This window comes from Equus przewalskii, chromosome 13 (assembly GCF_037783145.1).
Source record: "Equus przewalskii isolate Varuska chromosome 13, EquPr2, whole genome shotgun sequence".
Lineage (NCBI taxonomy): Eukaryota > Metazoa > Chordata > Mammalia > Perissodactyla > Equidae > Equus > Equus przewalskii.
The window spans coordinates 83,883,261-84,121,280 of record NC_091843.1 but is presented as its reverse complement, the minus strand read 5'-3'; the positions used below and the strand labels follow the sequence as shown (position 1 = coordinate 84,121,280).

The following is a 238,020-nucleotide window of genomic DNA, read 5'->3' as shown; positions in this document are numbered from 1 at the left end:
CATCTACTTTTTTGGTGTTTTTTTATTGTGGTAAATTACACTGAACATCTACTTTTATAATTAGAAAAATTAAGCTGTTTCTATTTTAGAATAATTGAGACCTATATCAGCTGAGGAATCTTTGCTAGGAGTCGCATTGAGACCAGTTCACGTGAGACATAATGAAGTAAACATACACATACCCCTGATGACATGATTCAGTTGCTGTACTTTAAAAAAAAATGGTATGAAATAGTGTTTTGAGTCCCTGCTACATGGCCATATGCCCTCTCTCACCCCCTTCTTGTGTTATCCTGGGTTAGTCATCTCTGTGGGTGTCAGCTCCCGACTCTGTAAAATGGAACAATCCTTACTTTCTTATGAGGTTTACAGCACTCAGCAGGGTGCCTGACATATGGTAGATACTCCAAAAAGTGGAGCTATTGCAGAGCTGGCCTGGTGGCATGGTGGTTAGGTCTGCACACTCTGCTTTGGCAGCCCTAGGTTTGTAGGTTCAGATCCCGGGCACAGATTTAGCACCACTGGTCAAGCCATGCTGTGGCAGCATCCCACAGAAAAATAGAGGAAGATGGGTGCAGATGTTAGCTTAGGGCCAATCTTCTTCACAAAACAAACAAACAAAAAATGGAGCTATTTCATTCTGACTGGGAAAGACCAAATGTCTTGTTCATTTACTTATCTGGCCTAATATAGAATTTCGTCAACATTTTGGTTCTGGATACTATGTCTTCCCACAATTAATGTTTCCTAGTGGTCAGAACCTTCAGGTTTCCTGGACAACATCTTTTTTTTTCAAGAGGTTCTTGACAACTGTGTTGTAAAGAAAAGAAGTTAAGATGTAACTCTGAAGACATCAAGCTGTTTATTCAACAAAGATTTACACTGACATATCTAGGTTGTGCGTTGGTCCAGTCTGCATGGAGGCAATATCAAGTTCCCAAATGATGGCTTGTCCGTCACAGGGCTGCCCAGTGCCTGGGTTTTCCCACTCCTGACAGAGGCTGGAAGGTCTGAGCATCATGAGACCCAGAACTGGAGGAGGCCTGGGCGGGGTGCTCAGGCCACTCTTCTAGAAAGTGAACAAGGTGAGGGGAGACTATTGACTTCCTTGGAAAGAGGCGATGAATAACCACAGAGTAAAAGGTCAACCCACACACATTAATTGTATGTGAGGTACTGGTGCTGGCTGCTTCGGGAACTACAAAAGGAAAATAAAGAGAATTTCTTTATTTCTTCAGGGAACTTATCAAGATGGGCATCAAGGATCAGGTACATGAATTAAATGGAGGCCAGAGTTAAGAATCAACACTGAAGATCCCAGTAGGCAGCCTGCGAATACAGTTGATTGACAGAGACGCTGTAGGGTGACTCAGGGAAGGAGAGAGAGCTGTGGGCTGGAGGGATCAGCAAAGGCCTTAAGGAGGGATGGAACTGGATGGAGGGTAGAATTCATGCATCCAGAGGAGAGGGATGGCGTGAGAGCAGGCGTGTCAGAGAGTGTTTGGGTAAAGACAGCAGAAGCTCTGTGAGAAGAAGCACTGAGGTATGAGGCCACAGAGATGTGGCTTTGTTTGTCTAAGTCATGGGACCTCAGTTTCCTCATCTTCCTCTGAGGATGGAGCATATGCTCCTCATACTCCTCGTATTCCTTACAGTTCTGACCTTTTACCATCCTGAGCACTGGCCTGAAGATAACAACTTGCTCGACGACAAAAAGGGCATCTATTGGCTCGTGTACCCGAGAAGGACGAGAGTGGATCTGGGGAGGCCTTGTTACAGTTACTCTGCGACTGTCCCTCCCCTTTGAAAGACAGGTATGAGGCAGCAGCTAAGACAGTGGGCTTCTCCCACTCTGCCAGGGTTCACTCTGAACTCTTCCTGTTTCTAGCTGTGCCTCAGTGTTATCCTCCAACAAACAAGGATGGCAATAACAGCTCCTCCCTCCCAGGGTTCCTGTGTGGAAGTGCTTAGCATGGTGCCTGGTGCATAGTGGGGACTTACTTAATAACTGTTAGCCATTAGTCTCACCTCTGCTTGGCCGCCTCCCTAGGCTCCAACTACGTGAGGCTTCTGCTATACAGAGGAGTGGCTGCTGGTCCCACACCCCAACTTTGTGATCCAGCCTTACAGTTAGGAGGTGGGGACACTATGATCGGCTGCCCAAGAGTCAGTCACGTGCTGGGACCCTGAGAGGAGCCTGGGGTGGGTCAAAATAGAGTACTAGGTAAACAAAGAGTGATTTACCACAAGTACATCTGACCTCACAACCAAGTCCGAGGAGAAGCATAGCACATACCGCACATGTTTGGGTGAGGAAACCAAGAGACCAGAACCTTCAGGGGTTCATGGGAAAGTGCGCGAGCCAGGAATCCACCCAGGCCCGTCACTCCACATCTCTTTTCTCTCCATTTCACTGTTATAACCAAATCTCAAAATACTTTGTAACCATAAAATGAAGACTGCCTTCTATTTCCCCCGGAGATGTTTTTACTGTGAATAGAGGTTGCTTCGTAGTGAACACAACAAACATTCTTTGAGCACCTACTGCATGCAAAGTGCCAAGCACTGTCAGGGAGATCAGAGCAGAAAGCTGAGTGAAGCACGGCGCCTGTGTATGCGAGCTTCTTGAATACGGCAGAGGAGACAGCACGCCCAAATGTGCTGGGATACAGTGCAGCTTGGGAAAAGAATAGATCAGGAGATCCAAAGACTTTTTTTTTAAATGGAGGTTGGAGAGTAGAAGACGACTTGGGTTGTCAATTCTTTATTTTACTAAGGATGTTTTTTAAAAACCTACTGTCAATAATCACTATCATTTTATATAAAAAGGATATTTTAATTCCTAAAATAGGAAGGGTAAAATTTTCAGAATAAAGGACAGGCTTTTACATTTTAATAAACGCAGTTGTGTTACAATTTTGCCACATTGTCCTTGTTTTTCTTATTTCACGGAAGACCAGTGAAACTTTTTATAAACCAGTGTTTTGAGAACCATGGTCTAAATGACTTCCTAAATGCCCTCCCTGCAAGACGACCTATGGGCACATTTTGGTATTTTTGAAATAGAAGCCTGCTGCACATACAAGGAAGTGCTGTCATTTCACTCCATCACCCGTGCGGGGCCCCAGCGATTACTCTAATGGGAACATTCCAGTGGTCCAGACTCAGGTTGCAATGGCCCTTCAGGATGAGCTTAGAATGGTGCCACTGATGGAACCGCATGTGGCCCAGGAGGGGTTTAGCTACTTCCTGTGGGGCCAGGCCAAAGTTAACCAGAGAAGTGCCTTTGATAAAGGACTTTGAAAAATAATATTTCTGTCTTTTTCTTGACCATGGTGACAATTTAGAATGGAAAATACTCAAAGGATAATGTTACTATGTCTTATAGTAAAATTAGTGATAGTTCCAAGGGGATCTCAATGATTGGAAATCCAGAATTTTCCAGCATCTCAACACCTGTTCAACTGTGCCAATCCTAACCAGCAAGACTCTTTCTCCGTGGGGGCCGGCTGGTGGTGCAGTGGTTAAGTGCCCACGTTCCTCTTCGGCTTCTCAGGGTTCGCCCGTTCAGATCCCGGGTGCAGACATGGCGCCGCTTGGCACGCCATGCTGTGGCAGGCGTCTCACATATAAAGTAGAGGAAGATGGGCACGGATGTTAGCTTAGGGTCAGTCTTCCTCAGCAAAAAGGGGAGGATTGGCAGCAGTTAGCTCAGGGCTAATCTTCCTAAAAAAAAAAAAAAGGACTCTCTTTCTAGGGACACAACTCCACCCTGAGTGAGCCTCACAAGCATTATTTTCCCACGTCTTAATTTCAAAGCAATTTTAATATTAACTTTTATTCTTAAAAAAAGTTCCTCACCAGTAAGACAGTTGAATACATTTTAAAAGTTCTCAAGATCTTTCAAGTTTATTCCTGCAGTAATTTGACAAGCTACAGTAAAGACACAGGAAATAAAACGAAGAGGCTATGAGCTGAAATTCAGCTCTTTAACTCCAAAAATGTCATCTTCAAAGTCAGGGTGAGGGTTGTCATCAGAATTGGGGCAGTTTCTCAGTTTTCCTCAGCTGCTATTAAAAAATAAGTTTTCAAGTATCCTCAGGATATTTTGTCCTCCATAAAGGCAATCTATAATCCAGCTTCCTTGTCCTCTTCTGCAATTACACGGCTTGCCAATTTGTATTTGAGATCAAAATAACACAAACATGGATGTACTCTGGGAGTGAAAACCTGCTCCACTTACCAAGTGGAGCTAATTTTGTCATAAATAATGATCGCAGTGGTAGACATCAGCAACTACAACCCCATAAGACTCATATAAAACAAACTCATTGACAGTTAACTTCACAGAACTCATGCAAACAAAGGCAAATAAAAGCAAATGAAGATGCGCATGCAACGCAGTGTAAACGCTCTCAGGCTTCAGTCTTCTGAGGTTATTTCTCTCGCCAGCCCAGGGCACTGGGATTTCTGAGGTTTCCTTTCTAATCTCTCTGGTTCACATTGCCTCCTTAATAGAAACATCAGAGGATTTATGGACTGGGTCAAGACCAAGTGATGGCTGCCACACAGAGACCACAATTTTATGAAATAAATGTGCATTTCAGACCTAATTTTTACATTTGATTCCAGCATTAAAGGAGAGCAGAACTGTAAGTTGGATAAAATATGACTATTGAATCCTGCAAAAGAAAATGAAACACACTCCCATGCCAACCGCCAGGCAATGCTTCTGGCTCCAAAGTACAGCCTGGGGCCATGCCAGATGGTCCTTCCCAGGAAATTGAGCTTGTCCCCAGCATAGGAAATCTGAATGACTTGATCCCACAGGAAATGCTTTATTGTCCATTACCATAAAATTTATGAGAAATGAGAGAATGAGGGTGGCAATGGCTGAAGATTGATCAAGGAAAGAGGCTGTTAAATAATTGAGACTTTTGCTGATTTCCTGGCTTTCTGGCTAAGACCAGGGATTGTGGTAGAATTATTATGTGGGTAGAATAATGAATAATGATAGCTAACTAATGAATATCTACCATGTCCCCAGCCCTGTGCTAAAAATTTACCTACATTGATCCTTACAATAGCCCTGTGAAGTCAGTGTCCTTATTATCATTGTCATCCCTACTTACAGACATGGAAACCAGTGGACACACTTCCACAGGACTCGGAGGTGCTAGCTCATGGAGGAGCCTTATTTTGACGACTGGCACATCCAGGATTTGAACTCTGATCTGTCTGACTTTAGAGCCTGAGGTCAGCGCTATGCGTAACAGAGTCCTGCCCCCTGCCCCCATTGTTTATATGAAACAATACTGCCTCACACCTCCCATCTCTCCATTGTCAGGACGCTCCATCGTGCTTTGCCTCGCTCAGATAACATTCGTTGAGAAGCTTCTCTCTCTTGCTTTTTGCTCCCCAGAGCCTCACTGAGCTGTCTCATCCAGGTTTGTCCTCTTCAGTTTAGATTACACATGCTCTGGTCTCTACTAACAGCAGGATTACGTCCATGGATCATCTTTAAAAATGGCTTCAGTGGGGCCGGCCTGGTGATGCAGCAGTTAAGTTCGCACGTTCCTCTTTGGCGGCCCGGGGTTCGCCGGTTAGGATCCCGGGTGCGGACATGGCATTGCTTGGCACACCATGCTGTGGCAGGCATCCCACATATAAAGTAGAGGAAGAGGGGCACAGATGTTAGCTCAGGGCCAGTCTTCCTCAGCTAAAAGAGGAAGATTGGCAGCAGTTAGCTCAGGGCTAATCATCTTCTTCTTCTTCAAAAAAGGCTTCAGTGGTGACATTTCTCCTCTGCTGAAAGAGCCTTTTAATTTTCATGCTGCTGTTGATGGGCCATAGCTAAGCATGGAAAAAATCAAAACCTAAAGTAAGCCAAACCCTAGGAATTCTAATATTATTTGGACAATTGAATTCCTGCATAAATTCTGAAAGGTGATATGTAGGGTCAGATTTATGATATTGCTCAAGGCAGGGCCTGGAGCCCACAGGAGAGATGTGAACATGGATTCATTGAAGACACCTCTGCTCCCCTCGAACCTTCCCCTAGCAAAGCTCCTCCTAAGTCAGGCACCTTATCTTCTTTATGTTCTGAGACCTGTGGCTCCTGGTGAACTTTTAAAAGTGCTCTAGAGTTAAAAACAAGAACGGAAAGATAGGGGCCGGCCTGGTGGCGTAGTGATTAAGTTCCCACACTCTGCTTCAGTGGCCCAGGTTCGCGGATTCCGATCCCAGGTGTGGACTTACACACCGCTTATCAGACTATGCTGTGGCAGGCATCCCACATATAAAGTAGAGGAAGATGGGCACGGATGTTAGCTCAGGGCCAGTCTTCCTCAGCAAAAAGAGGAGGATTGGCAGTAGATGTTAGCTCAGGGCTAATCTTCCTCAAAAAAAAAAAAAAAAAAGAAAGAAAAACAAGAGTGAAAAGATGTTATTAATTATGGCTAACATGCTTGGTGCACTCAGTATGCAAGGCTAAGCATGCGTAAGTTATCATGAACTACACTTTCAAGGAAGTCCCATGATCCTGAGCGGTTGAATAACTCCCTCAAGTCACAGCCAGCCAGGGGCAGAGGTGGGAGTTGAACTTTGGACCTTGTCTCCCTGGGCCAGGCCCTGTGCACCACCTTGCAAGGAGAGTAGATCAGTCAGCTAGGTGCGCCCTTGACAAACTCCACCATCTGCCTAGTGAGATAAAATATAAACACAAGAAAGTTCTTGGCCACAAAAAAAGCTACATTTCAAGAGATGTTGCTTGGAATACAAAATTGGTTGTCCAGTACATCTTGCTAACCCTAACTGCATTGGGAGTTCAGGAGGCTGAGGGGGTCTGAGGTTCGGGGGAGAGCCTCAGGGCAGAGGTAGGGTTTAGTTGGCCTACAAAATAGACTGAATTTCCCTGCGTTCCCAGGTGGTGGGGCTTCCCAGGTGAGAGCAGGCCAACTCCAGGGGTTAGGGCAGGCGAGTGCAGCCCTGGCTGGACATGGGTTGAAGCTAGACTGGAAAGACTCTTATAACACAGGTTAAAGAGCCTAGATATTATTCTCCAGTCTACAAGGAAGCCCTGAAGGTTTTGAGCAGGAGATAGACACAAACAAAATGATTCATTTGCTTAATCACTTAGCAGACAGGATGGCAACAGGACAATTGGTGATATTTATCATTTATGTAGAGCCCAGTATATATTTGTAAGTAAACTGTTATTGAAATGTAACATACATGCAGAAAGGTGCACACATCATAAACATATGACTCTTTGAATTTTTATAAAGTGAAAAAAACTTGTAACCAGCACCCACGTCACAATTTAGGGAATTGCCAACACCCCAGAAGGCTCTCTCATCCCTCCCAGATCCCAATATTCTGATTTCTATCACTATATGTTAGTTTTGCCTGGTCTTTTTTTTTTTTTTTGAGGAAGATTAGCCCTAAGCTAACATCCACTGCCAATCCTCCTCTTTTTGCTGAGGAAGATTGGCCCTGAACTGACATCTGTGCCCATCTTCCTCTACTTTATATGTGGGACGCCTGCCACAGCATGGCTTGATGAGTGGTGCATAGGTCTGCACCCTGGATCCGAACCGGCAACCCCTGGGCCACCGAAGCGGAGCATGCAAACTTAACCATGACACCACGGGGCCAGGCCCTTGTCTGGTCTTTAATTTTATATAAATGGAATCAAATCACATACTCCATACTCTTTAGTGTTGGGCTTTTTTTCTCAACATGATGTTTGTGAGATTCATCCATGCTGTTTCCAGTAGCCATACTTCCTTCATTTCATTGCTGTATATTATTCCACCTGCCATGCCACCACTCTATGTGGCATGTCTCACTTCTAGGCATGGGAGGTCCCCAGCTATTGTTCCTGGCTCCATGCCCCAGACTTCAAAGCCTGATTCTCTAACCAGGTTTCTTTGAGCCCCTTTGTTGAATTCCTATTCTGCTTAAAGAACCTAGGGTGGGTTTTGTTAATCCTGAAGAGAAGGAGCCATTAGAACAAGACTAGACAAGCCTCATTTGACCAGTATGGGAACATGAGATGTAATATCCCTTTCAGAAATGTGGACAAATCCCACAGAGTGCTTAAAAGTATGGATTCCATAGCCTGGTTACCTGGGTTCAAATTCTCTCTCTGAGTCATGAGCTGTGAGCCCTTGGGTAAGTTACTCAACCTCTCTGTGCCTTAGTTTTTTCATTGTAAGACAGTGATAATAAAAGGCAGGTAAAAAGGTTGCTGTGAGTAGAAATGAGTTAATTTATGAAAATGACATGGCCCAACACTGGCACATAGTGAGTGTGATGTGCGTTTGCTGCTGTTACTATTATCTGTGACAACACCAGGCCCCTGGGCTTTTTCAGATGAGAATTTAGTCAGCAAGAAAATGCCAGTCAGGACGAAGTGACTCACTTGAACAGTGTTCTTTGCATAGTGAGAATCTCAGTGTTTTCAGTTCAAGGAAGTAGAGGGAGGACCCAGCAGTGGTCAGAGAGCCTGGGCAGAGCTGTCCTTGACTGAGGCTTGGGTGCCCACCTCCGGGGTGCTAAAGGCTCGCTCTGCCCTTCACCACTCCTTTCTTTACCTCTGCCCTCCTCAAACGCTCGTGTCTGTTTTCTCTACATGAAATGAAGAGTGTGTATGTGTGTGTGTGTGTGTGCGCACGCATGTCCACCAGGCTCTGGGTCTTATGTTACAGTCTGGGGTCCCTGCTTTTCCAGTGCAGTCTCATTAATTTTTGATAATTTATAAAGATACGGAGCGGAGGCCTGCACTGTGGGAAGTGGAGGTTTGCTCAGTAGATTTTTCCTCTGAGGCAGAGATGCCCTCATTTTGTAGGGTAGGTGGGGCTTCCAGTGAGAAAGGCCAGAGGTACTATGGGAGGCCCCTTCCTGAGAGCCAGGGCTCTCCACCACAAGGATTGGGACCAGCGGGCAAATCCTACCAAGTGGCAAATCTGAGCAGGGGTCCAGGCCTGCGATGGGGCGGGAGTGTGCACTCCCCTCTCCCAGTCCCTCCCTCGGGTGCAGTCCAATTGCTCTGAGCAGGTGAGTGATGAGCAAACCCCCGTGTGCCCAGGACTGTCCCTCCTTCAAACATTCCACTCTGTTTAACCCACTAGTAAACTCCAATTTCTCAGCCCAAGGGCCCTGATTTCTGCATTGGAAAATGTAGCCCGCACAGTGTGAGTTCTCAGTCTGAGAGGGCAGAAAGGAGGGAAGTCAGTTCCCCTGAGCCTGATCTGGGGGGTGCATGGCATTCCGTGCAGTGGAAGGGGTGGAGCGGGAGCCTGGAGAAAGCCCGGGGGTGGCCCCACGGCCAGCGCACCAGCAGGTCTTACCCTTAAGGCCAGATGCTCCTCCACCTCTACCGAACCTCTCTTCCCTGGGACCAGCTGTACGGGCCCCGGGGGGAGAGGTGAGTGCCGCTGAGGCCCTGTCCTGGGGGATTTACACTCTGAGGGAAGCAGTGGACAAGCACACAGAGAACCACAATATGAAGAAGAAAACAGGGGGAGAAGTAGCCATAAAGGGCTGGGCTGCCATTGGACCTTCTCTTATTTATGCATAAGAATCATGTGGTTTCTCCGATGCTGCCCGTCACTCTTTCCTGATTTCGTACTTAACTCTACAGACGCCAATCTTCTCCTAGTGTGTCACTCAAGCTCTTTAAACTGCACAGGACAGAAAACCCCACTGAAAATGCAGACTTCAGTGCTCGTTTGATGCAGAGGTTGGACAATGGCATCAATCCGCCCACTCCCCCAGCCTTTTAAATCAGGTCTTTCCGTTCTGTCTTCCACAGCACTGCCCCGCCCTAAGGCCGGCTCTCCTCATGGTTACAAGGTGACTGCTGATGGTCCAGAGCCTCCTTGGGTCTCATCCACATTCAAAAGTGCAGACAAAGGCCTAGTTTTTGCCCTAGAATTTCAAGCAGAGTCCTGCGATTCACTCTGATAGGACTGGCTTAGATCACATGCCCTCTCTGGAACCGGTCACTCCAACTGGGAGAGATGGAATGTGCTGGTTGGCTTGAGCAGATGAGAGCCCGCTCCTAGAAATACTCCTCCTTGTAGGGTATTGTTAGGAAAGAGAAACAAGAGAGGGGCTGGGGCAGCAAACCCTAATGTTGGTGATGGCTAGGTTCAGTTCAGGAAGGCCTCTATGATGCCCAGGACTTGGACCTCTGCCAAGGCTCAGAAATGAATAAGACATGGTCCCTGGCCTCGAGGAGCTTACAGGCCAGTGTAGAGAGACAGACATGTAAACAGAGAATTCCCAAACAGTGTGTATGTGCTAAACGAGAGAGAACGCAACTGGGGCACAGGGAGAGAAGACTAAATCCAGCTGGGAGTTGAGCGATGCCACATGGAGGAACAAGAACCAAGGCAGCTCCTGCAGGACATGCATGCATTTGCCAGGTGAAGACGGAAGAATACTCTTACAGAAACAGCCAAGCGAGAAACTAGCAGCCTGAAGCCTTCACTTACTCTCCAAGCACCGTTAAACAGAGTTAAAGCTGAGATCTCCCAGGAGTCTGGAGTTCCTGGAGATTAATATTTGAGATGCATGGAGATTAAAGTTTGAATTTTGAAGTTACTGGAGATTAATATTTGAGATTAATATTTGAAGTGGTAGGAGATGACGCAAATCTGGAATCAAGAGCAGATCACAGAAGGCCCCCTGTGCCAGGTGAAGAAAGCTGGGCTTTGGGGCTGGCCCCATGGCCGAGTGGTTAAGTTTGTGTGCTCAGCTTCGGTGGCCCAGAGTTTCGCTGGTTCGGATCCTGGGCATGGACATGGCACCACTCATGAGGCCATGCTCATGAGGTGGCGTCCCACGTAGCACAACCAGAAGGAGCTGAAACTGGAAGATACAATCATGTACTGGGGGGTTTGGGGGACAAAAATAAGAAAAAAATTAATTGATTAAAAAAAAGATTGGCAACAGATGCTAGATCAGGTGCTAATCTTTAAAAAAAAAAGAAAGAAAGCTGGGCTTCATCCAGTGAGAGATGGAATTTGAATCCGGGAATTTGTCATGCGTTGATGCTAAAGAATTTCACCTCATCAGTGGCAGCAAGTCTCCCCTTTTCTCAGTCTTGTATCTCGCCAGCCTGAGTAATACTCACAAATTACAAACTATGATTTGGCATCAATTTCTTTTTGTTAATCATCCAGCTCAGTCACCTTGTTGTTCTGGTGGCCGTAGGTAAAGCTCGTTTTGGCATTTTGTCTTGCCTTGCATTATAAACACTTGTGTATTTGCTTGCCCTCTTGTGTAAAATGGGGAACTCTTGGAGGCTCTTGTTTGTTTTCACCATAACTATAGGAATTCAATAAATGTTTGTTGAATTGACCTCTTAAGGGTCTGGGTCACACAAGCCATCAAGCTGGAAACAGAATAAACTTATTTCTAGTTTGGGAAAACAGGGGTTGGAGTTCAGAGAGTTGACTGCAAGGTTGTACGTTGTGAAGTCTAGGGCTGGGGTAGTCCAGAGCTGAGAACGGGCCACTGGGGAGGCAAAGAGATTCCTTGTCTGAGTCGTGAAGCAGGGAAATAGATATTTGTCTGGTGTCTGTCAGTCTTGGGCTCACTTGCTCTTGTATCCACTCCGTGTCGTCCCCTGCCCTGTGTCTGTCTCCCAGGCTCGGGCTGGGTTCAGCCAAGGACAGCCATCGGTGAGCGTGGAAGGCAGGAGGGAGCGTGGAGGCAGTTCGCTCCCTCTCTCCCATCTCTGCCTTGACTGGTGTCCACAGCTGTGGCTGAGTCTCCTCCGTGGCTTCAGCTCTTGCCAGACAAGCCCACATGATTCCTGCTCCTGCCCGGTGACTCCAGGTGCCCAGGAGTTTGCCTTCTCCCTTTGTCTCTCCAGCCCAGAAGTTGTAGTGGATTCCTGCAGTTTCTAATCTCCTTTGGTCTTCCATCCCTGAATTAAGTTCTTTCTCTTTTTTTTTGAAGATTGACCCTGAGCTCACATCTGTTGCCAATCTTCCTCAATTTTTTTTCTCCCCAAAGCCCCAGTACATAGTCGTACATTCTAGTTGTAGGTCCTTGTAGTTCCTCCATATGGGATGCTGCCACAGCGTGGCTTGATGAGCAGAGTGTAGGTCCACGCCCAGGATCCAAACTGGAGGACCCTGGGCCACCAAAGTGGAGCATACCAACTTAACCACTCGGCCACAGGGCTGGCACCACGTTCTCTCTATTTAAGGTATTTAAATTTTCCTTGCTGGATCCTGAATGATATAAGATCTCCCCATGTCCTTGCCGCAATTCTTTTAACTATTTATTTTTCCCAGAATTTGATATCACACTCTACCTCCCTTTCCCCTTCCTCCCTCCAATCTTTCCTCCTTTCCATCCAGGGCTTTTGTGCTATTTCTCTTGTTAGGAAGGAATCTGAGCTGATAAAATGATTCACACAAAGATGTGTACCCCTACTGGGAGTATACACATTTTTAACAAATGCACAGGGACGCAGTTTTGATAAACTCCAAGTGATGATTCACAGATGGTGGAATTTCTCTTTCTTAGTGTCCTTCAGCGGCCTACCCTATTTGTGCCTGCTGCCACCTCTGGATTTTATGTCAATCAATGAGCATTGTTCTGCCCTCACAGCACTCTCTGGTCCAGATGCCTATCCTTGGCCCCAAGTGGGGCTTGATGAAGGAATGTGGATGGACTACCAAGTCCGTCTCTGGCCTTGGAAAATCAACTCAGATTACGGGCGCTTTGCTACTGGTTGGTGAGTAACATATTTTTCAAATATAAAAGTACACATACATTGTTATTCTTTGTATATATTTTTTTACAATTTGTACCAAATCCTGCACAAATAATAATAATCCACATTTTTAAATTGTCTTCCCATATTACTTGATTTTTTTTTTTTAAAGATTGGCACCTGGGCTAACAACTGTTGCCAATCTTTGTTTTTTTTCCCCTGCTTTCCGCAAACCCCACCCTGTACACAGTTGTATATCTTAGTTGCCGGTCCTTCTAGTTGTGCCAAGTGGGACCCCGTCTCAACTTGGTCTGATGAGCAGTGCCACGTCCGCGCCCAGGATCCGAACCCTGGGCCTGCGCAGCGGAGCGCACGAACTTAACCACTCGGTCACGGAGCCCGCCCCTTCCCATATTACTTGAGACCTAAAACTAGCAGTTACAGAATCTCATTTTACTTGACTCAGGCAAACATGTGCCACTCTCGGTGTGTTTTTTACTGACGCATTTACTACCTCAGAACAGGACAATTTCATCATTTAAAATAAACTATGGAAATTTGACTGCATCAAGATTTGATAATAAGCTACAGCATGGTAAGCCTTAGGTCATCTGGTAACATGCCACATCCACCCTCACTACTCAGATGGACTTGAACCTTGAATGGGCTTGAAAACAGCACTTGGGTACAAAGAAGTCATGCATTGACAGCCACAGTTAGGGAGATCAACCCTCCATTTGTAGGTGGCTGCGGGGTTTTCCAGGATGGAGGACTTTCAGTACTAAAACCAGGAAAGTTCTGAGCAACCTGGGACAAGGTGGTCACCCTAAGAAGACCAGATTGTAGGGGAAAGATAAGGCTCTGAATCTCATAGCCAGCGCGCTGCCGTGGACCAGGCTGCCTTCTAGGAGGAAAGCAGCTCTCTGATTGGCTGTGGAAGTAGACACGAAGAAGGAAAGCACCTCTCTGATTGGCTGTCCATGGCCGCAGGAGGTTAGCCTTTTAGCCCCCTGAACAGGAGTACAGGTGAAATAATCCAGTGGAAGAGACAGAGTGAGGACAAATAGGAAAAGAGAGAATGATGAGAGGAGCAGTGGTCACCAGGCAGCCTGCAGTGGACCCTGGCAGAGGAGAGAAAATGAAGAGGAAGAAGACAGGTGGTTCCATTGTGCGGGCCTGGGTGACGTGATGGTTTTGTACAGCTTAGGGGTATGAGCCTCAAAAGCCCAGGGCAGAGGTTCTTAACCCGAGCTGGCTATTAGAATTACTTGGACATTTTTGAAAATGCAGATGCCTAGGCTATACCCCAGACTAATTTGAATTAGAATTTCTGGCGGTGGGCACAGTCATTGGTCTTTTTTGAAAGCTCCCAGGTGATCCTAATACGCAGCTAAGGTTGAAAACCACTCTCTTTGCACATCTGCGTGTATGTGCTGTTTTGTGTATTGAGGGAAAGCATTTTGATCTCAGTCAACTTAAAAGATATCCATGTGCACTCCCAATGGGACCTGGGCTAGTTCACCTAGCAGTGGGTGTGTGCATGTGTGCGTGTGTGTGCGTGTGTGTGTGTGTGACAGTATGTCCAGGCACCAACAGTCAGGGATGGTAAATAAGGAAACAAGTCCATTAGTATCTAGACTAATTACCATGTTTCCATGCCCCTGTCCTGTTGACTGTAGAAATTGCACCATCTCAACGTGTTTCCTTGTTACACAAGGAGGCCACTGGGGTGCTTCTTTATGAGGGTTCAGGGAGAGGTCTGCCTCTGGTCTCCTGCTCCAGCCTCTCACTGAGTCGCCAGCCCAGGGGCCTTTGTCATTACCCCTGGAGGCTGGAATCACCTCCATGCAACTCTGGGCCACGGTCCTCGCTCCGTCCAGTGGGGATGGAGGCGGGCAGGGGAAGCACTCGTTATCTTTACTAACCCATCCCAAGCATGCAATAAGTCCTTTCTTTAATTTTCTCAGAATAACAGAGAACTGAGGTGTCGAAGAAAACAGAGAATGCAGATGTTAACACAGAGACTGACTCAGGCATTCCCTGCTGGAGAATGAGTTTCTCTCCCCCTTCAATCCGTGCCATTTCTCCCCGGTCCTCATTTCTGGTCATAGAATCAACCCTCTGTCAGGATGATGTCACGGAAGGAAGATTCACTCTCATTAGGGGAGAACACCTGCCCTCCTCCTGGGGCTCACTTTGGGGTTCTAATGGGACTGAACAGTCCACCAGGAGCCATCTGTGGTCCTCAGTGTTAAATAACACACCTCAGGGGAGGAGAACATTGTTGTCCAGGCGATGGGGCATGCCTGCCAAGCTCGGGGCAGCTCCTTTTCAGTCTCTCCCATGTGAGGGTTAAAGCTCCTGCCTGTGGTCTCCATTGTAGATATCCCAGCAACAGTAACTCTTCATCATGTGAATAACTGGCAAATAACTTCTAAAGACAAAGACAGAATGTCTGCTTCTTGACTTAAACAACTACTTTAGGACAAAATATATGAAACAGTGATTTTCAAACATAGGACCACAGGCAGTCAAGGCCTCTGATCCTCGAGTGAAGGAAGCCAATGAGACAAGTCCTAGCAGTGCCCCAGCTACAACCTGAGGGGAGCTGCCAGGCTGTAGCGCTGAGAGGGAGAACCCAAAGAAGGCCTGGGGGCCTCACTGAGTTGAAAAGACAAGATTTAGGGTTCAGGGAAGCCAGTGGCTAGAGAACACAAGACAGATGACTGGAGGGGAGACAGCTGCAAAGAGACAACTCTGGATCTGCAGAAGGCTCCCTCCACTCTTTAGCTGAGTCCTGACTAGCTCATGCATGTGAGAAAATGACAAAGGCCAGAAAAAGAAGCTCTAGAAAGAAGCAGGAGGAAAAGTCCCCAGAGCTTACAGCACCTCCTAGTAGTCAGAACGGAAAGGTCTCCTAACACGTGGGGTATGGAGTAGAGTCCTCAGATGGGTGGGCCATATAACCGACACTAAAGGCTGTTCTGGACCTACCTAACAAAGCTTAAAAGCAAATCTCATGCAGATCAAATCATTTTCAAGTTACCTAAGTTCCAGAACAATGTCGAAAATATTTAAAGGAATATATTACAACAAATAAACACAGCAAGAACAATAATAAAACTCAAAAGGTAAAATTCACAATGTCTGACATCTAACAAAAAATGGCAAAGAAGCAGGAAAATGTGGCTCAGAGGAAGAAGAAAATGCAATCAATAAGAAGAGACCCAGAAGTGACACAAATGACAAAACTTGCAGACAAGGGCATTAAAAGAGGCATTATAAATATACCCCATATGCTCGATAAAGTAGAAGAAAGCTTGAGCATAATGGGGAGGAAAATGGAAGAGAGAAAGACCCAAATGAAACTTTTAGAGATGAAATGTGCAATGTTTGAGATGAAAAATACACTGAATGGGATTAACAGTAGATAAAACATCATGATGAACTAGAGTTTATCCCAGGAATGTTTATTTAACATTGAAAAATAAACAATTACTTTGCCATACTGAATAATTAAAAAAGAAAAACCATATGAACATCAGAAAAAGCATCTGTCAAAATTCAATATCCAATGATGATTACAAACAAACCTGTCTGCCAACCAGGAATAGCTAGGAATTTCTTCAACCTGACTAACAGCATCTATGGAAAACCTACAACTAACATCACACTTACTGGTGAAAAGACTGATTTTTTTCCTCCTAAGATCAAGAATAAGCAAGGATATGCACTCTTACCACTTTTATTTAACATTTTTTCTAGAGGTCCTGGCCATAGCAAAGGCAAGAAATAGAAATAAAAGATATACTGACATGAAAGGAAGAAATAAAACTAGCTTCATTAATAGATGACATGATTGTCTATGTAGAAAATCTTAAATAATCAATGAAAAGGTTACATGAATTTATAAGTGAACATAGCAAGTTTGTAGAGCATATCAGGATATCAAAATCTTATTTAAATTATCAAATTTTTATTTGAGAATTATCCAAATTTTATTTCTATGCACTGTCAATGAACAACCAGAAAATAAATGGAAACATACCGTTTACTATTGTTATGGACTGAATGTTTATGCCCCCCCAAAATTCATATGTTAAAATCTAATCCCCAGTGTGGTGGTATTTGGAGGTGTGGCCTATGGGGATAATTAGATCATGAGGCTTGAGCCCTCATGAATGGAATTGGTCTCTTATAAGGTAATGAAGGGACCAGAGCTCTCTCTGTCTCTCTCTGCCATGTGAAAATACAATGAGAAGTTGGACGTCTGCAACCAGGAAGAGGACTCTCACTGGAACCCAGCCATGCTGGCACCATGATCTTGGAATTCTAGCCTCCAGAACTGTGAGAAAAAAATTTCTGTTGTCGATAAGCCACCTAGTTTACAGTGTTTTGTTATAGCAGCCTCAGGTAAGACACTCTAGCATCAAAAACTATGAAATACTTAAGACATAAATTAGACAAGAGTTGTGCAAGAACCATACACTGAAAACTACAAAACTCTGCTAGGAGAAATTAAAGAAGACCTAAACAAATGGAGAGATATACCATGTTCATGGATTGGAGGACTCAATATTGTCAAGTTGTCAGTTCTCTTCAAATTGACATATAGATTCAACCCAGTCCCAATCTAAACCCCAGCAAGATTTTTTTGTAGAAACTTACAAGCTGAATCTAAAATTTATATGGAATTGCAAAAGACTTAAAATAGCTGAAACAATTTTGAAAAAGAAGACCCAACCTGAAAATCTTAAACCACTTGATTTTAAGACTTTTTAGAAAGTTAAAATAATCAAGACAGTGTGTTGGTGTAAAGATATACATCAATATAGATTTGTATATATATAAAGATGCACATCAAAGGAACAGAATAGAGTCCAGAAATATACCCACATATGTATAGCCGATTGATTTTTGCAAGAGCGCCAAGGCAATTGCACAAGGAAAGAATAATCTTTTCAACAAATAGAGCTGGAACAGTAGGACAGCCGTCTGTGAAAATAGGAACCTCAACTCAGACCTCACATCATTGGATCATAGGGCTAACTGTAAGAGCTAACACCAGAAAACTTCTACAAGAAAACACAGGAGAACACCTTAGTGTCCTTGGGTTAATCCAAAGAGCAATCCAGATGTCCATCAACAGGTAAAGAGATAAACAAATATAGTGTACCCATATAACAGAATACTACTCAGCAATGAAAAGGAACAACCTATTGATAACACTCATCAAAATGGATGAATCTCAGAATCATTATGTTGAGTGAAAGATGCCAGACAAAAAGAGTACATATTGTATGAATCCATTTATATAAAATTCTAGGAAATGCGAACTAACATACAGTGACAAAGTAGAGCAATGGTTGCATGGGGATGGAGAGGAAGGAGAGGTGAGAAGGGAAGAATTTCACAGGGGAATGAGGAGACTGTTGGGGGTGATAGAAAGGTTTGTTATTCTGATTGTGGCTATGGTTTTACAGCTATAGAAGTATGTCAAAACTTATCAAATAATATTCTTTAAATATGTGCAGCTTACTGTGAGTCAACTATACCAGAGTAAGCCTGTTTTTAAAAAGTACAAAGAACAGTTGGTAGTATAGTGTACTTTAAATCCATAGAGAAATGTATCAGTTGGGGCAATTAACACTAGTTGTAACAAGAAACGCAACAGCTCAGTGGCTTAATACAACACAATTTTATGTTTTGCTATGTCATGGTTTCATGAGGGTTGGGCTGCTCCTGGCAGCTCCCAGCCAAGCAGCGAGTCAGGGGCCTCAGCTCCTTCCATCTTGTGGCCCTGCTGAGTTTAACATGACTTCCACATCCTTCCTACCAAGGACAAGAACAGAGAGCGGACATGATCATAACTGTATCTACAAGGAGGTGCCCATCATGTCTGCCCACATCCCTTAGTCCAAAGCCAGTTCCACGGCAGGGAGGTTGGGAAATAGTTCTCCCCATGCAGGAAAGAAGAGCAGTGCTTTCACTTATATGTCTGGCCAGTCTCTGCCAGAAGATAAAGAAATGTCTCTTCCCAGAGTAGCTGTGCACACAATAACGTGTATTACAAAAGAACACTGACTTCTGAGCCAAAATACCTGCCTTTGGATCCCTTCACAGCTTTCCCTCCGAATGACGAGAGGGGCTTTGCTTTGTATTTCTGAACTAAAGTGCCCACTCAAGGGCTTCTTCTCATGCACAAACGGGAATCCAAGTCTTCAACTCCAAGGAGACAGAAAATCGGTTGCAGTTTTCAAATCTCTCCCACAGCCTACCCCACTCGTTTTCCACTCCTACCCCCCAGATTTCAAAACTTTCAGAGTCCAGTCTAAGCAAAGGCAGGCAGCTTGTGCCCTACATCATCTGCATCTGCACCCACAGCACGAGGAGAGACTGAAGCCAGCATGATGACACACAGCCACCAAGAAAATCTGCTCAGGGTCTTTGGTGCTAGATAGCACAATAAAGGGATTCCTTGCCTATGCAGCCAGAAAGCCACATTGTGTGACCATTTGGATGGGCAGTGACCGTGACAAGATGTGGATTCAAGGGCTTATAGTACTGGTTGTGTGACCTTGACAAGGTTTTAACCAGGGGTCTTTCCCCTTAGGAGATTCTTCTGCAGCAGTGGGTCTTCCCCAAACCTGGCAGAACTTCTCACCCAGGTGCATGTGGTCCAGGGGCACCTGATGACCTGACCCGTGTCAGAATGTCCCTGGCACTTCCCTGTAGGGGCTAACAGCTGGCTCCGCTCAGAGTGAGATGATCAAAGTCTTGAGCTTCCAAGTCCAGAACATGTAAGTTCATTGATACAGTTTTCTCTAATATTTTTGTTTTCATCCTGGATTTTGAGTGTAATACATATAATGTGTGTGTGAACCACTGAAACCACGGCTGTCACAGTCACCAACAATCCTCGTATTGTCAAGCTCAACGGGCACTTCTCAGTCTGCATCTAACTTGACATCAGAACAGCATTTGCTACAGCTGATCACTCCCTTTTCCTCGAAACACTGTCTTCACTTAGCTTCTGGGACACCACACCCTCCAGGCCCTCCCTGCTCGCCAGCTGCACCCTCACTATCTGCCGTCCTCCTCTTCCTAACTCCTGGACGGCATTTTGCCGCAGAGCCCTCTCCTGGAATGTCTCTCATGCAGGAGTTAGGGGTTTTGAAAAGCTCTAGATTAGGTGCTACACGTGTGGAATCAGCTCTCTGCCCCCACCTCCTCAACCTTAATAGTTGGACAACTCAGATAAAATTTTCTTTCCCTCCCATTCTCCCTCCTTCCCTCCCTCCCTTTTTTTTTTTTTTTATCAGATTATCTGGATAATGTCTCCCTCTACAAGTGGTCATTAGAGTTTCCAGATATGACAGTTCATCGCTCATTTTTTTTGCTCAACTTGCCTACAAAAAAGCAAGGGGACACTTTCAACGTTATCAGTGAGAAAGGCTTTGCTGCCCCCGAAAATCAACTTAAACTCACCCTTCAGGAAAGAGTCCATGAAATGCAAGCGGGAAAAACAATGAATTCACAGAAGAGCTTGTTCCCACCCACCTGGAACATAGTCCTTTTTGCCAACCTGTTTGATCAGCTGGGGAAAAAGCATCCTCATTTACATAATAACCTCCTGGGTCTTTGTGTTTCCAGATGGCACTATTCCAGGCTGTAGTTTCCATGTGAATGAAGGAGGCTAGAGGCCCCCACATGCCCATCAGACACTCACAGGAGATAGTGTCGAGATAGTCGAGGGATTTCTGGTTGGTTCCACCTCTTACAATCTTGCAGAATGATCTAATATTTGCAAATGTGTGTGCCCTCTTTAACAATTCAAATATTAAATTAATTTAGAAAATATTTATGCATCACTCGTGTGCCTCCTGCATCTGAGTTCTCCTGGCTGTTGCAGAAATTGGGGAGGCAGCCATGCTTGGGGGAAGCAGGCAATCAGGAAGAAGCAGCCTGTTCCCGGTCGACTGAGAGCCCCAGGGGCAGAGGCACTGTGTTTTCTCTGTGTCCTCCGCGTCACCTAAATGTAGTGTTGAGGACGTACACAGGTGATCAAGAAATAGCTCTGGCAGTGAATTTCCATAATTAAAACCCACAATGGTCACCAGCCAAACTTCAGAGGAAACCAAGCTCCTCTCTCTCACTGTCAGGGGGCCTAGGACGGCTGCACCACCTTCCACGGTAGGAAGCGATGACAAACAAGGGGCTGAGAAGAATACTTCCTGTGGTTGAAATCAAAAGGACGTTTGAGTAGTCAGGAAGGATAAGTCAGCACTGAAATTAGCCTCAGCTCCAGAGACATTTGCTTATTGGGGAAAAGAACGTTTCACATCCGAAAAAACACAAGTGGTTAGAAGATTTGAATACTCATCGCAAAACTGTTTTGGTACTGAATTCGCATCCTTAATGGTTTCCGCTCAAAAATGGAGCTCATCAATTATGCAGGTGTCAACTCGCTTGCGGTTTTCAGAGCTGGGATTGGACCACAGAGAAGGAAATAAAAGGCCTCCTGAGGCTACTGCCATCTCCTCTGCATCTAGAAGCTGGCTCAAAAGCTTGTCCGCATTTACTTATTGTCTCTATCCTTGTATCTGCTCTAAAGAACAATGCCAGCTCCCATCTGGGTTAACCCAAATCAGCACAGCACTGTCCCTTAGATATTAAAAAATATGTAAAGAGAAATGGCCGCTGTTCTCACACTGCAATTTCAAATGGCAATTTCCCTATCATATAGCTCTTAATAGGGAAAGTGGTTTTTTTTTTTTTTTTAGGTAAAAAGGAAAAATGCTCAGCTGCTCAGCGAAGCAGTGTTAAAATATTCTGCAAAAACACCACTTACGGAACAGGCAGAAGCCCAGGGCTACCACTTTATGAACACACAACTAGTGGGACAAGACAGGTGTATTGTCGCCGATTCATGGCCCAGAAAAGGATTTTATTATTATTTTTTATTTTTAACAGTAAACAGTTTATGGCAAACCACTTTTATAAGTGACTAAGGGGAATAAAAAAAAAAACCCGTAGACAGCATTATCAGAACCGGGCACTCCCTGGGGATTTCACGAGCTTTCTCCTACTGCTGTTGGGCACATCAGTTCTCTTCCGCTTACATTTTATAGCAGGGGTCTTGGTTGTCTGGCCGTACCTGCGATTTGTTAATCAAATGACTCCCAGTTCCCGCACGGGTATCTGCTGAACCTCTGACAGCATGGCCCCTGGGATAGATTCTGCCGGGGGCAGCCTGTCTCTCTTATTTGGGTATTTTTTCCGGTTGAAAACTCCATGCTTAAAATTAGTTTCTTTTATCTTAATCCTGAAAAATCTCGGTCGTTGAGAGGGAACCAGCAGCATCTGATCCCTTCCTGGGAACGGGGGAACGGCTCTCACTAACCCTCGCCTCCAGCTTTAAATGCAACTGTGCAAGTACGCGCGGAAAAGTCAAGATTGCCGGTTATGCAAAGCCATCCTGGGACTCCACCCACTGCCATGGAAACGCATTCAGGGATGGTGTGAGTGCGTGGATGTGGCAGGTGAGTGTGTTGTATGTGTGAGTGGGTTCGTGAAAGTGTAAGAATTTGCATGAATGTGTATTCGTATGTTTGCAAATGCTTGTGTATGAGTCTGTATTTATATATTTGAGTGAATGTGTTTGTGCATTTGTGCTCATGCGTGTATGTGTGTTCTTGTGTGTATGTTTGTGTATGACTATTTGCCTGTGTGAATGTGTTTGACCGTGAATGTGTGAGTATAAATGTGTTGCGTATGGGTGTGTATTTGTGTGTAGTTTGTATGAGTGTTGTTGTGTGCATGTGTCTATGTTGTGTGCTTGTGTGAATTTGGCTGAGTGTATGGTTTGTGTGTAAACGTGTGTTTGGGTGAGCTTATCAGTGTGCGTGCGTAGTTGCCTGTGGAAGTGTGTATTTGTATATGGGTTTGTATTTTTGTGTGTAGGAGTGCACATTGTGGATGTATTTGTATAAATGTGAGCGCAGAATTTTGTGTATAAGCATTGCGTTGTGTGAGTGTATTTGCGTGAATGTATCTGCGTGTATGAGTGTGCGTTTGTGACTGTGTGTATGCATCCTCTTGTCTGTATGAGTGTGAGCGTTGCGCGAGTGTGTATTTGTGCGAATGTGAGCCTGTGTGTGCACTGCCTGTGTGCGGCCGCGCGGTGGGAGAGGCTGGGTGCCGTCGCCGCGCGCCCACCTCCGCGCTCCGGGGCGCAGAGCGGCGGCCGGGCCGGCGGGCGAGGGCGGGCGGCGCGCCGGGGGAGCGGGCTGCGCCGCCGTCACGGCCGCCTCGCCGACTCTGCCCTTTAAGTCGGTCTGAAGCCGATTACAGCTGATCTCCCACGTGACGGTTTACCTTCTGTCTCCCGGAGCGAGTTGCCCGAGGACAGTCCTCATCCGGCAGACGCGCGTCGCGCGCCCCGGCCCGCCGCGGGGGCTCCGGCTCCCGCAACTTTGCGCGAAGCGGCGGCCGGCCCCGCGCCCTCCCCGGCCTCCCTCCACGCGGGCGCCGGGGGCTCCTGGGCTCGGCTCGGCCCGGAGGGCGACGGGCGGGCCGAGCCCGTGCCCTGGCCGCAGCCCGGCGCCCCTCGGACCCCGCAGCGCCGCGCCGCGCCCCGGAGGCCGGCGGGCTGCCCTGGGCGCTGCGTCAGGCCAGGGGGCGCCCTTGGGCCGGCGGCCGCGGCGGGCGCGCCCTCGGGGAGCCGGCCGGGGATGGCGGCGAGGCAGCGCTGAGCCCCCCGCGCCCTCACCATGCAGAAGAGCGTGCGCTACAACGAGGGGCACGCCCTGTACCTGGCCTTCCTGGCCCGCAAGGAGGGCACCAAGCGCGGCTTCCTGAGCAAGAAGGCAGCGGAGGCGAGCCGCTGGCACGAGAAGTGGTTCGCGCTCTACCAGAATGTGCTCTTCTACTTCGAGGGCGAGCAGAGCGGCCGCCCGGCGGGCATGTACCTCCTGGAGGGCTGCAGCTGCGAGCGCGCGCCCGCGCCGCCCAGGGCCGGGGCCGGGCCGGGCAGCGCCCGGGAAGCGCTGGACAAGCAGGTACCACGCGCCCGCCCTCACTCCCCCGTCCCCCTGCCTCCGGCCGCTGCGCTTCTTAGCTGTTCTAACCCCACAGGTCCAGGGCTCGACCTAACGTAGGGACCGTGCTCCGAGATCCGAGATCCCCCTGCGGCCTCAGTGGCAGGACATCTCCACGCGCCTCTGCATCTCCATCCCCTTTCCCCCATCTCCTTGTGATCAGTTGGAATAGAGGCTCGGCTTTATTTCTTTCACAACCGTGAAAGCGATCAGGTCGGGTCGGACCGGGTCGGCTTCATTGCTAACCATCCATTGCTTCTCTAGACCTTGTTTGGAAGGATTTAGTGTGGTGACGTGTGCTGACACCTGTTGGATTTAGATTGTCAAGACGGAACTAACTTATTTGGAAAAGTTTGGTTTCTCCCTTACCCGGCGGGTGCGTGTATGTTTCTTTGCCTGCTTGCTGTGCATGGAATGAGCGGGGCTCCCGGGACGGACAGGCACTTTCTGTTGGCCGTTTTTAATCTGTTTTTGTGCTTTATGTCAGTTTACCTTGCTAACATTTGACCTGCTGGGTCTAATTAGCAAGGTAAATGTGTATCCATTTCCCTCAGAATTAATATTTGGTGGCCACATTCCTGCTGTGTTTAAACATGTGGGCATTTTTAAAGAACGCTTCTGTGTACTTTTAAATGACTGCTTTGAAAATGAATGTGACCTTTTTACTCCCAGTCATAATTTTATTAGTTTTGCTATGTGCGTACTCAGGGAGGAAAAAACCCTCTAGATTTAGTAACTCCCGCCCCTCATTCCGGCAAACGCGAAATCTGTATTTTTTTCAATCACCATTTGGTTATTAAAGTTAAAGCAGACTAATTTTATGCTCCCAAATGTTCTCACTTCGCTTCTAGATCTCTGCCTTGAAAAAAAGAGGCCGATTGTCTTTGCTGTTGCATAAAAATATTTCACAGCTGAGTTTTCCGTGCAAGTCAGACCAAACAGCTTCTGTTGCAAACCAACGAGGGCGGCTGGGGGAGGCGCTAGCGATGGAACGATGAATAAGACGCCTAAATAACCCCTTGGGGCTTATAAAACAGCGTGTAAAATTAAGAGGAGTTAAAACTAGATCAGCTAGAAGTTTGATTTCTTTTTCACTTTGGTTTCACTATAAATCATTAACAGACAACTGATAAATCTTGGTATAACGCTTGTAGATCTGAAATTTAAAACACGTGCCCTTTGGTTTTTGAGGGTGTGTTGAGGGTTATTTGAAAAACTGATTTCCAATTTTGTAGATATAGATACTGGGAGTATAAGGTTAAGTTTTGCCATGCTGTTTAGAATTTAAATTGAGAGCAGGAGAGGGGTTTTGAGGAAACAGATTTTTTTCAGGATCTATTTTTTTTCCATTTTCTATTGGTGAGATTTTTTTTAAGTTATGTGTTCCAAAGCCCCACAGAAGTCAAAACTAATCGATTTTTAAGTGTTATTATTTCTACAATAAAATAGGGTATGTGCAATTTCTCTGAATATGTGTCATTGACAATTCCAAATTATTTTTTCTCTTTGTATTTATACTAGTATCAGGAGAGAACCACTTTTTTTTTGAGCTGGGAGCGGGGAGTTGTCATCTGTTGCAACGTATATGGCTGTCTGACCAGTTAACATTATATGACAACCAACATTTTTCTACTTGGAAAATATCCAGACTCTTATCTTCAGGACAGTTTTCTTTAGACCACACTTTTATAGAGAAATGTAACCTCCAAATAGTTTGACTTACGTGCCACTTTCTAATGGAAGTCCTAAACAGGTCATCTTATGAAAAAAATTTTTCTCTGTTTGTCATCATACAAGTTAGGAGTATTTCTCAGTCATTTTATACATCTCTATGAGGTTACAAATTAGAACCTTCGGTGGTGGTAGATAAAACTGAGATGTTGAGAACAAGCATTTTTAAATGGATTAGGAGGTGGATGGGGAAACCTGTCAAATTTTGTCTTTTGTTAGACACACTTCTGTGACTTGGGTTAGCTCAGCTGACTGATGCTTTTCTCCAGCACTGCCTGTCTGGTGTGTTTGAAGAATTAAGAAGAAACCTCGAAGACAAGATCAAAAAGAAACGTTGTACCTTAAATCTACAGTTTATGCAGTGGGTCCCCTTCCCGAAAATTTGTGTTACTGATGTGCTCAGATCCTCTCTATCACCGGAAGTGGTGGACCCGTGAAACTGGCTGGGCTGGGGGCGGATGTGAGGCACTGAGCAGGGACCGTCTCACGGTCTGCTTCTCCACAGATGCTTCTGGGACTTTCCTCATAAGTATCTCCAGCGACCTCGTAAACATAGCTGGAGGTCAAGGCTTGAAGCAGGACTTAGGGAGGCAGAATAGGTTTCCTCTACCATTTCTGTGTGACTTCTGTAGGCTAATCTCTTAATGTTTCCATTTTTTTTTCTCTTAATGAAATTTGTTTCTTAATATGGAAAGATTAAGAGTCTGGCTAAGATGATTTCCACGTTCCAATAATGACATCTCCTATTTCTAAGGTTATAACAGACAGTGCGAGCTTTTTGCTGTGTAGAGGATATGAAAGACAATTTCACAAGATTTAGAAGTTAGTAGTCTCTGTAATAAATACTGCATCCGAAAAGCTAAGGACAAGCGGTGATTGAAGTGGACCTCCTGATAAATCAGTTATGTCAGCAGGTGCCAAACCTATAGCAATATCATTGTCTGGAGGGCGGCGTACCGTAATGTCATTGACAGTTACTATAGTTGATGTAATCCTTATCGTAAGATGCCTATAATCATTCTTGCCAGTTTAAGTTCTACCTCTCCTTCAAATAATCTTAAAATTCCAATAAATTGTGTTTTTAGGTAAGTTATAAGAAGAAAAGAGGCATTGGTTTGCTTCGTCTAAATAATACTTCTAGGGGCTGCCCTGTGGCCAAGTGGTTAAGTTTGCACGCTGTGCTACTGAGGCCCGGGCTTCGCTGGTTTGGATCCTGGGCGCCAGATCTAGCACTGCTCATCAAGCCTTGCTGTGGAGACATCCCACAGAGAAGAACCAGAATGACCTGCAACTAGGGTATACAACTATGTACTGGGGCTTTGGGGAGAGAAAAAGAGAGGAAGATTGGCAACAGATGTTAGCTCAGGCCCAATCTTCCTTAAAAAAGAAAAGAAATAAAAAGAAGACTAATTCTAGTTGGTTGACAAAAGAAAAAACGTTTTTCTTTGGTTTTACTTCTTTGTCTTAAACTGTTTCCAGTTAAGAAGAAGAAAGAAAGGTGTTTTCCACTTTCCAAATATGCCTAGGTTGAAGGAATATTTGCGTTGATCCATTTTTTCGACAGTGTCCTGAGATTTCACGTTGGTAAATCCTTGGGAGATGGCAAGGCTGTCTTTTCAGCCTTCCATAGTGGCTGCTTCTTAGAGATCATAATTGGTGATACAATTGAAATAAGTTCAGTTAAAAATTTTTTTAAATGGTGTTCCTCTTCTCCAAATGTGAGTTGCTGATTCTTCTTTCTAAAAAAGCTCCATTTATGGAAAATGAAAAACTTACCTTTCATTCCAGGTGACAGTGTTTACGGGCGAAGGGGATTTGCATTTGGTGGCTACCTTCTGTATGCCCGGTCAGTGTTAGCCTCCTTTATCTCGTCTAATTTGAATCTACTTTGGCTCTTGGAGATCGGTGCTACTTTTTCATTTTCACCTGTGCCAACAGTGAGGCTCAGAGTTCTAGGGAGATGCTCAAAGTCCAGCTCCAGGTATGACGACCGAATAACCGTGAAGAGTGCCTTACTAAGGAGGCCATTTAAGGCCCCTGAGCTTCAGGAAATTTGAAATCTGGGTGGGATGGGGGTTGGGGTTGTAGTGTGTGAATCACTGTTTTGTTTATTCTTATTTCTCTTAGAAAACGGTTTACAGGGCAGTTGCAATTCTTGATAAATACGACTGCAGACCATTACATTTTCAAAGAAAAACGAAATTTATTTTTAAACATTCATTTCCTTCAATAGGGATCTTTAAAAATACTTGTAGTTAGGGTGCAAGGACACACCTCAGCTAGTCTGGTCAGTTTAAGTGGCCGTATCTGTCCTGCCGACTAGCAGGAGAGACGTTTAGGAACAAAGCCATCTTCATCCCTGTTTTCCTGGTAGTGTCAAGTGTTGTGTTCAGCCTGATTTCAGTTGTTTTTTGGGGAAAATATCTCCTTAGTTCTGGAGGTTTGAAGTAGTAGATGATTGTCATATTTGTGCTGAATTAAACATGTTGATTTAATTTTACAGAGGTGAAAGGTTATGGGATTTCCCCTGTCACCTCATTGCTAGTCAGTCATGCTCGCCTCCCTAACTTGACTGCAAGCAGAGGAGTTGGTTCTGGATTGTGGATTTCATTCTAGTTCATCTTTAATTGATGTCCCACAACCAGATCAATATTTTTGTTCAACTTTTGCTCGTTAACACAAATAAAGGGTAAATGGACTAAAAATATGTGCTAAATCTTATAAAAAGTTTAAAAATATAATTTAAGGAAGAGAAATGATTTATTCCTTGAACTTTGTAATTGTTCTTCCATTTAAAGTTAATGGAGAAAAATAATTTATGGATTAGAAAAATTTAGTTTAATTTTGGCTACACTAAACCTTACTATTTATATTACTGTACTTATTGTTAAGAATTCAACATAGAAGAATACATCTTTGATGTGACAGATGTAAAAATGCATTTTATTGTGACAAGTATTTTTTCCATGGGTTTTAAAAAATGATACCTAAACGCACTATTAAATGATGGAAAATATTTGTAGTGTGATAGCATAATTTTTTTCCTTTAATTAAAAATTAGAGATATTTTCCTTTCACAGGGTGATGGTAAGTCCTAAAGCATGTGTGATAACCAAATGTTTCTGCTTTCAGCGAGCAAATGCTAATAGTCTGTTAAAACAATTGTTGATATGCTGTTTGTTTAAGGCAGATTATATATTTAAGTTGATTTTGTCCATATTTTTTATTAAACATCCATGCTACAGTCAATATAATTTTAATTTTGTGGAATAGAGGAATATAGTCTTTAAGATTATTTTGTAATGAAATAAGCCAGATTGGCAAAACAATATGGATTTACTCAGGTCTTAAATCCTAATTTTCCCAATTTTAAAGTAACTTTATGTTTTTGTGCCTATTTGTTTGTCCAACAAGAAAGGGATATGTGTGTGTGTGTGTTGAGTTTATCTTCTGTCATTAAATATTTGTTGTGCAGTTATATATGTTTGAATTTACAGGTTTTATTTGTATCATTATCATTTCATGAGTTGGAAATCCAATCTGTCTACAATCTGGGGAGTTTTATTTTTCAGGACTAAGGATGTGAAATGCTTCTGTTAAGTTAATCACAGTATAAATTACTCTCTGAAATTAGTTTACCTTAGTTTAAGACTGTATATAATAAAATCTTAGTTAATATTTAAATGAAACTAAAGATGGTATTTGTTAGGTATCAATATAACACTGTGGGAAATGTTTGGTTATCTTATACATTTGGCCATTATTCTAAAAATTAACCATTATTCCAGAATTACTCATTATATTTCCATTGGTGTAATTTTCTAATTTTAGCTGATTGAGAAGTTATAAAACATTATTTTGGCTCCACCCCAGGGTATATTTTAGCATTTTTACCCAAGGATTCAAATATGATTGTGTGTATATTTAGGGGAAAAAACAGTAGCAAGTTTTTCTTTTTTTTATTTGCTGAAAACATTGGTATCAGTAGGTGGAACAGAGATGCAGAAGGTACATGTCCTCAGTTTTCCTTTTTGTTGGTACTTGAAAAACTTAGGATTCAATGAAAAATAAGGATTCAAATAATTTTTCCTACAATTCCTCACAGTGAATGCAAAATGCCCCAAATATACTTTTAAGGAGAAGGCAGAAAAAAAGTAACAAGTTTAAATAATATTTCTTTTCTTTTTGAGCTGTAAAGGAAGAAATGAGACAGAAAGTTGGTGAGTCCTATAGAAGTTAACTTACAGCATCAGAGTAGAGTAAGTTATCGAAGTTAGAATTCTCATAAGATCTGAGAAGATACAAATAAAGCGATGTTAAAAAAAGCTATGCCTAAAAATAAAATTTATCGATCTTTTGATGCTTTATTTATTTATTTTTTTCTTTTGTGAGGAAGATTGGCCCTGAGCAAACATCTGTGCCCATCTTCCTCTACTTTATGTGGGATGCCGCCACAGCTGGCGTGGCGAGTGGTGCTGGGTTGAGGCCAGGATTCAAACCTGCAAGCCCAGGCTGAAATGAAGCATGCCAACTCAACCACTATGCCACTGGGCCGGCCCTGGTGCTTTATTTTTTAAAATGTAGGCCTCAATTTCTTTTATTAGCTCTTCCCATCCTTACCAGCATGACATGGCAGAGACCTCTGATGACGGAAAGAGCAAGGATCTGAGGGACTCTGGTAACTGGTACTTTGCGTTCTTTTCAGGTTCCTGAAGTGTTTTAGTCGTTGTCTGATTTAATTTGGACAATGCGTGATTCATTTCCTGAACTGAAGTTATGGGTCCATGCCATTCGTGTGACTAATGTAAACTGTAGGGTTGGTGCTATCAAATAGAGGGACAACGGGAAGGCGAGGAGGTTTCCTGGGGCTAGTGATGTGGGAATGGGGAGGTGATAACCTGGCCTAGGGCTCATTGTATAGCATTGTAACTCGTCACAGAAGTCATGATACATAGGAATCAGAGGCCGCTCGTGTCCAATATGAATTCTCTTTCCTTTAACTTTAAGAATATCACTTTCCAGGTCAGGTTGTAGTACTGTGTGTGGTTCAGTTCAGGGGTTAAACTATGGGGGTTTCAGTCTTGACTCAGCTCCTTACCAGATACTCATCTTGAGCAATTTCTCTTTCTAAGCCTGGACCCCTGCCCCAAGACGGGGATCAGGAGCCCACCTACTTCGCTGGGCTGTTGTGAGATGCACGGGCAATGGTCCCTGCCGAGCTCTTCACACAGGGCCTGGCTCACGAACTGTCGGTGCATTTATCAGCTCGTATTTTTTATTTTTTTAAAGATTTTATTTTTCCTTTTTCTCCTCAAAGCCCCGCAGTGCACAGTTGTATATTTTTAGTTGTGGGTCCTTCCAGCTGTGGCATGTGGGACGCCGCCTCAGCCTGGCCTGACTGACGAACAGTGCCATGTCTGCGCCCAGGATTCGAACCAGCGAAACCCTGGGTCGCTGAAGTGGAGTGAGCGAACCCAACCACTCGGCCCTGGGGCTGACCCCATCAGCTCGTATTTTTATTACCTCCTCTCTAGTATAATTCTTCTTTGACCTTCTTTTTGTTTTCATTACTAGGGTCACTTAGGAAGTTTTTTCCTTCCTTCCTCTTAAAAAAACACTTTTAATTTAACATGCACAAAATAGAATAGTTCAGGCAACACCAATACCCATCACCAGCTTCAGCGGTCTTCAACCTTCTGCTCTCCTGTTCTCTCTGTTGCCCTGTATGCGTGCTTGCTTTTTTTTGTTTCTAGACTATTTTAAAGAAAGTCCCAGACATCGTATTATTTCACTTGTAAATAGGGAAGTTTTTCCTTTTTGGCATCCCTTGTTTGGCACTGAAGGTTGCACTACGTGTAGCTCTGAAGAGAATGATCTTGGAAAGAATTTGTAATGTGTTTGTGTTTCGGTGTGTGTTATAATGCTCATCATCCTTTTGTTTCTTTGATATCATTATAAAGGAACGTATATATACATTATAAGTAATTGTAAAGGTGGCAGAATTAGCTTTTAAGTAAGTTCCAGCACGTTAAATCCTAAAGAAAAGAAATCTGTGCTCGGTTGTTTAACCATGATCATGGTGTGAAGGTATTTTCATGATCTGATCTCACTCTAGGGGAAATTATATTATTGATGATTCTCTCACTGAAGAATCTTCTTTTCTTTATTGAAGTCCATTTACCAAATTCTTCCAGCTGTGCAGCTGGAAGAGTCTTATTTAGAGTCAAAAATGAGTGCTTCCTCTCTGATGCCATTAATGCTTCTTGTCACTCCGTATTTTGCATAGTTTTGCAACAGTTGGGACGTCATCCATAAACCAATGTTTCATCCATCTTGCAAAATCAATTTTGAAACCCAGCAGCTAGTCGAAGTTATTTTAAGGCATTTGCTAAGATTTCATTAATCAAGTGTGTAGTGTGCTTTTTCTAGTGTTGCTAAACTTTTCTTGGGGTAATCGGTTTCTGTTGTATGATTATTTGCTTTAAGCCCTTTTGATTGCAAGGGAGAGATATGAACTCAAGTTGTCTTGAATAATGGTCGCTTCTGTGTGTGGCACGGGGACAGTGGGAATATTGTTAGGCAATATAAGGATGAGTCTCGCGCTGCCTTTATTGTGACCTACTTATTCTGTTTCCCCTAACTTCAGGCTGCCATGCCCCTCGTGGTCCTGACTCAACATATTGTGGCCCTGTTCTCTTTGTTTTTTTCTGCTTCAGTTCTCACTGCAACATCTCTTATTCACTCAGTATATTCAGGCTTGTATCTTGGGAGAGAGAATCTTGGTTCACATTCTGGAGCTAGACAAAACTCCCATCTCTGACCAGTCCATGGGCTGGTTGTCACACAGCAGGGGCCATGGGTGAGGGAGTTTCATGGAAAGTTTGGTGGGTGTGGTAGGTGTTATTATTGACGTATCTTGTGTATTCATCAAGCTAGTTAATATTTTCACCATACTGGGGTCTGAGGTCTTCCCTCCCAAGCTGCTGGGTTGTTGCCCTTCCTCTAGAAACGCGTACATTTATATGCACCAAAGACTTGTACAAGAATGTTCATGGCAATATTATCCACGAAACCTGGATGTCCCATCCCAGCAGCTCTAACTTCACGATTTTTCTAATCACCCCCTAGTCACACCTATACTTTTCATCTGGAAGGGTCAGGTGCACAAGGGACAAGGACACTTTTATAGAACTTAACCAGAGTTAAACTTGAATCCCTGATGCCCTCTTAGCTATGCTGCTACTTGGAGAGTGTGTCAACGAGGCTGGCCTGGAGGTGCTGTTAGGGAGGGAAAAATGCCTCCTGCCAGCAGAGGTGAAGACAGAACCCTCAGTTGTCAAAATAGATCTGTATCATTCCCTATCCTCCTCCCCCCTTTTGTCCTGATCATTATTCGGGAAGTGGCCATGAAGGGATGGCCCATTTCTGGGAACACCTGCATTCAGTGATCAAATGGCCTCCTAAAGTGTATGGACCAGGAGGGAATGAGGGAGAGAGAGCTAGACAGTCAGTCCGTTGTCGAATACTCAGATCAGTTTCACGGGCCACAATGGTGTGGCTGGAAACAGCTGATCAGTAACGTGAAAAAGTATCAACAGTGGTGAGGCAGCACTGATAGCCGAGAGGGGTTCAAAGGTCTGATGTAGCCAATCTGCCGGGAGTGGGAGGGGGTAATACGCCTGGTGACGTGGCCCCTCCCGTTGTGAGACCAATGGGTCAGCTTTAGGCAGGAGTCACAAGTCTGCCCTGCAGTGGTAGCCTCTGCATTAGAGACAGAGTCGGGCTCCAACAGCAGCTTGATTTCAGTCGGTCCCAGCAGAGAAGCACCCCTTCCTGTGGGCACCTATGTGAGTGTTCCCGACAGTTCAGTCGGCAGACGTGGTTTGTTCCCGGGTTCCTGTTTCCAAAGAAGGGTCTCTTTCGTCTTCAGCGGCATCTGCTTCTGCTTCTGCATGGCTGACACTGTGGCTGAGTAGCCACAGCTCCTTGGTGGATACCACTAGGTTTCACCTTAGCCAAACCATCAGTGAACCAGGCCCAGCCATTTAGGGAATCTGTGAATCGAGGGCCCCGTTGAGTCAGTGTGGCTTTGCTTTAGTTAGTAGGGCAGATAAAGTTGCTTGTAACTTGTTACTTTTTTTTTAAGGTAAAACTGAGATGCTCCAGGGGCCAGACCAGCTACGTTCTTGAATATACCTTTTCCATTTGACAAGCAAGGTTTTGGCCCTTCCTGCCTTGTTAGCTCATAAGTCTGAGTTGATTCATCCTTAAATGGGAATTTCAGGCTGGAGAGTTACAAGGCCTCTATGGGTCAGTTTCAGCAAGGACTCAGCAGTACGCTAATAGTTGTCTGCACGCCTTGTAATTTGTTTGAATGCTGGACATTGTGTATGAAAAATCAAAGCGATAACTTGAGGCTCTGCATGATTTTATTTTCCCTCAGAGATTTACTTTGCTTTCTTGCAGGCATTGGTGTGGAGTTATGTTATTTTAATCCATTCTGGGATTGAGCAGGTGAAAGCTAGTTTTTGGGCTTTGTGAAGAACTTGCCTATTTCCAGCTTGCCCTAATTTCTAAAGTATAGCCTTTCCAGGGTCTTATCTGGAAATCTGGGTGTTTGCACAACTCCCTCCTCCTTGGCCTCCCCCCAACCCCCTCAGACTGCCAAAAACTCAACGCTGGTTTCCAGCCTCTTAGCTGCTGCTTTCTGCTTGGCCTGTTAGCCTCTTGGCTCTGTACCACCTAGAAACTGGCAAATTCCTTGAGAGAAACAGCTTCAAAGACTATCAAACTCACTAGTTTACGTCCTTTCTCTAAGATGTCTTTACTTCTTAGGTCCTGGCTGTCTTGTTAGCTCACTGAGACTTTCAAATGGATTATTTTGTGTGTGTGTCCAGCTTTTCAAATTGTTCTTAGTGTATGCAAGGTGGGAGGGAGGTCCGTAACAAGCTACTTGGCCATCACTACTCAGCAGTGAGTTTTTTTTTTTTTTTTTTTGAGGAAGATTTGGCCCTGAGCTAACATCTGCTGCCAATCCTCCTCTTTTTGCTGAGGAAGATTGGCCCTGAGCTAACATATGTGCCCACCTTCCTCTACTTTATATGTGGGACGCCTTCGACAGCATGGTTTGATAAGCGATGCGTGGGTCTGTGCCCAGGATCCCAACTGGTGAACCCTGGGCCGCTAAAGCGGAGTGCAAGAACCACTATGCCACGGGGCCGGCCCCAGCAGTGAGTTTTAATAGTGAGTCTAAAAATGAGTGAAACTCCTTTCAAAACAGTGGAGGTGTTATTTTTTTCTGGAAATTTATCTGTGAATTACTACTAATTCAGTAATGATAAACTACTAAGAAATCAAATCACAGCTAATCCTTATTTTATCAATTTAATTCTGAACATCTTTGAATGTGGTGTTTTTGAACAAAATAAGACAAAAATATTTTGTAGTCATAAGATTTTTTTACAGATGTTTATCTTTATCCTACTACTGAGTGGTGAGGTATATATTTTGAGAGTACCGAGGTGTAAGTCCCATTTTATTCCTTACACAGTGGATTTAATTTAAACTTTCTTAGATAGTTTTCTCATAACTGATGTCTGCCTGTCTGTCTGTCTGTCTATGTATCTGTCTATCTATCAATCAAAGCTACCATCAATCTATCATCTATCTATCTTAGTTGATGAGCATTTAATTTAAAGCAATCATCTTTCTCCAAGCGTAAGTCAGCCCTTTCTTCTTAGAAAGTAAAGCAAAATAAAATAAGACTGTTTCATTTAGGATACTAACTTGTTAGTTTTTTATGAACATTGTTTTGTATTATACAATTGTAAGAGCTACTGTTTATTGAGTGCTAATTTTGGGTTCAAGAGCCAGGCACATCACATGTATTAGCTCTTTTAATCTTTACAATCATCCTGGGATGACAGAGTCCTCTTTATTCTGCAGATAGGGATCCCGTGGCTTAGCATGGTTTAGTAATTCACCCAAGGCAAACCTTAATAGGCGGCAAACTTGGTTAATAGAGCCTAATTTAGTAACTTAATGTTTGTTGAGCTTGGCCCTCAGCTGGGAGCTAGAAATGTATAATCTGGAAGGGAAATGTTTTGTCTTCAGTCTCGTTCTTCTCTGTCTTGGTACGTTCACAGTTTGAGTGGAAAACTTCTCAGTTCATTTGGCCACATTCATAAAGCCCATAAGTCTGGTTATTGTTTCCTCCCCAGATTCATGAAAGTAAGTCAACAAAGCAAAGCTATGGGCCCATATTTATGTAAGGGAAGCACTAGAACCAGTTTACATACCCTCTGTAATCTCTGTGTGCTTGGCGCTGTGCTGGGGGCCCGAGAGCTGGGACGTGGTGGGGAGAGGAGTGTTGGGGCACAGATCAGTCTGCCTCCAGAGCATCCTTGTCTTTCTCTTGTGCTGCTGACTTCCAGCACGGGCTTTCTTCTTGGTGTCTGCCTAGCACCACGAGGGGTCCAGCACTGAAGATGCAGAAGACACAGCCCTCCCTGCGGTTCCAGACCTTTTCTGTGCTATGGCTCTTTACTCTGAGAAGATTTCTTATATTTTGATGTGAGTCCACATCCTCAGTGCCTTGATTTATGCTACCACATTTTGGCCACTAGGTCTAACTAGGTTATAGTCTTCCCTGACCCAGAGCAGCAAATACATTGTCTGAAACATTGGGCAACCGAGAATGATACTTGCAACCTGAACCATCAACATAAATGTAATTGACTGAGAAGGGGCATTTATATGTGCAGACAATCTTTCTGTTCTCGGCCAAAGTATCTTCTTGTATGTGTTTTGTTGGCAAGTTTCACTTGTTATCTCTGGAATTGTGCCGTCAAATGGTTGAACAGTAGCATCCTGTGATTGTAGTGCCTTAGCTGTCATTTTCACCTGTGAATGTTATTATAAAAGTTCATTTGCAGCATGCCAGTTTGAGCTGAGACCATCTTCCCTCCTGCTCACCTGTGAATGTCGTGGTCTGATAACACTGAAGGTGCAGTGGCGTTCCATCTGGTTGAATGGTACAGAGTGCCCAGTGTATTGAGGCAGGGTTCCTGAGTTCAAGTTCTAGGTCCAGGGGCTGGCCCCACGGCCGAGTGGTTAAGTTTGTACACTCCGCTTCGGCGGCCCAGAATTTCGCTGATTTGGATCCTGGGCACAGACCTAGCACCGCTCATCAAGCCACGCTGAGGTGGCGTCCCACATAGCAGAACTAGAAGGACCTACAACTAGAATATACAACTAGGTACTGAGGAGCTTTGGGGAGAAGAAGAAAAAGAAAAGATTGGCAGCAGATGTTAGCTCAGGGCCAATCTTAAAAAAAGTTCTAGGTCCACCTTTAACAAGCTGTGGCTTATCAAGCTTAGCCATTTCCTCATCTGGAAAATGGGCATGATAATTCCTACCTTGTAAAGAAAGTGGGGATGTTGGTAATCTATGTGAAAAGTGTTTTGTAAACTAAAATGCTAGAAGAATATTATTTTAAATTCTTCACAATTATGTATTTTCCTTTGAGTTAGGGTGATTTAAACAGCAGATCATTTGAAAGTTTGCTTACTACACATGTGTATTTTGTCCACTTATGATGCATTTTGAGAACCGGAGAGCTTCCCTGACTAGTTTGTAGGCATCTCTATGAGTCCAAGGTTTTTAAGTTTGTGGGGGAGGAAGAAATTTTCCTCTGCCCTTTTTAGGTTCTTTTGGCTGGTCTAATAATTAAATTGACTTGAGACAGAATAGCAGGAGAAAATTAAACAAAGTTTTGTAACATGTAGCCATGGGAGAAACCCACGAAAACTGAGTAACTTACCAGAATGGCTGAAGCCACCACCTTAAATACCATCTTCAGCTAAAGACAAAGGAGGATGTTGGGGCTAGTGGTTTGGGACTTCAACAAGGAGGAAGGCAATTCATGTGGAGATAGAAAAGCAAGTGTTTGGTGAACAAATGTTTGCCATGCCTTGCAAAGACAATGGGACATGGAGAGGACTTTGATTAAATGGGCCTTGCTAGTTTCCTCTCTGTCTACTGCACCTAGTTTATTTTATTCTATAGTCATCTTGTGGTATTAGCAGCTTCCCAGAGCAGCCCTTCTATCTTAAATTCTTTTAGGCAGTTGGGGGGAGGTCAAAGTTTCTTTCTGAGTATTTTGTTCTTAAAAATAATAAAGCTAAAGAGACACATTTTGGGGTGGCAAATTCTGATCCCTCACAAATTCTGTGGAGAATATTTAGTGGCTGACAAATTCCTTAAGAAATAGCTGGATGGTTGCTTTTACTAAGTACAAGAGAATATTACATAAAAGGATAGATCAATGAAGAGGTTTTTCTTTGTCATTTAAATCCTTTCTGTTGTATAGATTCTTCTGACTGTAATAAATATTAAATATATTAAAGTGAGATTAGTAAGTAATTTTTTCAGAAGAAAAATGCAGCTAAATTGATGTTTGTGCTTTAAAAGTTAGTATTTTTACAGAGTGTTTAAGATGTATATTGAAAAGTAAATAAATCCACAGCTTACTCATTTTTCTCTCTTTTGGTATAAACTGCCATATTAAGAGAATTTTTTTTTTTTTTGAGGAAGATTAGCCCTGAGCAACATCTGCTGCTAATCCTCCTCTTTCTTTTTTGCTGAGGAAGATGAGCTAGCATCTGTGCCCATGTTCCTCTACTTTATATGTGGGATGCCTGTCACAGCGTGGCTTGACAAATGGTGCGTAGGTCTGCACCTGGAATCCAAACTGGCAAATCCTGGGCCGCTGAAGCAGAACATGTGAATTTACCTGCTGTGCCACCGGGCTGGCCCCAACAGAACATTTTTTAAAGCAGTTTTTTATTTATAAAAGTAATGTTTCTGGGGATCTAATGTACAACATGGTGACATATAGTTATAATATAGTTAACAATACTGTATTGTACACTTGAAATTTGCTAGGAGAGTAGACCTTAAATGTTCTCACCACACACACACACACACACAGTAGAAGTGATGGATTTGTTAACTAACCTTATCATGTTAATCATTTCACAATATATAGTATGTCACATCATCACATTGTACAGTTTAAACTTACACAATGTTATTTTTCAGTTATATCTCAATAAAGCTGGAGGGAAAAAAAGGAGATCAGTGAATGGGTATAGATAGTGTATATTTTCCAATTGCACGAATTATTTATAGATTGGTTGTATGGCACCATTGTACCCCAAGTGGATACCAGTCAAATACCTGCATCCTATTCCTGTTCTTTGAAAAAATAACTACAGCACTCTGTAATTTCTTGAGCATTTGGTTAGCGACAAAAAATAGAGCTTGTTTGTTTATAAATAAGTGAGCGTAAAGGACTGAAGTTTGAGATCTTGAATTTGTCTTGTTATCTCAGACACAAGCTCATGAATCCAAATGGACCTCTCCCTTAACTAGTGTCTAACCTATTTTTATGCAGTTACAATGGAAATTAAAATAATAATAATTATTAATATTAAAAATTAAATAATATATATGTATAGTTCTATTTAGCTTTCAAAATGCATTCACATATTTTATCCATCTGATTTCTTAATAACTGTATTCTTGTGTTTTCTTTAAATTTATAACTTTTTTAGACACATTATTAAATTTTAAATTTATTCTCAAAAAAGGATAATGTTTATTGTGTGAAATTTGAAAATCACAGTGAACTATAAAATAAGAAAATTAAAATCTCCTGAAATGCTATCCCTCAGAGAAAAGTATGTATTAAATTGTTGGAGGATTTCCTTCAAGGTTTTTTTCTGTGTATGCATATGATAGATAAATAGACATTTTTAAAGGGGGCACACTTAGGATCATATTGTGTGTAGAGTTTTGGATCTTGATTTTTTTATTGAACATTATATTCTGAGCATTTTGTCAGTAAATATTCTTTGAAAATGTTATTTTTAATGGCTGTACAGCATTCTTTCTACCACACAGATGAGCAATAACCATTCTCCTCCTGTTGGATATTTGGGTTGTTTTAATATTATAAAGTTTTGCTTTGCTGTTGTAAGTGACACTGCAGTGCCATCAGGCTGATGTTTGTGATTGAATTGTGAGGGCACATTGAGGCACATGCAAATAAGTAAACAAACAAGCGGGAAGTGAGAGGCACCCTTTTAGCCATTTTATTGTGGGAAAGGGGTATTTTCCCCAACTTCTCCACCTTAATTAAAAACTGTTCTCTCTAATCAACAACTCATTTCAAGGTAGTTTTGTAACTGGTTGAAAACACAACATAAAACATAGATTTCTGAAATGAAAGTACAATCTCATCTGTGAATAAAATACAGAAATAAATATGGCCAAATATGGTAATCTAATTTCTGGAAATAAAACCAGACTATGAATGCTTTTTGGTGGAATTTACTCTCCCTAGGGGTGATATTTGTCATGCTTAGAGTGCCTGCGACCATGATCAATGAGCTCCATTTGAATCGCCAAAGTAGAAATGCCTAAATTTACCATATTCCAGTGATTTTAAGTATACTTGGATTACAGTGTTTTACATTTTCAGAAATTAGGATGTGTTTTCAATATGTGCACATATGATTGATATGTTAATTCTTTTCCTGTAAACTTTTGCTGACTTATGTTGCATTTTACGTACCATCACAGAAACAGAAAAGTAGTAGCTTCCAGACTAAGATATGTGCCATTTATTTGTGTTTTCAAAGCTCTTTGCTGTGTATGTATTTGTAAGAGCATAGAGATATATCAATGTCTATATTGCGTCATATACTATGGGCCTTTGACCTTTGGTAATAACTAAGTATAAGGATAAGGACTATCAAGACCATGTGAGAAAGAAGAAAATTCAGTGCTTGGCTTTTGAAGTGCTTGTTCTGAAAAACCTGCTTGGAAAGATGGCAGATGTTAGTACCAGCCGATCTTTACCTTGGTTGGTTTTGATCTCTTCCTGCAGCCCCCTTGGGCCACAAGATCTTTGGTCACTAAAATTCAAGATGCTGCTTCTTCATACAACTGCAACATGATCTACTTTTTGGCAGTAGGTTTTCATTTTTCATAATCTTCCGTTGTGGTTAGAGAATGGCGAATTTAGCTGTTTCGTAATTTTAGCCCATCCTTAAATTTGATTGTGTTGCCTTTTGTGATTTAAAAAGACCAAAACAAAACAATTAAACTCTCCTGAGTTATGATGCTCATTCTTTCCTACCTTTAATGTTGCTAACAGCTGCCCTGCCTCCTTGGGTTTATTGTTATCCTTTCCACTGGGAACATTGTGTCCCTGGGCCCCACCAGCCCTCCCTGTCATGGCTCTCCCTGTGGCTTTTGATAAAGAGAGTAATTTCGGCCACAGATAGGACTCCCAAAAGAATACTACTGAACTTCTTATGTCGTCTTCTATTTTAAAACTTAAGCCCCGCTGTGCATTTCAATAAATAGGCTTTCTAGCTTTGATGTTTAGACAAAACATTTTATTTGAAGATTATTTTAGGGTCCTGGAAGGCAGGTTTATTTGGAGACTCTCTGTCACTTTGAGTAAGGGAGGAAAGTCTGTCAGCTTTTCTCTTGGCAGCCTTGTTGGCTAGCAAAGTGAGATGCTTCCAGAGAGTCCACTTGCCACACCCTCTGTGAGCCCAGTTCCCAAATTCCTCAGGATTGCTGCTAATGGCATCACAGTAAAACCCAGGCAAGCATTTTCTAGATACCTTGTAATCTCTTTTGCACATTTGTCTAAAAGTCACTTAAAGGTTTTGGAGCTGTGTCTTTATGTATCAGTGGTGTTACTGTAGTCCCAATACACCAATACTGGTTATTTACACTGTCTCTCTTAGGAAGTGAAAACCTTCTATTTTAGATTTTACTAAGGCTTATTGTTGTTGTTGTTAATAATACTATTTGGCTTCTCACTGCTTAATTGATATCATAGAATGGGTTCCAAGTTTTCCAGGATGGTCTTGATTTACAATATTTTATCTCTACAGTCCCATAAAAGCATTTGAGTTTTCAGGTCAAAGAGTCGTGATTTGCCTTGGAAATTATAGTACCTGTACTTCTTGATATTTTGAAAAAATTAACAAAATGCTGGTTAGACTCTTCAATGGTGTTCTCAGCAGTCCGTGTGGTACAGCTGAGCTAGAAAGAGACTTTCTTGCAATAAGAGTTGTTGTTTGTTGTTGCTGAGGCTTAAGTGCACGTGTGTGTGTGTGTGTGTGTGTATGTTGTGGTACTTTAGTAACTAACCTCCTATTTGGGAAGTATCCCAGACAGTTCCTTTCTCATACTAAAAAGTGACTTTTTACAGCAAATGATCTAGTTTCAATGGAAAATTACAATGTATTAAATTTGTCTTTGGAGAACAACTATGTCAAGGATCAAGTGTGTTATAAAGAGAAGTAGAAGTCTGACCGTGAATTAATTCACTAGCCAGGGAGTGCTACAGTGATGTGACCCATCCCTAATGTAATGAGTCATGGCAGGAATTAGTGTGGCTTTTCTGCCTGTGAAGGTCTTAATGTGTAGCCTCACGTCTGGTGTCTTTTAGCAGGCCTGACTGTGCTCATGGCCCAGATCCCGCTTCGTAGAGCCTGGCCGCTTCATCCCTTCATTTACTCACTAAGCTGGTTTTGAGCATTTGCCGCAAAGCACTGTATTGTGAAAGAAATGTAAGGGCTGGTCTCTACTGTCCTGAAAGTGTGGACCTAGGGAGGGGATGAGGTGGTGTGTTGAAGGAGTTCTCTGATGATGCGTGAGGCTCAGTAGAGGCTGTACATGGTCAGGGCACGAGGAAGACCTTCCTGGCTTTGTGGTCAGGAGGGGTTGCAGGAGCATTTAGAGTCCTTGGCCCTTGACAGAGGAACCAAGTTTAATGGGTAGGAAGAAGGAAGAGCTAAGCTCATTTTGGCTGATGCTGGGGACGGTTAGGTTCAAGTTGGAAGTAACATTTATGCAAGACCGGAAAGCCAGACAAGGCAGACCACATCCATTGGCTCTCGAGTCATGGAGGGCTGTGGCGGGACACCAGTGCAGAGAGGAGAGAGGGAGGGCTGAGTTGAAAAGATAATCTGGCATGATGTCGGGGAAATTGCAACAAGGAAAGACAGAGCCTATGAAGGAACCTTGGGATTTATGTCTATTATTAATAGGGTTTACCATGAGGAATTTTTCCTGATGTCAGACAGGGCTTTACAAAATTAGCTTAGACCAGCATCTCTCAAAGTGAGCCACATGTTGTGGGGAATATCCACTTGTCTGCCTTGATGTGTGTTATTTGTTAAAATGAGTTTGCACCAGAAAAGTGTGGGGAAAGGCAGAGTTACCCAAACTGAAGCAGATATCTCAGCGCCTTTACTGTGCAAATGGCTTTGTTAGTCCTCCCTGACTTGGTAGTCTATTTTAGAACCGGGGGGGCTGGCACGGTGAGCTGCAGAGACCAAGCTGCAGCACCTGCCTTGGCCCCTGTTCCCCCTCTGGCCCGCTCTGGTCACGACCAACATGTTGGGTCTCGGCCATGGCAAATGCAGGACCCTGAGTGGTGGAGCCTCTGTCTAAGGATCCCAGTCACTGAGTCTCCTCTTTTCTGGCACCTGCCCCAGTTGTGATGACCTTGTGGGGAGGCGGGAGCTCTCTGGGATCTGGGTTACAGCTGACCCTTGGGCCAGTCGCTCTTTGTCCTGAGAATGTCTCCAGCTGAGGGCACTTGGGTAGGTCCACACCTGGGATCCGAACCAGCGAACCCGCGGCCACTGAAGCTGAACATGCGAACTTAACTGCTGTGCCACAGGGCCAGCCCCAACTCTTACCTTTAAATAAAGATATATAACTTTGTGTTTTTCAAATACAGATATATTTATTATTTTGTGTTTTATTTTAAATCAGCTATTCCTTTATTCTTCTCATTATGTACATTTTAAATAATCTATCAGCTATATATTTCCTGTGATGTAAAAATCATGATCTTATCATGTCTGCTCTGATTCAGCAACTCCACTAGGATTCTGTTCTAAGGAAACAATTGGATGAGTGTGCAAAGATGTGTGTATAAGGATGCTCATTATAGCATTGGCATTGGAAATGAAAAATTGGGAACAACCTCGATGCCCAACTATAATGATTGATTATTTAAATTATGGAATGTCTACATAATTATATTGCCAATACAAATGATGGCAAAGAGTTATTAAAGTTATAAAAATTATTTTAATTTCTTTCATGCCTATTTACATGGTCTAATTTTCTGTAATAGACTTGTCTATCCTATATAATTAATTAAAATAGTCATTTCACCACTTAATAACTGATGTATGAAATAGCTCCTTGGAAACAAGAAAAGTTCAAAATTCCAAGTGAACGTATTTATGTGACATGGGAATTCATAAAGATAGATTTTATTGTCACATAATGAGGGATATTAGATAGAAAGCATTTTCTCCCAGATTAGTCACATATTACAAACAAATTGTTCTGATAGGAAGGTAAGTAGTCATTGGTAGGGAGTAAAGAAATTTGTACTGTCTAAAACCTAAAGTTCTTATTTGAAAATCTTCTGAGATCTGCCCTGGGTTCTCTACCATAATTGTGATGGTCAGTGATTTTCCCACTAAAATAACTTCCTGAAATTTTAAAATGCTTCATGGCTAGTTATTTTTAAGTGACCAGCACAGGAAGGATGTGGAGGGGGTGGAGTACCATGGGTACTCCTGCCAATTAATGGAAAAATTGTTTGAAAGTGGACTAAGGCCACCAAAAGTAGTCTGAAGAGAATGCTGGGTACAAAGCAAAGGTTTTTCTTGGGGCAGGTAAACACAGAGTGTGTGCTTGACCCCAGTAGGTCTTTGGCTATTTTTTGGTGTTTTGTTTATTTCCGTGGTGAAATTCAATGCTGAGAATCAGTTTAACAGTTGAAACTTGAAAAGGTCAGAAAACGACTTCCATCGTGGGAGTTCAGAGGTGAGCCCAGCTTGAAGCAGAGCTCTACAGATGGGATTTACCTCTAGCATTCACAGGAGTAAACACAGTTTCACAGAATCCATTACATATTATATATCTGATATTATATATTTTAGACAATTTATGTGTAGCTTCAGCTAAGTTAATGAGAAATGTCACTGGCAGTTGTGTATATTGTTTAAAAAATTGGTGATAGGTCCCTTAGATTACTAGGACATTATGGAGTCAAATGTGACCTCTGTCCCAGTCAGGCAGTATAATTCTCCTCTGTGCACCAACCAGCTCATACACACCTCTTACAGTAGTGGGACCATTGCGGTTACAATCTGTGTATGCACCTGTCTTCTCCTAAACTCGGAGCTCATCGACCACTAGAACTGTGTCTCTAACTCCTAGTACAGGACATGTAGTTAGTGCCTAGCAGATGTTCATTGAGAGACGGAAAGGAGAGCAGCATTCTGGATGATAGGATTATTAATTAGTCCCTGTATTCAAAAGGCAGTAGTCTGAAGTGCACCATACCAGATGCTTCTGGGACACGAGAAAATCCAACAATCTCTAATTTGGGAGCTTAAGCTACATTTTGCATGGAGAAATCTAAACAAATCCATCCTTTCCTCTCACTCATCACTACTTGAGTTCAGACCCTCATCTTATTTCAGTTGAATTTCTAGGTGACCTCTGTGCCCCCTTTCCAATCCATCCTCTACATTGCCATCATATCTGTTTCTTGAAATTAGTATGATCATATCATTCTCCTGCTTAATGTCTGTTACTGGCTCATTGTACCTGCTCAATAATCCCACCCTCTGTGTGGGACACTGGAGCTCTCTGTGGTCTGGCCTATTTACTCCCACTCTGCCCATATCTGGGCCCCAGTCACACCACACAGAAGAAGTCATCATTCTTTAACAGGCCATGTGTTTTGCCGTGTTCTCTGCTTCAGATGCTCTCCAGCGTCCTGCTTCTGCCAGATGCACTCCTCTTCTATAGGGGACCGACTCTCTGACCCTTCCAGTGCTCCCTGTCCAGTGATTATCAGCTCTCTGATTTACAGTGATCTTGTTTTTGTCTTTTGCTTCTTGACCTCTACTTCAGCTTCCCATTGTTCAGCTACAATGCTCAAGAAATGGAAGCTCCCATTTACTGAGTGCCAGCTGTGTGCCAGGCATTGTATAGACTTGGTTCCTGCTGGATCAAAAAGTCCTTGGGGGCAGGAACCACAGCTTACCCTGGGCTCAACATCTGGTTGGGCAGAGGCTCTCTAAATAAAACTTATTAGTTGAGTGTAGACCTTTCCATCATCTTTTAAAACAAATAGACAAGTAGCCTGTCATTTGAATTCAACACTAATTTTACTTTAGCTTCATGCAAAGAAAATTTTTGGAAATAAATTAAGTGGTGGGTGATTGTGTAGTGACATTCGTTTACTCTGCCAATTTGTTTTTGAGCAAATCATTGCACACTAGTGGGAGGCAGACCAGGGAGGGAACACAGGGAGATGGTTTCCACTTAACACTCAGAGAGTTGCCCTGGAACACTGAGATGAAAGGAGAATAAAGCTAGAATACTGATAGTGCTAAGTGTGAAATGTAGATTCTTGGTTAAAAGGAAACCACTGTGAAATAGCTCATCACAGTTTCATAGGCTTTGAAATACTTCGTGACATACATTCTGTTCTCCAACTGCCTCCTCCATCTCTCCTGTTACTTTTTGCCTCTATTTTTGATGATAGTGTGAAATTCCCTTCTCCCATTACTCTGCCGATCCAGGCAGTATTTCCTTAGAAAGCTGCGTTAGGGATCACTTCCATGATACTTCCTGTCATCTCTTCCTTTATTTCATCTAGGCCACATCGTGTCCACTTAGAAGTAGCTTTGAAATAAATGTACTTTTATGTATATATTTTTATCTTTTTTATTAGTCTGCAAAGTCTTTGAAACAATATCTTATTTTTCTTTTAAATTACATGGAGTTCTTAGTAGCATTCTGTAGGTTGTTATTAATTGTTGGTCTTGCTGAATGGAGTCAGTATTAAGTGTTTAAAATCTTAGTTGTTGTGGGTGTAGTCCAGCCCTGATGGATACTGTTTGCATTTACTTGATAGCAGTTGAGAGACACGCATACTGCTGGCTTCAGATACTGACTTTGCTAGATATTAGCAGTCTAACCTTTCTGTGCTTCAGTTTTTCATTTCTTAATGAAGCTAAAAGTCACATCTACCTCACAGGGTTGAAGTAGGAATCACAGTGTTGAGAGAAGGTGTATATAAAATGCTTAACAATGTCTGGTACATGATAAATGCTTGATAAATATTAGCTGTTATGTATAGTTTGTACATACAAACAGAAAAATAAAACATAACAAAATACGTGTAGTTTGTGCCTACATAATTTACTCTAATGATTATAAAATTGACTCATTGCAGGCATTTAAACAAATTAAGGTGACATTAATTGTGAACTGGAAAGTTGAACATTATTACTTATTGGTTATTTTTTAGAAGAAAGACCTCCCTTATTGTGTGTTGATACTCAAAATCAGATTAAGTCCACTGTATAAAGTCTAGCCTAAAGACACTAGATGTTAAAAGAATTGAGTAAAAACATACTTATGGAAATGTTTTTCATGATTTTGCTCATTTTGGTGCAACCGTTTTTAGTTTAGACATTCTACTGTAGCGAGGGTGTCTTATAGCTCCTCTGTGTGAAATTCTGTGTTGCAGCAAACTTTATCATTGAACATCTAATAATGTTGTTGCAGTTTGGAGCTATTACTGTAGCGAGGTAAAAAAATGTTTTCATAAAGCACCCCATTGTGTTAGCAAATGAGAGCTGGGGATGGAGATGGAGTGCGAGCAGAGCACTTGTCCTACCTGCTCCCGGGCTGAAATAAACAGCCCCATTTTTGAAGCATGGGCGTTATTGTATTCTTGCATTTTGAAATGGATTCCGTTACTGGCAGCATAATACAGTGCAGTTATACTGTTGTTAATCATGCCATCAGTCAATTTATAAAACTCAATATAATCATTTTGTGGTAAAATACAATTACAATAAGCGTTATAATGAGATGAGAAGGATAAATGAACCCCTTGGGAACTCTCCCTTCACTTCTAGAACACTCTTCTTTGTCCAGACTGTTTGTTGGATTCTGGGATTCCTATGCTGATGTATTCTCTCTTCCTCTTCTCTCCCACCCTGCCTTAGAGGCTGCCAAGGTGGGGCGGGCAGATGGCTCTGTATGTATACGTTACAAGCATCTTGATGCTGGGGGATGACTGGGAGCTGTGTCCCCTGGAGAAAGTAGGACCATTTTCTTAGCACAGGTGCCTTCTATTTGCTAAGCCCAGAGCTCCATCACCCAAAGGAAAGGCCTTTTGCTAATTTGATTGCCAGAGGGCTTTTCTTTTTCTGCTCAGCCCCATTTTCTAAATTACACAGAGGCACATTATATTGTCTAGTAGTGGCTTGATTTCCAAGTTCTGCAGGAAGTGGGTGAGCTCCCTCACACCAACAGTTTCATGGCTGGCCCACAGCCTGTTCTTGGAGCCCTGGGAATCCTGACCACTCCTGTAGTCTTGTTGTTCCTGGAAGGAGTGGGGAGGGGGCTCCAGCCAGAAGCAGTCAGCACCCCTATTGCTGGGGCAAAGAATTTCTGAGTTTGGGGCTTCCTGTCTGTTGGGGGCATTTTCCCTTCTCTAGCTGGCTTGCATGAGGAGCTCCTGGTGGCAGTGGCCCTGTTTTATTGAGCAGGGCTGTGGGTCCAGGTGAAAGCCTGGTGGGGGCTGGGGTCGGGGCTGTCAGGGTGCTGCTCTGTTCCCCAGCCCTGTGCCAGTCAGTCTGCAGCCAGTCACTGAGCTGTGCCTGTCCCCCCAAGCCCCAGCCTGCACCCTGAGCTCCCAGGCACTCTGGGCCCCTGTTTGTTGCTGGCCCTCCCTGCTTCCCATGTCCCATTCCCGTGGGTTCACTCGCTGGCTGGCTGGCTGGTAGGCCCCTCCTTTTGGTGGTTTCTAACCTCTTCTGTGGGAGTTCCTTGGTACGACTCTGAGAAAGAGCGGAGTTCAAGTTGTCATTGTACATTGGAAGTGCTGACTTTTTAGTACGTGCAGGTTCACAGCGGGGAGCTGCATAAGCTCAGGTTAGTGGCAGCACTCTTGTGGGTCACAGAAGTTTGTAAATCAGCCTGGAGCAGGAACATTCACCTCCGGGAATGTCAGCACCTCATTTCACTTTGCTGTAGATTTCTGAGACCTGTCGCTTCTATCAGTACATCCTGATTTTATGTGTTAACTGATAGAAGATCTGAACTTCAGGGACCTTAGAGCAAGGCCTCTTAAACCTTACAAAGGTCTGCAAATCACCCTTTTAACATGCAGACCGTGATTCAGTATCTTGGGTGAAGCCTGAGGTCGTGCGTTTCTAGCAGGCTCAGAAAGACCTCACCAGGCTTCTCACACTCAATAGGACCTTTTGCACCTTTTTCCAGTTTTACCTCAAGGTCTCACTTTACATACCCCTTTATATTTTGTTTTGTTGTATTTTATTAACAGGGTTAATAAAATATTAATTTTATTTCTGATGTGCCTCTTTGCTCCGATATCACTGAGATGTACATTGTTATACATTTGGAGAATCTTCTCAACTACTGAATGTGTTCCCAAGATAACATAGACAAAAGAAAAACAGTTGCTTTTATTTTTAAAATGTTTTCCTTTTTAAATTGTGTAAACGTTCAAATTTTACAGAAGTATTTGAACACTCACAGTTTACACAGATACTTTACCAGGAAAGGTGTTTTTTAACCCGCTTAAGGACGTTGATGGGAATTCTGGAGGGAGAAAGGCCCTTAGAGACGTAAATCCTGCCATGGGTGACTCTAACAGGCTGGCCGGGCCTGTTGACAAGGGAAGGACTCTTTGGATGGGGTATCCTTGAAGGAAATTCCCATTAGGATGGTCATAATGCCGAGTCTTCGTAGGAGTGAGTGCCTGCCACATCGCTCCCTGACCTCTCCTGGCTGCATCATGCTCGCTCCCTGGACCAGAGAGCCCCACTGCCTTTAACATAGAGAATGGCACTCTTTGCACACCCACAGACACACACACACACCACACACAGGGAAACAGAGAGAGAGACTGACAGAGACTCAGAGAGAGACGGAGAGATTGATTGAGATTGAGAGACCAAGACCCTCAGTAAAGCCCGTAAGTACTGTCCATGGCAGGACCCTGCCTCTTGGATCTGAATGTCCCATTTGGTGTTGAGGCTGCAGGAGGAATGGTCCAGAAGGTCGGGAACCCCAGTGGCCTTCACATGCCCATCAGAGACATGTTGCAGGAAATTGACTTTCTTGAGGGTTTCTGCAAGTTCACCCAGTGTGGTCTAGTATCTGTCTCACTTTCTTTTCTGGGTAATAAAGTGAAAATTATTTGTCTCATTTGCAGAAGACAATGGGAGGGAGGTACAGCCAGGGTCTTAGTTGTGAAAGACTGAAGAAACTCTTCAACAAATAGGAAGGAATTGGTTCTAGCATAAGATTCAGGGTAAGTTATAAAGTTTATCATCCTAATTCAGGCTTCTTTATGGTTCTAATGCAGTTTAAAAATATAGATTATGCTTCATAAGGAAACACGTGTCATTATTTTCAGCCTTTTTTGAAAGTTTGTTTTGAATTATCTTCATCCATGCCTCATTTCAAAAAGGATTTGATACAGCCTGTCGTAGTCTATTTTGCCTTCTATATAAAAAATACTGTAGACTGGGTGGCTTATAACAGAAATTTATTTCTCACAGTTCTGGAGGCCGAGAAGTCCAAGATCAAGGCACTGGCGGATTTGGTGTCTGGTGAGACCTACTTCCTGGTTCATAGATGTCCATCTTCTGGCTGTAACCTCACATATCAGAAGGGGTGAGGGAGCAACCTGGGATCTTTTTTATGAGGCACTAATCCCATTCATGAGGCTTCACCTTCAGGACCTCGTCACCTGCAAAGGCCCCACCACCAAATACTATCACACAGAGGTCTAGGTTTCGACGTTTGGATTTTGAGGGGATATAAACATTCAGTGTATAGCACAGCCCATAAAGATAGACCAACGAAGATTAAAATATGTGAGGAGATGGGGTGGAAAGAAAAGAAGCTGGGGTAGGTCAGCACACAAAACATTTCCTAGAAGACGTAGTTCACCTGTTAGAAGTGAGCTACAAATTTGGCTGAGAGCTTCCAGGCTCCCTGAGTCAGTGATAGGATCCATGAATGGCCCACGGATTAAGGTGAAACAGTTTTCTCTTAGACTTGAAAGAAACACCTCATAACGGGAATACCATATGTGTAGTGAACCACACACTCAGCATCAACCCTCAAATAAATGGCAGAGTGTTTTGTGGGGCTACGTTTCAAAAGATCCTTCTATATAGGCTGATGGCATGTGTATGCGTAATTTAGTGAAGGCCTTTTTACAAAGACCCAAAATGATGAAGTCTAAGTATATAGCTCTCTGACTGCCTCCAGGGATAAAATTACAATGTCTGAAGAAATGGATGGACCTCATATCCATTATGGAGTCTTCCATGAGTATTGTTTTGCTCAACTGAGCTATATTTTGAAATATGTTAGCTTGTTTAAGAAAGGAAGAAAATTTGTGACTAAAGCTTTCTTTAGCAGGAAGCCATCAACTTTAATTTTAGGGAAAGTATATACAAAATAGATTAAATCCAGTGGTTGCTCAGTTTCCTAATGTGAATAGTGAGGGGGTTTAAATGTATCATTGAGGTCCCTTTTGTCTCCAAAGTCTTCTGCAAGGTTTTGGCCTTACAGTAAGTAAGCGCTGATATTCTCAAACTGGGTCATTGAGGCACTTTTAATAAAGAGACTGTTTACCTTGGTGGGGGCAGGGTTTTGGAACCAACAGGGCATAGTACAGTTCCCAGGGCTAGCCAGAGCAGGCACCCATTACCACATCTAGGCCTGAAGGCAGGAGGGGAGGAAGTGGTTACAGAAATTGGGGAGATTAGCTTTAGGGAACTGTCTATTTGACAGAAGCTGCAGAGGGATGCAGCCAGTCCTGGCAGGGAGTGGAGCTGGAGGAAGGGCTCCCTCAACTTCACTCTCACCCCCCACCTCCTGATGGTGGCCACCACGGGCCAAACCCAGTAGAGGCCCTGAGGGTTTCTGTGCGCCTCAGCCTCCAGAGGCACAGAGCAGGTGAGGGTGGAGAGGGGAGGAGCAAGTGGAAGACAAGCAGGACTTTCCCCACTTCATGTTCCTAAACAAATGCCTTGATTTTTTTTTTTCTCAAGGTAAAGAGATTCTGTCTTCACATGAGCTTCACGAGGGCCCTTTTCTCTGGTTTACTGCTCCAGCTGCAGGGAGTCACAGGGGGCCTGGGTCTGGGACAGTTCAGTGAATAAAGGGCAGCTGGGCAGCCAAGTACACCTTAAAAAGGGGCAGGAAGTGAGTAGCAACAATCAAATTGCAGTGCCGGGGAAATAAAACAGAAATGAGGGGCTGATGGCTTTGCATCCTAGTCCTAAAGCAATCTAGAAGAGAATAGCTTTCGGACTGCAGGAGAAAAATAAAACGTGCATAAAATTTCATTTGCTGCATTCATCTTTATAGTATTGGGGAAAACTCGTGTTCCAATCCATAAATGTCACAGATGAATGACAGGATGTACTGCAGCCTTGCCTTTGTGACAGCCTCTGTTGTGCAGAGCCCCCCTCTTAGCTTGTATTCACTCACACGATAGCTTGAAGCAAAATCGGCTGGGCCACAGAAATGTTGTGTGTTGAAATCAAGTATGGGAATACAGTCTCCTGAGGGAATTATGGTGGATTTCCCCCCAGCTTCTCAAACAATCAGTGCATTTTTCAAAAAGTTCGGTTGGAGTATAGTTTATATAGAATAAAATTCACCCATTTTAAGTATACGTTTCCATGAGTTTGGGCACATATATACAATAGTGCAGTCACCACCACAATCAAAACATAGCATATTTTTATCACCCCGAGAAGTTTACTTGGGCTCCTTTGTGGTAGATCCCTTCCCAAACTCCTGGCCCTGGGCTGTCTCTAATCTGAATTTTGTCAGCATAGCTTTGCCTGTTGCAGAATTTCATATGGGTAGAATCATATGTAGAGTACAGTATTTAAATTTTAGAATCAGCGTTGCAATTTTTACAAAAGTCTTCTGAGGTTTTATTGTATATTCGTATATACATTCGTGCAATACACAATTTGCTTATTGTATATATGTGTGTATGTTTATACAAGTTAACAATATTTATCCAAGTATATACTCCTGGTAAAAATGATCTGAGTAGTGCAAAAGGATTTAAAATGAAAAGATAAGTCTACCGCTCAATCTTTCCCATTTCTAATCCCACCTCTCGGAGCCAACAGCAACTAACTGGCTCTGCCATTAGTTCTTTGGGAGGTTTTACTATACCAACCTCTGTTTCTTTTTTTTAGATTGGCACCTGAGCTAACGTTTGTTGCCAGTCTTCTTCTCTTTTTTCTTCTTCTGCTACCCAAAGCCCTCCAGTCCATAGTTGTATATTCTAGTTGTAGGTCCTTCTGGTTCTGCTATGTGGGATGCTGCTTCAGCATGGCTTGATGAGTGGTGCTAGGTCCGCGTCCAGTATTCAAAAGGGTTTCCTGGGTCACTGACGCAGAGTGTGTGAACTTAACCACTTGGCCATGGGGCTGGCCCCAACTGCTGTTTCTTTTTTCTTCTGAGGAGTATTAGCCCTGAGCTAACATCTGCTGCCAATCCTCCTCTTTTTGCTGAGGAAGACTGGCCCAGAGCTAACATCTGTGCCCATCTTCCTCTACTTTGTGTGTGGGACACCTGCCACAGCATGGCTTGACAAGTGGTGTGTAGATTTGCACCCGGGATCTGAACCAGCGAAACCCAGGCTGCCAAAGTGGAACGTGCAAGCTTAACCGCTGTGCCACCGGGCCAGCCCCCCAATCGCTGTTTCTTGATGGTCTCTATGGACTTGGTGCAGGAGAGGGGATGGTTTTGCTCATTATGTTACCTCCTTACTCTTCCACCTCCTCACCCCTCCTCCCGATAGTTCAATCACTATTTTTATTGCCTCTGTTGCTTACTTTTGAACCTTGAAATGCTTATTCTTGATTTTATACCTTAAATTAAACTAGCACTTTGAAGAAGAAAATAATTGCAGTTCTTGGATGCAGTAGATTATCCTTTATGTAAAATAACTACACAAACCATACATTTCAGGGATGGGGATCAGGCATGATCAGTTACTTTGTCAGTGTGTGTGTGTGTTTGTGTGTTAACTGATATGACTCACTTTCATTTCAGTTGTATATATATTACAAATCAGCTAAATTAGACCTCTGATGTTAAAAACGTAATTTTTGTTAATATAATGAAGGAAATTACAGGAGACTTGAAAAAATCTGTAAGCGTTTGTTTTGCTTCTTTGCTTTGCACGGGTTCAGTAAAGCGGAACAAGAAGGAAATTTCCTCTTTCCAGTGAGAACATGAACTTTAAACCTTGAGGCACATCGCAAAAATTAGCTAGCAATGAAGATTTTACAACTAAAGACTCCTTATAGTATTGACAGTTAATCGAGTTAAAACATTCTTAGCCAAGTTAAAAAAAACTTTCAGAGTCATGTTTATGAACACAAGCATACTTCCTCTGGACTTACGTAAACAATCATCTTTGAGATGTTAGAAGTGGCTTCTGATTGCGGTTTTCCTCTAGGATGAGGAGCTGCAGGTGCAGACAGGATGGTTTGATAGTTTACCTTCTCGAAGGCTTCTTGGGAGCCTGTCTGATCTGACTTCACCACCTGGTGTCCAGTTTGCAGATCCGACTTCTCCGTGGACTCTGCAAACTAGAAGGTTTCACCAAGCAGAGGGTTCTTTCTGTGCTGAAGGACAGTGTTGACTCTCAAAGGCTTGATGGCTTCACTTAAGATGGTTTTGAAAAGACTTCTTAATACAGGAGCAGACCCTTCACACAGCAACCACAGTCTTGAGAAATTTGTTTAGATAAATCTCATCACAACAAAAAAGTATGATCTTAATGAGGCCCAAACAACCATTTTTCTTTCTTGGTGTATTTATCCAGTCAAGATGGATAAAGTGGGAATTCACTGAAACAGCAATAGCTTCATAGTTCATACCAGGAAACTCATTTGTTTTATCACAAAATGCAGCAATTTCTGTACCTCATACAAAACTGAGATCCAAAGCCTAGAAGAAAATCAGCAAGTATTTCCTTTAAATTTGTCAAGGCTTTGATCACACAGCTGCATCTTTAAAATAGGAAGATGACAGTAGGAACATAGCATCAGAACTGGTGCTGAAGGAGAGTTTTGAATGACCAGAACAAGAAGACATTATGTTTGCTGAGCTGTTTCTTCCAGAAGCTGAAAGGCCCGGGGAAAGGTGCTCACATGTTGGGCAAATAAGGGCTGAGTTAACCTCCCCACAGTGGTTACCAAATTCCTATTTGATAACTTTTAATACTATTTGTAAATTTCTATTCCTTGTTTCATTGACTTTCAACAGTACCTCTTGATTCTCTACTTTCTACCCTTCCTCCCCCACCACCTTTACTGTGAAATTTGTGTGATTGAAACTGTACATTCTGAAATTTAAATAGTCACCTGTGCTTTATATATGGGTTGATTTTTGAAAGACAAAAGCTGAAAGTAGGTTTTATTGCGGCATACAGGGGTATACTGTGATTAGATTTCTTTCTCTGTGCAGACAGCTCTGATGGTGTAGGACGGGTGTTGACTGCAGCAGTTTCATAGGGTGCGTTGTCTTGGTTGTATTCTATGCAGCTCTGCATGCTAATTACTCAACAAAGAAGGCTTTGTTCAATTGGATTTCTTCAACAAGGTACACAGTGTACATACTACAACCAGTAGTGTTGTTAGCCAGCTGAATTCAAACACAGCTGCAGCCCTGACACTGTATCATCTGAGCAGACGACAAGAAGACCACAGACGAAGCCAGGACAGCATGCATAGCTGGACATCAGCTGCCACACTTAGCCTCCATAACTCTGGAGCTAGGGGCCTCAAAAATGAGAACTGGTGAGCTGTGAGGGTGGTGAATTGTTGCACGGCTGAGTTATACACCAGTGAGTGCTAGCACAGTTATGTTATACTTTTTCTCATTTACCATTTAAATAGATTGGGCATGTACCAGACTCGGGAATTCATGCCCCTTAGCTAAGAAGCGTTGTTCTAAAGTGGTTGACATGATATTTGTGATCCAACAGGCTTTTTTCCTTTCTCTGTTGTTGTTAGTATGTCTCCTGGGAAATACAATTGTCATCCAGACAATAGCCTTCCAGCAGAAGTCTTTTCTGTTAGATTTACAGGTGAAGCTAGTCTTTATTACGTGGGTCTTCTCTAGGATAATTTTAACGAAGGATGAGATACTCTGACGGGTTCGGGTGGTGAGTTACCTGCCTTTGTTGGGCTGCTTTGCTGTCTAAGTTTGGATTCACTGCAGGAGCCCACAGCCCTCAGGTGCACCATTTGGTATCCCTGCCAAATGTGTCCCTGCAGTCTTGGTGTGTTTTATTCTTTTTACACACAAATGTCTCAGTTTTCGCTGGCATTTTAGGACCCTCTGACTTAGTCTGTAACAAAATACCAGAGACTGGGTGGCTTATAAACAGCAGAAATTATTTCTCACTCTTCTGGAGGCTAGGAGGTCCAAGATCGGGCCCTGGAAGATTAGGTGTCTGGTGAGAGCCTGTTTCCTGGTTCATAGATGGCCGTCTTCTCACTGTCTTCACATGGTGGGAGGAGCAAGGGATCTCTCTGAGATCGCTTGTAAAAGAGCGCTAATCCTTTTCACGGGGGGCTCAACCCTATGATCTAATCACCTCCCCAAAGCCCCACCTCCTAATACCTTCTCATTGGGGGTTAGGATTTAACAATAGGAATTTTGGGGGAACACAAGCATTTAGTCTGTAGCACCCTCAGACCTCGTTACTTTTCTTTTGGAACAATGAAGATGCTCCTTGGTACCCTGAGAGTCAAGGATTCCCTCCTTTTTGAGCACAGATGCTACTCCTGGGCAATTAAAGGGTCTGATGTAGATGTCTGATGCCTACATGACTTTCTCATAGACATACACAAGTACTGTTCTCCTCTTTTGAGGACTTCCTGATGACACCTGGTTTTACCCTGACTCGTATTTATTACTTGTTTGCTTGCCTCTGTTTTGCTGTAGGGTTGTAACGTCCTTGAGGGCTAAGAGGAAGAGTTTCTCATCTTGATAGATAGCGTCCAGCATGGTTTTGGCCATATGGTAGACACCCAGAAATCTGTGTTTCATGGAAGGGAAACCGAGGCTTCCGCTCATCTGCTGGTTTGAACAAGAGCTTTGTCTTCTGTGTCCTCTTGAGCGGTGACAGAATTGGTGGCCTCTAGGGAGTGGAAGGAAGCTGTCCATACAGTTCACTTGGAAATGGGTTCACCTGATCAGTTTATCTACTGAGGAGACATCTGTCTGTAGAATTAGATAATTTGGTTACTACTGTAGTTTTTAGCAAATGACTTTGCATCAGTAGTCCAGTTGGCAAACTACTGCATAGATTCAGTGGGAAGTCTCTTTTTGAAAGGATCATCAGCCAGCTTTTCTTTCTCCTAGTTTTGCTTCACTGGAGAAAGTAAAGGTGGCATATCTTAGCACTGAGCATCCATTCCCATTTATAGAGGGAGTAGTTATCTAATTCGTCAACTTCATTTTCAGGGCTTGCTTTTTTCCCTGCAATACCTCTAATTATTTACTTGCTTTTCTTTCCTACATTTGTGTTCTGGATACTGGATTTAGTGTTATGTTTTGATCAAAGCATTTATTAAAATAGCTAGATGGTGATTGAAATGCCGTTCGTTTGCTACCTGTTTTAAATGATTGATGATGAAGAAAAGCTATAACTGAGGGATAGTTAAGGAGCATCTGGCTTGTGGTGACCTATCCATTCTTAGTATTTTCTGTGGCTCAGAAGATGCAATTTTGCCATTATAAATGAGAGATTATATGATATTAAAATGAAGGGCCTGTGATTACTACTGGATAAATTTGCATCTTTGGAAGAAGTAAAAAAGAAAAAAATCTTACTATACCTTTAGTTAGTAAAAATATAGATTTTAAAATGTATTAGTAATTGTGGAATATCAAGATCATGTGAATAAGAGTATACATTGGTGGATCTGGAAATTTTGTAACTAAACCATCATTTTCCGGGATGTTGCAAGATGTTAACTCACTTAACAGAGTGAAATGGAATATTTGATAATGGAATATTTATCATTTCCCAGCAATAAGTTATCGGCATTCTGTTACTTTTATGATGACAGATTTGGTAAGCAGAAAACCAGAACTGACTTTGGTCATTGGGTTGCTTATGGAAAAAATGCTTTTTGGATGTTTTCAAACCAGGTGGAAACTGTCAATGAGAGTCCCTTGAACTCCTTTGGCCAGTGGACATGAATTTGGTCAAAGTAATTGACTACTTGCCAGAGGAGAGTAGCTATCTCAATCTTTTTTTTTTATGTATCACAGAGAGTCAGCTTTTTTTTTTTTTTAAATAAAGTAAGTTGGTTTGGATTTTATGTTTCATTTATAAAAACAAATATTTTCAGTTTTATTGAGGTATAATTGACAAATAAAATTGTATAAAAACAATTTATTTTGATTCAGCCATCCGAATAGAAATCTCTGTAACACAGGGTCATTGCTGAGGCTGAACTATAGACCGAAAGAGCAGAATGTCTCCTTTTTCTGAATTATTTTAGGAAAAAGAAGCCTGTATTTCCTCCCCAGACTGTGGCAAGCTGAGCCTTCTGAGAGGTTTGCTGTTGTCTTAGGTCTTTGACGAGAGTCCTGGAGACAGCAACGAGGGAGCTTTGCCTGGAGAGGCGACCCTCTGACTTTGCATCAGTGGTGCTAACAAGGGTGCCAGTCCGTGTCTCACGTCCCCACCCTCCTGTTTATAAAGCCCTCCTGAGAGCAGGGTCTGTGCCCCAGAGCTGCTGGTGAAGTGAGGACTGGGAGCTGACTTGGGTCCTTGCCTGCGTGTCCGTGTTGGCAGGCAGCCCTGGTCAGAGCCTAGGAGCATCTGAGATTCCCTGGAATGGTCTGAGGCCTCTGGCTAGAACAAAGCTCTCACCTGCTGCTGAACTCGGAGCACAATGAACAGTTTCCTGTCATTTAACGGGAGGAAAAATAATGCTCAGTCACTGCATTTGGGGTGCACCAGGGTTTGATTTGAGCTGCGATAGGGTGTGGCACGTTTCACTGCCTGCCCTTTTGTTCCAGGCTGTGATCTGCCTACTGATCACAGAGTGGTATTTATTTACCGGTGAATTTGTGGGTTCTCTGTGGGTGAGAAGTGGGGCTCGCCAGGAGGCTGTTTTGGGTGTGGTGTGAGGCTGTGAAGCTGCACGTCCAATAGCAACATTCTACAACTGGCTTGAGGGTGAGGACCACCAGGCGCCTAATTACTTGGTCAAACCATTTGAAGCAGATTGATTTCTTACACCTTAATAATGTACTGTTCTTTCAAGTAGCTGGCTCTCGTGGCTAATCCTGCTTGTTCCACAAGATGGTATACACACCTATTTAAACTGGTCATTTCATCAGCTGAAATGATGCTGGAGCATATACCATCTTAACAAATGGAGGCAGGAGACCCAGAGCCTGGGTAGCATAACCAGTTGCGGTGCAGCCAACAAATTGCCTGATTGAAACCATCATCTATGTAGATGATGGTTTTCTCTTCACCGTGACATCATCAGTGTTGTTCTTTACTTGGAACAGAAGTGCAGCGCATGCTGATAGTTTTTAGTATTTGTTTTCAGCTGCACTCATCACCACAGTGAATTTTAGAACATTTTCATTACCTCAAAAAAGAAATCTCTCATCCCTTAGCTAGCATCACCTAAGCCCCCAACCTGCCCCAGCCCTAGGCAACCACGAATCTACTTTCTGTCTCTATGGATTTGCCTATTCTGGACATTTTATATAAATGGAATCATGTAATATGTAGTCCTTTGTGACTGGCTTCTTTCACTTAGCATAATGTTTTCAAGGCTCACTCATGCATGTGTGTACATGTTTCAGTACTTCATTCCTTTTTAATGACTGAATAACATTCCTTCTTATGGATATACTATATTGTTTATTCATTCATCAATTGATAGATATTTGAGTTGTTTCTACTTTTTGACTATTATAAATAATACTGCTGTGAACATTCATATACAAGTCTCTGTGTGAACATTATGTTTTCATTTCTCTTGGGTACATGCCCAGGAGTGGAGAGACATTATATTTTGCAGTACTTTTTTCCTTCTATGTGGAAAATGGAAGGGGCACTTTTCTTGGTGATGTAGGCTCAGCGTTGGAGAAAGCGTTGATCAGGAGGCGGGAATTGTGGTTCAGAGTTCCAGGTCTGCCCCTGCCTGGCCATGTGTTAGGAAATTCACTGTTTCCTCAGCTGTAGAGTGAGGTAGTTTTTCTCAGACGATCTTTAACGTCCCTTCCAAGTTAAAAATTTTTCCTCAGTGGTAATAAAAAGCTTTCGAGATATGAAGGAAAATATTTCCAATGAGGTCTAAATAACAAACCACACCCCACTGGAGTCCCTAGATGCTGTTTTTTGTTTCTTAGTTTGAAAATGACTTGTACTTTAATATCTACTTAGTTAGTTAAATGTTTGTATGTTTTTCAATAAAAATAAGTAAATGCCCCTTTAAAAAATTGGATAAATCTGGAACCAAAATTACTCAAATTTGTATTACCCAAAGACATCTACTTTAACATTTTGGTGTCTTTCGTGTCAGCTTTTTGCACTTTAGCTTGTTGTTCATTGAATTGTAATCATACTCAGGTGACAGTTTTCTGTTGGGACCCTGTTTTGATTACCCTTCAGACTTGCCTTGATTTCGCTTTGATGCTTCTGACTGTGATTGAAGGACCTTTGAAAGTGGAAAGTGTTTTGATGGAAATGGCTTTGTGAAAGCCACAACAGTTTTGAAACTGTAAAGGTATTTCCAAATGTGTGCTCCAGCTGGAGAAGTCAGTAGAAGGATTTGAACACCGTAGACAGAAACAAGGCTGTAAATGGGTTAAAATCAGTAGTTTCATACCACGGAGCTGCTCATCCATTTCCTCTTCTTGTGTTTTGACTGATTTAGATGCCATCAAAATCATGTGCTTATTCTGTTCACAATGTAATCTGTTCAGAAAGTTTCTAATTGTGGTTTCAAATAGACCAAGTCTTCCCAGAAAACACGCTCCCAGGATTCTTTTCTGTGTTGGAAGGAAGGTTGAACTTGTTTCCTTTTGCCTGCTTGCTGGTTTTCAAGCTCAGCAATTTGAGAATTTGTGTTGACTCTTTCGGGCTTCCGAGAGCTCCAGTGTCGGTTTCCTGGTGTCGGTTTCCTGGACGCCATCCCTTCCTATTGTGGTGCGAATTAGCTGGGCATACACTCCCTCACATTTTTTTCAAGTTTTTTGTTTTAACTCGTGCCGTCAAAACCCAACTTTCCCACAGTGGTCCTTTTGGTTATGGTGAATATTGTTTTGTATTTACTCAGTCAACATTATGCAGGACCCACTACGTGTCAGGCACTGGGATTAAAGAGATCAAAGTTACAGTTCTTGCTTTGATGAAATTCAGTGCTGTATGCAGAATCCTTAAAAATCTGACTGGAAAATGTGAAAAAAAGTGTTTGTTTTGTTTTTTAACCTTTCAAAACCCTGGTTTGAAAGAATGCAGATATTTCCTGCAGAAGGTTGTGTGTAGCTGCCAGGTTCATCCTTATAAAACACAGCTTTCATTATCTCATGGTTCCAGCTCAAGAAAATATAATAAAGCACTATTGCCTGTAGAATAAATTTTATTTTCTAATAATTTCTGCAACTCTTTGAAATCTGATAAATGAATTGAGGCAAGCTGACAGCCCTTCTGTTGGGAGTTGGGTCCCTTTTCTCCTCTAGGGTTCTCACCAATGGACCATGTGTAGAGGAATATTCAATCAAATGAGAAACAAAGGCCAATTTGTTAATCTGGGCACACTTCACCCCTCGACTGTGTGTGGGACAATGTGGCCTGAGCTTGACGTTGAAAAAGCAGCCTCCTGTTTCCCTAAGTCTGAGGCTTCGAACCTGTGTACCCAGGCCCTGCAAATGAAGAGCAAGGCAAACCCATCTGTTAGTGAGAATAGCTCCATGTACATAAGCCCTTTACTTTGAGAACTCATGTAATCCTCACAGTAACTCTGTGAGGTAGATCTGACAGTTACCCACATTTTTAGATGAGAAAACTGAAGCACAGAGAAATTAAGCAACCTACCCACGGATATGTAAGTTCGTAAGGGACATTGATGGGACCTGAACCCAAGGAGGCTGGCATTAGGAGCAACAGTGTCAACCATTAGGATCAGCTGCCTCTCCATGATGACTGCTAGCCTTGCTCACCTAATTGCAGGTGCAGCTGAGAGAGAAGGGCGTCCGCATGTTGTTCTTCAAAGCAGCGGCCCCATCCACAAGGGAAACCGACCCATTGGATGTGAAATGCCCAGCAGCAGATCAGATGGGGCTCCTCGTTTGGGGTGGAATAGGCATTGGAGATGTGAGTGAGAAGAGCAACAGAAATGTCCACATCCCTTGGCAATGGCAGTAATGGAGAGGGTCTAAAAGCCCCGAAATCCCCCACTACCGTCCAGAGGAGACCTCTGCCTCGTCCTTGCCAGTCTGTTCACTCTTACTCTTTCTGTATTCTGGACTGTCCTTCTTCTCTGGACGCTCTAGTCCTCTGGGACTTAGCCTTGGGGAGAGACTCACCTGTATTTTGATCTGTTTGTGCAATGAACTCCTATAGCATTTATTGTCGTCATCTACAGGAAACATTTTCTAATAGGCAAAAATCAGGATTCATCGTCTGATATACAGGACCAACTCTCTCAATACATAATAACCTGAAAAAATGAACAATGATGGTTGTGATTTTCATAGAGCTTATTTTAGCGCTTTGACACATCTTGCACTGTTATTTAATCTTACATTGTTATTTAATTGTTTAACGAGTACCTGATTTAGCTCTTTAGCTAAGTTGTAATGTCCTTAAGACCAGAGTGTGATATATATACATATATATATTATATGTATCAGCATGACACTTTTTCAAATAAAGTGGTTGACAAATATTTAATGCATTTTTTTCCTCTCCTTTCTCTTTTTCCCTCCCTCCTTCCTTTCATTTTTGTAGCACCTCCTGTCTCTTAGGCTGTTGATGTAAAGATTAGAAATGAGGATAGAAATGGTTAGGGCAGCAGATGGGAGAATTGTAAAATTCAAGGGCAGAATATAACTGTGTAGACTTGAAAATTTTTGGAAGTTTATTTTCTGGACATACTTATTGTCTATCCAGATTCGAGCCCATCTATTTCTTCCTTCTGATGTGGTCCATCCTTTTGTGGTGGGTTGTCTCAGCAGAGTGGACCTCCGTGTCAGAGTCCTGGGTTTTGGACTCATATGACCTGGTCAGCTTTGCCACATACAAAGCTTTCATGACAGAGAATAGGGAATGGACTGTGGGTGGACGAGTGTGAGTCCGTTACTGCTGCAGGGCCTACAGCTTAGGGCATATGCCCTGGGGCATTGCAGATGATCATCACGCCTCTATAAGCCTATTTCCTTATCTGTAAAATGGGAATAATCAAGGGGTCGTTGTGAGAATTAATGAGCAAATGCAGGAGGCATCTTAGTACTGGCGTACGTTAGGCACTGAATAGATGTTAGTTATTATTATCACGCACAGACGTGTAGGCATAAACATCATCATGTGCTATGCAGGTGAAAGAAGCTCCCCTGAGAGTGAAAGTCCTAGAAAGTATAAGCTATTCAACTGCTTATAATTTCCAGTTATGGTTTCACATATGGAGCCGCTTGGTTGCTGAAATTGTGGTGTGAATGTCATTCAGTAGCTAATTATCGTGCTTGTCAGATTCAGCCTCACATCAACTTTGGCAAAGATGTGGAGCAAAGATCCCTAAAGAAAATCTAAAAACAATTAAAAACACCCAAACTATTCATATCTTTTGCCCACTCGTGAGAATCTCAACCAATGGACTAACTCAAAATTCAGATATCAAGTTTTATGTACCAAGGTGTTATGAGGAATAATTGAAAACCTTCTCAATGTTTCAGAAACAGGCAACTACATTTAAGTAAACTGTAGTTATAGCCTCTCTATGCAACATTATACAGGCTTTATGAATGTTTGCCACATTTTAAGTAACATGGAACAATGCTTAGGTTATCATGTGACTTGAAAAACACTGGGATAACATTGCATATGCAGCATAAGCTCAATTATGTTAAAATGGTTTTAGAAAATAGACTGGGTTGAAATACATCAAAATTGAACAATGGTTGTCTTTGGGTGATGTTGGGATTATGGATAAAATTTCCCCTCTAATTTTGCTTTTCTATATTTTTTATATTTATATGATATATGTGTGTTATTTTCATGGTCAGGAAAGAAATAAACTTTTTCATAAGGTGTAAATAATGTACATGGTCGGTAGACAAAAGCCATGATATTTGGCTTGTATTTTCACAATGAAAAAAAAGTCAAATGCATAAGGCACAGACTGAGTTGTTTTGTTTTCCTCAGAGAGAAATAAGAGTGTAGCATAAACTAAATTAAAGACACACTGCTTTGGAGAATTTGAGGGAGGTTTAGCTTTTTGAGGATTTTTGGAGAGGCAGCAAAAATATAAGGCTCTGCTGATGTACAGGTACGTGTGTCAGTTTTATTTTCCAGCACTGAAGTTTGGTATTCTTAGCCATTCTGATCGTTGGAAATTTGAGACTGTCATTTTCTTCTAAGTGTCTGACAGCTATAAGCTTTCAGCTATCAGCAAATGAGGTGAAAATGTATTTTTAATTTTAAAAGTCTTTTTAGGGAAAGAGGCCCAGCAAAACCATCATTTATGATTCACATCCAGGCAACATTTTAAGCTCCCTTCCTAATCCTGCTCCTATGGTATTTAATAGCCAAGCATGTCCACCAGATGTGCTTCAGGTCCGCTTATTTACATAAAGGATTCCAGCAAGTCATTATATATTTTTCTACTTATAAATAAGTGCATACCAAATAGCTCTCTTTTTCGTATTGCTATGCTTCAGCATATTTGTTTTAGAGCAGGAAGATGTCTAATAGGCCCTGAGTGTTCTTTGCATCTTTATCATGCGTAGGACTACGTATTTATATTTATATATCTTTAAAATGGATATACTCTTTGTGGCTAATTTGAAAAATGCATAAAATGTATGCATAAGAAGATAACAATTACTCAGGGGTAACTACCGTTAACATTTTGGTATGTTTCTTCCACTTATTTTAATTATCCTTTGTCATAAATGTTACCAATTCTGTGTTTATTCTCCAGCTTGCTTTCCTTGCCTGCCCTCTTCATGTTGGTGCATATAGAACTCATTCTCTTAAACTACTTATTCATGGTGTGCTATAGTGTAGTTAGCTGTTTTTTTGTTGGTAGACATTTAGGTTGTTGCCTTTTTTCTTTCTATTAAAACAATATTGCAATGCGCATCTTTGCATGTGCTCTCTGAGCACGCGAGTGTTTTTCTAGGAAGTAGAATTACTCCATGATGGGCTTTGCTTGTACATTTTCTTTATTTGGTATGTATTTTCCATATATTTGTTTATTTACAAGCATACACACTGTATATAAGTAGATGTTCCATATATTTATTTTTGTTTTAGATTAATGGGTTAGTTGCATTTCCCCTATTGCTCTAAATTTTGCTTTTTCGCCTTACTGACATAATACTGACCTCTTTCCATGTCATGTATACGAAAGTGGTACAGTGTTACAGGTGGTCTGAAATTTTACAGCAGGTCCACAGATATGGACTGGAGATATGACTGGGAATTTGCCTTCTAGCAACCTAACTTTTAAAAAACTTTGTATGTCCTTTACCCAGATTCACTAGCTGTGAACCTTTTGCCCCATTTACCTTGTCTCTCTCTCTCTCTCTCCCTGTTTCTATGTGTATGAACTCATAATTTTTCTTTACCTTGTTCACTTGGCTATGGTGGTGTCTGCCAGAGTTCTCCACTATAATGTTATTATTTTTTCCTGTGTAATTGTTAATAACTTATGGGAGAGATTCATCCATGTTGATTTAAGTATAAGTAATTATTTTTTTCTTGCTAAATAGTTTTCCATTGTATTAATATGCCATATGTTGTTTATCTATTCACCTGTTGATGGACACCTGCATGGAGGTGCATCAACCAGATCACCCTTAAAAGAAGTGGTTGCTGCCCAGCTGTGGTGAGTGCTGTCAGCAGACAGCCTCTAGCTCTCAGCTCCTTTGGAGTCTACCACAGCTGCAGAGAGGTGCCTTGTCCAACGTTGTGTCCTTCCTGAGGCAGCCACATTCAGTGGCTGAAGGTTATATAAAGGTCCCACCATTTCAGCCTGAGCTGGGACAACTCTGACACAAAATTTTTCCTCTTTACTTCCATGGCATTCACTCCTGTTACACCAGCACCCCTTTCTCAGCCAATGCCTATGGCTGTTTGGGGGATCCTGTGCTACTAGATGAAGGAGAAGGAGAAAGCCCAAGCATGAGTTGTGGATGAGTCAGTTCACAGTCTTGAAAGACTGACAAGGGGAGGTTCTCCCAGTGGGTGGACCATCAGGTGATGTATCTGGTCATCCATTTTGTGTGAAAAGAGAAGTGGTCTGAGGTTCAAAAATATATAGACCTATGGGCAGTGGTGGATGGCCTGAGTGGCATCAAGGGCCTGGAAGGAAAAGGATTAGAGGTTTGGGGACAACAAAGTGTGAGTAGAAGCGTGTGGTTAGACGTTTGGGTCCACAATGTGATCATCTCTGAAGCATCCACCAGAGAATTTTAAGGACTCTGGATTCTGTTATTTTCCTCTGAAGAATGTTCATTTCTTGTTCTAGCAGGCAGTTTACTTGGCACTAAACAACCAAATCAACAAACTGACCTGGCACTTTATGTCAGCTAATGCCTGTCATTGGTCACCCCAGTGCTGACACAATGAGCTTATGAATAAAATGACCACTGTGTTAGAGATGGAGGTTACACCTTGGCCCAATAGTATAGATTTCTTACTAAGACTGATCCAGCTGCTGTCGCTGCTAAATGTCCAAACTGACAGCACAGCTTAACAATGAGCTTTCATAGGGTACCATTCTTTAAGGCGATCCACTGCTTCTTTGTGGCAGGTTTACTACATTTATTCTTACGTTTGAAACAGCTGTCTCTAATCTGCAGTTATGTTCATCCATTTGATTTTTTCATTTCAGATGTTATGCTCTTTAGCTCTAAAATTCCATTTGGTCCTCTTTTGTAGTTCCATTTCTCTGCTGGAATTCCCCATCTGTGTTATGACTGTGTTGTTATGACTGTCTTTTCCTTTGCCTTTGTGCACATTTCTAATAGCTGCTTTGAGGTCCTGTCCGCTAATTCCAACATCTGTGTCATATTTTCTCGTGATCATCACATTTTCCTGTTTTTTTTTTTTTTTACACAACTAGTAATTTTTTGATGTATACTGGACATATTGGATGATACATTTTAAACTCTAGATTCTGTTGTTTTCCTTTGAAGAGTGTTCATTTTTATTCTAGCGGGCAGTTTACTTGGCTGACTCAATTCCAAACTCTGTCTTCCTGTGCCGGGTAGTAGCTGAAATCTTTGATCAGTGTTTTCCGTCTTCCAGCTGTTGCTTTGCACTGGGCTCTTTGGAGTTTTTCCTGTGCATGCGCAATTCAGGGGCCAGCCTGAACATATTCTTAGGGAGCATTATTATTAATTTAATTACTCAGAGTGTTCCATTTTAAATATCCCATAATTTAACTTGTCCCTTATTGTTGGACATTTTTATTATTATTAATGATGCTATGAACATTCTTGGACATAAATCTTTGAATGTATTTCTAATTATTTCAATGATATATAGATTCCTATATAAAAATAGTGGAATATTTTAAAGTCTGTGATGCAAATTGCCAACCATCTCCATAAAGATTGTAACCATTTCTATTTCAATCAGTACATTACACTTGCCAACTCTGGGTTTTATTATTTTTAAAAATTGCAATTTGAAAAAATGGTCTTAATGTACTAATATGCATTTGTTTTTCATATTTTCATGTGTGTTTGTGTCATTTATTTTGTTTTTGTTTGTGAGCACATGAATATTATGTTCCTTTCCCCACATTTCTATTAGGATGTTTGACTTTTTCTTATTGATTTAGAAAACTTCTTTATATATTAAATACATTAATTAATCCTTTTGTATTATCCAGTTTTTGATTCATGAGCTATGCCGTTTTGAATATATATGATAATTTTATCATTATTATTTGATGATTATTATTAGGGCTTCCATATTTGAGGTTTGCTCAATGAATTTAAGTGCTAATAATTATTGCTGAGTAGTTAGCACTTACAAAGTAAAAAATGAAACAACGTTTCAAAGGATTCTTTCTGTCACTTTTATAATGTTATGAACCCAATACGTCTGATTAAAAACCATCAATGCAACAGTGCTTCCTTGTTAATTTGATAAGTGTAACCAATGATTACCAATATAAATCAGGTACATTGTCATAAAAGATTTTCGCTCTTAAAAGGCACTAATTATTTCTTTACTTAGATATGTAGTTTATTTTATTCCCATTTTGGTAAATTGTCATGCAGTAAAAATTGAGATGGTCAGAACAGTAGCCTAGCCATTGTTATATGCATCGTCTGTTGCACAGTTGAATGGTAAAATTTTAGATTATGTTACATGTACTAAAGGATTTTGGTGGTGTGAGATATTAGAGGCCATCTGGTTCTGTTTTCCAATGTCAAGAATCCCTTTCTAAACACCGCTGAGAGATGGTCAACTGGCTGTGGCGTCCCATTCCGTTTTTAGAAAGGTCTTCCAAATCTCTAACTATAACCCATTTTTCCTATTTGTGCCTTCTGGAGCCACACAGAATAAATCTATCTCATTATCCATATTTCTCCTGCCCAGATTTTTGGTATAACCATGGCACCTCTTTGATAGAGCATCTCAAGAATTTACTTGCAGAAGCAGAGGAGCTCTAACACTTGCTCACATTGCTGTGTTGAAGTAATCTTTTCTCTGCTAAGTGGTACTAACTACCCCAGGTATTAACAGCATACATTTTAATAATACATACTTTTTGCACAAATGAGAATATGGTTGGGAAACGGAAAATAAATAAAACCAATGGCTGAAATGAGAAAGTAATGAAGATGACATGAAACAGAGAGGTTTTGGAGGTTTCATTCTTTAGAACCAGTGAATTTAGAAGTCCCAGATTAGTTCAGGAGAGGCCAGGATAGAATGGACATTGGAATGGTGATGAAGTGTAGTCACCTCACTGTGACAGTGGTGACTGAATTCACATGTACTCAGTCAGTGGCTCTAGGCTGACCGGAGTTAGATGTCTCGCTCTAAAGATAATAGATGAACGGGAGGACTGGGAATGGGGTGAAGCCAATCACATAGGTCAGATGTTATTTTCAGCAACATCTGTCCCTGTCTGGAGTGGTAATACAAGAGAAAGACAGGCAGTAGTATGAGAATTAATGAAATATGGAGAGGAGTCGTTGCCTTTTCCTGTGAGTCAAGGATGATGACATAAGCCACCATGCGTCATGCTTCCCATTTTATAAATTTCAATATGCCTTCTGATTTATGGGAGCTCAGATCCCTTGGTCAATGGAAGTTTCTCTGTTCCAATTTTTATATTATAGCCTTTCAAAGATTTGAAGAGCAACCAGATAGATCAAGTTCTTTTAGCCATTCTTAAAATGACAGGTTTTCTGACCCCTTGTCCTTATCACTCTCCAATGAGCACAGTTTAATTTGACTCGGTTCTTTGTGAAATTTGGAAGCCAGATACAATGTGTTGTTTCTATGGTGGTAGGAAAACTACTGTAGGAGCAGTTAAACTCATATTCTTTGAGTTGGATTCTAAGTTAAATTTCTATCCATTAAATTTTGTTTAATAGAAGAATATATTCTGAGGCATTTCTTAAACACTGATATTGTAGCACAGTGTGGATTTTATACATGCTAATACTTTATTCATAGTTTCACATTTACAGTCTATGTGTTGGCTTCTGTTGGGACAAATCATTCAGAAAACTCTTACATGTCATTGAAACTTCAAAATACAACTCCTTTCTAAGCCTTTGGGAGAATTACAAGTCTTTTCATCAAGAATATCAAACAATCACAAAAATATCCACAAGAACAAAACAACCAACGAACAACCAACCATCACAACAAAAACAGTAAGACCTCTTCTTAATCACCAAGTACCCAGTATGCTGGCTCACAATTTTAATCCCTCCTTTTCTTCTTTTCCCATGCACTTTTATCTGAGGAAAGCAGGAGAGGAAAGCAGGAAGAACACTTGAATTACCCAGTTTTGCAGAGCTGGAATGAGTCCTGTGTCCTAGGCAGACTCAAGGTGACTGATTCTCAGGTGATATCTGGCAATTCCACCACCAGACTGATAACAAGATGCGCTTCATACTTACAAGGCACTTTGGTGTGTATTATTGCATTTGATCTTCACCTTGGAGTTAGTAGGAGAGGTGGCCTTGTCTTTACTTGGCCTAAAAACAAGCAGAGCACAAGAGGAATTTGCCGGAGTTCACAATGTGTCACCAAGGCAGGACGTGAATCCTCATGTCCTGCTTTCTTGCCTGGGGCTCCTTCTGCTGAACCCCACTGCTTGCTCAGATGCTGGTATGAATCTGTGAAGTCAGCTTGTACTGAAGCTAATATGCCCGTGGCAAAGCCTCTGAATCTCAGAGTTGAAAAGGAACTGAACCAATAGGGAAGGGGAAAAGCCTTCAGCATCTTACATCTTTGCTTCTAAGAAGACCTGGATAAGTAGCTGGGTGATTTGACATGTTTTAACAGTAAAGAATGAGCTTCTACAAATAACCGTGATATGAAAAGATGGCGTCTATAAAGTAGTTGGAAAATCAGTCTCCTTTAATTTACACAAAATCTTCTCTGGAGCTAAAAGTGCCCGTGAGATAGACCTGTGGTAGAGAAATGATCCACTCTATAAAAACAGTCAACAAGGCTGACTTTTCTTCTTCAGTTAATGCCCCACCAGCGGGCGCAATGGTGACCAGATGCAGTGGGCAGAGAAGTCACTTGCAAGTAACATTTCAGTGTCAGAGAAGAAGGGGAAGGAATGCCCACCGGACTGGATTTTCAGTCTGTCTTCTCCTGTTAGCTATATATTTGTTTCTAACTTGCAGAAGCATAAAGACCAGAGTTTTAAGTGAGCTTGTCTTCTCCTATTGGGTTATATTTATTCTCTCTGCAAAAACACACAGCTTAAATAGCGGCAAAATCATTATAATAAAAACCAGAAAACTGAAAAATTAAAATTCATATAAAGCTGCAAAGATACCACTGAGACCCTGAATATTTAAATTTCCTAAATCTGTTCATTATGTTGTGTTTCTGGCATCGTATGGTCATTGTAGGTGAGAGGTGAGAATCTTTGGTGAGTCTGCTGACCTATGGTATTTGTCCTTACTGCTCTTCTAGGAGTTTGTGAGATCATCGTAATGTTCTGGTTTTCCCATCTTATGAAAAAAATACATGTTTGGTAGCTTAAGGGGTCTTTTTTATCCTTTCTCTGGATGCCTACCTGGATATGAATATATAGTCATAAAATTAATGTGTAGCTGTTTGAAGGAAATTTATTAGGTTAATTACACCTCATGTTTCTTTATTGATAATTGTTTATTCACCAAACATTATTAAGGGCTTTATGTGATCCTGGCACAGTGCAAGGATCACGGGTACAAAAAGACAAGGCTGGCAGGGAAGGGACACATGCATGGACAATTCTAAAGCGATGTGACTAGAGTGTGCATGGGGTTACTGAAACCCAGAAAGAGAGACTCCTTTTTACCAGAAGGTGCCTTAGAGGAATTGACATTTCAGTGACATGAGTCATGAGAGTTCAGTAAGAATTTGTAGGTGGAGAAGGGGCTTGGGATGAGGAAGAATGTCAAGTTGAAGAGAGACACTGAGAGAGAAGAGAATCAACCCTTGTTAAGCGCCACTGGATGCCAGGCACTGTGTGTCCACAGTTCATTCATATAAGGTCTATATCATTGTCCGCGTTCTGCCCAGGAGGAAACTCAGTCTCAGAAAGGTTATGTGACTTGCCCAAGGTCTCATAACTTGATTTACTACTTGGACGAGTCAGGATTTACACCCGGGTCTGACGACTCCACAGAGTAGCTGTGAGTAGCTTGAGGCTGAGGAAAGAGCTTGTCTTCTTGGGGGAGTGGTAGGTTGATGTGGCTGGAGCATGTCGTGCATTGGAGGAAAACAGGCAGAAACAAGATTAAAAATGGAGAATGGAGCCAGTTTGTGAAGGGTGTTTTCAGCCTGCATAAGATTTGCTCTCAGAGGTTGAGAATAGCAACAAGTGTTTGTAAGCAGATATGAAAGCTCAGATTCATCTTTTAGAAAGAGGACTCTGGCCACATTTTTGGGTTGGAGGGAGTTGGCTAAGACTGGAGGCAATGACTCAGATTTACCCTCACTACACTTAGATGTGCAAAGAAAATATTTTTCTAAATTTGACCTTTCTCCTTAACACCCCCTCCCCACTAATAAGTGGAGAAAAAAGAAGCTGCATTTAGTGGAGAGTTGTAAACTCAGTCTGCTCCAATAATGTGAAAGTCCTCTTTCGGTAATTTGTTCTTCCCTCTGCGCTTCACTGAGATGATGTCTTAGTGAGTGGGGGCTCACACATTCTTGAGATAGTGTTTTGTGTGTGTGTGTGCACATATCAGAGGTTAGGGGGTCCTTGCCAGTACCCACTGGGTTCTGGTGTTGTCCTTGCTCTGCCTTGGGCATCTGTGGGCATCTGTTGGCATCTCTTGCTGAAGTGTGTGGCTGCTGTAATTTGTGGTCCATTTTCTCTCAGGTCAGTCACAGCCTATCTATTTCGCTTATGTGGTTCCACCTTGGCTCTCGCGGAGCTGCATAGGCTGCCCTGAGGTCTGAGAGTGCCCTTCCCCCCACAGTCGTCCACAGTACACTTGGGAGGGAGCATCCGCACCACTGAGAAGCCAGGGAGGCTCTGGATAGCCAAACTGAAACCTAGGCCCTTTCTTTCCTAACTGCTGTGACACTCATTTTACTGATTTACGTGATATGGTCACCATCCATGGAGTCACCACCCCATGTTGTCATGAGGGTAGAGGGTGGGGCAAGAGAACATTCTGTGAGATGACATCCTCTAGATCCCCAAAGAGAAAGTGGTACAGAAGCTCCTTGGCTTTTGGCTTTGTCATCAACCCTTTTAACAACTCACCCTTCTCTGAGATTTTAGCCCCAAGTTGGGAGAAGCTGTTCCATATGTGTCTCTGCTGCCTTCTGCTTTCTCTTTCTACTTTTGCCACTTTTCCTCTCTACACTTCTCCCTGTGTTCCCAATTCACTGAGACTTCTCTAGGTCATCCTGTCCTCCTACTGAAGGGGCCGTTAACCTCCCACTTTGGGCTGTAATAACGATACAAGGAGGGAGAGAGACCAGATATAAGATAAAAGGACTTCCATTGGAAGGTATTTCAAAGCTGTTGCCTCTGTCACCCCGTGATAAAGCTCTTACGGTCATCTAGGTGAGAGATTATAAAAGCCAGAAGAGAGTCCTAGGAGGGAGCACTGGTGAAACCAAATGTGGACCTGACGAGAGGGAGCAGTTGAGGGTGACTTTGGGTTCCTAGTTTGGACAACTCTTCGTTAAAGATGCACTTGGCAGAGAAAAGACAGGAGGAGAGGGAAGAGTTGTGAGGGCAAGGGGTAGGAGGAGGAGCATTAGGGGGTGGGAGAGCGGGAGGGAATGTAAGGAGCGGGTTCCATTTTGGACATGATTGAAATGCTGTCTAATGGGACAGATGTGGGGCTGGCGCCTGGGAGAGAATCTGCCTGGAGAAATAGTTTGGGAACAGCTAAGAGTATCCAGGGAGAGAAGGAAGAGAAACTCACTGTCATTGTAGATGTTGAATTTAAAGAGATAAACAAGATCATCAGCGTTTCAGTTAATTTTTGCACTTCATGATAACCCAGTACTTTGGGACTATTCCTTCTGGTTCCCACAGTGGAGCCGGTGAGAGGTCACAGAGTAATCTAGGGTCTCTGCTGCTACTTTTGATCCCCAAGGGGACCCCTCAAGCCCCAGGTCTGAGACAGAGATCCATTGTGCACTGAGTCCATATCAGAATGAGGCCAGAAGATACAAAGAAAGCTTTGATGAGTGGCTAAAAACAAATAATCTGCAGGTACATGCAGAGGCAGTGTTTAATTTTTTGTGGTTCAGCTGAATTTATTAAGCAAACTCCTGGAAACGTAACATGTACTTCTCAAAACTCTTTCTATCATTGTTATGCCTGAGACATGGTCTAACCTTTGAATGTGCTCTGCTAATATAATTGCCTTTCTGTCTTTTAAAGGTGGCTTTTAATTGGGTTCCCTAGCAGCAGCTGCTGTTGAGGTGCCGGTTGCAGACTTGCAATAGATTGAGCCGGTTCGTTAAATGTTTCCTCTCCCTGGACCAGGCGTCTGGGCTTGGGTGGCAGCCAGCAGTTACTGAAATGCCATCACTTAGAGGATTGCCCTTTAAGCCACTGATTTGCTATTTTATTGAGTTTCGACTCTTTTCCTCTCAAATTTAAATGGAGCTTTATTGAATACAGGGCTAAACTCAATTCTTCCCATTCTTGTGACCTTTTCATCAGGTTATTTCCCCCATGTTCATAGCATTTAGTCCTCCGGCTGGACAGGAGGTTTAAGAACTCACGACAGCTTGTCATTTATGGGGCTCAGGCCTGTCCGCGGGGAAGCGCGGTGGATTATCTCACAGGCATGACTCGGAGCCCTCCATTGGCTGAAGATTTATGCGCGGGTAACCTGAGAAGTCTCTTGGCCATTTGTTTTCCTTTTTTGGTAAAATTGTGCTGAAAAGTCTAATCTCCAGGATTATTGTCCTGAAGGTTTTTAGTTTTAAGTTTGAGTGTGTAACTGTCATGCTGATGCCTAGAAGCTTGGGGTGGGGTGGGAAGGCGGGACAACGGAAGGACCTCTGCGTTAGTCTTCGGTTCCCCTCGCGGAGCGGCTCGTGGGGCTGGATCTTTTCCTGCCCCAGGATGAAGTCTTGGGCAGGCGCGATGTGTTTTCTGACCATCCTCATATAATAGTATGTTCTCCCATCACCTTTCCTTCCCAGACGGTCTCAGTTCGGTAATTAATATGTCCAGCCTCAGGCAGACTGTTTAAGGTGAAAGCTTCTCCCGTCCTTGACTCAGATTTTAGATTCAGTTTGTCAAATTCCACCAAAAAAAAAAAAAAAACCCTCTTGGTATTTCTGTTGGAATACCCTGAAATTATACATTAATTTGCTTTTTAGAGGTGATAAACATTTTCTTAGGTTTATTCTTAAATTATTTATATTTCTTTGCTACTGCAAATGCTGTTTTCAAAATCAAGTTTTCTGTTTGTTGATACTGTACCAAAGTACAATAAATTTTTGTGTATTGATTTTATATCCAACAATTTTGTTGCATGTTCTTATTCTAATAAGTTTTCAACAAATTTTTTTTGATAATTCTTTTTTTTTAAAGATTGGCACCTGAGCTGACAACTGTTGTCAAGGTTACGTCTTTTTTTCCTTCTTTTTCTCCCCAAAGCCCTCCAGTACATAGTTATGTATTCTAGTTGTGAGTGCCTCTGGTTGTGCTGTGTGAGACGCCACCTCAGTGTGGCCTGATGAGCGGTGCCATGTCCACGCCCAGGATCCGAACTGGTGAAACCCTGGGCCGCCAATGCAGAGTGTGCGAACTTAACCACTTGGCCAAAGGGTCGGCCCCACAAATTTTTAATATAGACAATTATGTAGTCTCTGAAAAATTACTTTTTCCTTCTCCATTTCTTGTGCCTTTTTTACTTTATTTTTCTATGTTGCCCTTCAGACAGAATTGGTAAACAGAAGTGATGATAATTGCCATCTTTTTCTTATTTTTTATTTTAGGGGAGTTGCTTGTTCACCATTAGGTAAAATGTTTGTAGTAAATTTTTCATAGATATCCTTTCTCAGGTTCGTAAATTTCACTTTCTAGTTTGCAAGGAATTTTAATCATATGTTTGTGTAGAATTTTATCAAATACCTTTTTTGTATCTGATGAGATGTTGTGGGATGACTCTTATTGAGGGGTGTTAACATGTACCCTCTGGTATCTTCTGGGTGCAAAGTCATTGCCAACTGGACTGGGAGTGGTATTACATTTTGAAATATGAATATGATTTGTATAATGCTGATGCATTTTGTAAACATATACCCTTTGTAGAGAAATATTGTGTTATCATGCTTAAAAAAGTAAAACTAAGCTTTGTTTGTTTGTTTTTCTCTCCAGTATTACTTTACTGTTCTTTTTGGCCACGAAGGTCAGAAACCACTGGAGCTGCGCTGTGAGGAGGAGCAGGACGGTAAAGAGTGGATGGAGGCCATTCACCAAGCCAGGTATGGGCTCAACTCCTGTGTGACATGGATTGTCTGGGTCTTGCATTGGGAGTATCCCTGTTGGCGGTAATTTTGGAAAAACTTGCAGTTCCAAGATGGGTTAGCCCTGGATACCTCCTCCTTGGTCTTGTGTGAGATGACTCTGAGCTTTCTATGGCTCTATTCCAGCTAAAGACGAAAGGTAATGGATGTAACAGTAATAATGACAATAGCTCACTTTTGTAGATTTGTTCCTATGTGCCAGGCACTGTTCTAAGTACTTCTTGATCAAGGAATTTATTAAATATATTGATTCACTGATCCTGTCAACAATCTGTGAGAGGGGTATCATAATTACTCCCTCTTTTACAGATAAGGAAACTGAGGCCTGGAAAGGTAGTTTGCTTGCTGAGGTCGCACAGCTAGTGAGGGGCAGTGCTGGGATGTGGCCCGAGCCGAGCTGCATCCGTAAACCCTGCCCTGTGCAGCCTGGTTATCGAGAAAGGTGATGCCAGCCTCTGTCAAGGCCATTAGAAGACTATGACTTTGCTTCCTCCTGAGAAATACCAGGAAGGTGGGAAGGAACACTCTAGGCCTCCGAAGGGAGCAAGAAATCCAAAAGAGACACAGGCAGACCTTGGTCTTTTATTTTCCTTATTCAATTCCAAAGTCCTGTCCATTTTTGCTTCAAATGGTCCCTACGCTTACTGCTTTTTGCCTGTCCTGTCTCTAATGCAGGCTCTGTCACTCCACAACTCCCTGCTCATGTGCTGGTGTTTCCGGGGCAAAACTTGAGCTGGGGCTTATTTTCTTCTCTTCACCTGACATGCCCTCTCTTCTAAATGTCCATTCATGTCTCGACCCACCTCCACTGAAACTTTCCCCCACAAGTCAGCCCTTGCTGGGCCCCTTCTGCAAATTGCTGCAGCCCTTGCATCACCACATGTGGCATACTTAATGATTTAGTACCACTTAGGTTATTTTTTTAACGTATTTCACGTGTGTGATTTCTGTCTCCAGAGCTGCACCTTGAGAGTGAGGAGGAGGGCAAGGGCACGTTGTTTCTGAATGAAGCACAGTGCTAATTATATAGTAGGTGATCAAGAAGCATTTTCAGATTGATTATAAGGAGAAGGAGGCGTTTGTTCTGAGTGAGTTTAGACTGTTCTTTGAAGCCTTGAGACTGTTCCTCTGAAAGGCTCCTGTCTCCCCTCCCCTCTTCTGTCTCCTGTGTTCGAAGGACCACCTCCTCTGTGGCGGGCAGCATGCTAAGTGCTTTACATACTTACCTTTTTTTATTCCTCACTACTACCCAGGAGGGTATTATTAACCCCATTTTGCAGATGAGAGAACCAGAGATTCATGATGCTTGAGCAGATTGGCCGAGATACAACACAAAGATCTAAACTCGTTCAGCTGCAGAGCCAGGTTTCACACCCAGGTCACTCTGACTCTGGAACCTTGCACCAATGTTCGGTATTACGCTTCTCTGCGTTATCGTCTCTTTTTCTGTTCAGTCTTTCCTTCTTCTGTGTCTTTTTCTCTTCCTCCATTCAAAGATGAAAATGGATTTTTGTGAGGTCAGGGCTAAGAGTAGAAGATGTTATTTGCAAAAGATTTCGGTTCCTTTTCTTTCCTCCCCTCCAAAATGTCTGAGAGATGCACAGGGTTGGCAACCAAATGCTGCTTTCCAGGTGTCCTGGGAATGGCTTGCTGTTGTCATGATCCAGGCACACTCTTCAGCCGTCTTTGCTGCCCGTGCTCTCTGGGGCTTTTGCTCCAGATTTAGGATTAATGTAGAAGGACTTGCTGGAGACAGAAGGCCAGGTCTTCAAAGGTGAAAGTTCAAAGATGAAAGCAGTATCAAGTTGGCAAAGCAGAGCGTTTGGGTCATTTCCAGACACAATCTTTGTGACTGCTTCTGTTCCTTTCTGCCTGGGAGTTAAAATGAAGTAAATAATTTAAGCATGCGTATTTGTCCATCTTTTTCATTCCAGAAGAGCCAGGTACCATTAGTAGCCTAAACGCCTTTGTAGTTGCCAAGCAAGTTTCATGGTGAATCAGATACAGAGTATGAATTACTTTAAAAATGGTTAAATTTCAAGTAAGAGATTTCTGTCTGTACCATGAAAACCTTGTTGTATATGTGGAAATGGGTCAGTAACATTTAGGTGTTGATTGACGTATGATCAAAACCAGGGCACCTGTGATCTTGTCAGGAGACACAGACTTTAGAAACCACTTCAGCGGTTTACGTGATTGAATGGTAAAATTCACTTCTCTTTTGGACTTGAAGATATGGTTAATAATTCATCTTTTTTCTTGATGTTCTGACTTTTTGGTCCATTAAATTTGTTTTTGCTTTGACTTGAGGCCCCGGACTGGTTCTTTGATGACGTCCTTTTAATCTGACTGCTTTATTCCTGAGTTCTTATAGTTGACTTTTTGCATTGAGATGCTTCTTAAAGTGTTGCTTTCTAAAGCAGGAAGATAATAACTTTTTTACCTGAGTTTCCTTAAGTCGAGTTTTTGGTGTAAACTTGGACCTGTGAAATTCATCCTGACTTTGTTCATACATGAGCAGAGCCAGAAAATTAATGAAGCTGATTTGGAGAAGGAATTTGTCAACCATTTTCGCTTGACGTTGTGCTAATTAAACAACTGGTTGGTTGACTTAACGTTTCACCTTCAGAGAACAGGACTTTGATTTGGTACTGCTGCCTTTTTAATAGAAGTTATGGTTTTATTGATCACTTGTTTTTCAATTTTAAATGAATTATGTATTATTTTTTATTTTATTGAGGTCATAATGGTTTATAGCATTGTGAAATTTAAGGTGTACATTATTATTTCTCAGTTCCCGTGTATACTGAATCGTGCTTACCACCAATAGTCTGATTTTTATCCATCACCATATGTATGTGCCCCTTTACCCATTTTGCCCACCCCTTGACTCCTTTCCCCTCTGGGAACCACTAATCTCTTCTCTTTGTCCATGTGTTTATCTTCCACATATGAGTGAAGTCATGCAATCTTTGTCTTTCTCTGTCTGGCTTATTTTGCTTAACATAATACCCTCAAGGTTCATGCCTATTGTTGCAAATGGAACGATTTTGTCTTTTTTATGGCTAGGTAGTATTCCATTGTATATATACCACATCTTCTTTATCCATTCATCAGTTGATGGGCACTTGGGTTGCTTCCATGTCTTGACTATTGTGAGTAATGCTGCAATGAACATAGAGGTGCATAGGTCTCTTTGAATTGTTGATTTCAAGTTCTTTGGATAAATACCCAAGTAGTGGGACAGCTGGATCATATAGTATTTCTATTTTTAATCTTTTGAGAAATCTCCATACTGTTTTCCGTAGTGGCTGCACCAGTTTGCATTCCACCGGCAGTGTATGAGGGTTCCCTTTTGTCCACATCTTCTCCAACATTAGTTACTTTTTGTCTTGTTAATTATAGCCATTCTGATCAGTGTAAGGTGATATCTCATTGTAATTTTGATTTGCATTTCCCTAATAATTAGTGTTGTTGAACACCTTTTCATGTGTCTGTTGGCCATCTGTATATCTTCTTTGGAAAAATGTGTGTTCATATCCTTTGCCAATTTTTTGGTCGGATTGTTTGTGTTTTTAGTTATTGAGTCATATAAGTTCTTTACATATTTTGGATATTAACGCCTTGTCAGATAGACGATTTGCAAATATTTTCTCCCATTGGGTGGGCTTTTTGTTTTTTTCTTGGTTTCCTTTGCCTTACAGAAGCTTTCTAGTCTGATGTAGTCCCATTTGTTAATTTTTTCTTTTGTTTCCCATGCCTGAGTAGACATGGTATTTGAAAAGATGCTGCTAAGACCAGTGTCAAAGAGTGTACTGCCTATATTTTTTTCTAGAAGTTTTATGGTTTCAGGTCTTACATTCAAGTCTTTAATCCACTTTGAGTTAATTTTAGTGTATGGTGTAAGATAATGGTCTACTTTCATTCTTTTCTATGTGGCTGCCCAGTTTTTCCAGCATTGTTTATTGAAGAGACTTTCCTTTCTCCATTTTGTGTTCTAGGGTCCTTTGTTGAAGATTACTGTCTGTAGACGTGTGGTTTTATTTCTGGGCTTTCAATTCTGTTCTGTTGATGTGTGTGTCTGTTTTTGCACCAGTCCTGTGCTGTTTTGATTACCGTGGCTTTGTAGTATGTTTTGAAGTCAGAGATTGTGATGCCTCAGCTTTGTTCTTTTTTCTCGGATTGCTTTGGCTATTTGAGGTCTTTCGTTGTTCCATATAAATTTTAGGATTCTTTGTTCTATTTCCATGAAGAATGTCCTTGAGCTTCTGACTGGGTTTGCATTGAATCTGTAGATTGTTTTAGGTAGTATTGACATTTTAACTATGTTTATTCTTCCAATTCATGAGCATGAAATACCTTCCATTTATTTATACCTTCTTCAATTTCTTTCAGTAATGTCTTATAGTTTTCAGTGTATAGGTCTTTCACCCCTTTGGTTAAATTTATTTCTAGATATTTTATTCTTTTTGTTGTAATTGTAAATGGGATTGTATTCTTGACTTCTCTTTCTGCTTGTTCATTGTTAGTGTAGAGAAAAGCAACTGAGTTTTATGAGTTGATTTTGTACCCTGCAACTTTCCTGTGTTGTTGATTATTTCTAATAGTTTCCTGTTGGATTCCTTAGGGTTTTCTATATATAGCATCACATTATCTGCAAACAGCAAGAGTTTCATTTCTTTCATTCCAATTTGGGTTCCTGCTTTTTTTTGTCTTGCCTAATTGCTCTAGCCAAAACCTCCAGTACTATGTTGAATAGGAGTGGTGAAAGTGGGCACCCTTGTCTTGTTCCTGTACTCAGAGGGATGGATTTTAGTTTTTCACCATTAAGTATGATGTTGCATGTGGGTTTGTCATATATAGCCTTTATTATGTTGAGGTATGTTCCCTCTATACCCATTTTATTGAGAGTTTTTATCATAAATGGATGTTGGATCTTGTCAAATGCTTTCTCTGCATCTATTGAGATCATCCTGTAATTTTTATTCCTCATTCTGTTAATGTAGTGTATCACATTGATTGATTTGCAGATGTTGAACCATCCCTGAATCCCTGGTATAAATCCTACTTGATCATGGTGTATGATCCTTTTAATGTATTGCTGTATTTTGTTTGCCAGTATTTTGCTGAGGATTTTTGCATCTATGTTCATCAGCGATTTTGGCCTGTGATTTTCCTTCTTTGGCTTTGGTATCAGGGTAATGTTGGCCTCATAGAATGCATCAGGAAGCGTTCCATCTTCTTCAATTTTTTGGAATAGTTTGAGAAGGATAGATATTAAATCTTCTTTGAATGTTTGGTAGAATTCTCCAGAGAAGCCATCTGGTGCTGGACTTTTGTTTTTTGGGAGGTTTTTGATTACTGTTTCAATTTCTTTACTTGTGATTGGTCTATTCAGATTCTGTGTTTCTTCTTGATTCAGTTTAGGGAAGTTGTATGAGTCTAAGAATTTATCCATTTCTTCTGGGATATACAATTTGTGGGCATATAGTTTTTCATTGTATTCTCTTATAATCCTTTGTATTTCTGTAGTATTTGTTGTAATTTCTCCTCTTTCATTTCTAGTTTTATTTATTGGAGCCTTCTCTTTTTTTTTCTTGGTGAGTCTGGCTAAAGAGTTGTCAATTTTGTTTATCTTCTCAAAGAACTGGCTCTTAGTTTCACTGATTCTTTCTACAGTTTTTTTAGTCTCTATTTCATTTACTTCTGCTCTAATTTTTATCATTTCCCTCCTTCTGCTGACTTTGGGCTTTGTTCTTCTTTTTCTAGTTCTGTTAGGTGTAGTTTAAGATTACTTATTTGATTAAGATTACTTCTTTTCTTGTTTTTTGAGGTGGGCCTGTATTGCTGTGAATTTCCCTCTTAGACCCCCTTTGCTGTATCCCATAAGAGTTGATATATTGTCATTTTCATTTGTCTCTAGATACTTCTTAATGTCTCCTTTGGTTTTTTCATTGATTCAGTGGTTGTTCAGTAGCATGTTGTTTAGCGTCCACGCATTTGTGACTTTTCCAGCTTTTTCCTTGTAGTTGATTTCTACTTTCATAGCATTGTGGTCAGAAAAGATGCTTGATATGATTTCAGTCTTCTTAAATCTGTTGAGGCTTGCCTTGTTTCCCAGCATATGGTCTATCTTTGAGAATGTTCCATGTACACTTGAGAAGAATGTGTATTCTGCTGTTTTTGGATGGAGTGCTCTCTCTATATCTATTAAATCCATCTGATCCAGTGTATCATTTAAATCCACTAGTTCCTTGTTGACTTTCTGTCTGGATGTTCTATCCATTGATGTAAGTAGGGTGTTGAGATCTCCTACTATTATTGTGTTGTTGTTAATTTCTCCCTTTAGGTCTGTTAATAGTTGTTTTGTATACTTGATTCTCCTGTGTTAGGTGCATATATATTCATAAGTGTTATGTCCTCTTGGTGAAAAATCCCTTTTATCATTATATACTGCCCCTCTTTGTCTCTCATTGTCTTTTTTATCTTAAAGTCTGCTTTGCCTGATGTAAGTATAGCAAACATTTGTTTGCCATTTTCTTGGAGTATTGTCTTCCTTCACTCTGAGCCTATTTTTGTCTTTACAGCTGAGGTGTGTTTCCTGGAGGCAGCATATTGTTGGGTCTGTCTTTTAACCTGTCCGGTCACTCTGTGTCTTTTGATTAGAGAATTCAATCCATCTACATTTGGAGTGATTGTTGATATATGAAGGCTTAATACTGCCATTTTATCTCTTATTTTCCAGTTGTTTCCATTGTTTCTCTTCCTTTGTATTTCTGACTGCCATTTCATTTTGGAGGTTTTCTCAGCTTTCTCTTTTTTTTATGAATTGTGGCTCTGCTTTGATTTTTTTCTTTAGTGGTTACCTTGAGGTTTGTATAAAAAATGTCATAGGTGAGATAGTACATTTTCTGATATCCTCTTATCTCCATTAGCCTAAACAAGTTCTAATCCTTTCCTCTTCCTTTTCTAAGTTATTGTTGTTACAAATTATTCTGTTTTATCTTGGGTGTTTGTGACTAAGTTTAAGTGTTTATAGTTACTTTTGATGCTTTCCTTTCCTTTATCTTTTAAGTTATAGTTAAGTATTTGCTTCCTTGTTCTGAAAGAGAGCTGCAGTTTTCTGCTTTTGACTGTCTATCTATCTCCTTGCTCAAAACTTTGTAGACCTTTGCCTTTTTGTGTCAGGTATGAGGGCATCCTTGATAATTTCTTGTAGGGTAAGTCTAGTGGCAATGAATTCTCTCAGTTTTGTTTGCTGGGAAACCTTTTATTTGTCCAGTGTGTCTGAAGGATAATTTTGCTGGATAGAATATTCTTGGCTGAAAGTTTTTGTCTTTCAATATTTTGAATATATCATTCAATTCTCTCTTAGTCAGTAAGGTTTCTGCTGAGAAATCTGCTGAAAGCCTGATAGGGGTTCCTTTGTGGGTTATTTTCTTCTGCCTTGCTGCCCTCAATATTTTTTCTTTTCCATTGACTTTTGCCAGTTTTACTATTATATGCCTTGGAGAAGATCTTTTAGCACTAATGTAATTAGGAGTTCTATTGTCTTTGTGTATTTGTAAGTCTGGTTCCTTCCCCATGTTTGGGAAATTCTCATCTATTTCTTTGGACAAGCTCTCTGCTCCTTTCTCCCTCCCTTCTCTCTCTGGAATACCTATAATCCTATGTTACTTTTCCTAATTGAGTCAGATATTTCTTGAATAATTCTTTCATTTTAGAAAAAATCTTAGTTCTCTTTCCTCCTCCACTTCAAGCAATTCTATATTTCTATCCTCTAAATGACTAATTCTTTCCTCCATATCATCAGCTCTGTTTTATAGGATTCTAGGTTATTTTTTATTTCATTAATTGTGTTCTTCATATCCAGAATTTCTGCTTGTTTTTTATTGAATAGTTTCAATCTCTTTGGTGAAGTATTCCTTCTTCTCATTAATTTTATTCCTGAGCTCATTGGACTGTCTTTCTGAGTTTTCTTGTAACTTGTTGAGTTTCTTTATGGCAGCTATTTTGAATTCTCTGTCCTTTAGATTGCAAATTTTTGTTTCAGGGTTGGTTTCTGGAGAATTGTCATTCTCCTTCTGCTCTGAATTGCTGCTGTAGTTTTTGGGGTTTGATGAAATAATCTTTTGCTGGGGCATTTGTGGTAGTTTCAGGTCACAGAGTCCACCTGCTACTGCTAGGGAGAAACAGGAGCTGGGTTTCTGATCCTACCCTGTCTGCTGGAAGTTGTGGGGTATTATGGGCACTTGTGCCAGCTGGGAGAGCATTCACCTGGGTATGTAGAGCTGCTGCTGCTTCTTCTTAAGGTCTTGCTGGCTGCTGTGCTTGGTGGGTTGGGCTTCCTCATAGGGTCTGAGCCTGGACCACTCCTTGGGACCACAGCAGCACTGTGGGCTCTCCTACAGGATGAGAAAGCGATCATGCAGAGGCTCAGGGTTGCCACCACCTGCTCCCACAGTAGCACGGAGACAAGCTTCCACCTTTGGGGCTGCACCGGTACTATGAGCGTTTGTGCCCAGTGGGAAATTGTTCGACTGGACTGATCCCTCTTTTTAAAAGTCTGAGCTTTTGATTAACTGATGATTATTTTAGTCTGAGACTAGTTCTTTTCTGAGCCACAAATCCTCCTGCAGACATTACAGAGAAACAGGCTGCTCAGAACCCCTCTCTTGGTCACTGCTGTTTTCCTGGGATGGCTTCTCAGTACCGGCCTGCGGTGTGCTGTTTTTGTATACCATGAAAATCACATTCTTGCTACTGTCTTTTCTACCTCAGAGCTGAATCTACTGCTCTAGTTTGTTTTCAGAGAATCTTTGGGTCATTTTCTGGGAGTTGCATGTTTTCTCCCTTAGATCTGGCCCAGGAAAAAATCTTTTTGGAAATTAAATTCCCATTTTGAAGCTTTGACCTGGCCAAGGAAGCTTGTTTTACGGTTTTGCTTGCATTTGGCCCATATTATACTAATAGAACACTGGCACATTTAAAATATCACTCCACCACATATTATTGGCACCAGTTCATGGGAAGCTGCTAGCAAGACTCAGTCTTGTTTTGTCTGAATGAGTTGAAGCCAGAGTATTTAATAGCAACGATGTGTGGAACTTTGGATATTTCCAATAACCTGATATTTATTCTTCGTTCACTTTGCCATATCTGTCCACCATGGTTAATTTACTTGTAGCCATTAAGAAAATAAAAAACACTAACCCAGTTGATTGTGGGTACTTGGGGCCCATTGGTTGAAAAGACAATGTTCACAGTGTTTTTTCCACACGTTTCATCTACTGAGACACTGACCAGGTGAAGCCTTGGCAGTTAGTCATGGCCTGCAGTTGGATCCAGATGTACCTCTTCCAAGGTTTTTCCCATTCTGGCCAAGCATAAGACATGAAGGACCTGGTCTGTGACAGTTGGGAACAGAGGTAGAATGTATTCCAGAGATGTACAGGGTAGACTTCAAAGGACTTTGTGACCACCTGGATGTGAACAATATTAGACAAGGATGGCATCTAACACATCTCTCGGGTTCCTAGCTTGGATGGTGTCATTCATTGGGAGGAGAAATGATGAATGAAAGCAGGTCTGTGGGGCAAAGATGCTGAGCACTGGCCAGAAAGGGAATTGGAGAGTATGATGGCCTATAAGAGGCCATGGGGAGCTCTGTGATACTGATGGATCTCCCTGCCCCTTGGTATATAAGGTATGAGAGAATGAGTGGTGGGGCTACTAGAGAAGTAAGGTGTGCCCTGAGGGGAGAGCTGGCTTGGGCTTCTGCCAAGGTTGAGGTTGAAGGAGGGCTTGTGAAAAGTTAGAGGCATTGAGAATATTGTGTCTGGTACAGTGCATCATGGGATGTGCATAGCTTTTTTTTTTGGCCCTCGGAAGGTATGATTTATGCTTTCAGGTGTTTGAGATTGTCCCACTATCTTTTGCCTACTTTCCAATTTTACCAGCTGACACTGTGCTCAAACCCCCACCTCAGTTCTCTCTCTTCCCCTCGGTGTGTGCCTGTGGCAAGTGGATCTTGGGCTTACCTCTAAGGAGAGGGCATTCACAAGGGAAGAAGGAATTTGGCATATGCTTCCCTTCCGCAAAGCTCATGTCAGATTGAGTTGGGCAAGGGCTTGACATAGCCCTTTCCTTCATCCTGTCAGTCTAGAACTTGATAAGCAGAAAGACGCAATCCTCCGGTTAAGTCTTTCAATTAAGCCTGGTCTTGTCCACTAAAAAAAGCTCTAATCCAGCCTCTTTGGTGTGTTTTTATCTGTAGTCCTTTTGGTTACGTGTGCCTGAGGTCACCTGTTGTTCATTCTCTCTCTGTCTCTCTCAGTTTGTTCCCCCTTCTCTCTAACACACACGCCCACACACATCCCCGCCCCCGCCCCCTGTGGTAACTGTGCCAACACCAAACACCTAATGCTTGTAACCTCATTCTTTGTAAATGGATAGAAGCTTAATTTAGAGCTAAGCATTTAGTATAAAATCTGTCCAGCACTAAAGGCTACTGTGTATCACATCATCCCCATAAAATTAGCACTTTATAGAATGTGCTTGGAGAAATTCCTCACAAATCAGAAAACAGTGAATATATAGAAAAGTTGAAATGCTTCATGTATCACAGCAAAACTTGAGGACTAGAAAATCAGAAAAGGCGCTGATGTGGCAGCCTGTAGTGCTCCTAAAGCCTCATTTTGTATTATTCTTGTGGCAGTAAGACCATCAGGACTAGAAAGCTGAAGATGTGGATTTCTTCATTTGAGGTATTGTATTTTTCCACTAAGAACTTCTATCGGGCCTTTGCCTCCAGATTTGCCACAGTGAAAGAGAATTCAATGTTTTCTTTCCTGAGTGCCTGCAAAGTGCAGCACGAGAGAAAAGGGGTAGTATGTTTGTGAACTATGAAAGCTTTCACTTGAGTGGATGGTAGAACTTGTTTTCTATAGGGAAAAGTTGGGCTTGAATTTTCTTAGTTTCAGCCCTTTGTTAGTCCTTTTACCTGTTGGTTATCTCTCCTATTCCCCACAGTGGTTTCTTTTATTTTTTTTTTTTTGAGGAAGATTAGCCCTGAACTAACATCTGCCGCCAATCCTCCTCTTTTTGCTGAGGAAGACTGGCCCTGAGCTAACATCCATGCCCATCTCCCTCTACTTTACATGTGGGACGCCTACCACAGTCTGGTTTGCCAAGCAGTGCCACATCAGCATCCGGGATCCGAACCAGTGAACCCCAGGCCACCGAAGCAGAAAGTGCAACTGCTGCACCACCAGGCTGGCCCCTTCCCCACAGTGTTTTTGCTTCAGAAGCTTGTCACCCCACTTGAGTGTCCAGCTGGCACTGCAGTACGACCTCGTGTCTGCATTCACAGAGTGTGCACTCCATCCTCCTGGGCACACGGCTCACCTTTAGGAGGGAGCCACCCTCACCGACTCTTCGCTGACCCAGGAGAACCATCTCTGGTTCAAGGCAAATGTCTACTGTGAGCTTCCTCCCTCTGATTTTCTTGCTCCATCAGTTATTCCATTTCTCTCTTATAGTTCCAGTCTATTTACCGTCCCCTTGGCTTTTTTCTTGTATTCTTTGATTCTCCTTCAATCTCTCCCACCTTCAAACAAAAAATTAAAAACTCTCCCTTAGCCCCAAATCCTCCTCCTGCTGCTGACCTCTCTTGCACGCACAGCGAGGCTTCTTAGAGAAATGGTTTGGTTGTTCTCCCTCTGCACACAGCTCCTGCTCTTTTCCGCTCTTTGGGATGGATTTCTGACCCTGCTCCATTGGAACTCTTGTCACCTGGGTCAACAATGACTTTCCAAACCTTTTCTTTCCTTATGTAACTTCAACTTTCTGTTTATATTTCATACTTATTTATTTGTTTATTTTATCATTTTTTATTGAGTTTATGATAGGTTACAATCTCGTGAAATTTCAGTTGTACATTAATGTTTATCATTCGTGTTGTAGGTGCACCATTTCACCCTTTGTGCCCACCCCCCACCCCACCTTTCCCCTGGTAGCCACTAATCTGTTCTCTTTGTCTACATTTTTAAATTCCTCATATGAGTGGAGTCATACAGAGATTGTCCTTCTCTATCTGGCCTATTTCACTTAACATAATTCCCTCAAGGTCCATCCATGTTGTTGTGAATGGGACGATTTTATTCTTTTTTATGGCTGAGTAATATTCCATTCATACTTATTTATTTTTGAATTACACAAGTAATACATAAATGCAAGCTCTCTAAAAAAAGAAACTAAACAATGCAAAAGTATAGAGAGTAAAAACTTAGGGTTTTTATTCATATCCCCCCTCCCCCTGCCCTTCCCCAAGCCCATGTATTTCCTCAAAGGTATTTACTGGGAACAATCCCATGTTTAGTTTTTCTATATATTTGCATATATGTAGACACATAGATAGATAGATTATATAATTACATACTCTTTATTTACTAGTCACGTTATTCTCAACCTTCCTTTCACATGAAGTTGGAGGTTTCTTTTTTTAACATTAGTATATGGAGATCTAAGTCTTCTCTCAAAATTCTCTTTCCTTTTGCTTCTGTGACATCACTCGCTCCTGATTCTCTCACTCTTTCCATCACTTCTTCTCATCCTCTCTCACTGCCCACTGTGTTCTGTCCCTTTCTTTAATGTCCTTGCTCTGCAGGGCTACTCCCTTGCACCTCTTCTCTCCTCTCTTGGCATCCACTCCCAAGGCTTCCACCACGTGGACGGAGCCACCCTTTCTCCATGCTTCCTCTATGCTGGGTATTGTGCTGTGTGCACCATGTACTCTTCTCATTTAATAGTCACAGCTGCTTGTGACGTCGGTGGTGCTATCCCCATTGAGTCTGAGGTCTTAGAGAGCTGGAATTCCCTTCTGAAGGCCACTGGTCTAATAAATGGCAGAGGTGGAATTCAAATCCAGGTCAGATTAACTCCAAAGGCTGTGTGCCTAACCACGAGGATACACTCCCTCTAGTGTGTGTTGAAGCATTTTCTATACTGCACTATCTATGTGTCATCTCCCCCATGGCGGTCAGAGTTACCTGATACTCAGTAAGTCCAAAACCAAGCTCATTTTTCTCAATATCCCCTTCTTCCTACCTAGGGAATAGTCTCCTATACACTCAGTCACTCAAGGCAGTAGAATGTCATCCTGCACCTTCTGTCCTTGTTGCTCACATCCAACCAGCTACCACTTGTGGATTTGACCCTGGGGACATCTGGTCTCCTTTCCTCTCCATGTCCACAGCCGTTCCCTGGGCTATTGCTCAGCCACCTCACCTGTCTCTCTTCCACGTTTGCCTCCTTCTAATCCATCCTCCATATGGTTACCAGAGTGCCCTTTCTGAAGAAAATATCTGATCTGCTGGAAGAACTCCAGGGCTCCCTATAGTTATTTTGGTTATTATATTCAATTTACTTCTTTTTATGGAAAATTTTAACCAGATGCAAGGGTAGAAAGAACAGTATAATGCTTCCATATTGCTTTAAGAAAAAAACATTCATTCATTCAACTGATATTTATTACTTCCCTACTACGTTCTGGAATGCAGTGAGCCAGTCCAAGCGAGGACCCTCCTGAGCTGACCTTTGTGAGCCTCTCATGCCGTCCCCTCCCCCTGTGTCCTGGGCTCCAGCGGTAGCACCACATAGAGGAATTGTAATGTGCTGGGATGTCCCCTCCCGTCTGACCACACCAACTCATCTTTCAGGACTCAGCTCTCAGTCGTCTGCGTCACCTTCCCTGATCTTCTTCCTCCCTCTGTAGGAAGGACCGATCATTTGCTTCTTTGAGCGCCCACTGTAACCTCTTATTTCTCTCAAAGCACCTATGAGATTGTTGCATTGATTTGTTTGTCTGCTTGTCTCTGCCAGCCTGAATTCCTTCAACACAAATGTGTACTGCTCATCCCTTAGCCCCTGCTCCTGGCAGAGTGCCAAATTGCTTTGCAGAAATGTGTACCAATTTAATCTCCCTCCACTAGGGCATGAGAAAGCTGGAATCACTTTTTAAAATTCTTTATTATATTGATGGGTGTAAAATTGTATCTTTGTGTAAGGAGCATTTCCTTGATTATTGGGGAGATTGACTGTTTTTTGCTATTGTTCATATTTGTCTATAATTCCTATATGAATTGTCATCTCATCTCTATTCCCTATTTTTTCCATTGGTATTCTTTTTATCTCTTTGTTTATGAGTGCCTTGTATGATAAAGATACTATCTATTTGTCTTTCATATTTGTTGTGAATTCCCCTGTGCCATTTTTTTGGTCTTGTACTACATCTATGACTTTTTTTCACATAAAGAGCTTTTGAATCATAATGCAATGCAGATAGTGCTTTTGGGGAGAGATTGCTCAATTACTTTTTAAATACATTATTATTTTTTAAATTAAGATATAATTCACCTACCATAAAATCCATCATTTTAAAGTGTACAATTTAGTGCTTTTTGGTATATTCACAAGGTTGTGTAACCATCACCACTATCTAATTCCAGAACATTTCAACACCCAAAAAAGAATCTTGATATCTATTAGCAGTCACTCTCTATTCGCCACTTTCCCTAGCCCTACCCAACCACTAATCTACTTTCTTTCTCTATGGATTTGCCCATTCTGGACATTTCATATGAATGGAATCATACAGGCCTTTTGTGCCTTGCTTCTTTCATTTAGCATAATGTTATCGAAGTTCATCCATGTTGTAACGTAATCAGTCTTCCATTCCTTTTTATGGCTGAGTACTATTCCATTGTATGGATATACCACATTTTGTTTACCCATTCTTCAGTTGATGAACGTTTGAGTATTTGCACTTTTTGCTATTATAAACATGCTGCTATGAATATTTGTGTACAAGTTTTTATGTGGATACATGTTTTCAATTCTCTTGGGTATATACCTAGGAGTAGAATTATTGGGTCACATGGTAACTCTATGTTTAACTTTCTGAGGAACTACAAAACTGTTTTCCAGAGTGGCTGCACCATTTTACATTCTCACCAGCAGTCCAATAGGGTTTTAATTTCTCCACATCCTCACCAACACCTATTTCCGTTGTTATTTTGTTTAGAGTCCTTGTAGTAGAAATTATATATGAGAATTTATAAACCCCTTTAATCCATTTGGGTTTAATGAATATAGTTAGATATATACTCTTGCTAAAGAACTTTTGGTGATCATAAAGAGAATTCTACCGATACCTATTTATGCACATTTGTAAAGAAATAACTTTTATCAATATAAATTGTGATATAAAACATTTTCTTCAGTTTTGTAACATAGTACTATAAAATGTATTTACTTTCAGAAGCATTCCTTAAAATTTCTTTGTCCCAAATTAATAATTTTACCCTTATTGACTTTCTGTCATGTTTACTTATAACAATATTTTGCTTGTTTTTTATATTTAATTGTATTTTAGAAAGGATTATTGAAAACTTTCCACATGCCTCAAAGTTAGTCAGATGTTTAAGTAATGAACTGCTAAAGGTGAACTGGAAAGAAAGAGCAGTGTTTACAAGAGAGGGTTTTAGTCTTTAAATTTGATTCCTCTCTTTGTCTCTGTTAACAGGGATGCTTGAGTTTTCCATTCATTGTGAAGGGGACAGCTTAGGAGAGAAGCGCCTGCGAGTAGAGAGAGAAGAGATTAGTGGGGGTGACGTAGTGTTAGAACCTCACTCTCGTGTGATACCTAAACCATGTAGATTAGTCAGTGGAGTGGAGCTATTGGTGTAAGAGAATTTCAGAGTCAGAAAAAGTGAGAGGCGATAAGTGGCTAAAGTGGCGGGGAGCAACGCCAGGGAGAGACGGTCTTGCCTAGACAAGGGCGGCTGCTGCCAGTTGCTTAGACAGGCACTGCACTGCTGCCATCCAGGACTGGATCTGTGCAATTCCCAGAGACATTGCGATGCTTCTGATTTGATGAATGCTGGTTCTGAAGGTTTCTCAGTAAGGTCAAGCATAACCCTGGAGCTAGTGGGAGTTTTTCTTCAGTTACCTATTACAGGACTTTTCAGTTTATTTTACTATAGTTCTTGTTATATATATCTCATTAGCATATATATCTAGTTATATATGTTTTGTAGCAAAAGTGTCTTCAGTCAAAGTAACTAGGATGAGGTTCTGGCCAATCTAACAACTTCTTGCTAAGCTAATATAGTTTTCTATAAAAATAGAAATAGTTAAGCCCTGTGATTTTATCCTGTGCCTCTTCCCTGGAGTCTTTAGGATTCTGTTGGAATGTCTTTTCTCCTGTATGGAGTAGTGGTGGTTTGGTTTTGATTATAAACATTGCACATGAATATTTTACTCCCAAATATATGCCTCAAACTTGCCATCTGTTGGTGCTCAGCAGATGAGTTTGGCTTTCATCACGTTGATTTTATATGGCTTCATTTTATTATTTCCCTTGGCAGCGAGAACCCATTTTTTCCCCTGGTGGAAGTCAAACGAAATAACAAAAAAAATGAAAACCAAATCAGAAATAATGAATAGATTAGGCAAAAATTCTTAAACTTGAGTATTATCTAGCAACTGGAAAATGTAATCAGATAGCATACGTTGGAAATATGGTAGATAGAAATACCAATGCTCTGAAAATTATCACATTGAAGGGGCGCCATCCATGGATTGCCAGTTGATTTGATGCAGTCCTGGAGTAGACATTCATTTAGTAATGGGATACAAAAAGAAAGCTTGGTGATTGAAAGTTGAGAGGATATCCCAGCAAGAGCAATAAACTAGGGAGACCCAATGAAATACATTGAATGATTTGAAATTATGAGAAATGAAAATTATTATGTGAAGAAGAAGAAACCATGCAAAATAAATCATATTAGGTGGGTTTTTGCATTTGACAATGACTCTTTACTTGAATGACTATTTCTCATCAGGCTCCATGCCAGGTGCTGGACTAATCTTTAACATTTTTGCCCGGATTATTGCAGGGCGCCAACTGGTCTCTCTTCTCCCCTTGCACTCCACCCCCCACCTCTGCCTTTTCCCATCACAGCAGCCAGGGTGTTCCTGTTAAAAAGTCAGATCCTGCCACACCTCTGATCAGAGCTCAACATCCCATCTGGGGTGAAAATCTGAGACTTCCTGTTGGTCTACAGAGCCCTAAATGCTTTAGAATCCTGTACTCTTTTCTACCTGTCACTTACTCTCCTCCAGTAAACTGGCCGCTGTGCCATTCCTCAGGCAGGCCAGGCCTACTCCCACCTCGGGGCTTTTGCACGTGCTATTCCTTCTACTTGGGATGTTCTTCCACTGGCTGGCTGCTTGGCTCGCTCCTCCCGCCATTACTCAAGCGCCATCTTCTCAGGGAGATCTCTCTCACACCCTGGTAAAATTCTAACCCCATCTCCCCCACTCCTTATCCTGCTTCTCCCTTTTTCCTCTAAGGTACTAATCACCAGATGACATCCTATTATTTAAAAAATTTATTTTACTGTTTTGTGCACCCCACTACCATGTAAATTCCATGAGGGCAGAGATTGTTTTTTTCTATTTTGTTTGCTCCTGTATCCAGTGCTTCGAACAGTTCCTGGGTACATAAAAACACTCAACAAATATTGAATGAAAGAACAAATTTGGAGTCACAGGAGCATATAAAGACGGAACTAAACGTCGTATATTCCCACCTCACAGAGTAAATAACTGCCATTAAGCTTTTGTGTATTTTCTTTTTTCCATGTGAACACATATGCATGTGCATGTACAAATCATGTTTAATCTCCTGGGGTCTTTTTGTTCATTTATTAGTAGGTCTTGGGTATGTTCTATTATGTTAACTATTCTTTAAAAATAGGATTTTAAATGGCTGTATCGTTCCATTGTGTAGACGTAGTATTACTTGTTTAACCCCTTCCATGTTATATATACACGAATACTTAGTTTGTCTTATGTCTCAATTTTCTTGTATTTATTTTAATGAATGAACATCTTGTCTCTTTGTATATCTTTGTGCAAGTCTCTGATTATCTTCCTTGGGTTAGATTATTAGAAGTGAAGTTACTATGACAAAGGATATGACCTTTTTAATCTGTCTTGATACTTATTGTGATGCTGTCTTCTAGAATGGCTTACTCCAGGAGAGTGTCCATTTTACTATATCTTTGCCAGCACTGAGTATTATTATTTTCCGAAACTCTTGACCAGATTGGATAAACAATTTTTACTTCTTCGATTAAGTAGGGTCCTTTTACTGTATTAGTCATTCATATATATTCATATATATTCATACATATATTAGTCATTCATTCACATATATATGAATATATTCATATATATTCATATATTCTATGAAGCCCTTTTGTCTATTTCTTGGCTTACTAATTTTAGGCGGTATTATTGCCTCCCTGCTACAAAGATGACGAATTTAACATCGTTACAATACCTCTTACCTCCCCTCCCTTTGTCCACTCTGGTTTTGTTACTTACATATTCTTGCCTCTTAAATTGGCTGACTTTGTCTCAAGATAATATAATTAAACCTCTATTAATTTATCCACTTTAGGCAGTATGTGTTGACTCTCTGCTATGAAAAATAAGTAAATTAAGACATTTAATGTTTTTATTGTTCTTTTCTCTCCTCTAACCCTAAGGTTTTATTACTTTCATGATTATTTATTCTCTATTTATAAACTTTTAAACATTTACCTTCTGTTCTCTAAATTTAATTAAACTTTTGTTGATTCTGAAAATTGAAAAACAATAAGGGACACTGACTTCATTGTTATACAAATGTTAGGTCCCAAAATATCAAGGTTGGTGTTTGCTTCCACAGAGAATGAAATATAATCATATGCAATTGAATATTTGCTCCTTAATGGAGAATCTTGCATGTGTCAAGTTCTAGTGTCTTTCTAGCTTCCTTTACCTCATTTGGCTTGTATTCTTACATTCCATGTCATCTTTTGTCTTTCTTTTCTGTTTTGTTTGGTTGGAAAACCTCCCTGTAATTTTTCTTCTGTAGTAAGTGTGGTGGTTGGTAAACTCTTTCTGTCTTGACCTGATACTTGGTTGGTCGATTGGTTGTCTGGATGGAGGAATTTAGGTTAATAATATTTTTCCTTCAATTCTGTTATGATGTGGCATCCCAGGTTACTGACAGAAAGTGCACTCAGCTTGATTCTCACTTTCTTTAGATAACCAGTGGTTTCTCTTTGAAAGCTTTTTAAATTTTCCTCTATCTGTAGAGCTCTGATATTTACTAGGATGTGTCAGGGTATGAAGTTTTTTCATTTATCCTGTCTGGCTGTTGGGTTATCCTTTCTATTTGAACTGTGCCATGTTCAGTTCACAGAAGGCTTCTTCCATTTCTTGATTATTTCTTCCCCATCACAGCCTCTGTTTTTTCCCTTCTGAAGCTCCCGTGAGATAGATACTAGACTCCTGGATCTATACCCTATGTCACTCAATTTTTCTTTCGTATTTCCAGTTTCTTTGTATTTTTATTCAGTGTTCTTTTTTATCTCTCCAACCATCCAGCTTAGGTTTCAGTCTGGTTTATTGGTTAGCACATTCACTGGCCTGTAAAATTTTAATCGTCATTTTTTGTTTCCAAGAACTCTTCTTGTTACCTAATTATTTCTTTTCCATGGCAGCCCCTTTTTGCCTTATGGCTCTAATATTCTTTCATATCTCTGTGAAGATAATAAGTCTCTGTTGCCTGAATTAGCCTTGTTTCCTCTAATGATTTTTTCTGTTTTTTTTGTTTGGGGCTGTATTTGTTATCTATTGCTGCTCAACAATTTACTCTATGATGCTTAAAACAATACATAATTTATTGTCCCTGCACAGTGTCTGTGGTCCGGAATCCAGGCAGGTTTAGCTGGTGCCTCTGCCCAAAGGTCTCTCACATGGCAACAACCAAGGTGTTGGCCAGGGCAGCAGTCTCATCTGAAGGCTCAAAAGGGGAGGGATCTGCTTCCAAGTTCAGTCACATGACTGTTGGTGAGATTCACTTCCTTATCAATTGTTGGATTGAAGTCTCAGTTCCTGATCGGCTGTTGGCCAGGGGTCTCTCAGTTTCTATGTATGTGGACCTCTCCATACATCAGCTCACAATATGGCCCTGGCTTCCCTGAGAGCAAACCAGCAAGACAGCAAGAGAAAGCAAGCAAGATGGATGCCAGAGTCTCCGTGTAAACTGATCTTGGAAGTGCCGTCCCATCACTATTGCCATATTCTGTTTCTTAGAAGTGAATGACTCAGGTCCAGCTCACGCTCATGAGGAGGGGGTTACGTAAGGACATGAAACCAGAGGCAGGAATCACTGGGGGCCATCTTAGATGCTGCCTTTCTTTTTGGGGTTGATTTTCTCAAGTGTCTAGCAATCTTTGTTTCTAAATGAAGGACCGTGTGGATTATTACAGGTAGTTTACCTGGGTTTACTCTGTGACTGAATCCAGGGTCTCTGTCACATGTGTAGACTTCCTTTTCAGGTTTGTGGGCAGACAGCAGGAAGCCTGGCTGGGACTCCCTGCTATAGAATTCCATATCCTTTAGTGTGCATGAGTGGAACCTGTCATTTGCCATCAGTCACTAGTGTATAGCAAATGTGATGGGATTGTCACTCCCTTGATTAGAGTACATTATATGGCAAAGGAAAGAGGACTTTGCAGATGTAATTATGGTCCTAAATCAGTTGATTTTGAGTTAATTAAAAGGGAAGTTTTCCTGGGTGGGGCTGACTTAATAAGGTGAAAGCCTTCAAAGAGGGACTGGGCCCTCCCTGGGGTCAAAGATGCTCTCCTGCTGGCCTTGAAGAAGCAAACGGCATGAGTTCTACAGGTGCAAGAAAATGAATCTTCCCAACAACCTGAATGAACCTGGAAGAGAGTTCTTACCGTTCCAGCCTCCAGATGAGAATGCCCTTGGCTGGCACCTTCATTGCAGCCTTGTGAGCTGAGGATCCAGTTAAACTGAGCCTGGACTCCTGACCCCTGGAAACTATGACATAATAGATATGTGGTGTTTAAACCACTGACTTTGTGGTAATTTGTCACACAGTAGAAGATTAACGCAGAGTATTTCACTCCTAGTCCCTCTCAGGCCTTTCCTTTTTTGGTTCGTCCTCGTGTCTCCAGTGGATGTCTGGAGTAAAGCCAACCTCCGTTCTCTGAGTCCACCTTCCTCTTTAGGAGCTTTCCTTAGGTAGGTGGCCCCATTCTACAGAGAGCATGTCTTGGGCTATAACCTGAGGGCATGTCACAGCTGCCACTTAGGCTGTTTATTTCTTTATTTTGGGAGGTGGGAAGAGGGAGCCTACCTTCCAGATGCTCTGAAGGTACTTGTTTAGTGAAAGGCCCTAACGATTGTCCCCTTGCCTGCTCGCATTCTTTGCATTTGTTGATTCTGGGCCTGGAGCTTCTCTGGCCACTTTTGGTGGGAGCCATGCTTCGGTGGTGTCTGCGTGTGTGGTTTCTTCTACTTTAATTTTCCCACCACTCTGAGTCTACATAGTTTTTCTCTTCATAGAATTTCATAAAGCTTCTGGTCTGTTGATGGCATATTTTTCTGTTTTATAATGCTATTATGGTTTCATTCTTTAAACAGAAAACAATTTTCCTAGCAATTCAGTGGGGCCTTGTAAGTGATGGGAGTCAGATGTCGATGATGAGTCTGCATGAACTCAGCCGCACATCCTGGACTGGACTTTTTCTTTTTATAAGAGAAAATAAAATACTGTTTTCCTATCTGATGCTGATCTAATATATTTATAATAAATTTGGCATGTTTCTAAAATTGCTGAGAAAGGGCAGAATTTTTATGATAATTACTTTTCTCATGCTCTATGATCACGTCCTCCCTTTAAAGTTCCCAAAAGTATATTTCTATGAAGATTCTGCCCTTTTTTTCTTCTTTTCTCTTCCTCCCACAGGCTTACACAGCCTTTCTTGCTATTCGCTTAGGGTAATTTCTTAGAACAAGTGACTTCAAAATATTGCTGACACTGTTTTTTTCTAACGCTAATGGCACACATGATGTAAGTGCTGAGAATGTTGAGATAATTGAACTGAAATTGTGATTTTAGAATTGTCTTAAGACTCTTTTAGTTCCAAGTAACACAAACCTATTTCAAACTATTCAAGCCTATTTAAAACTTCAAAGTTTAGGTTAAAAACAGAATTTATTAGATGGAACAACAATATCTCATTGAACCCAAGGGTAAAATTTATATTCAAATGTCATGAGTGTCTGGAACCAGAAGCTAGAAAGCCGACGGTAGCCCAGGTAGTCATTATTTTACTGTTGCAGGCTTTCTGTCTCTCCTGTCTCTTATTTTGCTGAAAAGATGCTTATTGTCTTCTCTCTCAGCAGACTCACTTTGTTTTGGCATGGATGTGGCCAAATATGGCTTCCCAACAATGGCAACCTGAGTTTCCAATTTCATATCATCTCAGTGCAAGCAAATAGGTCAGAAGCACAATCCCAAATTCTAAGGAGAAGGAATCTAATTGGTTTAGCTTGGGCCGGTTAGATCTTTTTAGACCAGTTTAATGTGGTCATGAGGGCAGGTTTTATGGTATAGATATGGTTGCCATGGCCCGAGTTCCTGAAGAAGAGGTAAGTGGGAGGAAGATTGGGCAGATATCTCAAAACGCATCTGCTGCAACATTCTTGTTTATGTCCAGTGTGCTATTTCTCATTGAGAGACAGTTTAGCTAAGGGTTAAGAAGATGGGCTAGGGGGCAGACAGACGTTGATTTGAATCCCAACCCTGCTGCCCGCCAGCTGTGTGACCTCTGTGAGGATCAAAATCTTTCTCTTACATTTGGGATGGATAAAGCCTCTCTCCTGGGGTTGCTGGGAGGACAAGATGAGAATATATATGGTACATCCTACACACTCAATAAATAGTAACTTTTATTAATTATTGCTGTTATCATATCATTTGGGAAAGATTATGTGAAAGAAGGAACATACATTTTAACATCCTGATAGCGCAAGAAGATCTGAGCCAAATTCCAGATGCCGCAGAACTGCATAATCAATAAAAATCTAAGAGAGAGTTTTGTCTTTACCACACTTGGCCAAAGAAGTGGACACAGGTTAGCTTGCTGGAGTTAGGGCCTAAAGAATCTACAGTGAAAATTTTGCTTGTATTGGTTTTGTAAAGAGAGTTGTCAGTAGTCTCACAATCCTGCAGAGAACCAGGCAGCGCTGGTGGTCACTGGTACGTCATCAGAGTTCTTTCCAGTCAGTGCCTGTTCTCATGGTCACTGCATTCATTCTGCTTGGTGGCAGGTCTGTTTTGGTTGGCTGGTGCCTTACCCAATGAAATATTTTGAATATCATCCCTGGAAATGCAGTATGTGCTACCAATTCATACTTTAGTTTCTTTGTTAAAGGAGATGCACTGTTTTCTTTATAAAGCAATAGATTTCCTTTGCCCTTTTCTCACTTATATGATAAAATTGTGGGTGGCAGCCGTCATTAAACGAAGTCTTAGTAAAGGATATGTAAAGGGATAATGATTCAAATTCTGTAAAGTTAAAGGATGCCAAATGTCAGCCAAAAGTTAATGTTTGTATGAAATAGAGTTAGCCAAATGAGCTATGTTCCTGGCTTCTTTTTTAAATGTAGCATATGCTGTTCTATATGGAACTGTAGTAGAACAATATATCAATGACTAACTGTGTAATTTTCTCTTAAGTTATGCAGACATATTGATTGAGAGGGAAGTGTTAATGCAGAAGTACATTCATCTAGTTCAGATCGTAGAGACAGAAAAAGTTGCAGCTAACCAACTCCGGCACCAACTTGAAGATCAAGATACAGAAATCGAAAGGCTTAAATCAGAGGTATTTCCCAGTTGATAGATTCCTTCTCATTGTTTCACATTTACTGTCATCTCATGATTACCCAAGCCTATCAGGGCAAAATTTTAATCTCAAACTTAGTTCCTCTGCCATCAACATGTACATGGCTGGGCTACTGATCTCCATTAGAAATGAATCTAATGTCTATGTTAGGATTAGGTAAATGTGCTACAACAAAATGCTAGGATAATATGCTATTTTTTAAATATTTGTGCCCCTGATGTCCTTCATTTGATCAAATTTTCAGGAGATGACTATAATATTTAACTGTTTTCAGATTGACTCTTGTAATAATGATAATTGTGAGTTTGTCATAGATGCAATTAAATTTCAAAATGACAGCTAAGGAAGAACTAAACATGAATTCAGAAAAACTTTACTTTTTCTAGACCTAAGGAGTCCAACCTTTTCCACTCTAGAATTTTGAAAAACATGTTTGGGTTGAAGTATAAGATATTTGCTAGGATGCATTTTTTCATGAAGTTGGGATTCCTGCCTTCCTCCACTTCTCCCCCACCCATTGAATGTGAGCTTCTCAGGCCTGCCTCTCCAGACAAGTGAGATTGATGCCAAGGGAGAGGAGAAGGTGGCCATGGAGTGCGCGGCCGTGGTGGTGGGCCTGAGTTCTCTCCGTCTCCAAAGTGCCTGTGTTTATACACAGAAACCTGAGTGAACCGTTCCTTGCTGTCCTGTCATTCCTCATAGGAGGTAGTCAAGAACTGAGGAATTGAAGAGGAACGTAGAAAGCAAGATTTTCCCCCTCTCTCTCACTAGAGATGCCTTAGCATCTTAGCTTCAAAGAGAAGAATAGCACAGAATGAAACCTGCTACTAATTGTATCCTTGTTGACAGAGCAATTCAGTCTCCTCAGCCTTGGTAACTTCCTTGTCACTTTGAGTGTTACTGGACAACAGTTTCCTCTTCATTTCCTCACACCTTCCTCTAAGACATATTCTGTGAATCCTGTGAGGGGTTTTACCTCCTGCAGCCTCTGTGCATCACCTCCAGAGGACAGAGCCTGGGTACAAGCCCAAATGGGGTCTGATTGCTTCTGTGGTGATGATAAGTTGCAGACCGTGTTCACCATATCATTAGAGTTGTTAACTTCCCAATTCAAGCCTGAAATTTGATATAGTGAAAACAACAACAGAAAACTTAACAAACCTGCATTTTAAAAGACTGTATCAGGCACTGTAATTTAAAACAAAATTATTGTGTTCTTTCTTTGCCACAGTAAGCTAGAGCAGATGCTTGTCTGCTAAGTGAAAGAGGTTGGCATTTACTCCATGAGAAAAACTCAGCACCAAGCGACATTCCCCAGTGTTTCTTTATGTGTGCTTCTCTGTCTTCACTATGTTCTATTTTAGGCTGAATATAGATTGCAGCTAAAAACTGTCAGTAGCAGGTATGTCTTGTGTGGCCGCTTGACAGGAGCCATAATTTATTTCCCATTCCTTTTATGTCCCTGTTCCCTGCCAGAGAATGGCAGAGCAGTGGATTTCGTGTTGGGGACAAAATGTAGAGACAGGTCATAGGGGGCGATTATGATCTCTTAACTTCTCGAGTGTCTGCTTCTTGGTAAATCTGTGTAGGTTCTTACTTTGGTGAGAGCCTGCCGTTGAGCGGCAGTCTAGAGAATTTTTTTACTAAGTGTGGTTGAGAGTCTGCCTGGTCTTGAGTTGCCCTTCACAGGTCACAGAACTGAGCTGGAGACATAAAGAGGTTCCAGGCTGTTTCAATCCTTGTTACCTTTTCCCTTTTCTTGGCTGGCTTGGACCAGCCCCAGGGCTCTGAGGTTCCCTTTGCAGTTACCATTTTCCCGAGGAGACCTGCGAGTCAGCTGTACTGTGCATACTTGGAAGGCCACAGGTGGATTATGGGAAGCAAGAGCTTTGAGCTGAGTGTCACTGTATTTGGAGACCACAGGACGTTACAGGGAGCTGACTTTGGGCAATATGGTTGGCATGTCACTGAGCTCCTGAGAAGGCCTTGGCCTGGTCATCACTGGCTGTCAGGGCTGAATTTTCGGCTAACATTTCTCCTAACCCAGATTGCAGTTCACACTTTCCACGGTCACTTCTTATAAGCACTTTGTTAGTAACATAACAAAGTAGGCTTGGGGTGAAGTTCATGCTTCCCCTACCTCAGCACCCAGGGAAGAGGGGGTACATGAAAGGTGAATGTTCCTGAGCATCTCATAAGCTACCTTATAAGCATAACTTCGTATGGGTTGTGGCCATAATCCAGTATTTCCCAAATCATGAAATGGACCAATTTTGTGTTATAGATTATCGCTCTTAATAAAACCAAGGAACGGATGAGACCTTACCAAAGCAATCAAGAAGATGAGGATCCAGACATCAAGAAGATTAAAAAGGTAGGACACCGGGGGTTTCTGGCTCTGAGGGAGCGTGGGGACCAGTTGCGTGTTCTGTAGTGATGTCTTTGCTAACCTGTCCCTGAGCTGAGAAGAAGCTTGGTGTTTCTGTTCTAATGGCCCCAGACTCACCCTTCAGAGTGACCAGACGTGGCTACTTCTCTGGAAAAGTTTCAGCCTGAGATTTCTTTCCAGTTCTGGGGATCTCCTTTTGGACTGTGTGGGAAGGATGCCAGAACCGGTCATTAATACAATAGTGTTCTCCGGTTGGGTTAGCTAAGTGCTGTTGAACCTCCTAATTTTGTTCTGCTTGCATATTTTGGGGGAGTATCTTTTTAATTACATTTCAAAAATGTTTCTTTTAGCTTTTATCTTGAGTGCTTATTTGGAAAAGATTTTTTTTGAACATGTGAGAAGATTGAGTAAATCAATCCATCTGCTCAGATTTTTGGTTTATTATTGTTTTTTCTGTCTTGTTTAACATCTACATAATCAGCAGATCCTTCCATCTTATTGTCATTTATAATTATACAATTTTTGCAATTAACCAGACACTGGCATCACTCCAGTCTACCGTGTTTGAGTTGTGTCCTCTAGGTTTTAATTCCGTAATCTCGTCCTGTGTAAAGCACTCAGTTTTATTAACATTATGTGTAAAGCTTCACAGTTAAAGAACATTTCTTGGCTATACATCTTCAAGTCTTTCTTTTTAATTTTTTCTTATTCCTGTTCTTCTATGCTAAATAATTATTCCTCTTTAGTTGTAACAAAACTTTAACTAAATATTCCTCAGAATTTGAATAGAAATTATTCTTAGGACTAAGTTGCAATGTTCTCAGTTTTCAAGAAAAAAAAAGGAAAATAACACCATTCCCTTCTTAAGAATTTAAAATTTTTTAAATGGAATTTCATTTATGTTAATGTGTTACAAGATTAATGCTATTGCCTTTTTTTTAATAGTATGCAGTTGCATAAAAACAAAGATATTAGTAAAATACAGTTGTCAGTCCTGTTGTAGAAACTGGTCTATTAGTAAATAAGTGAACCAGCTATTTCTTAGCAGGTAATCCTTGCCCAAGTAAGTGGAAAGGTTTTATTTAACATAAAATTCAATTAAGTTGATTTTTGAAAATATGTCTGTTAAATGGAAGACTAATGATAAACGAAATACTTTTTTACATTTTATACCTTCTTCTTCTTTTCTTTTGCTGAGGAAGATTCACCCTAAGCTAACATCTTTTGCCAATCTTCCTCTTGTTGTATGTGAGCTGCCGTCACAGCATGGCCACTGACAGACAAGTGGTGTAGGTCTGCCCCTGGGAACCAACCTGGGCCACCAAAGCAGAGCATGCCAAATGTAACCACTAGGCCACCAGGGCAGGCCCATCTACCTTCTTATTTTTTAGTAGAAGTAAATTTTTTTTAATCTATTTTTGAACTTATTAAATAGGTTTTGAAATTAACTCTATTGTCCTTTCTATCACCAAATCAAACTAATGTCTGTGTGGAAAGGGGTGTTTACAAACAAATTAGTTTCTCTATTCTGAGCTTAGCAAACATCCACATAATTTTTTAACTTTTAAGAGGTCAAAAATTGAAATTGGTTATAATTCATAGGAATTTCTCATTAGATTTCTCCAAATAATGTGCATATAATAGCTCCACATAATTCTACTAAAATGAGGTTAATTTTTATTGTTTGATGTATGGCAGCTATATGAATGCCTGTATGAAAATTGGTAGTATGCTGACAGCATCAGTAGATAGTGAGAGAATTTTAAACAGTGCAAAAGAAGAGTAGTTGTTTAAATGCATGATAATTTTGACCATATGGGTGAAATAGTATAGAAAAAAATAAAAAGTGTAAGAGTGTGTTAAATAGACAACGATACTAAAAAAGGATTTGACAGTGATTTAATGCTTTTAGTTGTATATGAATTTGCAACCTGCTTCATTGCTGAATCTGCCACTTAGATATAAGAAATACTAATAAATTATCATATAATTTTGTGTGTGTGTGAGGAATATTGGCCCTGAGCTAACATCTGTTGCCAATCTTCCTTTTTTTTTTTGCTTGAGGAAGATTGTCACTGAGCCAACATCTGTGCCAATCTTCCTCTTTCTTATGTGGGATGCCACCACAGCATGGCTTGACTAGTGTGCTAGGTCTACACCCAGGATCCCAAACTTTGAACCCCAGGCCACCAAAGTGGAGTGGTGTGCGAACCTATTCACTATGCCGCTGGGCCAGCCCCTAATTTTTCTTATATTTAGAAAGGACTTCAGATTTTTTTTTTTGTCAATTATTTTATAGATGAGGAAATGCAGGACCAGAATTCAAGGTCACCCATCAAGTTAGTGGCAGAGCCTTTGGGTTAAGGATTATGACATATACCTGTCTGATGAGCACCTAGCTTGTACCTGGGCCTTTAAAAGATATTCGGTAAATATCTGTTGGCTAAAACACCTAGGCCAGTGCACTTTGTCAGGTTTGCCTGTTATTTTTCAAATCATACCTAGGGAATTCAGATCAATTTGAGAGGCTATCTTTTTTCTACAAAATTGATTTTTAACATATTTCATGTTTCTTTTCACTAAATAATCACCGTGGCAAACTGTTGATGTGTGTTTTGCCTATGTGGCTAGGAAAGAGAATCCTTACAGTTGGCAAAAGACAGATGAAAGAGCACCAGGTCTGGTTGCAGTTTCTTTCCTAGCTGTGTGGCTTACTGTGAAATTTAGTTTACTCATCTGTAAAAGGAAAAGGTTAGATGAGCAAATTTCTAGTACTTATTTTTTTTATTTTTAATTTTTTTTAAAGATTTTATTTTTTCCTTTTTCTCCCCAAAGCCCCCCGGTACATAGTTGTATCTTCTTCATTGTGGGTCCTTCTAGTTGTGGCATGTGGGGCGCTGCCTCAGCGTGGCCCGATGAGCAGTGCCATGTCCGCGCCCAGGATTCGAACCAACGAAACACTGGGCCACCTGCAGCGGAACGCGTGAACTTAACCACTCGGCCACGGGGCCAGCCCCTCTAGTACTTATTTTTTAAGCTTAAAAAAACCCTCATCAACAACAAAAAATCAAATCACTTGATTAAAAATGGGCAAAGGACTTGAATAGATATTTCTCCATATAATGGGGAAATGGCCATTTGTATATCATCTTTGAAGAAATCATATACACATGAAAAGATGCTCAACATCACTAAGCATCAGAGAAATACAGATCAAAACCACACTGCAATATCATCTCACACCCATTAGGATGGCTGCTGTCGGAGAATAATGTGTTGGTGAGGATGTAGAGAAATTGGAAGTGTTGTGCGTCATTGGTGGGACTGTAAAATAGCGCAGCTGCTATGGAAAACAGTATGGAGGTCCTTCAAAAAATTAGAAATAGAACTACCATATGACCCAACAGTCCTACGTCTGGGGACATATCCAAAAGAATTGAAAGCTGGATCTTGATGAGATATTTGCACTCCCATGTTCATTACAGCATTATTCACAATAGCCAGAGGTGGAAGCAACCCAAATGTGCATTGACAGATGAATGAATAAACAAAATGTGGTATATATACTCAGTGGAATATTATTCAGCCTTAAAAAGGAGGAAAATCCTGGCACATGCTACAACATGGATGAACCTTGAGGACATTATGCTAAGTGAAATCAGATAGTCACAAAAAAGACAAATACTGTATGATTCTCCCGATATGAGGTATCTAAAGTAGTCCAATTCACAGAACAGAAAGTAGAATGGTGTTTACCAGGGGCCGAGCGAAGAGGGAGAGGGAGCGTTGTTGTTTGATGGGTATAAAGTTTCAGTTTTCTAGATGAAAAGGTCTGGAGATCTGTTATACAGCAGTGTGAATATACTCAACACTACTGAACAAGGTAGTAAATTTTATGGTATGTCTTTTTTTTAACCACAGTTAAATTTTTTTTTATAGTGTTAAAGAATAAACCTTCAATTTCTTTCTTTTTTCAAATGTTAATAAGTAAATATGTAATGTTATTATATTCTGGTATCCATATAGGCAGGCCTAAAGAGCTTAAGCTTATGGAAGAAATTAGTGAACTTGAGAAAAAATATTATATTTGAAATCATCTTTTGTCTGCTATCTGGAAGAAGCTTGCCATTATTTATCCTAGTGGTGGGACCATTAGTGCACCAAGGAAAGAGTAGTGTATTATATGGCACAGGATGGACGCCCTTATTGATAGGCTCAAGAAAGCCAGTCTCACAGCTCCCTGAGATTCTTTTTCAGTTTTTGATGTTGTGTTTGTTGTTGATAGGTTCAGAGCTTCATGCGAGGATGGTTGTGTAGAAGGAAGTGGAAGACCATTGTGCAGGATTACATTTGTTCTCCTCATGCTGAAAGTATGAGGAAGAGAAACCAGATTGTATTCACCATGGTTGAGGCCGAGTCAGAGTACGTCCACCAGCTGTACATCCTGGTAAATGGCTTCCTCCGGCCCCTGCGGATGGCGGCCAGCTCCAAGAAGCCCCCCATCAGCCACGACGACGTCAGCAGTATTTTTCTCAACAGGTCTGTTTCGGCATAAATCAAAGAGCCATGTGAAAAATCCATTTGAATTTCTTAAGAGAATTTTTACTTTATTCTTAAAAGAATCGGTATCATAAATTCATCTTTATGAGTTTATGATATTGAAAGCTATCATTTGTATTTCATTAGTCCAAATTTGCATATCTTTATCTTGAGTCTTAGAATCTAGTTTTCTGGTTTTCTTCTCTATTTGACATATATTTTCTTGTCATTGTGTGTGTTGGGGAAGGTAATCTCCCTCAAAAACTGAGGAAAATGTACTGATTAAGGGGTCTTTCCATGTAATTTATACAGAAGTACATTAGGTAGAGCAAAACCTAACAGAGGGCCTGAGAATCTCTAGTAAACTTATTTGCTCGATGGATATTTATGGTGTCCTTAATGCTGAGGATTCATCAGTGAACAAAGCAGAAAATCCCTGCCTTCATGGAACTTAAATTTTGATGTGAGAAGACAGATAATAAACAGTGAGTGAGTCAAGCAGGTAGTATGTTATATGGTGATGAGTGCTGTGGAAAAAATAAAGGAAGGTGAGAAGAGGGGGAAAGGGAGTGCTTGGGTGTTTCACTTAAGAGGTTAGTTATTTATAGTCTTTGAGTAGATAATACATTTACATCATTGAAAAGTCAAAATAACATGAAAACATCAAATGACAGAAGTCTCACTCTTTGCTGTCTCTGCCCACCCCATTTTCCCACTTTGTATATGTAACCATTTTCAATAGTTTCTTATATATCCTTCCAGTGTTTCTTGATGTAGATCCAATCAAATATGAATTCTGAGCCTTATTTCTCCCCTTGTTACATAAAAGGCAATGTACTTTAACGTATACTTGCTTTTTCCACTTAATATATCCTGGACATCTTTCCTTATTAATATCTAAAGAGCATTCTGTTTTTTAATGAATTGCTCCATGGTGGGAGGGAGATTTCCCGACATAAGTTGGCAAGGACACCACTCCAGTGTGTGAGACATCCTAAGGGACATGTGGGGTACTCTTGATCCTCAGTCTATACAGCTAGCATTTTGGTGATATTTCCATGGAGTGGAGGGAATTCACTGCTTACAGGGTCCTTTGGAAGGGCTGGAGGAATGAAGTCAGGGAGCATCTCCTTGACCATTGAGTTCAAGGGCACAGCACCATGGATGTGATCCAGAGGTTAGAAAACTACTGCCACCACCATTGCCACGTCTGCCTCTCAGATCCATGAAGCTGGTACCAAGAAACTAGAATGCCAAGGCTGGGGACTGAAACTGCCCCTAGAACACTCGCGTCTCCACCACTGACTTTCAGCAGCGGGAAGATGGTCTCTGTTTCCGCCTCCTGTGTCTTACCAAGCACATCTTGTGGTGGAACTGAGTTTACATCTGGAGCCCTATCTGCAAGGGAGTCTGGGAAATGCAGTTTTAGCTCTCCAGCCTCTCTACCTAGAAGGAGGGTGAAATGGAGATTGAAAGAGTAATGTATGATATCTATCAAAGTAGATTTGGTTAAAATCCTTGAACAATTTTAACTGCTTAGTTAAAATCCTATAAAAGAAAAACAAATTACCGTCTCCAACCAGTGTCTCTTTTGTTTCATGGACCATTTGGAAATAGTAGGGACTTCTCCTTGATGTTTCTTGTAATGAAATTTGAGTTATGACAAACCAAAGTATTTCACTGACATAAATAATTCTGTATTTGGTTGTGTCAATGTGTAAGTTCAGAAAAGCCTTCAAAGGCTCATTTTAGTAGGTTAATTCTAGTGAGAGAAAGCAAAAGATATTTTGGCATTAGTAACTGCACTTCTTGACCCTTTTAGGAGTTTGGATCCCTAAATTATGCGTAGTTCTCATTTTGGTATCTCTGTGTGGGCTCCATCCTTTTCAGAAGATTCTTTTACATTTCTGTCTTGGGTGTCTTAGGAGCAGTTACAGTAGTTCTGTCAAATCTTTGCTATGAATTTTTTCCCTCTCTCTCCTTCTGTCAAAACTCATTTTAGTGAAAGAGAGACCTCTCCCTGAGTTATCATCTTGAATCAAATTTGAAGAGAAAAGAAATCATAACTATTTTATTGTTATCACTTGAAGTGCTATATTCTAACCATAGAAAGCTATTTTTATTATAAATTAGTAAAGACGGTTATATGACAATGATTTGGTCCTTACTGTCTTCCAATATTTGAAGCTTAGCTCAGAATTTTCTTTGAGTTTTTGAGGTGGTCTGAAAGATACATTGCTTTATGGGGGCTAATATAATTCATGTCGTTATTGGGTGTATACTTTGGAGGCCCTAGGAGACATGTATATCATGTATTTATTAAGACTTTAAGGACTCAGTGTACTTCTTTAACAAAATAGACACTTTATAGTGGCTAAATTATATGATTCTTCCATTTTTTATAGTGAAACAATCATGTTTCTTCATGAAATATTTCATCAAGGACTGAAAGCAAGGATAGCAAACTGGCCTACTTTAATTTTAGGTAAGTGCCTGCTTCAGAGATATAGGATTTTCTCTTAATATGGCTACAATTAGAGTAAAATAACATCACAGCTTTGCCTGACCAAAGCTGTCTGAATTTCCCTTCCTTTTGACCTGTGAACTCCCTTAGCCACTGAAAATCTGTCTCTTTGCCCTTTGGGCCCTGCCTCAGGACTTGCCTTTCCCGTGGCCTGTCCTGGTTCATTTGGGGCTGGAGTCAGGCTCCGCCCCAGGGTGCATTCTATGAGATCAGTCATTTAGGTGTCCGGACTGAGGCCCCGTGCATGCATGACACCTGGTCCTGGGAGCCACCCTCTGCCATTCCTGTTGAGTGAACAGTCTTTCCCCAGGCCTTAGGTACTTTACCGAGTACCAAGAGAAACTGTCATGTTTACTTCCTCTTTCCAGCTGATCTGTTTGATATTTTGCTCCCCATGCTGAACATTTATCAAGAATTTGTGCGCAATCACCAGTACAGCCTCCAAGTGCTTGCCAATTGTAAGCAAAATAGAGATTTTGACAAACTCTTAAAACAGTATGAAGCCAACCCTGCCTGTGAGGGGAGGATGCTGGAAACGTTCTTGACCTATCCAATGTTTCAGGTGAGTCATCTGGGCTGCATTTTCTAAGTCATTGATTCCAACTTGGTGTTACTGATACCCAGTGTGGCCAGAGTGAGATGTGCAAGTATCCCCTGTGAGGAATTATGGCACATATGTATCGTCTTGTCACCTTGAGCTTGACCCTGAGATAAATAAACTTAGGTCACATGTTCTCTGTCTAGTAGGCATGCGTCATTAGGTGATTTCATCATTGTGCGAACATCATAGAGTGTACTTACACAAACCTAGATGGTGTAGCCTAATACACACCTAGGCTGTATGGTACTAATCTTATGGGACCCTTGTCATATATGTGGTCCATTGTTGACTGAAACGTATTTATGCAGTGCATCACTGTATATCTAAGAAAACTAGGTATTTTTTAGACAGTTAAATTAAGAACGATTTTTTTTGAAAAGCAGCACAATTTTCTCTTTACAGAGAGATTCCACACAGACTTCTTCCATGGAGTCTCCTCCTCCAGCATGTTTAAAAATATTATTAGGTTTACAGAAATAGGATGTTGTGCAAATGTTCCAGTGTGTGCTGGTTGCATAAAAGGTTCCTGGGGAGAGGAGTGACTGCTGGGAAGGGCTTTGTTTCCCTTCCCGCCCTCCTGCCCTGCTGTGATTGCTGCTCAGTCTCCCTTGGCTGGAGCTCTGGAGCAAAAGGAGGACCTTCCGGTCACAGTGGCTGTGGGGACTTAGGAGCCAGAGGCACTGGCTGCACCTGGGGACTCTTGGCCCCTGGTCAGGTTGCTGCAGTGAGGCTGGGGCTTGTTCTGATAATCACTTTGGGATTAGAGCAACCCAGTGGGTCAAGTACCCTTGTGTTCTTTCTCTCATCTCTTTTTGTTTTACATGGGTCTTTACTGATTTTATGAAACAGAGCACATATGACGAACACGTCGTAACCCTGAAATCATGCTGCAGAGATGCATCAGAATTCTATCACTGTGGAAACGTATTTTATACATGTGACATACATAGTGCACTCCGTGCACCACAGAGTGGCGAACACATCTTTAATGAAATAATACTCTACTTGTTCACATATACAGCTAGCATTCTAATAAACATCTTCTACACCTGGGCATTTACAGAGTGCATTCCATCAGCCCCTTGGAGCGAACAAATTCTTTCACAGAAAGAAAGCAATCTGATTACAGCAAAATGCTATAACTCAGAATAGTTTTTAAAAATTTTTATTTATTTATTTTTTATTGAGGTAATGTTGGTTTATAACATTATATAAATTTCAGGTAGACATCGTTATATTTCAACTTCTGTGTGAACTGGATCACATCCACCACCACTTAGGTTCTTTCTACATTTGGGGCTTTACCGTTAAGAGCTCTTGAGTGAGAACTACAGAGGCCAAAATGTGAATTGAGTGTCCTGCTCCTTTGAAAAGTGTTGATTCTGTTCTTGTGGGAAGGCATTGAATGTTCTCGTGGTGGAGTTTACGGAGCTTCTGGCCAGGCCCCCAGATTGTCCTGTGGGGAGCCTATTCTCCTAGTCATGAGTGTTAGGGTTTCTGTGGAGAGTTTCTGAACAGGCGTCTCTGAGCCCGGCTGATCATTTTCTAGCCTCAGAGAGAAATGTTGCTGTGGTTTGTAACTGTTTGTCTTAAAGTTTGTCAATCCTGCTTGAAATCGTGGGAGTCACCATAGAAGTTTAGTAAGATTTTTAAAAACCAAAAGGATATATTTGAAACAACTTAAGTATAGTGAAACTTTATAATGTTATTGTGTTTTTTTCATGGAACTAAATTGTTTGAACTCTTTGCCTCTCTGAGGAAATATTTCACAAGAAAAACTTGAAAGAAAAAAAAATAATTTGCTTTTATTTTTTAACCGTATGCAGAATTGTAATTTTTTATTTACAGTGAAACAAATTTGAATCTTTGGCAGTTACCTCTATGTTTTGATTAAATACCCTAAATTGTTTCTGTTCAGCAGCCCCAACTCAGGTGAAAATTTAAAGGTAGAATTGTGAAAGACTCATGGAGCGATCAGAGAGGTAGCTTGCTCCCTTTCTAACAGCCCATTAATGTCTTCTTCATGTCTGTTCACTTCTCCTTGCTCTGATTCTCTCAGTGTTTTAAAGTGGCAGAACACACTTGCACTTTAGCTGAGGTGTCCAAACTGTAGAGTATAGGGCTTTGCAAAGGCCTTCGGACTTCCTACAAATGCTGAGATGCTCTCTCCCTCCCCTCCGCTCCCTCCCCTGAGTTTAAGTCCGATAACAATGACATGGCATTTTGATTAACCCCAAGGAGTTAGAATAGAATAACGTCAGAAAAGACTGTTGGACCTGGAATCTTTAGGAGACCTGGATGTCTTGCTCACCCCTCAGTCATACCATTGGGGGAGATAACTGAACCAGTCTAAATCTCTGTTTCTTACTCTCGAAACTGAGGCAGCTGAGCTCTAGTTATCCCCCAGAGCTCTAGCTCTCTCTGCTCCCAGGGGACAGACAGGTTCTGAAAGTTTGGGGTGGTTAACTGCATGGTGGTGCAAGCAGCCTGGTGTTAGCCTAGGACCATCCCTGCCCCCAAGACTGTGCTGGCCCCAAGCCCTAGAATTTAGCTGAAGGGTCAGATGTTGAGATTCTTTGGCTTCTTCCAGACCAGGGTAGCCAAAGGCCTCAGCTTACGAGAGACATTGCTCTGGGAAAAGCCTCAAACTTAAACAATTTAGCTATAATTGGTTCAACTATAAGAAATGTGCAAATTGAAAGAGCACTGAGTTGTGCTCTTTCTTCTTTGCTTTCCCATAACGATTTTGAACAAACCAAGGGGGAAAATCATCAGTTTGCTGCCCAAGGGCCACATTGTCCTTGGTGTCTCTCCTCTGCCTTGTTCACTTGGTGTCTCTCCCTCCTGCCTTTTCCCTAGGGGTGACCCTATGGAACAATTCGGGGAAATCATCCATTAGAGAAGCTTGAAGGTTTTTTCTTACTAGATTCATTCTATCCTTCTTTTTCCCTTTTGGTCCTTTCACAAATGAGGTGAAATAGTCCTGAAGGTGTTTTCTCCCTCAGGTGGTCCAGCTCTATCTTCTTCCCTGCATACATGGCGTGAGCAGTGGTACTTCGGTACTTCTGCCTTGTTCCGGTGTAGGCTGGACACCACAGGATGAGACTGGGGCACTGTACTTTTCTGCTGTAGGACAACAATGGAAGAGGTGACCCAAGTTCATCCCATCAAGGGGCCTCTGCACAGACTTTTTCTTGAGCCAAGATATGGGGACAGAGGTTGGTGTGAGGCAGAGGGAGGAGGAGAGGTGATTGGCAACTTTTAGCCTGTGTCTGTGCAGAGGAGAAAAGCATTATATTCTACCTCTTTCTGGGCCCTTTGTTGAGTAAGTCGATTACTGCTCTTAATGGACTGTTTTGGGCTATGGAAACATGGAGGATTTGTAGAATTTGAATGATGTAGTAAATTTGTCCCCCGTTGAACTATCAGACAAGTAAGTCCAAGTGTTGCCAAGAAATTTGTTATGGAAAATACTGTAGTCATTAACATAATTTTTATTTAGCAAAGACAGTGGCTTGGCTAGTATTGTTTAAATCGGCTTCAGCTGCTCTTAAGTCCATAGGCAAGCCAATGATGAAATCTGCTTCTGACAAGAACAGCGCTGTTAGATGTTCTCCAGAAAGTAGCCACTTGCTGCCCTAGCGACTTATTTACTGCTCGCTAATTAATGACTATCAAGTGACAAGTATTGTTCCATAATTGAAAGCAGAATTATGAGTCATCTAGACAGTACTTACTATGATTCTTGTTTTTTTGAGGAAGAGATTTATAATCAGCTCCTAAATATACAGATGAGCTCTTTGGAGAATGATCCACTTCTCTGCAGAACGTCCTTTGCCTGCTTTTTGGCAGTTTCAGGCTTGTTTGTTCCTCCACCAGAAAGTAGGAAGGGCCAGTTACTGAATTTCAAATCCATCCACTTGAATTGAGCCAAGGAGCTCGCTAAAGTAGATTTCCTTAATGGGGGAGGATCATGAAGCTATTGACTAAACTTAGTTTTGTGGAGTTTCAGTGCATTATACATAGCCAAGCTCTCCCACTCCTGCCCACTTTGTTATGAAAAATTGAGTGCATTTGCTGTTAATCGCCTTGATTGTCTCGTAGAACTGCTAACTTAAGAGGCAAGCTATTACGGATCGGGGGCATTGTGCAAAAGGGATATTTGAAAATGTACTTATCTCAGGAGACTTCTGCGAAGTGGAACAGCCCTCCAGGCTGTTTTAGTGAGAAGTTCATGGGATGGAGAGGCAGAAAGCCTCCTCCACTTGTCCTTCAGAGGGAGGAGTCTCCCGTGCCCCACCCTCCTGTAACTAGGGAGTCTGCACTTCTGAAACCTTGACTTGATGACGTTCCCTTGGACGTGATCCCAGGGGGTGAGCTGCAGATTGATGTCTGTGCTGAGGGCACTGCCCTCTGTACCTATGCATAAATGTGGGCACTCAGTAAATGTTAGTACATAGCCCAGTGAAGGCCACCACCTGCACAAGAGCAAAAACAGATCCATGGATAGAGCTGCCAACACCTCAGGACAGAATGGAAGGAGCTACCCACAGGGCCCTGGGAAGCTATTTTACCTTCTTCATTCTCAGAGGTTCTTTCAAGTGCTGAGACCCTAGTCCCGGCAGAAGAGACCCCATGGGCTCGTGTGCTGGTCAGAGGAGGGCTCATGGCTGGCTCTGCCATTTGCTATGAGGCCACCTTGCGCAATTTACCAAACCTCTTCCCACTTTGTTTTCTTGTCTGTAAAATGGAGAAATAATCTTTATGTTACTGGAGGATTGAATGCACATGCAAACCTCGAGCTCTGATCTGACCCAAAGCGGGCAGCGTTATGGTAGCTGTTGTTCGTGAATGTTATTATTAAAATTAGGGGCCGCCTGGGGGTGCAGCGGTTAAGTTCACATGCTTCCGTGGCCCAGGGTTCGATGGTTCAGATCCCAGGTGTGAACATGGCACCTCTTGGCAAGCCATGCTGTGGTAGGCGTCCCACATATAAAGTAGAGGAAGATGGGCACGGATGTTAGCTCAGGGCCAGTCCTCCTCGGCAAAAAGAGGAGGATTGGCAGCAGTTAGCTCAGGGCTAATCTTCCTCAAAAAAATTAAATAAATAAGTAAAATTAAATTAAATTAAACCCACTGTTCCTGCTTTCTAAAATAGTTTAGTTTATAAAGCAGTGAAAAATAAGTGTGTTGAGTCACTATAACTTGAGTTAAATGTCTACTGTGGTCTATTAAAACCTTCATATGGTTGGTGAAGTTTCCGCTTTTCATGGAATTCAGACAGTCTGTTCATAGAGAAAAGTGTAAGTAAATAATCTAATTAAACAATGCTTTTTACTGCTAGAAGGATGAGTTGAGGTAAAGTAGAATCGGAATGTAATAAGAGTGAATGTATCTTCTCCCGAGTTTTAATTCTTAAAGAGAACATTGCAGCAGCAGAACTGTCAATTTTTAAAATTTTTTTGTAAACAAGCAAATATATCTAAAATACAGACTCAAGTGATTTGATGAGATCTATATCTGTTTCCCTATGAACCAATTTTCAAAATTATGATTAAGAAAGGTATGATTATATTAAAAAATCTAAAAAAGCAATTGTTTCTTTGTAACAGAATACTCGATGACTCTTTTTGTGTGTTCTTGGTGAAATTTGTGTGAGTGTGTAAAATTTGAAGCATCATTCATTTAAAATGTATTTAAAAATGTGTATATTTGTAAAACAATAAAAGCTGTAAGATTAGAGATGGGCTTCTGGAAGTGACAACGGCACAGGAGAGAATGTCCCTGTTACTCATCCTGACCAATTGCTCACGCTGGCCTCTGTTTGCATTCAGATCCCCAGGTATATCATCACACTTCATGAACTCCTCGCTCATACGCCCCATGAGCATGTGGAGAGGAAAAGTCTGGAATTTGCTAAATCAAAATTAGAAGAACTGTCCAGGTATGTGGGGAACTGATAATAAAGGGGAAAGCAGCTGCTTAGTCTCTGTGGAAACGTAATGTGTGTGTCCAGGGAACAGAAGCAAGACACAGCCCAGCTTCCCAGATTCACCTGCATGAGTGCTAGCTCTTGAGATGGTGCTGAATCAGCATGCTCATTAATTTTAACCAAGAGAAAAACATATCTTTGAAAATGTTTTTATAGCATGTAAATTTATGTCATTGAGATTAGGTGTATTTTGGATTAAGTTTGAAAATATTCACATTTATTTCAGCATAATAGAAAAATGATTTTTAGTTGCATTTTTGTATTCGTTTTTGGCAAGAAGCTAGAGAATGCATATTTTGGATTTGTCGGTGACTTTTCAGTGTTTCAGACAGTTATTTACATGTGTGTTCCTATAGCTTATATGGGATAAATGGTATAAAGTTCTTTCATTTACTCCACCACTAAGAAATGACATCCTAACTTCAACGAAGGAAGCTGTTCATGAAATAATACGTTGCTTTCCTGTTGCGTTTACGAGCAGCGTTCCCAGGATACTCACTGATCACTGACCCGCTTACCATTTGGGATCGTGATGAGCGTTGGCCTTGCTTTGGCTCATGACTTGTTGAAGCCTGGAGGTCCAGTCGGCTTCTCCCACAGCCCCAGTTAGATGGATACGAGTTCAGAACTGAGCTTCCCAGATGGAGCTCTTCTTTGCTTACCTGAGAGGGCCATGGAAAATATCTCTTCCTGTGATCCTGTCTGTGTTGTGTCTGACAGGGTAATGCACGATGAAGTAAGTGACACTGAAAACATAAGGAAGAACCTTGCCATAGAAAGAATGATCGTTGAGGGCTGTGATATTTTGCTGGACACCAGCCAAACTTTCATCCGCCAAGGTAAGCCCTTGCTCAGCGGAGCCATCATCTAAGTGATCTCTGTGACTGTCGCATTCTCACTGGCAGACCCAGGACAGGGTTTTGGAGCAGGCTTGATTTAGCTGTGTGATTGATGCTGTCGATGCAGGACATCCCCATGGCCTTGTCTGAGGCTGTGGTTGAGGCCCACCTTTGTGCTGTTTCTTTTCAGGGGCCATGAAAAACAGCAACACAATAATAGTAAAGCACGAATGGGACAGTAAATTCCATTCTGACTGGACTCTCCTCCTCAGTGGACCGGACGTTCTCTACAGCTCCAAGGAGGACAGATCGGTCTGGCCGATTGGAGTGGCAGTGCCAGGTGGTGACGACATCCAGGCAAAGGCCCAAGAGAAACTTGCATTGCTCAAAGCCCTTTCACATAGCAGTGGGGACAATGTCCGAAGTGAAAACAGCTGTCTTTTGTTCCCATTTTTCATCAGCACTTCTGGATCGGCCCCCCATGATATGATTTGATTCAACTGGTAACTCCAGTTGCCAGATGAAATGGTTCGCAGTCGACCCCCACCACACTTCAGTGTGTGCCACACTTTGGTAATGGTGATGGTATCTTGTTGTTGGGGTGCGCTTTGTGGGCATCACCCAGTAAATTAAGCTTTTGAAGAGTTGAAGATACTTGTGCTGGAAACGCTGGAGAAACGACAGCCTATCTAACGGTGCCAATTCCTCCTTGGCTCTCCTTCCAAAGTGCATGAATAAACCTCATCCCAAGCTCTTTTGAAGTGCTTGGTGCTCTGAGTGGGGGGAGCAGGCCCCCTGGAATTGATCTGAGACAATGTATTGCCCACATTTATAAGTTTGAACTTGGTGAGGAGTGGCACTTAAATTTGGAACTAGGATTAACCTTTAATGCAGTTTCTGTTTATAACGTGCCAGTTCCTTTGAAGATGTTCTCGTTTCTGTTGCCTACCAAAATGTGCTGCTTAAAATATTTTCTTACCTCATCACACAAGACATTATTTGTGCTGTGCACATTAATTTTTGCACAGAGTACTTCAGAAATTTAACACATGCTGTTCTATTTTCTAGTATTTATTTACAAGGAGAGAAATCAGACATATGTTAAAATTTGGAAGTGTATTTTAGGAAATGATAACTTTTCTCCTTTTTGGCTTTCGATGTTAATTTTTCTTTAAGTAATAGTGGAATATAGTGTTGACAATGCCAGGCCTTCCTAATTCCCCCTCTATTCCTCCACACAGAATATGTCACCATATTGGCTTCCTGCCTTCCCGGCACTTGCCTGCCTCTGTGCCTTTTTGTGTGCTGTCCCCAGCCTGGGGGCCAGGAATGCACTTGTCTATCTCTTTCGTGCCTGTGAAAGGTCTGCTTGTCCTACCAGGTTCAGGTCAGACACCTCAAAGGAGTCTTTTAAAATCTCCTCCTCATCTTCCCCCAACCCTCCCTCCAGTTAGAGTGAATTTTCCTTCCTCCTCGTTTCCAAGGCCCGTTGCTCCTGGTGCCTGTATTTCAGCCTCTGTGTATTATCGGTACACGTGTGCATGCCTGCCTCTCCCAGTAATGGTAACTCTGAAGGGCAGTGTTTATGAATTCTCTCTTGCCTAGTGTGCTGCTTTCCATGACAGATGCCTGGAAACTGGGCAGTGGATTAAATTGAATTACTTGTTGAATTGCAGTTTTGATTGTAAGGTGTCTTATTTTGTATTTTTCTTGTATTTGGAGTTCACTGAAAAATACTAATTGTCTTGAGCTTTATAATATATGAGAATGGCAACAAAAGTTTCTTTAACTAGTATTCAGTTGCTAAAAGGACTTTTGATTAAAAACTATTATTATGCATAAACGTTTAATATATTTCTACAAACGTAGACTGTTTTGATCTACGTTTGAAAAGACGTCGATAATGAAAAATGCTTTAAGGTTGAATTTAATGAATAAGTCACATTTCATTACACCTAGAGGAGAACAATCATGAGCCACCTCTCCCTTTCTTCATGTCCAGAAGTTCTTTATTGCTTGTTCTGTACTGCTTCTGTCAGCTATTAATACATCTGATGTCATTACGGTATTGATGTTGATATAATGATGTGCCTTTCAGCAGTATATTTCTCTATTGTTTGCTTTAGTTAGTCTGTTTAGTAATTATTCAATAAAGGTGGTTTTAAAAAATCAAGGCTTGATCTGAAAGTAGACAGTAATCCAATTACAGACGATTTGGGAAGTTTGCCTGGTTTTGCTCTGGTCGCTCCTATGATCACTTTTATTAAATAGTCTTAAGGGGCTTTAAAACCCACGGAGGTGTTTTTTCTTTTTCTAATTCTTTTAAACTTTTGGGGATTCTCTTTTCTATGAAATGGACTACAGTTTATCTCTAGTTGTGTGCTAGTATCTGTGTTATTTACTTCAGGGGTGATATGAGGTGTGTTTCGGCATATGTGTGCACATGCATGTACACAAAAATGTGCGTGGTTTCAATCTGAAATGAATTTTTATTCTGAGGACTAGAAAAAATAAGTCTTCCAGGTCATCTGAAAGGCTCTTCAGGATAGAGGCATCAGCCAGTCTTGAATATCCACCCATGGGATTTTAGTGATTGAAATAACAGAAGTTTTATTGTAAATTGATTCCAGTTATCAAACAGTTGATGGGAAGGACGCAAAAGCCTGTATCATGGTGGTGGTCTGCTGCTGTCATTTATTTTTCAAAATCTGTCCAAAGTTTATTGAGCAAATGTTTAAGTGTCTGACGCAATAATAGGAAGACAGCACAGCCCTGTCACTGAAGGTCAAATCCTGTCTCCGCTGCTTCCTTGCTGTGTGATGCTGGGCAATTTACTTAACCTCTCTTTGCCTCAGTTTCCTCTCCTTAAGTTGGAATTAATAGTAGTACCTATCTGTTAGGATTGTCGTGAAGATTAAATGAGCTAATACTCACAGAAGCTTCTAGACTAGTGCCTGTGAGGTTATACTTTAAAAACCAAGATCCAAATTTTGTAGTAAGTTTCTATATTCAATAACATGAGATATATGTGAATATTTAATAGAAGGTACAGGCGCTCTTGACATTTTGCACAAAACCCACTGTGCATAGTCAAAACTGTCTTGTGGAAATGTGAAATAGGAAAATTAAACAAAGGTGACTGAATTCAGAGGGAAATGCATTGGGTCTGAGACTTGGACTTCTCTGGTACCTTAGTCATTCCCAGAGTCAAAATCGTATACTTTCAATGTACCAGTGCCCTCTGACATTGTTACCATGGGGCTACGATAGTTAGACCTTCTCGAATGCCTAACCCAATAACCTGGAAACTGCTCTTTGTCCTTTGCCACTACTGAGTGGAATTAAGGAAAAGGGCATTAGCCGGTCTTGAGTGCCGCTCTGTGGGAATTTAGGGATTGAAATAACAGAAGTTTTGTCGTAAGTTGACCCCAATTATTAGATAGGCTGATATAGAGATGTGAAGGACTTTATCATAGCAATGATCTGACACTGAAGAATTACTAATTTAATTCTAATTATTTCTCTAATTTGTATTAACTAGAGAGGGATCTTCAAATCTCAAGGTTTTGTTGAAACATCACGTCAAATATAAGATGACGTGAAAAAAATCCACTTATGTTTTTTCCGATATGATTGTTTTATAAACCAATGGTGTTAAAATTGTTCACTTTTAATTCAGATGTTTGGATTTCTGTACATACCTAATGCACACAGTCTCCAACATAGTCATAGATGGCTATGAGATGAACAATTATAGATTAAGTGTATTCGTGTATCGTTGCCGAGGAAACATTTTTTTTTTTACCTCAAAGCTGAAACTCACAGTAATTACTAATATATGAGCTATGTATTCTGTAATTTCTGATTTACAAAATCATTAAATGCTAGGAGCACTTAACAATGAACACATTATATCAAGTTTTCATAACCTTGGTTATAGCCTTTCTGAAAATGACTAGCAAATCATTCTGTCCCCCAGGATATTTGTCCTAAGCCCCAGTCTTTTGCTCCACCCTAAGAGATCTCCCTGGATGACTCATGACCACCCCTGGCAAAGCTGGAGCTTACTGTCTTCTCCCATCCGTTCCCTTTCCAAGTGTCAGTTTTTATGTTGCTGAATCCATGTCAGTCTCCTGGTTATGCCACTCAGTTAGGTGTGACCTTGGGAGAGCTGCTTAGCCTCTCAGGCCTAAGTTTCCCCTTCTTTGAAATGCCGAGGTGAGCTAGGTCTCATGAAAGATCTCCTCTGGCTTTGATTCCGTCCCGTGAATCCCGTGAGTATAATCCTTTTGCAGCGATTACTTGCTCATCTACCTCTCTAAACATTCTGCTTTCTGCTTCCCCATCTCTCTTTACTTCTCAAATTTAATTCCTTGCTGCCTGCTCTCTTTACCCGTATGCTCCCACCTACCCCGCCTCCTTCATTTACTCTCCTCTTGCCGGTCAGTCCCTTAAGTGATCAAGCTTTGTTCCCTCGTTCCATACCCTCCCCCAAGGTTCCTTCCCTGCTCTTCTTGAGGCCCGAATACTTCCCTGCTCTGCCTATCAGGCAGCCCCACCTAAACATTCACCTAAATCGATGGAATCCGATGGAGTTGGGGCATGGAGGCCTGGGTCCCTTACCCCTGCACATCTTTAGATCTCTGTTAAAAAGTAGGTGCTGTTTGGAACATTCATATGTTATTGTGAACGTTTTATGACTCACAATCATAGTTTTACTATTTTATGTACGTGAAGAACTGTAGTGTTTTTTCCCACTTATAGAAGTAGTCTGTGCTCATTAAAAAAAAATAATCAGGAAACCCAGAAAATGTATGAAGAGGAAAACCAGATTGCCTGCAATCTCATCTCTTAGTGGTGACCACTGTTAATATTTAAGGGTTGAATATGCATTTAATGGTTCTTATGAGGCTGCATTTAATGGTTCTTATGAGGCTGATATAAGTCTTTGTAAGGCTGCATTTGGGGTGGGTGGTTGTTAAACAAAGAGTAGAAATATTACTGGCTCAGGGCATTTCAGACGTCAGAGTCAAAGGTATTTGGAAAAATCTTTTAGTACTTTTCGGTTTGCTATTTCACTTAGATTGGAATTTATTTTGGGGGGGAGAGGGAGGTCATTATTAGGGTGAAATTATATAAAGTCTAGGAAGAGCTTCTCAGATTGAATGGAAGATAGCTTTACTCGCAAGAATGTTCTGGGTATAGACTTTACAAGGTTTCTTTTCCATTTAGATTCACAAAGAATTTTTATCACACATAATTTAAATATAACCTGAAATAGCTGCCCTTGAAAAATATTCCTTAACTAAATTGCATTGAATTGTATAATTTGTGTATTTTTATAATATACGGATATTGCACATTCTATTTTTTAAATGCAGAGTAAACTACATTAATATGCTATTTGTATGCCGTCGATGCTTCAGGAAGCATAAACTCTATATGGTTTTTATTATGTTATTTTAGTACTGTATGTAATTGTACAATATGTACCTTGTTCTTAAGGACATAAGTTGATTGAGATCAGATCACCAAGGACAGATGGCAGAAGTGCCTCGTTCTTTGCATTCAAATTGGCTTTCTTTCAAACTTATTTTCCAGCTTACAGATGAATAATCAAGTCTAAAATGTTTTAGAAAATAATCGGAATTAGTGTGACCCTTAAAACACAATGTGTTGTTTCTTCTGCTCAGAGTGTAGGGGATTTACTTGTTCCGATGGTGCATCCAGTAAATCCTTGGTATCTTGGAAAACAGACCCTAGTGTTTATTGCATCAGGAATGGCTCTCACTTGACAACATTTTAATTGCTGTGTGTTCTTCACTCTTGTGATCACCAGGTTCTCTTATTCAAGTACCTTCCGTTGAGAGGGGGAAACTTAGTAAAGTTCGCCTGGGTTCATTGTCTTTGAAAAAGGAAGGAGAAAGACAATGCTTCTTATTTACAAAACACTTTTTAATTTGTACAAGAAGTTCAGGAGGAAAGCTGCATCTGCTCAAGGTACTGGTTTTACATGACTATTCCATCTCTGTTCCATGCACTTAAGAGGCATTGAGGTTAATTTAATTCTGACTTTCCCAGGCCTGGAATCATAAAACGCATGTCACAATTGCATAGTGAGGTAAGGTACAGTTACCAACCTTGACATTTACTTTGTTGTCAATTGGATCCAAAGTAATAGAAATTTAAGTGTGAATTACTATAAAGAAGTGAAATTAAAATTATATCTTGTGCAAAATTATTACTAATTGATGACTCTGAGCTACAAAAAACCCTGTCAAATCACTTCATTGTACTGAGGTAATATTTGCTGAATGCTATTTTATCTTGCTGTATACCAAGAATCAGCAAACCGTGGCTCACAGCTTGCTGCCTTCTTTTGTTAATAAAGTTTTATTGGAACACCGCCATGTTCATTTGTTTATATATTGTCTGTGGCTGCTTTCATGCTTTTTAAAAAAGATTTAAGTAGTTGCAAGAGAGATCATCTGGCTTGCAAAGCCTAAAATATTTATTATCTGGCCCTTTACAGAAGAAGTTTGCCTATCTGTACCTTCTGTTGTTAGTGCCTAAAAATATTATCCAACATCATGATAATGGCTTTTTATTGCTTGAACTACTTCCTGGTTGGTGAATTCAGCCGTTTGCTGAGCTGCATTCACTCTCCAGGGCCCCTAAGGAGCCATCTTGTCTCCCATACACTGGCTTGCTAAATTTTATAAACCTTGGGAGTGAGAGTGGGTTGGGGGAAAAGAATCATGACGTTCAGTGAGTTCAATTACTTTTTACCTGTCTAACTTTAATTTTGGAATCTATGAAAAATTATTTCTGATGCAGAATTGCTATGCTTTCTTCTATGGCAACTTGAATATAAGGTTTACAAATCAGAGCTTTCCAGGCTGTGCAGAACTCAGCCTCTTAATGAAGTCTTGTTTCGTTTCCAGACAGGTGGGGTTCTGTCTCTAATAGAATGTACGTTGATTGAGGAGCCCGATGCCGGTGACGATGATTGTAAGTCACGTTCCATCACTTAGCATAAGAAAGGTCCCACGAGTTTTTATTAATTTACAGCTCAGAAGAGCTGCTTAAGGAGGCAGGAGACGTGCTGAGAATAAACTCCCTGAAGTCACTTATATATGAAAAATCCTATTGAGCCATTTAACCTGTGAGCCTTGTTAAACCATCTTTGGGAATTCATATTTTACTGAGTTGGTCTCGTGATAGTGACTTTTTAGTAGCAGGCAGAGAAGAAAGGAATTGAATTAGAGTGTTGGAATTGTGTAGATTATGGAAATTAAAAAAAACAGAAACAGGAAGTGAGGACACCAGCATCCTAGTCCTGAGAGTACAGACCTCAGCTTCTTCATCTGCTTATGGGCTCACGGAAGCCTTCCGCGTGCCTGAGAAGTACCACATTGCCGAAATAAGATTTTGGACTTGCATGCACATCGATCATGTTACTAGAACTATGTTAAAGCAGCTATCACTCGTGTTTTTGTAGTAACATCTACTTGCTTGGTTTTTGTGTGTTGAAGCCAAAGGTTCTGGGCAAATGTTTGGACACCTGGATTTTAAAATCGTGGTGGAGCCCCCTGATGCTGCCCCCTTCACGGTGGTCTTGTTAGCACCTTCACGCCAGGAGAAAGCTGCCTGGATGAGCGACATAAGTCAGGTGAGCAACTGACTTTTGCCATACTTTTTTTTTTTTTTTTAATTTCACAACATAAATTTTTGGGGAGGTCTTTTAGAGTTATTTTATTTTTCTTAAAAAATTACATCTGATTACCATGCTACTGTAACCACTATGGATCTTGATATGCTGGGATCATGTATTGTTGTTGCTGTTTTTCTGTTTAAGGTTAAAATTTACCTGAAATTTAGTACTTGCATTTTAGTTCCAAAGCATTTTTGTACAAGCTGTAAATGTCATCCCTTATGTTGAACAGTGTTAAAATTGCCCTGTTAGTAATAAATTGTCCAATGACCCCATTAGATTTTTTTTTGCTTATTTGTTTCTGAGGTAAGAAAATGTTGAGAGATACAAAAACAGCTAACAAGGGCTCTGGCGAGACCTCACAAATTAAGGAATCATACCAAAGAAGGGATGCTGTCTGTGGTATGAGATCTGAAATGAGCTCATGTGTTTTGTGTAGGAAAGAATAGGGAACAGATTTGCTTACCTTTCCTGGATCATCAGTGCCGCATCGGGGAATGGCTCTGTTTACTCAGGATTTGGAAAAATGTCAAAACTAGTAAAGATTGGAGCTGGGAATTCCTAAATCCAAGCTCCACGTTAACTGTGGCTCCATTAGCCAGCACAGGAGAAAAGTGAAGCAGTGTAAGGAAAGTATTAAAAGATTATCTTCAGAGTTGTTAACTCAAGGAGGATTAGGGCAGACAGAAAAGGCATATACTGTAGCTTCCATTGCCTTCTTTTTTTGAAGAGCTCATAGTAATTTATATATGACTTAGGTAAAAACATGAACCGTATCATAGTTCTTCAGATACTTCATTTTCTTTCTGAGTGACTAAAAACTGAGGGGAGATAGAAAGAGAATGAATGGCAGAAGTAATTATTTTTATATGTTAAAGAAATTTTACAGACTTAATCTCATTTGACCCTTACAATAGTATTCTGGAGGTAAACAGAAATATTAGTCCCATTTCATGGGTGAGAAACCTAAGGTTTAGAAGTCTAAACGTTTGTCCAAAGTTACACAACTGAGTCAGGACCGAAACCTAATCCAGGTTTTTTATTAACAGTCTAAACGTCCTCTACCGGAATGCTGGATATTTGCTGTCTACCCCCAAGACTGCTTTGATGGTGAATAAAGAGCTAGAAGTGAAGGAACTTCTTTTCTGGCTAACAAAGGAATGAAAATATGGGATCTTGTATATTTGCATAATTACATCCTTGTGGTGATTTATTAATACTTTCATTAGCTCTATGCTGTATATATTAATACTTTAATTAAGTCTCTCTAATGCATCTCTTATCTTATGAAACTCTGAATTGCTTGTTGATTCTATGAATGTTTATCGAGCAATCACCACATGCTGCCAGGTATCGTGTAGGTCCCAGGGATATGGGATGGTCCCTGTTCTCAAAGAGACACGCAGGCTAATAGGGAAGAAAGGGAAGTAGACAGCTTAATGCAACACAATTTTGTAGGTGTTGTGAAGCCAGGACAATTAGGAAGAGTGAGGGGAATGCGAGCGTAGGCAAAGACGTTTCCAGCTGCTTCCAGCTTCTACCTTATGATGTAACTGGGGCTCCTGAGATACAGAGTTGATACAAGCCTTAAGTGACCTTCCTTAGGGTACCTGGTGAGGCATTGCCAAGAGAGAAAGACCCATGGGATGTGTGAATGATTCTATACCAAGACCTTTAAGGAGAGGATCCAAAGCTTTGCCTGCCGGAAGCATCCAAGTGAGTCTGTCTACTTAGACTATTTCTCGAGGCAGATGTGTACAGCTTCCTCCTGTTTCTCCAAGCTGCTGTGGCTTACATGGTAAATTGTACTAGATGCTTTGTACAATTGAATAGGAGAAGGAAGCTAACGGAAAGTTGTATCTTTGAGTGACAGTGATATCATGACATACAATTACTATGTTCAGCAGAGCCTTGATATTGTGTGGCTTTGACGCTTATGATTTCATTCATTCCACAAATACATTCATGCGGTGACACTGTATGCCAGGCACTGTTTAGGCATTTGTGATGCATCATCAACAAGAGAGGCAAAGGCAACAAAAAATTCCCTAGCCTTGTGTAGCTTACATTCTAGTGTGGGGAAGACTGAAAATGAACAGTAAACATCATAAATAAGTACACACTATTTTATGTTAGAAGGCGACAGGGCAGGGTAAGAAGAATTGGACCCCTGGAGGCAGGTGTGAGTTGGTACGGTTTTAAAAAGTTGGTCATCTCATTCTGAAGAAGGCATCTAAACAAAGACTGTAGCAGGTCATGGAAATACTATGTAGATGTGTGTTGAAGCGAAAGTCATTCCAAACAGAGGGAACAGCCATTGCAAAGACTCTAGAGCAAGAAGACACTGCATATTTTGAGTAATAGCATGAAGGTCAGAGAAGCTGAAGTGAAATGTGTGAGAGGGAAAATTGAAAAAGAGGAAGTCATTTAAATAGCATTGTTAAGTAAGCAAAGGGATGCAGAAGGTCACCGTTTAGGGGAGAGAGACTCTATGCCATTTAAGTGGAATTTAAGGCTGTGAGACTGCTGAGATCACCCAGGGAGCAAGAATAGATAGAAATGAGACGTGGGCTGTGGTCTGAGTGAGGCATCAGGGATAACAGCAAAAAGGACTGAGAAGGAACCACCAGTGTGGGGGACAGCCAAGATGGCATGGCATCCTGGAAGTCAAGGGAGGAAAATGTATCAAGGAAGAGGGGGCGGTCACGTGTCAACACTGGTAAAGACTGAGTTTGGTAGTGAGTGCTCTGAGATACTTAGTGATTTTCCTGAGGCAGAGTTTGAAGGGTGGGTGGTGCGCACAGAGCGCTCCACTATTGATTGAGCCTAGCCTGCTGCCCAGCAGTCTGCATCTCAGCTGGGCTTCGTTCCCCACTTAAAGCATTTTCATTTTCTGGGGAAATTTGTGTGCTGTACCTACATTGATGGAATTTGTCCGTCTCCCAAGTATGTCTCTGGGCATATTCATTATTAATAAGATGAACCTACCAAATGCTGGAAAAGTACTTTTTAATATTTTATTATGTACAAAATATATATAAAAATATGGAGGGGCTGGCTTGGTGGCGCAGCAGTTAAGTGGGCATGTTCCGCTTCAGCAGCCCGGGGTTCACCAGTTCGGATCCTGGGTGCGGACGTGGCACCGCTTGGCAAGCCATGCTGTGGCAGGCGTCCCACATATAAAGTAGTGGAAGATGGGCACGATGTTAGCTCAGGGCCAGGCTTCCTCAGCAAAAAGAGGAGGATTGGGAGGATTGGCAGATGTTAGCTCAGGGCTGATCTTCCTCAAAAAAAAAAAATATATGGACACAAAAAGGAACTACAAATAATCCCAGCACCCCTCACACTAAATAAATGTTTATCAAAATATTTTCCACAGATAACTGTATTAGAATTACCAGAGGGTTCTTTTAAAAATGCAGATTCCTGAACCCACATTCTAGACAGCCCACAGGCTTAACAAGCTCCACAGATCACTTTTGCACAATTAAATTAAAGAAACTCTGTCCTGAATGTCAACTGTTTCCATCTCTAAACCCCCCACGATCTTGCCATACTGAAATAATTTTATGGTTTGTCTCTCAGTGTATTTATGCATCTTTTCTTGCCTTTTACCTCATTTACATCTTTCTCTCGTCCTACAAATTCTTCGTATTGTTGTCTTCTAACAGGTGTTGGTGTCTTCTTATTAGGCATGTGGGCCGTTTCCAAGTGTTAGCATTAACGTATGGTGTGGTGCTAAACATCTTTGTGTAGGGAAGTTTCTCCCCTTTCAAGGTCCCTCGTTGGTATATCTTCCCCAGAGCGGGAAAGGCTGGGTCAGAGGGCCTGACCATGTTCATGATTTCATGATTTGTGACTCAACAGACTGACATAATGCTCCAAGAAATATTTAACTCATCATTTCACTACATCATCAGCAAGATAACTATGTGACTTTCTTCTAAGTCCTGCCAATGTTGATTTTGTCACATTTATCACATTTTCCTATTTAATGGAAAAGTGGTATTGCTTTCTAGTGGCTTTAATGTACATTTCTATAATTATCAATGAGATTAATGTTTTCCACTATTTCTATTAAGAAATCTGTTTATACCAGATAGACGTTTATTCATTGGAGCTATCCTTACAGACTAGGGAAATGAATATTTTCTTTCAGTTCAAATTATGACTATGTTCTCCATTATTTTGTCTTTTTATTTTTGTCACTCTTTATTTGGCAAAATCTTAATTTTTTTGCGGCTTGATTTGATGCCACCTTGCTAAGCTGTTGTACTGTTACGCTAATCACATGTGGCTCTTGTTTTGAGATAATAAAGTGGTTCCTGAGTATTGACACAATCCCAGTTTCACATAAAGATTCTGCAGAAAAATAAAGACTTTTGGTTTTGCAGGCCTCTCTCTCCGAAGCTGTAATTTTTAGAAGTAACAATTGCTTGAATGATTAATTACACTTTTAGTTACACAAGTAAGGCCATAATTAACCGTTGGCGCCTCCAATAAAATGTGCAAGTGGCTAATGGTCCTGACCAATAATTCTTCCCTTTTTCATCTATTTATAGAGAAAAAATTGAGGCTGAAGATTTGACCATTCATTTCAATATATTGCCTTCATTTGTGCTTGTCTTACTGTCATACATAATGATGTATTAAACAGGTTTTTCTGTAATTATGGGTATTAACTAAAATGCAGAATTAAAATTCACCCCTGAGTTTCTTGGTTTGGGCAGATGTATCAAAATATAGACCTTGTATAGGCAAATAGGTAGCATACTAACATGCTTTTTCCCTTAAAATAGCTTCTCTAGAATCAATAGGAAATTTTCTACTTTACCATAAAAAGGTGAATTAAAAGAGAAAAATTGAATCTAAGCTTTCTTCCTACTACTTAGAAATATTAAGAAGGTAAAAAACATATGGTGACACAGTAGACCACTGACCTCTGAACAGGTATTGCCTTAAGCAAGACCCTCAAAAAATCCTGCTGGAGAAGTCATTCTCACCCCTTGGCCAAGGATCGGCTGTGTCAAAATCACCTGGGGCTTTTGTGAACAGACTGATCCCCAGGTCCCACCCTAGTCATAGTCATCACAAACTGAACTGGAATATCCATGCCTAGGAATCTGCTTTGGTTATCCTATTAATTTCAAGATTTACTGTAATTCACATAAATTCAATGTGGCCTTAAAGATAGGTGACACCCTGGTTATTTTCTTGTATTTCTTCCCAAATGAGTAAACTGTATTCATTTTCCCCAGGCTCAATCTCTTCTCTCCAACACAACCAAGATATATGCTTATATGATCATGAATATGCACTATGCCTTCCAATATAAATATATTCATACACACATTCATATATGCAAATTCTATTGTAGTTTAACCTTTTTTCTGGAAAAGAACTCTTTCTCCAGTGCAGCATTACTGAAAGTCCCAAATGGAGGTAAGGTAAAAGCACACTATGCTGGTTGAAGTGGGTTATTGGACCCAGAGGCCCAAGGAGTTCTATTTGTTCACACCCGTATTGTGCATGGAGCCTGTCTGTAGAGCCTTTAAGAAATGAGGAGCCCATTTCAAAACACTCCTCTATTATAAATATACCGTAATACATTTTATGTATGCATATATATGTGTATATGTATTATCTATCTATCTATATATATCTCCATCCATCCCATGGATCGATTAAAGATTGTGTGTCAGTTATCAAAGACTTTTTTGTACGACTAAAATATGACTTTTCGTTATATGGTCTTTTGAGCTGTAGTTCAGACTGCATGTATGTTTTGTTCTCCTGAAACTTGAGTGTAAGTGAAAATTTCCTTTTCTTCCTATTGAAAATTATTTTAATGCTTCACACAATGAATCAGAAAGATTTATGAATGAGATCTGACATTGGATAATGAGATGTTCCGAAATGGTCACATAAATCTTCTCTTTTGGATCTAAAACATTCATCTCCAGTTCTAATTCCAGCAGTGGGGGACTGAGCTGATTTAGATCCCCCTTAGCCACAAAACCGACGTCTTTAACACATAGAAACAGTATAATAGAAAAATTTAATACATTGGTGATATTTACAGATATAAATCTGTAAATCTCTAGTTGCCAGAAATAACAAGGGCACTTAAAGTCAGAGCAGAAATGTTGTAAGCTGAAGACGTAGAGACCTGGGAACGATTTTGGATTGGATATTGGTCCCAAAGGGAGTCAGTGCTAGCCTTGGGGCTCTTAAAGAAACTGAGATCCCTGTTTAGAGCCTGGACATTGGAAGGCTGTCCCTTGTGTGAAAGAAGAACTAAAAAACTCTACCCTTTAGGCCAGGAGAAAAATAAGGAAGTTTGTCTTTGTGTTGGGTTCTGAATTTTTAAAAATCTCCTTTGAAAAACATGAATGTGTTTCTGGTCTATGGATTTGACATTCAGATTTATAATATTCACATGGTGTGAAAATTCCAAACTGAGAAATTAATGTAAAAATAAATTTTGGCAAATGCTTGGTAGAAGCAAACACGAAGTGACTCCGTTAGCAACACTTCCACAGGTCAGGGCTTGTGACAATGTGCTCAAAGTCGACAATTAGAAATCCTGTGAGTCAATTATCTATCATGAGTAAGAGTCAGAACACACAGTGAACAGTGTAATTAGCACTGCTAGAAACTCAGATAGTAGAGTGATGACTTGGAAAAGATTGTAAAATAAGAGTGTTTAAAATATAATAAAGCTATAAAGAAAGAGAGAGACAGAGATAGAGAGAAGAAACCAGAAAGAAAGAACAGATGACTGTGTAAAAAGGACCAGGCTGATCTGTCAAAGAACCAAATAGAGAACCTAAACATGGAAACTTAGTCCTAAGTCATCCTAAGGCTGTTGTCTCTGTAACTATGCCATTTGCTTAGAATGTTAAAGGAAATTGAAGGAAGTTGTTCATTTTCCACAATTCTCACTGACACTGTGTATCTCTGCCCTCCCACTTCCTGTATTGGTTAACCAAGTGGCATCCTCATGGTGTTTCAGAAACATTGAGAGTGAAAAAAAGCTGACAAGTAGCTAGAAAGATCCCTGGGGTAAAGGATTACGTATCCTCTCCTCCTTTCCCTCTTTGTGTGCAACCTCTGTCCCCATATAACCCTTTCCCCTTGCCCCGCCGCCCCCCCATAGTTTCATAAAACAGGGATTATGTTAACCTATATTTTTCCACTGAAATTACGAAAGTGAATCTGAAGTGTTTGCTTTATTCCTCTTTGAAGGTCTGTCATATCTTCTTTCTCTGCTCTTCACCCTTGTCTCCCAGTGCTTAGCCCAGTGTCTGTCACATAGTGAGTACTCAATAAATGCACACATGAGATGCTCATTCAATAAAACTCCTAGTGCTGTATAATCAGTGCACCTTCTTGGTGAGCTTGAGAATTCAAAAGATAGACTAGTTTTGGTTAAGTTCTGTATCATTCAAGAGAGATTTGGCCATTCTTTATTACTTTTAAATATATTTGCATCAGAAAAATCTTAAATTGTATAATAGCAATGGTCATCTTTGACTTTTATCTTTTTTTCTCTTGATTTTATTCAAGAACATCAATTTCTGTTATTTCTTTCTTCCAAATATTTATCTCTGTCCCTTCCTCTTCATTCCCATGGTCTGCCTCAGGGGAGGCATGAATCGTTCCACTTATTGACTCAGAATATCGTTCTGATGATCTCTGGGTCTCCATTTATTCTTCTCTCTTTTCCAGTGAACACCTCCATGAGGCCAGCTGTAGATCTTTCAGCATAAATGGACCACTTAGAAACCCTCAGTGGCTTCCATCTGCCTACCAGATGAAATCCAATTCCTTCCTTTATAAGAGACAATTTGGTAAAACTTGTAATTACTTTAAGGATGTTGATGAGGACATTGCTTATTTCATTATTCAATATTTTCTTTATGAGAACCCATGAAATAATTTTTCTCTGGATTCTAGGATTCTAGGATTAATTGAACTTCTACTAAACTGTGAATTTTGTAGCTGACCACGTGTCCCCCTTTGAATTGGCTGTTCCATAACCTAGCTAATTTTGAGGCTCACCTATAGCAAGTGTTTGGGACTTCTCAACATAAAGTATGTGTGGTGGCTTCATTTCAGGCTTCATCTTATTGTTTTCCACCCTTTATCCAAATCCTCTCTATTTTCTTACTTATCTTGACTTTTGTCTTATATGTGCTTTTGTAATCTACCTTGTGGGAATAAGATGGAGTATGAACTCACATATAATGATATATAACCAAATTGATAGATAGATATCTGTAATTATTCATACAAAAAGATAACTCCAAATTATTTCCAGATGCTATAGTTTAAGGAAATGAGTAGAAGGGGAACTTTAAAATTTCCACTTTATTCCCAGAAGTTGGCATTGCCTGGTCATTGAAACGATGGCAGAAGACCTAAGGAAACAAATTTTTGAGGAAAAACAAGTATGATAAAGGCTAATATACTAAGTAGACTGAATGGTGATCCATAGTTTCTTATCCACATATTCACTCCTTCATTAGACATTGGGGTTCAGGTGAACCCTGGGTTCCAGACCTTTGTGAAGGTACTTGGCAATCAGCTTCTTCACACTGTTTAATTGCAGTCAAAAAGCACTACATGATGTCTTAGGAACTAGAAGTAATTTCTGATTTTAAAAATTGTTTCTATCTTTTCTCATTTTCTGTTTTGTTCAAAAGTAATATGTATAATTCAAAATAAATCCTTCTTTAACCCAAAATAATTGCAAAGGGAAATTTTAAATTGATGAAACATAGATATAAATAAAGAAGGCAGAGAAAATTAGCTAAAGTTCCTGAGTTTTCCTCTTAGAAAGAAAAGAGAAAAAATGAACAGGGCTTTATGTGTGCCAGAAACAGGAGAAGTTATGCAATGCTTCCTCACCAAACCAACATGGTGCCAATAGAAACTGCTAGAGAAACTAGCAAAATGTGGGAATTTATTGGCAAAAAAACACCTGAGAAGGAGGCACAGAGCGTACTGGTGAGATTGAAGATGAATTCCATCCAAGGAAGTCACCATCTCTACTCTGCCTGCCCCATACCGCCCCCTAGGGCAGAGAATGAATATAGCAGAGGCAGTCACCATAGAAAGGTATAAACCTCTGGAGTACAGAGTGCTGCTACCACCAGAGAATTGTGACCATGTGACGTCATGTTCAGAATCCTTAGGAAACACATTCCAGGAAAATATAGCCCTTCTGTCTGTCCTCAGGTGTTTGCCAGGTACACTGTTTGGTATCTGGATAATGAATCTGTTCTTCAGTGTGTAATGTTTACCTGCTGCTGTGTGTGTGTGCGTGCACGCACGTGTGCACAGATGAGAAACCTAATTTTTTTTGTGGCTATAAACAATTCCAAGAATATATGATCTGCTTAGGTTTTCATGTGGGTTCTAATTGTCTATTTTTTAATTTCACAGTGTGTGGACAATATACGGTGTAATGGTTTAATGACTATAGTGTTTGAAGAGAATTCCAAAGTTACTGTGCCACATATGATTAAGTAAGTGTGATAATCCTTTCTCTTGCATTTTAATCAAGATCAAATTGGTAGAGAATATAGCACCCTGAATAAAATATTGCTTCAGTAGGATGTTGCTTCATATTGTGAATGTGTTTCTTGACAGTAATGCGATGATTCGTAATACGCCATTATAAATACTAAGACTATCAAAGTGGTTTTTCAGATTCATAGTGCATTGACTCAAGCATAGAAAAATTGTTTTTCATACTGTTACATATGCCTTCACTCAGGACAAAAGCCTGTCTAGATTTTCAAGTTCCATATAAAAAGTTGTGACAGCCAGATGTGTCCAAGGTCAGAGAGTGGACCAAAATATGGCAGATTCTTTTGGCATCTTTCCAGTGGGTATGAATCATATTACTCAGGTCTGGTTGTAGAGATACCTTTAGATTTTGATGATACTCAACGTGAATCGACTGGCTTTTCCATGGTACCGTGTATCCACTGCCTAGATATGGATGTGCCCCAGAGACTAGTGCCCAGGGCTGCTCTCCTGCCCTCTATGTGTTTTGTTAACAAAGGAAATCCTATAATTTAAAGTGATCAATTGGGAAACTATAGTTTAAAATGAGAAGTTTTATTAATAATGATGTGTCATAGCTGTCTGTATTAATGCTTTTCTCTCTACACACTTTTTTGTTTCCAAATCCAGAAATTGTTTTGGGAGTATTTTGAAGCTGACCAAATTGTTCCCTACTCTCATTTTCTTGGTTATTTGCCTTCCAAATTCTAAGAACAAAATGTATTTTTAAAAGCAGTCCTATTATATCTTTCAGAAAAAGTTACATGAAACTAAGAAAATCTTTGACTTCCATGCCTTTGTATGTGGATATTTTTTAGGTCTGAGCTGCTTATGCTAAAGCAATAAATAACATTAATTTTCCTCTTCTGATAGGTATTAACTATAATTGGCATTATCCCAATGGTACGAATTTTAAAACTTATTGATTATTGTATCAGATGAAGGGAGAGTATATTATACTAGTACCATAATTACTACAGAAAAAAAATTATAAAAGAGTGATAATATAGTAAATTACTAGTCAAATTTAAAAACATTTTGGTTACGATCATTTTAAAACGCTAGGGCAAAAATTCCTTTAGCATTCAGTTTTTTAGGTTTTAAATTTAGTATAGGTTTTGTGTGTGTGTGTGTGTGAGGAAGATTGGCCCTGAGCTAACAATCTGTGCCAATCTTCCTCTATTTTGGATGTGGGATGCCCCCACAGCATGGCTTGACAAGCGGTGTGTAGGTCCATGCCTGGGATCCAAACCTGTGAACCCTGAGCTGCCAAAGTGGAGTGTGCATACTTAACCAGTACGCTACTGGGCTGGACCCAGTATAGTTTTTTTAAAAAAACAGATTAGTTAAAAATACATAATGCTAAGATTAAAAAAAGTATGGAATATTAGGTCAAAAGGTCCAAATTATGGCTTAATTTTAAAATTCACATCATTGGGTTAGAATTTTCTTCTTCTTATTTCTTCTTAAATTCTACCGTAGGGTTCTTATTTTATTATTTCACAAAATAATACATATTATTTTTATTCATTTTTTAAAAGTGCCTTCTTGAAGATTAGACAGCCATGAACGTCTGACTGCTTTAGAATGTGTAAATTGGACGTTGCAGATGAGTTATAAGCTTCTAAACCCTAGGGCAGCTGCACACCCACCATACATACATTTTGTGGACTTTAAAAATTAATACAGGTAGGGGCTGGCCCCGTGGCCGAGTGGTTAAGTTCGCGCGCTCCGCTGCAGGCGGCCCGGTGTTTCGTTAGTTCGAATCCTGGGCGCGGACATGGCACTGCTCGTCAGACCACGCTGAGGCAGCGTCCCACATGCCACAACTAGAAGAACCCACAACGAAGAATACACAACTATGTACCGGGGGGCTTTGGGGAGAAAAATGAAAAAATAAAATCTTTAAAAAAAAAAAAAAAAAAAAAAAAAAAAATTAATACAGGTAAAAGCTTTAGTTTTTTGTCTGACTGGTTATGCCTGGCGCCCCAATGCATCTTCTATCTGCTTTGATGGCAGTTTGACCAGTGTCCATGTTCCAGTCTTGTTTGTATAACCACCTCCCGTATCCCATACAGACCAAGACTGTCCTGGTTTTGGGTGCAGAGAGGTGGCACTTAACTGAGTAGGAATTACTCTCCTGCGAGGACAGAAATCTGTATCTCGGGCTGTAAGGATTTTCTATTAGAGTCACATGTGTTTTGATGCTAATCTATACTATGCTAGATGTATTCCCAAGGCAAAGTCTCATATATTTCATCCTTTTATTTTCCCTGCCTCATTGAGCCTGGTTCTCCTCAATCAGAGAAGAGGATGGTTTTGCAATCTCTGTTCCTTCTGATGATCGCCTCCATGTCCCTATTCTACCCTAAACCCTGTGTTCTTGCCTCCCTGTGAATCTCTCTGGCTACATACATTGAAAAAAAAAGACATTTTGCAGAGTTAAAAGAAAAAATTATCCTGTCTTAATTGTGTCTTGTTACTGACATGGCATCACTTTGCAGGCACTCACTTCCTTTTAAAACTTACTAATTATAGGTGATTTGAGTTTGATGTCTCAAGATTGCTTTTTAAAGTGTTTACCAAAAAGGAGTTGCTATTATCATAGGAGTCTTAAGTAATGCATTATGTCTTTCTTGAGAGTCCCTTAGGAAATAAACTAAGATCTCGTGCTGTGTAATAAGGGAAAATTAAATAATTTCATAATATTTAATTTCTTTTCTTAAAATGAAAATTTAATCACAATTTTGAAGGACCGTGGTGTAATTAGTTGGTTTTATTTTAATTTCATGTTGGCTACAACATATTTTTCCTCTTTAGTGTTTTGATTAAAGTAATTGTAGTCAAAAGATGCAAAGCTCAAAACTACAATTAGAATGGAAAATCATGACATTTATTAGGTGAAAATATCCCTATAAGTGGTGTTTTACATTTTATGTGTATGGGTTAAAGCTTGCCTTCTTATAATGATAGTTGACCTCTGGGCCCAGCCCCATGGCCAAGTGGTTAAGTTCGCGCTGTCTGCTTTAGCTTCACCGGTTTAGCTTTAGTTTCACCGGTTCGGATCCTGGGCACCGACATGGCACCACTCCTTAGGCCACATTGAGGTGGCGTCCCACATACCACAACTAGAAGGACCCACAACTAAAATATACAACTATGTACTTGGGGGATTTGGGGAGAAAAAGCAGGGAAAATAAAAGAAGATTGGCAACAGTTGTTAGCTCAGGTGCCAATCTTTAAAAGAATAAAAAAATAAATAAATAATAGTTGACCTCGACTTTCTTAGACTATAGAGATTTTTGGTGGGAAAATGGCGAGAGAAAAAGTGATTACCTCTATCAGCCATCTTCTAGACAGACTGATTCATAGAAGCTTCTAAGATCTTTTTACAAATGAGAAAATTAAGGACCAGAAAAGTAAAGTTGGTTGAGGGCCACATATTGCGTGGAAGAAAGAGCCACGCTGTTTTCAAGAATCTCAAAAGATGCGCTTGTGTATTTTCGAGATCAGTAATGTGACTAAAACCAACAGTCCACTCTGAGCTCCTCACCAGGGGTAAGCTGCTTATTTAAAATGCTCTTTCAGGCCCACAGATGAAGTACTTCCGCCTGAACTGAGCATCCTTTGGGGCGGGAAGTTTTCAAGAGCAAGCTAAGAGAGCTATTGATTCGTTTTTATCCAAAAGAAAATAAACATGTAATTTAAAATCCCCCCAAGTGTTGAAAGGGCTAATTAAGGGCGTTCACAACAAGCCAGTTGGTTCTTAGCAAGCAGTTGCCTCACTGAGTGTCACCAGCCCTGTAGTGTGTCTTTAATCAGATGGTAAAATCCAGGACTCACTGATGGCCTGTTCTGAGATGCTGCAGTGACGGTGAACGAGGGGCCTCAGGAGGGCATGGGAAGGCTCTGGGCAGTCCTAGAAAACGTGTGTATTTCTTTGCGCCCCATTTGGATTCAGCCTCTGCTTCTAAGCTTTTCCTTTTGCAAACTTGGCCTCTTTCGCTCTTTCTAATAGATGTGCAGCCAGGGGCCGTAAGGGCTCCTGTGTGAACCTTCGCCGCAGGTCACTCGGCCTTCTCCTGCATCAGTCCGGGTGAGGAGCAGCCAGATGGGCTGTTTCACCGACTGAGAAGAAGCAGAGCACTGCCGGGGCCGTGGTGGGTGCTGTTCACCGAGAATCTCTAGGAGGGTCACGGCCTATATGTCGCTCATTACTTAATGAAGATATTTTTAATATTGCAGAATATTGAAAACATAACGTTTCACACAACTTATGGATTAAACTGGACTCATAAAATGGATAGCCTTAAATGCATTAATAAGCTAGGAAGAATGAAATGAATTAAGTATTCAATTCAAGAAGTTACAAAAAGAATGACAAAATAAACTGTAGGAAAGTGTAGGAAGGAAGTAATTAAGATAAGAACAGACATTAATAGGTTAAAATATAGAAAAACAGTAGATTTGATAAAGAGCAAGTTCTAGAGGAAGAAATACCTAATAATATAATCCATTAGTCAGTTAGTCAAGAAAAAAGGGGGAAGAACAAATGCACAAAATTAGAAATGAGAAAAAGAAGTACCACAGATATAGCGTGATGTATGTGTCTCTCCCTGCCCCCTCCTCTGTGTGAGGAGAATGTCCTGCATTACTTTTTAAGCGCACTTCTGGTATTCTGATTTAAGGGCATAAGCAATACCTTTCCTAAATAGGGCTTTTGGTTTCATTTCCCTAATAAAATGTAATTGAACTGGAGAGAGAAGTGAAAGGTAGCAGAATGTGCCACCCCAAAATATGGCCCTTTTGTATATTGGTTATTCTGAGCTGTAGGCGCTTGAAAAGGAGCAAATGTGGGGTGGGAGGGACTTTCTCTGAACGTCTCTTGTCTGCCTACAGACAGAGCCTCCAAAAGGAACTCAATTGTCATCAATCCTTTCCCCTAGAATTTCTTCCCCAGGGAGGATTGACCCTTATCACAGGAGAGGAGACTAGAAGTCCATACCACACCCAGACAGACTGTCACAAACTGTCGCACCTCCCGTCTATTCTTCTGAAGGTCCATTCATCTTTCCTAAAAATCACTTACTCTCCCCTAAGAGGCCTACATCTCTCTCTCTATTAAGATGGTATTTAAGCTGGAATGCTAAGCCACCTCAGGAAGTTACTCATTTTCCTTGAGTATCTCCCATGCATATATGAGCACACGTGTCAATAAACTTCTGTTTGCTTTTCTCTTGTTAACCTATCTTTTATTACAGGGATCTCTGCTAAGAACTCAGAAAAGTAGAGGGCAAATTATTTTTCTTCCCCTACGCAAGGAATCCATAGAGTGAAATGAATTATTATTACCATCTCCACAATTAATTGTGACCTTCCTACATTATAATGGCATATTTGGTCTTTTTATAGCTCTGCCTTATAGTATGTAATATGTCGTAACAGCATCCTTTATCAAATGCAATGGGAAGGCCAGACCCAAGTGTGTGTTTACAAATACTAAAATACTCAGTGGCTGAGAAGAAGCCGCATCCCGGTTTGGTTCTCATGTTCCTGCTTTGTGCACAGGTCTGATGCCCGTCTTCATAAGGATGACACTGACATTTGCTTCAGTAAAACACTCAACTCCTGCAAAGTGCCCCAGATCCGTTATGCCAGCGTGGAGCGCCTCTTGGAGCGGCTGACAGACTTGAGGTTTCTTAGTATCGATTTCCTCAACACCTTTCTGCACACCTATCGGATTTTCACCACGGCAGCTGTGGTGCTGGCGAAGCTTTCTGACATCTACAAGAGGCCTTTTACCTCCATCCCCGTCAGGTAGGCCTGGTATTTGCCTGTCATGAAAGGACGGCTCTCCTGGTTTCTGGTTCTCCATGCAGATGAGCAGCCCAGTTCTGGGGCAGCCTTTAGGGTATTGGCTTGCCTTTGAACTTACTGTGCCCTGCCCCTAGAAGGAAGTGAGTAGAGCTCGCATCGTTCCTGAGGGAAGAAGTGGAGAACTCTGAAGTCTTGCAGTGGCCTTTGCTTGCTCTGTGATTATTTGGAAGCCAACTCTATTGTTTTAGAATTTTCAATTTATTTCCTTTTTTAAAATTATGGTTTTCAAATTTTAATATGCATGAGAATCACCTGGGGGTCTTGTTAAATTGCAGGCTCTGATGCAGTTAGGTCTGGCATGGAGGCTGAGTTCTGCATTTCTAAAAGCTCCCCAGAAATATCAGTATATCAGTGTCACTGGGCTTTGGACCACAGCTTAGTAGCAAGGGGTTAGACAAGGCCTAGAAGTACCTGTGTAATTAGACATAGAAAGAACATGTCTCAACATCATAAAGGCTATAGATGAGAAGCCACAGCTAATATCATACTCAGTGGTGAAAGGTTGAAAGCTTTTCCTCTAAGAGCAGGAGCAAGACAAGGGTGCGCACTCCCACCACTTCTATTCAGCATAGTACTGGAAGTCCTAGCCGGAGCTATCAGGCAAGAAAAAGAGATAAAAGGTATCAGAATTGGGAAGAGAGAAGTAAAATTGTCTCTATTTTCAGATGACATGATTTTGTATATAGAAAATCCTAAAGACTCAACCAGTTCAGTAAAGTTGTAGGATATAAAATTAACATACAAAACCAATAGCATTTCTATACACTAACAACGAGATTTCTGAAAAAGAAATGAAGAACTTGATCCCATTTACAATAGCGTCAAAAAAGTAAAGTACTTAGGAGTAAATTTGACCAAGGAGGTGAAAAATCTCTGCTCTGAAAACTAAGAGACATTGAGGAAAGAAATCAAAGAAGACGCCTATAAATGGAAAGGTATCTCATGTTCATGGATTAATAATTAATGTTGTTAAAATGTCAGTACTACCAAAAGCCATCTATAGATTCAATGCAATCCCTTTCCAGATTTCAATGGCATTTTTTAGAAGTAGAAAAAATACTTTTAAAATTTATATGGAACCACAAAAGACCCCCAAATATCCAAAGAAATCCTGGGAAAGAAGGACAAAGCAGAAGGTATCACATTTCCTGATTTCAAGCTATACTGTAAAGCTGTAGTCATCAGCACAGTATGGTGCTGGTGTAAAAACAGACAAATAGACCAGTGAATGAGAATCGAGAGCCCAAAAATAAACCCAAGCATATACAGTCAACTAATATTTGACAAGAGAGCCAAGAATAGTCAGTGGAGAAAAGATGGTCTCTTCAATAAATGCTGGGATAATTGGATATTCACATGTAAAAGAATGAAACTGGACCCATATCTTACACCACTCACAAAAATTAACTTGAAATGGATTAAAAGCGTAAATGTAGACCTGAAACTCCCAGAAGAAAACATAGGAATTAAGCTCCTTGACATGGGTCTTGGTAATGAGTTTTTGGATACGACAAAGCACAAGAAACAAAATAAAAAATAAACAAGTAAGACTATATCAAACTAAAAAGCTTCTGCACAGGCAAAGAAACCATGAGCACAGTAGAAAGACAACCTACAGAATGGGAAAAAATATTTGCAAACCATATATCTGATAAGGGGTGAATATCCAAAATATATAAAGAACTGATATAACTCAATAGCAATAAAACAACCCAATGAAAAAATGGGCAAAGGACCTGAATAGACATTTCTCTAAAGAGGATATATGAAAGGCCAACAGGTAGGAGAAAAGATACTTAGCATCACTAGTCATTAGGGAAATGCAAATTAAGACCACAAAGAGATATCACCTGATGCCTGTTAGAATGGTCATTACCAGAAGACAAGAGATAACACATGCTGGCGTGGATGTGGAGAAAAGGGAATCCTCGTGCACTGTTGGTAGGATTGTAAATTGGTACAATCATGATGGAAAACAGTATGGAGGATACTAAAAAATTTAAAAATAGAGTAACATATTATCTAGCAATTACACTTCTGGGAATATATCCAAAAGAAATGAAAACACTAACTCATAAAAAGTATCTGCACCCCATGTTAATAACAGCATTATTTACAATAGTCAAGACATGGAAACAACCTAAGTGTCCACTGATGGATAAATGGATAAAGAAGTTACAGTATGTATATACAATGGAATATTATTCAGCCAGAAAGAAGAAGGAAATCCTGCCATTTGCCACAATATGGATGGACCTTGAAGGCACTATACTAAGTGAAATAAGTCAGACAGAGAAAGACAGATACTACTGTATGATCTCACTTATATGTGGAATCTAAAAAGAAAAACAAACACTAAACTCATAGATCAGACTTTTGGTTACCAGAGGTGGAGGGTGGGAGAAGGGGCAAATGGAAGAAGGTGGTCAGAAGGTACAAACTTCCAGGCCAACCCCGTGGCCAAGTGGTTAAGTTTGTGTGCTCCGCTTCTGCAGCCCAGGGTCTCACTGGTTCGGGTCCTGGGCGCAGACATGGCACCACTCATCAAGCCATGCTGAGGCAGCATCCCACACAGCAGAGCCAGAAAGAACTACAACTAGAATATACAACTGTGTACTGGGGGGCTTTGGGGAGGAGAAGAAAAAAGAAAAAAATAAGATTGGCAAGAGATCTTAACTCAGGTGCCAATCTGTAAAAAAAAAAAAAGGTATGAACTTCCAATTATAAGATAAGTAAGTAAAAGGGATGTAATGTACAACATGAAGACTATAGTTACCCCTGCTTTATGATATATAGGAGAGTTTTTAACAGAATAAATCCTAAGAGTTCTCATCACAAGGGAAAACTTTTTTCCTTTTTTCTTTTCTTTTTATTGTATCTATGTGAGAAGACGGATGTTAGCTGAACCGATTGTAATCTTTTCACAATATATGTAAATCAAGCTGTCATGCTGTGTGCCTTAAACTTATTCAGTGATGTATGTCAATTGTTTGTCAATAAAACTAGGGGGAGGAAGGATTGAAAAGAAAGTGTCTGTGTTTCTTTGGCAAGAGCATGGTGTACTTGCTACAGTAGCGTTCAAATGAAGGGGAATCCAGCAACAGAAGTGTGATGATATTGTGGCCTTTTAATGTAGGGAGCATGTTCTTGAATGACATCGGGGGAGTCACTTTCACTTGGTTGCATTTATTAATAGCCTTTGCTCTTATTTTTAGGTCATTGGAATTGTTTTTTGCTACCAGCCAGAACAACAGAGGCGAACATTTGGTGGATGGCAAATCCCCACGCCTGTGTCGCAAATTCTCTTCCCCACCACCACTGGCTGTGTCCAGAACGTCCTCCCCCGTGAGGGCCAGAAAGCTGTCCTTGACTTCTCCCTTGAACTCAAGGATAGGCGCATTGGACCTGACCACCTCCTCTGCGTCCAGCAGTCCTACCACCACCCAAAGCCCTGCTGCGTCCCCTCCACCACACACTGGTAAAGTACCATTGGATCTTAGCAGAGGCCTTTCTTCTCCAGAACAAAGCCCAGGATCTGTAGAAGAGCATGTAGATAACCCCCGCGTGGACCTGTGTAACAAGCTAAAGCGGAGTATTCAAAGAGGTATTATCCAGCTGCCAAACCCCGAGTTTGCTGGCCACCTGCTTCCCCGTCATACCCTCTGGAACCCTGTTCCCTTTCCTTTTGACTTTCCTTCATCTGCATAGAAAGTAGAACGAACACAAGGGCTAGTTAGAGGAGAAAATTCCTGTAGTTTCCTCTAGCCTTTGAGGAACGGAGAGCAAGGTTAGCTGTCCTTATGCCTTCTATAGAAAAAGCTGATTGCAGTCAGTTGTCTGTGGAAGAATAGTGTTATCTGAACAGTGTTACTAGAAGGTGCTTTGTGGAATTTGATTAAGGCTGGTTGGCTAAAGAGCCTAGCATGATACTTTGCGTAAAGATAGGCTGTGGGCACCTCATCCGTGAGCGTGAGCCTCGGAGCCTTCTCCTCCTCACTGTCTGCGCTGAGCACCTGTGCTGCTCAGCAGCCTCCGTCCCCGCTCAGGATGACCCAGCCTGGAAGCGTCGAGGTGGCTTCTTCAGTTTGGTTACCAAGGAACACGGCAAATTACAACAGAGACATAAGGAGAAAAATAAAATCTGAGACAGTGTTCATTGTCTATGACACAGCCAAAATGGTTTTTAAAAATGTGGATTAGAGCATATGGTTTCCTGGTTAAATTCTCTAATGAGTTCCCATCCTACTTAGAACAAAGCGTGTTCTCCCTCCCTAGGCTTTCAGATCCTATGAGGCTTCCATCCTGTCTCTCCCTCCAGCCCTTGCTCCTGCCATGCTCCCTCACCTACGAGGATGCAGTCGCATTGATTTCCTTTTTCTGTCTCAGAAACACCTTGGTCCTTTCTGCCCCAGGGCTTTGCACTTGCTCGTCTCTCTGCCTGCACACTCTTTCCCCGTGTAATCTCGTGCGATCAGCAGCCTCGTCTGTCTTGTTCACCTCTGTACCCTCAGTGCCTTGGCCAGTGCCTGGCAGGTGGTAAATTTTTGTTAAATGAATGAATTGAGCAGAACACTCAGTAAGCTAATGGAGGGCCCTGTGGCGCATCACTTTACCTTCCTTAGCTTGGTACCACGTAGGGCCTGGAGGAGGTGATCCTTGTTGCTTTTATAATCCAGTGTTTCTGTGATGAAAATAAAAAAGCATTCCCAGCCAAATTAGCAAGCAGTATAATAACTTATTTACTGGTAAATAATAATAATTGGGCAATAAGTCAGACGAAGTGCTCAAATTTCAAGGAAGATCACCCAGATGGAAGCATAGACCCCTGCTTTTCTACCTGCTTGAAGCTTCCCTGTACTTTCTGGCTCCGATCATTTAAATAAGCTTCCTGAGTGAAGTACTTAATGGAATTTTAACTGGAGGGGTTGTCATCATCAAAAGTAGTACCCTTTTAAATCAGGAATTCTTTAAATTGACAAGTTAGCAACTAAGGAGGAGGAAAGGGGGAAGACAATTAAAAGTCATTAGAACAACAAGCTGCCGCAGAATCACGACGCTTCTTCTCGGGAATAATGAGGCAGCGCAGGAGCTGACAAGTGCACCTGGGGCTGGATCCAGCGCTTGGGAACCTCCACGGAGGGGGTGACTCAGGGAGGCTTGTCTCAGACTTCCCCGCTGGGACAGGGCAGCCTGGGAAGTAAGTGCAGGAGTTTCCCAGAAGGTGGAAAGTTCTTTCCCCTCCTTTATTGGACTGTAGTAAATAGGAGATGGGAAATTTGGAGATAAGTCTGACTTCTCATGCTGTGTTGGGTTAGGAGAGCTTTAGGAAAAAGCATATTAGTGTCAGACGTTTGTGGCTCCCAGGCTTTGGTTTGATTGTTCCCAGGGCTGGGATGAGAACACAGTAAGGTCTGCTCAGGAGTCACTGCATGACCTTCTTCTCTGTGCAGGTTGCTGTGCTACAGGGTCCATAACGGAAAACAAGACAGTGCCCTGGCCCCTTATACTGTAGGTGTGTGGGGTAGGCACCACATAACTATAAGGGCAGGTGGCACGAGGTATAGACAGAGTGCTCTGGAAGGTGAAGAGCAGGGGAGATCATGTCTGGTTGAGCAGAATCGGGAAGTGTCATTGTCATGAGCCAAGAAGAATGGATAAGTGGGTTGGAGATGGATGAACTTATGGGCAGAGAGCTTATGAGCAAGGGCTGATGTCAGCCAGCAGTGGTGAAAGCCATTTCTGAGAGCAGGAGACCTCACTGCTTCCGAAGGGACAGCTTTTCTCCAGTTATGATGCCACGTGCAGCCCTGTAGAGCAGACCCTGCTACTAATCTGCCTAGAGATTTCTAGCATCGAGTAAAACTCTTTTTTTAATTCTCCTAAAAAATCTTCCTCCTCCTCCTCCTTTTTTGCCATCGTAACTGTTTTAAGTGTAGAGTTCAGTAGTGTTAAGTATATTCAAACCGTTTTCTTCTTGCAAAACTGAAATTCTGTACCCATTGAGCAACTCTTCGTTTCTCCCTCCCTGCCCCCAGCCCTTGGCATCCACCATCTGCTTTCTGTTTCTGTGAGTTGGACTACTTTAGATGCCTCATGTAAGTGGAATCATACAGTCTTTGTCTTTTTGTGACCAGCTCATTTCGCTTAGCATGATGCCTCAAGGCTCATCCATGTTGTGACATGTGCCGGGATTTCCCTCTAAGGCTGAATGATATGCCATTTTATATATATTCTGTATTTTATTTATTCATTCATCCACTGGTATACATTTGGGTTGCTTCCACCTCTAGGCTATTGTGAATAATGCTGCAGTGTACATGGGTGTAAAATACCTCTTCAAGATCCAGCTTTCAGTTCTTATGCAAATACACTCCGAAGCTGGATTACTGGATCATACAGTAGTTCTATTTTTAACTTTTTGAGGACACTTCATCCTGTTTTCCATGGTAGCTACACCATTTTACATTCCCATGAACAGTGTACAAGGTTCCAATCTCTCTTCAGCCTTGCCAGTACTTAATTATTTTCTGTTCTTTTGATCGTGGCCATCCTAATGGGTGTGACATGAAAATCTTTCTTCTTTTTTGTAATGTCCTAGAGATTGCATTCAGTCTGGCTAGAGCCTAGTAGTATGGATATTGACTTTTTTCTTTAATAGAGAAGCAAAAGAAAAATCTGTTTCTTTCTACATTACAGACGAAATACATATCATAGTTCTAGAGGCGAGGTCCTCAATCAAGCTGCCCATTGATCACCATAATTAATTCTTCCACTTTAGCTTGTTACGCATGGATTATTGCACGATGGTCACCAATTTCCCTTGTTCTAGTCTTCAAAGCCCAGAGGGTATAGCAGTGATCTAATGCCATGTCCTAAAATATGCTGGGCCTACTGTCTAGTATAGAGGTGTGGCTACAGGTAAGAATCAGTAATTTTTTCCCTGGAGCAGTAAGCTGGAAGAAGGTTAGACTCAGAGAGATGAAGATAAATGAGAACTGGATCAACCTCCCAGGGAAGGACACTGACAAAAGTTACAAAGACCTGTTATTGCCGATGTTGGATAGAGGTGAGATCATTGTGGACACAGCTAGTGTGGCTAGAGAGCTTGTCTTGTGGCAGCATCGGTCATTTATGACCAGGGCCTGCAGACAGAGAGGGCTCATGAATAACGGTGTCGCAGAAATATTAGGTTGTCTCTCACATTAGAGAAATCGCTAAAGTTGAGGGGTTACTGCCTCTGTTTCTCACTGGATTTCCCCAAAACAAATGATTTGCAGTTAGAATGTCAAGGGTTAGTTTATCCACTTAGTTCACGGATTAGAAATGTCAGTTTGCCGTTCTGGGTCACGGTTAAATGCAGAGCTCCTCTCACTTTGGGGGATGGGGCATTTCCAAGACCGTGTTCACGTGAAGCCCATGGCACTCGATGAAGCCCATCAGAGCTAGCCTCTATCCAGAGATGTCAACTTCTTTGCCCCCTGTGTTTCTTAGTCCCATCCACCCACTGACACATCTCCTCAATCTCTCATTTTTACCATGATTGCCCCCACAGTCTTTCCATTTAGCGCTTTGTTTTTGGCCTCTTCTTTTTGTTTTTATTTCTCCTTCCTTTCTGCAGCTGTCTTTTGCTTACTTTTTAATGTATTTACTTCCCATCTTTAAGTATTTAAGTATTCAGGTGATTATTTAAAGTATTTAAGGTGAGAGTCCCAAGAGGCACATGGTATACCTGGGTTAAAAATAAAATAGATAAGGAAATCAGGCAATGGAGAAAAATTGTGTGAGGCCAAGGGTATGGTTGGTGAGAGAATGAGTACCGTGTGGTCCTCTGCAGTTCCTAGAGTCGTTCTGATTTTGGCTCTGAATGTAATCAATTACGTGATTCATATTGAAGCTAAGAATAGATTGGCATGCAGGCACATATTTTCTTGCTTCTGAGACTTGAGAACACTTCATCCTGTGGATCTTTATAAAGGAAACACCATGAGTAGAAATCTTAGAATTGATATTGGGGGCTGGGGAGCTCTTTGGCATTTTTCTGAATAGGTGAAACAAGGAAATCATACACAGTGTGTTTTTTTTTTTTGCATTGGAATATAGGAAATATTGATCATGAAGAGTCCTAGAAAAGTCATGGATGAAGTACTTTACTTCAGCGTCAGTCTGACAAGTTCAGTGTGTGTGTGTGTGTGTGCATGATGTCTGTAGAAGCCAAGAATGCTGCTGTGTATAACTCTGCTGTCTAGTCTTAAAAATTCCAATTCACAAAGAAAGGGGAGACACTGATCTGGCTTTAATTTGAAAGATGTTTGCATGTGTCTTGCAAAATGTTAACACTTAAAACAGTTAGCAAACTTAAATAAGAATTCCGTGCCAAGAGTTTATACATTTTCTACTCTTCCTTTCAGGATATAACTCCATACAACCTCATTACACAACACCAGTGTCACCCATTAGGTCCGTGCTGAGGCCGTGCGTCTCTCTCACTGCCGTCTAGCTAGACAGTTTCAGGGTACGCTCTTTGAAAAATGCTAGTGACCTTTGTCCAATATATTGTCTTTGCAATTACAATGCCAGATTTACATTATTTCCTGGCAAGAGAACTTCAAATGACATGAAGATAAAGAAGAGAAAAAAGAAATAGAAAGAAGAGAAATAGGAAATATTCCTCAAAATGAGCAAGACTTGAACTTCTGGGGAAAAAAATAATGCAGTTTATTTCTCTCCACCCAGTCCCAAGATCTGTTCCAGGCTCACTCAACATTCACTAGTGCCCCACTTTCTTCCCACCAGGCAGTCCCCACCTTCTTCTTCCCTGGGTTCTTCTAAAAAACACAAATATCAGCCCAGCTCACATCCAGATTCCACCCAGTGGTGAGATCTCAACAAAAATCAAACCAGTGGCAGGCAAGAAAGGAGAGCCATAGGGCAGCTCACTGTTTTTGGGCCCCTCACTCATCAGTGTTCACCTGGGCCACAGCGGTGCAACCCACATCACTAGTGTCTGTTTCTGTGTTCTTAGTTTGAAAATTGCCTGCCTGTGGGTGGCAAGTGCTCCCAATTTTAGCATTTGTTTGGAGCCCACATCTGCCCACTCCTCCTGCAGACAAAGCTGTTTGCATGGAACTGGATTGAAAGTGAACATACCAGAAGGAAATGCTTCTTCCCCCTACCATGCTGACATGTTTTCTCCTTTCTGTAGGTGCCTGTTTGCTTACTGTGTTATTCTTTGCTTTCCTCTTCTTTCAGTGGACATTTGGGGCCTGTCCAGGAAGTTTTTTTAGGTTCGGTGTAATTGCTGACTAAATGATTTTCTCACTTGCCTTAGAGGAGTGAATGGTTGAATCAGACCAAGGACGTGCATTTGATATTCTGCTTGCTCTTGCACAGCAGATGCCTTCCATTACTGAATTTTGAGGGAGTTATTTAGAAAATAATAAAACTAACAGCTAAGCACTGACTTTTTTGGTCTGCATTCTGCATCATTGCCAGCTTTGCTCTAATTATGTCATTCAAGGAACGATTCTAACCATTTCCCTTCCTTGGCCCCTTTGCGTTTCAAAAGACCAGAATTGTGGCCATATTTCTAAAGGAGTAAATCACTTGCAAGTATAAAAATGGCTTTATACGAAGTCATTAGGGATTTTGTCAAGTTTATTGAGTGAAATCTTGAATGGCCTAGCAAAGGGAGTTGAGTTGAGGATAGTTCTGCTGACAGGGATAATGCAAAACTAACAGAGGTGACACAGCTTTTATCCGTTAATGAAAAGCCCAAGGAGAAACAAACGGAAGAGTTGTTGGAAATTTATGATATTTTTGTGGTGCTTTTCCTTGAAAGAACACATGCAAAGGTGTAGTTTTACCTGGTTAAGAAGCAGTGGGAGGGGTATGGTAATCGCCTAAATGTGACCCTAGAATGATGTTTCTTTTATTAATGGGATGTTAGCTGCAGTGAAGACACTCAGATTATCTTAAAATCTCCCAATGGTTCATTGTAAAAATTTCCGCTGGCCTCTTGCTGATCTGTAGCTTTAGATCAGGGCTATCCAGGAGAACTTTCTGGGAGGATGGAAATGCTGTATATCTGTGCTCTGCAGTTCTGTAGCCGCCAGCCACGTGGGACTACTGAGTACTTGAAATGTGGCTAGTGTGAGCGAGGAACTGAAATATTAATTTAACTTTACTTCGTTTCAGTTTAGATTTACCTGGCTGCATTCAGCTAGTGCTACCCTTCGGACAGCACGGCTCTAGATCCGTAGGAGTCCCCCGAGCTTCTTGGGGGGGCCACAGTGGTAGAGACTCAAACTTTAGTTGGCATAAGGGGGTAACCCACACAAAGAACAATTTTGATTTATAATCTGGAAAAGTCCCTCTCTCCTCACTCCAAGAAGGCCGAAACATTCTGGAGGGCAGAGGACCCACTGCATGTTCCCCGTTCTTGTTAACATCTGCTGTTGTGTTGAACAGAAGGGGATTGGGTAAGATCAGGCAGGCTCAGCAGGGTCAGCAAGACAGGGCAGAGAAGATCCACATTTAGATTTAGTGTCCTTAGCCTTCTGCCAGTAGGAATGACTCAATTTCATGTTAAAATCCTTTAAAAATATGGACTAATATGAAATGCTTATTATCCATAATGAACTTTTGTTTCCGTGCATGATACTGACAAGAAGCTCTTGAATTCATGGCCTGGTTGTTAAAATGCATGATGTTTTAAAGCAGCAGTCCTAGAGTCTGCACCAGGGGACCGAGCAGGAGTGGAAGGCTCCCCAGCAGCGGACGCCGCAGAGCTTTCACCTAGCAGGTCACCCTCGACTCCTCGACACCTCCGCTATCGCCAGCCTGGAGGTGAGAGCTCGGAAAGGGACTCAGAAATCTAAGAGGGAAAGATGATTTCTAGCTCCTGAATCTTTTGTTTGCTTTACTGTTTCACTCTCAAAATATTTTTTAGTCTCAGTTATGAAAATTAGTTGGAAGCAAATATTGTTACTGTAGGACCAAGTAGTAGAAAAATAAATGACTAGAGAATATGTCATTAGTATAAACGATATTTAATTGACTCCATCATTACATTGCACTTTGTGTGGAGTTACATCAATCAGGAGGCCTGTTCTTAGGGTGACTGGTGGTTGAAGAATCTCAGTACTGATTTTACGAAAATGTTCCCAGACTCTGATGCCTTACTGTGAATCCCGGTGTAGTCTGTGTTAAATAGGCTCATCTGGGACACCAAAATTTTGAGGGAACCTTATTAAGAACACTGTTTCACCTAAAATAAAGTCTAGTTGGATGGGACCCCCATCACCATGATTGCTAGTAGCAGAAACCGGTATATATTCTATAGTTATCAGAATCATAATGCATTCTCCCATAGTTTGTTTTAGAACATACCAAGTGTCTTCTAATTGGAGGAAAAACCATCAGAGCAAAATGTGGAAATCTTTTATCTCCCCATTGCTCAAATAGGTATATCCAAATAACAGTGGTTTTTGAGATACTTCCTTTTTTTCTCCTCAAGCCAAGTATTTCAAGTCAGAAGGGAAAATTATTCAATTACGAAACCAGATTCACCCAAGTAACCCAAGTAAAATGTAGACTTTTGTGTGTGTGTGAGGCAGATTAGTGCTGAGCTAACCTCTGTGCCAATCTTCCTCTATTTCATGTGGGATGCCACCACAGCATGGCTTGATGAGCAGTGCTAGGTCCATGCCTGGGATCTGAACTCACAGAACCTGGGCCGCTGAAGCAGAGCATGCAAACTTAACCACTAGGCCACCAGCCCCCAATATGAAGACATTTTTTGACTCTCACTTTCCTGCTTCAAATAGGGCAGTTTAGTAAAAGATTGAGTGCATGGTTCCAAATGGTCATTTCCTTTGTAGACTTAGCCACATGGTGGAAGCTCTTGTCATTGCCATCAACTCCAAAAGAAACTATCCTGGGTCAGGCTCTTGTCAGAAGTGCCTCAATGGATATTAGCCCTCGGGAGTGGACTATTTCAGACTCCTGGTCAATCATGGGCCACTCTGACGTTTGGGTGATTCTCCTAAATGAAGGTGACAAGCTAGACTTTGCTGGCTGGTTATAGGACTACTATGGAATTAGCCTAATCTCTTTACTATACTTAGAGCCTTGGTCAGTCAAGGCCTTGGCCATTTCCTTGACCATTGCCACATGGGACAGACGCCCTTGAGTTCATCATAGTCTGGAAGAGTTTGAGGCCAAAGCCCATGGAAGCAAAACTACCAAAGCAAGAGAGGAATGCTGTTCACTGGGTTACTGTTGTTAAGGCTCTGTTTTATAGTCTCTTTCCATATATTTATATTCCTAGATGAAATTTTTAAATTTATATGAGCATCATTTGGAAATCCTTATCCTGTTTGTGGATTAACTAAGTCCTTTATTTCTTCTTGATATGACTAAATCATAGAGACATAGGAACATAGGAAGGAAGCAGAAATCTGTGATAATATGGAGGATCCGAATGGGGACAGTGTCACATATTTTCACATGGTGGAGCTGAAGTTTTGCCTGTTTGTCTACTTGCCACCTTTTTCCACAAAGGTTTTAAGACTCCTACTGAAAGGAAAGGGTAGAGCTGTTCTGTGCTTTTGCGCTTTGTCATATTAAGCAGCTCTTTGCTTCTCCGCTTATTTATTGATTTTAAACATGACTATGTAACTTTAGGGTCAAACTAATAAAAGCCCTTCAGGTCAGAATCCCAGTGAGCTATTTTCACTAAAGCCTGAGTGAGGAAGCACAGTGAGAGTGCGTCAGCATTGTCAAATATGTGTAAACTGTCTGAGGAGGGAAGGGACTGCAAAAGGTACTTGGTGCATCCTTTTGATTTTCGAATGCATGCCTACTTTTAAAGGTGTTTTGAGAAGAAAATTCTATTAGTAACATGATTTAGAATACATTTTAGGACTTTTTTTTATGTTGAGATATAATTCACATACCATATAGTTCACTCTTTTAAAATATATAGTTTAGTGGTTTTTATACATTCACAGGGTTGGGCAACTATAACCACTATCTCATTCCAGAACATTTCATCACCCCCCAAAATAAACCCTGTACCTCCCCATTCCTATCTCCCCCCAACCCCTGGCAACCACTAATCTATTTTCTGTCTCTATGGATTTGTCTATTCAGGACATTTAATATAAACGAAATCATTATAGTATGTGACTTTTTGTGACTGACTTTCACTTAGCATAGTATTTTCAAGGTTCATTCATGGCGTAGTATGTGTCAGTACTTCCTTCCTTTTTGTGGCTAAATAATATTCCCTTGTATGGATATACCACTTTGGTTTACCCATTTATCTGTTGATGGACATTTGATTGTTTCTACTTTTTGACTACTATAAATAATGTGTTTATTGTGAATAATGGCTATTATGAATAATGCTGCTATAGATATTCATGTGTAAGTTTTTGTGTGGATATATGTTTTCATTTGTCTTGGGTATATACCTAGAGTGGACTTGCTGATGTAGAATCTTATTACTTGCCTATTAACAAGGAAACTGTAGAGTATGTGGCCCAATCATTCATCCAGTGCAGGAGTGAAAATGAGAATTTCCATCACAGGATATTATCTATCTGCCTCACCGTGCCATTTCCATTCTTTTTAAATAACCAGGACAGACGACTGACAACTCCCACTGCTCTGTTTCGCCTGCTTCTGCTTTTGCAATCGCCACGGCTGCAGCAGGACACGGGAGTCCACCGGGTGAGTAGGGATGAGCAGCAAGTATGGACACATGGAAACTTCTATGAAGTCAGTAGGCCTTGCCTGCCAGGGTCTCGAGGATACACTGGGAGGCTTATTAGGAATGCACATTCCCAGCTCCCATCCTCAGTCAGTGTGTCTGGGTGAGACACTTTTAAATAAGCCCCTTCAGGTGAGTCTCACACAGCTCGTCTGTGGGTGACACTTTTGAGAACTTCTGGATCAGAGAAGGATGTGTTATTTCTCCTGTGTTGTTTTAATGGAGTTCTATCACCTTTTTAGCCAAATTCCTGAGAACACGTGTTTCCCTTTTAATTGAGTACAATGCTAAAAGCAAATTCGAGGTGGGAGGGAAGGTTGTGGAGTGGGGAGGGAGGAGGGAACTATTGGTTTAGCTAACTCATAACTCATTTCCAGTAGCTCCACGATGCTTTCTGAGTTGCTGTCAGTTAATTTTCAGGGTAAAGAAGAAGTACTTAAAATAAAAGCACAGTATTTTAATAGATGAAAATCATGTTCGTTATCTCTGTCCTCTTCTCTCGTGTGCACGGAGGACGTTATGTTAAGATAAAGCAATACCTGGTTTAAACAGCCTTGTTGCTGTGCTTCACCTAAGCTAACCCTGTGGGTGCCGATCATCATCCTTTGCAGAACCACGAGTGATGGTGTATTTTGTTCATTAGCCATTGTTTGCATACCACAAAGGAGTCCATTTCCAAAGCCTGAGAACCTATATTCAACAAAGGTAACTAGTAGGTAGTATCTGTGTGAATTCTTTCTACATTGAAGTCAGAACAGAGAGAAGTTCTGTAATGAATATGAACTACCATGGTAATTATATGTATCCCGTCTGAATGGAAATCTTTGCTGATTGGCCACATTCTGCTTCAGTGTTTTGCCACACACACTGCATTAGATGTGGTCAGGCAAATTGGGGTGTTTTCTGCCCCAAATATTCCCAAACCTTCTCCCAAAAGACCCATCAGCATAAGACAAAACAGCCTATAATGGTGACAATATTGATGTCTTGTCCATCCGGTTGCCTTCTGTTGTGGACTACATTCCATAATAGTGAACTTTTCTTTGCTGAAACGATAAAGGAGTCTTTACCACACTCCCAGCAGAGCTGGTTGCCAACTGTGACTTCATGAAGACCCTCTCCCGTCTGTCCTTATCACAAGCTGTTCTGTCTTTGGAAAAAGTGAAATACAGAGCTTCCTTGCAGGTTTCATAATTTAAATATGGTTTGTGAGGGAAAGTAGTTTTTGGGTTAATTCAGGATGAGCCCAGTTCCCCATTGGCTGGAGGCCGGCTAGGGGAGTGTCCTTTTTCTCCTGTGAGAGCGCTGCAAAGTTCTAATGAGCTTCAGGGAATGGCTTTCTCACTTTGGCTTGTCCATGCGTGACGGACCAGAGGATAAAATAACCAAAACAGCCAAATCTTCCTCACTGAACACTGCTGCCTTTCTTCCTGCTTCCTACCTGCAGCTGAAATAGCCTGAGGAAGAAAGCTCTCTTTAGGGAGCCGGCTAAGGAGGGCGGCCTGCTGGCTGACCACCGCCAGTGTTGCTAGGTGCAGGGCGGCCTGAGCCTACTTTTTTATGACAGTGCTGTTGATGTTGCCTATAATGTGATCTGGAGCCATACGTTTCAATTTTAGAAATAAAGAATTGGATTTGGCAGTGTCTGTGGCCCTGCTGTAAAGGCAGCAAGTCTCACATGGGTCAATTTCAGTGGCTAATGGTGCTAAGAAAAGGGGTCTCTTTTGAAGCTGGGACCAGTACATTCCTGGGGCTCAGCTGCTCAGGGCAGCTGGCCCTGAGGGATTACACCTGCTTGGGAGAACTTGGCAGAAGAGCTCCGGTTCATAGGTGGCTGAGGAAGGTGGATTCGGAACAGAAACGGAAGTGCTAAGATCATGTGGACTCATTGGCTAGCCAGGGAGAGCACGTTGCTGCCCCAGGAAGGGCTAGACCCAGATGGACAGGACTTCACAGGAAGGGAGTGCTAGGTAATGGTTGATTCTCAAACCGAACTTTATATCCCCTCTTTGAATCAGGAGTCACTGACCTGAACGCACCCTAGGATCTGAAGAGAGCAGGAGGGAAGGTTGTATAAACAGGTGCACACAGCTCATGCTTGCAGCAGTCTTTGCAGGCCTCCTCTCTGCTTGTACGGCTGCAGTATGGGCCCCCCTGGCAGTGCGACTCTGCTGTGTCCTGGCCCATAGCAGGAAACAAGGGACCGCTGGGCCATGCCATGCTGTCTGCAGAGTGGCTGTCCATGGTTAAGGCTCCTCCTGGGGCTCCCTCTTGCTTTAATCCTCTCCCGCCTCCCCATCCCCACCTCTGTCCCCATCAAAATACACAGGAGTCTGGCAACTCTGGGTTAGAACTGTCAGTTAATGATGCGCTTTCAAATGTTCACTCCAGCTATTTGCATGTTAAGCCATTTCTCTTTAATTATTGCTTGGAAGGCTTTCTTACTTCATTAGAAGCAATTTCAAATTTAGCAAGAGAGTGGACAGGAAATTTTGTTTGTAAAGAGGCCAGGCAAGATGCCCATGCCTGGCCCCGAAGGCAGAGCAAGCTGACTTTATTTGTCAAAAGTGGCCTGGGATCTGCTCAGGGTCACCAGCCCTTCCCCTGGGGTCTGAGCCTACATAATGTCTACACACACTGGAAAAGCCTGGGTTTTCCTCCCTGATTTCTCTTAGGACCCAAAGCCTGCCCTTTCCAAAGATGGATCAGTCTCTTCCTGCCACATCATGCCCCCTTTGCTTGTAGATCAGCAGTAGTGTCTCTGTTGCACAGAAAGAAAAGCCTGATTCTGTGGGTATGATTGCAACACTAAAGTCATTCTTGTTAACTTCACATTATGATGATTTAACAGTTTCTATTGTGTTTGCCTTCTCATTGGCAGCCAAGTTACATTAGGCCCACTTATGGATGGATCCAGAATTTGTGGGGCCTAACCCTTACACAGTTTGCGTCAGGAAGAGAATATGAAATTATAAATACACACCTTTAGGCGGCTCCCGGGGCTTTAGAAGAGGCCTGTGCACACTGAGAGGCCCTGAAGCCTAAGCTTCATTGGCTTCCTGGTAAATCTGCTTATGGGTCTAATCCAGGTCATTCTTGGAATCGCAGCAGCTTTAGGAAATTTTGTTCACTGGGGAGTGGGGGTGGGGATGGGACCACTGATCATCAATTAGTCAGACAAGTCCCCTTCTCTGTGGTGGGACTTAAAACTCTCTACAAGACTGAGACAGAGGACATTGATGGGGTCTGGTGTGCCACCACACTGGTGGTAATGTATTTTCGAACATCTGCTCAAATTTAGTTCATCATTAAAGTAGAAATTAAAATGTGTGCATTTCAGATGGCTGCTGATACAGGAAATCTGCAGGTGCAGGTCTGATACAGTTATGATATGAATAGAAATGCAAATCCAGTGAATACTCATATCAGGGCACATCATGGTACTTACTATATACACCTGAAGCTCTGGGATTAATTATAGAGTTTATGAAATGATCTAAAATGAAATATGAAAGTGTGAGGTGGGTTATTTTTATGGGAGTAGAAATAATGGCAGTGGGGGTACTACAAGCAACTCTTGATTATCTGTGAGCAGATTATATGTTTTCCTATTCTATGCAAGTCAAAGTAAATTAACAAAGTAGAGGAATGGTTGAATGCACTTATAGGAAGATTAATGGCACTGTTACAATCGTTTACAGAAACAGTGGGTTCTTTATTGGTGATTACTTGGTACTTCTAAAGTAGATAATTCATAATCTGTTTTCTCTTCTGTCATATGACTCAGGCCTGTGTAGTCAATAGTAGATCTGAGCTTGCTGTGAATTGGGCTTGGACCCCTTTTTAAAAATACTGATACCTGGTTCCACCCCCAGAGCTTCTGATTTGATTGATCTGAGTTCATCCTGGGCGTAAGGATTTTTTCACGTTCCCCAGGTGACGCTAATGTGGAGCCACGTTGAGAAACCACTGGACTAGATGGAGGAGGTCTCTGTTCCTTCTTTGGTTGCAGCATTCCCAATTTATTTCCTTGGAGCTCTGACTCCTGTAGACTATGTCATTTTCTCCTTAAGTAAGACAGAGAGGCTAGAGGGGGCTGGAGTGAGGGGGATGCCTTTCCCTGAGCTGGGTAAGGCTCGGGCAGCCTTTTTCCCTGGAGAGTAGACCTTTGCTGTGGAGAAGGCTCTGGGCATCTTTCACAATGGTACTCTTCCCGGGCTGAAAAGGGAGGTCTCACTTGGTGGAATTTTTTAGTGATTCTATTGATTCCATCGGTCAGTTTGGGGAGGATTGCCCATCTAAACGATATTCAGTCCTTCCGTCTCTGAACACGGACTGCCTCTTCGTTTGTTTAGACCAGTTCTCGCTTCTCCCAGCAATGTTTCATGTTTTCCAGCATATGAAGTCTTGCATTTGTTTTGCTGCATTTATTGCTAAATGGCTGACTCTTTTTTTGTTGGGTTTTTTTTTTTTTTCCAATTGGAAGTATCCTTATTTGGGACATATTTCCTATTTTCTCTTTCAAAATGTTTAAAGACATTTTTTCATTATTCCATCAAAGATAGCTAGTTGAAGTTTTGGGGCCAGACTGTATCTAATTTATGTCTTTAAGTAAAAACATTATTATCACTATTATTAATTAAAAATAAAGAGCTTTGGCAAACCAAATTTCAATTAATGATTCCAAGTCTTATTTTTAAACACACACACTGCCAGGAATTCAAACTTTGGAGCTGGTGTGAGCCTGCAAAGTGGCTCATGGCAGGTGGTTCTTGCATTCTCTTCCTGGGAGGATGCCTCCCAGCAAGGTAGAGCCCTTGGAAACTTCTCTCTTCATCATTGTCTTTCCTGTGCCTTCCAAGCAGACCCAGATCCTGTTTCTGCTGGCCTGGGCCCTCTCTTTCCTGACCATGTTGCACTGCCAAGTTCTCTTCTTTGTGCTGCCCTTTCCTGGGCTCCATGCAGACATTCTCTCTTGCTGTCGCTCCTCGGCAAACATCCAATACAGTTGATTGTGCCTGTTCACTTCTTTAATCCACTCACATTGCTTAATGGCTACCTGATTGCATTACAGGTCACCCATTTCAGGGCCAGGCAGGTAACCAAAGTGGGGGCTGGCGAGCTGATACCATGTGTAGACAGGGCAGAACTGCTCATTTCTGTCGTGACAGAATACAGACCAGGGCGTCAGATCTGTTTTCTTTCTTTTCTTTTTTTTAAGAAAAACCAGGAGTCTGGTTATTTATGTGAAATATCCTTTTTTGAAATATTGGAAGGGAATTCATACTCTTTAAAGAATACGGTCCAGGGCAAACAAAATACTTCTGTGGACCACATTTGGCTGTGAGCCACCAGTATGTGACCTCAGATTTCTGTAATCATTTACAGCTGGAGTGTAGGCTGACACAGATAAGATTTCCTGAGACATACCTAAATCCTAGCAATGGACCCTTGAATCTCCTCAGTGGTTCCCCTCTCCTGATTTCCTATTCCTTCTGCTGGGCTGTTTGACAGAAAGGCCATCTCTTCTTGTCCACTGTGACTGGGCCACTGCTTTCACAGGGTAATCTTATCTCAGAGATCTAGAGGATGCCCCACTGTCACCCCTTACCATGGAAGGGACAGTGGGGACCATATTTCTCCATCTTATTTTATGGATTCTGAAGCAAGCGTGAGACCCATAGTGGTGGAGCGCCCGGGTTCTCAGTTATTGAGAATGAGGCTCAGGTCTGTCCACCTCTGAATCGCTGCTTTCTGGGCCCTGATATGACCCCCAATCCCACATTTGCTTCAAAAAGTAAAACTCTCGCTATCTAATCATGACTCTGAGTAATCATAAAACCAAATAATCATCCCATGAGACTAAAAAATGTTCTGGTTTCTTGGACTTTTTGGTTATTTTTATAATAAATGCAATAAGAAAAATAAACAATAATAGGCATATCAACACTACAAAAAACTGAAAATCATTACTCTGAAAACTTAGGAATAGTAGATGGCCTCAGCAATATGTAAAGAAAAATGAAATTTCTCAGTGAATTTTCCATTGGGAGAAATAGTCAATGACAATGTTGTGATTATGTAACATTGCATCAGCTCCATACATTTGAAAGGGTGAGATAATCTGTCAAAGTAGTATGTCAAAGATTAAGTATGATAGTTGAAGTAATTTGAAGAAATGAACTGCTTTTGTGTGGTCAGTGATGCAAATCAGCCAGGTAAACTGAGACTTAAAACTTCTAAAGTCCATAGGAAGGGAGGAATGAGCTTTTCATCTGCCGGGAAACTATCCCCTTAGAACAAAGGCCCTGGGTGTTCCTTGTCTATGCAACCAGACAGCACCTGGTACAGGTGGTTTCTCTTACCAACATTTGTAGCCTATGGCTTCACAAGTGCTGGGAAGAACTTGAAAACATGTCATTAGCCTGTATTATTGACTGTGAGTACATTATAATTGTGGGTAGCATTTTCAGAGGGCCTCCCAAAGTCAAACTCACATCTTGGACACCCCTATCCTATGCTGCCTGTTGGGCATTTCTGTATACAAATTGAGTGAGTGGTTACACTTATTATCAGCATGACAAGAACCACAACAATAGTTGCATAATTCTATAGGATATACTACACACCACACACTATTCTAGGCTTCACATTTGTTAACTGATATGTGAAGTAGTTACTATAATTATACTCACTTTCCAACAGAGGAAACTGAGATATAAAGAGTTAGGTAAATCCTTTGAGGTCACATAGGTAGTAAGTGGCAATCAGTCCTGTCATCTGGCTCTGGAGTCTTCTTCTAACCACTACCCTACTTGCTTGGATTTCACCAGTACTTTATTACCTTGGCCCGATGGGCAATTGATGTTTAAAAAAATAAGTGAAGAGAGGGCCCACAGGATTTATTACCAGTCCCACCCTCTGCCTTACACATATAGGGCAGAGCTGGAACAACTTCTGTGGGTTTCTGAAGTGCTGCCATTTTGTTTGAGAAGTACATGAACATTTCTGTTGGGTGATCTGGTGGTTTCAAAAATATGCCCACAGATTCTTTCATACTCTTCCCTTCAAGAGGTGGAGCTTGGGCTGGCCCCATGACATGCGGTTAGGCTCATGCATTCCGCTTTGGCATCCCTGGGGTTCGCTGGTTTGGATCCCCAACACAGATCACGCACTGCTCAGCAAGCCATGCTGTGGCAGGAGTCCCACATATAAAGTAGAGGAAGATGGGCACAGATGTTAGCTCAGGTCCAGTCTTCCTCAAAAAGAACCCACAAAAGCTGGAGCTTAATTTCCCTTCCTTTTGGTGTGGGCAGGACTTAGTAACTTGCTTCTAACAAATAAAATAAAGCCGAAGTGGTCATGTTTGACTTTGGAGCCTAGATCATCAAAAGGCACAGTGGCCTCCCTCTTGGTCAGTCTCTCTCTTGGATCATTTGTTCTGGGGGAAACAAGCTTCCATGTCATGAAGAGAGGCCCACGAGGCCAGCAAGAAACTAGGAAGCAGACTTCCTCCCAACAGCCTTGTGAGTGAATCGGAAGTGGATCCTCCAGCCCCAGTTGAGGCTTCAGGTGACTGCAGCCCTGGTGGACATTTGGACTGCAACCTCCTGAAAAACCCTGAGCTGGAGCCACCCAGCTGAGCCACTTCTAAAATCCTGTCCTGAAGAAACTGTGAGATAAGAAATGTTTGTGGTTTTAAGTCTCCAAGTTTTAGGGTAATTTCTTATGCAGCGATAGAAAACTACTGTAAGTGGTGTCATGAGAGCCAGTAAGCCTTGGCCAAATTATTGATAATCAAATTGAATTTAAGGAGCATATTTTCATTTTGGAAAGAGAAGCCGGTCTAGCCTGTTCCCCATGGGACAGAGCACCCTGGGCTTTTTCCCTATCAAATATTTTGAAATTGAGAGAACAGATCTAAGATTAAGATGTAGCTTAAACCTACCTTCTATTTGAAGATCTCTGAACAGTGTCTCTCTTCTCCCTTCACCGGTAGTCCTCTGAATTGAATAGAATGATTTTTCTGCTGTTTGAGAGCTGAGAGCAATTTGATTTTAACACAACTGTTGCTTAGCAATAGGAAGGAACTTAATGGCTCTACTCTCTTCTGCAAACTGAGAGGAGCCTCCCTGTGTAGCTATTGTATGTCTGTAGTGCTGAATTTAAAATTGTAATTAGCGTTTTAAGATAAGATTGAAGCTGGCCTGTGTGACACATTGCACCCACCCTACATCTCAGCTACCCAGGGGCTTGCACCGTCCCAGTTTGAGGCCGCTTTGCAGAAAAGCTAGTCTCTTGGAACTGTGAGGCATTTAGAAGTCAAAGACAAAGCTCTAAAGAAGTTAGTAGATTCCTCATTGGTAGGTGGTTTATATTCCCTCTATACTGACTTTGTGATTTGAGGACTGAAAACTTGGCTCTTGAAATGTTGTGATTAGAAACTGGGCAGATAATGTCAAGGGAGAGGTTATGGAGGAGTGGAGATTCCAAAGAAATTTTGGGGAGTGGGAGAGGGTGGCAAGTCTGGCTGCCACTGACCTTGCTACCCAACTCTGTTGGAAAGGCTTCTAGAAATGTCCGCTGCTTAGAATTTTAAACACCAAGTCTAAACCCGATTGTTCATCAGAGAACTTGGTTTTGAGATTCAGAAATCTCTGCCCAAGTTAAAAGTATTATTCTTTCCCACTCTTTGGATTAAATGATGCAGAAGTCTATTTGATTTTGTTTAATCTTCATTTAGTTATATAGGTCTTTCTGCGTGCACCCCGTGCCATACCAGGTACTGTGGAAAGATAATGATAAATATGAGCCATCACCTCTCCTAAGAACTGACAATCCAGTTGAGGTGATTAGATGAACAGACATAAAGTAAATCTCAAATGATCAAGATGTAAACTCCAGGATGCTGATAATAACCAGTATAATTATTGGCCATGTTGTTAAACTCTGGACTTGAAAACCAAGAGAAAATGTCACATTAGCAAAATACCAAGGCTTCAGTGCATGACCCTGAAAGAAAAGGTTAATATAGTTTTGAAATATGTCGTACATTCTTCCAATTAGTCAGCTTTCTCTGAAAGTAGGTTTTTTGGTTGTTAGGGGTTTTTTTTGTAACTTTGAGACAATTTTTTCCCTCTGGGTCTGCAAATTATTCCTTATGGGTGCACACTTCCTGGTGTGTGTAATAGTTTTAGGAATTTAGCTGGTATTAGATTAAGTGGAGGCAGCATCTGTCATACTGGATTAAATTAATATTGCCAAGATTTCTACATGCACATCATAATGAGAAGCGATGAAAGACTTATACTGAAACAAATTATATTTCAGTGGCTTCAAAAATCAGGAACCATAAACCTACAGAAAACTCGAAATAGAAATAGTTGAAATAGAGTAAAATAATAGTATCATGATGCATTTTTGTGTGAGTGTGTGGGTGTGTTTTTTAAATAATGTAACAAATAGTCATGGAGGGCCGAACATCTCCTTTTTCAGATAGTGTTGGATCGTTGGCTGTAAAGACCCTGAAGTTAGATATTTACTTACGTGTAGGGTTCGAGTGGCAACAGTGCAGGTGTTACCTGCCTGTAATCTTCCTCCTCTTTCCAGACTTTTCTATATGCTTGCTTCTAGTTTTCAAGATTCTGTACACAATTCAGAATTAATTGAAAGCAGTAGAGCGTCTTAGTCAGAATAAACCTTCATCTGGCAAATAACGTTATGCTGCCAGTTAGTTCTCTTGATTTCTGTGGATTGTGCATAAAACAAGCCACAGTCCCTTTAGCGGCAGGCACCCAAATGCCAACAGTCTTGCAAAGCCTAGAGTCTCCAGCCTCCCACTTACTTGCCTTCCTCACTGCGGTGCTAACGATTTGTAAGTGGCATTCTCATTCCCTTTTTTCTGTCCTAGCCTTCTGGATTTATGAGGACCTAATCCTGTGCCTTGCAGTGAATACTGCCTTACCATTTCAAAGCCCTTTCATAGGTAATAGCCTGTGTGTCCGTAAAAGCAAGTGGGAAGGCAGACAGTATCTTCCTTTTCCAATGTATAAAGAAATGGACTCAGTGAGGTGCAGTGATTACTCACGGGCAGTCATAAATTGCAAGAATAGGACCTGAATCCTGGTCTCTGGACTCCTAGCACAATGCTCTTTCTATTAAACCAAGTTACTTTTGTAAAGTGGTATTTCAGAGCCATATACCTCTGATATTTCAAGGGACAGTTGAACAACTCATTGGTATTCAATGAATTAATTGGTGTCCAATGATTTTAATTGTCAACCATCTTCAGTGTGAATCTCCACTTCCTTCCCTCTCAGATTCAGTCACTCCCTGCAAATAAGGATGGTCAAGGACTGCCTTCTATTCCCGGTTTCCTTTGTGTGTTTCAGAGTTTGTGTTTCATTTCCCAGCAGGGCTAGCACCAAAGCCTTCCTGAGGAGGGCGCTGGGACTGACTGACACACAGAAAGAGGGTTTTAGGGATTTGAACATATTTCTTCGTTCTCCGAAACATTTCTTCAGATGAACTTCATGACGAGTAGGAGAAACCTCTGAACTCACCAACCAGATTTTACTTATTCGCTTCATCATTTTAAAATCCACTCACCCTGAGTTTCTCTGAAATACGTTCTTCCATTCAACCAGCATTGATGGTGACTTAGAGATGGAAGCTCTCGTTTCCGGAGATTGGCTGCCCTGTCGCTTTTACACAGCTTCTTTATTGAGATGTATTTCGTATTCCATACAGCTCACCCTTTTAAAGTGTACACCTCGATGGCTTTAGTATTACTCTGCCATCTTTAGCGGACTTCCAATCTTGGTTTTGAAAACAGGCTGTGTACTGTGGAAAACAATTCTGTCCGGGTTTATGACGGAGTCAGAGTGTCTGGTCTTCTTTGGCACTATGGGGTGGGTGGAGCACACGGCTAGGAAGCCCCCTTGGCCTCTGGGGAGTCAATAGTCAGTCCTGAGGATTTGAGCTTCTGTTCTTATTACATTGAGGGTGGGAAGGAGGACTGCCTGCCCCTTCCCGAGGACAGTGCTTGCTGGAGAAGTGGCCTCTGATTGCTAGTGTCTGGTGATCTGACAGTGGGAAGAGAAGTTATTCAGGGAACAGGGGCCATGAGGGTCTTAGGGACAATGGGGTATCAGTGAGGGCAGTAAAGAAGGACTCTCCAAGGAGTCAGGATTGAAAAGTGGTCCTGCCACTGGTCTAAGCTGTGTGATGTAGGGCAGCCTCTCTGTGTCTCATTTTTCACATCTTTAAATTGAGGGTAATGACTGTACCTGCCTCATAGAGTTGTCATGAGAGTTAAATGAGATGACCCATGTGCAGTTTTTAGCTCAGCATTTGGAACCAACTAAGCGCTCGATGAATATTTTCTGCTGTTATCATTGGCTGTTTCCTCCAGGTGATTTATAAGCTTCTTGAGAACAGGGACTGTTGTGTTTACCATTGATCTCCAGCCTCTATTGTCGTGAGAGACCAGAGTGTTGAACTGAAATGAGTGCATTCCCCTACTGCCCATTTATTCCCTCTATCTCTTTCCCCCAACTGTTACGTGGGCAAGAATTAGTCAAGTAACTGCAAAAGAGTATTAATTGTGTTTCATCCCATGGTCATCCGATGAAAGGAGTGGAGTTTCTGGGCACAATCAAGAGACCCAGGAATAACTTTGTTAAATGAGTCTGTGTTATATAATGGTATTTGCTGCAGCAGACTCGTGTATAATGACAGGTAGCTGGGTAGGGAAGAGGTGAGAGGCTGGCCAGTATGTTTTTATAGGAGATGCATAGGACTTGCAGTGGACTCTTCCAGAAGGGAAAGGAGTCTGAGAAATGTTAGTGAAGACATTTTTGATGGACTATATATAGGATGTGGTGAAAGAGAGAGAAGCAACGCAGATGCTTAAATTGCAAATCCTAGGCCCAAAAGACTAAGTTAACAGTACGACAATGATCTCAGTTCACGATTAGCTAAGTGTTAGGTGTCAGCAAGACATCTGAGTGGGGAGAACCAAGGAGAGGGAACTAGATGCGCCTCCAAGATGAGCTTCTCCAGCCCCTCACCCCTGGAGAGGCGTCCCCTGAGCTTTCTTTATGCCTCTTGTTATTTTGGCAAGGGCTTGAGGCAGATCCCTGGCTGCACCTAGAGTCAGAAGACCTTGCCTGGGCTCCGTTCTGGATACAGTCCAAGGGAGGTGGAGTTTTCAGTCGATAGGAAACTGATATCTTAATAATAAAAATTACGTTTGCCACCTTCTATTCTGAACGTGTCACACATCCTAGTGAATAAATCTCGTGCAAATCATTGCTGTTCTCAAATACAAGGGCATCTGACATGGCTTTTGCTTTTGCAAACTGGCTCTAGTTACTAGTGGATCGAGGGACCAGTGCTCTGATGGCCTGTTGTGTAAGGCCTCAAGTTCCAGGTTAAGTCACTTACTAGCTCTTTTGGACATCAGTTTCCTCACCACCAAAAAAGAAATAATCATATCTAATTTGCTGGGGATTTTGAGAATTAACTTATTTTTCAGCACAGTGTTGATCAGAAGGAGAGGTGCTACATGAGAGAAATTTACAGTATGCGTTGCAGGATGGCAAATGGATTAAGCTCCATTTCCTGGTGTCCGGGACCTATTTATGCCTGCTTACAGCCTGTTGACAATTTCCTACTGCCTAATTGACCAGTGCCAGAAAGAGATGGTTCTGTTGGGTATAGAGAATTCTGAGAATGGAAGGGCAGGGAGTCTGGGATCAAAGAGAACATCTCCAATATGACTGAATAGCTCCCAGTAGCTTTATTTCACCTACTGTGATCAGTTCTGGTATTTTCTTACACAAAGATTCCTTGAGGCTTCCCTTGACACTGCCCCAGCTATGCTAATATATCATGGGTCCAGCTGCTGGGAAGATATTCGCATGGATGATTTTCATAGGCACTATCTTAGACCATATCCAGGGCTGGACTCAGCCATATTGGTGCTATGATCACATATGTGCTCCAGAATAGTTTCCAGTGTGGGTCAGTTCAGTTTATGATCTTTTTTAGTCTTGATTAAATTTTATGCATAGTGATTATAATACTTTATCATTTGTGTTGCAGTACTGGACACACTGGGTTTTTCCATAGTCAGAAGGATCTTGAGAAGTAACGCTAAATCTATGGAACAAAGAGGTATTTTTGTTTAAATTCAAATAAAGATTATGGGTACTAAACTCAGCCTTTGGACAATTATTGCTAATAATTTAAAGTTGTCATCAAAAAGCTCAGTACTCTTTTTGCCAACGTATGAAATTGTTTAACATATCTAAAAAGAAAAATAGATGTCCAAATTTAGATTATCTTTTTTCCTTTCAAATATAGGTAGGTTTTTTTGGTGGTATATGACTCCCATCCCACTACAAAGCTATCAGATTCAGAAACAAGGGTGACTTTATCTACCCCAGATGGAGATTTTATGATGTTTTATTTGCCGAAATTTTATGTGCTTAAAAACAATATGGGAATGGTGGAGTGAAGAGCTTGGCAAATTTTCTTCCCAAAAAGCAATGATAAAATTGGACAAAAGTATCAAAACCAACCATTTGTGGACTCCAAAAATCAACCACAAGCGTACAACAAGCTGACAAGCTTTTATTCAAGAAGAACTACTGAACCACAAGTAATAACAGTGGGAGTCTATGGCATTTTAGCCTAGGGCTGCTCTCATCTCCTTGTTCCCAGCTCCTTCAGTGTGGGACAAGCCATGAAAACCAGCAGGATTGTTGTCAGAGGGTGACCACTTGATCTGGAGCGGAGCAGAATGTGGAAAAACCCCATGATCTTGGGTATTGTCAGAAATATTAGTGATCTCAGTAGCAAACAGACAAGGAATACCAACTTTGCAGCTGGCCTGAGGTTGTGATTCTGGTTGGGGCATAGAAGTGAAAAACGAACAAAGGAATGAGAATTAAAATGGTACATTGTAACATATTTATCTGACACAAAAGAAGGCAGTAAAGGATGTACAAGGGAGCAAAAAAGGCATTAGACATTGTGGTAGGCAGAATAATGGCCCTGCAATATGTTCACATCCTAATTATTGTAATCTCTGAGCATGTTACCTTACATGGCAAAAGGAATTAATATTCCCTTTATTAATTGGAATTAAGATTGCTGATCAGCTGACCTTCAGCTAGGAAGATTAGCTGTATTATCCAAGTAGGCCCAATATAATCGCAGGGGTCTCTAAAAGTGGAAGAGGGAGGTAGAGTTAATGTCAGGTGATGCAGTGTGAGAAAGCCTCAACTGGCCATAGCTGGCTTTGACACTGTAAGGGGGCCATGAGTCAAGGAATGCAGGCAGCCTCTGGAAGAAAGAAAAGGCAAGAAAATGGATTCTCCTTTAGAATCACCAAAAAGGAACACAGACTTGCCGAGACCTTGCTTTTAGATAAGACTTGCATTACACTTTAACCTCTAGAGCTGTAGGATAGTAAATTTACGTTGTAAACCTCTAAGTTTGTGGTAATTTATTATAACAGCAACAGGAAACTGATACAGAATAAATAGAAGACAAATAGCAAAATGGTAGATGTAAATCCAACCATATCAAATTCCATTAAATATGAATTGATGAAACATGTAAATCAAAATCCATCTATTGTCAAATCATATAAAAAAGCAAGATCTAACCATAGCTGTAATGAAACACATTTTAGATTAGAAGACACAAATAAGTTGAAAGTAAAAGGATGGAAAAAGATATTCCATGCAAACAGTTATCAAAAAAGACTAGAGTGGCTCCACTAATATCAGGAAAAATAGAATAGAAAAATAGAATATAAGACCAAAAAATGTTATTAGAGGCAAAGAGGGATGTTTTATAATGAAAACATGATCAATTCTTTAGGAATACATAATAATTATAAATGTATATGCACTAACAACAGAGCCTCAAATACCTGAGGCAAAAACTAACAGAATTGAAAGGAGAAATAGACAATTCAACAATAATAATTGTTAACTTCAATACTGCACTCTAAATAATTGATAAAATAACTTCACAGAAAATCAAAAGGATATAAAAGAATTGAACAATGCTATCAACCAACTTGACCTAGTAGACATTTATAGAACGTTATACCCAAAGAAAGCAGAATATACATTCTTTAAAGCAGATATGAAAATATCTCCAGGATAGACGATACATTAAGCCATAAAATAAATCTCAATAGATTTTAAAAGGTTGACATTACAAAAGATATGTTTTAAGAACTCTGTGGTATTAATTTGGGAGTCAACAACAGAAAGGAATTTGGAAAATCTCAAATATTTAGAAATTAACACGTTGCTAAGTAACTCATGGATCAAAGAAAAAATCACAAGAGAAATTAGAAAATATTTTGAAATGAATGAAAATGAGAACACAACGTACCAAATTTGCAGTATGCAGATAAGCAGTCTTTAGAGGAAAGTTTATAGCTTTCAATATCTATATTATAAAATAAAAATGATCTAACATAAGCTTCCACCTTAAGAAATTCATAAAAAGAGAGCAGACTAAACTCAAAGCAAGCAGAAGGAAGGAGAGATCAGAGCATAAATCAATGAAATAGAAAACCAAAAAAACAACAAAAAAAATCAGTATATCCAGGGATGAAAGCAGGGACATCACAACCAATCCTACAGAAATTAAAACACCTGTAAGGAAATACTATGAAAAACTTTATGCCAACAAATCAGATCTAGAGGGGTTCACAGGTGATTTCTACCAAAAATTTAAAGAATAAATAATGTTAGTCCTCCAAAAAATCTTCCAGAAAGTGGAGGGAAAAAAAAAAAAAACCACTTTCCAACTCATCTTATGAGGCCAGTATTACCAAATTATGATACCAAAACCAGACAAAAGTTATATAAGACATAAGATGAAGAGAGAACTACAGACTAATAGCCTTCATGAATATAAATGCAGAAATTCTCAATAAAGTATTAGCAAACCAAATCCAGCAACTTATGAAAAGAATTAGACACCATGACCCAGGAATGCAAGACTGGTTTAACATCAGAAATTCAACTAATGTAATACATCATATAATATATAATAAAGGATAAAAATCATATGATTATCTCAATAGAAACAGATAAAACATTTCATAAAATCCAACCAGGAAAGTAGGATAGGAGGGAAACTCCTTAGTCTGATAAAAGGCATCTATGAAAAACGTACAGCTAACATCATACCTAATGATGAAAGACTGAATGCTTTCCTCTTAATATCAACAACAAGATCAAGGATATCTTGCCACTTGTATTCAGTATTGCACTGGAGTATCTTTTCAGTTCAATGAGAGAGGAAAAGAAAAAACTGATGTAAAGCCATCCAGAGTGGAAGAAAGAAAGGAGGTAAACTGTCATTATTCATAGATGACATGATCCTCTATGTAGGAAACCACAGGGAATCCACAAAAAAACTACTGGAACTAATGAACAAGTTCAGCAAGGATGCCGGATATAAGATCAATATATAGAAATCAATTGTATTTTATTACTAACGATGAACAATCCAAAAATGCAATTAAGAAAACAATTCTATTCACAATAGCATCAAAAAGAATCAAATACTTAGGAACAAATTTAACAAAAGTGAAAAACTTGTATTTCTAAAATACAGAAGATTCCTGAGAGAAATTATGGCAAGGTAAACCAAATCCATTGATTAAAAGACTCAATATTTATTAGGATGGCAATTTCCCCAAAACTGATGTATAGATTCAACAAAATTCCTATCAAAATACCAATAGGCTTCTTTGCAGAAATTGACAAGCCGATCCTAAAAAAATGCAGAGCTTTAAATGTATATTTTAGAAATCTCAGCAAAGATTTTGCTTTTGTTTTCACTTTTCACTTTTACTTTTTGGTAGAGTACTAACATTTCTGTGGAAAGGCAAAGGACTCAGAATAGCCAAGACAATTTTGAAAAATAAGAACTAAGTTGGAGGACTTCTAATTCCTGATTTCAAAACTTAATAGAAGACTACAGTTAGGAAGGTAGCATGGTACTGGCACAAGGATAGTGATGTATATCAGTGAAACAGAAGTAGGAGTCTAGAGGTAAATCTTTACATTTGTGGTCCGTAGCAATTCAGTGGAGGAAAGGAGAGTCTTTTGACAAATGGTGCTGGAGCAATTGGCTGGCTGCAAGCAAAAAGATTAATTTAATCCTAAATGTAAGGACTAAAATTATGAACTTCAGTAAGTAATGTAGGAGAAAATCTTAGTGCATTGGGCTGGGCGAAGAATTTTTAGATACAACATCAAAAGCAAGATCTATAAATGAAAAAAATAATAAATTGGACTTCATCAAAGTTGAAAACTTCTGTGTCAAAGGACACCATCAAGAAAGTGAAAAGGACAATCCATAGAAAAGTGGAGGGAATATTTGCAAATCCTATATTTGATGAAGGACTTCTATCCAGAATGTATAGAGAACTCTTACAACGCAATAATAAGAAGACAAACAACCAAAGTAAAAATAGGTGGAAGATTTGAATAGGTATCTCACCAAAGAAGATAAACAAATGGCTAAAAAGCTCATGAAAAGATGCTCATTAGTCATTAGGGGTAATACAAATTCAAACCACAGTGAGATAATGCTTCCTACCCATTAGAATTGCTGTAATAAAATTGACAGAAAGTAACAAGTGGCAGTGAGAGTGTGGAGAAACAGGAACCTCATACATTGCTGGTGGGGATGTAAAATAGTATAGACACTTTGGAAAACAATTTGCTGGTTTCTTAAAATGTTCAACATAAGCTTACCGTAGGATCCAACAATTCCACTCCTGAGTACTGGGCATCTACGCAAAAGAAATGAAGCCGTCTGTTGACACGAAGACCTGTACATGAATGTTAACATTATTTATAATAGCCCCCAGTTAGATACAATCCAGATGTCCATCAACAAGTGAATGGATAAACAACTTGATATATTAGTACAATAGGATATTAATCCACAATAAAAAGGAATGAATGACTGATTCGTGCTACAATATGGATGGACCTCAAAAATGTTATGCTAAGTCAGGGTCAGCAGTGTTTTTTTGAAAGGTCAGATGGTAAATATTTTAGGCTTAAGAATCATATGGTCTCTGTGGCAACTTCCCAGCTCTGCCCTCAGGGCTAAAGCAGCAGCAGGCAATCCGTAAATGATTAGGTGTGATTGTGTTCCAGGAAAACTTCATTTACAATAAAAGGCAGGAGGTGGTTTGCTGACCCCTGTGCTGAATGAAAGAAGCCAGATGCAAAGGACCACACACAGTATGATTCCACTTGTATGAAATGTCCAGAATAGGTAAATCTATAAAGAGAGAAAGCAGATTCATGATTGCCTGGCTGGGAGTGGGAACAGGGATTGTCTGCAGATCAGCACTAGGGAGATTTTGGGGTGATGGAAATATTCTATAATTGAATTGTGGTTATGGTTGTACAACCCTATAAATTTACAAAATATCAGCAAATTATACACTTAAAATGTATAGATTTCATGGCATGTAAATTATATCTCAATAAATGTCTTTTTAAAATTACATATATTTTTGGTTATTCTTATTTCTGTTTTCCTGGCTTAGCCATTTTGTCCTCATATTATTACTTTTCAGGGAAATACTTTCTGTATTAGTGACTCTAGTGTCTAAGCTAAGAGCAGTGCTTCGAGAGTGTTTTGTGTGCCTCGTATCTTTGTACTCTTCCTTCTAGAGCAAGAGTTGGTGTGAGCTAGGTGAGTTCTTTCTGAACTCTCCCAGGGATCTTATTATAAGGAAAACACTGGTTAGAACTCTGGAGGAAGCTTTACGGCATCCGCGCCACAATATCCAGAACCAAATATCAGGGACTGTGGTTTTGGAGGTGGATAAGAGTGTGGCTTATAATTGTATTTATTTTCTTCCTGCCTTCTTTGAAAGTTCTTATTAATATCTAACGTAGACTAGAGTACGTTAATTCATCTGATGCATAAGGAATTGTCCATGCCTTTTGAAGATTATTTTAGGCTAAGAAGAGAGCATTTATTTGTGCCAGTTGTCTGCTATGATCATTGCATTCCCATCTTGTGATCTGAGTCTCAGATGGGTCAAGGACTCAATTCAAATTTTGTCTTGGGATCATTGCATAATTGCCCACTGCATCTTACCACGAGAGTAGGTTAGTGAAGTGTAGAACCACTGACATTTCTGATACATAGGCAAGATCTCATAGAACTAAAAATTGTCTTGCTGGTGCACAATGGTCATACTGGGAAAAAGAGGGCCACGTGCTGGCTGGTGAGGTGACCTGCTGACTGGGTTTCATTTCTCTCATCAGAGAGCATTTCCGAGGTGTGATCTTGAAAGAAAACTGCCTTTTCTCTGGGCTGATGACAGGGGATAAACTATAATGAATGACCTCACTGTATGACTGAGATGCTGTTAAATCCTTGCCCCTAGACCTGCGTATAAGAGCCGGCTCTTAGAATCTTTGGGAGCCAGAGGTGAAAATGTATTCCCTCAGGAGGAGGCACTATTTACCAGTCATAGGCTTTTGTAATTTGCTGAGCTGACTGAACATTACACAGCTGGAGAGGAGCTCTTAGACCAAATATAAATATTGTTTTGTCCCTACCTGTAGCCTCTCTCCACCGTGTCTACAGAGAGTCTCATATATGAATTGTGTGCAAAGCATTCGACGCCTTATTTAAATCCTTGCAATGAAGGTATTATGAACATTATTGGCTCCAGTGAACTCACTGCCCATGTGTTAGTCTGATGTGCATTGTCATCTTCTACTTAAATTCTGTCATTTGGTCAGTCAGCCCTCTTCTCTGAATCTGTAGAACGATCCTTTGCAGGGGTTTGGTGTTCATTTAAATGAGAGATCAGGTTCTACCAGACAAACAAAAACACGAAGGCAGGCTTTTTAAAACTCTCCCAGGCTAACTGTCTTCTAAAGATGGGCTCAGGAGCACCTAACTCAACCGGGACTGTCCTCCACATGAGCTTCTGTCATCTCCTTACCTCTACTGGGATTCCTGCCTCCCTCCCTCCCTTCCTTCTTTCCTTCCTTTCATGGGAGGCAGAGGTGGAAAGCAATCGTGACCAGTATGAGGATTTATGTAGAAATTATGCAAGTCTGTTAGACGCCAGGCTTCAGTGTAGCAAAACTGAAGTGCCTCTGAATGTGAAATGTGCTGTTTTAATTGGATGCCAAGACTTGCTCAGGCACTGGTCCCGTCCTCTGCCTCTGACATCTGAAGGGAAACGTAGCTCCTGGTTTCTGTTCGTGGATGTTGAGCATCATGGGCTGATGTGGCATTGGGCACTTGCTATCTGTTATCTGTGAAAGTTTGGTTGTAGGGAACAAATTAGCTATTTTTCTTGGGAAGAGATTTATTACAGGGAATTGGGTCCATAGGAAGGGCTGGAGGAATAGGCTCCAGGCCAGGCATCCAGGAATCCCTTCTGGGACACCGTGCAGAGCTGATCCACCAAGGAGCTGCCGCCTCCACTGTCCTTGGATGCTGCACAAGCAAGAGACCCCTTTGGAAACTGCTGACCTAGGAAGACATCAACTTGGCTGCACCAGTGATCAGGAAGCTGCTGCTGCCTCTGGTAGGCTGCCTCTGGGCAGGGACACTGCAATGCTGCTGCAGAGGAGTGCTGGCCTCCATGGCCACGCCTGCCAGCAGAAAGGCCTGCTCTGGCAGGGAAACAGCCTCCGACTCATCCACCTTCCAGGCCCCAAGCAGGTGCTGGTATTTGCATTTAGAGCTAGAGTTGCAAGAAAGTCTGGGAAATGCAATTTTAGCTTTTGAGCCCTCCAGCCCCAGAGTACGGGAAGGAACACCTCTCCATCTTAGCCTTACATGGAATTAATGTGCATTTTTAACCTTCTTAGTTCAAATACAGATGCAAATATATTGGAAGAATGTGCAGTAATGAGAGAGTCAAATAGGCACATAAGGTGCTCTCACAAGTTTAAATGCACCTCTGCTGACCCCCAAACTCACTAAACTATCTTCAGGCAAAGCAATGTTTGTGCAATATGTGGTCTATCTGCAAAACAAACATGCAATTAGTGGGTGGTTGTGTGACCCAGTTTATGTGCACAAGAGTGGACATCAAGTCCTGTGCTTAAAAAGGGGGCCTTTTTTTTCTGACCTTGGAAAAGTACAGATGTGATGTGTGTCCCAGCATGAGATGCTGTGTAATCAGAGAGCTCGGGTGGCTGACTGCACCAGGAGGTGTTTACTCATTGGAGAACCCTTGTGAGATGGGGAAATTAGAGATGGGGAAATGAGACTGCTGCCTTCGCATCTGTAGCTGACATAAATGATACCTATGACATTGAGCAGTGCAAAAACTCCGCTACCTCATGAGCTTATTGTGGGGGTTAAATAAGTTAATATGTGTGAAGGGCTTGGAAGAGTGCCTGGGGTATAATAAACACTACATAAGTAATTGGTATTATTATTATATCATTATTGTTTTCTATAAAATGGGATAACTGTAACTTATAGGATTGTTGTAAAGCTTAAATGAGTTTAGTCCCTGGCATAAGTAAACACTGAATGAGTGTTAGCTATAAAATAATAATAATCATGGTGTTTTAACTCTTAGAATGATGCTTTCAGTGTAGGATATTTCCCCAGGCCTTTTAACCCAGAGGCCTCCTGTATCTGAAGAGTGAGACAGAGCTGCTGGCCTGAACTCGAGAGAAGAGCCCAGGCTCGTCTTCATTTCTCCAGGATAGGGCATTTTCTCAGCAAAGTGCACATTTACTCCACAGCTTTAGTATACTTTACGGTCTTTCAGTAGAACCTCAAGTCCAAGAAGTTAGTTTACTTTTGGAAAATTATTTTTCTAACCAAAATGATTTTGCGCCACGCTTATTCACTGTGTGAATTAAGGTCTCTGACCTTAAAATTGAGCTAAGTTTGATGAAAAAATAAGTCAACCTTCCCGAAGTTTAGGAGTCAATATGGTTCATTAATTCGTATTTATATTAACCAGATTCTTTGACCTGATTTGGTAGAAAATATTTTTGTGCAAGTATCTGGTAGACTGTTGAATCATTTCTAGACTGCTGAATCATTTTTGGGAAGTTAAATAGAACATACTTTCAGAATTCGTGGTTTTAAAAAGGACTTTCTCCAGCCAGATGAATAGTGACAGTAATACAGACTTGGGGAATGGAATCCTTGGGGAGCTTCTGGTACCTTCTGGCGGTTGCATACCAGTTAGTAAGTGTCGGCTTGATCAGCAAAGTATGGATTCTGGAGGGAAGAATGATAAAATTCCTATATGGAAGTTAAAGTCCTTGGTAGACACAGTGAAGGTGTCTGGGTAGGAAGAGAGGAGCTTCGAAGCTCTCAAACACGTTTTAAGAATTGTTAGAAATCTATTTGAAAGTTTTCCACATTGAGCATCGAGCAGCCATCTTCCGTTGAAATGATACAGATGGACTTTGTCTGAAATGCTCTGCAGAGACACGGGAGACAGGCAGGGCCGATCCTCAGACAGGGCGGAGGGTGCCCCACGGACGAGGCCCGGCGCGACCCTGCCTTGGTGTGCAGGGCGTTTTCCTGGGGCTGAAGGTTTCCTAACTTTGTACAAGCCTCTCTTCTGAGTCCTCAGTTACTAAGCTGCAAGTCCTTTACGATGCCCCCAGTCTCGTGGTTACAGGCCCTGGGGAGGACGGGATGAGAGAAGTGTGGTAAATTCCAAGGCGGGGAGGTACAGGAACCTCCTGACTCAGGAAATACCGAAGTCTTTGAATAAACGGAACCAGTCTGTGTTGGTATATTTATCCACAAGTGATAAAGTGAATACAAATTCTTGGATTTTAAGAAATGGAAACAGTTGAACAGTGACTGAGTCCCCACTGCGTGTAAGGCCCTTTCCATGAAGGGAGGTGTAAACGTAAGCCAATGTCTCAGGCCTCCAACATGGGACCTCAAAGGAAGGCCCAATTTCTTCTGATACCTGAATTAAAATAATTTAAGAACTGCCATCCCCACCCTGCACCCCATAGAATTATCATTGGAAAGTCCATCTTTCAAAGAATTCCTTGGGAATTTTTCCAAGAATTCCCAGTGCTCTTTTTCCCTGTCCTTGCTTGCCTGCTGGTGCTCCTCTGGGTCAAACATCATGTCCTAACTACATCAAAGCCCCACCCACTGGTCCTAGGTGCCTCTGCTGCTGATGCAGAAGCTTCAGCTGATCCACAGAGATGCCCATGTGAACCCCACTCTCTTCTTGGCCACCCCTGGGTCTGGTGCAGATCTCTGACATTTTGCCCAGACTACATGTCTTACACGTTCCTAAATCTTGGGTCTTATTCTGGGGTACTGGTTCCAACCCCTTCTTGCTTCTGGTGACTTGACTCTTAGGAGAACCCACCTTCCTTTCCTACAGTTTAACCTGGTTCTGTCTGTGCCTCACAAGTCCACCTAATGCCTCTCAGTGTCACTGAACCTCAAAGAAGAGAGATGGAGTTGTGGTCTATTTCTAATCAGGGACTTATGTAAGCTCATGGATGCAATCAGATGTATGGAATTGTGTTTCCCAACTTTACCAAGAAGCACTCAGGATCAAAGGATTATTGGGGCAAGGTGACACTTTAATCCTCATGCCAAAAGCCCTTGCCTGCTAATAAATACTCTGGGGATACCTATGATAAGCAAGAAAGACACAGCCTCCATTGTTACATGTAAGGAAGTGGCAGCATTGAGAAAAGGCCTTCATAAGCAGCAGTGAGGGATCCATGGTGATTGAGGTGCTGGAGGAAGGGATGGGGGCAGGTAGATGATGATGCTGGAGAAGTGAGGGTGTCAGACGCACGGTGGGAGACCTGAGCTTTGTCCAAGGAGACACTGAGGAAGGGACCTTAGAGGCACCTGGATAAGCTCCTCATGTTACCAAAGGGGAAACTGAGACATTGGGAGACGAATGTACCTTTCGAAGGCCACTCAGTGAGATAAGCCCATTGAAAAATCCCCAGGCCGTTGTTCCTTCTGTCGCATCTTACTGCTCCCTTCAGGAGTGAAGGAAGAGAGTGAGGATGGAATGGCAGAGAGATTTTGAAGGAAAGGGGAGTTAAGGTGTCTCCTGATCTCCCTTGTGAGGTGACTGCAATCTTCAAGTCATGGCTGGCAAAGTGTGCTGGCAGGGAAGCAGCGGCACGATCCTGGCAGTATGCACTTGGAGTATTGCCATATTGTGCTGTTAGCAGCACTGTGAGTCTGACATTGCCCTCAGTGGGTAAGGTGATGGATCCAGAGCTGTTGGCATAAGGGACCCCAGGTGAATCATCAAGCAGTCCGCATTGTTAAACTAGTTCACTGGAGTGGAATTATACAGCAAGCTGCTCAGAATCTGTCTGAAATCCTGGGAGGGGCTTTAAACTGCACACTTGACTGCACAATTGGATGGCAGCGATGCTCTCCTCACTGCGCTTTCTCTAAGTTTCAGAGCAGGCACAGAATTTAGAGTGAAAGGCCACAGAGCAGCTGCAGGCCTGAATGCCTGCATTCTGACCCTCCGCCTCTGTGGCTGCCCGCAGGGTGCAGGAGGAAAAGCAGAAGCCTCCCCTGGCAAGTTTGGATGGTGGGATCAAAGACATGTAGTATGAAGCAAGCAGGACGGCGACTGAACATTGACGGAATCAGACAAACTTGGTACTCAGAGTGGAGCTGTTCTCTGGAGACTCCCCGAGTAGTGCTGCCTGGACTCGCTTTAGGACTTCAGATCTCAAATGGGCGTTCTGTACCACCAGACAGTCCTAGTAAAGGCCCTTTCCTACGTTCCAGGATGCCCATTTCTGGTCTTCTCTCTTCAGATCTCCATACCCCTCTCCACATTCGGCTGATGATTTTGCCTCTTGTTTCACGGTGAAAACATACAAATGGTCAAGGATGACCTGTTTCCTCCACCAGCCCACTGCACTTGAACTCATCCTCGGCCTTCTTCCAGTGGTTCTGGAGGAATCATCCCTGCACTGCTGTTGGGTCAATCCCTCCACTTTGCCCCGTCCCATCCCTTCTCACCTCCTAGGGAACTTTTCTCATCAGTTACCCTTTTCTCCCTCTACCCAGTCATCCCCATCAGCATGCCGTCATGTCTTTCTATCACTCATTTTACCAGTTGCTCGTCCATTTCTCTGCTCGTTTTCAAAGCAAAATGTCTTGAAAGAGTTATTCATACTTAATGTGTCCGCTTCATCACCTCCTTTATTTCCTCAAGCTATTCTCTTGGATTTTTACTCTGACACTCCTGAAATGACTCATCTAGATCACCAATGTCCTACATCTTGCAGAAGCCAAAGCTCTCATCTTAGCCAACCTCTCAGCAGTATTTGACACAGCTGGTCACTTCCTCCTTATGGAAACACTTCTTTTCCTCTTTGCTTCCATGACAGAATACACGCCTGCTTTTTCTTTCACTTGGCTTTTCTCCCTTCTTGGTCTCCTTTGCTCGCTCCTCTTCTACTAAATCTCTACTGGTTGTGGGGACATAAGGCTCTGTCTGCACCTTTTCCTCGTCTACACTCTCTACTTAAGTAAGCTCATCCAGTCTCAGGATTTTAAGTCCTATTTAAATGCTTGATACTCTCTAATTTACATTTCTAGCCTGAACCTTTCTACTTGTGTTTCAGGCTGTTATATCTAATAGCCCCACCGATATTGCCACTTAGATGTCTGCAAGAGACATCTTCCAGTTTAAAACCAAACTCTTGACTTTATTCCCCAAACCTACCTCTTCCCCATGTCAGGAAGTGGCATCTTCATTGACCCAGGTGCTCAGGCCCCAAACAGTGGAAGCGTTCTTGGTTCTTCTCTTTCCCTCAGACCTTGTATTGGTTTCTTAGGGTTGCTGTGACAAATTACCTCAAATGGGTGAATAAAAACAACAGAAATTTATTCTCTCATTGTTCTGAGCTAGAAATCTGAAATCAAGGTATCATCAAGGCCAAGCTCGCTGAAGGCCCCAGGGAAGGAGTCTGCCTTGCCTCTTCTAGCTTCTGGTGATTGCTGGCAATCCTTGACATTCCTTGGTTTGTGGCAGCATAATTCCAGTCTCTCCTCCATCATCACTTGGCCTTCTTCCCTCTGAATGTGTCTGTATCCAAATTTCCCTGTTCTTATAACCACACCACTCACTGGATTTAGGACCTACCCTAATGCAGTTTGACACGTTAACTTCACTACATCTCCAAAGACCCTATTTCCAAATGAAGTAACGTTCACAGGTTCTGAGTGGACACGAATTTCAAGGGGACAGTATTCAATTCAGTACTGACCTCCACATCTGATTCATCACAAGCCATAGCTCCTCCATCTCCAGTAATTCTTACCACTCCTGCCACAACCTTTTTCCAAACCTGCATCACCTGGATTACTGCCTCATACCTGGTCTCTCTCACTCCACTTTTGCCCCCTTCAGTTCACACTACACAAGGTGGCCAGAGTAACTTGCCCAAAGCATAAATCAGATTATGATTCCCTTGTGCAAAACCCTCTTGTGGCTTCCCAATACCAGAGAGTAAAATCCAGCTCTTTAACTTGGCTTGAAAGATGCTCCATGATCCACTCTGCTCTCCAACTTCATCTCCCTTCTCCTGCCCCCATATTCGCTGGGCTCCAGCCACATTGGGCTGCTTTCTGTCCCTCAGTCCTGCCGAGCTGTCTCAAGGCCTTTTCATTTGCTGTTCTGCTTGACACACTTTTCCCCCAGATCTTCATATGACCACTTCCTTTTCATCGTTCGAGTCCCAATTCATGCGTGCCCTCCTTAGAAAGGCCTTCCAAACCAGCCAGGCAAGTGCGCGCTCTCTCTCTCACATTAGCCTGTTTACCTCTACATAGCTCTTCTTTTCAGAATCTGAATTCACCTTATTTATTTGTTTATAGATCATAATATCACTGACATGACTTATTTATCATTTCTGTCTTCCTTCAGTAGAACGTAAGTTCTTGTGAGCAGCTAATTACTTTTCCTTGTCCACTGGTGTACCCCGGCTCCTACAAAAGTGGTTGGCACAAAGATGCTCAATAAATATTTTGTGTCTGACTAAAATGGGCTACCTTTGTGTTTTGTGGCTCCTACCCTCCCTCTCAAGGTATGTTTCGTTTTCTAGTGGTGAACTCTACCGTTTTTATACATTAAACCTTTTTGTATAAATTCTTATGTGTTAGCAATTGAGAGGGAGCAAATGGCCTATTTTCATACCTCTCCCCAACCATCTCTAAAATTGTTGGCTTTGGCTTCCTCAGGATATCTCAACTGATTTTGTGGTCATCCCCTCTCCCCTCCTGCATACATGGGTTTATGCTCATTCACAACCTTATACACACTTTATATACACCCTTCCTGGATAAGAAGCTACTGTTCTTTCTCTCCACCCCAATCCCCATGGAAAAACATTTCTAGATGTGTATGTAGGATTCTGTAGAAAGAAATATAGAAGCATTTTAAAAATTATTATTATTTTGGTTTGTGGGGAAACTAATGCCAAGAATGTGAATATTATTCCCCATCAGGTGACAAGTCACATCTTATCCAGAGGAGGTAGAATGCCCATCAGCGAATTCAAACAAATGGACAGAAAAATCTTCCTCCCTTCTTTTTTTCGGTAGTTGGTTATGAAGTTGGGCAGAAAGGAAAACTATCAGTTTGTGATTTTTGTTTGTTTGTTTGGTTTCTTTTGGTGTTCTTGTTCATCATGTCTAGAGCATTCACTGTATTTTCAGAGGCCTCTCTGGGTAATACTGATGTTGCTGTCAAGAAACTGACCAAGAATAATATATTTCGTGAACGTTTTTCTTTATAGATTGCTGTATTATAGTTTTCAAACTGGTTCAAGTTATTGTCTCCCACAAACCTGTGTCACCTCTCAGCACCTAGCCCATCTCTTTCCTTCTTGCCTCGGCAATTTTCTTGAAAAGTCATTTAAATTTCCTTATCCTGTAGCTTCCCTGCTTACCGACTCCTCAGACGCCCCATTCTGCTTTGGCAGAAGTCGCCGTTGCCCTCCCTACTGGCAGTATGTTCTTGTCGCATTTGTACACCAGCACAGAAGCTGATGAGGCAGCAATGGGAGGCTGAAGGTTACACAGCAATAGGCAAGGGCGAACGCGCTCCCCGGGAACAGGCACTCAGGCAGTGTGTCTCAGTGGGAAGAGCCTGGATTTTAGAATCGCGTAACTGGGCCACAAACCCTGGCTCTGCTTTTACCAGCTGTGACCTTAGGCGGCTATTGGACTTCTCTGAGCCCCAGTCTCCTCATCTATAAAAGCAATGAATATGTTTTATAGAATTGTGAGAATTCAGAGAAGGAATACACAAAGGTTCTCAATAAGTTTGATTTTAAGCTCAGTAGATAATCATTCCTTTAAGAATCTAAACAGCACACATTGTGAAAAATCTGTAAGAACAATTCAGCTGGCAGTCTTAGTTACTCAGTTCCTTGAAAGATGAAACGAAAGATACTGATTTTGCCATTCTTCGTGTATTTTCATCACAAATAATGGTAGACCTGCTGAGCTTATTTTCCTCAGTCTAGAAGGACATGTTTTTTTCATTGTTATAGTTAATTCACTTAGAGAGTGCAATTAGAGAGTAAGGAGAAGAACTTAAAAACTGAAGGGTAAGGGCACACTTATAGAAAGGTAAAAAAAAAAAACCAGAAAACCTCTATGCAGCATTTGTTCGTTACCTCATTAGCATCTTGCCAATAGCACCTTTGAGAAACTGCCCCTTCACATTCCTGGCCATGTGCTCTGAGTGGAAGCTTACCTCCCCACCACACACACGCACACACACACCCGCACACACACACGTGTACCTCTCCTCCATCCCCGCTCCCCCACTGTCACCACAGTGATGAGTCCCAGCAAGGTGAATGATGCACTTTGGGCCAGTGAAATGCAAGGATTTGTTTGGGAGCTTCTAGGATAGAAATTTCTCTCTTCAGTGGAAGCTACTAGAAAGAATGGCTTCTCATCCTCTGGATGGTGTGATATGAGGTTATAAGACTGGCATGGCCTTACCCATTTTTGCTGCCTGGACATGAGAGAATGAAGGCACTGAAGAGAGATAGACAGAAGCCAGTCTCACATCATGTGCCTCTGAATCAAATGGAATCTGAGTCTAGCTCAGAGATATAAAATAGCAATTCCCTTTTAATCTAAGCCACTTTAGGTTGGGTGTGCTGTTCCTTTTGCAAACAAAGATTTCTAACCAATATTCCATTAAAATGGAAGGAATTGAATGCACCAGTAATTACTACACCAAATGTTCTACCCTATACAGACTGAAGTCCACTTTCTGCAGTCATAACTATTATTCTAGATCGTCTCTCGAGAATAAGTATGTCAATTCATAGATTCTCTGAACACTGTTATCATGATTTTCACCACAGCGTATGTGCGAATATCCTACTGGTCTGCATTTACCTATTCTTTTTGAGTTTACTAGCCATGTGACCTTGAGCAAGTAGCTTATCCTCTTCATGTCTAGGAAAACATTCTAGACTTGGTTCAGTGGGCAATAGAAGACTTTAGAAATACTCGTGCTAGAGCAACAAGAAGTTAAAGGGATGTTTAAGCTTACTCTTGAAGAGACAGGTAACTTGCTCATTTTCAGGGTTTCAAATGATACGTTCTTGGTGTTGCACTCGTTTGGAGGCTATCTCCTCCCCATTTAAAGAACAAACTCCCTGAGAGCAGGGACCACATCTCTTTCATTCACCCAGCACCTACACAGTCACTGGAACATAGTAGATGCTCCATGGATATTGACTAAATAATTGAATTATGGATGGAGAAAGAATAGAAGGACAGAGAGAATGGAGAAAGGAGAAAAATCTAGGAGACAATAGCTACAACCCATGTGTGAAGACCCAGACTTAGGATTGTGGCAGAAGGATGGAGAGAAACGGATAAATCTGACATTTGCAACCAAAAAGTTAACAGTATTTGTTGACTGAATGGGAAAAACCAAGGAGAGATAGAGAAGAGTGAGATTTCCCACCTGAGAAGCTAAAAACATGGTTATCCCATTAACTCAACAGCAAAGTTAAAATGGGAAGGAGCTTGAGAGCAAGAAACATAAATTTGATTTTTTGACGTGTTTCTTATGAGGGGAGAATATGTCATTAATATGGAAATGTCTCCTAAGAAGCTTGCTATGAGGGATTTGGGGCAAATGTTGGAACTGGAGGTGTCAGGTGGGAGTGCATAGAAAAACCATGAGAGAGAGTTATGTCCCCAAGGGAGTGAGAACTGAACAGAGTCAGCTGGAGAATGGATCAGGAACCAAGGAATGAGGCAGAGGGGGACAAACTGGAGGGTTGGGTGGAGAATGGGGAGAATGTTTGGTGACAGAAGCAAAGAAGGGACAATAAGAGAAGCATCCTCTGTTCCTCCAGACATATTTCAGAGTAAAGAACAGACTTAGTTACCCAAGATTTGTGGGAAAGTAATGCACATAGTTTAAACATAGTCCAGTAATCAGATCGCTATATCAGTCACTTTCAGACATTTTTATTGCAACCCATTCTAAGAAATATATTTTACATTTGACCCAGGATACACACACACACACACACACACACACACTTGATACGAATGTTTCCCTGAAGAGAACTCACTCTCACTATGTACAATCTACTCAGATAATTTTCTTCTATTTCATTTTTTAAATGCTGGTAGCAACCCACTAAATTGATTTCACTCCCCATTAATAGGTCATGACTGGACTTTTAGAAAATGATGGTCTATCTAATGGTCACATAGGAAATGTAATAAATTTGTGGAAAGAGCACATTTTGAGGAAATTTTAATTCCAATTAGATAAATAAAGTGTTTTGTTTAAAATACATTACAGTATGAAACACATCTCTCTTATAATGGCGCCATGCTCTCATCACACTTCAAAATTTAGAAGAGAGAATTAAAAGGAAAGCACTTAATTCCCCCAAATATTCGAATAGCATCTTCTCTTGTAGTTTTTAGTGTTGGTTTACAAACTTGCAAGAAAAACTTAAAGCCTAAACTCTGGATCCAGGAGTGAGATGTAATTAAAAGCTCTCTGGCCTTGGGAATGGACAGACCTGGGCTCAAGTCCTGGTTCTGCCACTTATTAACTCTCTGATCTTTGCCAAATTTCTTAACCTCTTTGACGTCCTGTCGCTTTGTCCATAAATAAGGATAATGACGTTTACCCGACTCGGTTGCTGTTGTTGTTGAAGAAGCTACATTACTCATGGAGCCATGCTCAGCACCTAGTGGGCATGCAATAAATGGCAGTTGTTGTTACTGCCCTTAATCCTGACGGTTAATTTATAGACCACTTGTAAAGCACGCAGCACAGCGCCTGGCACAAAGCAGCAATAAATATTAATAATCTTTCTTTGCCAACAATTAGAGAGTAGAAATACAGTTGTAACCCCAGTGCACAAAAACGTACAAACCAATGATATGATTTTGTATTGCACGCAATTTTGTAGAAAGATGTGTACTGGATAAAGCAAAGCATGTTGATAACATTGATTTTATTGGACAGATTGTGTCCCATTTGTATAAAGTGAAAAAGATACATCACTGACATGGCAGTTATCTTAATCCCCCCACCAATATAACCATTAAAGTGATTGCAGTGCATTCATTCAACAAGCCTAAATTTATTAAGACCTACAATGACAAAAACACAACAAGAAACAGTTCATAGAAGTACAATTAAGGTAACCAATAGTTAGAGTTTACTTTTCTCCCAGGCAGCTCATCACCGTGGACCACTGACATCAATATTGTCCCTGTGCTTTTGGCTCTTCCTGCTTCCATTCTAACTTTCCTCGCCAAGTCGGGAGGACGGCTTATAGATGCTTTGTTGGCATTAATACAGCTCTGCAGTCCACTCCTTGGTGATCTACTTTGCTGCTATTTCACCATCTTCAAGAATTCCTTATCTTTTACAGTTTGTGCTCAGGTAGCCTCAGGGTGGACAGTAATCTTGTTTCCATCTCACCATTGTTTTACTTGCCTCTTAGAAAGTAGGCAGTGAAGTTGGCTGAGTATCACGTCATTCAAGGAATAAAATAAAAATTTCCCTCCTTTTTTTCTATTTTCAACTTCTTTGCCTCCCTCCCCACTACTTTCTTGTATGTTCTGCTGGTGATAGATTTCAAACACATAGTCATCCTGGTAATATGGTGAAAGAATGACCTTAATTCAGAGATATAGCATCTGCAGACACTTTCAGATAGTTTCCATTGGGAGTGATGCAATTTTTGTTAAGAAAAATAACTACTGACTGCCTATGTGCAAAGCTGAAAGGCCTACAAAAATGCTTGAGATAAAATCCCTTCACTAAGGAGTGTATAGTTTAATGGAGAGATGGCACATCTGCCAATTGCTTTTAGAGGTGGGATGGCTCACAGGGTGTCTGGGGGAGGCACTGTAAAGTCAAATCTCATTCTTAAATTCATGTATATGGGGGTTTGGTTCATATTACTTTTCCAGATGACTTTTATTGCCCAAATTAGCCAGTTTGACCAGTGCCTACAACTGAAAAAGAATATGCACAAATTGGAAAGACAAAAATCTCCGGGTAACAGTATTCCAGATGTCTAATATTAGTAAGATAAACTCTCCTGGTATATGTATAGTTTGGTTGTGCCATTACACTTGACAGGTGAAAGATGTTTAAAACCCCGCAAAGATTTGCTATTTGTTGTTCCCAAAAAATGGCTCAAAAACTCCTTGGGGGGTGGATCCATGATTCTAGGACAGAATGGTTTCCACATGGATGTTGCCACCAATTAGTTGTATAGTTCATGTTTAAATTCAGAAGTAAATATTGCCCAAGCAGTCCCCAATTTAGATAGTGGCTTGCAATAAGGAGGAAATTTGGTGACTTGTGAAAAATTGTTGCTCTAATTTCACAGCTATGAAGTCTTTGAAAAGTGGGGAGATGTGCATGTCTGATTGGGAGTGTAGACCTATATGTATATTACAGCAAGACCACACGTATCAGTTTAGTACGTGAGAGCCCAGTTAAGGCAATTTCAGTTAATGCATAAGCAGTGGCACCTTTTGTAAAACTTGCTCTGTCAGGATTTGCTACAGGCGTGCCCCTCAGATAGATGGTTTGTGTATCTGGTTTAGGGAAGTTCCAAATTGGTGGTGGTTTAAATAGATTTGAGAGAGTATTTCTCTCTAAGATCAAAGACCTCTATCTGTTGATCAAGCAATGAAAAAGGTTCTTCAGGAAGGAAATAGCTTGGTGTCCATCAAATCTTTTCTGTGTTCACATATCCTTATAAACTAGCATACTGTCAAAAGTATATTGTGAGGACCATTGGGCTCAAGAGGATGGATGGATGAAGCCAGCTGTAAGTGAGAACATAATTACAATGAATATGATTTTCTTGAATACCCTGGACTAATTCTTGTTTTACGGGAATTATTTAATCTTTAAAATAACTTTAAGTGGTAGCACTATTCTCCTTTTACGAGTCAGGAAACCCAGCCGTGGAGAGGTTAAGTAATTTGCCCTAAACTTTACTTCTGGTCCATCCTGGAGCCATATCAGGGGTGGCTTGCCAAGTAAAGGGTTTTTTTTGAGGAGGATGTGTTTTGGGAGCCTTCCTTCCCTTGTTCTCAGTCTTGGAAGGCTGGTCCTACGTGTGGCTAATCTTTCTACTCTGGCTGTCTTAACCACTCACTGTGGATTGTTCCAGCTGCACTGACTGAGTGCACGTTGTTGATCACTTAAGTGAGTGCCTGGTCGGTTTCCAAGAGAATTTTGAGCTCTGCAAGTGGCAGAAGGTGATGAGCTCTGAGCAGCAAAGAGATGTTTGAAAACTTACCAAGCTGTCATCTATACAAAAAAGATAAATAACATGGTTCTTAGAAGCAGTTATGAAGAGCATGCAAGCAGTATAATCAAATCCTAACCTAAATGGTAATAGAGGTTGAGATTTGAATTTATGGAAATGTTGGAAATTTGATAAAAAAAAGCCCTTAAATGGTCTTTTACTATGTATACTGGATAATTTGGAGAGTAGAAGAGCGTTCCTTGCCTTTCTTGCATGTCTTTCAAAATAAACTCCCATATCCACCCACTCCTGATACAGACACAAAGGGACTAGTGGTGGCTGATGTTTTTCTAAAATACGTTAAAGAAGAGCAGCTCTTTTAAAATTCGTCTTCATTTTGATCTCCATCCTTCAGTCCCTTCCTCACTCCCATCTCTCACCCATTCTGTTCTCATCGCACTGATTAGCCATCTTTTTACTTATATATGTGGGGGGGAACTCTGCCTCACCTTGCTTTTTCAGTATTTCAAGAGCTTTTGACTTTCATCCTCTAGCAAAATGCTGACTCCTCAGCTCTCACTCCAGTTGAGGCCTCGACTCTTAACTTGATAAATCTGAGCCTTCTAATATACTTTCCCCATTTCTCATACCATTTCCCATCCTCTTCATCTGCCTTTTGATTATAGGTTACATATATATTCTTGCCAGTTGCTTCAAAGATATCTTTGTCTTGGAGTTCTGCCATTTCACAGTTTGTCAAGTGTGATTTTCATTTTATTTATCCTGCTTAGGGTTCATTCTGATTCCTAAACCTGAAGATTCATGTCTTTCATCAAGCCTGAAAAATTCTTTCCCTATATTGCCTCTCTCTGGTTCTTTTTCTCTTCTTCTGACACATTTACTAGATGTATGTTGAGAAATACTTCTTTCCTTCATGTCTTTTAACCCTTGTTTTCTGTTTTTCATCTCCCTTCCTCTTTGTGCTGCATTTGAGTAATTTTCTCAGATCTATTTTTCAGATCTCAGAAAGTTTGCTCTTTCTGTATTCAGTGGGTCTAATCTGTGTTTATCTATCTTATATATGTTTTGAATTTTCTATTTCTAGTCTCTTTTTCAACAATAATTGAAAGAATAATTCTACTAATTTGAAGAATTTTTATGTGGTTCTTGTAAAATCTGACTTTTTAAGTACTTTTTAATTCTTTTCTCGTGTTTTCAGTTCCCACTTTTATATCTTCGGTCTTTGTAAAAATCCTAATTTTAGGATGTTTAAACTGGAACTATCTAATAGCTCTTATACCTGAAATTCTTGGTTATGGGAGGGGGGACGGGGGGGACTTCCTTATCCCTGTGTCTCCTGATCCTTGTTCGTGGTGGATGGTTCGTGTGTTTTGTCATTTTGGGTTGTGAGTTTTCCTTCAGGGACTTTCTCGGTGGTAATCTCATACAGGCTGAGGTGACTGTGTGTCCCTCCAGAGAGATTCTGTCTGTGCTTTTGTCAGGTGCGCAGGGTTATCACTGGCCTGGGCCACTTTTTATTTTAACTTCTCATCTAGAGGGGCAGACCACGTCAGAGTGGGTCAGTCTGGGCTTTAAACCTACTTGAGGTGGGCCTGTGGTCATCCGTTCCTAGAGCGGCTTTTGGTCACCCCACTGAGATCCAGGCTGAGGCAGACACATTTTTTAACTGTCTCCTTGTGCAAGTTGGAGAATTTTTTTCTCTCTAGTCCACTATTTCACAGAGAGGGGTCTTTTGACAGTTCCAGCTTTATGTGGGAGTCTCAGTTCCCATTCCGTCACCTGTACATGAAGGCCCTGGGGCTTCTTCTCCCAAACCATGTGAATTTACAGTCCAAATCTCATGTTACCAAGGCTGGTAAGCTTCCCTCCTCTCAGGGCAGCCAGCGGCCATTCAGAGACTTGGTTTTGGTTTTCAGATCTCTCCGTGTGTTTGAGCCTGGAAAGTTCATTATTTTCTTGAGCACTCAGCAATGTATTTAAAAAGATATTTATTATATTTTACCCAGAATTTCTAAGCTTTTAATAGCAAAAGATTTTTCAAAGATATCTAGTCTGCCAAGAGCACGTCATCATCATCCTCTGACAGTGTCTACTAATGGGTGGAAGCTGCCTGTCTACATTCGAAGGGGAGTATGGAGAAGGGGCCTCTGCCCTTTAGAAGCTCATAGTTTTTTTTTTTTGTTTAACTTATTCATAAGCTCTGAGGACTGTTCATTCAGTCTTTCACTCAATCATCCTTACATTCATATCACATTCAATAAATACTTAGTAAGTTCCTATTATCCAGGCTTTCATTCATTTATTCAGCAAATATATATTGTGTACAGTATCTGCTACATGCCAGATATGTGCTCATGCTCAGCAAAAACATACCCAATCCCTGTCTTCATGGAGGACACAAATATTGATCTGATAATTAAATAAATAAATGTAAAGTTGCAAATGTAGCAAGTGCCACAAAGTAAATCTGCATGATGCTATGAGATGTGTATGGGAGGTTTGTCCAACTCAGGCCAGGAAGGCCTTATTTGAAGAAGTGAAATAAGCAAGAGTGGCTTTCATTGAGTGAAAAGGGGAGCAATAATTGTGCCAGATATGGAGCAGTATGTGCAAAGGCCCTGGGATGAGGATGACGGACTAAGAGAAGAGTACTGAGACTGCAGTGGAAACAATGAGAAGAATATGGTTCTGGAAGAGGCTGAGAGGGAGCTAGAGGCCAAACCACGGAAGACCTTGTAGGCTATGTATTTATCATAAGAGCCATCGAAGGACTTTAAACAGGGGAATGACACATCTGATTTGCCCTTTGAAAAGATCTTTCTGACTTTAGAGGAAAGAACAGATTTGAGGAGTCAAGAGTGACAGTGGAGCCCAGTTGGGAGGCTATTGTCAGTAGACCAGATGAGAGTTGCTGGTAGCTCAACTCAGGTTTTGGCTTTGTGGAGAAGAAGATATGGACAGAGTTGAGATTTACTTAGCAGGTAAGATTATCAGGAAGAAACAGAGAGATGGGCCAGGAACAATTCCAAAATTTCAGGCTTATATACCTGGATGGCTGGTGGTGTTCCTTTACTGAGGTAGGGAACACTGGAAGAGGACAAGGTTTGGTAGAAAGGCATGGACTTTTCTTTTGCGCATATTGAGTTTGAGATTTTTGAAACATCTAAGAGGAAAATATCAAGAGGCAGTTAGATATATGGGTCCAGAGCTCAGAGAAGAGGTCTGGGGATATAAATATGTGAGTAATTTGCCTATAGGGGTTCATTAGATGAGATTTCCTGTGGGGAGATGGAAGCTATCTCTTAGATTTAGAGGTGTGGAGGTTATTGGTGACCTTAGTGTGAGCTTTTTTGGTGGTAAGATGGGGTGAGAAACTTGGAGTAGGGTGTAGAGCCAGCAGGAGATGAGAAAGTGGAATCAGTGGGTAAAGACAACTTTCAAGAAGTTTGCCAGTGAACTTATGTAAGGCTTGAATTCATTTTTAAAGGAAACATGTCACTTAATTATGATTGCAAGGCAAAAAATATCTTTTAAAATAGAGAGTCAGGTGGCCAGCCTGGTGGTGTAGTGGTTAAGTCTGCATGCTCTGCTTCGGTGGCCCGGGGTTTGCAGGTTTGGATCCCGGGCACAGATCTAGCACCACTCATCAAGCCATGCTGTGGCAGCATCCCACATAAAATAGAGGAAGGTTGGCACAGGTGTTAGCTCAGGGACACTATTCCTCAGAAAAAAAATTAAAAAATTAAATTAAATTAATAAAAATAAAATAGTCAGTAGAAAAATATTAAAATGGTTTCTTGATAGTGAAAAGGTGGCCTAGATAGAGACATAGGCTGGCACAGAGAGGACACAAAGACACTGAACCGATATTGAATTGTAATAATAGCTAACATTTGTTGAGCTCTCACTACTGTCCCAGGTGCCAGTCTAAATGCTTAATGTGTATTAACTAACTTAACCTCCACAACAACTCTGTGGGGTCGGTACACTTATTATCCCATGCAGGACGTGAGGAAACTGGTCACCAGCAAGGTGCTGTAACTTGCCAGGGTAGGAAAACAGGATTTCAACGCAGACAGTCTGGCTGTGGAGTTCATGTGCGTAACCACTATGCGAGACTGCTTCTCGATGTGTGGGTACACGACAGAGTATCTGTATCGTCTGTGAGCCAAGATATGGACTCATCCATCCACAAATATTGAAACTGTTATTGGTTATATAATGACTTTGGGCAAAGACTATAAACTAATTACCTGTGACTCAAAAACTGTTCGAACTCCTTCTTGGCTTTGTGCTATAGAACAAGACAGGCGTAAATAGAAGGGTCATTAGACCCGCTTTAGCTTTAATCAGTGGCCTTTAATAAATATGTGCACATTATTCATCTAATTGCACCTGTAGCCACGCGGTGGCCTCGCTGCTGAGGTACAATAGGTCAGTCAGCTGCCTTCACAACAGTCTGAAGCCACCTGCACCTCTTTGCCAAGATGTGTCATTTGTGAGTTTCATTAACCAATGTCCTAAAATAAGTGACCTTTCCGGGTCCCTGGGGGTTGGTTTTAACTCCAGCATGTGTGTTTCTTTTCCTCCTAAGGATTTAACAACACCGAGAGAACATGCGACAAAGAGTTTATTATACGTAGAACAGCCACCAATCGAGTACTGAATGTCCTCCGTCACTGGGTCTCAAAGCACGCACAGGTAATTCAGTGGCCTCGTTAATTATTTTCAAGAATTTTTTTAAACTAACTTTTTAAGTCGTTGCACATGTAAAACACCTCCTGGTTCTCTGGAGTTAGAGTTTGAAACCTTGAAATTGGAACGCAGGAAGGGAAGCAATAGGAGGGTAGACATAGATCAAAGCAGACACACATGCATCGCCAACGCTCCCCGTTTCAGATCCCCAAATGGCGTGGCACAGGCGGGCAAGCAGGGCTCCGCTCGGCCTTCATCTTCTGAGGCAACAACTCCCACCCATGGGCGCTAGAGCCAGGGCAGCTACTGTACTGTGCCACCCCGGGAGCACCATTCACAGGACCCTCTCTGTACGTGGAGTTGTGCCAACTGCAGTGGTGCCTCCTGGAGGTAAACAGCAGGTGCTCTCCTGAAGTAAACAGTAGATACCCCCGGAGGTAAACAGCAGGTACTCCCCTGGGGTAAACAGCAGGTACCCCCTGAGGCAAACAGCAGGTACCCCCTGAGGCAAAGAGCAGGTACTCCCCTGAAGTAAACAGCAGATGCCCCCTGAGGTAAACAGCAGGTGCCCTCTGGAGGTAAACAGCAGGGACTGCCCTGAGGTAAACAGGTGTCCCCTGAGGTAAACAGCAGGTAGTTACCTGAGGTAAACAGCAAATGTTCCCTGAGGTAAAAAGTAGGTACTCCCCTGAGGTAAACAGCAGATGCCACCTGGAGGTAAACAGCAGGTACTTGCCTGAGGTCAACAGCAGGTACTCCCCTGAGTTAAACAGCAGGTGCCCCCTGGAGGTAAGCAATAGTCTGGTATCTGGTCAGAGAGTGTTTTCTCAGCCTGGTTCAGGGGACGTTTTGCCTCATGCCCTTTGGTGTTTTGGTTTCTAGTGTCTGTTTTTTTTTTTTTTAAAGATTTTATTATTTCCTTTTTCTCCCCAAAGCCCCCCGGTACATAGTTGTATATTTCGTTGTGGGTCCTTCTAGTTGTGGCATGTGGGACGCTGCCTCAGCGTGGTCTGATGAGCAGTGCCATGTCCGCGCCCAGGATTCGAACCAACGAAACACTGGGCCGCCTGCAGCAGAGCGCGCGAACTTAACCACTCGGCCACGGGGCCAGCCCCTCTAGTGTTTGTTTTTAAATTGCATCACGCTGACAGGATGCCTACTTGTTATCTGTATGTTTTCAGCGCACGTTTGTAGAATTTGTACCCACTTCACCATTTCACAAAATAGAGCGAGGGCCCCTTCGCCTCAGTTGGAGGCACACATTGTGTTTGCCTCACCTGGGCCGGCTGATGGCCCGGCTCTCCTGGACATGTCGGGGGCTGGCACCTGCAAGGGGAGCAGGGAGAGAGAGAGGGGGCCCTGTAGGGCTCAGACCAGAACACGTGAAACCTGTAACATGTGAGTTACCTGATGAGCAGAGAAGAGGAGAGAAGAGCAAGGAGTTCCCCGGTCTCACTTCATTGTGGAGACCGGCATGGGTCTGCCGCATGGTCCCTGGTAATGACAGTCCATCAGATAGGGTCACCTGATGGCCAGGCTCCTGAAATCCCTGTGGCAGGAGAATTCACTAATCGGGAAAAGTGGGATTTGGGCCTCACCACCAGTTAGCCCATGACAATTCTTAAATATTAATTAAAATAAGAACAAAGATACATTAAGTGGCATAAAATTTCATCTTATGCATCTTAAATAAATAAAAATGAATCCTATATGGCTGAAATTCCAAGAAGCGTCCTTAGCTCCTTGGAAATATCTAGTCTCTCTTCTCCATAATCTCAGTGAGCTGCTTGTAAATCCATTTTGCTCATCGCAGATAAAGGTGACTGGGATTTCTCCTGCATCCGCCTGTCCATCGCATTCCTCTCTGGTTTTGACTCAGGGTCTTGACTTCTGATTCCTGGGGCCCACAATGGCTTCGAGAGGCAGAGAGCTTCGAGAGGCAAGGCGGAGCAGATGCTGCTCGTCTCTCGTCTCTCTTCCCCGGTTTCAGCTGGGTGGTGCAAGTTCATGCCAAAACTCACGCAGTCAAAGCCCAGGTTTCCCTGGCCTCAGCTCCCTCCTCTCTTCCAAATCTTCCCTCAAAAAAACTCTAACCTTGCTGCCCTATCAGCCTCACTTCCCTCTTCTCAATCCCTACTGCCCTCTTTTTCTAATGATCTCGAGCAGGAATCCCTCACAATTCACATATAACTCTTACAGTAGCTAGAAAAGAATCACAGAGCACATTATAATATGGTGGGGCTGTTTTACTTTTGGTAAAGAGAATTCATAGGTGGGAAGAGATTGGTGTACTGACTCCCTCACTTGTAATAAAGAGATTTATAGGAAGGTGTTATGATCTGATTTGAAAGCTGCAGTGTACACACAAACATACATGATACAGATATACATACATACGTACACATGTGCATACAAGCACACATACATATGTGCATACAGGCAATATTAGGTTGAATAGCACCAAGTCAGTGGAACAGAAAATGGATTGACGTGAAAACAAAGGTCTCTTTATTCAGATTGTGTCCTGGTGGCTGCTAATTCTAATCCAGAAAGCATGGAAGTGTTAGCTTTTGCTTGGACAGTTAGATACTTTGCAGCCTGTTACTTCAGATGTGCTCATACACGGGGAAGCCCTGGGTCATCAGTTCCAGTTAGAGGGCCGTGCTGGGAATCCCAGCTTCTCAGACTCTCCCTTCGTCGGGGCATATGTGGATGGACTAATCGCTCAGGTACTTGGTCTTTTCTCTGGACACGATTATTATAGACAATTTAGACCCTGATGTGCCAATGGCAGTTCTCACCACTCACTCACTTGCCTTTGCTTACCTTCCCTGCAGTGTGGGTGGATTTAGGGATCTGTGGTTGGCTTCGGATTGTCCTGGTGTGACCTTATCGTGCACATCCTGTCACCTTCCTATTCCAGGGAGGCTCCGTCACCCTCCCTGTGTCGACACATGACATGCAGGACATTTCTGTAGCATTTCTGCTTATTGGCAGTTGCTGTAGGACATTTTTTGCTGTCTTCAGTGTCCAGATTTCCCTTCCTCCCTCTACGGACTCTCTACTGACCTGGGCTCCATGGTGGGAGTTTGAGCAAGTCAAGGCGGGCTCTTGGTAATGGATTGGTAAGCAGTCTGAATAGACACAGCTGCTTTTGGCTCATGGTCCTGGAGGCCACATTGTGTGCCTGCCGCCTCCTCTCACCGACTGGGGGACAGCCAGAGCCAGTTGAATTCAGAGGAGGTGTGAGTGTGGCCCCTGACTTGATCTCCCTCAGCAAGCTGACCATTAGGGTGCTTAAAGACCGAGTAACAATCAGCGTGGTGCCTTCTCCAAGTTTATCTACAGGTCTTTACTCTCTCAAAGGCAGCGTCTAGCTATGAGATGAGCCTGCTGGTCCGAAAACCTGGGCTATAGTCTGACTCTGCCAATTAACTCTTACCTTGGTTATCTTTGGTTTTCACAGCACAATATCAAGGGCTTGGACAAGAGCATTTTTCATTATCGGAGTCACTCTGTGCCAGCTGAGTCCATTTAAGGAAGAATGTAGCGTTATTGTGGCCACCCGATTACTTTGAATTAGGAGCTTTAAAAAAAATGAGTATGAAATTGTACTCATTTCAAAAATACACCCAAACATGGCAACAAATATGTTTTTCCTCACATGGTAGACTACCCTGGGACACCACTTCAACTTATAGAAAACAGAAAAGCCACAGTGAAGCAACAAGGTGTAGAACGGTCCCCAAATAATCTGGAGAATTGAGTCCACCACAGAGTATTAGATATTATGTATATACCTCCCATTTCTCATCAAAAGTAACTAATATTGGCAGATTCTACCTTGAACTTAATTCAGGAGAAATAAGTTGCGGAAGAATGAGCTGGTTTTCCAGAGAAATAAAATTTCCCTAGGATGTCACTTTAACTCCCTACCCGCCTCCCTCATGTGGTGCTAAAATGTCATTTCTTCTCCTAGAAGAAAACCTTCTATCATTTTCTTAGTAAGTAGTTGGTAAGGCTAGAATGTTTCACTTTATTTCGGATCCTAGAAGTTTTCATCTGTTAATACATTCCGCCCTAGTTTCTCCTCATTTAGTTGTGCTTTTTACTCATTAGTTGCCTTTTATGTTGAAAGTAAAGCCACAAGGCCAAGTTGGGCTTCTCGCATGTGCCTCATCTGTGGATCAGCAGAAGGAGCAGCAGCCCAGGGTCGGGGGCACCTGTGTTCTTCCTCCCACTCTGCCTCCATATCTTCTGTGGGGCCCTGAGTCAGTCACCCTCTGAAAATGAGAACAGCCGTCCCTGTTTTACCACCTCCAAGGATGTGCTGAGAATTAAAGGCGATGTTGACTTAAGAAGCCTGAGATACATAAGGTATAATATAGGTGTGTATGACTCAGGAGAGGAGAGATGCACCGTTCATCTCTCCAGCTGGCCCCGAAGCTCCCTGCTGACAGCCTGTCTCATTCATCTTGGCATCCCCTTTCACACCGTTCTGCAATGCTGGGCGTAGGACAGACGCCCAGTCATAGTTGTCACTCGAGTTTACATTTTAATGTTGCTGTTGTTCATTTTCTCCAGGAGGTCATTTTCTAGCCTTTAAAATTTCCAAAGGCAGCCGAGACAGAGACGACGACCGCTAATGGCCCAGGACTCACGGCTGCGTGTGCAGAGAATCTGCATAAAGGAGCTGTTTTCATTAGGTGTCCACACACTTCTCGAGCACCTCCTGCCAGGAGGCCTTACGTGTCATTTGCACAATTGCAAGGTGTCTACAGCTTCCCAGGCTGCAGAGCTGTTAACCAGACGCTCCTGTAACTGCTCTTCTCTTCTGTGCACAGACAGGCGAGGGAAGGACTTCAAGGCTGACTGTAGACAGTTTAGATCTGTGTTCCAGTCTCTGTCAGGGGCCTTGTATGCATAATCTGTAGCAATTTTGGTTTTCCTGAATTGTGTTATTCATCAACTAATTCTGCAAAGATGCTCTGTTCACTTGTTTGAGGAGCTTTACAGACCATGGCACTGATCAAGGAGCCCGCAGCTTTGTCTGCAGGTTATGACTCACTTCATCAGGGTACTGTCGGAATGACAAGTGGCTGAGAATGAAACAATCACCCATTTTCTTAATGGTAGGCTAAGGGAAATGTTTTAAAAGGGTGAGATCAGGCAAAAATGACCTACTTACATAAAAATCTCCTTCCCAAGGGAGTTTATGGAGGGGACATTGCTGCTCCCGTCTCTGTTCTCTTACCTCCTTCCTTCATTCACTAATAAGAATTGAGCATCAGTGTGTGCCAGACACTGGGGTAGATGCAAGGGTGTGCAAGATCCAGACAGTGCTGACTCAGGGTGGCTGGCCTTGAGTCTCTAGCAGAGAGGTCTCTGAAAATCCCACCAAGTGCCCCACGAGAGGAAGAGCTAGCCACTGTCCCTCTGCCCCATCCAGAGGGAACCCAGGCCAGCTCCCGCTGCACTAGCACATTGGGCTACGTTCCTTGCCCTGGAGGGTCAGAGTGAGAGCAAGAAAGTGAGAGGAGCTGGTAGAGAGAAGAAGGGGCCCCCCATGCAGGCTTCCAGGCTACGGTAGGAGGAAAGCTCTTACTCTGGACTGAGCTGGAGCTTTCAGATATTGGGCTGGATATTTTGATTGGCGTGATCATTCCTATAACTAAAGGTTCTGGAAGACTTTGGGGCCTGCCCAAAACCACATGCAGGGTTGGGGAGGATGGCCTACAGAGCAGTTGAATGGGCTCAGTGAGAAGCAGTACCACTGACTGGTGATTTCATCGTTGCCGGTGATACAGGAAGTGTAGGTCACCTTGGGAGAGCAGTTTCACACAATATATCAAAATAACTCCGCTGTTCTGTTTCTAACCCACTTCAGTCCTTTTACGTTCATCGTGTGATGGACAAAGAGAGCATATTTAGCTGACGATGAAGAACTCTTGAATTTATGTTTCAGTTTATATGTTTTGTTGCATTTTATTGAGATATTACATACTGCATACAAAGGGCACTAAACTTACATGTGTAGCTCAGTGACTTTTTACCTATGTACACGCCTGCACAACTACCACCTGGATCAAGATATGGAATGTTTCCAGCACCTGAGAGGCCCCTCCCGCTCCATGCCTCTCTTCCTGGCATTGTGCAGTTTTCTGTTAGCTTTAGTATTGTTCTTATTGATAGTATGCACTTTTTATATATTCAGGATAAAACCCTTTATCTGCCGATTACATTCATTTCCTCCAGTTTGTTCTTTTACTTTTAACATTGTATATGATTCTTTCTACATACATACACATACCCTTTCCCATTTCTAAGAGGGTTTTTTATATACTTTATCATATAAACATACACACACACTCACACAGACCCTGTCAGTCTTTTGTTAAAATATATATTCTGTAACACTTCCTGAACACGATTAACCAATAACTGCAGTTTAGGGTATAAGACAAGAACTGGCAGCTCTCACAACTCCACTCTGTAGTCACTCATAGCAGCTGAAGTGGTCATTTTTACACCTCCAAAAATCCCAGCAGGAGCTGAACTCAGGCCAGGCCGTCCACACAGCATGGATCTCAGAGCCAAGGGGCCTTCCGAATCCGGTTGGGAAAGCAGTGGGGCTATGGTGAAGAGCGGGGCTTCAGGGTCAGAGTTACCTGCATCGAAATCCCTGCCCCACAGGGATTTTGTTAGCCGTGTGGCTGAGTAGCCCGTTTAGCTCCCCAGGCCTCCATTGCTTCCTCTGTGTAAGTGGGGACGCCGTCACTTATTCCGTCCAGCGATGGTGAGGTCTTGGCGAGGTGAAACCCATTACAGTGACCCATACAGAGGGAGGCTCAAAGCACTGAGGATGGCTGATCCTGTGAGAGCCCTGTGACGGCGGGATCTGTCTAAACCAGGCCTTGAGGCAGGCAGAGTGTTGTCACCCCTGTATCACCAGTGAAGCCGTCCAGCCTCAGAGGGGTTCAATCTCTGGTGCGCAGTGAACTTTTTATAATGCTGGCAACGTTCTACATCTGTACTGTCCGGTACAGTAGCCTCTAGACACAGGTGGCTAATTGCACAGTTGAAATATAGCAAGCATGGCTGAAAAACTGAAGTTTTAACCCTATTTAAGTTTTAACCTTATGTAATTGAATTTGATTTAAATAGCCACGTTTGACTAATGGCTGTAGCGTAACTGCCCAGTTCTAACCCACACAAAAGTGCAGCAGCGGGCCAGACCCAGCTCTCAGGATTCTTTCCGCCCTCCTGCAGTGCCCCACTCCTCTGAAACGCGCCTGGCTGCTGGTCTCCACTAGGGCCCCAATAAGCCTGCTCTATTAGGATGATGGAGACGAAAGCAAAACCTTTATGTGGCATAGGTGTGGGGGCTCTAAATCTCAAAGAGAAGATGTGGCTTTTTCCAAAGAAGGGAACTGGACCAAGGAGCATCCTTACGTTGGGATTCGGGCCCGCAGCCCCAGGTCGGCGGTCCCGTGGGAGCGTGGCCTGTTGACTCACGGAGGTGGACAAATGGGTGCTGCTGTGAAGGCCCGTCCTCAGTGTGTTCAAGGAGCTCAGGGATCCGGGTGTCCTAAAATGAGAGTTCGCGCAGCTCGTCTCTTCTGTTTGTTATTTTGACAGATGACAGGGGGCCCTTTCCAATTTTTTGGCATTAGTAAAACACAAAATCCTGCGTCGAATGAGAGCACTAAGTTCAGATTTATTCTTTGTTCCAAATCTGAAACGGAGGTTGGGCCAGGACAAACATGGTACAGACTTTTGATGTGGGCGAGAGAATGAAATGTGTAAGGAAGAACCAGCTGCTTAACGCGCAGCTCCCATTGTCTCTACTGACAGCTCTCGGCCTGCTTCCAGCTCTGTCCTGTCCTCGGGCTCAGTGCCCTCCTTGTCTACACTCGCTCCTACCAGACTGCCATGGGCGACTTTCCCATGGGCTCTCGCTGCCCAGTCTCTGCTCTCGAGCCATAGATCTTCTTTTCCGCTTGCAAGGCAGTCTTGAGTACGGATGCCTGACCTTTGAGCAATTTGCAGAAGAAAGACTGCCTCCCTGGGCCACAGCACTCTGTGGCACATGGGTGCTTCCCGTCCCCACACCCCTGAAGATGCTCAGGACTTTACAACCACCCTTGCCCAAGTCCTTACCAGAGCTGGACGGGGAGATTTCCCACAGTCCCCTTCTGGGGGAGATGTGTTGCAGGGACTGAGCTGGGAGGAGGAGCTGCTGGCTTCCGTAGAAATGATCTCTGAGCCAGCCAGAGCCCTCATATTGTCTTAGTTATGGTATGGGGCTCGTGGTCTTTTATGGGCAACTTGAAAACCTAACCTGCCCCCACCCCTTAGAAGCCAGTTTCCTCTGTGAGGATATATTCTGAATGACAGACTCCAAATGTTTTTAAAAATTATTTTACAGATGCTGTCTTACTTACTATTGTCAGGCACTGTTCTAAGCAGTTTTCCAATATTAAGTCATTTACTCCTCGCTCCAACCTTTTGAGGGAGGGAAGGTAGATATTGTTATTGTCCCTGTTTTACAGATGAGGAACTTGAAGTCTAGAGCGATTAAATAGTTTGCCTGAGGTGACACAGAAGGCAAGTGCAGAACCAGGTTGCACACCCAGGCCGCTGGCCGCCCAGCTCATGCTCTGAACCCCTGACTCACAGCCTCTCCATCTCGCCGGCCAACTCTGGGAATGCAGGCGGCTCAAAGTGTACAGTGTAAAAAGCCACTTCTGACTCAAAACAATGAGAATATATATGCTAGCACTGATGGTGCTTCCTCTCTGTTTCTAAATCTTTCCTTGGATAACTTACTTTTGTCCCAGAGTCTATTTTGTGTTGCTTAAACAATGGATATGTATTTGTAAACGTTGCTGTGGGGCCAAGCACTGACCCCTCCTGACAACCACTGCAGTGTCTCCTGCATTCAGATGGTGATTAGCAGACCCCTGGGTCAGCCTCCAGGGGACGCTGGCCCTGCAGTCTGCAGGACAGGTCAGGAAACCCCTGCTGTTCTCGAGGCCTCGAGACCCCCGACGTCCCACCTGACAAGTGGATTAGGGCCCTACTGCTCAGGGGCCCCAAGTACAAGGAGGCTCCTGGGCCTGTCCCCAGCCAGTGGGTGCTGACGGGGATGTCGGGAACAAGAAGAGAGAATTTAGGCGCAATGTGAGATGCCGGTAGCTGTGAAATATTTCTTTTTAATGACAAATTAGTCCTATCTACTGCTTCAACCTTGCAAACGGTTTTATAAAATCACGAAACGGGAAGATCATCCATGGGCTACATACTTTTCATGTTAGTCACGTCCTTATTAATGAGTGCACACTGGCTTCTGGTCATCCACACTGCTTCCCCTGGACCTCTGCATATCCAAGCTAAGAAATCCCAAACGTCCGCCAGGCACAAACAGTATTTGTTCACAAACTCATATTTCCCATGAAGGCAGCCAAAATAAAATAGAGAATGCTCTATTTAATTCAATTAGGCCAGCAAATTAACTTCCTTTTGGCTCTTCCTGATTTCCTGGGCACACAGGCTGGTACTTATTCGCATCACTATAGTATTTGATACTGCCGTGTATATATATATATATATATGTGTGTGTGTGTATATATATGTTTGTCCTATTCTTCTCCCCTCAGAATAGACTGCCTTGATTGTCATATTTCACCTTAGTTGCTGGGTCAGAAAGGACTCATACGAGGAGAGAAATCTGGAAACCTGAATTCTGGTCTAGATTCTAATGTTAGCTTACCGTAGTCCTCATTTGTAAAATTGGCCAAATGATCCGTATTATGGGGTTCTTCTGCACAAATGAACTGTTTGCCAAATTGCTCTAGAAAATATAAAGTGTAAGAAACTATCATCTGATAAGTATGAGTTTTTCTTTTTTTTTAGGTATGATTTTTATTTTCTAACTCTTTTTCTCTGGTCCAGGTAAGAAGATCCTAGCTCCTTAAACTACTCATTGGAGTTTTTTCTAATCTTTTAAACATCCCTCTTGTTATCCTTTCAATTCTCCTTAAGCTTTCCGTGCTTGTCTTAAAAAATAGTTGGTGAGGCATTTACAACAGGATTTACTTAAGTCAGTGTGAAATACAATTAAGCGTTTAAAAGCCAGTGTCTTAAATGGAACTTATTTTCAGTTTCCGTTAATTGCCAAGACAGAAATTTAGGTTTCCCTGTGGAACGAGTGGGATTCTCTGACCTTTGGTGGATGGATTTCACTGACCATCAGTGAAGGAAACGCTGAGAAGGACCACATGGGATTTACGCACATGGACAGCTTCTTATCTCTGTTGTAAGAGTTTCTGATGAAAGTGCCCTGGACAGGCCTTATTTTCCCTAATTTGCATTCCCAACGCTCGGAATCATTCTTGGAAGCGTTTCTGGAGACCAGGCCCGCAGGCAAGGCCTCAGGCCCTTCCCTCCGTCACTTTAGAGCGACCTCAGGACTCCGAGGAGCCAGCTCAGCACTGGGCATCTCTGGTCGTTCAGGCCTGAAGTGTTGTCTCACCTGTCGTCCTTTTCTCTGTGTTCCTCTCCTCCCCACTCTGCCCCGGATGCCGCCGACCTGTATCTCCTAATCTCTTTGCACACAGTTTCTCCCTGGGTGAACGTCCAAGGCTATGCTTCTTCCCCATTCCGGACTCTCAGTGTGTCTTCTCCATGAGGAAAGGGAGGATGTACACTCTGCCTGTCAGCTTTCTTTATCAGTCTTTTTCCCTCCACGGATCAGGGCAGGGAGAACAAAGTATAACTCATAGACTGCTTTCTACTATTTTCCTAAGGCTCATATTTGAGTTACACTCAAAGATAATTTTGTTGGCATGTGGCATTAATTAACTAAGAAAATTAAAAAATCAGGATTAAAACCAGGCCCTTCCAAACTTTCTTCTTCCCTCCAATCTTTGTCATTGTCTTGAAAGCTAAAATCCATATCAATTAAACACCTATCTAGAAACCAAGGAAAAACACGGCATCTGAAAAAACTCTTTTTTCTGATAAATGCTTTTTAAACTGACTGATTCTCTTAAACTTAAAGATGTAAGCTTGGGAACTCTATCTGATTTCAAGGTTGTGGGGCAGTATTTAAAATTCTTTTTAGCAAAGCTGTTCAGGTGTGGAGGCTGAATTTTAGCAAGTCATTCAAATGCAGACATTTGTTAGAAAATGATCGAATGAATGATTTTCTGCATGGTCTTCCTTCGCGCTGCGTTGGTGTCATTCATTGCCATTTGCCTCTTCCCAGTTATTTTTGTTCTAACATATCTTCCACATTTTACATTGTGCCTTCTCCTAGTAGCCTCCCACTTCACATCTGCTAAGCTAACTTCCCACACTGCCAGTTTAAGAACTTAAGGTAGCTTATTACCACTTGTCTCAAAGTTGAGCACTCTCGCCAGGAACTTGTGTCCATTCATTCAACAAAGGTTAGACAGCCCCCTGGGAGCACCTGTGCTTACCAAATGTGGGGGTTAATTAATTCTATTATTATTATTAATTCTACAGAAGAAGCTCCTACATGAGAGTCAGTGCACATTTCCCATATATTCTGTTCCTCTCTGAAGATTCTGGAACCTTATGAGTAATTAATGATGAGTAAGTGTTGAACAGGTATGGGAAAGTTTAGGATTACTATGGTGTGGCTTTGCAGGGTTTCATTCTAACCATAATGCCCTTCCTTATGTTTTTCAATTGGGTTGTTCTTTCTATAGTGTGAACAGAGAGGCTTTGAAAATATCTTTGTCGTCAGGTGATAGGAGATGCTGGAAAACCTTGCATTTCATTTTTCCAGTGAGAAAACTTGATTCCAAGTCAAGGTTGCCCAGAGGTAGTGAGGAGGCAGGCAGACCAGGGCAGGTGGCCGGCGGACATGGCTGAGCAGGTTCGCTGCAGGGTCCCCCAGGCCAGCTTCTAGCCAGCACAACCTCCCCTGGACAGGGTTGCCGTATTAAAGTTCTGAATAAAAGTTCCCCTCCTCAAAAGAGCTGAAAACCACACTGGTTGGAGGCTTGTTATCTCTAGTTCATCAAAATGAGGATGCAGAGGAGGGCTCCTGGACCTGTCAGGGTTGATTTGGGAAGATCACTCAGCATCTTTGCCTCAGTTTCCCAGTTGACAAAATGGCCCGAATCTCACCTAAATCTACATCACAATTTAAATTAAATTCTTCGTCTTCTATAGTCAAAGAAAACAGAAAACAGTAGCATGCTTTTCATTTTCTTGAAAATCATTAAGTCAAACCCCAGGCCCTTATTTTTGACCCTAATACATCCTAAGCCCCTTTTCTATGAGCCCTTTGTTCCAGTTTTTAAAATTATTTACATGGTTTTACTCCACTCTGCAGTATTTCCACTTTCCTTTTAAAACTCTGGCCACTGTTAGGAATACACTGTACTGATTATCTAAAAATGTCACTTTCATAATTCTCTTTACCCTCAAACTCTCTTTATTGAGTCAAATTTTCCCAATGCTCAAGAGTTCCCTTGGCCATCCGCAGTATATTACTAATTATTGCCCTGCTCTCCTGAAAGAATGGACGTAATTTCCAAGATGCCTAAACTGTCAACAGGGATTGGTTTTAAAGTGCTGGAGAATCTATTTATTGCCTCACAGAGTACTTTTCTGTTGCGTGAGCTAGTCCTGTTAATACAAAACTGAGTCTCAAGATCTCTGTCTCAAATGGTTGTTAGGACAAGCGGGAGACAGTTCCAGACTCAGCATAGGAGCCAGCTACTGTCTGCCATGTCTTTCAACCCAGGCCACCAGCACTAATTCACAGAGAGCCACTTTTTCTGGAGAGTCTGTGTGCTGTCGCAGTTGAAAACTCAGGCTTCAGCCAGCACTACCTAGGTTAAGTCCTGGGTCTGCCACCTGCAACCTGTGTGACTTTGGACAAGATACTTAGATTCTCTGTACCTCGACTTCCTCATATGTAAAATGGGATAATAATGATTGTAACTATGTTGCTGTTGAGGGTTAAATTAGATACTAAAGTGCTTAAAATATCACCTACCAAGTGGCAAACCCTCACTAAGTCTTAGTTAGGATAATTACCTCAGGAGTTGTTCACTAACGGAGGGAAAACACTGACTCTCCGATCATTTATGAATGTGTTTGAGTAGAGGCAATAAAATTGTAGTGAGATACCCTCATCTCACAATAGCTTATCTCCGGGGGAGGATTCTAATATCGCCTGTTGGTAGCTTTTTGTTCCTAAGTGTTTGCTGGGTGCCCCACTCCGTTCCCTGACCCTGCACCTGGGCTGTCACCTCTTGCAGGGTGTTCCCGGGTACAGCCCCTCTCCTGAGACCCAGTGGGGCACTGCCACGCCTTGCCTGCATTTCAGTGTCTGGGTTTCATTGGTTAACATTTCCATCATCTACCCAAACGTCCAGTTTTCTGGTCACTGCCCTGCCTCCCCCAGAGCCTTATAGATTGACATGCTCAGTAATTGTTGAAAGAAGAGCTGTAGTCTCCTTTTCAGAGATTGAAATGTACATGTCTCACATCTTCTGGGCTCTCCGCTTTTGAAACCAGTGTGGTTTCTTTTTTCCAATCTTCTGTCTCCTCATCCCTGCTTCAAAAATTGGAAACAAAGCCAACCTCTGTCAGCTGTGGCTGTGATAATAGCAGTGAACGCCTCAGGTCCTCCTGGGAGCCAGGGGGGTTCGCTCATCTGGAGCATGAAGCGCTGTAAGATATTCTTCAGCCGGCACCTTCCCTGCTCAGGCAGGGCCGTGCTCGCTCTGCACCCGGCTGGCCGCGTCCAGGCGCCCGGTCTGCATCACTCTGCACTGGGCTGGCGGTGTCCAAGCGGAAAGGCGACGCCGACTCCCTGGTAGCCGGACGACTCAGGAGCGCCATCTCGTGGGCGCCCCGATTGCTGCCTCTGGGAAGGAGCCTGTGTTCCACCAGGAGCATTCTCCTTTCCCATTTCAGAGCTTGGGGAAATGCAGCCAAAAATTAGATTCTAGATAATTACAAAATGGCTGTCTTATTATTGTCAGACTTATTATGAATAATCTACCTCTGGATTTAAATGGGGCAAGTGCTTTTAGCTGCTTCAGGTTTCTTTTTATTGCGTGGTAGCTACCGTATTTTTAGCAGGGAATTTTGAGTGGCCAAGTCTGCATTTTACATGCATTGGTAAAAAAGAAAATTTTACATTCCAGATGGTACATCAGAGGATTCAGATTTTTTTAAATCAGTTTGTGAGGAGTTGTTTTTGGCTGAATTAAAAATAAATAAACAATGGCAAAGTCTTGCTACTCAAAGTGTGATGAGCTCAGAACAGTAGAATCTCCGTCCCCATTCCAGATCTGCTGCACCACAATCTGTGGCAATTTGTGGGCACAGGACAGTTTGAGAAGCGCAGGTGTAAAGGATTCTTTCCAGAGTGACATGGAAGACCTGTGTTCTGGTCCCGGCACTGCCACCTCCTTTCATGTCTCACCTCGGCCCATATGACCACATCCCTCAGCCTCAGTGGCTCGTCTGTGAAAAAAGATCATGGTTCCTGCTTCATTTGCCCCGGGTCAGCTGAGGAAGAACTGAAATCATGTACAGGAGGTCACTTTGAACATGGTAAAAACCTGTGCAAATGTAAGGGGAAATCATGAGTGAGAATTCTTGCATTTCAAACTCAGCAGAGAATCTGCTTTCTGTTAGCCAGCTACGTCATCAGCAGAGCGAATGTTCGCCTGTAGCCATTCATCCTGCTTCCAATCGTGTCTGGGCAGATTTCACCAAGTTTCCAGAGGTCTTTCTCAATCTAGTCTTCCTGGAGCTCCGAATAATAAGATTGCGTCTGTTTTCCTTAACCAAACCTATCAGACCCCTTGCCTTTCTGGGGGCTCAGAAGCGTTCCTGCTGTGGAGCCCAGGATGGGGCACAGTTGGTGCTCAATGATGCTTGTCGATGAAGCCATTAGTTGGCCCTCAGCAAGGTCCAAACACCAGCCTGATGTCCTTCCCATTAATCCATTTGTAATAAGGAGATTATTTGCATCATTAGAGACTTGACGTAGCTACAGGAGGACTCGGTCATCTCACTAATGAACATCAAATATTCATTGAGGAAAAAGACTCCTGATGACTGAGAGAACCTTTGGCAGTGCACACAGATTGAAGTAGTGAGATCATTATCTGTTCACAAACCTTGAAATCGCGGAGGCGGTGGGACAAAGGAAAAAACAGCTGCAAGATTTTACTCTCTTCTCTTTGTATACGTTTTAAAAGAAAAGTCAATAGCCAAGAAGCTGTAGGACAATCAGTAGGTGAAATTTTAGGAAAAATTTCCTGACCGAGTAGTTAAGTTTGCGTGCCTCATTTTGGTGGCCCAGGGTTTCACCGGTTCGAATCCTGGGCATGGACCTACTAGCACTGCTCATCAGGCCATGCTAAGGTGGCGTCCCACATAGCACAACCAGAAGGACCTACAACTGGAATATGCAACTATGTACTGGGGGGCTTTGAGGAGAAGAAGAAGGAAAAAAAAGATTAGCAACAGATGTTAGCTCAGGTGCCAATCTTAAAAAAAAAAAGACTTTTCTTAAAGTTAAATTGTAGTTGTAATGAGTAACGTTATATAGGAGGGAAAATGAACCTTCCTGCCACACATGTAAAGATGGAGTCTATTAAGCATGCAGCTCATCTCTGAACACCTGACAATCCCAAGGTGCTGCCCACTGGTGTTTCATAAAAATGCATTTAAGTAAGAGTACAAGAACCACAACTCTACCTCTTTATTCTTTTTTTCAATGTTTTACCTTGAAAATTTTCAAATCAAGAGAAGAATTGCCAGAATAAAACAAGTACGCTGGTGCACATCTAGAATCACTACTCATTAACATGTTTACCATATTTGTTCTCTCCCCGCCCCCTCCTCCCTCTAAAGCACAAAGACTTGCTCTTACATAGCCTCAGTAAAATGATCAAATTCAGGACAATTTAACGTTGATATAATGCTATCAACTGGTACATAGTCCTAACTCAATTTTGTGTATGTGTGTGTGATTTTGTTTTTATTTTTGTTTTGTTTTGGTGCAGAAGATTGGCCCTGAGCTAACATCCATGCTAATCTTCTGCTATTTTGTATTTGGGGTGCCACCACAGCATGGCTTCATAAGTGGTGTGTAGGTCCGCACCAAGGATCTGAACCCGCGATTCCTGGGCCACTGAAGCAGAGCCTGTGAACTTAACCACTGTGCCACCAGGCTGGGCCCCCTAATTCAATTTTTGCCAGTTGTCCCTTTATAAGGGTATTATTAATGCCGTTTATAGCATTTCCCCCTTGATCCCAGATCTAATCCAAGTTCACACGTTGCATTTAGCTGCGGTCCCTTTTGTGTCCTTTAAACTGGAAAAGTTACTCAGTTTTTCTTTGCCTTTTGTGATATCAACACCTTTGAAGAGCTCAGGCCAGTGCTTCCTCCCAATTACATCAAGATTATGCATTTGGGGCCAAAATACTGAGTAAGCGATGCTTCTGCACAGAGCATTCATTGCATTAGTAGGTACATGATGTTGGTTGGTTCCAGTATCGGTAACTGTCATTACTTGGTTACAGTGGTTTCTGCCAGGTTCTCCTTTAGTAATTTACAAATAATCTCAGGGCAGGGTTGGGGGAGTTACTCTGCTGCTGTTAATTCTGTTCCTCATTAGATTTCATCTACCATTTTAGCATCCATTCATGATCCTTGCCTTAATCAGTTATTACTGCTTTGGTCAAAAATGGTGATTTTCTGATTCTTGTATTCCTTTGCATTTGTCAGTTGGAATTCCACTATAAAATGTAGTTTTCTCTTCCACCCTCTGTATGTGTGTATCTATTTATGTATTTGTTTGTGAGCCTCAGTAGGGGCTTGCAGTTTCTTTGAGTCCATCGGTTGTTACTTATTACTGTCATTATTCATTTTGATGCTCACATTGTCCTAACGTTGCCCAGTGGCTGCCCCTTCAGTGTCACTCCTGTGTTTATTTGACACAGCCCCTTCAGTGTGTGTACATCATTTATTCTTTAACCTTGAGCATATCTGCACTGAAGTTCTTCATTCAAGTCACTGCCCACATATCAGATTTTATTCTTGCAACAAATCTTTTTTTGAGCTATTGCTCTGCCCCAGTTACTGATCTTACTCATGGTCCAGTGGGAAACCCCACAATAAAATTGGCCCTTACAATACAGTGGGTTATGATGGGGGCATCATGGGAGCACCAAGTCAAAGCTCTTTACCCCACTGGGTCAATGAGGGAAGGCTCTTGCGAAAAAATGTGTCACCTCCTAGACCTGAAAGATGAATAGAGATAAACATGGGGAGCAGGCACCGTGTTCCGGGCTGACGGAAGCACATGTCTCTTTATCTTGAGGAGTGGTTTCATGTGTCATGGAGCTAAACCCTTCAAAACTGGAATTTAAAAAGATTCATTTTATATTATAGGATTTTGAACTCAACAATGAACTAAAGATGAACGTCTTAAATTTGCTAGAAGAAGTTTTGCGAGATCCAGACCTTCTTCCGCAAGAAAGGAAAGCCACGGCAAATATCCTGAGGTAAGGCAACTGCAGGTGCCTGTGACTCACATTGGTTGATTTGTGCCATGTTCCTAGAAAAGAAGATCCTATCCAACCAGAAGGGTACGTCTTAGCCTCCTGGGGCGGCAGGGGTCGTGTTCTCACTGGTAGAGTGTTACCTAGCGTCTCCTCTTTCCTGGGGATGGTTGGGGTCGGCTGCCTCTGGAAGGCTTTGGCCCCGGAGACATAACTTGTGTGGCGTGCAGTCCCCCTATTTGTGTGGGCAGACAGTGGTTTACTGGAGAACCAAAAGTGCAAGGGGGGAGGCTTGAGGATCCTCTCCCGCACGTCCAGCAGGCATTGCAGAGAAGTTTTTTCCTCACGTGGGTTCTCATTGTTTATCATGAGCTCATGTTTATTGCTGGTAGCGCTTCTGTGGGAGTCTTGTGCCCCTGGCTTGTGGATGTGCCAACATGGACTAGTTAGGCATTCTCTTCAGCTTGCTTCACCAGTCCTAGGCCAATTTTACTGTCAGCTTCTCAGGTCAGGATTTCCACATCATGTAGGTTGTATAAATTTGGACCCCACACTCTACATGATAAAGACTTTTTTTTTGAACTTTGGGTTTCCCACTAGAGACCTGTTTGTATCTGTCCACCCAGCATCTCCTATAGCTTCTTGAATGGATAGGTGGATTCTTTTCCTAGTCTACTCTCTTTGAGGAGGGCAACCATCAATGGCTTTGTGCAGACATTTTAGTTATGGCTTTCCACCTCACTCATGGCGGTGTGGTCTATCCCTGCTTGGGGTAGGAAGCCCAGCATCTACATGCTAGAGCCTGGAACTCCCTTGCTATTCTGACTTCTAGTTCCCTCTTCATGTGAAACCTCTGGAAAGAATCTTTTCTTTCTTCTGAGCTTGGCTATATTGTTTCTTTGTTATCCAGAATGCTTGTGTGTGGAGAGGAGTCCATTTTAGCTCAGTCCACCATGTTTTTGGAAGTCGCTCCCCTATGTAGCAATGCCCGATTTGGGTCTCTAACATTTTAGCAACTGGCCCATAAGTCATTCTTAGCCCTTAGCTCAAGATCTGATAGCCAGCCCCTTCTTTGGTCTAGGGCCTATTATAGGTTGAATTGTGTCCCCCACCAAAAAACGGTGTGTAGAAGTCCCACTCCCCAGTCAGTCAAAGTGTGACCTTATTTGGAAATAGGGTCATTGCAGGCATAATTAGTTAAGATAAAGTCAAGCTGGAGTAGGGTGGGCCCCAACCCAATGACTGGTGTCCTTATAAGAAGATGGCCACATGAACACAGAGACACAGAGAGAATGTCATGTGAAGATGGAAGCAGAGGTTGGAGTTATGCAGCTGCAAACCAAGAACTACATTCTAGAAGTGTGTGTCCCCAGGGACAATTGACTGGCTAGCTGTCAGGGAAATGAGGGCGCTCAGTGGGGGAAAGACTGTCAGGATTGGGGTATGGAGCCCTCAGGCTGCCCTCCCCTCACAACACCCGTGCCAGACATGACCAGTCCATCCCGCCAGCTCTCTGCCTGCGCCAATAAGCAGCGAACTCTGTTGACTGACGCTGCTGTTAACTGAAGTTGGCACTTAAGAAGATTCCTATTCCTTCCCAGGTCTTCATTGCTCATCAGGCTTAAGACGTGCAAATTCTCTTTGCTGAATAAATGACCTGAGAATTAGAGGTGTGAGACGGATAAAGAGTAGAAGTTTTAGTAGATGGTACAGCCTGGGAGTATAACGCCAGCAGAGTCTGATTCGAACTTTGCAGGATGTCACAGGTTTAAATCTTGGCTCAGCTACTTATGCTGTCAACTTTCTTAACCAATCTAAACCTCACTTTCCTCGTTTATAAAATGGGGCTAATAATCCTCCCTACCTCATCGGGCTGTTGTGAAGATTGCATGGAATAATATGTATAAAGAGGGCAACACAATGCCTGAAACATAATTAGCACTCATATTACTGCCACGGTTATTATTATCATTATTGTTATTATTATTAGAAAGCACTGACAGTAGCTTTTGGGAAAAATAGTTTCTGCCATCCAGGCCATATGGCCGAAGTAAAATGGGGCTGGATCTTAGTCAAACTCAGCTTTCCTTAGACTTCATCGCCTTGTCTATACCCAAAAATATAATATATTAAAACTAAATTCAGTGTTGCACAAGGATGTGAATACAATAAAAAATCATCCAAAGATATACTTTAAATGGGTGAATTGTTTGTTATGTGAATGATCTCTGAATAAAGCTGTTACCAAAAAAAAAAACCCCACCGTCATAACCCACTTACTTCTATTTTGTAGAAGAAAAAGGAAGTCAAAAACAAAACAAAAAAGCAATTCCACTGATGGGGTGCCCCCAGCTGCCCACCCAGAATTCTAGTCCCTTGCAAAAGTCTTCCCAAGGTATTCTAAAAGTCCCAAGACATGTGTGCTCAGGAACGAACCCAGTCATTTTTCTGCCTCAGCATCTGTATTCAAGCTCACCGCTGCCAGGCCGCTTGAGTGGGAGATGCTATTCGTGCCAACTGTGAATGTCACTGTTTCTGTTGAGAATGCTGCCTGACAATCTTCGGAAGCCACCATTTCCCAATCAAAAAGCTGAGAAGGATGCCACCAGCCCCATCCCTGTGCCACCTGGACTCCAGAGCAGCCTCCCTCAGTCTGGGGTCTCAGTCTCTCACCATAATTCAAAATCCACCCAAGGAGCCAAGCAGAGAATGGATGTTACAATACCCCATCCATTCTCCCACCTCTGACCATCTTCCTCCCACAGGAAGTCAAAACAAAAGTCTTTGTTTAGCCCTGAACATATCAACAAAAGCAGACAGACACCAGTGCAGTCACCAGACTATTAGCTGAGCAGACAGCCAGACCCTGAGTCCCATTTTGGGTCAGCTGGATCTCTGGGGCACTAACTTATCTTCCCAACAAGCCGGTAAACAGATTTGTGCAAAAAAAATCCTACTGCAAGAAAACTACTGATCCTTAGATTGAATTTCCCCTGCCACATAATTCACTCTGCCTGTCCTGTGTTTAAGGGGTCCCTGCCCTGTCATGTAAGATTGTGATTATAGGAGGAATAAATGATACGTTAACTTTGATAACTTGCCGTTTCAGATATTTATGTTTATATGTATGAAATTTATATATTTAAATTTTTAAAAATTATATCAGAAGGATTAAAAATTAGGGTAGGAAGTAAGACCTAGATGGAAGCACCAACTGAAGGAATGCCATCATTCGTAAAATCCCTCTGTGGGAAAAACGTCACGGAGTATAAGAGAAAGAAACAGAAACAAAAGGATTATTGAACAGCCCTGAAAATTATAAAGATATTCTTGTTAGTTCATTTCTTAATTTGGAAACAAACAATGAGTTATTTCCAGGCAAAGCCGGGAGATTTTAGCATTAAAGGTTTCCACGTACTTATGGACACCATGTGCCAGAGCATGGGTAGCAATGGGATCAGGTAAGCCTGGAGGGAAGGAAAGCCATCCTTGAGAAAGCATAGGAAGTAGGAGATGGTCTGACAGGTCCCAGAAGGTGAAGCAACAGGACGCTAAACCATCCACAAAGTCCGCTGAGGTGGGGCTGAGCAGAGTCTGAGGCAAGCCATGTCAGGGGCTCAAGCCAGCCAGTGCCAGTGGTGAGCCAGCAACCCAGAGAGTGTAGACCAATCTGAGGATAGAGGCTGGTTGCTCTTGGCTCTGTTTTAAAGAGTAACTGATTTCTACAATTGAAGGAGGAATTTTCCAGTCATGGAATTTGGATAATCGCGTTTCCTTTTAAGTTTATCTGGTGTTTCATTATAAATGCAGAGCTGTTAGACTGATCCAACTGACTGGTAGATGTGGGGAAAACCCAGGATCCTGGAGTCTTCATCAGAACTCTAAGTTAGTCAGAAGACCAGAAGCAAATCCTTCCTGTTTGGGAACTGGACTGGAGGTAGAGAGGCCTTCACATCGGAAGGGGAACATTTCTGAACATTCCTCCCAGGGAATACAAGTTATGATTGTGAGAGCTAACAGCATACCGTCTTGAATTGAATGTAGCCCTGACATTTGAGGTTTATATGTGTTCGAGTCGTACAACAGTGAGATGTAGGCATGAAACATGTATTTAAACGTCTATTACAGTAATACAGTAGAGTGACAGCTTTCTGTGATGAGCTGACCTCACATAGTCTCACAGCAGTCACTTTATAGTGAATAAGCTTATTAGCACAGGTAGTTTGTTGCCCTTTTTGTGAACAAAACCCTCTGCTCAAGACTTTTGTCTTTCTAAAATACCTCCTTTATAACGCTGTCTCACCAGCTGGCTTCTGAATCTATGCAGTGTAGAGTCTTTTGTAGACACCTGAAATGCCACAAAATGAAAAGAAGCAGTGGTTGACTTCTTGCATGGTCAACTGGAATGAGCTCAGGTCATGAAAAGCCCACCCCCAAGCATCTCAAAGCCCCAGGCAGCATCAACAAGGCTCTCATGAAGAGAGAAAATGCTAGATAACTTAATGGGACTGGAGAATATCTTGGAACATTGGGTAAGATCATTGAGGAGAGGAACATTTGAGAGAAGCTAACTAACTTGTTGACCATTTCTTTCCAAGGGAAGAATATTGCCCAGCCTCATAAAAAAGATCTTTTCCACGGGTACACAGAGTTATGTGGCCACCGATCTTTCTCCAGGAACCTAGACTACAGTGGAAAGAATGCCAAACACTTTGGGAGAGTCACCTTTATTCCCTGTGTGTAATCCTTAAATGTGATTTAACAGTCTTTGGAGAAAGAGTTGTGCTTATTTATTTTTTCTTTTCCTTAATATGCCCTTTATCATATGGTAACCGCTTCTTTCTGCTCACAAATGTGGCTAATTGCTGGCAAGAGGCTTGCCACTCATATGAGCTAGAAGGATTCTTCTCTCTTCCATAAGCCTGCTTAAGAGAAGCACAGAGTGGCAGGAGAGCATCACCGGACTAAACTTGGGACAAGTTAGTTGATTTTTGTGCTTTTGTTTCCTCATCTGTAAGACGAGATAACAATGTTTACTTTGAAGGGATTTTTTGTGATATAGGAGATAGTGTATGTCAGATGCTTAGCACATGCCGATCATGTAGGGGTCATACAGTAAGCCATCTCTATTGATTTTGTATTGTTGTGGGTGGTAGTTTTGTTTAATCAATTCAGAACACAAGAGAACGTCACATCTTTTTTTTTTTCATGAGGAAGATTCTCCCTGAGCTAACATCTGTGCCAGTCTTCCTCTATTTTGTATGTGGGATGCCTACCCAGCATGGCTGATGAGTGGAGTAGGTCCATACCCAGAATCCAAAACCCTGAACCCAGGCAACCAAAATGGAGGTCAAGGAACTTTAACCATTTGACCACAGGGTGGCCCCACATAGTTATTTCTTTTAAAATTTGCTTCCTCTAGCAGACAGGCAACATGGTTTAGTACTGTTTAGATATTTTAATACTGTTTTTTTTGGTGAGGAAGATTGGCCCTGAGCTAACATCTGGTGCTGATCTTCCTCTTTTTCTTCCCAAGCCCCAGTACATAGTTGTATATCCTAGTTGTCAGTCATTCTAGTTCTTCTAAATGGGATGCTGCCACAGTATGGCTTGATGAGCAGTGTGTAGGTCCACACCCAGGATCCGAACCAGTGAACTACTGGCCACTGAAGCAGAGCACGTGAACTTAACCACTTAGCCAGTGGGCTGGCCCCAGATATTTTAATACTTTTAATATGTCACTGTGCTTTCATTCTGGAAAACTTGAAGTGCTTGTCCCAGATGGCAAGTTATATAATCAGTGTAATTCTCCTGGACTCTGAACGTCTGTTGGACACGAAGTATCACTCCCACTCTAAAACCAGCACCCACTTCAGTGTTAATTAACTTGCATATTATTCATTCATTCACTCATCACTTATCAAAAAAAAAATATTTATTGGGAGCTGAATAACACCGTGTGTGGGGATACAGGACCACGTGAGTCTCAGGAAGGTGCATCAGAGGAGCAAGGGGGAGAATTTACCTCTTGGCTTCTGCCTGGCAGTCTTCAAATTCTTGCCACCAAGGAGCTTCCCAGAGCTTCTGGTCTACTTCCGCATGGGGAGGGGCTGGCTCTTCATCTTCTGCCTCAGCATCAGCAGGGAAGGGCCAGGTTAGGAGCTGGAGGAGCGTGGATGGGGCACTCATCCTTTGAGAATCCCTGATTGACTATTCCAGGATGCCCGAATCCAGGCGTGGCTCCTCTCGGTGGTGCAGAGCCCACCAGCTCACCCTCGGTTTCCCTTTGATGATCAGTGTTTCATTTACAACCTTGTATGTAACAAGTTGGCTCCTTGTTACAAGTCAGCTGTCTTGGTGAGCCTCTGGTGCCTTTGACATATTTTTCTGCTTTCCTGATGGCCTGTGTCCATCTCAGATCTCTACAGCCTCCAGCTAGTGGCACGTCCTCGCGGACCAAGCCCTCCACCTTTCCACCCAGCGAAAACCCAACTGCATTTTGTCATTTCATTCCTGGCATGTCTGCTTTCTCTTCATGGAGGCTATTTTGATGTGTTTTTTTTAGGGCCCTTTCACAAGATGATCAAGATGACATCCACCTAAAATTAGAGGACATAATTCAACTGGTAAGTTCAGCCACGGCCCTATCCAGCACAATTATGTGCAAACTGCCTCTGGAGGGCAAGCAGAATGCCTGTGACGAACTGAGCGCTTGACCGTGTGTTCTGCTGAGGAAGCTCTGTGAGATGAACACATGCGGCTTGGGGGTTAGCAATTGGCCCATGGTGTTCATGGCGGCTGACATTTCTGAGCTTTCTGCCATTTTCTTCATAGCTAGACTCTGTGATGGTCTTGGTACCTCAGCAGCTGCAGAGAGCTGACAGTCACCTCACTCCAGGGTCTGTTTCGTTGTCCCCCTCGTCTCTTGCAGACGGACTGTCCGAAGGCCGAGTGCTTTGAGACCTTGTCAGCCATGGAGCTGGCGGAGCAGATCACCCTCCTGGACCACATCGTCTTCAGAAGTATTCCCTACGAGTGAGTGCTGCCCTCACAGCGGGAGGGTCCTGTCAGGCAGGGCCAGCCCACGTAGAGTTGACGTTAGTCCTAAGCCAGATGTGTGTGCGAAGAGTTTGAGTCTTAATCTTAAGATGGTTTGGTCCCACGTGATTGTCTTTTGGTTCCAATTTATGTTGGAAATATTGATATGAAAGTACAGTTGGCCCTTTGTGTCTGCAGGTTCCACATTTGCAGATTCAACCACCCCCAGATCAAAAGGCCTACAATGGTTGCATTTGTACTGAGAATGTAGGGACTTTTTTTCTTGTCATTATTCCCTGAACAATATAGTGTAACAACTATTTATATAGCATTTACGTTGTATTAGGTATTATAAGTAATCTAGAGATGATTTAAAGTATATGGGAGGATGTGTATAGGTTATATGCAAATACTAGGCCATTTTATATAAGGGACTTGAGCATCCATGGATTTTGGTTTCCATGGGGGAAGGGGGCGTGCCTGGAACCAATTCCCCATGGATGCTGAGGGACAACTGTATTGGAAATATTGAGGACTCTCAAGATGGTCACTCTTGTGTCTCTATATGTACTAAAGTTTCCACGGAATGTGCATTTCTCTGTACTCACATTCTCACATTACAGAAACCTCGCTGCAGCTGTAACAGTGGTGCCTAAAATCATTTTGGAAACATTAAAAATGTATCCCCCTCAGAGACTCTGATTCCAGTAGGTTTGGGGCCCAAGAAACTGTATTTTCATTGAGAATCACAGATAATTCTGAGTGGTCTGAGACTTTGAGAAAGATTGATCTTGGATAAATGCTGTAAATTCTGCTACAGTTCTTCACCCACTTCCATAAATCAACAAGTATTGCTGAGCTTTGAGACCACGGGCTCGTCACACAGCCTTGTAATTTCCTCATGTGTAGAGTAAGGGTAGGCTCTTTAAACGCCAACCCCTCACCCCCAGCTGTCATATTCGGTAGCTCCACAAACAAGGCCTTTGTTTGGACAAATGCCAACTGTTGGCACACCTCCTCTGTGAACTAATAACTAAATTGAAGGTACGGGAGGGGCTGGGCAAGAAGTAGGAATGTGAGGCATGTCATATGTAGAGAAGAGGATAGTCGTGGTGATGGAGGGGCAAGGTCGCAGGGTGGATGTCAGAGGATGGTTAGAGGGTCAGAGCTACAGCTTTCTCAGAGAGGCATAAGGGGCATGGCCAGAGGATGCCCCTGCAGACTTTTCTTTTATGTGTTTTATCTTCTTTCCCTACCCCTCTTCCAGTAAACCTAACCATGAACACGAAAAAATTAAAACAGGAATGTGGCCCATTGGCCATTCCAATGAACCCAGTGACTATTTGAAGACTTGAGTTAGGATCCACAGTGCCTCTTTCCTGCCCCCACCCTCATCCCCATTTCCACTGCTGCCCTGCCACCACCTCCTGATTACTCTCCAGCACAGTGAGGATTCGGGAGGGAAAAGAATGTGACCTCTAGGGATGAGGAGAAGGAGCAAAGCTCAAACCTTCATGGTTGTCCTTTTTGTGGTCTCTTCCTGGGACCCTCCCCACCTCTCCTCCCTACCTCTCCTCCCTGTTCCCTGTGTGCTGTTGTGAACATCCACCAAGTATTTTCATCCATGGAACTGGCACACCTTTATCTCCAACAGCCCTGCAGGATGGGAGCAGTCCCACCAACATGAAGGGACAAAGAACCTTGCAGAGGGACTCAGTCAGCATTTCTGGATTAACACTGTGTCAGAGTAATTTCATTTCAAGCTATTCTTAGTAATGCCGCTACAAAATAATTCCCGTATGCTCCATCTTGATTGTCCATTGCTTGCTGTGATCTGTGACCTGCTCATGAGTGAAGTGAAGGAGCAGGGATGTCATCTGGAAGACAGACCTTCTGCCAGGCTGAGCTCCCGCCACTGTAACTGCCATCCTCAGATGAATGGGCTGAGTGTTTGCTCAGCTCTTATCACATGCAGTGTTCTGGGCTCTGGGGGAACAAAGGCAAGTCCCTGCCCGAGGAATCGACATCCTCCTGGAGAATGTCAGAGCAAAGCGGAGAAAAACATGCTGTCCCTGACTAACGTTTCTGGTAGTGATGGATTCTTCGGAACTCTTGCTAAGGCTTAAAAATTTTTTAAGCTGATCCAGGGGAAATAGTCTTGGTTTCTGATTAGTGCTTAATCTCTTTATTCCTCTCATGTCTGTCATTGTTTTCCAACTTTGGAGAAGCCTTTATAATGATCCTAACAGGGACAAAGTTCCAAACATTTATAAGGGAAAACGGGAAACTGGAGAATCTTTTGACATCGAGTGGTGAAATGCTAGAGTTGAGCTGAAATTCACTCAAGAGGGTCAGGAGCAGCAGGCGTTGGGCAACATTAAGTTTAATGTATGTAATATTCCTAATTATTCAGGATCATGGACACCATTAAAAAGCCTTAATTGGTTTTGTGTTTCGTTTTGAACTTTCAGAGAATTTCTTGGGCAGGGGTGGATGAAGCTGGATAAAAATGAAAGAACACCTTACATTATGAAAACCAGCCAACACTTCAATGATGTGAGTAACCATAAAATAAAACCTTGGGTGTGTTACAGGGAGAAGAATATCAGAGTCTTAAGATTCCTTTTCTCAAATAAAGCAGGTCTGCTCCCCACTTTTCAAACAGAACTAATGGAATGTGAAAAACAAGCTTAAATCTCCAGGAGCTCACAGTGATGTAGTAGCTTCCAGTTAACTTGCAGGCGTAAGAGGTTCGCTTTTAACGGTGCCCAGTGTGGTAAGTGCTCAATAATGTGTAGGTTGCTGCTGTTATTTTTATCATAACCATCATTACTTCGTGGTTGTAGATTGACTAGTTCTAACAGAATGAACAGCACCTGTGTCACTGGCCCCTGGTGGTGCAGGTGATGGTGACAGTGACGTTGGGTTGGTGCAGCTTCTCCTCATTACTGAACATTCAGCCCAGATCGCATTCCAGGGTTGGAAGGGACCTTTCAGCATAACTACAGTGTTGCTGTGGCCGTGTGCGCTGGTGACCGGCTGTCAGGCCGTCTCCCTGCTCTGCTTTCTTCAGCAGTAAGATGGAGTTGCTTTTATACTCACCAGTTCTAATTGGTTCTGTTCTAACGGTCTCAGACCTATGGCGGAACCAGGGATGTAGGAGTGTCTTCAGGCCTATCTGCAAAGGGAGGCTCCCTTTCCAGTTCACTAAAACTGCAGCAAAAGGAATAATTATAATGTTAAAAAAAAAAAAAAGAAAAGACTGCCAGGAACCCCATAGGTAAATTAATGTCATCCAAAATCAAAATGCAAATCAACAGTGTAGATTCCCAAGACGGTACTTTGCACAGGGTCCACGTGGAATGCATATGTGCTGAATGTTACCACATAACGAGCATCAAAGCCACTGCTGCCTAAAGGACAAGATGTGTGACCCGTCCAGGCCACTCTCTGAGGAGCAGAGCCCCTGCGGTGGAAAGTAAACTTCTGTTGCCTGTGCCGTACATACACTTGGGATATGCTGGACACTCAAATCAGAGGTTCAGTCCCAGGCTCCAGACCCTTGTGCCTCCATTTGGATGGCCACTTGCACTGTGCCCTCAACAGGTTGCAAATGGTGCTTGTCCTCAGCACCTCCCAAACCTGCCAAGCCTGCTTCTTCATCTTACCCTCTGTTCTCAGTCTTGGGTAATGGGCTTCCCGTACACTCGCTCACCCAAGCACAGCATCTAGAGGTCATCTTTGGCTCTTTCTTCTCCCTTACCCACCCCACCCTCACCCCCCAACATAATAGTGAACCTCCATCTACGTGTGTCTCACGTTCTTCTCTCTCCTCCTTTCCTGCTGCCGTAACCTTGATTTGCCCTTTCATCCTCTCTCTCTAGGAGATCCTAACTTGCCATACCCCCTGCCACCTCTCTGCCCTCCAACCCATTCCTCACACTGTCGTGGGAATAACTTCTCTGAGAGGGCAGTCTATCATATCTATTATATCACTTTCTTTGACGAAATTCTGTCAGTGGCTTCCCCTCTCCTTCAGAATAAGATCCCAACTGCTCAACCTGCCCTACAAGAGCCCTGCCCACCTCTCATCATTGTCTCTCATGACACCTTATGCTCCTCAGATGACTGCCAGATCCTCCGTCACGCCATGTGTTCCACCTCCGTCCCTTTGCAGGCCCTCTTCCACTTTGATAGAAAGCAGAGGCTAACTCCTACTCATTGTTTAGGACTCAATGCAGGCACAACCTCTTTCTAGAAGCCTCCTCTGGACTAGTGAGGCGCCCCATGCTGCCTCCATGTTCTCACACCCCTCCAGGCAGACTTAGCTTTGCATTTCACTGTGTGATATTTCCTTGTCTATGTCTGCCTCCCTTCGCTTTCCCACCTAATTAGAGTCAGTGCCTTAAAGCCAGGGATGCCAATTTATTTGTTTTTCCTGTTCCTAGAACCTAAAAGAATTCCTGGTCCATACTAGGTGCTCAGTACAAAATAATTTTTTTAATGAATATGCACAGTGATAAGTCTGAGATACCTTGAGATCTAAAATACTTAGAGAATTATCAAAGAATGGCTGTACCCATCAGATTTAGTGTGTGGGTATAAGTTTATGGACCCCAAATTCCGTTTGTTAGTTATCAACCCTCTTCTGCCCTTGTCCTTTCCATATTCTAAGTGCTGAGCTGCTTAATCCGCCTCTTTCTCTTGGCTTTCTCTAGTAGAATGACAGTCCTTAGCCTTGAAACTGGAGGTCCTTTTAACTGCTGGTGGAAAAAAAATTCAGCAAGAAAAGGAGAAACGTTCTCTCTTCCCCTGCACCTAAGTGTTTCTGGTTTGAGTTGATCAGGTTCAAGTTTGATTGGATTGGGGGTAGATGCATATTCTTTCTCTGTGAAAACTGAGGCTTCCTAGAGTGAATATCGTCACACTGTTGGGGGCCAAGGAGCATGTGAAAAGGCCCCAAGAAGTGAAACCCATGATCTGCAGAGCTTCCCGTTCCTCAGGGCTTAGCTCATTCTATCCTATTTCCTCCATAATTATTGGAAATGACTCCTTCATCAAAATTACTGATTAACAAAGTCACGTCTTCCCCCACCCAGCTGATTCCACAAGAGCCCTCTCTTCATGCTGAGGATGAACAGGTGCTCATTAGTTTGTTATTACAGACTTTGATCTCTTCAGAAAGTTGATGTCTAAACATGGACTGTGATCTCCATGTCCCTTGGCAATCTGCCTTCCTGACGATTCTATAGGTAATTCAAGGATTTTGCTAAATGCTTGTGTTAGCTCTGAGCTGCCTGTGTTGGCTTTTCCGTTGTCTCAGATGAGTAACCTGGTGGCCTCCCAGATAATGAATTACGCCGACATCAGCTCCCGGGCCAACGCCATTGAGAAGTGGGTGGCAGTGGCGGACATCTGCCGATGCCTGCACAACTACAATGGCGTGCTGGAGATCACATCAGCCTTAAACAGAAGTGCCATCTACAGGCTGAAGAAAACCTGGGCCAAGGTGTCCAAGCAGGTGAGCATCAGCGTGCGACACACCCCACTGCCGAGAGGAGGAGAGGCTGGGAGACCAGAGCCAAGATAAATATACTAATTAGGAAATAGTTAAATGAACTGAGCAGCTCAACTGCCAAAGAAAGGTGCCAATGTGGGTAATTACTGTCTTCTTACCACTTAGTTGAGTCCACTTATGTGCATTACTAAATGGTTAATTTAGACAAGAAAATACAACCCAAAACATTCATTATAACATATTGGGGAACAACCTCAGACAATGTGGTTGACAGTCAGGATTGTTTCCTGAATTACTTAGAGAGGGCATGTTGATTCCACGTGAACACATTATGTCCAGTGGATCCAGTCTTTCTCCCCCAAAATAGGAATACAGATGCCTGAGGGCCAAAAACCAGGAAGAAAGGGCCTCAACATCACCTTTTTCTTTGTCATTTGTGTAAAGTTTTGGCATAATGACTTAAATGTGCAAAAATGTGACTTGCTTAGTTTACTTTTAATTGGACTCAAGTTGTTCATGCCTATCATCTCCTTTCAGATAATTTAAAGACTCAAATTAAATCACAGTTTTCCCCCTGCCCTGTCTCCTGGGCTTCTCCCTGGGTGTTGGTGGGTATGGGGAGGGCTTCCTCCAGCTTGTGGGAGGCTGTGTGCACCTACTGGCCTCCTGTTGTAGTCTTTTGCTGCTTCGTCAGTGGGTGCAGGCCACTGTGAATCGCCTGTGCCTGGTGTTCATATAGTGCTGCCTACCCCACCCTGGAACGGGCACGGCGATTCACCCGGGGAGCTTGGCTGACTTCCCCTCTCCTTCAGCTCTCATTGGCTCTGCTGATCCTCTGAGGTGGGGGTGTGTCTGACCTCTGCTGCAGGCTGCCCTGCCCCTTGGCCATCCCTAGTGGGCAGGCTAACTCTTCATTAGTAGATAATTACCTTGGCCCTCTCAAAGGGCCTTGGGGAATTTTTCAGGCTTCTCTATATCCCATTGGAGCCAGAGGCTAGGAGGGTGTGTCAGACCCTCTCTGCCTAACCTTCCTCCACAGACCACTATGCCTGCCTTGTTGTGATCACCCAAAGTTGGTGAAGGGCATCTGCAGGGTGCCCGCCTCCGGGGTTCCAGGCAGGAAGAAGAGCATAAATTCTACTGACATTTCTTCAAAACCATCTGGTTCCTATTGCCCTCCCTGAGGACTTAAGCCCCCCTCAGAGGCACTACTTCTTACTCTAGTCTATCTTCTTTTCTCTCTCGAAGTCTTTTTAACTCTTCCCTGTGTAGCAAGAAACCAAACCTAAGTCATATCCTTAATTCCATCCACCTTCCTTATTCTTTAGTAAAATTGCAGTACTCCGAAAATCCCAGATTTGGCCCGCTAGAACTGACCAACCCTTTTTCTGTGAACAAAACTGGACCTTGCAAATAAAACCCACAGCTTTTATAAATACTCTGTTTAAAAAAACTTTTCATGTTGAGATGATTATAGATTCACATGCAATTGTAAGAAAGAATAGATTCACCCTACACCCTCACCCACTGTCCCCCAGTAGTAGCATCTTGCAAATTTAGATGATATCACAACCAGGAAATTGACATTTGTACCATCCACCAACCTTATTCAGACTGCCAGTTTTACATGCACTCGTGTGTGTATGTGTGTATTTAGGTTTATGTACTTTTATTACCTGGGTGGATTCATGTGACCACCACCGCCGCAGTCAGGAGACTGAACAGCTATCATAAAGATCCCTCATGCCACCCTTTTATAGCCACAGCCACCTAACTCCTGGCAACCACTAATCTGTTTTCTACTTTTATAATTTTGTCATTTCAAAATGTTCTATAAATGGAATTGTACAGTATGTGACATTTTGATATTACCTTTTTTTAACTCAGAATAATTCCCTTGAGATCCACTCAAGTTGTTACATGTATCAGTACTTCATCACTTTTCATTGCTGAGTAGTACTCCGTGGTATAGATATACCACATTTTGTTTAACTGTTCACCCCTTGAAGGACATCTGGGTTGTTTCCAGCTTTTGGCTATTACAAATAAGGCTATTGTGAACATTCGTGTGTAGGTTTTGTGTCAACGTAAGTTTTCGTTTCTCTGGGATAGGTTCCCAGGAGTGCAATTGCTGGGTCTTGTGGTAATTGTGTTTAGTTTTATAAGAAACTGCCAAACTCTTTTCCACAGTGGCTGTACCATTTTACAGTCCTGTCAGCAATGTGTGAGTGACTCAGTTTCTCTACATTCTTGCCAGCATTTCTGGTTATTGCTGTTTTTTATTTTAGCCCTTCTGATATCTCATCATGGTTTTAATTTACATTTTCCTGATAGCTAAAGATGTTAAACATCTTCTCATGTGCTTGTTTGCCCTTTTCTGTGCTCTTCAATGAAATGGTGGCTCCTGTCTTCAGCTCATTGTTTAATTGGATCATTTGTTTCCTTACCTTTGAGTTGAAAGTTCTTCCTGTATTCCTCCTGCTTTATTCTTCTGTTTCAAAATTATTTTAGCTACTCTAGGTCCTGTAAATTTCCATATAGAATAAAAAATTATGTCTAAAAAAATGTACTGAGATTTTCATTGGAATTTCATTAAACCAGTCAATTTGGGGACACTTGCCCTCATTACTATGTTGAGTCTTCCAGCCCATAAACACAGTGTGTCTCTCCATTTATTGAAGTTTTCTTTGCTTTCTTCATCATTTTGCAACTTTCAGTGTACAAGTCTTGTATATATTTTGTTAAACTTATGGCTAAGTATTTCATTTTATTTGCAGAAATTTTAAATGTTATTGTGGTTTTAATTTTAGTTTCCACGTGTTCATTGTTAGTATATAGAACTGTGGTTGATTTTTATGTGTTGGTCTTATGTCAGCAAACTCATTGAGCTCAATTATTTAGTTATAGGAGGTTTTTCATAGAATGTCACTTATAAGTACGAGCAGTCTTATTTGTTTCTTTCCAATTGATATGCCTTTTAATTCCTTTTCCTGCCTTATTTCTCTGGCTAGAACTTCTAATACTACATTTAATAAGAATGGTAAGAAAGGTCATTCTTACCTTGTTCTCACTCTTGAGGGGAAAACATTCAGTCTTTCACCTTTGCTGAAAGGATGGTGTTAGCTATAGGTTTTTGTAAATGCTTTTTATAAAATTGAGGAAGTTATCTTCTCTTCCTAGTTTTTTGATAGATTTTATGATGAATGGATGTTGGAATACTATTTTTAAAATGGGCTTCAAACAGCTGTATCAGAATCCAGAAGCTGAACATTGACACCTTTGTTGTGGCTAGGTTTTGCCTCTCCCTAACATAGTAGAAGCCTCAGCCATTGGGCACTGGATATAAAGAACATATTATTCTGTCACACACATGTCACACTTCATCAGAGTCAGTAAGTCACTCCTCTGCCTTCTCCTTCCTCTGTTTCTTTTTTCCTCCGAAGTTGGCACCAAGGGATTCTTAAATCCTCTATAACAAAACATTAGGCCTTCCCTGTAATTGACTTGAGTGATATTCATGTCTGACAGGATGCAGGTTTGGGGATAACAGAACTGACTATGTAGAATAGGGATGATAAGACTAATATTGAAATAATTTTTTCAAATTTTGAATGTACTACCTGTAGAGGCATTAAATAGAATATACCATTTCAGTCACATGTATGGGTCACTCAAAGTGGCTTTAGCATGAGTGATGGATTATCCTCTAGGGCCCAGTGCCTCAGTCTAGTCACAGTAAGACTTGGTTTCCGATATAGCCAGCTTCAGACACTTTTGCTAATACCATCTGCTCTGTAGCTGTCTCTTCTCCAGGTCTGAGTCCAGTCTGGGAGACATCCAGAAGGCCTGGTAGAATATGCAGTGTGGAGCCCACCAAATGTGGTCTTGGCTATAGGGCAGACCGTATTTCTGCAGCTTCTTTGAGCCAAGGCCAGCCCGAAGCCAGGCAGGATGCTTTCCCTGCCCCATTCCATCCCTCCATCCTCTCCCTCTGCCCAAGCCTTGCTGGCTGTGTTTTCCCAGAGTCCTCAGCACTAGGACTGGGGGTGGGTACTGCTGAGAGTGGGTTATCATCCCCAAGGGCCACTCCACCTTCTCCCACATCCATGGAAGAACCTCTAGACCAATGTCAACAGCAATTTTATTTCTTGGTAAATATCAGTTATACTTTTCCGACAAATTGACGAAGATGATCACAAAAGAAAGGGTTTAGAGTAGAGGCTATTGGTTGGTCAGTAGCCAAGCAACCAAATACGTACTTTGATGATTTGGAAATCAACACTCACAAAGATTCGTCATGAAAACTCCGTGACATGAGACCTATCCTTTAAGATTCCACATTCAGCACCTGCTTTTCATCTTTTCAAGTCCCTAAGTTTCCCGTACATTTCAATTTTTCTTTCTACTCATTTTCCTCTCTTTTTGGCTAAATGAGATGTAGTCACTTTCTCTTCTCCACATGTTCTTCTTTTTTTTTTAACATCTAATCTAAACCTAATGCCCCACCTCCACATTTTGAAAGTCAGATCACGTCACACAAAATCATATCACATGACACAGTCTGGCACCTGTTACTGTGGAAGAGAATTGAGCATCTTTAGGCAACTCACCCATCTTATGAAACTGTGGGAGTGTTTTCATGACATATTAAGTTATTTCTTTCTTTCTAGACAAAAGCTCTAATGGACAAACTTCAGAAGACTGTTTCATCTGAAGGAAGATTTAAAAATCTCAGAGAAACCCTTAAAAAGTATGTTCTCATAATTATTATATCATTCATAACTCAGAAGTATATTTAAATAATTTATGTAGTATACAAATAGTCATCTACCTCCTACTTGCTTTGAAAAAAATGGGAAACAACTTCCATCATCTAGGCATTTTTCTGATTTTCCTTTTCATTTAGAATATTGTGCATATAGAAAGTATCTTACAGATACACCCATGGCCTGCAGAGTATTCCACATAAGAAGAAAATATCACCATAGTCAATCAAACCAACTTTTACTATAAAAAAGTTTCTTGATTTGGTATTCCCTAATCTAAGCACAATGATTTCCTGTGATTTTTTATTTAAATATTCCAGTACCTATTGATTACTATTCTTTATTTTTGGCCTTTTATTGTTGGATCTTTCCTTCTTTCTACACACACACACCCACACATATATACACGCAGGGAGAGGGAGAGAGAGAGATGGACAGAGAGAGAAGAGAATCTGTCTGCATCTGGTTTTCTTATGATCTACCGCACGTATTTGACCCACTCTGGAAAAACAGTCCTGTGATGCTGTGAGTGAAAGAAAGACACAATAGAAAAAGAACTAGTCGCTGAATACTTACTAAATGTCCAACTCCACGCAAAGTGCTTGATGTGTCTTATTTAAGCCTCACAACAAACGAAAGAGCTAAGTTTTATTGTCTCCATGTTACAGATGAGGAGACTGAGGTTCAGAGAGTTCACCCAGCATCCCTTAGAAAGTGGGTCAATCCAGGATTCAGATCCAGTTCTCTCTGATCATAAGGCCATGTTCTCAGCCTTTAGACTCTTTGAGAAAACCAAATACGTCCCCCTTCCAAAAAACAAAGAAGATCTCACTTTAGTGTGCCGCTGTGATGTTGATTCAGTCTGTACCTTCTAACAGAGTTAAATACTAAGACAAGTTTTACAAGCTCTAATCACATTGCTTTTTCCATCCAGTTCTTTAGGGTTGAATGTTTGTACTTTAATGAGGTGAGAGCAGAAGGGTTCCTGCACGTTTTTACCCCTCAGAGAAGTGGGGCCAGTTTACAAGTACTCCAAACGAGTACTTCTGACAAATGTGTTTGTCTATAAGACGTCCTGTTTGAACATGCCATTGTCTCAAACACACAGGAAAGCATGGGCTGTAATTTTGTATTATTTTCTATTGTCAGATGTATTTGAAACTCTGCATATCATGAGTGTGCTTCTGAAAAGGGAATTAAGAGACTTCATTCTTCAGGGTTGAAACAGGACAGTTGCTTCCTGTTTAAACTGGGGAGGGACGTCAACGTTTGTGTGAATGAGCGTGAGATTGGTGCCTTTTGGTCTTGCAGTTGTAACCCCCCTGCTGTTCCTTATCTGGGGATGTACCTGACAGACCTGGCATTTATCGAAGAAGGAACACCAAACTTTACTGAGGAAGGCCTTGTCAATTTCTCCAAAATGAGAATGGTAGGTGGTAATTTTATTAGCAGCCTGTTTCTAGTGACTTCAGTGGCTTATGGAGAAGAGGCTAAAGTCATGAAAGCTACCGTTTACTTTTTAACCTCAAGGGGCAAGAGGTGGTGGCCACTGGGTCTAATGCCTGATGTCGGCCAATTGAGGGGATTTGGGCAGGGCCATTTCAGCTTGCAGTCTGGGCAGAATGAGTGATCAATAAGCCTCCGGGGTGACTTTCTAAGATTGGCCAGTGATAGACAGAGGCTGAATGCTTCTTGCTGGACAGCCCGGTTCTGAGCACCAAGTTAGAAGCAAGGAGCCTGTGGACAAAGCACCCAGAGCTTGCCACCCCCCACCCCCACGAGGCTAACCTGTGCCAGCTGTTTCCCTGCTGTTATCATTTCTGTGGCTCATTGAAGGGCAAGAAAGCCCTGGGCATAGAGAATGATCAGGCAGGGCTCCGGCTACCTCATTGGAGGAGGTGACTGATTGCTCTGGAGTGGGCCCCTGGAAGCATGTGCTGCAATACGGGGAAATACTTTGCTTTGCTTTTTTTCTTGTTCCTCTGTTAGATATCACACATCATCAGAGAGATCCGCCAGTTCCAGCAGACTTCCTATCGAATAGACCATCAGCCAAAGGTAATATTGTGTGATTGTAAGGGAATTTAATAAAGAAAAAGTGGAAATTCATGAAATAGAAATAGCAGTAGAGGCGATCAATAATACAAGAAGGTGACTCACAGAAAAGACCAATAAAATAGACAAATCTTTGGCAGCTCCGATTAAGAAAAAAAGAAAGAAGGCAAAAAGAGCATCAATTCATCGTCAAGTTCTATCAACTTTATGTCCTATATTTCCCATGAATCTGTCTACACCACCACCACCACCTCTGGTCCAAGCTACCCATATCTGTTACCTGGTCTACTTGCATTCACTCTAGAGTGCAAAATCCATTCTACAAATTACAGCCACATGGAACTCTCTGAAATACAAACTGGAATATGTCTGCCCCTTGCATAAAATATGTTATTGGTTTCGCTTTGCTCTTAGGATAAAGAAAGAAAAAAATCTTTATGTGTCCAAGAAGTATTGCATTATGTGGCCCTTACTCATCTTTTAAGATTCATCTCACATTGTCCATCCACTTCCTCTCTCCGTCTCAGCCGCAACTGGTCTGTCTTTTTTTTTTTTCATTTTTTAATAGACGTTATTTTTTAGAATCCTTCTGGCTTTACAGAAAAATTGAAAAGGTAGTACAGAAGATTCCCATGTGACTGAGAGCCAGTTTTCCCTGTTGTTTTGTGGAACTTGACAGACTTATCCTGAAACTTATAAGGAAGCTTAGATAGGCAAAAAACAGACAAGGACTTTTTGAAAAATATGAAGAGTAAAGGAGAGCTTTCCCTACTGGATACAGATGCCTATCCTAAAACTACAGTGAACGAAACAGGACTGTATTGGCACAGGAATACAGATTCAATGGAGCAGGATAAAGTTCAGATGCAGATTTTGTCTATACGAAAATCTAAGATGGGATAAAGGAGGCATTTAAAGAAAGTGCCAGGAAGAAACTGACCATTCAGTAAATGGAATAGGAATTTTGGCTCTCCCATCTTATTCCATCCACAAAAATAAATTCCAGATGAGTTCATTACCTAAATATAAAAAGAAATATTAAGTTATTTGAATAAAATATAGGACAAAATATTCATTACCTTTGGATTTAAAGACCTTCTTAAGCACAGAATGTAAAAACTGTAAAAGACAAGCTTGATAAAGTTTGCTGCATCAAAATTAAAAACTTCTGTATGACAAAAGGCAATTATTTAAAAAGTCAAAATACAAGCAGTAAAGACTAGGAGACAATATTGTTAACAGACAAAACAAAAAGACAGAGTTAAAAGTATTCCTATAAATATGTAAGAAAAGCATAAACAGCTCAGTAGAAAAATTGGCAAAACTATGAACAGGTAACTCACAGAGGAAGAAATAAAAATGACCAATAAGTATTTGAAAAATGCTCAACTTCATTGGTAAGAAGAAAAAATGCAAATTATAATGAGGCGTCATTTTCACCTATCAGATAAACAAAATTTTAAAATATTGATGATATCAAACTTAGTTAGTGTCTAGGATAACACATGCTCCCACATACTACAGGTACAGCAGTTTGGGAGGTCATTTTACATCATCTTTTAAAATTAAAAATTGATATACTGAGTAACCAGAACTCATATATTGCTGGTGAGAGTAACATGGTACAATCACTTTGAAAAACTGTCCTTTGGAGGTTTCCTAAAACATTAAATATGCATCTACCTATGACCCAGCAATTTCTCTCCTAGATATTTATATCCAAGGGGAAGTGAAAGCATACCCATTAAAAGTCTTATATAAAATGTTCATAGCATTTCTTAATAGTAGTCAAAAATTGGAAACAGTCCATGTGTCCATAAACAAGTGAACGGATAAACAAATTGTGGTGCATCCATGCAACAGAATACAGTGCCCCAATGCGAAGACGGACTGCTGCTACACGCCCAGCGTGGATGGATTTCAACACCTTATGCTGAGCGAGGGAAGCTGGATGCGAGAGTGCACGTGGATGATTCCACTTACATGAAGTTCTAGAGTAGACGAAACTAATCTTGGTGATAGAAATCAGAGCAGAGGTTGCTTCTGGGAGCAGACTGACTGGGCAACTGCATGAGAGAACTTTCTGGGGTGATAGAATTGTTCTATATGGTGATATGTATGTAAGTTATGTGGGTGTATACATTTGTCAAAACTATTAATTTTACTTATGTAAGTTATATCTCAATAAAAAGAAAGAAATATTTTCATGGAAATACCCCATGCCCCAACATTTTCATTTCAGTGTCATTTCCTTCCCTGTCTACCTGAAAAACACTAGGAAGCGTGCTAACAAGGATTTCACTGTAACTCTGCGTAGTACAGAAATACTGACAGCAACTAAGCGTGCATCGATAGGACAGCATTAAGTAAACTCTGATGTGTCGCACTAATAACAAGACTGTACAGCAGTCAGAGCTCTTTGTACTGACTTGGGAGCTCTCCATGGCTTATAGTTAAGAGAGAGAAGCAGAATAAATTGTACAGGATGATACCACTTATGATTACAAGGGGAAGAAAGATTTCTGTAAGTACATATAATATCTAGAAAGACAGTAGAACATTTGGGAGAAGACAAACCAGGTGAGAACAGTGGTGCCTCTTGAGGGAAGTGCCTGGGGTTGGGAGCTGGGAGAGGACTAGAGATGTTTATTTTATTTTTTATTTTTTTTTTACAGTGAGAATATATTCATGATTTTTTCTAGCTATATAACATTTTTCAATGTTTAAGAGTAAGTGTTGAATTGTGTCAGATTCTATTCAGAAAATGTAACACTCGTGTTCTGGAAGAACTGAGAGCTAGGATTTCCCTTTTTCACCAGGTCACTCAGTACTTGCTTGACAAAGCCCTCATCATAGATGAAGATACGCTGTATGAGCTGTCGCTAAAAATTGAACCTCGGCTCCCTGCTTGAAGATCCAGCCTTGTCCCTGGGTCTGTGGAATGTTCATGGAAAGCAGGATGGACAGAACTGTGCATGTCATGCCTCCCACGGTGCAGCAAGGACCGGGGATGGGGACGAAGCCAGTCTGCTTTGTCCACGGAAGAAGACAGAACCGAACTGGAATTCTGTTGTCTCCAGCCAGGGAAGGCCAGCTGTTTGGGGTCAAAGAGAGCTGCCTCAGACTTGGGTGGAAAGGTAGAAAGAGAGATATTTGGTAAAGCTGATGGCACATTTTGTATAAGGGAATGTAAGATGGGAGATGCTGGTAGCCGTTTTAATGAAGTAGGTAAGAAGGTAAATTTCAAACCTGCCCCGTGTTCTGTTAGAACTTGGGGACAAGGATCCATGGAAAAGACCTATAATGTTTCCCTGGCACTTTACTGGCCTGGCTACACCCACCAATCTTCTCCTAGGATTTAACTGCTTCCGTTACATTTCCTTTGTTACAAGCTTCCAGAAAAGCCAAGGCTTCCTTTGTAGGGATGGACTGACACATAAGCAATTTCAGTCTACAGCATGTGCATGGTTTTCAGTGCATCATAAACATTTATATTGGAGGAAAAGCATGTTCTCAAACTGCTTTCTCAGTCTTTAGGCAACAGGACAGGAGGGACAGGATGAAAGACAAGTGGATTTGTATGTAACATTTCCTTAATTAACAACGCGGTAGGCTGTGTCCCAGGAGATTCCAGCTAGTGGCCGTCTTGAGGTGGCTGTGGGGGCTTCTTCCTGAGGCTATGGTGCCCAAGAAGCCAATACCTTTGGAGAGGCGGGTGCAGAGTTTGCAAAATGGTGCCTCCGCGCCTCACTGACGAAACTGTGGGCTGAGACAGAAGGCCACAGAGTGCTGTGGGAGGAGCGGGTTTCGACGCGAATTGAAAAGATACCCCCCTCATAGTAATGTGGGAATCTGTTCTGATTGACACAAACCATTCTTAGGCTCACTATGAACATTGGTTGTGTTTTTGAAAAAATTGTTCAGTGGGGTTATCTTTTTAAAACCCACACTTATGTGTGCTGTTGGTAGACAGTTCTTCCCCAGTCCCCTTTGTTTGTAAATTTTGAGATATTTCTGAGTGAAAATATTGTCGGTGTATGGGAATTGGGCCCAGCCACTCAGCAGCTTTGTATCAGAAAACCTAACGCAGGAGTTGGTCCTGCTGCCCTAGGCTGGCGAGTGACCTCATGTTTCCCAGGGTTGTTGGTTGTCGAAGAAATAGGGCTATCTCATGTTTACCTCCCTCTTCTCTTCTCAGGGAGACCTCTGCTTTAAAAGAAGGAAGAGAAAAATCTAGTTATTGTTACCTGAGCCTCTTGCACCTGATGTTTTCTCTTAGAGGCATGAAGCGTGTTGATGCTGCCAATGAAAAAACTGATCTGTCTGGCTGTTTTCCCTTTTTCTTTGCACTTTAATTATGTGGTTAGAACTAACAGCTGACTAATAAATTCAACTTGCTGGCTCATAAGATGCAGTGGAACATACCATAGAGGTGGAGAATGTACATTTTTCCTGCATGGTAAAGGCCATCTCTGTACATAACTATATAGTGAAATATCAAGTAAGTTAAAGAAAATATAATATTTGAAGGCCATTCCAAAACTTTCCAATAGCTCATATTAGCCAACAGTGTAGCACTAAACCCCAAGAGGGTTACTTACGGATGCTTTATTTTTCTTTTTTAAAAAAAAAGTTGCTTGTTTGTTCTCTTTAGTTTCAAATGAGAGATTGATGCATCTTGATGCATGATAAGAAGCATGGGTTGTTTGGATCCTAACAATGCATAACTTGCAGTTTATTTCTCAGTGTTCAGAAACGGAGGGTTTGAACTAATGTATGTCCATTGCATCAAACACCTCAAGGTCTCGCAGAAGTAAAGAAAGGAAAAGTTAGCTTTCTTGGCTCAAAAACAGTCTTGGAAGGTGAACTAAAACCAGGTCAGATCAGTGAAGGGCCACAGGTAGTTTCAAGCAAAGCAGCACGTGGACAGGTCAACGCCATCAGCTCTGCCTGGGAGTGTCCAAGGTCTTCCAGCGGGGAGAGGGTGGGTCTGAGTGCACTTTCCCTGGAAGTTGGGACTCTTATTTCTCTGACCCAAATGTTTCAGAGGCACTGCAGCCATTCTTATTAAAGAATAGAAGGTAGAGGAATTTCCAAATACTCCTCCCCTTTTGGAAGTGCAGGTTTTCTTCAACTAGTGACAAAGCTTTCACACCTTTTTCCTGCAGAGTGTTGGGAGCGCCCCCCAGTGGCCAGGTTTGGGCACTGTCAATTGTTAATGCTGACCTTCAGCGTTTATGAGTTATGCCGTCCTCCTGCTTTCTAGAATCTGAGCCCTGGCTGGAGCCGCAGGAGAAAGAACTCCATCTCCAAGGGAGCTCCTTTTGATGACTTGCATCACTTCTGGCCAGCTGGAGTAGGAATGCACATTTTTTAAAAACCTCAATTGGGTCATATTTAAAATCCCTAAGAGCAATTTGTGGTGTTTCTTCTGATTGTTAAAGCACCCTCCTCTTCTGCCTGTCAAGCTCTGAGTGTATTGTTGGAGCGTGTGCTCCCAGCCGGGTATGCCTACATTCCATTATAGGAGACCTATTTGTAAGAGCAGATGGGATGTCAGCCTTCAACAGCCAAGTAGCAAACAGTTATATTATTGCAAAATTAACCTAGAAAATCAGAAGTAAAATCCAATTTCATGCTTTCAGATGAATACCCACATTTTGTGCTGTCAATGAGATTATCTTAGGGCTTTTAGAGGATGCGTTTGGTTATTAACTAAGACATCCAGTTTTGCTACAGGAACAAATCTCTTACTTAAGCCAATATATTATGTGACAGATTCAGGCATGAAGTTGAATGTTGTCACTTTTCCTTAGTGTTTCTCTGAAAGAATTTAAAGTGGGAATTTTAAACTCCTGTTGCAATATCTTCAAGTGGCTCTCACACAAAGTCCCCATTACTGTTTGTTAAATTTCAATACATCTTAAAGTACTACTTAAAAACAAATGAAACTCCTAGATACTGAATAATCTGGAAGAGAACCACCCATCATGTTCCAGTTTGAAGTGTGTGTGTGATGGACCAGCACGTCCTCGTCTCTCACAGTATTTTGTGGGGCAAAACCTTGGGCTGCCATTGACTGGGATTTTATTTAACTTTTCTTTTCAAAGTTTGATTTTATTCCCCCTGAAAAAAAATCTTTCTCTTCACTTTAAAGAAGTGTAGGATTTTTTTAATCCAACGTGTAAAGTTTATCATTTTTACTACTATTGAAATGGGATAAAAGGTGACATATAATTTATGGCTAAAGAATGGAGCCAGGCTAATGTCCACAGCCAAAAGAATAAATGAATATAATTTATTTTCATTTCACTAAGACAACAGATGGTAAGTTTAAATAATGACTGGATTACGGATACCACCATGTCAATCCTGGTAATAAGACTTGAGTCAATGAAATCTAATCAGAGTGTCATTTCTCTGTGCCTATTAGGGACTTAAAATTAAGGCAGAGCAGAGCTAAACTAGAAAACAACCATTTTGTTGTAGGTATACACACGTGAATAATTCAGAAAAGTATTCATCTTGGCTGCCACACAGCATGACATTAACATTATTGTTGCTTGTACTTGATCTCATCTCCTTAAGAAAAATAAAAGTTTCTATTAATGATGTTGAACCACTGTTTTTACACCACCCATTTCATTTTCCCCAGAAAGGCAGTTGTGAAAGAACACTGGACTAGGCGTCCTGGCCCTTGAGTCCTGGGCCCAGATCTACATCCATCTACAAGCTGGGAAACCTTAGGCCAGTGCTGAAACCTCTCTGAGCCTGTTTCCTCATCTGCAAAATGGAGTTAATATTAATTCCTGTGCTGCCTACCTCACAGGACTGTCATGAGGACAAAATGGGTTCAGCTACAAACTGTAAAGTGCTGTCCAAATGTGAGGTAACATGACTACCATCTCATGTCTCTTTTGCAGAGGATTTAAATGTATTTCTTTGTTATTTGTGTGCGTGTGTAATGGACAAACTCATGTGTTCCTTTGAGAAGCATGTTGTTTGTGTCCAGTTACTTTGCGAACCGGCTGACATTTGTGAATCCAACAGAGGGGTTTGTGCTGTGGCCTAACATTTGCTGGGTGAGGTGTGGGTTATGCCTATATGCAAATTAAACTTCGCCTTTCTTGAATTCTCAACATCTTATTGGTCTCTTCATTTAATTCTTTTTGTGTTCTTCTACATTGTGTCCTCTTAGCAATCAGCTCCTTCAGATATTCTTTTACTTCTAAAGTTCAAGGGAAAAAAAGTTTAGAAGAAGCCCATGTTACAGGCACTAGAATATCAGAGAGTTCAGGGGACCTCAAAAAGATGTTAAGATCATCTGGTCCCACTTTCTTCCCAGTGCTTAACTCTTCCCTGTGACACTCCTAACCCGTGTTTGACTACCTCCAGGCACACACAACTCACTGCTGCCCTAGCAGCTCTGTTCGCCTCAAGGCACTCAACGTTCGAGAAAGGCTGTGGAAAGAGGAAAAGCTGCTGGGTAGCGCCCCGGCCCAGCCATCCGCAGCTCCGACCTCGGCTGCGCTCCTGAGCCTTCTGAGGCTGAGTTCCTCATCTATAAAATAAGACTCAACTCTGCCCCTAGAATTACTTCATCGGTTACGGGGCATAATATATATGAAAATACTTTAACATTTGCAAGTAGATGAAGTTGTCCCAACATTTAGAGCTGAGGAGAACATGACGCAGCTGCTAAGCACAAGGGAGAACTGAGGAAAGGAAGAAGTGTGGGTCCCCCCGTCCCGCTGGCTTCCTTTCCAGTTCTGAAAGGAGCAATCAGGCTGGTGGGGATTCAGGAACCCAGAGTCCTTTCATCTTACTCCTTGGCCATCCCGCCCAGCATTGCCCTGCCTGCCCGTCAAATCTGGGTCCTGCTCCATCCAGGCTCCAGCCGGATTCAGGAACAGAAAAGACAATAAGTCCACGCAGGAGATTTCCTTTAAAGCAAGTGATGTGGCAGTTGCATACTTCTCTTCTGTTCCTGTCCCTGTGGCAAGACCGGCTCCATGACCGCACTGGCCACCAGGTGTGGAGAAAGCCCCAGAATTTTGAAGGGAGTCGACAACAATGAGAGAGGAATAAATGGCATCACGTTTGAAGGATTTTGGGAAATCTGGAATTTCTGCCGTGAGTCACGTGTAGAGGTTGCCACCCCCATCACAACACCTTTATAATAGACTTGAAGATGACGAGGTCCCCAAAAGAAGAGTGACTTCCCCTTTTCTCAACGATACTCCAACTTCTGACCTTCCACTCTAACTTATATAAATTATACCATAAAAAATGAGAGGTTGAGGTAAGGTGTGTGTTGGAGGAGGAGCTAAATGTTCATTACTAAGGAATTGGGGAAAAAGAAAAAGAGGAGGGATTTCTCATTGTAACTGCCATTCTTTAAACTCTGCATTTCCCTGCTTTTCAAAAGCCTCATCGTTTTCTGGGTCTGCGATGTGGGCTATTTCAGGGTCACTGGATTTATTTCACCTGGCGCCTGAAGTGACTTGAAACTGTGTGTGCAAAAGAGCTATTTTGGGAAGAAATAAGCCTAGACTCCTCCTCCAACCTGCAGAGCCCAGGCTCCTGAGCAGCTGGTCAGCCCCACAGACCTCCAGTCTGCTGCCTGT

At 41.8% G+C, this 238,020-nt stretch overlaps 1 protein-coding gene across 26 annotated transcripts; it reads left to right on the top strand.

Annotated features, from left to right (window-relative positions):
- Positions 1–21,277: 21,277 nt before the first annotated feature.
- On the top strand, positions 21,278–236,532 carry RASGRF2 (Ras protein specific guanine nucleotide releasing factor 2). 26 transcript variants are annotated; one of them, XM_070571493.1, is made up of 28 exons: positions 23,373–23,799; positions 76,080–76,186; positions 99,903–100,050; positions 102,356–102,445; positions 106,746–106,999; positions 109,405–109,484; positions 109,892–110,085; positions 115,959–116,068; positions 116,837–116,955; positions 122,795–122,955; positions 123,900–123,966; positions 124,491–124,627; positions 134,120–134,202; positions 139,814–140,062; positions 143,338–143,726; positions 146,158–146,217; positions 150,842–150,967; positions 153,767–153,856; positions 192,345–192,451; positions 209,907–210,019; positions 216,582–216,642; positions 216,948–217,051; positions 219,526–219,610; positions 222,378–222,575; positions 227,243–227,322; positions 228,650–228,767; positions 229,328–229,396; positions 236,049–236,532. In XM_070571493.1, exons 1-28 carry the CDS (start codon positions 23,512–23,514, stop codon positions 236,076–236,078), a joined length of 3,717 nt encoding a protein of 1,238 aa, XP_070427594.1. In that variant the 5' UTR covers positions 23,373–23,511; the 3' UTR covers positions 236,079–236,532. The 26 variants fall into 26 exon arrangements, with proteins under 26 accessions (XP_070427605.1, XP_070427617.1, XP_070427604.1 ...); XM_070571492.1 differs by having other exon boundaries at positions 23,374–23,799; positions 232,213–236,532; XM_070571501.1 differs by lacking the exon at positions 23,373–23,799 and adding an exon at positions 27,358–27,550 and having other exon boundaries at positions 232,213–236,532.
- Positions 236,533–238,020: the final 1,488 nt, after the last annotated feature.

Excerpts from the sequence above, each read along its gene's own strand:
- RASGRF2 (XM_070571492.1), top strand. The coding sequence starts at position 23,512 with ATGCAGAAGAGCGTGCGCTACAACGAGGGGCACGCCCTGTACCTGGCC. Across the intron at positions 192,452-209,906 it reads GGGTCTCAAAGCACGCACAG|GATTTTGAACTCAACAATGA; the intron begins GTAATTCAGTGG and ends TTTATATTATAG. Across the intron at positions 222,576-227,242 it reads GGGCCAAGGTGTCCAAGCAG|ACAAAAGCTCTAATGGACAA; the intron begins GTGAGCATCAGC and ends CTTTCTTTCTAG.